Source organism: Canis lupus, chromosome 2 (genome assembly GCF_003254725.2).
Source record: "Canis lupus dingo isolate Sandy chromosome 2, ASM325472v2, whole genome shotgun sequence".
In the NCBI taxonomy this organism is placed as follows: domain Eukaryota; kingdom Metazoa; phylum Chordata; class Mammalia; order Carnivora; family Canidae; genus Canis; species Canis lupus.
The window spans coordinates 69,976,195-70,264,552 of record NC_064244.1 but is presented as its reverse complement, the minus strand read 5'-3'; the positions used below and the strand labels follow the sequence as shown (position 1 = coordinate 70,264,552).

Below are 288,358 nucleotides of genomic sequence, written 5' to 3'. Positions count from 1 at the left end.
GTAGCAGGGAATGGGAACTCCAGATGGAGGTAGGAGGAGGCTTGGGATGGGGCAGGAAGCTGAAGGGAATGAGCAGAGGAAAAAAAAAAGTAGAGAAAGGCAAGGCAAGGGTTGATTTGTTGTCTAAGGAAATGACAGCTTGGTAGAAAAAACAGGAGACAGGCAACCTGTCTGTTCTGCTGTCCTGTGCTTCCCTCACTGTCCCCCAGGAGGCAGGCCACGGAGGCACCGTGCATGTTCAACAAGTAGAAGTCTCCAAAAGAGCAGCCTGGGTGGCTCAGTGCTTTAGCACCTGCCTTTGGTCCAGGGCATGATCCTGGGGACCTGGGATCGGGTCCCATGTTGGGTGCCCTGCATGGGGCCTGCTTCTCCTTCTGCGTGTGTCTCTGCCCCACCTTTGTCTCTCATGAATAAATAAATAAAATTAAAAAATAGTTTAAAAATTTTTTATTTATTTATTCACAAGAATACACAGAGGGGAGAGAGAGAGAGGCAGAGACACAGGCAGAGGGAGAAGTAGGCTCCATGCAGGGAGCCCGACGTGGGACCCGATCCCCAGTCCCCAGGCTCACTCCCTGGGCTGAAAGCAGCTCCAAACCGCTGAGCCACCCAGGCTGCCCAAAAAAATAAATATAAAGAGGTCTCCAGAAGGCCTTTCTCCCCACCAGATCACAGTTGACCGCCTGGGTTGCCGGAGCCCCACACCTCAGAGGCCCGTCGTCCTCCGCCTGCAACACCCCAGCCTCGATTCACGCAGCTCTTGTTGGCTCTGGGCTGGGAACTCAGCCTGTCTCACTGTCCTCCCAGCCACTGTCCCTTCCTGCTGCTCTCACACAAGGTCCCTTCTACCTCACTCCCCAGCAAATCCTGCAGTGTGACGCTTGCGAATCAACTCCAGGCAGGACCCAGCCCACTCTTCAGTACGTGTACCTGACGTTGGCCAAATCCCAGGGATGGCTCTGTCTCAGTCTGGGGTCCCTCCGCTTCACACTGAGAAGGGAAGGTTGATGTGAACACGGTTATTGTGATAACAGTACTCCCTAGGATGGGAGCTTAGCAAACGTTTCCAATGTGTCAGGCACTGCAACAAGCTCCGTATTTGCCTTGCCCCACTTATCTTCTTCATAATCCTGTAAAATATGATATTATCAATTCCTCTTAATAGACGAGGAATGGAGGCTTGGTGAAGTTGGTAAACTTATCCAGAGTCCCATAACTCACACGTAGCAGACTCAGTGTTCAAATGCAAAGTCCCTGCTCTCAATCACAGATTTCTACCTCCCAGACTCAAAACAAATATGTATTCATGCCAGTAGGCCATGTTCATTTATTTCTGTGTCTCTCTTCTTGGGGTGTTCCCCACACATGGGTGCATCCTCTAGGAATGCTTTAATCTCTAAGTAACAAAAAGACATGGCTGGGAGTCTTGATGCAGGCAGGCCAGAGCTGGTGTACTTAGAGTTCAACAACATCACCAAAGATGCAGGCTCGTTCTGTCTTTCCACTGACAATCTCACCCATACTGGCTTTTCATGGTCATGTTTACTGCTTCATGATTGCAGGATGGCTGCTACAGCTCCAGGCATCATATGGCATTCCAAAGGGCTTTGGGCAAACAGTTTTCTCCTGATGGGCTTTTGATTTTTAATTCTGGAAAAAGAAAGTCTATCGGCAGATTTGTTTTTACATCTCATTGGTTACACATCCACCCCTAGGATGCAGGATGATGTAGGGAAGTATGTATTATGATGGCTCCTGCTTAACAAATCAGCCCCAAACCTAGTGGCTTGAAACCGCAATCATTTATTATCCATCAGCCGTCTGTGGGTAGCTGAGGAGTTCTGTGATCTGAGTCAGCCCCCCAACCTGATCTTGGCTGGTCTTGTTATTGTGCCTGTGGTCCACTGAAGGGTCAGTTGGGGGATCCCTGGGTGGCGCAGTGGTTTGGCGCCTGCCTTTGGCCCAGGGCGCGATCCTGGGGACCCGGGATCGAGTCCCATGTCGGGCTCCCAGTGCATGGAGCCTGCTTCTCCCTCTGCCTATGTCTCTGCCTCTCTCTCTCACTGTGTGCCTATCATAAATTAAAAAAAATTTTTTTAAAGGGTCAGTTGGGGGTTGCCTGGTCTAGGATGGTCTCACTCACATGCCTAGTGTTGGCTGGTTGTCAAAGGGGGTGATGGGGTGATGAGTCCCTCATCCAGCAAGCTAGCCCAAGCTTGTTTCCATGGTAGCGGTAGAGTTCCAAGAGATCAGATGGAAGAATGCAAGGCCTCTTGAGATCCCAGACTCTGAGCTGGCATGTTGTCATTTCCATCCCATTTTTTGGGCAGAGCAAGTCACAAGCCGGCCCAAGTACAGGAGTAGGAAACGGATCCACTGCTTGATGGGAAGAGCTGTAAAGTCACATGGCCAAGGGTATAGACACAAAAAGGGCTGAAGTATCATGACCGTTTTTGCAGCCTACCACAGATTACAATTTATTTAGGTCAGTTCACCCCCTGAGGTGGGGCAGGCATTCCCTTTCCCCCAGATCAAGGGAACACACCTACCCTGATCAGAGCTCAGCTGCACAATAAGCAGAAGACACGGATGCCGGGCAGGTGGCCCGCAGTGTCTGCACAGGGGTCTGATCCCTGGTGCAAGGAGGGGCGGGAGATTCTGCAGCTTTACTCTCTCTGTCACCTTCCTTCTTCCGAAGACTGTGATTTTCATCTGACCTTTGTCGTGATGTTTCCTCCAACAGGTATACGCTTTTCATCCTTGACATTCAGTGCTTCAAAAATGCTTTTAAAAATAGATAAGAGGCTACCTGGGTGGCTCAGTCAGATAAGCGTCTGACCACCGCTCAGGTCATGGTCTTGGGAGTCCTGGGATCAGGACCCGCGTCTGGCTTTGTGCTCAGAGGGGAGGCTGCTTCTCCCTCTCCTTCTGCCCCTCCCTCCGCTCGTGCTCCCTCTATTTCTCTCAAATAAATAAAATCATTAAAATAAATAAATACATACATACATAAATAAAAGAAACTCCACCCCCACCCCTGCCACCACCCACCAGGGTTGTGGGAAAATCCGGTGTCGGACAGGAGCGGTCCTGTAGGTGGATAGTTTAGGCCTTGAGGTTTGCAGGATCCAGGAAACAGGAGGCAAAGCCCTTTGGCATTCTGTCCATCTGGATCACCTCTGAGGTGGGCTTTGTCCAAGATCCAGGCATCCATGTGAAAGCAGGAGCCTTTAGCTCTGCTGCCTTGACTCTGAACTTATGGCAGAAATTTTCCAGGCTTTTACTTACCACCCATCAAAGCCCTTACTCAGGGAACCTACAACCTCCTCCGTCCTCTCCTTCTCAGGGGGTCCAGCCCTCTCCTGCTGTGGCCACCCTCCCTCTTCCACTCCTTTCCCTCTTCCTCTGGACACACCCAGGACTCTCCAGCAACGTCTGGGTGGGGTAGTCGTCTAGGAACCCAGGACCTGACTGTGCTTCCAGGAGGGAGATGTGCCTCTGGGGAACAGACAACGTGTGATATAAACTGATCTGGGGGAGCCAGGAAGGGAACGACATCTCGGCTGAGACATGATGGGGGTGTAGGAGTGGGTTAGGTGACAAAGGGGCTGGGGAGCCTGCTGTAGAGTGTTCCAGGCAGAGGAACCGTCATCACAGCAGTAGCTAACACATATTGAGCACTGCCTACATGCTGGGTGCTGTAAAGCAGGTACTTCTGTTGTCCCCATTTTATGAAGCGTATGGAAGAAGTTAAATGACTTACCCAAGGTCGTACAACTAGTAAGTGGCTGAGCTGGGATTTCAACCAGTCTGACCCCAAATGGCAGCCCTCCTCCCCCTTCACTACTTAGATGAACCTGGAGGTGGGAGAAGCAGGTTATTTGAAGAACCACCAGTAGCTTCTGTTGGCTGAAGGATGGCATGTGAAGGGGAAGGTGGTACAAGGGTCTGGTGAGATAGAGGTGAAAGCATGGGGTGCCTACAGCCATGGTACTGCTCAGAGGTGGCAAGCCTGGATACAGGGAGGCCGTTTCAGGAGCCATTTCAGTAGTTTCGGTGACATGTCCGGCTGGGAAGATGCTAGTAAGAATGAAGAACAAAGGCAGGCTCCATGGGTTATCTAGAAGAATGGACTTGGTGATTGCTTAGAGGTGGGGTTTATAGGGAAAGAGAGAGAGGAATCAAGGATTCACAGCTTTCTGGCTTGGGCAACTGGATGGATGGTGCCAATCCTGTTTCCTTCACTGGTCTGCTGCGTATCCTTGGGTATCTAACCCAGGTTCTCTAGATGTCTGTCTTCCTAGCAGAAATGGAAGATAATGAAACCTGACCTCCCCCTTGTAATTGGATGGTGTCAAGATTAAGATGAAGTCATCAATCTGGAAGTGCTTTGGAAAGTCAGAAGTGCTTTGCAAATGCAAGTGGTTATTATTTTATGGTTATGGTTAAGGTCATCGCCCTCCTGGGGCTTGCAGATGAAGCCGAGCTGAAAGGCAGCCCAGGGGAGCTGCCCGCTTATTCGCTCACTCGCTCACGCGCTCACTCACAGTATTTTCCATCAGGCAGATCTGTCTCTTTGGCAGGTGGGAGCCACATTCCCACATACTAAATTGTTAATAGCTTCCCCAGGGAGTTCCTTTCTGCTCTGACTCCTTCAATGGTTTCTGTTTCTCCACTGCTGACGCCTGCTGATGCCCTAGATTGGCTCAGGATTTCCCATCCATTTTTTTTTTTTTTCCCCATAAGGTCAAGGATGGGAACAAGCCCCAAGCAGAGCCAAACCCTTGGGTAACCCAAGCATGGAAGGCTGTGTCTACTCTGCTCCGAGAGCAGGGTCGGATTCAAGAGTTTACTGAGCTCCGAGTGACTCATCACCCTCCACGGTGGGGAAATTCTGCTGAGAAGAGACAGGAGTGATGGGTTCTTGCGGAATTTTTTTTTGCGGGGGGGGCGGTTTCTAGTTTTCACTCTGAGAGGCAGTGTGGTGTGGTGGTCAGGGGTCTGGCTTTTGAAGTCACACGGATCTGGCTGAAGTCACATGGATGGCATCCCAGCTCTGACCTGGGTGGCTAACCTAGTCTCTGGCAAATGGAACACTAATAGTAGAACCTCACACCTAGAGGGTTGTTGAAGATTAAATGAGATACTCCTCAAAGCACTTGGCCCACTGCCCGGCACATAGTAAGCTCTCTATAAATGGTAGCCGATAGGAGTATTTATGAATTGAGGCCACAGAAATGAGACTGCCTTTTAAAGATAGACTATAATGCTCACATCCAATTAAGAGTGATCTCTTCAAAGTATTCACCTTGGGAAGCCATTGGGGACACCCTTTTAGCTGTTTTTCAAGTTTCCGTGCATTCTTTCAATGTCCTCAATGGGGGCAATTCATGTGCACCTGGCATGTATCTTAGATTGAGCTGCTCAGACAGAGTGGCTTATAAACAACAGGAATTTATTTCTCAGAGTTCTGGAGGCTGGAAGTCGGAGATCAGGATGTCACCATGGTTGGGTTCTGGTGAGAACCCTCTCCTGGGTTTCAGACTGCTGACTTGTATTCTCACATGAGAGAGCAGAGACAGCAAGCAAACTCTTAAAAGGGGCAGTCTGTAACAGCACACGTTTTCCTAGCAATTATTTTGCTCATGCACTTGGTCATTTACATATCTTTCCAGCTTCTTGGTTGTGAGCTCCTTTAAGAGAGCAATGGTCTTACTCATCTCCTTATGGCAACTCATGCTCACGTAGCCTTTCTCAATTGGCAGAGCATCTGCTGTTTCACCAAACCCTCACCCCAATCCTATATCTCTATAGATGAGAGAACTAAGACTCAGAGAGGTTAAAAGGACTCTTTTTTTCCCCTAAGATCTATGTTTTTGAGAAAGAGAGAGCATGAACAGGAGCAGGGGAGGGGCAGAGGGAGAGAGAGAGAGAGAGAGAGAGAGAGAGAGAAAACCCCAACCAGACTCCCCACTGAGTGGAAAGCCTGACACAGGGCTCAATCCCAGGACCCTGAGATCACGACCTGAGCCAAAACCGAGTCGGACATTCAACCGACCATGCCATCCAGGAGCCCCAGGGGACTCTCTCTCTTTCTCTGTCTTTTGCCTCCACCATAGCATTTCTGTACCAGGGAGGAACTCAAAAAACATTGTGGAATGCAGATTTTAAAAATTCCCTTCAGCCCAGTATGGGCTAGGGTGGGGATAGGGATGAAGTCAGAATAGGGCAGCAATAAATCCTGGTTGAGACCAGACTTGGTTGGGGGGGGGGGGGCAAGTGTAATGCCAAGGAGTTAGGTAGAGTTGCTTGGTGATAGCCAAAAGCCAAGGGGAGGTGGGGTGGAGGAGCTGGCAACTAGTATTTCAGTTCCAAATTGGATGTGGTTGCAGAATGTATGCAAAGGGTTTCATTGCTTAAAAGGTTCCTAGGTCCTATGTTCAGCAATATCTATTTGCCTCATCAAAATGGGATTTCTTCAAAGTTGAGACTTGGACTTCTATTCAATTACTCATCGAATAGTGATAATGATAATAATGATAATAATCATCGAGTAACAATGATCACCAGGGACTGTACTAAGGTGGGGTACAAAAGCACACAAGACCTGTTGTAAAGGTGTAACACAAAAATCCAATGATCACACAAATAAGTATGTGGATATTCTATAAAGAAGAGGTACATGATGCCACAAGAACAAATAACAGGGGCACCGACTCTAGTCGATGGGGGCTAGTCAGTGAAGGTTTCATGAGGGAAGTAATATTTAAGCTGAAACTTGAGGGTTGGATAGCATTTAGCCTGGAGAATTGGCTGAGCCTTCCAAGTGAAAGAAATAGAGTGTGCAAAAGTCCTGAGGTAGGAAAAAATTTGGCTTGTTGGCGAGGTAGAAAGGGGGACACTAATAAAGTGGCCCTCTTCCTTCTCGTCCCAATTTCTGCCTGTTGGCACCAGAGTTCCATGCCCTTTGGGACAAGGGAGAGTTTTGGCAACCCTTGTGAACAAAACACAGAACAAAAATTGCCTATCTGGGGGCACCTGCCTGGCTTAGTCTGTAGAGCATGAGACTCTTAATCTTGAGGTCAAGGCTTCAAGCCCCATGTTGGTGTAGAGTTTACTTAAAAAAAAAAAAAAGTAACCTTAAAAAAATGGCCTATCTGATGAGTCCTTAGATGGCTGAGTGGGAAAGCCTTGGGGATGGGAGTCTGCTGTAGCTGGTAGAAGGGCTTGGACAGCAGCTGGGAGAGGCAAAGAGAACAAAGAGGAGGGTGAACTTAGGAATCCTGGCTTTGTTCTTTCTCAGAAAGGGAAAGAGCCCCCTGCACATAGTTGAGTGACTCAAGCTGGAGAGTGATATGAGTGAAAGGCCACTCACAGGGCCAAGAGCATCTCCCCAGAGTCTAGAGCTTGGGAACCCCAATACTGTCCCATTCTATTCCCCCTTGGGACTTTTATTCATTTAGTCATTATTTCCTGAACATCCATTGTGATCCCAGCCCTCTACTGGTGTAGGGATCGATCAGGCCTGGTTTTCCCAAGGAGGAAACAGCTCAGATAGAAATAATTACCATAGGCGCACCACGTGGCTCAGTTGGTTGGGCATCTATCTCCAGCTTAGGTCATGATCCCAGGGTCCTAGAACAGAGTCTTGTATTGGGCTCCCTGGTCAGCAGGGTGCCTGCTTCTCCCCCTCCCTCTATGGTCTCTCTCTCTTATTTTTTTTAAAAGATTTTATTTATTTATTTATTTATTTATTTATTTATTTATTTATTTATTATGAGAGACACACAGAGAGGCAGAGACACAAGTGAAGGGAGAAGCAGGCTCCATGCAGGGAGCCAGATGGATCACACCCTCAGCTGAAGGTAGAAGCTCAACTGCTGAGCCACCCAGGCATCTGTCTTTCTTTCTCTCACTCTCTTACTCTCATAAATAAATAAGTAAGTAAGTAAGTAAGTAAGTAAATAAATAAATAAATATTCTTTAAAAAAAAGAAATAATTACCATAGGGGATAAAATAGTACCCAGCGTAGTCTTCTCATCTGTAAAATGGGCATACTAATAATAGAATCTACTCTGAAGGGTTGATGCATGAATAAAGTGCTTATCACAGTGCCTGGAACAGAATAATAGTTGGTGAAGAGAATATTCTAGGAAGGGCAGAAGCCCCAGAAAGGAGGATGGCTCTGGGTCTGGACTGGTCAGGAAGTGCTCCGCCCCCCGTGCTCCTGTAGCAGCCAGAGTGATCCTTAAGGTAGTCCTTGAGACCCTGCCTGCTACATCATCCCACTCTCTTCACGCTTGCTCCCTGCTTTCTCTTCTTCCTGGCCTCCTTTTAGTTCCTCCGACCACAGGGTCTTTGCACACGTGGTGTCCTTTAGTTGTTTTTTTCCCTAAGTTAGTTCCTCCCCAAACTCCCATGGTGACCTCTGGCTTTTGCCGGCCCTGCCACAGGAACGCCTTGCTTTCCTTTACTTTGTCTTCAGCAGTGTGATCTTAAGATTGATTCCCTCCTGGGCTGTAAACCCCAGGACGTCTGCCCCAGATACATCTGGTCTCGTGCACTAACGAATGGATCCCCAGTAGTACCGGCTCTTATTTTATTTGCCCCCTCCCAAATAGCTGTTGAGCGAATGAATGTGGCACCAGAAAATCATGGCTAATAATGCCATTTATGGAGCACGTACTGTGTGCCTGGCACTGAGCTGAGTTCTTTACGCGGGTCATCTTAATGTCCACGACACCCCTCTGAGCGAGGTGGTGCAATGATGCCCCTTTTACAGTCGAGGAAAATGAGGCTGAGAGAGCTTAAGTGACTCGCCCAAGGTCACTTTCTTCCGCGTTAGGATGGGGGCGAGACGCGGGATTCACATCCAGGTCCTTCTGACTCCAAAGGGTGCGGAGGGGAGCCCGCCGGGGTCCGGGGGCGCCCGAGCCCGGGGAGCGGCCCCGGGAGCAGTGGGGAGCCTCCCCGGCCGGGCTGGGCCCGGCTCCCAGCCGGTGGTGCAGCGCCCGCCCCCGGTCGCGGGCGCAGACTGGCGGCCGCCTCCGGGCCACGTGGTGCGCGCGGCGGGCGCGTCCGAGGAGCCGGCAGCGGCTCGGGCTCAGAGCGCTCGGGGCGCGAGGGCGGGAGGGCGGGAGGGCGGCCGGGCGCGGGGGGCGGGCGGAGGGCGCGGGGCCGGCGGGGCGGCCGGGGCGCTGCAGCCCGCGGCGTCGGGGCCGCCGCCTCGGGCCTCGCGCGCCTCGCACGGGGGTCTGCGCCCAGGGCGCACGGCGGGAGGGACGCGGCGCCCGGCCGCCATGGAGCCCGCCCCCTCCGCCCGCGCCGAGCTGCAGCCCCCGCTCCTCGCCAACGCCTCGGACGCGCTCCCCGGCGCCTTCCCCAGCGCCGGCGCCAATGCGTCGGGGCCGCCGGGCGCCCGGAGCGCCTCGTCCCTCGCCCTGGCCGTGGCCATCACCGCGCTCTACTCGGCCGTGTGCGCCGTGGGGCTGCTGGGCAACGTGCTCGTCATGTTCGGCATCGTCCGGTGAGTCGGCGGCGGCCGGGCCCTCGGGGTGAGGCGCGCCCCGCCGCCCCGGGCGCCCCGCGCCTCCGCCTCCCGCAGGGGAGCCCGCCCGGAGCGGACCGCGAGAAGGACGCTGCACCTGCGTGTGGAGCGAGTGTGTGTGAGTGTGTGTGTGGCACCGAATAACATTTGATCGTTTGTTCGCGTCCCCTGGCTTCTGCACTAGGCGATGTGGGATACTTTGGCGACAGTTAGGGTGTCTGCCACAGTTTGCCAGCGGGGGATTCTGTGTTTGTGACAGTACAGATGTATTGAAGGTTTGGACCCCCAAAACCCTCCTGGGAGTGGGCGCCGGGGGACACAGCCGTCTGGGCAGGTGTGGGGGCAGGGGAGTGCTTGGGTGTCTGCACGCTGCTGTGGGGGCGCTTGCCAAGTCCCATTTGATGGCCACCCCTTGGGGTTCCTGTGCTGTGCTTGTCCCGCACCATCAGTGGGCGATTCTCTCTGGATGAGACTGTGACTATGTGAGCGTGTTGTTTCTTGTCAAATCCCTGAAATCCAGGGGGAGCAGAGCACACTGGGGGCGTGGGGGGCGGTGGCTTTGGAGCCTTGGGCTTGGGCGCCTGCGTGTGTGTCCATTGATGGAGAGCCCGTGGTTCCTGGGTCCGCTGGGCAACGGCTGTGGGCCGCCGGTCAGTTCTCTGCTTCCCTCCTCAGTGGCCATCTGGTCTCCAGCCCTGGATGTGATTCAGCGAAGCCTCAGCGCCTCACAAGTGCCCCGTGTCACTCTCTCCTCTTCTCTCACAGGCTTTTCTTTCTGCTCCAGGCAGCACTGGTTGGTTGGGGCGGGAGTGGAGTTTGTGCCTCCAGCTCAGGAAGCGAAATTCTCTTCTCGGTATCTATGTAGACTGCTGGGACTTTCTCAGATCCCAAAACATCATCGGCTTGCCTGGAAGCAGCCTCCTGACCCAGTTCTGCTAGCTCAGACGTGGGCAAAAGGGATCGAAAGGAAACTCCTATCCTTCTAACAACAAAGATGCCCTTGTATTTACTGATAGTTGGAGATGGGTCATCCGTGCTGGTTGACCAAGGGCACAGCCCTAAACCTCTCTGGGCTGTAGTGCCACCCAGCAGGAGAGATGTGGACTCAGAGGCTGGAGATAGGAACTGTGGTCTCAGCCCAGTCACCAATGCCCATCTCAGTGGGCACCCAAGTCGTCCTGTCCCACCTTCTGCCCCATGTGTCTCAGTTTCCTTGTCTGAAGGATAGAGACCCCATCTCCTCAGTTGGCAGTCTGAATTCCAGAGTCTAGGCTCTCTGCAGGACAGAGTGTTGGGCGTTGGATTGGATGGGTGTGTGGGTGTTGAGGGAGCTTTGGCATCTTTGCTCCCCCAGGAAGAGTGGAGGGCACAAGAATTTCCTGTGCTCTCAGTGACTCATTACCAGCTACAGTGGGAGAATTTCTCCAGGCACAGGCAGGATTGATCTTTGCTGTGCGTTTTGCCAGTGATTCTTCCCACTTCGTTGTTGGAGGTGGTACAGGCTTTAGAGTGGGGCCGACCTGAGTATGAATCCCAGCTCTGCCATGAACTGGCTCTGTGGCTTGGGTATGTCACGTGGCCTCTTTGAGCCTCACTTTCTTCATCTATAAAATGGGGTAATAATAGAACCTTCTTCAACACAGTTTTTGTAAAGTATCAGTGAACAAACATATAGAATGTAGCTGGCCTAGTGCCTGGACCCAGGAAATGGAAGCTGTCTGTGTCATGAAGAGGAGAAAATTTCCAGATCCCTTAGCATCTAGTGCCTTTTAAAGAAGGGAGGGTGAAAGAGGCACTTGTCCTGAGGTGAGCCTGAGGGTAGATTAGATTCTGAGTTCCAGGTTCCATGCACATACCCTCTCGGGGGAGCTCTAGGTGCTGAAGTAATCCCATTCCCAGTCTCTTCTTCAGAGACTCTGGCTGTTGGGCTGATGAGCACAGCCCCCCACTCCCAGTGAGCTAGGAGAAGGCCCCTCACTTCTGAGGGTCTGCTCAGGGAATGCTCTAGGCTTAGTTTGCTAAGGCTTCTCCCCACCAACCTTCCCCAGATCCCATTGTCAGATGCATCTTGCAAGCAGCATAGCTGTCCCCCATAGGTCCCCATGTTGCTAAGACATTTCTTGGGCCAATCATCTATGTGATAACTGTCTCTCTGGGTCTGAGTGATTTAATTCTCACCTACAAGCCTGTGGGATAGGCATTAGAATCCTCAATATGATCCCCTCCATCTTGCAGATGTGCAGTCTGTGGTTTAGAGAGAGGTGGGGTGATTTGTTCTCTGAAGGTCCCACAGCCAGCTGCAGACGTGGAGCTAAGACCCTGGTCTTGTGACTCCAAGTCTCGAACTTTTTCCAGAGCTGCCGGGGGAAGGGGATAGTCAAAGAATTGCATGGAAGGAAAAAGGGGCAAAATTCTGTCCCTCTTTGTGTCCCAGATCATCAGAGAACAATGGAGACAAAAGGATTGTGAACCTACACATTTTCTGGCCCAGGTATTTTAGGCTGCTGTCCAGGGGGGCGGGAGGGGTAATGATGGGGCTGGTGCTTAATTCTTCCCCACTGACAGGGAGGCTGAGGAGAGGGCCGCTGCCTGGTGCTCTACTTCTGCTGCCAGAGCCCCAAGAGCAGTGGACAGAGGGGAGCCCAGGATGGAGAGAAGCCCCCGATCTGTCTGGTTTCCTGGTACCTCATGCAGGCCTTGGCACAACCAATAAATGAGTCAGTTGATTGGGTGAATGAATGAATGGTTGAAGGAACAAATTCTGCTTGTCAGTCCTGAGCTCGGGCACTTGGAGGTGGGTGCAGGTTTCCAAAGGAAGATCCTGAGAAATCCTTGGGGTGGGAAGGGAGTTGGGAAGCAAGGGCAGAGGTGGGGCTCTGAAGCCAGCCGTGTCTAAGTTCAAACCCTGAGTTCAAAGCCACTTCCTTGCTGTGTATTTGGGTTAGCAGCTTTACCTCCCTGAAGCTCATTTCTTCCCCTGTAAGGAGGGAATAGCAGCGATGTGTCAGGGGCTGCTGTGAGTGTTGTAGCTGAGCCATCTACCCGCTTTGAGAAAAGGGATTGTCTCTATGTGAAGGAATGAAAAGAATTAACTCATTCAGGAAAATTCTATGGATACACTGTGCTAGATGCTGAGATACAATGGTGAGGAAAAAAACCACACCGTCTCTGCCCTCATGGTGGGAGGAATGACGATCATCAGCTAGTCATCTAACAATCGAATTTGTAGCAGTGCTGAGGGCGATGGGAGAGCAGGTGGGGACTTTGGGAGCCCATGGTGGGTGTGTGGGGGTCTCACCTGGTCAGAAAGTTCAGAGAAGACCTCTGAGGAGCTGAAGGATGAGGAGTGGGTAACGAGGTAAGAAGCTGAGGGAAGAACCTCTGACCAGAAGCCTGACAGGGATGAGGAGCTAAGAACAAAGAACCTCAGAATCATGAAGCAGCCTCCATTCCCGCCTCCCCCACACTCTGGCCCTCTCCCTACTTCAGGGACCCGCTTGAGAAGCCCACTCTTCCTTCTGGATGCACGAGAGGGGCCTCAGGGAATTGTGCTCTTAGCAAACAAAAAATTGTGTTCTGTGGTTCCTGATGCTTCTGTGAAGTATGAGCAGGATTTGGGGGGGACATTGGGTCCCCAGGCAGAGCATCATCTAGTCCCTCAGTGTGAGTTCAGCCACCGTGGTAACCCTGTGGGTGCTCAGAGCAGATGCCCGACAACCCCTCTTGCTGGCGGTCAGGTCAGTGCCCTGAGCGGGGCTGGCATCTCAGAGTTCCCACTGGTGGCCCGCTGGGTAGGACAGGGTGTGAAGGGCTTAGCACACCCCCATCTCTGACAGGTGACCCCCTATATCTTCCCTCTGCATGGCCCAGGACTTCCTAGTTTGCCTGCCCCAGAATCCAGGCAGGAGAGTGGAGTCGATGCTTTTCCACGTGGCCACCTGTCTGTTCCCTAGCCTGCCCCGTCTCCCTGCCTGCCGTCTCCCACTCGTGCCCTGCTGTGTCTCTTACCACCCCTCTCTCCACCCCCCTCCACCCCCCTCCACCCCTGCATATAACCAGCCTCAGCCTGCCTCGTCATGACTGTTTCCTGCGGTGCTTCTCTGCCCCTTGGTCTCTCCCTTGGTCCCTAAATCTTCTGACTTTTCCTCCTATCTGGTGCAGGCTCTGCCGTTTACTAAGCTCTTTAATGAGTTGGATTGTGACCCTGCACCCGAGTTTCTTCATTTATAGAGTGTGGATCATAGTACCTGACTCATGAAAACCTTTGCCCTAAAGATGACAAAACAACATTGGTCAAGCAGGATGTTTTCCCTCCCATCCCGAGCGCCTGCAGTGCAGAGCAGAGCTGGGAAGGGAGCTTGGCCCCGGGCCGCATGGATGGGGACAGGGTCATGACAGATGAATGAGGAGTTCTGGCTGCCGGTCTTTCTACTGCCAAGGTGCCAGAGGCTGCTGGGACTTTGCAGGATTGGGAGCTCTGAGTCCCCACCTTGGTTTTTGGAGGCCCAGAATGAGCCCCTTGCCTTCTTGTCTCCCTCCCGTCTCTAACCTGGGTTGGGGTCTGTGGACCCAGGGTGAGATCCAGTGAGGTGACACAGTGCAGTGAGTGGTAGAGGTCATGGCTGGGGATCAGGAAGTGCCAGGTCTTAATCTCAGCTGGACCATGTCCTGGTGGTGTGGCTTTGGGCAAACAGCTCCCTGAACCTCATTTCTACATCTGCAAAATTGGTGTGATCAGGGGAGCTTTGGGGGAGGATCCAACGAGCTCATGGATATAAAGGCTGCAGCACAGCACCTGGCACACAGTAGGCCCTCAGCGTGTGCTGGGTGCTGTGATTAACTAGCACACCCCGGCTGCTGCTCCAGGTGGGCCGAGCGCGGCTGGGGGACCTGTTTACACTTTCCATCTTTGGCCCTTCCCTGCTTCCTGAATAATCCACACATCTACTTATTCAACAAGCATTTGCTGATGCCGACCCCTGCCAGGCCTGCCCAGCCTCAACCCCCATGGCTCAGACTCTCAGCTGAAGCTCCAGCAAGGCCTCTGGCCTCCAGAGCTGTGGGAGGCCAGCACAAGCACCTGACCCAGCCAGAGGAGGTACCGCCTGTGCTGAGTCGTGAAGGGGCAGGAGCAGTTGGCTACTTGGAGAGGGGCGGAACATTCCCAGCAGAGGGAACAGCATGAACAAAGAGAGGTTCCCAGGATCACTGAGAGCTGCAGAGGGCGGGGAATTTTACCGTGGTGGAGCTGAGTAAGTGCCAGGGGCTGGGTGGCTTTGAAGGTGGAAAGGCTGCAGGGACAAAAGCCCGATCTGCCTCGCAAGTAGGTGTCCTCCTCAGCCTGGCAGGGTTGTCAGGAGCATCCGCTGTGCACTGAGCTTTGGCTGGACCGCGCTGGTGGGGAGGAGGAATGGTGGAGAGATGGAGGAGAGACCTGGAGACAGGCCGGCATGGTTATGTCAGGGGCCAAAGGCTACACTGAGGCAGGAGTTGCGGGTCTAGGCAGTGGAAGCTGAGGCTGGACTGGCTCTCGGGTCCCACGGTAAGGTGGGAAATGAGGGAGCTGGGAGCCACAGGCCTTGGGGAAGAGGACTTTAGAGCAATGTGGGTGGAATGGTGTTCAAGAGGATGAATTGGGTATGGGTGGGCATGGGGTGGGAAGGAGGAGGAGGGCCGCAGTGCAGGGAAAACAGGCTGGCTCAAGGGCGATGGAAGAGAGCTGTGCCACTTTGGATGGGTCACCAAAACCCTGGTGTCAGTTGTCCCCTTTCTAAAATGGAGTGCTGGGGCACCTTGGAGGCTCAGTGGTTAAGCGTCCGACTCTTGATTTTGGCTCAGGTCATGATCTCAGGGTCATGAGATTGAGCCCCGCGTTGGGCTCCACTCTGGGCATGAAGCCTGCTTCGGATTCTCTGTCTCCCTCTCCCTTTACAAAAATGCTTAGGATTCTCTGTCTCCCTCATCCTCCCTCTCTAAAAACAAACAAACCAAAAATGTCCTCTTAAAAAAAATAAGTGTGTCAGACCTTCAAGAAGGCAGGAGGCTGAGCCATTTGACCCCCGGTGAGGCTCAGCAGGGAGAGCAAGCTTTAGCCCTGATTGGTGTCTCCGTGGCACCTCCTGGCCTTGGCCCCTGGCCTGCCACTTCCCAGTTCTCCGGGCCGTTCCCTGGGGAGTGTGTGTGACTCACAGACCCACTGGGGTGAGCCCCGAGTCACCAAGGGCACCAAGAAGCCTCTCCTGAGCCTCCGCCACATGCCAGAGGCTTTTCCGGCTGCATGACAGCCCTGCAATGGGGGCTGTAGATTCTTATTTATAGATGAGGATGGGAAGGCTCAGAGGAGCGGCCGCCTCTCACAGTCCAAAAGGTGCAAACTCAGGTCTTTCTGACTCCAGACCCACTCCATGTCCGCTCTGGCACTGTTGTCCACAGGATAGCTGGGGCGAGAGCTAGTGACACATAGTTAGAGGAAGGGAGGAGCGGGCTCTGCTGTCTGCAAACCTCCAAGGCCTCTGCGTGGGCTGACATGCAATCGGGACCCAGCTGTGCTGTTACTAAGAGAGCGAGCCTCGGCAATACACAGCCTCAGTTTTCTCATCTGTGAAATGGGAGTAGCGTTAGAGCTTCACAGGGTGGTTTTGAGAAGTTCATGGGGCCTGATGTGAAGGACTTCAGCACCCAAGCAGGCATTTGGCAAGTTTACAGTAAACATTTTCTATCATGTCTCTCTCTCTTTCTTTCTTTCTTTCTTTCTTTCTTTCTTTCTTTCTTTCTTTCTTTCTTTCATTCTTTTTTTTCTTAATTTTTATTTATTTATGATAGTCACAGAGAGAGAGAGAGAGAGAGAGAGAGAGAGGCAGAGACACAGGCAGAGGGAGAAGCAGGCTCCACGCAGGGAGTCTGACGTGGGACTCGATCCCGGGTCTCCAGGATCGCGCCCTGGGCCAAAGGCAGGCGCCAAACCGCTGCGCCACCCAGGGATCCCATCTTTCTTTCCTTTTTAAGATTTTATTTGTTTATTAATGAGAGAAACAGAGAGAGAGGCAATGATATAGGCAGAGGGAGAAGCAGGTTCCATGCAGGGAGCCCGATGTGGGACTCAATCCTGGGGACTCCAGGATCACGCCCTGAGCCAAAGGCAGACGCTCAACCGCTGAGCCACCCAGGGATCCCTATCGTGTCTGTTTCAAAGGCTTGCTTTTCATTCATTCAACTGGCATTTATTTTTTTTAAGATATTTTATTTATTTAAGAGAGAGGGCACCAGCTGGGGGCGAGGTGGGGGGAGAGCAGAGGGAGAGGGAGAAGCAGACTCCCTGTTGATCAGGGAACCTGACAGGACATGGGCTTGATCCCAGGAACCTGAGATCATGACCTGAGCCGAAGGCAGACGCTTAATCAACTGAGCCACCCAGGTGCCCCATTGATCAGTATTTATTGAGCCCCAGAGGAACTGGAATTATTGGGTAGATTGTATAGGGAAGTTTTATTAGCTCAATATTAGAAATTTTCTTTTGCTGTAAAGGTAACACAGTTATTTCAGAAAATATGGAGAAGTAGAGACATATATATTACCCATAATCTCACTACAAAGAAAAAAGCTTCATCATTTTGGTGTATTTCCTTTCCATCTCTCTCTCTCTCTCTCTGCCTGTGTGTGTGTGTGTGTGTGTGTGTGTGTGTGTGTGTGTACTTTAATGATAGCAGGATCACAGTATTGGAACAGTGATCATGTTATATATTATACCTTGTAAGTAGACTTTTCACTTGATATTATATCATGAGTGTGTTGTCATGTTATCAAACGTTCTTTGAAAACATGATTGTTTGATGGCTGCATTGTATGAATGTGTTCTATTTGTTGGGGGGGCTTATGTTATTTCCAGTATTATGGCAATCTAAACAGTGCATCTGTGAACATTCTTGAACCCTTATATTTGTCACACCTATTTTTACTTCTACAAGAAATTTTCCAACAGTTAAAGCTCTCCAGGGGCGCCTGGGTGGTACAGTTGGTTGGGCATCTATCTCTCTTGGTTTCAGTTCAGGTTGTGATCTCAGGGTTGTAAGATCAGGCCCCACATCGGGCTCCATGCTCAGCATGGAGTCTGCTTAAGTTTTCCTCTCTCTCTCCCTCTGTACTCCTCCCACTGTACTCTCACACATGCACGTTCTCCCTCTAACATAAACACATAAATCTTTAAAAAAAAGAAACTCTCCAAGAAGGTATGAGCTGCTGTGTAATGTAGGGAGCTTCCCATCTCTGAAGGTATGCAAGAGGACACTGGAAAACCACTGGGTGGAGGCACGGCATTGGAGATTTGGGTGCAGAAAAAGAGAAACATAACTGTAGGCTCCTCTCCCCAACACTGAGATTCAGAGATGCTGTGATCTCAGATCCCCCTTCTACCCTTCCTGGCAGATGATGCCTGTCTGGAGGCTGCGCAAAGGGCAAGGCATGATTTCATTAACCTCAGAGTCCTGGGACCTCTAAATCCAATTGGCTACCCAGAACATCATAACATGCACAGGAAGAGGGATAATCGTGGGCTTGAGCAGAAAGCCTGGCTTAAATTAGCAATTTACCATCATTGGCTGCAGCGGTCCTATTACCAGCTGGGGGATATGGGGTGGGATGGGGTGTCTGGATTGGATTCTATTGATTTATAGCTCCCTGTGCAGCTGCAGAAATCAACAGCTTTGTCTCTGGCCAGGGTGGGTGTGTACGGAAAAGAATCTCGTCTTCTGTAGCTTTCTGAGTCTTGATGAATCGAAAGAACTCAAACTTCAAAGTCCTGTGAGGTCAAAGAGCCCCTTTCAACGCACACAGCATAGGGAGAGGCGGAAATGGCCTCCGTCTTCCCCCCGCTGCCGAGGTGACCTTTTCACCGAGGTGGAGAGCTTTGAATCATGGACGATGATTCTCTTTACTGAACACTTATTTTGTGCCAGGCAGTCGGCCTAGAGAGATATGGATACTACCCCTTTAATTCTCACAGACCCACATGAGGTGAGTTTTTGCTTCCATTTATAAGTGAAGAAGCTTGAGGCACAGAGTTCTGTTACACGAGCAAAGTCCTGGAGTCAGACTGAAATCAGGTCACTCTGATCTCAGGGCCCACACTCTTAACCACTGGCCTGTCCTCTGCCACTCATATGCCAGGTTCAGTCCCTCTAATTTAAAAATGGAACTGAAGCTTGGAGAGGTTGTGTCTCTTGAGTTAGTGGCCATGGCAGCACTGGAACTTGCCTTTCCTAACCCCTTGTTGCCTCTTGCATCTCTTTCTACTCTTGGGATTACCTGGGCTAAGGGAGAGCCAAAGGGTAGCTAAAAATAGTCATACCCAGGAGCATGCAGAGTGGGTACCTGTACAGGGCAGCCTGGCCTGGGAGCCACTGACATCCCAAAGGCCCAAAGAAGTCCAAGCGTCCTGGGGCACAGCCAGCAGCTGGCAAGGCAGCCACATCCTTCAGATGCAGAGAGATCGGGGTTCAAACACAGATCTGCTTCTTGCTGGCCTTCATCCTTGGGCTCACCTCACCAAGCCTGTTTTCTCATTTGTAAGATGGGGATGATAGAAAATCACCTGCATTGCAGGGTTGTGGCAAACACATTCAGCAGCTCCTCCTAATACCAGGCATGGTTCTGGGGGCTATGCACGTAACAGTGATCAAGACACAGTCCCTGGGTGCCTGGGTGGCTCTGTCAGTTAAGCATCTGCCTTTGGCTCAGGTCATGATCCTGGGGTTCTGGGATTGATCTCTTACTGGGCTCCCTGCTCAGTCGGGAGTCTGCTTCCCTCTCTACCCTTCCTCCCTGCTTACGACCTCTCTGTCTTTCAAACAAATAAAATCTTAAAAAAAAAAAGAAAAAAAAGGCATAGTCCCTGCCCTCATGAAGCTAACATTCCAGTGGGGGAAAAGATAGACAATAAATAAGTAGATGTAAGGCCAAGGCTATAGGCCAAGAGGTCAACTAAAAGAGGCCTGGAGAGAGAGAGAATGGTGGGGTTACAGTTGTACATGGTGAGGTTGGGGAGAGGGAACAGTGAAGGTGAATGGAGATGATGTATGGTCCCAGCTCAGGGCCTTGCCTGGAACAGGAAGTTGTTGGTGATAATGATGCCTTCTGGCTGGTTTCCCGGCACTGGGGAACCAGGGACAGGATTAAGCCAAGGGAGGAAAACTGCTTCTCCCGGCCAGCCCAGATGCCTCTGCAGGACGGATAGAGATAATCTGTTTCCCTTGGTTACGAAAACTCATCCTCCTGAAGTGCTGGGAAATGCCCCCCTTCTAGTGATTTTCCGTTCCTCCCTGGGAGAGTTGGGGCAGGGAAGTGGAGCCCAGCCTGTGGCCAGAGGGCTGCCCGCCAGGAGGGGCAGGTAGCCCCTGAGACACTCCCTTCACCTGCGCAAGCCTTGTCATCCCAGCAAAGCGTGACATATTGACTCCACAGGACTTGATGCTGAAAATAGTGCTGCTGACCTTTCTTGAGTGCTGACAAGGTGGCCAGCTCTGTGCTGAGCACCTCTCGAGTATTATCTCACTCAATTCCCCTGACTCTCTGAGGCTGGGACCATATTTCTCTCCATTTGACAGATGAGGACAACTGAGGCTCAGAAAAGCGAAATCACTTGCCCAGGGCCACAGTTGGTAAGTAGCAGTCAGCCAGTGAACTGAGGCCCCCCTGACTCCCAGAGCCTGTGTGTGCAAAGAGACTGTGACAGCCTTTGATTCCAACGTGAAAAATGACCTTTTTTTTTTTTTTAATAGCACCCGGGATTAGGAGATGCCGTGGAACAGGGTGGATTGAGTTATAAAGTTATTAAAATAATAAATTGTTAATAAATAAAACAAAAGTGAAACTCTTGTGTGTCTGGCAGACAGATATATGATAAGTAAGGCACAGCATGCCCAAAGGCCTAGAGGTGAGAAACCTGGGTTTTTTGGAACATCTGACTTTGCATCCTGGTTCTGTTCACACCGTACTCCTAGACAAGTGCCTCTGCCCTGTGGGTCGGGTTCCTTCTGTGAACAAAATGGGAATACATAGCTCTCCACTTCCCACGGTGGGTGTGAGTCGAAGGAGAGGATGGATGTGACGTGCCCTGCACAGGGCCTGCCTTGCCCCTTGTCCTCAAAGAGTGTCCCTTGGGGGCTGAAGACAGGTTGTTTCATCCCTGTATCACCCACACTGTGGTCGCTAAGAATGACAAATTTGCACGTAGTATTTTTACATGGAATTGTGGGACATTTACGTGGTGATGGTAAGGAATCAGAATAATCAAGAACTCATCAAATCCGACTTGGCAAAAATGAGCCCGTGCTTTGGTAATATCACAAGGCTTCAAACAGGGGACCTTGCTTGTAAAAATCTCAGGCTCTACAGCACTTCCATGGGGGCTGGTGTTATTTCTGGTGAGGAGAGTGTGTGGCTCCCTGGGATCCACCTCGGCCTAGAGCATGGGCCCTCAGGTCTGTATCAGATAGGGTCCTAGCAGAAAAACAAAAACAAAAAAACAGAAGGAGTTGGCTTATGCAGTTGTGGGGTCTGGCCAGGCTTGCTGCAGCCGGAAACTCTCGGGCAACAGCTGATGCCACAGTCAACAGAAGAGTTTCTTCTTCCCCTGGGAAGCCTCAGTTTTGCCCTTAAGGTTGACCCTCATTACCAAGGGTAACTTCCTTAAAGTCAACTGATTGCAGATAGCAACCACATCTACAAAATCCCTTCATGGCAACACCGAGATTGGTGTTTGATTATATAACTGGGTACTGGAGCCCGGCCAGGTTGATGCAGAAAACTAATCATCACAGGATCGGCCAGACTCGGACTTGGGTTCCAGTACTAGAGCTTATAGGCTGTGTGACCTTGGGCAAGTATCTCTGCCTCTCTGAGCCTCAGTCCCCTCATCTGCCAAATGCAATGATCGTTCTTACCACAGTCATTTATTGGGAGGATGAAGTGCAATGATGTAAATCAAGTGCCTTTGCCCGCGCCTCTCATAGAACGAGGGGAGCCATACACAAGTAGATGGTCATGAATCAGTGTTTTCTAGTTGTAATGCCATTGCTCATTTGAGTGTTTGCCTTCCCTTTTACACTGGTTGCTCCTGCAGGGTGGTATCTGTGTCCCCTTCATCTTCTCTACTATTTCCTAGCTCCATCCCTGACCCTACGGAGACATCACTAAGTATTTCCTAAATATCTAGCTGACACTTTGTCAATGAGATTCTCTCTATGGAGTACTTGGGATCTATAATCAAAATCCCCTAACCACAAGACAAGAGGGAAGATGTGCGGGAACCTCAGGCCTCTCTTCTCTCTAGAGTAACCCTTTGCTTCTCTGCTTAGTAAATCTCTCCTCTGGGGAGCCTTCTCTGATGCCCCCAGGCCAACAGACACCCCCACCGCCCCCCCCCCCACGTTCCTACCCTGTCCTATGTGTCCCTCCCCCACCATTCCATACATACTTTTCCAAGCACTTGATTGCTCATCTCCCTCTCTCTTCAGGGGAGCAGGTGTGGGGTGAGAGGAGTGGCCTTTGTTCACAGCTAGAGCCACAGCTGAGGGTCTGACACTCAGGCAGCAGGTCAGTAGGTGTGTGTCAGAGGGACTTGTCCTATTTCCAGAGACCCATGGCTGGCTGACTATGCTACACTGGAGGAACTCTGCTTTCGGGGGGCCTCTGCTGTGTCTGGCTGCTCCGTTGCCTGGTCCAGCCACCCTTAAGCCAGAAGCAGAGCCAGCTTCTCATCGAGAAGCTTGTCTCCATCCCCCTGGCTTCCACGGGCATGTTGTCATTCTTGAACTGAACTGCATAGGCCTCTGCCCTGTTCATTGCTGAGCATGGACCTGGCCACCCCAGCCCCCTCTCATGTCCAACTCAGGTCCCTTTAGTTCTGTGTTCCAGGCTTTAATCTTCTCCTGTGACATGCCTTGTTATAATTAACCACTTTCCTTCCTTGGGCTTTGCCAAAACTGAGACAGCTAATTAATTTCTGGCGACTTGCCACCCCTGTTAAATGGAGGGCAGGGACAGAGCCTGCAGCCCGGGCTTGTTTTGCCAGTGGGAAGAGCAACCACCCTTTGTCTACAAATAGAGGGAGCCCCGATTAGACCCCGTTGGCTGGCATGCAGATGCTTTGTTTAAGCTGTTTATTCCCCCACCATGGGCAGGACCTTTGTGATCACTGCTGTAGCTGTGCCTCGGCATCCTCCTTTTGTAAAACAAAGTGATTGAACTTGATATATAGGGAGAAGATGATGCGGGTAGAGGTTAGGCTAGTGAGTTCTGGAGTCTGAAGGACCCAAGGCCCAACCCCACCACTCCTCGCTGTGGGACTTTCAGTGAGTTACTTCACCCCTCTGAGCCTCAACATTCCTCACCCGTAGAATGGGGCTAATACTCCCCTCCTGTGCAGATTCCTTGGGATACAAATACACCTGTGGCACTCATTTAGCAGTACAACTGGCACAGAGTAAGTGTTCAGTAAATATGCTCACCTGCCACCTCTCCTTTCAGTGCTAGCATTTTATATTCCTGATGCAAAAAAAAAAAAAAAAAAAAAAAGTCCTTTTGTTGGGAGAACTGGGGAGTGGAGCACTTTGAACCGACAGGGATTCTTCTGTGTTTGAGGCCATGGCTGGCAAGATGCTTAACTCCTCTGTATCCACATCTTAGGGCTGCCGTTACAAATGACCATAAGCTGGGTGGCTTATAACAACAAGAATGTATTCTTCCCCGTTGGGGTGGCCATAAATGTGACATCAAGCATGGCGTGCTCCCTGCGAAGGTTCTTGGGAAGACTCCTTCCCCTGTCTGGCCTCTGGTGCTGGCTGGCAGTGCCTGGCATCCCTCGGGTGTGCGATTGCATCCTTTCCGATTGTCGTCCGTTTTCCCATGGGTTCCCTCCATGTGTGTCTCTGTGTTTCTTCTTATAGGGACACCGTCATAGGGGAGTTAGGGCCCACCCTCATCTAGTGCGATCTTAATTATATCATCTTAATTATATCTGTAAAGACCCTATTTTCAGGTAAGATCGCATTGGAGATTCTACGTTGACATGAATTTGGGGGGCACCTATTTAACCCAGAACACTCCCCAAGTCTCACTTCCCTCCTCTGTATAAGGATGATAATAATAGGGGCACCTGGGTGGCTCAGTTGGTTAGGTGTCTGCCTTCAGCTCAGGTTGTGATCCCAGGCTGCTGGGATCCAGCTCCACATTGGGCTCCTTGCTGGGTAGGGAGCCTGCTTCTCCCTCTCCCTCTGCCCTCCCTCCCCCGCTTATGCACTTGCTCTCTCTTTCACTCTCTCTCAAATAAATAAATAAAATCTTTTTTTAAAAACAAGATGATAATAATAGTAGCAACTTCATAGGGTTGCTGGAGTAATTAAATGAGCTAATCTATGTAAATGCCACAGTAGAATTCAATAGAAGACGTCAGGCCCGTGTAAGCACTGAGTCAGTGGAGCTGCTGTGATGGAGACCATGAAGATGATGAAGGTGAGGGGGACAGATCCATCTGTAACATTGGCTACTCCCTGGACACAGGGACCTAGAATGTAGCCATCTCCTAAGAGCCCAGGCCCTTATCAGGAGTTCTGAAGCTTTAGATAGGAGCCCCCCCCTTTCCCTTTGGCCTCAGCCCCCTTGAGCCCTCCTCTCAGAGGAGCTCCTAGGAGGACAGCTTGGAAGAGAAAAAAGAACATGGCCTCTCAGGAGTCAGGGAACTGACACCCTGTGTAACCTCCTGAAACTGTCCTTCCTTCTCTGGGCCTCAGCTTTCCAATCTGTAAAGTGGGAGAGGAGGTTGGAACTCCGTGTTACAGGTCAGAGCCTCTTCCGGCACACAGTTCCAGCACAGGGCTCTGGGTCTCACCCCAATGGTGGCAGGTTACCAAAGGCTATCACAGGGTCAGGCCAGGACTCCCAGGACGGCTCAGCAGGTGTCATGCTGGGGCCTTTTTCCTCATTTAGACAAGAGAAGCCCCTACAATATAAGCAGCATGCTAGGGACATCGTAGGTATGAACTCATGTGGTACTTGCTCCACCTTCATGTGATAAGATCATCATACCCAGTTCACAGAGGAGCAGACTGAGGCTCGGGGAAGTTAGAGCTTGCCTACGTTTGTACAGATAGAGACAGAGCTGGGGCTTAAATCTAGGTGTATCTGGTGCTCAAGGTTGCGTTTCCATCTGTCTTTCCATCTTGTACCAGTTTCCTAGGGCTGCCCTAACAGATTCACATGAGCTTAAAATAACAGAAATGTATTCTGTTACAGTTCTGGAGGCCAGGAGTGCACAGAGTGTCTGGAGGGCCTCACTCCCTCTGAAGGTGCCTGGGAAGAGTCCTTCCCTGACTCCTCCTACTTCTGGTGGCTCCACACCTGTCACCTGTCGTGCCGTGGGGCTGCACCACTCAAGTCTGTGTCTCTGTCTTCACCTGGCGTCTCCTCTTCTGCCCGGGTGGCTTTTCAGAGTCAGAACCCCACCCAGGCAGTCCAGGATGGTCTCATCTCAAGATCCTTAACTTAAATAAGCCTGCTAAGACTCTTTTTTCCAAGTAAAGTCAGTACATTCACAGGTACCAGGGCTTAGGACGTGGACTCTGCCTTTCTCAGGGCCACTTTTTTTTTTTTTTTAAAGATTTTACTTATTTATTCATGAGAGACACAGAGAGAGAGAGAGAGAGGCAGAGACACAGGCAGAGGGAGAAGCAGGCTCCATGCAGGGAGCCTGACATGGGACTCGATCCCGGGTCTCCAGGATCACGCCCTGGACTGAAGGTGGCGCTAAACTGCTGAGCCACCTGGGCTGCCCCATGGGGCCACCCTTTAACCTGCTAAGGTTATCAAAGGCTCGGTGGTGACTGCATCTGCTGAATCCCTGGCCCGCAGTGTCTGGGGCGGGGTGGGGGCGGGGCATTTCTGGAGCAGTTTACAAGGAGAAGGAGATGAACACCGCTGGGAGCTGAGGAGGCCAGCCTGGGGGCATGTGTGATGGGGGTGCGGGGGCTTTGGGAGGGTGCAGCTATGATTTGCACCAGCAGTGAGGGGGAAGTCAGAAACACAGAACCACATCTGGATCCAGGCAGATATGGTCAGCCATGGGGCACAAACCTGGACACCTGTCCACAGAGGCCAGCCCTGTTGGCTGGGGCACAGGTCCTCATGAATGGATTTGAGATTCTTGATCCCACAGAAGATAGATTTGGCATCACTTACTTGCCCAGAGAGGTAGGAGAAGGCCAGGCTTGAGCACTGTCTGTATGCCTGCCATGTGGTTTACCTGCATCATCTTTGTCCCTCCATTGGCCCAAGAGGGTGGTATCCTCTTTCCTTGGACAATCACACTCAGGAGTGTGCCAGAACAAACCAAGATGAGGGCGCCAAGGAATGGCCATGGGGTGCTGCGAAGACAGCTAACCAAGCAGCCCTACCAGCCAGCATGCACCGAGCACTTCACTTCCTTCCTTGTCTTCACTCTGGTCTCACCACAGCCAGATGAGGCGTGGACTGTTAACACCTTTTCCAACACGTGGAAGGGAGAAGGGTTAGTTTTAGACTCTATGATTTCATGAGCAGAACCAGGAAAAACTGTGCTAGGTAGAAAAAGGCAGCCCTTGGCTCGAAAGCAGAGAGAACTTGCTTACTCTGTGAGCAGTCCCCACAATGGGATGGATTGTGCCCGCAGGTGGTGAGTTCTCTGTCTCCAGACATACTCAAGCAGAAACTGCACAGCCATTTGCCTGGAGTGCTTTAGGGGGAATGCCCTCACTGTGAAGTCGCTTTCTAGCTCTGAGATTCCAGGAATTTTTCCCAAGGACACCAACAGATGGCTGCGTGCGCAAAGGTGTTTATCAATAGTGTTATTTATGATAACGGAAAGATGGAAACAACCTGCATGTCCTGCAGTAGGGGGTTTGTTAAGTAATTTCATGCAGGAACTTCAGTGTGCATGAGTGAGACTAGATCTGGCCTGCAGTCTGTTGTCGTGTGGTCCTTGAGCTAAAAATAGTTTTTTATACTTTGAAAGGGTTGTAAAAGAGAAAACAAGAATATGCAACAGAGATCCTCGGTGGCCTGAGGCCTAAGATGTTTATCTCTGGCACTTTGCAGAAAAAGTCCGTTGACTTCTGGATTAGGATCACAGGTAGGGACCAAAAATTGTCTTAATTTGTATCTATGGATAGAGAGAGATGGTCACAGCATATTTTTTGAGAGAGAGAGAGAAAACAGGTTATATAACAGTATTGGAGCAAGGTCACATTTGTATAAAACAGGGTCCAAGTGTTTGCGTGTTATCTGCAGCAGTGGTCTGTAATATTAATAGTGGTTTTACATTTTCTTTACTAAATGATTTTATGTTCTTTGAACATATCATAGGGAATAGCTATTATTTTTGAGATCTCAAAAAGCATTTGGAACAGAGCTAATTCTCAGTATGCCAGCAATCCATGCTATTTGGAACCAAATGAGTTTTGATCTTGGCTGAAGCCATTTTGTTCAATTTGTCCCTGAGGTGGCACAAGGTCAGTGACCGAGGGCTGGTGCTCTTACCTTGTTGCTGTTATTGGATTTGTTTTCAGGTCTCTTGCCCCTGCTTAGATCCCCCATAGGCTGTGGTGTCTTAAGTGGAAAAAATACCGCTCAGTTTAGTTAGAAACAAATTAGCTACTTTGGAGAAATGATCTGACATTTCCTTTCGCCACGGCTGAACTGAGTCACTTCGGAGGCAGGGCAAACAGGGTCCGGCTCAGGTGTCCTTCAGGGGACCTGTGTCGTTCTGGGTTGAGGAAAGAAGGGAGGAAGGGAGTGGGGAGAAGAATTGTTCCAGCCAGAGCTCTTCAGTCAAGGATCAGGCACTTGGGGACGCCTGGGTGGCTTAGCGGTAGAGTGTCTGCCTTTAGCTCAGGTCATGATCCCGGGGTCCTGAGATCGAGTCCCTCACTGGGCTCCCTGTGGGGAGCCTGCTTCTCCCTCTGCCTGTGTCTCTACTTCTCTCTGTGTCTCTCATGAATAAATAAATAAAATCTTTAAGAAAAAGAATCAGGCACCTGGACACCTCTGTCCTACTGGGCATCCTCCAGTAAACCCTGTGTCCTCTCTGTGCTGATCCTGGGATACAGGATGGAGGGGACACGGTTCCTGCCTGAAGGATGTCACTCTAGTGTGGAAGACACACACCAGCACTTACTCCTCGGGCAAATGTGTTTTGAGCACAGTGTTATCTGTGCTGTGGGTTCTTGGTGCCTAGTAGGGAGCGAGACAAATGCCATGCCTTTGGGGAGCTTATATTTTAACTCTCAAAGAGAGTGTGTGAAGGGTGCACGGAGTATTTTGGGACCACAGGGGGAGAAGCTTCTCCCCCTGTGGACCCAAAGTCAGGATGGAAGGTCCTGGGGTTCCGGGGGGAAAATTACTCAGTTTCAATCTCCACTCAGCCTCTTTCTGACTTGGCAACCTTGGGCAAGTGCCTCTACTGCTCTCTGTTGATTAGGAACAATGAACACTCTCTATACCCTGTGCGGGTGCTGGGAGGAGTAAAAGAAGGACAATGCTTTCCCTCTGCTGGGCATATCTTCAGTGCCCAAAAAATTTTATTTTACTTTATTTATTTTTAAGATTTATTTTATTTATTTGAGAGAGACAGAGAGAGAGTGTACGTGCACACACAAGCAGGAGGAAGGGCAGAGGGAGAGGCAGGCTCCCCGCTGAGCAGGGAGCCCAACACCAGGACTCCATCCCAGGACCCTGAGGTCATGAACTGAGCCAAAGGCGGACTCTTAACCGACTGAGTCACCCAGGCACCCCCAAGTACTTATTATTTATTTAAATAAACAAAACGTAGGTGCAAGAAGTACATGAAACCATGCCTGAGAAAGACCTGGCCATGGTTATTGTCCATAAGTACTGGTTGCCACCCCCTTGTGACCAGAGGTGTACGTTTTGTTCTGAATCCACCTCTTTCCCTCATGCCTTATCATTGTGTCTGTGGCAGTTTTCTGATGTTTGTAGGTCGGCCTCTCCCCAGCCCCACCTGGGCCCGATTGTCTCCAAACCCCCAGACCATATCCAGGCAGAGGAATGTGTGAAAAACAAGGCTGTGGAGTCGGCACACGTCCAGACATTTACTGCACTTGGTCTTGGCCTCCAGACTGGGCCCCTTCCCGTGGCCACTGTCTGAGGAGCCAGTGCAGGTGGCAGGGAGGCTGGGGGCCAGGAAGCAGCGAGGCACAGTGTGGGCTCTGCACACCAGATCTAAGTTTGTGTCCTGTCACTGGCATTTCCTAGCTGCACGTCTTTGGGTGAGGCATCTATCTTAGCTCCTCCGTGGGATGAGGACGGTATTAGCGCTCAGGGTTGCAGTGGGGAGGAAATGAAATCGTGCATTCACTGTTTTTGGCAAAGTGCCTGGCCCATGGAAGAAAAGGCAGAGAATGTTGCTTAAAGAAAACAAACAACGCACCAAAAGCTGTCGGACTGGTCTCAGGCAGGCCTTGCACGGAAGGAGGGAATATTTTAGCCTCCTGAGCACCTGCCACTCATCAACCACTCTAACCAAGTGCCCTGGGGAGAAACTTCTTACAAGGGGCTCACCTGTCAGCTGAAAAGCGCAGCTCTCCGGGAGCCCAGAACTTGTGTGGACTTACCGTGCTTTGGGCCCAGAGCATACCCTGTCTCCATCAGATCGAGGTGGGGATGAACTTCTCTGCCAGTGGGGCTTGTCTGACAGATGATGGGATGGGTTTAAAGCTGTAAATGAACATGGCTCGCCACTCGGTGCTTCATATAAAGGAGGCCTTGCTGAGGACTGAGACGTGTGACTGCGAGCACGTTCCCTGGCAGTCCGCATAATTCAAGATGACCCCTAATGGAAGATTTTAACTTAGGAAAAAAGCAAAGGATTTGCCAAGGCATCTATTGCCAAGGTCAATAGAGATGCACCAGTCTTACTATCCTCACCCCAAGGGTTGGACCCAATGGTAAGGTTGGACCTTATGAAAAAAAAAAGCAGGACAATAGGGGCACCTGGGTGGCTTTGGCACAAGTCATGACTCTAGGGTCCTGGGATCAAGTCCCACATTGGGCTCCCATGGGGAGCCTGCCTCTCCCTCTGCCTATGGCTCTGCCTCTTTTTCTGTGTCTTTCATGAATAAATAAATAAAATCTTATTAAAAAAGAATTTCTTTCCTCTTTTTTTTTATTTCTTTCCTCTTTAAGGCTGAATAATGTTCTGTTGTATATATAGACTGCATCATGTTTATTCATTCATTTGTCAGTAGACACTTGGGTTGCTACTACCTTTTGGCCATTATGAAAAGTGCTAGTTTGAGACGCCTGGGTGGCTCAGTGGTTGAGGGTGTGGTCCCGGGGTTCTGGGATTGAGTCCCGCATCGGGATTCCTGCATGGAGCCTGCTTCTCCCTCTGCCTATGTCTCTGCCTCTCTCTGTGTCTCTCATGAATAAATAAGTAAAATCTTTTTTTAAAAAATGCTAGTTTGAATGTATACAGATACCTCTTTGAGACCCTCCTCTTCATGCTTTTGGGTATGTATCTGGAAGTGGAATTGCTGGATGATATGGCATTCTGTTTTCATTTTTTTGAGGAATTTCCATGCTGTTTTCCACAGTGACTATACCATTTCATATTCCCATCAACAGTGCGCCAATTTTTCCACATCCTTGTCAACACTTGTTATTTTCTTTTTTTAAAGATAGATAGATAGATTGATTGATTTATGATAGAGAACATGCTTGTGCTAGCATGAGAGCATGGAGGGAGGGGCAGAGAGAGAGAGAGGGAGAATCCCAAGCAGACTCCCCACTGAGCATGGAGCCCAATGCAGGACTTGATCCTAGGGTCCTAAGATCATGACCTCAGCTGAAATTCAGAGTCAGACATTTAATTGACTGAGCCACCCAGGTGCCCCTCTGTTTTTTGGGTAGTAGTCATCCTAATAGAGATGTCAGTGGTGTCTCATTGTGGTTTTGATTTTCCTGATGATAATGATGTTGGGCATCTTTTCATGTGCCTACTGGCCATTTTTATATCTTCAGAGAGAGTGATCTATTCAAGTCCTTTGCCCATTTTTTAATCCAGTTGTTTGCTTTTTTTAGTGTTGCGTTGTAGAAGTTCTTTGTATATGCTGCATATTAACCTCTTATTGGGTATGTGATTTGCAGATATTTTCTCCCATTCTGTGTGTGTCCTTTCACTCTGTCAATAGTGTCCTTTGATGCACGAAATTTTTAAAACTTTTTTAAAGATTTATTTATTTATTTGAAGGAGGGCAAGAGGAGCAGAGGGAGAGAATTCTGAAGCAGGCTCCACTGAGTGTAGAGCCTGACACGGGGCTTGATCCCAGGACCCCAAAATCATGACCTGAGATGAAATCAAGAGTTGGCCATTCAACCAACTGAGCCACCTAGGTGCCACACCAAATTGTTTAATTTTGATATAGTCCAGCTTATCTGTTTTTCTTTTTATGCCTGGGTTTTTGGTGTCATATCCAAGAAATCATTGCCAAATCCAGTATCATGTAACTTTTCCTCCTCTGTTTTCTTCTATGAGCTATAAGTTATACCTTTTACTTTTTGGTCTTTTATCCATTTTGAGTTAATTTTTTTATATGTTATAAGGCAAAGATCTAATGTCATATCTACAACTTTTGGAAATAGAAAAAAAAAATTAGAGAACAACCGTAGGGGTGGGGAAGTACATGAAATATCCTTCTAGAAAGTTCAGTCTCTTACCCAATCTTTTCTTTCCTTTAGCTTCCACACAGCAGTCAAAGTGATCTTCTAAGAAACACATATAAATCAAACTGCATCACTCCCTTGCTTGAAATCTCCAGTGACTTCCTGCTGCACTCAGAATAAAATCCAGACTTCTTGCTGTGCATGATTTGACCCCTGCTGACTTCTCCCTGGTGCATCTTGCTTCTTCTCAGGCTTATTGCCATTTAATCACACTTAATTTCTGACCATTCCTGCAGTTCATTGAGCTCTTTTCTGTCACAGGGTCTTTGCACATTCTGTTCTTTCTGCCTGAAACAACCTACCTCCTTATCGTCACATGGCTAGCTCCTTCTCATTCCTTCTAACTTGGTAGAGATATCACCTTGTCTTAGCTCAAACTACCATAACAAAATACCATACATTGGGTGGTTTAAACAACAGAAATTTATTTTCTCACAGTTTTGGAGGCTAGAAATAGAAGATCGAGGTCCCAGCATGGTCAGTTTCTGATGAGGGAGCTCTCTTTCTGGCTTCTAGATGGCCACTTTCTTGCTGTGTCCTCACTTGGCAAGAAGGGAGGGGAGAGGGAGAAGGTGAGAGAAGCAAGCTCTTAGATGTCTCTTCTTCTAATTCAGTTCATAGCACACATCCTCAGAGAAGCCATTGATGACCTTCCAATCTAAGCCAGATTCCTTCCATAAACCACCGCCGCACTCTGGCTTGGTAGTGTCCATCACTATACCCTATTCGTATCCTTCATGGTAGAGCAGTAATGGTGAATAACTGTACATTAATTAGTGTAGCAATTTGTTCAATGTCTGATCCCTCCCTAAGAGCATAAATTTTAAGAAACTGGGCTATCATCTTCACTCCCATATTCCTTATTCAGTGCCTGGCATATACCAGATGCTGATTAATGCCTGTTAGAAGGGTGAACAAATATCAGCCTATAGTAAATTTACATTCCTTGACTTTTTCACTAACTGTGGGGCAGGAAGGGTGGGGACAGGAAGGAAGGTAACATGCACTGAGGGGCAGTATAGCAAAGTCATTACCACATGTCAGCACTAGATAGCCTGAATTAAATACCCTCTCTGCTACTTACTGGTCATGTGACCTTGGACAGTTTACTTCTTCTGTTGTGCCTCAGTTTATGTTCCTTAAGAGATGTCAACATAGTTTTGGATGATGAAAAGCAATTTGAAGGGGAGTAACAAGCTGAGCAGGAGTGAGGTGTGGGGCTGGAAACAGGGGCAGGGAATGGCCTATCTATAGAGGGAGCATTGAGACCCTTAGCCCTCCTCCCCCCTTGTACACTGCACAGTCAGGTGACTACCCTCCACTCTGCATGAGGTTAAGGGTTTTTCCCTTGAGAAGTTAACCTGGGAGAATTCTGAATTTGGGACCAGCAGACACAGAAAGGGTCAGAGTGAGATACCAAAAGAAAAGTGGGGGAGGGGGGGAGTCCACTGACTCCTCCTCCAGGTCTGCTTTTATAATCCTGAAAGCCAGATGTATGCTCCCCAAGCAGGAGACTGGAGGATTCTTTTCTTAAAGCCCCCAGAGAAATGACATACTGACAATGATATTTAGATATTCCCCACTATAAAAGCTTGATTTTTCCCAGTTCCCCTATAAGGCAGTTGGCAGGACCCCCACACTGATGCGTGCATGCACACACGCACACACACACAGGGCTGCTAATTAGTTATTTAGTGCCGTACTCAAAAATCAACCTTTAGTCATATATCACTAGATATTTGAAGGAAGCCTCCAGGATAAAAGGGGAAGCTCAAGGAGACAAATAAACAGAAATGTTTGAAGCAAATAGACAATGCGGTGAGTGGAAGAAAATACAAAGCAAAAATTATTAGTATCCTCAGAGAAATAAGAGAAGATATTGTATCCATGAAATAAGATGCTATAAATTCTATATAAAAAAGAAATAATAAAAGAAAAAGAAATGACACTGGGAAAATAAGACATGAGAGCCAAGATAAAATAAAAAAGTCAATAGAAAGGTTGAGAGGTAATGAAATGGAAATTTCCCAGAGGATGTACCAAAAAGACAAAGAGATGGAAAATAGAAAAGATAGAAAATTAAAGGATCAATCAAGATGCCCAATATCTGACTGACAATTTTCTAGGGATTCCAGAGGAAGCAGAGGGGAGTTAACGACCAAATAAATGAAGTGAGGATATTTCACACTGAAGAACATGAATCTTCAGAATGAGAGAGCCCAATACAAATGAAAAAGAACCACACTAAGGTATATCATCACAAAATGTCAGAATACCAGGGATAAAGAGAAGATCCTAAAAGTTTTGGTTGTGGGGGAGGGAGAACAGATTATATATACATCATCAGGTATCAGAATGGTTCCAGCTCTATTGGAAGCTAGAAGATGAGAGACCCATGCCTTCAAAATTCTGGTGGAAAATTATTTCCAACCAACTATTCCATATACAGTTAAAGAAATTAGAAGGGAGGATAGAATAAAGACATTCTCAGATATGCAAGGATATAAAAATTTTACTTCCTATGTACCCTTTCTTAGGAAGTGACTAGAGGATGTGTTTCACCAAAATGAGGGCATAGACCAAGATAGAAAAGACTTGCAAACCAGAAAGCAGGTTCATCAACATAGGAGGACAGGTATGTAGCTGGTCTAGAAAGCAGCCAGTCCCAAATTAAAGGGAAAAGGAAGGCTCCAGGAGGTGGATCACTAGGAAAACAAAAGGATCTGATAGCCTACGTGACTGTATGGAAAAAGCATTTTACATATCTGCTGGAATGCTCAAGGAGATTTAGCAATATGTACATAGAACTAAGCAAATGAGGAAAAAAAGAGGCAATTATTAACTCCAGAAAAAAAATATGTACAGAAAATACATGTAATTATAGGATGCCATTTGGTTCAGCAATGGACAATATGTATAAAGTCATAAGAATGTAAACCCTGGGGACGCCCGGGTGGCTCAGCGGTTGAGCGTCTGCCTTCGGCTCAGGGCGTGATCCCGGAGTCCCAGGATTGAGTCTCACATTGCGCTCTCTGCATGGAGCCTGCTTCTCCCTCTGCCTGTGTCTCTGCCTCTTTCTCTGTGTCTCTCATGAATAAATAAATAAAATCTTAAAAAAAAAAGAATGTAAACCCTAAACAAAGAATGTAAACCCCAAATATTAATTAAAAGATTTAGAAGTTGTGATAAAACTATATTGAAAGGGTGGAGAAAAGAAGTGGAGCTAGGTAGTGTAAGAGTTAATACTTGTCTAGTGTATTAGGGGTTGTGGAGGACATTGCTAGTGTTCACTAAAATCAGGTGCTCCTTGCTTCTGGGCACATGGAAGACTATACTTCTTGTATAGTCTGCACCCTTGTAGTTGGGTGGGGCCACATGACCAGTCTGGTCACTCAGCTCCAGGTGGAAATGCTATGTTGCCACTAGAATGAAGCTTAGATGACCCTGTAGCTGTCTCTTCTCCCTCAGCAGTGATCAAGGAAGCTGTGGGTTAAGATGGCAGAGCCACAAGATTGAAACAGGCTGGAATTGCCTCATGGAATATAATTGTCCTACAGATACTCTATAGGCTGCAAGGATGAGAAATAAACCTTTATTTTGTGAAGCCACTGAGATTTTGGGATTATTTACTTCTGTGTAGCGTGGCTTAACTGATACAAACTTCAGCATGTACTGTGTAAAACTGATAAATGAGGATATAGCCATTTAAGCATGTTATTTAGAATTATGGAGATAATCGCTAGAAGAATAACTAAAAATATTAAAAGTGGTTGCCTCTGGGGAGCAGGAAAGAGGAGTGAGGAACCTGTTTTCATTGTAGTACTATATGGCTTTTTTACACAGTGTAATTGTATTACATTGGCAGAAATAAAATTTTATAAAAAGCCGTGTGTGTGTGTGTGTGTGTGTGTGTGTGTATGTGTTTGTGTGTGTGGTGCGTAAAGGATTCCCCCCCAACCATTACAATGGCTGTCCTTAGCAGGGCAGGCATGCTAGATTGGACATCTGAGGAACTACAGATGTGGCTGGACATGGAAGGCACTGTGGGAAAGGAGGCTACCCCGATGGAATGTCAGTCTGAGGAGTTTAATTTTCATCCAGATGACAATGGGGAGCCATGGAAGAATTGTCAGCAGTAAGAGTATCCTGAGCAAATCTACTTTTGTAGTGAGGACCCTTACTTACCTGGATGGTGAACTGTGGGGGAGAGTGGGGGCTCTGTGGTCTCCATGAGGCCTGGACTAGGACCTGCATACAAGTGTCTCTCAAGGGCCTGCTATTTGCTGGGTCCAATTGGTATGCCCAGCCATAGAGCAAGGAATAGGATGGACAAAGTCCTCTACCTTCGGGGAGCATACATGGGTGAAAGAGGCAAATAGAGAGAAAAAAAGTGTAAGTTATGTGCTGGTTCATGCTATAAAGAAAATTGAAGCAAACGTAAGGAGATAGATTGTGGGGAGAGAGGTAGTTTAGATAGGGTGGCCAGGTGTGGCCTCTCTACAGAGGTAACATTTGAATAGAGTCCTGAATTAAGGGAAGGAACAAACCATGCAAAATGTGGGGTTCCAGGCAGAAGGAACAGCAGTCCGGAGGACCTGAGGTGGGAATGGGCTCAATACGTCCAAGGAACAGCAAAGAAACCATGGGGGGAGGGTTTGAGGGCCCATCCGTCAAGGGGAAAGTTTGAGGAACAGTTCATGGAATCTGGAGAGAACCTCAGGGAGCCACTAGTGGGTTGAGAACAGGAGAGCAGCATGATTTGTCTGAGGAGGCCAGTAGGGCCAGGCTTGGCAGCCTCAATAGCTGGGGAGGAGGTGGGCGGGCTGGTTAGGATGGGAGCCTCTCGGGCTCTGCCCAGCAGTCAGTGTGGTGCCTCTCAGCCCGCCTGGACCAGCTACAGCAGCTTCATCACCCACTTCCCAGCATCCCAGCCCCCTCTGGGAATTGAAGGATCCTCACAAATCAAAATAGCAAGAAAAGAACAGCCTCTAATTGTTCTGCGTAAAAGAAGCGAAATTAGACGAGTCAGCTGTGGGGTTGAGACCGCCTCCTACACAGCTGTGATCCCGCACCCTGCTGAAGACAGACTTCCCGAGACTTGAAATTCTGCTGTCTCCGAGCAAAACTTTTGCTTCTCCAGCCCCAGGGCAAATGACAGCTATTTGGGGAAGGAATGGGACTGATGCTGGCCCTGGAGGACAATGAGTGACTCAAATCAAAACAGTCCTTTCATGAAGAGAGAGCCTTAGCTGGTATGAGTTCACTCGGTCATTCAAAACACATTGAGGGCACTCAGAGCGCATTCGTCAGCTCTCACGGCACCACCGTAGCATCCTGGTCGCCAGGGTTGGGTGTGGTAGCGGGGGGTTTCTAGAGGGGTAGAGGCATGCAGTGTGGTTCAACCCTTGGGGCAGAGTGGAGAGAGAGCACTGGTCTGGGAGTCAGGAAGGAGGTCTAAGTTCTTGCCTTGGCTCTGCCGCTGTCACTGTGTAACCTTGGGTGAGTCATGCCACCTCCCTGGGCTTCAGTTTCCCTGTCTTCTCATCTGGGCTTTAGGCCACATCATGTTTCTCAAACTTTAGAGCCCATAAGAATCACTTGGGGGTAGTGCTTGTTAAAGATGAAGATTTCTGGGGCACCTGGCTGGCTCACTTGGTAGAACATATGACTCTTGATATTAGGGTGGTGAGTTCAAGCTCCACGTTGGGCCTAGAGCTTACTTAAAAAAAAAAAAAGGTGAAAATTTCCAGGCCTGGTTGCCAAAGATTAAGATTTAATAGATCTGGCGTGGGGTCAATGAATCTGCTCTTCCAGGAATTCTGAAGGGAGTCCCTGGACCACACTTCCATCTAATCACTTTCCCTCTCTCAGGGCTCTTCCTGTTTTGAAATTTGGGGAGTTGCTCATGCCACCCTTCTCTGGATTTCTCAGATCATTGTAGGGGCATGAAAGGAGTCCTTATCCCTGCTTCGGTGTACCTGTGTGTTTCTGCGATGATCTCACTGCACTAGGACAGTGTATCTCAGTGTATGTAGCCTGGTAGGGTGTCCTTGGCCCAGCACAGGTCCTGGTACAGAGGGGGCCAGGGCAGAAATGTTGGCCAAAGAAGGGGCCAGCTGTGACACAGGCTGTTGCACAGTGGTGTAGAGCATGGAGGAATGTTTCAGGTGCAGGGGGGCTTAGTTGGCTCATCCCTGGCTTGGATACCTGGGCTCATCCCTGGATTGGATGTATGGGAGAGTGCAGTTGAGTGGGATAAGGAGGTCTAGATGAGACTACAGGAAGGACTGAGAACCCTGGTCCACCACAGAGGGCACCCCAGGAGGTCTAAGGCCCCAGCCAGTCTGCTAGGCAGAGGCAGGGTCCCTTCCTCAGAGCTGGCCAATCATATTTCCAAAAGGTCAGTGGCAGAAGCTAGAGGGTCAGGTCACTCTGGTCTAGTCTCCAGCCTTCCTAGATGAAGAATAATACCCTCATATACTGAGCATTTGCAATGCTTTGGGCTCAGGACTAAGTGCAGTATCATCCCATTACATTTCACAACGACCCTATGAGGTTGGTAAAAGCATCATCTCCCCTGCTCCACCCCGCATTTTTTTTTTTTTTTTTTTTTACAGCTAACAGACACTGAGGCTTAGAGACTTCAACTTACTAGCCCAGAGTCCCTCAGTTAATAAATAGAAGCAGGGTTAGAACCTAGACCTGTTTTTGTCTGAGCTCAGTTTTATTATTTTTTTAAAAATTTTATTTATTTATTTATTTATTTATTTATTTATTTATTTATTTAGAGAGGCAGAGACATAGGCAGAGGCAGAAACAGGCTCCTTCTAGGGAGCCCGATGTGGGACTTGATCCCCAGAACCTGGGATCATGCCCTGAGCTGAAGGCAGATGCTCAACTGCTGAGCCACCCAGGTGTCCCCGGAGCCCAGTTTTATTTTTAACTGTGTTGCTTAGTACCCCTCAGAAGATGAAGGGTTTTTCCTAAAATGCCTTCTGCCAAAGTCAGCCACAGCCAGAGAAATCCTTTTGCATCCAGTAAAGTGAAAAGATGTGATGCTGAGTTAGGTGGGTCAGGATTCCAGTCCCACCTCTGCCCCCAGACTTTTTGCGTGACCTCAGGCAAATCATTTCCCCTCTCTGAGTCTCATGTGAAACTGAAATCGGTGGAATGGGAACAATAACCTACACACTTCTTTTTAAGGTACACTAAGATGAAGACAGCCACCAACATCTACATCTTCAACCTGGCCTTGGCAGATGCACTGGCCACCAGCACACTACCCTTCCAGAGTGCCAAGTACCTGATGGAGACGTGGCCCTTTGGGGAACTGCTCTGCAAGGCTGTGCTCTCCATTGACTACTACAATATGTTCACCAGCATCTTCACCCTCACCATGATGAGCGTCGACCGCTATATTGCTGTCTGCCACCCTGTCAAGGCTCTGGACTTCCGCACACCGACCAAGGCCAAGCTGATCAACATCTGCATCTGGGTCCTGGCCTCGGGTGTGGGTGTACCCATCATGGTCATGGCTGTGACCCGCCCCCGGGGTGAGTGAGTGGCTGAGCTGTGGTACAGGCCACTGACCACAGGAGGCAGCATGTGGGCCCTTGTGGGTTTGCAGGACATTTATTAGAGTGGGCGGAGGTGGCTCTATACCGGTAGAGGTGTGGATTACTGATCAATGAAAGTGTGGATGGCTGACCAGTGAGAGTGTAGGGAGTCAACCAATGGAATGTGAATGGTTGACTGTTGTGAGGATGAATGACTGGTCAGTGGTCAGATGGGTTGCTGGTCAAAGGAAACTTATGAATGGGATTGTGGAGGGGGCAGGGTGTGGAGCAGCTGGCCAGGAGTGTGTGGATGACTGACTAAAGGGAGATGGATGGATGGCCAATGGGGTGAGGGTGTCACTGACAAGTGAGCAGTGGAGGCCATAAAATCTGCAATCTCATCCCAAATCCCCTTCCACCTCAGTGGGAAAACCACTGGCCCAGATGACCAAGGCAAGGCCTAGAGAATAGCCTTCAGAAAATTACAGGTGCATTTCCTCAGAATAAGAATGGTAATTAATATAGTAGCTACCTGTATCCAGGTAGCAGCTGTAACAGGCAATCTCCAAAGTTCAATGCTGAACAGTATAGAGGTTTATTTATCACTCATGTCACAGTCTAACGTGAGTCAGGGGAGGGCGAGCTCTATTCCACAGTTCTTCAGGGACCCAGGCTCCAGATGATGGTTTTGGAATCCTCCACTGCTGGCAAGCGGATAAATATGGAGAAGGAGTGATGAGAGAGCATGACCAGCTTTTAAATGTTCTGGCCTGTCTCTTCCTAGGGATAGCTGGTTACATGGCTCCCACCTTGACATAAGGAAATGGGACAAGTAGTTTAGCAGGGGACCAACCACACCGGTCACTAACCTATCTGAGCCACACTGTATCGTGGAGTGTTGAGAAGTTTAAAGGAGGCTAGATGTGTAAAATACTTAGGACAAGGCAGGGACTCTGACCTCTATTTGACCGAAAGAACATCTAGAATCAGAGATGTCAGTGGTTTACTTATGGTCACACGGCAGGCATTTGGTGGAATTTGACCTAGAACCTGAGGCTTCTGCCCTTATATCTGTTACTGGTATTGCCCCCTGGCGTGGAGGTTTGCAGAGGGTTGGTGCTGTGGGTGGAAAGGGAATAGGCTTGGTGGGAGGACTTTTGACTTCCCCTTTCCCCCAACGACGAGGCCCTGGTGCCCTCATACAGCTTCTGTGCAGTTGGTCTTGACTCAGCAGCTGGGCCCCATTCCTCACTGTCAGCCTTCAGTTTATGGGCCATTAACTGCATCCCAGCTGGGTGCCAGACCAGATGGGCCTCCTCACTCCACACTCTATCCCCTACACACACTCCCCCACTCAGTGCTTGTTGCTTCTGTATGTAACTTGCTGTGTGAGCTTGGATGAGTGCTGTTCCTCTCTGAGCCTTGTTCTGCCATCTGCACAGTGGAATCCCTGGCCTCAGTCATCCTGGCGGTTCTGCCTTCCTGCTGTGGGGTGGACCCACTCTGTAGATCCCCAGCACCCTTCCTACCCGTCTCAGGCTCCAAGTCCACTGCCTGGCTCCTCAAAACCCAGAGTTCCAAGAGCTCTTGGGCGGACGGACAGTGGGCCAGTGTTAGGCCTGTATCCCAAACATCCCTAAGGTGCTCCTCCAGCCCACGCCCACACTCCGGGAATAGGGAGCTCATTCCACTATGGGGACACCTCTGGACAAATCTGGCAGTCCGAAAGTTCTTGTTATTAAGCTGAGATCTGTCTCCCTGCCCCTATCCCTGACTTCTGGACTTCTATATGTACCTGCCCCTCTGCCCTGTGAGTGCATGAAGAGCTTGAACCCCCCTGTGCTAAATGTTCCACATGCTTTAGCTCATAGAATGCTCACGTTAGTCTCACTTTATGGAGGCTTAGCCCATTGATTCCTCATATTAGTCCCACCTTATGGAAGCTCTCCTGGAGGCTGAATAATTTGCCCAGAGTCACACCACACATTAGTAGGGGCCGAGTTCTGCTCTTAACTCATCAGTGCTCTTTAGATCAGTCTGAGCAGGGTTGTCCTCATTGGAGCTAGTCTGGAAATGGGTAGAGTGTTTTGAGTTCTCACAGTGACTGGCATTCGGTGGGTCTGGGCTAAATTAGATCATTACTGCCGTCCATTCATGTAGAGGCTTCTAAAGGGACCAGGAGAAAATACAGAAAAGGAGACCTCCCAGATTAGGGCCAATCCCACTGGGGTCTTTAAGGGTGAGCAGGAGTTCACCAGCTTTGGAAGTGTTGGGGGACATTCCAGGCGGAAGAATCCCTGTGAACAGGGGCCGCGGGGAGGTGTGGGCCCCCACCGAGCCAAGAAGGGTGGCGCGCAGGCGGGGCCGCCGGGGCCCACTCGCCCCTCACCTGCTGTCTTTCCCTGTTTCCCCCGCAGACGGGGCAGTGGTGTGCATGCTCCAGTTCCCCAGCCCCAGCTGGTACTGGGACACGGTGACCAAGATCTGCGTGTTCCTCTTCGCCTTCGTCGTGCCCATCCTCATCATCACCGTGTGCTACGGCCTGATGCTGCTGCGCCTGCGCAGCGTGCGCCTGCTGTCGGGCTCCAAGGAGAAGGACCGCAGCCTGCGGCGCATCACGCGCATGGTGCTGGTGGTGGTGGGCGCCTTCGTGGTGTGCTGGGCGCCCATCCACATCTTCGTCATCGTCTGGACGCTGGTGGACATCGACCGCCGCGACCCGCTCGTGGTGGCCGCGCTGCACCTGTGCATCGCGCTCGGCTACGCCAACAGCAGCCTCAACCCCGTGCTCTACGCCTTCCTCGACGAGAACTTCAAGCGCTGCTTCCGCCAGCTCTGCCGCTCGCCCTGCGGCCGCCCCGAGCCCGGCGGCTTCAGCCGCGCCCGCGAGACCACGGCCCGCGAGCGGGTCACCGCCTGCACCCCGTCCGACGGGCCCGGCGGGGGCGCCGCCGCCTAAGCCGCGCCAGCCCCGCCGGCCCCGCCCGCCGCGCCCCTGCGGGCCCACCCGGCCGCCACCCCGGGCCCGGCCCCGGAGGAAGGGGGTCGCGCTGGAGCCGAGGGGCGGGGGGCGGGGGCGGGGCTCCGGGCGGAGGGCGCGGTCCACGGCTTTGGGTTGGAGGCTGGGGGCGGGGAGCGCGACTGGGGGAGTGGGGGCTGTGGCTCTGGGACCGGGCTGCTGAATGGGACCTCCGCGGTGGCCGGCCTCAACCTTGGGACAACCTCGGGTTCTAGCCAGAGGCGGCCTTGTTGGCCTGGAACCTGAAGATCCGGACCCAGGACCCAGGGGGCAGGGGGGGACCCTGAGAACCGGGCTGCGAGCCTGGGTGTCTGTTGTGTGGTGGGGAGGGACCCCTTCTGGGGGCCAGAGGGTAGGACAGGTCAGTGAGTCGGCCTGCAGCTCACATTAGGCCACAAGATAGGGTAGGGCCTGTGGCCTCAGCCTTGGGGTAGAGTCCCAGCCCCGAGTTCTAGCAAGAGATGGGGCTTGCGGAGGTCCAGGGAATAGGCTTGGTGTCGTTATAAATAAACTGAACTGTCGTTATAAATAAACAGAAAATAGGGAGAGAGAAACAATATACCTTTTCTTTTTTTTTTTTTTTTAAAGATTTTATTTATTTATTCATGATAGTCACACAGAGAGAGAGAGACAGAGAGGCAGAGACACAGGCAGAGGGAGAAGCAGGCTCCATGCACCGGGAGCCCGACGTGGGATTCGATCCCGGGTCTCCAGGATCGCGCCCTGGGCCAAAGGCAGGCGCCAAACCGCTGCGCCACCCAGGGATCCCCAATATACCTTTTCTATCCTTGACAGTCATTTTCTTGGATGGAATGGCCTCAAGCATCGACGTAGTGTCCCCAGCACTTTGTGCCAGTGGGGCTTGGGACATACCAGTGATACAGGGCCATCGGCTTCAGGCTAAGGGTAGGTCCCCGGCCCTTCTGTGGGGCTCAGAAGGAGAAGCGAGGTCCTGGAGCTCCAAAATCAGAGCTGCAAGTCGGCCTCTGTGTCCAGGGTGGTGGGAGGGCAGAAGCAGAAGCAAGCCTGGGGAACTTCTGCTATGACATCAGGTCCTCAAGCTGGAAGACAGACACTTTTGGGGTCCCCAGGGGTCTGACTTCTCTGCCCAGCTATTGGAGGACAGAGGACCGTGCTAGTCAGAGCTCCAAGGATGGTAAGTGGCCACCGGGACTGGGTGGGGGCCTCTGAAGCACCGGTGTAGACTTTTCCTCCTGCCCATCTTGTGCCTCTGATAAGAACCCCTGGGAAATCCTCTTCCGTCTCCCAATACCTGGCTGCACCAGTGTGTCCAGTGTTTCCAGGGAACTGGAACTGCCCACACAGGGGCCTGTCTCTGAAGTAAGTGGGAGGAAGATGGCTTTTATGGCTACAGTGTGAGCATCTGTGTGCCCCTCCATTGCCCCCGCCCCCACCCGGCCCCAGCTGCCCCCTTCAGGCTGCTGAGGGCAGGTCCACCCAGAGCGAGGCATAGAAGTTTTTCTCTTCATGTGTTTGGCATTTTATTCAGGCATTCCTAGGTCTTTGCTTTCCTATCAGGGACTGTCCTTGTTCCCTATGCCTCCCCCGTGCTTCACCTCCTCTCCCCGCCCCCTCCCCTCACAGACACTGCTTCAGTCCCGCACCCCTGCCTCCCTATTGAAGCAGTGAGCTGACATCCTTGTAGAAACAAATTAATTTTTTCTTCCCTTTTTGGGACAGATGGAAAGAAACTGACGTCTTTGTCTCAAACCAAAAAAAAAAAAAAAAAAAAAAGGAAAGAAGATACCTCTTCTCCCTTTTGACAGTCATTTCCTTGGAACAAAAGCCTCTCCCTTGTCTGGGAGACTGTCACTCCAGCAGGGGAAGAACTACCATTCAGGAGGTTGGGGGTTTAGGCACCAGGATGGGCTTTGGGCACATTAGGGGTAGGGATGCCCTTTAGTAGACAAAGCACAGCCCCATCTCAGGGTGCAGACCCCAAGAAGCTCCAGATCTGAGAATTTTCTTCCTCCAGGAAATGGCTTCAGTAGCACTTTGGAAGATGTAAGGCAGTGCTCAGTGCCCATAGAGACTTCTGTGTTTGAATGCTTGAGGGGGTGGGGTATCAGCAAGGCGGGGGTCCCTCCTGGACACTCTTCATTGTGTGGGACCCTTCCTGCTAATGCCTTGGAGAGATGTCAGAGACAGGGGACAATTTAGGGATGGGGGAAGACTTCTGAAGAAGGTGACCTTGGATCCAGGGCTGTTGATTCTCCCTGCAAGGGCTGTGTCCCCTTCAACCCTCTCTTAAGCTTGCCCTGGACCTGCTCACTGCCATTTCCAAAGGCTGTAACAGACCTGGCTGCTTTTTACTACTTTTCATACATAAATCTGTCCTGGAGTCAGCAGAGGCTGGGTCCAGACCATGCGCATTTAAGGTAAAGCCAGCTTGTACTGAAATCCGCTTGGTACCAGGCTGTGTACCCCAGGCATTGGAACTCAGAAATAAGTCAGAGATAGCCCTGCCCTCAGGAAATTCAAGCCCAGCCTGGGACACGAGGCATCAACAGATCATTGCATCTCAGTGCGAGGCATGCAGTGACAGGAAGCCCTGGGGAGGATGGCACGGGAAAGTATCTTTTCTAGCTTTTTACTAAAACCCATTTGTAGCAATTCTAGAAGACATTGGAAATAGAGGGCTTTAAAGGATGTGTAGGAGTTGGCCACCAAGAAGAGGGGACAGCATGTGCAAAAGCATGGAAATGTTAAGGTGCTTGGCGAACCTGAGAAAAGCCATGTGCATCTCAAGTATGGAGCTTAACTGAGCACTTTCGAGTGCCAGGCTCTGTGCCAAGTGCTTTATGCACATTTTCCCATCCAAGCCTCATGACAGCCAAGTGGAAGTACTATTACCCTCATTTTAGACAACAGGTTCAGAGGTCAAGCCACTCACCCCTAGTCACAGAGCCTCAGGTCAGTAGAACTCCAGCATCCGAGTTTCTGGTGAATTCCAGGCATCATCAATATAGAAGAACCTTAGTTGCTGAAACCCCGGAATGCGGATTTTTGAAGACTTAAAACCAAATGGAAAAATCTGAAGGAAAAGGGCAATTTTCCCTGAACTTTTGTTCCTCCTGGAGCTCTCCAAATCTTCACATTTCAGAATGTACTGTGCATGATGCACTTTAAAGCTCCAAATTGACAGTGTAATTCTAGATCATCACAGGGCTCTCAAAACCATGAAGTAGGTCTGATCCCCCCCACCAGGTTTCCACTCCCCTCTCTTCAGGAGGTGGAGGCAAGTTTTTGCCTCTGGTTTCAAAACGTCCTACAATTTCCTATCTTTTCTTGTGGTAATAGAAGTAGTGGTTAAAGCTAGAGTCAGATTTTGGCTTTCCCTCTCTGCCTCAGTTTCCTCATCTGTAGAACGGACTTTCTTCATGGGGACGTTGTGAGGATTTAATAAGCTAATGTGCAAACACAGGGTCCCAAATACAGGTAAGCTCTTAGCACAGGGCAAGTGGCTGTTGTTACTTAGAAGCGGTCCTGCAGCTCAAGGTCAGAGCTGGAGGCCTAGAGGGAAGACTAGATGAGCTTTCAGGGGCAGCAATGCAGAGAGAAGACACCGGGGACCTGGCCTGGGGATCCCACCACCTTCTAGGCTCAGGAACCACAGCGGAGAGTGAGAAGCTGCCGGAGAAGCAGGAGGAGGATGGGGATAATATGCTGCCATAGAAACTGGAGGAGGAAGGCGTTCCCAGGGGGAGGAAGTGATGGATAATGTCAAGTGTCATATAAGAGAGGTTGGGGGTGGGGAGGGCAGGAGAGGAATAAACCAGAGCCTTCAAGTTCAGTTTCCTACATGGCTTGGGAAACCCTAAATCTGAATTCCAGTCTCCGCTGTGAAGCTAACTGGCTGTGTGACCGACGCAAGGGAGGAGTTGCCCTCTCGGAGCATCTGTTGTCTCTTAGACCTAAAACAAGGGAATGGGTCAGTCTCTGATGTTTCATCTCTAAAAAGAGTCCCAATTTTGCTGGGTTCTTGGCCGGTTGCTAGCAGTGTAATCTTAGGCAGGTCACTTCACCTCCTAGAGTCCCGTTGGAAGGCTAGAGATCCGGCAAGTGAGGCGCCTACCTAAGTGCCTGGCACACAGTAGGTCCCTGACACAGAATCATTCTGCGACAATAGTGGGGAGCCAGAGGCAGCTAAGGAGGCTTGCCTAGCTTGGAATTTGAAACGCTCCTCAAGGTGGAGGAAGCCACCAGCGTCTGGGGAGGACTTAGAGGAGCCACAGTCCAGGCTAGGCTCCCCCCACTAGGCCTCTGCCCAAAGACCAGCCCCTCCGTTTTCAGCAGCAGATCCTTAACCCCTGGCCTCTGGCTGCCTTCTCCGCCTGGACCTAAGGCAGATCCAGGCTGGGAACCAGCTCAGAGGCTCCAGAGCCCCTAGGAAGTAACCCCTGCACCTACCCCCCCCCCCCCCCACTTCCAGGTCCTGGTCCTGGTCCCATTGCACCCATACAAAACACTACACACAGCTCTCCCTTATTTATTTACTCGTTATTATGCATTCCTTTATTTCATCCCTGGGCACCCTGGGGAGTGGCCCCCAGCTCTGAGCCTACCCAGGCTGGAGCCCGGAGGAGGCCGCAGACGGCACGGCCCACCCTGCGGTTCTGGTGGCAGGTGGCCTGTGTCTTGGGACTTCAGACCCGGGCCAGGGGCTGCGGAGAGAGCCTTTGCCGATCCCGACAGACTAGAGCCCCAGGCCGGGTGTGGCCCAGGTTCCAGCCCCATCACTAGCCTGGCCGGGAGCCCACCTGGCTCGGGGTGCTCTCCTGCACCCCCCGCCCCGGGAGAGGCCATGTAGTAATGCCAGCAGGTGATGCTCGGCCCCGCCTCGGTCCTCAGCTGCTTTCCACAGGTAGTTCACTTCATCTTCACAGCCTGACTGCGAGGCAGGCGCTATTAGGATTCCTGCCCCGACCTCCCAGATGAGGAAGCTGAGGCCCCGAGAGGGACGGGCCTGCCCCTGGCCACCCGGCTCGTCCGTGGCTGTGCCGGTGGGGACCCCGCCTTAGCTCTGTCAGGTCCACTTCTAATGCCTTCCTCCTCCTGCTTCCCCCGAGGAAACCAATTACACGGAGGGTACCGGGGAGACCCCTGTGCCCCCCATAGACCCGGACGGAACCTTCCTGGGGCTCGGGTCTGTGCCTCCTCACCTTGGCTGCAGAAGCGCGGGGCCAGCCTCCCAAGAAGCTGCCGTGACCTTGGCCGGGCCCTCTCCCCATCCCCTCCCTCCCTGCCTTGGAAGACTTGCTTGTTCCAAGAATTTTTCAGCTCCCCGCTATGACTTTGCTGTGTGACCCTGGGTAAGTCACTTCACCCTCGGAGCCCCCCTTTCCCGGTCGCCGGTGACCACACACACAAGGAGTTGTGAAGATTTACAAAAAGGTTTGTCTGTTTTGGTCACACAAGTGTTCCCAGCAAATGGCACTGCAGCCGGCACGCGGTAGTGATCCCACCGAGTGGATGGATGAGTGGAGGGCCTTGTGCAGAGGAAGTGTGCAAAAAGTGGAGCTTTTAACGTGACCTAACGTTTTAGGTTGTACCTGCCCTGACCCACATCTCTTAACACTGTAGGTGGGTCAGGGGCAAAGGACTTTGCCTTGTAACTATCTTGACTTTCAGAAGATGGGACAGTGTGCACTGGAAACACTGGAGGAGTTTTCAAGAGGACGTCTTCTCTCCAAGTACTTTATGCATAGCCGTCCCCTTTTGTCCTCACCAAGCCTGCCCTCCCTGGTATCCAAGAGAGGGAAAGAACGATCCCTGGGTGGCACTGGCCTGGGCCTTCTGGCCAGAACATTTGAGTCAAGGGGACGGAGTCCCTTGGCAGGTGTCGATGCAGGTGACACCCACCTGATGGCGCTCATCTCCCAGAGTTTCCCGTTGGACTAAGTCCAAAGCTAGGAGATGGAATATGGGTTTGACTCTGTCTCTACTTCCTTGCTGTGTGACTTTGGGCAGGTCTCTGCCCCTCTCTGGGCCTCTGCACAATGCAGGGACAGAGGTAAGAGTTGATGGGTTCTGAGGGCTTTGCCATCCTGGGAGAGAACAGAGAACTTTCCCTCATGTTCTTTGATCCCAAAAACAGACATCAACTGGTAAGATCCACTGGGCATTTGCCTTGAGGCAGAGGAAAGGGCACCTGGGGGGGTCTGGTATTTGTATTTGAAGCTGCCCTACTTTGGGGGGTGAGGGGGACAAGCATGTCAAAATGAAGCTTGACTCAAACACCTGGCTTTTTGCCTACCCTACGTCCTAACTTGGTACCAAGGACCAACCTTCCATTTTCCCAATAAAGAAAAGCACTATTCCTGGTGTCCACATTGCTGGCTGTTTCTTTTGCTTACCTTCCACGGTCTCCTCAGGAGGGAGGGCCCTAGTCTGGGGGGTGACACAGAGCTGACTGCTCACGCTGGGCGGATAGTGTAGCCCTACCCTTGGGACCGGCTCAGAGGGAGATGCAACACCGTCCTTAAGAACCCTACCTGGGGCACCTGCCTGGCTCAGTCGGTAGAGCGTGCGACTCTGGATCGCAGGGTGTAGAGGTTACTTACGAATAAAATCCTAAAAAGGAAAAACAAACCCATTTGATGGGAGACATACACAAGGCAGCTGCAGCCACTTCTTAAAGCATGCCCCAAAGCAAAGCTGGCTTCCAGAAGCCCCCTCTCTCCCCAACCCTTCTGAATTGGCTCCCCCTTCTCTGCAGCCTACCTCCAATCTCAGTCCCTCATCCTCCAGAGCCTTGCCCACCCCACGTGCCTCCTGGGCCTCCCACCAACTCCACCTGCTTTTTTCCCCTCCACCCAACCCCACTTCCGTCCCATGCTTCTGCCCTACAGTGGCCCTTCTTTTGGCCATAGAAGCCCCAAAGTTCCTCTGGGTGCACTCAGGGAAGCCCTGGGTGTGGGGTTTGATGCCCCAAGAGACCTCCCCCCCTCTCTGGTGGCTGCTTCTCATGGTTAATAAGTAATTCTCTGGAAGGGAAATTCCTGACACAGGAGCTACCTCCCCCCAGGTTTTTAAGAGGGCATCAGGGCATGGAGCCTCTCTTCCTTTGTGAGGTAACCTCCCTTCTGAGACCCTTAGCCTCGGCTGGGGCTGCCCTGCCCACCCCAGGCAGGCCTGCTGTGTCAAGGTAACTAGCGCCAGCGCAGGTGGGCTGCCCTGACCCAACCTGGATCTCAGCCCCCCTCAGCTGCAGACGGTTTGGGCGGGGTGGGGGGCATGGGCGGGGCTGTAGACCGCCTGGCCTCACCTTACTCACACGGAGGGACTCAGGTGAGGACGACTTCACAGAGGTCTGGCTGTGCCCAGAGCTTAACTCCCATGGGGCTGGGAAGAACGGCTCTGAAGGGCGTGTGTGTGTGTGTGTGTGTGTGTGTGTGTGTGATCGCACAGCACATGTGAGAGCACCTCGGTGTTTCTGTGACTGCGCACAGTGCAGAACTTTTATTCGGCTTTGTGTATGCCCTGAAAAGCATATCCTCATGGCCACTCTGGGCATCACTTTCTCTTTTGTAAAGCGTGGTATTTTTATTTTTTATTTTTATTTTTTTATTTTTTATTTTTTTTTAAACGTATTTTTATAGCTAACTTACCAGGACTCCCCTAGAGGACCCGATGAGGCAACATCTGTACGTGGTAAGCAGGGCACAGTGTCATTGATGGGGAAATGCAGTCTGCCCCTAAGCCCCTAACTTTCCATAGCTCCCAGTTGCTTGAAAACTCCAGATGACCTCTCCTGCCCTTTCCCAATGGGGGATTCCAGGAGTCGAAGTCCCATCTTGCCTGCGTGTGACCTCCAACTCCCTCAGAGGCAGGCAAGGATGCACTTCAGGAAGAGGACTGCCGAGGCCCAGCCCAAGGGCAGGCAGTGCTCCGAGCGGTGCAGCAGCAGGGCCGACCACAGTCATGAGCCAACTTCGCCGCCCTTCCGGGTCAGCTCCACTCCCTCTGCCTCCAGGAAGCCTTCTCTGATTGCTCTGGACTGACCCTTCGCCCTGTTTAGACCCCCGACAGCTGCTATCTGGGCACCCACAGCATTGTCATATGCGAACCCTGCCCCTCCCTAAGGGGAAAGGAGAAGCCCATGAAAAGGGACACAGGTGTTTTCCCAATAATGTTTATGGTTATTACAGAATCATAAAAACCAGATAAGTTTGGAAAGAACAGGCAAAAACATCAGTCATGGTTCCCCATTCTGTTAACATGTGAGTGTTCTTCTCTACCCCGGGGGGAGGGGGGTACAGGTGATTCCAGAGCTCTCTGAGATGGGGTATGTGCTGTGTGTCACTGTGTGCCTGGCTGCAGGACTCACTGCATGTTCCAGGGGGCCAGGACCAAAAAAGTCAAGAGATGCTTCACTGAGTGTGTGTGTGTGTGTGTCCATACATGTGACACAGTCACATGCATATAGACCCACAGACTGGGAGGCCACATGTACACACCTGACCGCACAAACATCCTCCCCGTGCACACACACCTTCTCTTACACAGACTCCTTCCTGGCACTTGTATACGTATTGCTCACAATCACGTGCACACGTGCGTTCATACCACAGGCACGCACACACTCCTCTCCTACCGGGGCACCCACTTTTATACACCTAGGTTTGTACACTGGAAGACAGCCCACCAGCTGGTCCCGGGAGAAAGGCGGCAGGGCGGGCTCATTTCGCAGACGCTGCTGCCGCCTACCGGCCACACGTGGCATCGGCACCCTTATTAGTTCACCCGTTTTCCGGGACTGCGGGGTGGGGCTCGTCCGCCTCCCGGGCCCCACCGCATCCCTGCAAGCTGGGGGCTGAGCTGGTTCCTGAAAGGGGCCCTGGAGCGAGGGAAGCATTCTGTTGGAAGACACTGGGTGAGTGTGGGCTGGCCGGGAACGATCACTGGCCACCCAAAATCATAATAACGATTTCAAGTAAATAATTCTAAACACGAAAGTATTTTTATTAGGGGAGGCTGTTTATAATTTTTAAATTATTTATTTATTTATTCTTGAGAGACAGAGAGATAGAGAGGCAGAGACACGGGCAGTGGGAGAAGCAGGCTCCTGGGACCCCAGGACCATGCCCTGGGCTGAAGGCAGGCGCCAAACTGCTGAGCCACCCAGGGATTCCCTAAAAGATTTTTGTTTATTTATTAATGAGAGACACACAGAGAGAGGCAGAGACATAGGCAGAGGGAGAAGCAGGGTCCCTTCTGGGACTCCATCCCAGAACCCCAGGATCACGACCTGAGCCAAAGGCACTCAACCACTGAGCCACCCAGGTGCCCCAGGGAAGGCTGTATAATGCAAGGTGGGTATTTTTAACAAATGAGATGGAGGCTCAGGGCAAATAACTTGCCCAAAGTCACACAAGAGCTTCCTCTGTTGCTCTGAAGAGAAAGTGAAGATACAGCAAAGCTGAAAATCTTTATAAGCTGGAGAGACCCAGTGCAGATCTCACCCCCAGGGGGACCAGGAGAAATGCCCAGAGGTGGAGGAGGTTGACCTGGAGGGATGGTTTCTCTACCTCAGAAGGTTCCCCTACCCTGAACCATTGCCTCAAATTCATTCAATTCAACTAATATTTATTTACTGTGTGGCAGGCTCTGGGCTCAGACTGAAGGTGAGCAGTGCACGAGCAGAGGAAAGTCTAGTCTCTGCCCTCATCCCGGTGTGGCAGCTCCAAAAGGGCCCCTTCCTTGCTCTCCCACCCCCAGGGGAGGGGCTGGGACCCCTCTGAACTTCTCTTTGCTGGCTGTGCTAAGTGGATGGGGGACCTGGAGTGACAGAAGGGAGATGGGGTGGGGGGGGGTAGTTCGCCCAGCCGTCCAGTGTTGAGATTGAGCCAAGAGCCTCCGACCTGCAGTCAGGCAGACCTACGTCTGCATCCAGCCTCAGCTGTGAACTAGAACTAGTCCAATCTCTTAGTCTCAGGTCAGCTAAAGCAAAGGTCTTGACCTTCCAACAGTGGTTCCGACTCATGGTTCCTCAGAAGGGAGCCCAAGCAGAGGGCGCCCCACACATCCCCTCCCGCCCAGCCCCCCTTCTCTGTTTCCCACTTTAGGATTATGAGATGAAGCAAGTTCGATAGCCCCTTGGAGCACTTGACCTCTAAATTATCCTCAGGCCTCAAAGTTGTAAGACTCAGTCCGTGTCTTACCAGATTCTCAGACGATGAGGTAGAGGAGGGCTGGGACCAGGTCTGAGTCCTCTCACCAGGCCCCCAATCCCGCAGGCCCGGCTGTAAGAGGAGGGGCTCAGGATGTGTCCATCCGAGATCACACATGTGGGTGACACCAGGCTCACAGCACTGCAGGGACTCAGCCAACAGCTCTGAACTCAGCCAACAGCTCTTTAGAACTGACTAAAGACCGCTGTGCACACCTAGTGCCCGCACTGCCCGAGGAGGTAAGGGCACCTGGGAAGGCTGCCCGGGGGCTTATGGGGTTGGACCTCCGTGCCTAGAAAGCAAAGAAGGGTTCAGCTGGGTGGAACAGAGGCCCCCTGAGCAGTCCTGGCTGGAGCAACCCAACTGTTAGGATGTGGCCACAGAGAAAGTGGAGTGAGTATGGACTCACTTTCAGATAGAAGTTCTGGAAGATCTGGGTGAAAGTCCTGGGATGGTATGGGATGGTATGGCGTGGGAGGGAGACAACCCAGATCCTTCCCTGGCTTCAGAATCTCCAAATCTCCCGTGGGGGGACCCCATACCTGACTCACTGTGAGTCCTAGGCAGTGATCAAGACTTCACACTAGCATGGGCCCTAGAGGAATCCTGACTTTGTGTTCACAAGGTCATGTATTTCTGTAAAATTTGCAAAAATAAAATATATTAAGTTGCATTGGCTAAGATCTTTCCACTCTGACTTCCTTTCCTTCCCATATGTGTCCTACAGCCCATGGCTGTAGCCATGCCATATGGCTACAGGCATTTTGTATCCTTAACCTTTCGTTCTTTTCTTCCTTTTTTTTTTTTTTTTTTTTTTTAAATAGGCTCCATGCCCCATGTGGGGCTTGAACTCACAACCCCGAGATTGAGAGTTGCATGCTCTACGGGCTGAGCCAGCCAGGGGTCCCTTCATTTTTTTTTCTTAAAGAGGCTCCCAGATAAGCTTTAGGCCCCTACAATCCCGGATCCACTGGGTCCTCCCTTTTCCCAGTCGCAAAGACAGGGCAAGGCTGTGAAAGGTCTCCACAGGAGTCCAGATGATCTCCTTGAGTCCTCTTGAAGGCACTGAGAATTGAGGAGCAAGAAGAGACTTGCCTGGGGTCTCACAATCCAGGTCAGACCCACCTGGGCGCCCTCCCTTTCACTGACTCCTGCAGACCCCTTGCACCGAGAGGGGGCTACCCGCTCAGGAAGCCGGGAGAGCTGGGCTCTGTGGCTCCAGGACCACGAGGTGGCAGCAGACACCGTGTTTCCTTCTCCCCGGAGCCGGTTCCTCCACCGTTCTGGGGCCTCACGGAGCCTGAATCTCGGCCGCCGCCGTTGCCAAACAGTTCCTTCAACTCTTTCCTGCCATCTCAGGAAACAGGGAGTCCCCGCCTCCGGCTTACTGGCTGAATGATGGTGAGCAGAACACTTTGCTTCTCGAAACTTCGTTTTACTCATCCATAGAATAGGGATATCTTAGCGAGGCACTGGCAGATATATGATAAGCTCACCATTAGCAACCACTGCTCATTCAACGGGGGCTTCTGGAGATGGTGCCTTCCCTGAGGAGTTCTCCCAATGGGATTGGCCCCTTCCCCACACTGGAGCAAACCCAGAGGAACTCCTAGGCGGCCAGGCCTTCCAGAGCCTTTCAATGTTCATTGGTGGGCAGGCACCCTCTGCACCCATGCCTGGGTCCCTCCCCGGACTAGGGCATCTGACTTGGCTTTTCCTCCATCCTTCTCTTAGAGGGAGCTCTGTAGCCTCGTGCCCACCTCAATGTCATCCTGGGGATCCGCCCCAGGCTTCAGATGGATTGTCCTGGGGTGGGTGTGGGGGTCCTTGAACCAACGCCTGCCAATTCTCCCTCTCCTCCAGACCCTCCTGGAAAGACTGCCACACCCCTGCCAGGACACGGCTGTCTTTACCTCAAAGACCTCTTGGTTATCCCCAAGTCTTCTACCCTCACCCCACCTGGCCCTGTCTAAACCCGACATTCACTCTGTGCCAGATATACCAAAGTGGTTTTTGTTCCCAGCACACAACCTCACCATCCAGGCCTTTATCCAGGCTGTTCCTCCACCTGGAGCACCCTCTTCCATTTCCATAAAGTAAATCCATCCCTTAAAAATCTAGCTGGTAGGCCACCTCCTCCAGGCAGCCTTCCCTAATCCCTCAGTTGGGACCCTTTTTCCTCTCTGGGCTCTGGGTATGTTTCTTTAAGGCCCTTCTCATAGGAGGCCATGAATCACAACGGGACTGTCCATTATGTTTGGAGAGCAACCTTGTTTACCAATGGCTTTCCCTTTTAGTGTCTTGGACTCAGGAAAGGCAGGCAGGGTAGTGCCATTACCTCATTTGACTGACACAGAGACAGGCTAGGAGAGAAATATGACTGGCCAGGTCCCACACTCTCCCTTAAATGGTGGTCAGGACTGTGAGCACAACAGATCCCAGACACACTCCCCCTGCTTCAAGCCTGAGCTTGCCGGTCTCCACCATTCCTTGTGGCTTGGTCTTGTGACTCTCTTCCCCTCTTTGACAGAGCAGGGTGCCAGCCTGTTTTGAATGACGTGCTCAATAAAGTTTTGTTGAAGCAACAGATGCTCCCACATTGGCCCTGGCCCCTCTGCTTAGCCCCCAGCCCGTCCCCTGGCCTCTTTATCACCCAACTCAAGACCCAATCACCCAATCCAAGCTGGTAGCAGTGCTCAGGCTCTGGCAGGATAAGGAGCTGGCTGGAGGCCCAGGAAACTCAGCAGAGGAGGGGGGACACAAACAGGTGCCTTCCCCTGCCCCAGAAGCTTATCAGCGTCCCACAGGCTCCAGGCAGACTAGGTGCTCGGTTTAGGGAGATCTGCCCTCTGCTTGTCACCTTCACGCCCTCCACTGGTCTTGAGCTGCATGACCTTGGGTTGTCACCTCCACTCTCAAGTCTCAGTCTTTAGAACTTAAGGCCATAAACATTCGGTGAGATCCAATGAGAGTGCATGTTAAAATAACAGCAGCCTCTAAACGGGAGTTGTCTCCTCTGGAGGTCTTCCCGACAGGGAGCAGCTCAGGTAAGGAACTACAGTCTGGGAAGGGAGGTAGAGGCTTCATAGGCACAGGTACTGGGGGCAGGGGGGCCTGAAGTCCAGGCAGCGACAGCACCACAACCCCCTCCTCCCTCCGCAGTGGCCAACAGGGTCAGGTTCACCCACCCAAGTGCAGACGTCACCTCAACAAGAAACGCACAGAGGCTGCCGAGGCAGAGAGGACGTGGGGCCCAGCAGAGCTGTCTCGGTCTCCAGGGCCTGGGGGAGGTGGGAGGGGGAGGGGGAGGACCTGTTTATAAGACACAAAGAGAGAGTCACACCGAGTCACACCCTTTATGCAAACTCACCAACAGGGACACGCCGTGACACACATGCCCCCCCCCCCCCGCCCCTCCACACACACACACAAGTACAGAGAGAAGAGAGCCACACACACGATCAAGATCACAAACACAACCCCGCTTGCACGCCCCACGCACAGACTCGCAAACCCGGAGCCCTCCCCGGCCACCCCAGCACACGTTCACCGGCACACACTTATCAGGCCGGGGCAGGCGCTGGCGCTGCTGAGTCACCCGCGCGGCAGCTCGGCCCGGGAGCCGGAGCCGCGAGCCCGCCCCGGCCGGGGAGGGGCGGGGCCTCGGAAGGGCCTCCCGCGGCTCTGCGGGATTCTCCTCGCCCCGCCCCCCCGCCCCCCGGCCCGGGCGGAGCCTCGGGGCGCCGGCCGGGAGAGGAAACCCCTCTGCAGAGACCGAATCTGGGCGTTCACAGCCTGCTCCCTCCTGGGTTGCCTGAATACATGTGGGAGCAATTAAAAAATAATACTGGATGCATTACTCGGTATTTGCATATGTATTTTCATCCTCTCATTTAATATTTGCAACAGCTCTATATAAAGTTTGGGCGATTATTAATCCCATTTCACCCCCGAGGGAAAGTAACTTGCCCAAAGGCCACACAGCGGTAAAAAACGCAGGGCCCTGACTCAATTGCTTCCAAAGCCCAAGCTCTTAACCACTGGGCATTACTACCTGTGGGCAGGTGAAACTGTAAGCACGTGAAAGGTGTGTCAATATCCTTAGGAGCCTGTATGTGTGTGTTAGCTTTCCCCGTGCGGTCGACAGGGCTAGGGACCCCTGAAAGGGTTCTCAAGTGTCCAGATTTCTGGCTAAAGGAACTAAAGCTTCTCTGGTGCTTTGGAGGCCGCCCACCTACATCAGAAAGTATCCGCTAGGCTAGATGGAGGGGCTCAGTCAGACCCTCTGCTAGACTGTGAGCTTCTTGAAGGCAGGGACCAGGGCCCTGAAGCCTAAAACAAGACCTGGCTTGGACCCCGCAGTGAATTTGGTGGGGGCAATACCTTAACTTATGACCTTGATATAAAATTAACATCAATAATCATAATAAGTGCTAACACTTTTTGGATGCTCGTGAAACTGGCACTGTTCTTAATACTTTATATGGATCATTTCATTTAATTCTCACAACAACCCTTGAGGAAAATACTTTTTAAAAAAATATTTTATTTATTTATTTATTTGAGAGAAAGAGAGAGAGAGAGAGCATGCGCCCACCCTGGGGGTGGAGACAGGTGGAAGGCGACCGAGAGAATCTTAAATGGACTATCTTTGAGCTCAAAGCCCCACACAGAGATCCTCAATCCCAGGACTCTGAGACCACAACCTGAGCGGAAACCTGGGGCCAGATACTCAACCCACTGAGCAATCGAGGGGCCTTGGGGAAAATAACCTTTGCTAACCCCATTTTACCGCGGAGGAAGCTGGCTTGGAGAGGGTTGTCCAAGTCCAGGGCAGCGCTGGGGATGGAGACTCAGGCAGTTTGATTGCAGGGCCCATCTAATAGGAAGACCACTGAACTCCCAGGAAGTCACTTGCCCCCAATGGGCCTGAGTTTTCCCCATCTGCCAAAAATGAGGTAGTGAGGGGAGTGACTTGGACCAGTGGTTATGAAAGCCCATCCAGTGCTGATGGGATGGACCATAAGGAGGCGGAAAGTCTCCGACAAGAGTGGCAAGATGGGGATGAAAGGAACAAGAGACCATATTTACTGGACGCTATTGATTGTGTGCCAAACCTGTGCTTCGCACTTAACACATTATCATTAATTCTCAGAAAAGTACTGTAAGATTTATAGTTTCAGAGAAGTGACTTGCTCAAGGTCACACAGGACTAAATGGGGGGACAGGTGATCCAGGTGAGTCTCACCAGGGTCACTTCCTCAGGTTCCCTACAGCCAACTCCCTTCCTACCACCCTTCCAGCCCTTAGGTTAGAGGGCAGCACCACGTGGCAAATTGCATCATACTTTTGCCGTGTGACGTCAGACACCACACCACCCAATCCAGGAGCTGCTTACCCAATCCTCCCCTGACCCTCGGGTCAACCCGGGGCCGTTCGGAGCTCGGCGTCCGCGTCAGACCGCACCTGCAGCCCCAGCCCTTTCCCGGTTGCGACGCTCGCACTTCTCGGCCCCGTCCTCCTCGCCGCCCCGCCGATTGGCAGTTGCCTGCGCCAATCAGGAGGCCTCCCGGGCCGGGGGCGGGGCCTCACTCCGGAGTTGCCCTGTCAGTGCAGGTGGAGGCCCCCGGCGGGGCAAAGTGGCAGGAACCTCTTAAAGGGCGAGAGCGGCGGAGAGCGAGAACGCGGCCCGGCCCGGCCCGGCCAGGTCCCCGCCCCGTCCGGCCCAGGTGAGCCTGGACCGTCTGGGGACGATCCCGGGTCCCCGGGAGGGACGGGGTGAGGGACAGACGGACCCACTCCCGAGGGCCCGCGCCGTCCCGGTAGGGGCGGGACCTGGGTCTAAGGGTCAGGGGAAGGGGCTCTCGGGGTCCCGGCTTCCAGGGTCCGAACTGGGGTCCGCAGGGGAGACGTCTCGAAGTTCAGGGTGCAGGGAGGGGCGCGGGCGAGAAGAGAGGGGTCCGGGAGCTCGGGGTCCGGGGCTGGCGCTTGCCGGCCAATCTTGGGGAGGTCCCAGGAGGTCGCGGCCCGTCTGGGGCGGGGGTCCCGGGCCAGGTGCCCGCGGGCGGCTCCCTGCGGAGTGCTGCGGCCCCAGGTGCCCCCCCAGCCCCGCCCTGCCCGGCCCGCCTGCCCCCGCCGGGCCCGCCGCAGCGCTGGCCGGAGTGGGAGGGCGGGCGGCGCGCGGCGGGAGGGGGGCCCCGGGGCCTGGAACCCCGCACCCGGCCCGGCCCGGCCCTTACGTAACTGACTTTGAGTTTCCGGACTGAGGACCCGTGAGCCGGGGTGCCAGCTGCGCCCGCCAGGGTGGCCCTCCTGTCGCCGCCCCGGCCCCGCACGCTCCCTGCCAGGCTCGGTCTCGGTCTCGGCGACTTTCCTGTGGGTCTCAGTCTCCGGCTTGCTCTCACCGCCCGATCCCCGGTGTCCCTCATCTGTCCTCTCGCTCTCTCTGCGGTCCTGTCCTTATCCTTAGTCTTTCTCATCCTAGCCCACACTTTCCCGCAGACCCCCACCTCTTTGGGGTAGAACAAAAGTTCTCCCCCTTGGCAGATTGGAGGCAGGATTTGTACAGACAGACCCCAGCCCAAGATTGCCCCCGAAGGGGGGAGGGTAGAACTATTCCTGAAGGGTTGGGGGAGGTTATTTCAAGGCCCACGGCTTCCCCCCGGGTGTGAGAGCTGCTGAATGTGACCCCTCAAGTCCCCAGACTAGGGCAGAAGGCGGTTCCTTCTCTGCTTCTGGAGCCCTTTTCTCCAGAAGGAGGAGGCTTGGGGAATGCCTGGTCAGGCCTGGTGCTCAGGGCAGCTGGGAGTCCCTGAGAGCGCTGCCTGGTGTCAGGTCTGGGGCAGATCCTCAGCTACTGAAGGGGAGAGGGAGGGGCCAGAGCACTGGCACGGAGCCCCTGAGGTTTCGGCAAGCTCCCTACCTTCACCCCAGTTACAGGCCTGGGCAGGAGGCTGGGCGTGGGGAGGGGATCAACAAGAGGAGGTCAGAGGACTTTTGCATGGGGATAGGGGGAGGGTGGAGATAGAGGTGACAGACTGGCAGGTCTGAGGAGCATGTGCTGGGGTCACCCCCTGCCTTCAAGGCCCTTCTGAGTGCCAATGAGACAGACACCTCAGAAATAACTCCTGTACTCTACCGCTTTTGGGTGTGTGTAGACAAGCTGTTATAGCAGCCACGAGGTGGGAATGATTAATTCTGACTGGGACTGTGGAAGGAGACAGGTGGAAGGTTTGGGAAGAGGGGGATCCAGAAGCTTTAGGGAGCAGAGAGGCGGGGGAAAGGAGACATCTGGTTCCCTGCAGGCTTCACATGCAACAGAACTGGGTTTAAATCTTGGCCCTGCCACTTTGCTGTGTGACCTTGCACGAGTCACTTCACCTCTCTGAGTCCCAGAGTTCTTCCTCAGTCAATAATCCAGACCTCACAGGCATTAGCAGAATCAAATGAGATAATAGTGTGCAGTGACCAGAATGAGAGCTGGTCTGGGAGGAGGCCAGTGGAGGGTGTTTTAAGAAGGAAAATGGAGTGAGGAGGCTCTGGGGTTTCTCTGCGTATTAGGAGTCAGGCAGGGCCTGCCAGGTCCCAGCAATGTGTGGTGTAGCTGGAGCACTTGCATGTGGGGGCGATCCTTAGGGAGGTGAAGAGGTGCCACACCCGTCGGTCTCCTGATCAGCCCATCCCTTCACTGCTTAGACTAGGCTGACCTCCCTCCGGGAGGTGCAGGTGCCAGTAGAAGCTCCCAGGGCTCCCAGGCTGCCGCACCCGCTAGGCCAGTGGGGGTGGGGCCCCTGGTAGGGCAGGGCCGGCACCCCCTCTGCAGAGTGGACCCTGGCCAGGAGCCTGGCTGGCTGTGCTGGGCAGGAATATCCCAGCCTGGCTGGGAAGATGCTGACGCTGTATAGGCCTCTGGAGGCCCAGAGCTCAGCTGCCTGGGGTTGTGCCCAGGGGATGGGACCCAGACTGCAGGGTGAGACAGAGGCCAGGGTGGAAGTGAGGAAGGGAGATGCAGGGAGACACCTCTGGAGGGGGAGGCTGAGCAGAGCTTCTCTGCAGAGCCAGAGAGCAACTGCAAGGGTTGGTCCCTAAGCCCTTCCTGAGCACCACATATGGGTCTGCTAGCCGCAGAGCTAAATAGGGTACCCACAAAGGGCTCACCATAAAAGTCATGGTGGCCTTTGTTGGGGCTTGCAGAATAGATCTTTGTGATAGTTCCCCAGTGGGGGTGGGGCATTCAGATTTTTCTTGGGGCCTGGGATTCTGATGTTTAGTAAAGAGGGCAGGATTCTACTCCCATATAGTCTATGGGCCCATTGCTTTTCTCCCTGGGTCTTAATTTCTCTTTCTGTGAAATGAGAAGGGAAGATGAGCCTACAGCCTCACAGGGTCTTTCAGCACCCATTATTATAGCTTCCAGGACATGGTTTGGGGCTTTGTACACCTCTTACAGTCCACCACCCCCATGAAGGGTGTGGGGGGAGGAAGGATGGGGCCAGGGTAAGGTAGCATGTGTGCTGGGCCCTCATGTCCTATTCTTGGCCTGTATTCTCTAATCATAATTAGAGCCACACTTACTGTACACTGTGCTCTGTGCTAAGCCTTTAAAATGCTGCATTAACTAATACCTAATAACCCCACGAGGGAGTAGATATTATTCCTATTTCTCAGGAGTTTAGGGTGGTGAATCTACTTGACCAGAGTCACACAGCTGGGGAGTGGCTGGGCTGGGATTTGAACCAAGTTCTGTCTGACCCCAAACCCCAGACTCAACTAGAGGGGAAAGTAACCACCTGGTATGTACCGGCTCCCATAATGCATAGCCTTTACTTCCGGAACCTGCCTGACCCTTACTGGGTGAGCTCAGAGCTCTGGGTTATTTATTCTGGGGAGCTGAGGGATAGGATGCGCAGGTGCTCACCAGGCCCATTGTGGGGGGAGAACAGCAGAGGGAGAAACCTTTGGATCAAGGTCCTACTGGGGGTTTCCTCAGAGGGCAGCCCCACCTGATTACTGCCCAGGTAAAAGAGTTGGGCACTGAAAACCTACCTTGGATGATGGACCTACCTGTGGATCTCAGTTTTTCCATTTATAAAGCTTGGATTTTAGTAGTTGAGTGTACACATTCCTTGGTCTATGGGTTGGTGGCTGAAGTTGGTAATGGGGTAAAAGTTTAGAGAGAGGGGTAAGGTAGCAGTGGCTGAGCCTGTGGAAGAAGAGTTTGGTTCAGGAACAGCTCGGATCCTGAGCTGACCATTTGATAAGTATTTCAGATGAAGGGGTGATGCTGGAGAGATTCAGAGTCTTGTCTGGGGCTGTGCAGCTAGAATTACAGACACAAGGGAAGACCTAGAGAACAAAATCCAGGCAGATGCCTTTTGGGATCCTGGCTTGAGCATTTCACTAGGCTTGAAGAGATGAAGTAACACACCTAAGAGCCCACAGAGCGGAGTCCTTGCACTTCATTGTCCTCATCTGTAAAATGGGAATAGTCATCACTTTGCCTTGTCTACTTCCTGGGTCATTGTGAAGGTCAAAGGAGATGAGATATTTGTAACATCAAGTGAGAATGCTGGTTATTTTTCAGTCCAAAGTTGCAATTCTGGGTGTTTGTGGGGAAAGGGCACTTCTGACAGCCCATCTGCTGAGGGACTGTACCCTAGGGATGCACTAACAGAGAACAGCCCTAAGAATGCCACCACCATGTATTGACTGGTTACCAACGTGCCAGGCACTGGGCCCAGAGCTTCACCTCCTTTGTCTCTCTTAATCCCTACCTTGTCAGGCAGGTGATGGCCTGATCCACACTTTCAAAATCTATGCCTACAGCTCCCTGTAATGATAGTAGCTACCAGTTATGAACAGTTTACAGGGTGCCAAGCATTGTGCAGAATGTTTTATACATATTAACTCATTTAATGCCCACAGCAACCCTGGAGGTGGGTCCTAATGCTATCCCCATTTTACAGATGACTAATTGAGGCACAGAGAAGTTAAGAAGACAGGCCCCATGTCACAAAGCTAGTGAGTGCTAGCCAGGGTTTGAACCAGGGTTCATAAGTTTCCTTCTTGAGACAGCTCATCACAGTTGTAATTCATTTCTAAGTTACATGGTTGCCTCCTCACTGCCCTGGATGCCCCATAAGGGCAGGGGCCATGGCTGTCTTCTTCATACCGTATCCCCAACACCCAGCACACCGCAGGTGCTCAGTTAATATTTGTCTACAGGGATCCTGCTGCCTGCAAGGGGCTGGGTCTGGGAGGAGCTCTGGGTGCCATATCAGGTGATCAGATTGCCCACTATAGGGACCCTAGCAGGGCCCCAGAGGCAGAGCATTGATCTATGGGTTTGATTTAGGATTTTCCCCCTGCCCAGGAAGGATTTTTCCCCTTGCCCAAGAACAAGCAGGGCCCCAAAGAGCCTCTCTGTTGGTTGTGCTTATGTCTCACTGCTGTTCTTTGCTTCCATGTGTCCCTGTGATGGCTCCACGGCTTCTTCCTGATGGGCTGTGTGACCCCAACGGCTGCTACTGGGTGAGTACTGGTTTGGCTAAATGACTGCCTCTTGGGCTTGATTCTAATACCTGTCCTGTAGTTCGGAGGCCACTGGGAGGTGTCAAGGGAGCCTAGTGGTAGGGGTGGAAGAACTGAAGGAGGGAGTTCTGTGACGTTTAGATCCTACCACAACCAGCTGACTTCTCTCCAATGCTTAACACACTGGGTGGTGATTTTTGAGACATGTGACACAATGCAAAGGTCTTTGGGGCCAGACTGGTCAGGAATCCTTATTCTGCCCCTTGGAGCTGGGCAGCTCTTTGCATATCTGTTTCGAATCTCAACATTTACCTGACTCGGATGTTTGTTCTTTTCTTCACATAAGCCCCACTAGGGCAGAGATTCTTGTGTATCTGTTCACTGCTGTATCCCCAGCATCTAGGACACAGTGGCACATAGTAGGTACTCAGTGAATATTTCTGAATGAATGAACTTATTTATTCATTCCCTGTCACTATGCCTCATCAATGTGCTTTGTGTTGGGTTAAAGGGCTGATTGCTGTAAAGAGACCAGCATCACAGGGGCTCAGTGAACATGAGTTCTCTCTTTGCTTACTAGACTGGGAGGTCCTTAGGTGAGGTCTCTGCTAAGTGAGCTCTGGGTCCTCTGAACTAAGGGTGGGGCCGAGGACCACACCCATCAATCAGCAGAGAGAGGACCTAAGCAACCAGACTCAAGGCTCTGCTTAGAACTGGGGAGGGAGCCTCTAGGTTTCACCAGGGCAGCTGGGGAGGTCTGGGGCTGAAGGTGGGAGGGGTGGAGAGGGACTCTGCCTCCCAGTACTGCCACTTTCCTCACTGTGTGACCTTGGACAAGTCATTGACTTCTTTGTCTTGGAGACTTCATCTGCAACATGCATATCACAATGCCTCCCCCACATGGGTGTGGGAAGGAGCCAGTGAGAAGTGCTCAGTACTGGGACCTGCTTGGTAATTGTTGGTTTCTTCCCAGTCCTGAGCTCATTCTGGCAGGGGGCCAAGTAAGGTGTCCCTCTTTTTGGCTGCCTTCTCCTGTTTTAACTTCCCACCCAGCTGGACTAGAATCCAGGAGCCCCAGACTCTCTAGCAGTCTGGCCAGGGCTCTGGGCTGAGGGCTGGGCTCTACCCAGTGTAGAAGTAGTTCAGTGGAGGTCCCAGTCTTTTGGTGGGGGACTTGATTCAGTAACCTACCTTCTCTGGGCCTCAGATGCCTCACCTACAAAATAGAGTTACTAAAGGACGCTTCCCTTGAAGAATTATTTAATGAGCAAATGGGTGGGTCAGGCATTATTATCACTATTACTTTTGGGTCTGGCTAAGGAGGCTCCAAGGGAGGGCCCTGGAGAATCACATCCTTTCTTGGCCTCGGGATCCTGGGAGTCTAGTCATCGTATGTATTATTGCCATCGGATGTTTCTTATATGCTGGGTGGGTTGTTATATGCTATTTTGGATGCATTATCTCATCTAGCCTTCCTGGAAATACAGGCATTATGGTCCCTGCTTTACAGGTGTGGGAACCGGTACCAAGTAAATCAAATGAGTTACCCAGAGTCACATAGTTACTTAGGGGTAGACCTGGAGCTCAGACTCAAGTCTGCTTATCCCAAGGCCCTAATTCTTAGTATAAAACTTTCTTACCTCCCCCAAGGGGCCAGAGACTGTGCCTGAGTCTGTGCTACCTCTACTGCTCAGCACGGGGCCTGGTGAGGGCTACAGGACTGCTTCCTGAACACACACACACACACACACACACACACACACACACACTGTACCCCCACTCAGGCCGGTGCTCTAAGAGTTTTGAAGACAGGGGACAACAGAAAGCAGGAGAAGGCCTGGTTCTGAATTCCCCATCTCTTGTTTACTAGATGTGTGACCTTCAGCAAGACATTTAACCTCTTAGAATCCTAGCTTCCTTATCTATAAAATAGGGATAATAAAAGAACCTATGTACCTCCTAGAGTTCTTATGAGGATTAAGCAATGCAATGAGGTACATGGTGAGTGCCCGATGACAGTAATTATTGTTGTTATTATATCGTTATGAGTGTTATTTTAGGATTACAAAGATAGCCCTCTTGGGACAGTAGAGACCAGGTCTGGGAGGGGCCTGCTGGGGACAGGCAGGTAGCAAGCTAGTCTGACAGGTTCCAAAAGGCACCAGTAGGGTGAAAGGATGGAGGAAGCCTCTCAGAAATAAGAACACAGCACCCTTTCCTAGCCATCTGCTTTCCCTCACATCTACTCTGTGCCAGGCCCTGTGCTGGGCATGGGGCACCGAGATGAATCTGTGTGGTGTCTGCCTCCTTACTGCGACCAGCTCAGAGTCAAGCTGGGGGGAAGGACACAGAACTACCACCTCCACCTTTGATCGATGCACTGAAGTGTAAACTGTGAATATCTTCTCAGGCAAAGACCAGGAAAAAGGGCATTCCTAGTGGAGGGAACTGTTTCGCCAAGGTACAGAGTCATGACCTGCACTTGGGGGAATGCAGCTAGAGAAACAGGCTCAGGAGAGTTAGGAGGACTTGTCCCGGTGGTGATGGGGAGCCATCAGACATGAAACAGGGGAAGGACATGGTCAGGTTTATATTTTGGGAGGATCGCCTGGTGTGGAGGACAAATGGGAGGGGGAGGCAGGGGCAGTTCTGCTGGTGAGGGATGCTGAGATGCAGCCTGGGACTGAGCCATGGGATGGGGAACAGTGGGTGGATGTGAGGTTTACTTAGGACCCGAGCCAGCAGGATGTGATCAGGCGCTGCAGTGGGTGGACAAGAGAGGAAAGGGGTTAGAGTATGGGGTGATGGGGCCTGCTGGGGTCTCTGGCTGAGGGACATGTCCAAGAAGAGGAACCAGAGCTGGATTGGGGGGGTGGTAAAAGCCAAACCTCAGGCCACCAGGGCCCATGCCCTCCACTCCTGCCTTGAGGGTCGCTTGTGGTGACCCTGGATGGCCTTACAGGGATAAGAGAGCTCTTTGGGGTGGGGGCCAGGCAGGGGTGTGTGTGGTGCAGAGAAGGCTTGGCTTCTAGCTCTACCAGTGTCACTGAATGTTTGCCTGACCTCTAGAAGTCGCTCCCGCTCTCTTGCTCGCCTTTTCTGCGCCTTGATAGAGAGGACAAGAAAACCTGTTTTGCCTGCCTCACAGATTGGGTGATAAAATGCAATGTCTAGAGACAACAAATATTTATTGAGCACTGACTGTGTGCTGGATTCTGAGGGGCACAAAGATGACTCAGATGGGGTTCCTGTTGCACAGGAAGCAAGGAGTGCTTCTGAGCTAGCCCTAGCTGAGTGGGTGGTTAACTCTTTCTAGGCATTGGGTATTTTTTTTTTAATATTTAATTTATTCATTCAAGAGAGACACAGAGAGAGAGGGAGAGAGAGACAGAGACATAGGCAGAGGGAGAAGCAGGCTCTATGCAGGGAGCCCGATGTGGGACTCGATCCCGGGTCTCCAGGATCATGCCCTGGGCTGAAGGCAGGGCCCAAACCGCTGAGCCACGTGGGGATCCCTGGCATTGGGTATTTGAACTGGGATTTGAAGGATGAATGAGAGCTCTCTAGGCAGGCGGTAGAGGGAACAACCTTGGTTTTTTTTGTTTGTTTGTTTGTTTGTTTGTTTTAAATTATTTATTTATTTATTTATTTATTTATTTATGATAGTCACAGAGAGAGAGAGAGGCAGAGACATAGGCAGAGGGAGAAGCAGGCTCCATGCACCAGGAGCCTGATGTGGGATTCGATCCCGGGTCTCCAGGATCGCGCCCTGGGCCAAAGGCAGGCACCAAACTGCTGCGCCACCCAGGCAGGCGATAGAGGGAACAACTTTGTAAGCACAGGGAAGAGGATGGGTGAAGGCTTGAATCAGCATAATGTGCTCAGGGCTCTTATGTACATATGTGCGTACATACCTACATACACCAGAACAGAGAGGGAGAGGTGATGTGGTGATGGGAGGGGAGGCTGGACCCAGATCATGCAGGGCTTTGGGGACAGTCACTTTGGAGGTGGTCACCCTTATAACTGCCTGCTCTCTTGAGACTGCTGGGGCCCTTTCCACCTTGTTCCCCTCTATCTCCCCATCCCTCACCCCCACCCCAGTCAGTCCCAGTGGCTGCCTCTCTGGGGAGTCAACAACCTGGCTAGCTAGCTAGCTATGCTGCTTATGAGCTGTGTGGTCGGCCTTCATCACCTGCCCTCTCTGCACCACTGTTCACCTTAGTAAAATGGGGACAGCAGGTCCTTCTCATGGGGAGGGGCGGCAGCTATGGCCAGATAATCCCCACCCATGGCCTTGCACAGTGTCTCCATGTCATGGGCACCCCTAAGGGGCTCCAGTTCAGTCATCAGTATTTGGATTTTCAATCTCTTTGCTCCCCCCTGCTTGCTTCCCCCGCCCGCCTCTCCTGGCAGCTGGCTCTGGCCAACAAAAGGAGGAAAGGATTAAGAAACAAGCCCAAATCTCCAGAGGGGTCCTGGCCCACTGCCCAGCTCGCCCCCATCTGCCCCTTGCCCCCCTTGGCCTCAGGCCCAAGGACTCTCAGTCTTGAGGCCTGGGCTCCCCCCAACTCCCCACCCCAGGGGCCCCTTCCTGGCTGGAGGCCAAAGCCAGCAGCCTTGAAACAGGGACAAATATTTTGAAAATCTGTGGCTTTATTTTTTTCCCCTGGAAGCTGATAACCAGGCCCTTTTTTTTCTGGGTGATGGGGAGAAGAGTTAAGTGTGATGCCCTGTATCTGCGGGAGGCCCCACAGTCTGGGCAGAGCTGGGTCCTGGAGCCCCCTGGATTTTACAGTAGGGGCTCCTGACCACGTCCCTTATAGTACAGATGCAGGAACCTCATATCAGAGCAGGGGGCTGATGGTGCAAGGGTCATGCAGCAGGGACCCAGGTCTCCAGACCCTGTTTGCACTACACTATGAATGGGTGTGATACAGTGACCTTGGCTGTCACTTCACTTTTTTGAGCCTCAGTTTCCTCTGCTGTAAAATGGGGCTGATTTTACTGCGAAGATTGGCAATGATGCAGATAAAGCACTTAGTCCAGTGTTGAGCATTCTGAGGCTTCAGTGGTTGGGACCCTGGGATCATGACCTGAGCTGAAGGTAGACACTCAGCCGACTGAGCCACCCAGGCACCCTGATACAGTTTCTTGTTGAACAAATGACACTCAATGAACCAGTGTCAAAGCCAGAGGCTCAGCATCTTTTACCCTCCTCCCCTTCTCCCCCACTTCTGGTTGGCTGGAACACTCTAGCCTCACCCTCGGCCTGGCTTTGGCTCCTGCCCCCAGTCCATCCTGCCCTCCTGGCACCTAGCCTGCACTGTCTCTCTTCCAGGAGCCACATGAGGACGGTTTCCCTTTTGCCGTTGCCTCTGGTTAATGCCACTGCAAGCACTTTGGGAAGGCAGTCAGAAGGGTCTTGAATTACCCAGGCCTAGGCTGAGGAGGCAGGGGTGGAGCGTGAGCTTCCTGGAACTGTCCTCTGGGAGCTGGGACAACACGAAGCCTTCTGGAGGTGGGGGAAATGGGCAGGCATAGAAGAGAAAACCTAGTCCACAGCCCCCATGTGGTGGAGTAGAAGGGATGCCAGACTGGGGGCTGGTGGGCCTCATCCCTCCCTTAGCTCTTCACCTGCCCTTGCTGAGCCTGTTCTCTGGTTTATAAAGGGAAGGGGATGGATTGATGTCAGAGGTTTCTACTAATATTATAGGATTAAAAAAAAGGATTTCGGAGTCGACAGACCTAGGTTTAAATCCCAGCTTCACCACTTACCAACTGTGGGACCTCTAGTGAGTTCTACCTCAATGAGCTTTAGTTTTCTCACAAGTAAAATGGGGAAAATATTAGCACCTTCTCTTAAGATTACCTGAGGTGGGGGGGGAGGCGCTAAATTCAGGTTAAAATATTCAGTTCGGAGCTGACACATTGGAATTATTGTTGTTGTTATTCCATGATTAGTAGAGACAAGAAGACCGGTCTGCAAACAGTTCATTGGGAGAGCAGGGCTTGAGAAATTTATTTGTTCATTCATTAATTCACTCGACGGATACTTGGGATTTGCATGGGCAGGACATAGAGAAGAGAAGCAGGGAGGCACTAGCAGCCTGGGTCAAATAGACCTGCTCATTCTAGCTGTGTGCTGTGGATCAATTACTTCTCTTCTTTGGATCTCACTCCCTCATCTGGGAAATGGTGAGATGGTGAGCATAATCTTTACCTCCAGAGTTGCCCTAGGCTTAAGAGAGTTCAAGTACAAGTGGGTGATCAGTCTGTATGTGATTCCTTTCCTCTCTCCGCTCTGTCAATGACTAAATCTATGATCACAGGCAAGTCTTTGAATATACTCAGCACACTTCCACTCCAGGGCCCTTTCACTTGCTGTGCACTAGCCCTTGAACTCTCTGCCCCCAAATACTTTCATGACTTGCTCTCTCATGTCCTTAATTTTTTTGTTTAAATGTCACCTTCTCAGTAAGGCCCTTCCATCTTATTTAAAATGGTAACACTCTTTGCTGCCACAACAGGAACATTCCCTATCTTCCCTTTAGGCCTATTTTTTTTTTTCCTCTCCATAGCATTTTATCATTCTTTGACTTACTGTATTTTATTGAACACTTGTTTATTGTTTGTCCCCCCCCATTGGAATGGTCAGCTCAGTGACTATGGTGATTTTTGTCTGTCTTGTTCAGTGTTATATTCTCTGTACTTAGAAGAGTGTTTGGTTCATGGTAGGTGCTAAATAAATAATTGTGGAGTGAATTTTTTTTAAGATTTTATTTATTCATTTGACAGACAGAAAGAGCACAAGCAAGGGGAGCAGTAGGCAGAGGGAGAGGGAGAAGCAGGCCCCTTGCGGAGCAGGGAGCCCGATGTAGGGCTCAGTACCAGGACCCTGGGATCATGACCTGAGCCAAAGGCAGATGCTTAACCAACTGAGCCACCCAGGCGCCTCTTGTGGAGCTATTTAATGAAAAAAAAATGAAGCCTCTTCTCTCTGGGTCTGGCACTATTCTGTGCAGATAAATAATTCTCAATAAGTAATTGTATGAGTGGCCGACATGCTCTTCATTTGTCAGATAACACTTTTGGCTGGGTCAACCCTAAAGCCCTTTTGCTTCTGACATTTTCTGCTAGAGCATCAGTTTCGGTTGGAGTGCTCAAATCTTTTGTTCCTGAGACTGAGCTATGCAGAATTTCTAGTTGGGGCTGTTTGGCTGTTGGGCCCACAATGGTTATTATGTCATTATTGGTAATTAGCACGTAGGCCCAGAGGATTGAGCTTTTTGTTTTTCAGCAGAAATCACAGCAGAGAGCTGTGCCAGCCAGGGAAGCCCAGGCCTCATGCAGCTTCCTCTGTAACGACCCCCCCTTCCCAGCTATGGGTACATGGCATAGGCAGGCCAAGACACAGGTGTTTAAAGCTCTGGGCACCTGGAGAACCCAGGCAGTATCCTGGAAAGTTTCTCTTCCACACCCCCAGCTCTCTATGCTACAAGGGGGGGGGGGGTGTTCTCCAATTCCCCTGGGAGACCTAGGTATAAGGTTTCCAGATACTCAGGAGGCAGGGCATTTTCTGATGCTTAGGATTCAGTAATAATATTGAAGGAACCCTAGGGAAGGAACCCTGGATTCAAGTCCCTGCTTAGCTGCTTTGTTGTTGGGTCACCATAGAGATATCACTACCTCTTGCTAGGCCTCAGGTTTCTCATCTGTCAGAGAGAGAGACACCTACTTGGCCTCACTGGAAAGAGAGGCAGGATAGTGTAGTGGGCTCATAGCGAGTGCACTATATATCTTTGCTGGTATCAGTACAATGACCATTGTGAAAATGCAGGCAATCTGTAAACTATAAGAAGAGTAATAGCAATAAAGCCAGGAAGATGTAGATTTGTATCCAGACTTGGACACTTATTAGCTGGGTGATCTTGGATAAGTGTTTTACTTCCTCACCTGTAAAATCGGAATTACAGTCATGTCTTTCTCAAGGGACTATAGTGAAGGTTCATTAACATACTGTATATAAGAAGTACTTGGGGGCAGCCCCGGTGGTGCAAGTCCCACGTTGGCTCCCTGCATGGAGCCTGCTTCTCCCTCTGCCTGTGTCTCTGCCTCTCTCTCTCTGTGTCTCTATGAATAAATACATAAATAAAATCTTTAAAAAAAAAAGAAGTACTTGGTATACAGCTTTTCTGCATAGATGAGGAAGAGAGGAGAATTGATTTGCTTAGACTCACATATCATCTCAGTGGTGGAATTGTGATTTGAACCCGGGTTTGCCTGCCTCAGAAGTCCACATTTCTTTTACCTCTTTTTGCCATTACCCATTTATGGGATGATAATAATGGCAATTTTTAAAAAAGATTTTATTTACTTATTTGACAGAGAGAGAGAGAGAGAGAATGAGAGAGAGAGAACACCCAACCAGGGGGAATGGCAGGCAGGGGGAATGGCAGGCAGAGGGAGAGGGAGAAGCAGGCTCCCTGCTGAGCAAGGAGTCCAATGCATGGCTGGATCCCAGGACCCTGGGATCATGACATGAGCTGAAGGCAGACGCCTAACCAACTGAACCACCTAACCAACTGAGCCACCCAGGCACCCAGTGTTGGTTGCTCTTAATGTATGGGACTCGTTCATTCCGTGATCCTCAGTGCCTATAGGAAGGAGATGCTCAGTCCTGCCTGCTTCCCTGTGGCCCCTCCTCTGCCATCTCCTAGGTGAGGGTTGGGCCAGGCTGATTTTAGCAGTTTTAGAAGGGGCTCAGCTAGTTGGTGGCACCGAGTCTCTCCCCTTCTTTCTTGGGTAACCCTCTAGAGGATACCTGGGGCCCTGGGGAGAGAGAATTAATGGTTTAAGCTTGAGTGAGCTGGAGGCTTTGCTGGATCAGGGTCATTAGGCTCACTCCAGCTGTCGAGAGAAGGGGGTTAGGGAGGGTCACAGGAGGCCAGATCCTTGAGTCCCTCCTTGAATGTCCCAGGGCTATAGTCAGAAGCAGCCACAACAGCCTTTCCCTGGGGGTGTTGGGACAGATGCTGGTATTGCTCATTCATATCATTTCCAAACTGCTTTTCTGAGAGTGATATGAAAGCAGTGTGGAACAGTGGACAGTAGTATCAGACAGAGCTAGTTTAAGCTGTGTGATGTTGGGTAAATCACCTCATGTCTCTGGGCTGTAGTTTTTCTTTCTTTTAAAGATTTTATTGGGACGCCTGGGTGGCTCAGAGGTTGAGCCTCTGCCTTTGGCCCAGGGCATGATCCTGGAGTCCTGGGATCAGGTCCTACATTGGGCTCCCTGCATGGAGCCTGCTTCTCTCTCTGCCTATGTCTCTGACTCTCTTTGTGTGTCTCTCATGAATAAATAAATAAAATCTTTATTTTTTTTAAAGATTTTATTTATTTATTTGAGAGGGAGAGAGAGAGAGAGAGAAGGTGGGGGAGAGAGAGAGAGAGAATGAACAGAGGGGAGAGGCAGAGGGAGAGGGAGAAGCAGGATCCTTGCTAAGCAAGGAGCGCAATGCAGGACTTGATCCCAGGACCCTGGGATCATGACCTGAGCCAAAGGTAGCCACTTAAGTGACTGAGCCACGCAGGTGCCCTGGGCTGTAGTTTTTCGACTGCAATTGAAAGTAATATTACTTTGTAGGATTGCTATGAGGTGTAATGCAATAAATGCATATAAAATACTTAGTATGTGCCCTGTACTTAGTAAATACCTAATAAATGCAGTTGTCATTATTCTTATTAATAAGTTATATCTAAGGGCCCTTCCAGCTCAGACATTCCTAGGTTTTTATAGCTGTAGAATTCAGCTTGGCCTGTAGCTTTTTTTTTTTTTTAAGATTTTATTTATTTATTCATGAGAGACACAGAGAGAGAGAGAGAGAGGCAGAGACACAGGCAGAGGGAGAAGCAGGCTCCATGCAAGGGGCCCGATGCAGGACCTGATCCTGGAACTCCAGGATCATGCCCTGGGCCAAAGGCAGGCGCTAAACCGCTGAGCCACCCAGTGATCCCTGGCATGTAGCTTTGGAAGGGAAATTTAGGTGGACTCAGAAGGCAGAGAACAGAATCCTGCAGTAGGGATCAGAAGGCTTGTGTTCAAGTTTGGGCTCTGCCACTCTCTGCTGTGTGACCTTGGACAAGTCCCTTCCAGTTTCTTTTTTATTTTTTTTTCCCTTCCAGTTTCTGTACCCATTTCCCCATCTGTTTAAAAGCTAGCAGCTGGAGCTTGAGGACCTCTAGGGGCATATCCAGTTCTAACATTTTGGGAATCTAGAGGCCTAGAGGAAGTGTCTTAGCTACCATCTTTTACATTTTCAACTCCCTTCCCTTCTGCCCCTGTTTCTTCTTGGCAGAAAGGACATAACTTGCTAACTCCAATGGATGTATTTCAATCACATTAAAATTTTTTAAATTTAGGGGATCCCTGGGTGGCTCAGCGGTTTAGCTCCTGCCTTCGGCTCAGGGCATGATCCTGGAGTCCTGGGATTGAGTCCCACATCGGGCTCCTTGCATGGAGCCTGCTTCTCACTCTGCCTATGTCTCTGCCTTTCTCTCTCTCTCTCTCTGTGTGTGTGTGTGTGTGTCTCATGAATAAATAAATACAATCTTTAAAAAAAATAAAAAATTTTAAATTTAATTATTCATGAGAGACACACAGAGAGAAGCGGGCTCTATGCAAGAAGCCCGATATGTGACTGGATCCTGGGACTCCAGTATCATGCCCTGAGCTGAAGGCAGATGCTCAACCACTGAACCACCCAGGCATCCCTAAATCACACTTTTTGTTCTTACTGTGCTTTAGAACCAAGCTTAATGCATTTTTTTTCCAAGCAAAGTGCATTGTGTCAAAGAGGTCAAAGCATGCTCTGTGTTTTCAAATGCAAAAGACAAGATATTGTATAAAATTACTACATATGCTGATTACCTTTACCTTTATCTCAAAAATGACCAGAACGGGCAGGCTTATGTGTAATACTTTAGAAAAAAAAAAAAAAAAAGTGCTGCAGTCAATGCATCCTAAAAAAATAATCATAGGTATGATTAGATAAAAGGATGTTTGTTGAATAAAAGAAATAAAAATGGGAAATAACCTAGCTGTTCAGTGTTTAGTATTAACTAAATTATGGTATATCTATTTGAGGGCAGTATTAAAAATGGTGATGCAAATGTCAAATTATTAGGTTCCAATTAGTTCCAAACTCAGTTCCAAACAGTATGATTTAAGTTTGAAAAAAGCATTAAGTTGAACTATTCCTTCCTTTCTAAGATTTTATTTTTAAGCAATCTCTACACCCAACCTGGGGCTCGAACTCGCAACCGTGAGACCAAGGGTTGCATACTCCACTGCCTGAGCCAGCCGGGTGCCCTGTATTAACTATATTTTTTATGAACAATTCAAGTACTACTACTAAAAATAATTGCCCAGGAAAGGCATACTACTGTATGAACAGTAATTTTTCTGCCTGATCATAGCCTGTTTATCATTTGTATTTAAAAGGTCTAAAATGACTGCAATTTTATGACCATGGGCAAGATGGAAAGATAACTCTACTCTTTTGTACTTTTTTTTTTTTTTTTTTTTACCAGGATTGGTTTTTATTCAGTAGTGACTGTTTAGAACACTTTGCTGGTGGGCCCAGCTTTTCAAAGCCCTCTTCATCTCTTGCCACTCTCTGACAACAGACAAATGTTTTCCACGAGCCCTATCACAGGGCCGTAAGGCCAGCTGTGTCCCTAATCCGCCCATGTCCCAGATTTGGGAATGGCTCAGACTCCAACTGTTTCCCCCACTCTACCCCCACTGTCTCCCAACCTCATCTCTTCCAGGTCATCGGAGGCCCCAGCTACCCTCCCTGGCCTTCCCCACTGATCACCACCTAATTTCGACACCTAATTTCACCCTCTTCTGTGCAGCTGGTGTTTGAGCTCAGTTTGCAATGGGAAAGGATTAGGACCCTTTCATGCTGTCTTTTTTCTTTTTGTTTTGTTTTTTCCTCAGTGCCCTTGACCGTTCTAGGGGCTGACAGGCAGCTAGCAGGGCCTGTATTCCCTAGGAAGGAACAGGAGGGGTGGTGGAGGAGGCAGTGGTGGGCTCAGCTGGCAGGCGGGATAGAAATGGCCCCTAGAGACCCCAACCTGGGTCTTGGAGCATGGCACAACCGCCACCCAGATGTGAGCATGAAGCAGGCAGGCAGGTTGCTGAATTTCTGCTTAGAAAATTAGCCTCAGGGATGGTGCTTGGGACTTTTACCCTTGGGACCCAGTGGCTGCCTCTGCGGGGTGAACTGGAACTGGATGTCTGAATTGCAGAGACACATGGGCACATGACTGTGGGTAGTGTGGGTAGCTTCTCTTCCTTCAGACTGGGCATTACTTATCCCCTCACTCTCTACTATGTGGTGGGCCTAGCTAACTCAGGGATTGAGGACTTTGCCTAATAGGTGATGGTGTATAACCTAATTAATAACAAAATCAGTCATGCATGCATAGTACTTTCTAGTTTACAAAGCCCTTTCATCTCCAGGCTAAGAATTGAAAGTGAAAACTGGAATTCAGGTCTTTGTGATTCTAAAGCCAGTGCCAGCAGTTTTTGGTGTGGTGTTGCAGAGCACTCTCAATATGAGAGTGATTTATACTAAAGTGCCTTAGTCCAGCTATTTTTTCCTAGCCTGAGACTCCTACTTTTTTTCAGGGTGGTGATTGCTAAGTACTACACACTCCATCCAAACAGGCCTTTTGAAATATGTTATGTTATTGGCTAGCACTTCATGGGATAGAGACTATTGGTTTTTATGAATCTGAATTTGCTGGATTAGTGGTCATGGTGGTCATGGTAAGCCACCTGGTGATTGATCTTCAGGATTTATCCTCCATGGTACCAGATTTTCAGGTCTGATAAGGAGGAAGCCTCTGAGGCACAAACATGGTAGGGTGAGAGCTCCCTGAATCAAAAGTATGGCTTAACCTGAGAACCCGAGATAGGGGACCAGAATATTCAAGAATAGGTGCTTTACCTCTGGTACACAGAATGACCCTGGCCAAGTCACCTGACCTTACTAAGCTTCAGCTTCCTTATATATAAAATGGGGATAATTTGTTCACTTGTTCACTTATTGAATCTGCACTATTCCGGGAGATGAATAAGAGGGGGCAAAATCCCTGTCCTCTTGAAGCTTGCCATTTAGTGGATCTAAACTGCCACAATTTATGGAGAGGTGCAACAAATAATTAAATATAAAGAAAGTCAGGTAGAAGTAAGGGCTATGAAGCAAATTAAAGTGAGACAAGGTAAAAATAAAATCTTTAAAAAGGGGAGTGTAGAGCATGCAACTCTTGGTCTTGTGGTTGTGAGTTCGAGCCCCATGTTGGCTGTAGAGATTACTTAAAAATAAAATCTTAAAAAAAAAAGCAGGGCAAGGGTACTGTGGAGTATATTTTAGATAGGGTAGTCAGGTAGTGCTCAAGTGATTCACTTAGGATGTTTCAAACAGGTAATTCATGCCATGTGCTCAGCTCAGTGCTGACAATTGAGAGCTTAACAAACATTATGTCAGGCTGCGCTACATCTCTCCATATTTCAGTCTCTGAATAGCAGTAACAGTGAACACTTAGGTAGATCTTACTATGAGCTAGGCAGTATTCTAAGCCCTTTACATATTTTAACTGACTTAATTCTTACAGTAGCTCTTACGAGGTTGAACTATCATTATTTCCCTTTATGGGGTTAGAGACAGACAGAAGTCCAAAGCATGAGGGAGGACTGAACCCAGGTGTCTGTGTCTAGGGCTGAGCTGCAGATGGGAGGGGCTGTGATCAGATACCAGGAGAGCCAGAAGCTGGCATAAGGCAGGTTCTGGTTAGATGGCCTGGCTTCTTATCCTGACAGGTCTAAGCCTCTCTGCCTCAGTGTCTTCATCTCTAAAATGGGAATACCAGAACCTATCTTACGTTAGAGGGACTGTGCTTTCATAGAAAATATAGTTAATACAGGGCACCTGGCTGGCTCGGGCAGTGGAGTATGCAACTCTTGGTCTCAGCCTTTTCAGAGACCAGCCTGGCAGGGAGTGTGACGAGTCAAGGGGCCTCCGAAACTCCTTTTCAGGAGTCCATAAAGGCACATCAGGCAACTTGTCAGAGCAAGCCTAAGTTCAGCTGGCGTGCAGACCTCGGAAGCTAGGTCTTTATGATTTTGAGGGTGCCCGGAGTGGAATCAGGAGACCCTTCCATGCAAAAAAGACAGGTGAAATCTTGGCTTGGCCACAGCATTCAGCTTCCGCGTCGGGCCTGGCACGGCCGCCAGGAGCGGTAAAGCCTCCACGAATGTCAGGGTGGGAATGGCGCCTAGACACCACCGAGTTGGTAGGTGGGGAAACTGAGGCCCGGAAAAGCTAAGTGATTTAGAGAAGAAGGTCACGAGGTGCACGGGTGGGCGGTCGGCTGGCAGCAGCCTCGGCTTTGCTTGAGGCTTCCAAATCCCGGCGGGAAGGGCCTCCCCTCGGTCCGGGGAGGTCCGGGGAGCGAGCGGCCTCGTTCCCCACGTGGGTGCTGCGGGGGCCGGGAACACCCGGCCTGCGGAGCGAGTTGGACGTGCGCTTGCGCACTCGCGCCCAGCCCCTCGCCTTCTCGCCTCTTTCCCTCCCCTCCCCGGCGCTGACCGGCCTCGCGGAGGGGGACACTAGAGGAGCGCCCAACTCGGCCTCAGCCAATGGGCAGGCGGGCCGCGGGCCCGGCCCCCTCCCTCCCTCGGGCGCCGCCCAATAGAAATCTACTACAATGTTGTGGCGCACGGAGGGGGAGGGGCGCGCGCGGGCTGGCTGGCTGCGGGCCGGCGGCCTCGCCTCGCGGAGGGAAGGCGGGAGGGCGCGCGCGGGGCCGCCTGCTCGCTCGCTCGCTCGCTCGCTCCCTCCCTCCGCCGGTGGGTTAGTCAGTCAGTCAGTCAGTCAGTCCGCCAGCAGCCGGCGGGCCGGCGAGCCGCAGAGGGCCCGAGTGTCGGCGCCGGCGCCTTCTCCTGCCATTGTTCCTCGGGCGGCTGCAGCGGCGGGCTCGGGAGCCCGGGCCCCGGGGCCACCGGTGAGGCGAGGCGGCGGCGGCGGCGGCGGCGGCGGCGGCGCGGGGCGGGGTGGGGGCGCGGAGCTGTCCCCGAGGGGACGGTCCTGGCGGCCGCAGCGGCGCCGCCGCAGCCCCTTTGTCTGCAGCCCGCCCCCCCCTCAGGCCCCGGGCCGGGGGCGCGGAGGCTGCGGGGCTGCAGGCGGGACGCGGCCGGCCTGAGCCGAGGGAGGCGGGCGGGCGGCGGGGGGGCGGCCGCGCCGAGGGAGAGCCCCGCAAAGTTGGGCTCGGGGTCTTCGACGAGGTCCGCCCATCACGGCCCGCGGGCAGGAGCCTTGGAAGGAGACCAAATGGGGGAGGATTGCGGGTTCCGGGTGGCGAAGGTGTTGCGTGCAGCCGCAGAGCAGTTTCTTCGTGACGAGGTGGCCGGGCTGCCGGGAGACGTCTGGCGCGGTCGGAGGGCTGGAGGGAGCCTTCCCGCCGGAGACCCCCGCCCGGCGGGAGGACCCCCCCGCGACCCCCCCGCGACCCCGAGCCCTGCCGCGCGCCCCCCGGGCTTCGCGGTGCCCAGGGACCAAAGGGTTAAATCTATTCTCTCCGCATCGTGACCTCCTTTTTCAGTTCCTGCATCTGTCGGCTTGGAAAGATTTCCTCCTGCTCGCGGGGCTGCTTCTACCTGTGGGGAGGCTGGCTTAGGCTCGGCCTCCCGGAGCCTCCCCTCCCCCCGCGATGGTTCCGGGGGCGCGCGGGGGGGGCCGCCGGGGCCCGCTGCATCCGCCTCAGGATCGCGGGTTCTCTGGAGAGACGCTGATCTCACGTGCGACGAATTGCTGACAGACCGGTTTCTGGCCACATGATAGCCACTGTCATCCTGTTGTTCCTCTCCCCCGTGCCCTACCATAAATGCCTAGTCTGGGGGGACTTCTGTTTTTTGTGAGTTTTTTTTTTTTTTTTTTTTTTTTGGCATGAACTGATGATTAGGAGATGGGTGTTCTGTTTTTTGTTTTTGTTTTTGTTTTTTGTTTTTAAGTAGTCTGGGTGATTTCACAGTTGCTATTTTGTTCTTTCTGTTTTTAAGGAAAATCACAAGAAATGGTTGTGTCTTGGATATTATAGTGGATTTATGCTCCGTTGAGGACATCCTGTATACGCTGTTGCTCACTACTGTTTTCTGTCTTCTCACTCCTGGCAGAAATTTTAGTTGGTTTTATGCTTTTAATCGAGCAGGTGATCTATATATTATATTTCCACCTTACTCTTTGTGGAAACCTGATGTACTCTTTTATTTCCTTTTTTCCTGTGAGTTGGAAACATCCTGAGTTCTTTGCCAGTTGTATAATTTTTGGTTTTGTGGATAGTTTCTTGGGGGTTTTCTTGATATAATCCGTGTAGAGTATGTGGCAGGGTGTCTGGCACACAGTCAGCACTCAATAAATGACATAAAAAGTGGCTATAACTGAATGTCAGATTGCCTTGGAATCGTGCTAATTCAGAGTGCTTTCTACAAGAGGTTATAATTAAGATAAAGACAAGAGTTATTCATATCTCTGGGTATATCTGAAGTAGGGTATATCTTTGCCACTATTAAAAGTGAACTCAAAAAAAAATGAAAATAAATAAAAGTGAACTCACTGGGAGTGTGCTAATAACCTTCTGATATCTTTTTCTGGTAGTAACCCGACAACACTTTTCTCCCTTATTTATATAGCTGAATTCAGGCTTGGAAATAAATGTTTTAAATTTTTAGGCCTCGCCAAAATTCTCCCAGCATTTATACCAGTGTTTTAATGCCAAATGTCTTATACATAAGTCCCCAAACTACCTTTCCACCGCTATTCTCATTACTTGTGTTTTTCAACCAAGAAGAGCTTGGCTATCGGTCTCTTTGGCTGTGCTGTTCTGGATATGTTCTTCCTGACTGTTTTTGGATCTTTCACCTTAAAAATGCTCCACATATTAGGAATTTGAAGTATGGGGAAAAGTTCCATGTGTGGAAGGAACGTGATGGAGTTTTTTTGTTTTGTTTTGAATTTTCTTAGAGATTCATTTGTATGGCTAGCTAGTTCAGTTTTCTTTAACGGGTGTTTGTTAAAAGGGTTTAGGTCCTAAGTGTCTCATGGATATGGGTAGCCCTTAGTAATAGATGATGGCTGATGGTGGATTAAGAAAACTGGGATCCCTGGGTGGCGCAGCGGTTTGGCGCCTGCCTTTGGCCCGGGGCGCGATCCTGGAGACCCGGGATCGAATCCCACGTCGGGCTCCCGGTGCATGGAGCCTGCTTCTCCCTCTGCCTGTGTCTCTGCCTCTCTCTCTCTCTCTCTCTGTGACTATCATAAATAAATTAAAAAAAAAAAATTTAAAAAAAAAAAAAAAAAAAAAAAGAAAACTACTTAGGCTTCCATTCTACACAGAGCTAAGAACTCTACCAGTTGGCAAGTTTAAGTTTAATGCTCGGAAATTCTGACTGTCAGCAAATAGACTAAGCTAATAGAAATAGACTAAGCTAATCCAAGCTAGGAGACTCATCTTTTAGGTGTCTCTGCTTGCTTTATGCATCTTTTCTCTTTCTTGGTAGTCTAAGGGTCAACATTTCCTTAATGTTTGTTAAACTCTCAAATGATATTTGTTGTGTTCAAATAGTAGATATGTTGAACAAACCTGTTTTAAACTAGGCTTATCCTCAATATAAAATAACAAGATAGAATAATATTAGCAAAGTAATATAACAACATTAGCAAAGGAATACACAGTTTTGCATATTTAAACATGCTCTCATTTTATCCCTTCTCCTTTTCCTCTGAAACACTTCTAAGCTAATATCAAAATTAACAAATGATTTTATTATTTTGTTTTTTGAAGATATTTATTTATTTGGGAGTGCACGAGTAGGGGCAGAGGGAGAAAGAGAGGGAGAATTTTAAGCAGACTCTGTGTGCTGAGTGCAGAGCCCCACATGGGGCTCAGCTCTCAGACCCTGACATCATGACCTGAGCTGAAATCAAGAGTTGGACACTTAACTGAGTCACCCAGGCACCTCTAAACTGACAAATGATTTTAAATGATTCCTGTCTCCTCTGGAAAAAAAAAAAAAAAAAAGAAAAAGAAAAAAGGTTGTGGCATTTGTTGAGGTATGACCTATATATTTTTTCCTGTTCTTCTTTCTTGTCAGGTTTGTGCCCTACATTTAAAGTTCACCAGTGTGATGTTTTCTTGTCTGCAGCTTAAGTTTAACATTTTTGGAAATTACAGAGCTAGACTTCCATCTCGTTTTTCAGTTTTTATGGTCTTAATTTTAAACAAATTCATATTATGGGAGATAGTGTGCTTACAGTATTGGTTTCCTTCCTACTTTTGCTAAGAATGCTTCAGAGTTCAGTCTGTCAGCAGTGTTGCCTAAACATCACAGGGTTATTGAATTCTCTGCAGGTGCTTCGATACGCATATCCATAGATTGTGATTTAAAATATATGGTCTTAGGGCACCTGGGTGGTTCAGCGGTTAAGCATCTGCCTTTGGCTCAGGTCATGATGCCGAGTGAGGGATTGAGCCTGCATGGGGCTCCCTCTTCAGCGGGGGAGTCTGCTTCTACTTCTGCTCCTCACCCTGCTCATGCTCTCTCTCTCTCTCTCTCAAATAAATAATGTCTTTAAAAAATAAATAAATGCTTTTTAGTATTGCCTCTTTTTGAGATCTATTTCTGAAGAGTAAAGTCAGCCTTAATAGGAGGCAAAAACCAAAAAAAATATATGATCTATAATTTGTGATATGAGTGATAGAGCTTGCATATAGTGTCTTCTGAATGTTCAAATCCAGTTTATTTATTTTTTTAAATTTTTATTTATTTATGATAGTCACATAGAGAGAGAGAGAGAGAGAGAGAGAGAGAGGCAGAGACACAGGCAGAGGGAGAAGCAGGCTCCATGCACCGGGAGCCCGACGTGGGATTCGATCCCGAGTCTCCAGGATCGCGCCCTGGGCCAAAGGCAGGCGCTAAACCGCTGTGCCACCCAGGGATCCCTCAAATCCAGTTTAATATTAGTGATCTGATTTTATGACTTTAACATATCAGTGTCTCCGGCGGGGGGGGGGGGGGGGGACTGAATTTGGTTCTGAAATCAAGAGGAGCACATGTTTAGACTACAGTCTGTTTTCTTGTTATCTGAGGAGCTGGCCAGAACCAAGTGCTGCCGGTGTATTTTTCCAAGAGTCTTATCAAATCCGTGATTGGTTACATGGCATGTTCAGATGCAGATTCATCCCTACCTTTGAAGAACTTGTTTTTTCCTCTATTTCTTGAGAATGGAATAATTTTATTTTATTTGTGAGCTAAGCAATGATAATTTTAAGAACCTTTTTTTTTTTTTTATGAATGGCTTTTTTCTCTAATACTCCCAATGTTGAAACTTAAAAACTTTTAAAAAAGGCCTCTGAATTTATCAGTTGTGGGCCTTATTTATGTAGAGGATGTAGACTTTTTGGAAGGTAATTGAGTTATTGCATTTATAATAGCTTTAAGTTAGAGAAGAGCCAGATTCTAAATATATATGTTAATTTTTACTTTTTATTTAAGTTTGTTGGAATGTCATTGGTGGCTTACTGTGTGTCCTTTTTATGAGTAGCTTCATAGTATGTTCAGTAAAATGCAGTGTAACAAATACTCTGGTATACACACTGGGTTAAATGAGTATTTCAGTCTACTCTGCTGCTATTTAATGAATACACAGAGAGAAGGATTAAAGAAGCTATAAGCAACAAACAGTATTCAGAAACTGAAGGTGTTAGGAAAACTTTGATATTTTATTTTGAGTGCAGATCTTATTTAGAATTAACTGCCTCACTGACACCACTTCACATGTTGGTTTTAGGAAAGTTTAGCGAGAGAATCTGATTATGATGAAAGTCTGTTTGCACTTATTTTTCTTAATTATTTTTATTTAAATGAGATTGTATCAGCCTTGAAGTATTTGAAAATAAATTGGCTAGCCCTTTGGACTTTAAAGAAAAACAAAATACCAACACTGGATGTGGTCAATACAATTCAAGGAATAACTTGAAGAGACTTGGAGAGTAATATACTCTACTCCCTAATCTTTATCAGCTTCCTCCAAAGTCACCCTAAATAAATATGCTACCCCTAAAAGTCCTTTGTATATAGAAATTCTGGCATCATGTTTATTTTATTATCTGTTATTTTGTTATCGCACTTATTAAGACCAGTTCTCATACTGCAGTTATCTCTTGATTATCTCCAAGATAAATCCATATGGATTAAACTGTGATTGTCTATTGCTGTCTCCCTATCATGGCTGAGGGTTCTTTGGGTCACTACCACAAAACTGAGTTAGGCCCTCTCAACTTTCAAGGGAATCTCTATTTGGAGAAATTAAAATTGTTTCTGAGCTATGTGGAGTGGAGCCTTGAGGAGGGTTAGAGTAATCTTGGCAGAGTGGGTAGGAAGAGGCAAGATTGATGGAATAGATAGGAAGTATGACTAAATGTTTATATTGATATGTAAGATTGGAAGAAGCAGTAGATGCTCTATTAATCTTATCTAATTATTTTTCTATCTGTATTTAATGTATATGTGTAATTCTGTTATATATTAATATTAATAGGGATGGGAACACCTCAATTTCTTTTTGGAAATAGGTGCAAATAATAAGATAAAATAAAATAGGGTATAATATATACTCCTGAAGTTAATTTTGATTTATAAATGCAGCCTGCTTGCTTCTCTACAAAAGAAGGCTTCTCTGCAGCCTTCTGTTCTCTACAAAAATTATCCTAATCCAAACCAACTTTTGGTAGGCACTCTATATGTCTGAATTGTAGCACTGCATACAACATAGACTGAGGCTTAAATATTTTCTATATTAATATATATATTTTAAAGTTTTTATTTACTTATTCATGAGAGACACACACACACACACAGAGAGAGAGAGAGAGAGAGAGAGAGAGAGAGAGGCAGGCAGAGACACAGGCAGAGGGAGAAGCAGGCTCCATGCAGGGAGCCCAATGCGGGACTCGATTCTGGGACTCCAGGATCATGCCCCGGGCTGAAGGTAGGCGCTGAACCGCTGAGCCATCCAGGGATCCCCTCTATATTAATTTTCATTCAGAAAACTTTTGATAATATCTTCATTAAGTCATAAAAAGTTATGTTATAAAAGTTTTGAAATATTCTCAATGATTTAGGAACATTAAACCACGGAGTTATTTTGAATTGGTTAAATTAAACCTGTGACCCACAAGTGAAATAGAAATGTATACTTTTGGTAATTTATGAATGTATAATACTATGTCCAGATTGGGTTGTGATTGCTATTCAGTTATTACTTAATGCTTTTACAAATAACCCTATTAGAATTGTTTTAACACAATGAGATCTTAACAGTGTATCTTTGAATACATCATTTTATAAAGAATTGATGTTTTCATTTATATGTCAAGTATTTTGACTTACCAATTTGAAGTTCTACATATATTCAAGTGAGAAGTGTTTCACTTTGATAATATACTTGGCACAGGTTATTGAAATTCATGTTTCTCTCTAGTTTTGACCAAATAGATATAGGTAGAACTGTCAAGAGCTCCAAGGATTTAAGTCTTCAAATTTTATTCGTATATTTATTTTAGATTTTTGTTCATTTATTTTTAAGAGATTTTATTTTTAAGTAATCTTTGCACCAACATGGGGCTCAGACCCACAACCCTTGAGATCAAGAGTTGCATTCTGCACTGACTGAGCCAGCCGAATTTTATCTGTCAATCATTTCAAGGGGATAGTGACTCAAGGTAGGGATCTTAAAGTGAAATTTTTTTTTTTTTTTTTTGCTACCACCCACTTGCTATTTCTTGCCCTTTTATCTTTTTTAATGATTCAGAGAATTGGCATTGTTGCTAACTTACTACCTGTGAGTCCTTCTAATCTTGATGGTATTATGTAATTATATAAACCTTTTGCATGGTGTCATATGATGTTGTATATATGTCCTCCCACACATGTGTCTTTAGAGTAATTTCTTTCCATCTGGTGTTGGAAATGAGCTCTTTGTGAAGTTATTTTTAAATCTTCAAGCTTTCTGGCATCCTCAACTCTTGAAATAACATAGCTGCTTTTGAAGGCAAAAAAATCCACATAGTATATTTAGTGTTTTTTTCCAGTGAAAATGTAAATAGTATTTTATTTTAAAAATCATATCCTGTGTTCTAAACAGGCAAAACATGTATTTTATTTTTAGATAGTCTCCAGATAATTTTGTTAAAAGGTAGGAAATAATCAGTCGGTTGTTGCCAAGTAGATAAAGTAAAGGAGAAGTACTTAAGGGAAAGGATGCCAAGAATAAGAAACCTGTTAGAGGAAAGAGCTTTCAAAGATATTTATTCTCTGAAGGTTTATTGGTATCCTTTTCTGAACTCTTGCAGCATTTATTTGTTATATATCAGATTCGTTGTTTATTGTTTTATATTGTATATAAAACTGCTGTTCCCCAATGAGATTGCCAGCTTCTGGAGGGCAGAGGGTCAATATCATGTCTTTCATTTCATCCTCATCCCCTAAACACAGATATTGTATAGTACAATAGCTAGATACATAACATAGGGGACACACTAGACATGTAGGGGTATAGTGAGAATATGATTTCCCAGGATAATTAAGATTTGGGATCTGAGTTGTAATTCTGACTGCTTCTGATTGCCTCTCTGTATATGTGTGTATCATAATTTCTTGGAAAGTAAGTCACAGATGTTATGACACTTTATACCTAAAACACTTTGGTATGCATGTCCTACAAACAAAGACGTTATCCTACATAATTATAGTACCACCATTATACTTAAGAAAATTAACTATTTCCATAATATAAACCAATATCCAATCCATCTATATATAGACACACACACATATATGGATTATGCATATATATATATGGATTAGATATTGGTTGATATTGTATGTACTGATATGTAATTACATAACATAGTGTGTGTGTGTATATATATAGTATATACTGGTTGGTTGTGTGTGTGTGTGTATGTGTATATACATATATATATGGCATGGAACCCTGTATATGTGTATGTGTATATATGTGTGTGTGTGTGTGTATAGCATGGAGTCTAATGTGGGGCTTGAACTCATGAGCCTGAAATCCAGACCTGAGCTGAGATCAAGTGTTGGTTGCTTAACCAACAAAGCCACCCAGGTGCCCCAATATCCAACCCATATTTTAAGAGATTATTGTCATCTACTTAGCAAGATTCATCCAATAATTCCTTTTTTCCAGATGCTATTTTTGCTGACTTATTCTTGCTAGTTGTTTGTCTCTAATATGACTGTTAATGAACGCTGATATATTGTAGGACTGAAAAGATTAGGATTAGGGTGAATGATTGCATAATGATCATAGCATCATCTATAAATAAATATTCTAAAGAATATATCAGGTGGCCAAAGGGCAAAGTGTTTCTGTTTTGTTTGGTTTTTAGACTTTTATAATGCCTACAATGGTAGGCAACCTTTAAGATGGTCCCCAGTGATTCTTGCCTCTTAATATTCATGCTCTGTGTAATCTCTTCCCCTTGAGTGTGGCCTGGACCTAGTAACTAACTTCTAATGAATAGAATACAGCACAAGTGGTGGGATGTCATTTCCAAGATTAGGTTACAAAAGGCTGTGGCTTTTGTCTTGGTCCCTCTCATCTTGGGCACTTTCTAGCTCTCTTCCTACCATTTGGATCACCAGCTGCCATAGCCTAAGAATGTACAGGCAGCCTATAAAGAGGCCCACATGTTGAGAAACCAAGTCTGTCAGCAGCAATGTAAGTGAGCTTGGAAACAGATCTTTTGAGGCCTGATAACAGCCATGTGAGTGAGCTTGGAAGTAGATCCTTCAGGCAGAGTTGAGCCTTGAGATGAATGCAAATGTGGTTGACACTTGACTGCAACATCATGAGACACCCTGAGCCAAAGGCACCCAGCTAAGTCGTGCTTGAATTCTAGATCCACAGAAATTGAAATAATGAATATTTGTTGTTTTAAGGCACCAAGTTTTGGGGGTAGTTTTTTTGAGATTTTATTTTTAAGTAACTACTACACCTAGTGTTGGGCTTGAACTTACAACCTGAAGATCTACAGCCTCATGTTCCACTGACTGAATCAGCTAAGTGCCTCGTTTTGGGGGTAATTTTGTTGTATGACAATAGATAGATAACTAACATATCTACCATTTATTAATTTAATAAATATTGGTCATCTGCTATTTTTAAAAAAGATTCATTTATTTTAGAGAGAGAGTAGGGGGAGGTGGAAAGAGAGAAGAGAGAAAGCATCTTCAAGCAGACTCCCACTGAGTGCAGAACCTGACGTGAGGCTTAATCCCAGGACCCTGAGATCATGACCTGAGGCAAAATCAAGAGTTAGCCACCTAACTGAGCCACCCAGGTGCCCTGATCATCTGCTATTTACCAAGCATTGGGACATACAGTGAATAAAGTAGAATAGAAAAAATGTCTGTTCTTCTGAAGCTTATATTTTAGTGATAGAGAACAGATAATAAACAAGTACACAAATCAGGGGTAAAGTAAAAGATTTCTGTAGGATCAGGGAAAGCAGGAAAAGGGGACAAAGAGTGAGGGAAGTGGGGTGGATACTTTAGATAGTAGATAGAGTGGTCAGAGATGACCTCTTGTACAAGGTGACTGTTGAGCAGAGTCCTGAGTGCTATCTAGAGTAGAGCACTCCAGGCAGAAAAACAATTGGCATAAAGGTTAAGCGTATTTGGTGTATTTGAGAAACATTAAGTAAGCCAATGTGGTGGGATCAAAATGATCTAGGGGAAAATGGTACGAGTGGAGTTCAGAAAAGTTGAGGTAGGAGAATGAGTGGTTCAAGTAGTGCCTCTTTGGCTATGCTATAGACTGTGTTTTTTTCTGACACAGGAATTCTTGGGAGGATTTTGAGCAGAGGAATGGCATATTCATTCATTTCATGCATATTAATTGATTATGCAGAATGAGCAGGACCTTGTGGGTGTATGTGATCACAAGAATACAGAAGACACCCTCTGACCTAAGGAAGTTTAATCATCTAGTATTAGAAGAAATGTCTGGGCATGCACAAAAAATTTAAGAATAGAGGCACTGTGTCATGGAAGCACATGTAGTTATGGGGAAAAGCACGAGTAAAACCGGGATTAAAATTCTGGCTCTTGTACTTGGTTTAATACATTTCGGTGACTGTTTACTGGGTGGTATAATATGCAAGATAAAATAATAATGCTAGTATTTATTGCTGACTTATTACGAGCTGAGCTCTGTGGTGTGTGCTTTATAGATATGACACAGGTGTTGAAGAGCATGAGCTCCAGGGCTAGAATGCCAAAGTAGAACATTGGCACCAGACAGATGTTAGCCATTATTTTTTGCATTTAAACCCCACCACAACCCTTACACAGCAGATGTGATTAATCCTATTTTACATTTCAAGTAGTAGGTTAAAAAGTTAAGTAACGTGTACAAAGTTGTACAACTAGCAAGTGAAAATTGTCTTCAAAGCCACCTTCTTTACTGTTGTACCTTTGCTTTCTCAGTATGTCTATGAGCAGGTGGGGAAGGAGGGATCTGGATACAGGCCTTTTGTTAAAGCTAATTATTTCTTAATAATTGTGCTCTTATGAAAGTACTTTCCATGCCTTAGTTTTCCTCATTTGTAAAATGAAGATCATACCTACATTACACAGAATACATAGTGATGACAAAGAAAAACAAACCTGATAGTGTGCCTGTTACCTGCAGATACTCAATTAAGTGTTAGGTCCATTTCCCTCTTGGTAAAATATGGCCTCATGGAGATGGGAAATAATTTATGGTTAAGAAGGATAATTTTTACATCTTGACCCATATATTTTTTCTTCTTAAATTGTGCATCTACGTGTCTGATTGTTATATGTAAATAAATGTAATATAGCTATACAGAAATATATGTGGTTTTGTCTAGTGGTATTCTTTGGATTTGATTCAGACTTACACTGTAACATTTCTAAGCCTGTGTGTGAGTTTTCTAAAGACCCATTTCACAGCAACTCTGGTTTTGTAGCTTCCTTTCTGGGTTGGTAGGACACGATCATGTGGTTGATGTCCTCATTGTTGCTTTTATCTTTTGCAGCAGATGTGAAAGTAAACATACGAGGTTGAAAAACAGGAAGGGGTTTGGCTGATGTTCGTTGGAAGGGTATTTTTGCACGGGAGCTTGTACATAAGCCACCTGAAATCTGAAGTGCCTTAAATCTTTGTGATTTTTAGCAGATACGGAAAGAAATACCTTATTGTCATAAAGTAATAAAAAAAAAGCAAATGAAAAAAAAGCAAATGATTGTACAGTTTAATGAATTCATGAATTTGCATATATTTTATTTCTGCTTTTAAACATATTGAGAAGTGAGAGAGTGTGTTCCTGTTTTTGTTTGCACAGCAAACTGATGTATAACTTTATAATCACCCCAATTCTGGGTTCTTTTTACTTATGGAATGATTTTACAGTAAAGAAACAGAGAGTTTTTTTTGTTTTTGTTGGATATCTGTTCTAATATCATTACACTTGAACTTCTTCAAAAGCCAAAACTTAAGACAGCATTTTTCTAGTTGGCTCTTGTCTTTGTTCCTAAGGGAGGGAATTAACACATATCAAATGCTAGCTATATATCAGGTACTATTCTTCATATATACTAAATATGTGCATATACTAAATGTAAATATTTCCATCTTTGACATTCAATTCACAATGAGTTTTTATTGCTTTGGTGAAATCTCTTCCTCTTTTTATTTCTCCTTCTCTCTCCTACCCTCCCTTTCTTCCTTCCTCCTCCTTAAATGATTCTCTCCCCTACTCTTGCTGAACAGTTTTCTATTAATAGTATTTCGGAGGCAGTATAATGTAGCAGCCAATAAAGAGGAATTTTGGAACCAGATAGACCTGGGTTTATAGTAAGGTTGTTTTTGATAGGGAAAAAACTTCTTTCTATTTTAATAAATAAAAGCTAGGAACCTCCAAAGTTGACTTTAGGAGATTCTGCACAGGTGTTGGAATGATCGGAGCTCACGGCAAGGACTTTTGTTCTTAAAGATTCACCTCCTGAGGAATGCCTTGGCTGAGCTCAGGGGGTATTGCTTTCTCTTCAATTTTCTGTCTTGAAGATGAGTCTTCTCTTAATACTCCTGAAGTACATAGCTGAGACCAGACTGGAACATTTAGTACTTTACTAAAGGATGGGAGATACAAAAGGGAAATAAACACAAGTTACTTAGGTGCTTTATTATAATCTCACTAGTAAGATAAAACTCCTTTTCAATTTGTGCCCTTTTATTGAGGTACCTCCCTTCTTGACTTTTTTTTTTTTTTTTAAGATTTTATCTATTTATTCATGAGAGGCACACACAAAGAGAGAGACAGAGACACAGGCAGAGGGAGAAGCAGGCTCCCTGCAGGGAGCCCGATTGGGACTCCATCTTGGGGCTCGATCTTGGGGCTCCAGGATCACGCCCTGGGCAGAAGGCGGCGCTAAACCGCTGAGCCACCCAGGGATCCCCAGTTTGCTGTAATTTTATTTCACAGTTTTGCTTGAGAAGATTCTAGTACTTAATGAGGTCCAAAGTTTGGCTGAGAACAATGGTGACAAACAGCTTAGTGTGATGAGGATGGAATACCTGGTGCCCTGAGCAGGCTGAGTTTAAATGTTTGTATCACAGACTGTTAATTCTGAAAGGGGATATGGAACAAGGTTCCTGGGTTTATTTCTAAGATAATCAAAGAGTATTAGGGTCAAAGACCTTTGTAATCACAGACCTGGTTTAGAATCGTGGCTCTGGGAATGCCTATGTGGCTCAGTTGGGTGTCTGCCTTTGGTTCAGGTCATGATCCTGGGATTGAGTCCTGCATCAGGCTCCCTGCTCTGTTTCCCCCTCTGCCTCTCTCTCTGTTTCTCATGAATAAATATATAAAATCTTAGAAAAGAAAAGAATAGAATAGAATTCTGGCTCTGATACTGGTTAGCTGTGTGTAATTAGGCAAGTTATCATTTCTGTTTCTCAGTTTCTTCATCTGTTAAATGTATACAACATTTAACATTATAAACCTATTTTTTAGAACTACTGAAAAGATTAGAAATAGTTGACCCTTGAGCAACTCGTGGGTGAGGGACACTGACCCCATATACAGTCAAAAGTCCATGTATAACTTTTGACTTCCCAAAACTTAACTACTAATGGCTTACTATTGACCAAAAGCCTTAGTGATACATAGATTTTGTATGTTATATGTATTATAAATGAATTCTTAAAGTAAGCTAGAGAAAAGAAAATGTTATTAAGAAAATCCTAAGAAAAGGGATGCCTGGGTGGCTCAGCGGTTTGGCATCTGCCTTTGGCCCAGGGCATGATCCTGGAGTCCTGGGATCGAGTCCTGCATCAGGCACCCTTCAGGGAGCCTGCTTTTCCCTCTGCCTATGTCTCTGCCTCTCTCTCTGTCTCTCTCATGAATAAATAAAATAAAATCTTAAAAATAAAAAAGATTTTATCACCACCTTTAAGAAAAAAAATCATAAGGAAAAATAAACATCATCAAAAAAATTAAGAAAATCCACGTATAAGTGGATTTATCAAAAAAATTCACATATAAGTAGACCTGTATAGTTCAAACCCATGTTGTTCAAGAGTCAACATAAAATATAATAGGCTTAACATAGTACCTAGCACATAGTGGGCACTTTACAAGTAGAAACTAATTATTTTAAATGACATTCCTTTAAAATCTAGCTTATACTTTAACTTACATATGTTCTGGTTTTGGCTTTTATTTATTTATTTTGACAGGTTTATTGAGGTATAATTAACATACTGTACAATTTACCCATTTACAGTATATGATTCAGTGTTTTCTAGTATGTTCAAGGGTTTTGTAGCCATCATCTCGATCTAATTTTAGAACAGAGTGTTTCCCCAAAACCCATTAGCAGTTAATCTCCATTCCCTACTCTGCAACCCTAGCACTAGGCAACCACTAACTACTTTATATGTCTATTGATTGGCCTATTCTGGACATTTTATATAAATAGAATCATACAATATGTGGCTTTTTCTGACTGGCTTCTTTGACTTAGTATAGAATTTTCAGGATTTATCCACATGGTAGCATGTTATCAATAGCTCATTCTTTTTTTTTTGCTGAATAATATTATATTGTATGGATATACCACATTTTATTTTTATTTATTCAGTTTAAAAAATTGAAATTCTATATAATTAACATACAATGTTATATTAGTTTTGGGTATGCAACATATTAATTCAACAAGTCTATGTAATACTCAGTGCTCACCATGATAAGTGTAATTGCCATTTGTCATCATACAATGTTATTGTAATATTATTGATTCTGTATGCTGTACCTTTCATTTCCATGACTTACTTATTTTAAAACTGGAAGTTTGTGCTTCCAGTCATAATCTATCTATTTCATTCCCTCTCCCCCCATTTTACTTATTTATTCATTCATCAGCTGATAGACATTTGTGTGGCTTTCACTTTTTGACTATTATGAATAATGCTGCGTGAACATATGTCATTTTTCCTGAGTATATGCCTAGGAGTGAAATTGCTGGTCATATTGTAGTTCTATGTTAACATTTTGAAGCACTGCCCTAGGCTGTTTTTTTAACCACTCTTTTCTCTTTGATTTCATGGTCTCCTGTTTTCTGTCAGCCTTCTTCACTGTTAGTTACCAGTAGCTTGCTGAACTATTTTTTTTTATCACATTCTTACTGTTTAGCTGTATCCCATCTTGCTTAAAGAAATAATGTCATTGCAAATGAATCTTTTTTTCTGTTCATATATCACCTATCCATGAGATGTTCTTTTCTATTTCATCACCTTTTTTTTACCTCTTATTTCTCACTGGCTGAAAATGGTTTTAAGAAATAAAAGTTCTAAATAAAATTCCATTGAAATTTGATCCAGGGCTTGGTATATTACACCTGGTGATAAAAACCCCAAATCTTTGAACGGTGAGATGTCTTCAAACAGGTCTTTCAATAAACAGGTCTTTTATTACATACCAAAAATATGAGGCAGGCTAAATTATTTTAAGAAAAAGAATACAAAATTAGAGATGAAAAATATTTAGAATGAGAAAATAAGTCACAACAAATTACATATTTTTAAAAGTTGAAAAATAACACAAATGTCACAAAATTCAGAAGAGTAGCATAACATTTTAAATTAATTTTCTCCTATTTTTTTTGCTTCATGTTCCTCTAGAGATTTTCTTTTTCTTTTTAAAGATTTTTTTAAAATTTTTATTTATTTATGATAGTCACAGAGAGAGAGAGAGAGAGGCAGAGACATAGGCAGAGGGAGAAGCAGGCTCCATGCACCGGGAGCCCGATGCGGGACTCGATCCCGGGTCTCCAGGATCGCGCCCTGGGCTAAAGGCAGGCGCCAAACCGCTGCGCCACCCAGGGATCCCTCTAGAGATTTTCATATTATAGCTTTGTAATATCACTTGGCCTTGGCAGGGACCAGTTTAAATGAGGGCTCTGAAGCTTAAGCTTCTTTAGCTCTGCATAGTAAGTAATCTTAAGATACTAACCAAGAGGTTGAAATATGCCTTTTCTGTGTTCTAATCATTGATTGCAGTTGTTTATTATAAATTACTTCTGTGAATCATTACTTTTTTGGATTTAATATTCAATTATACATTTATTTTGTACATTTCTATATCTTTCTATCAGGAGTGTTCAGTACTAATTAGTCATCTTTGATTGCAAAAAAGCTTTTTCTTTTTTAAACACCAACCCCCTATCCCAAATGCAGGTATCTTTCTTTCCCAAATAGTTAGATAATATTAGTGTGGGGATAAAAAACAAGCCATGCCCGAGTTTGATATAGCCATGTGTTTTCAGCTTAAGATGTCTCTTCTGTTCAGTTTCAGACTAAACAGGCTATTTTTTCAAGCCCTCAGTACATTTACCTCTTTCACATCAACTTTAATCCTGTTTATCTCTTCTTTTGGTATTAGTGCAGATCAAGTATAGTATTAAAGACTCTATGTTCTACAAGTCACTTAGAACTAAACTTGCTCCGTGGCAGTATAACCTTATTATCATTAATATTATTGGTCATTTAGGTTTTTGGAGTGGCTTTCGGGAGGGAGGTCAGTGATTTACACAAATAGCACAGAAAAATATGAGAAGTTAGTACAGTAGAACTAATGCTTTTTTCCCAAGGCATACACTCTTGTTTTATACATAAAAATTGAAACATTTTATTAGATTTTTAAAAGCTCAATTGACAGTTTAAATATGAAGAGCAGGTAGAGTATATGGCCAATAATATTGTAATAACTTTGTATGGTGATAGATAGTAACTAGACTTATTATGATGATTTTATAGTGTATACAAATATCGAATCCAGGGATCCCTGGGTGGCTCAGCGGTTTGGCTCCTGCCTTTGGCCCAGGGCATGGTCCTGGAGTCCCGGGATCGAGTCCCACGTCAGGCTCCTGGCATGGAGCCTGCTTCTCCCTCTGCCTATGTCTCTGCCTCTCTCTCTCTCTCTCTGTGTGACTATCATAAATAAATAAAAATAAAAAAAAAACTAAAAAAAAAAACTAAAAAAAATCGAATCCTTGTGTTGCGCACCTGAAACTAATAGAATATTGTATATCAATTATAATTCAATAAAAATATTGAGAGCATAATAGACTTCTAAAAGGTTTTTTTTTTTTTTAAGATTTTATTTATTTATTCATGAGAGACACACAGAGAGAGGCAGAGACATAGACAGAAGGAGAAGCAGTCTCCCTGCAAGGAGCTCAATGTGGGACTCAGTCCTGGACCCTGGGATCATGGCCTGAGCCAAAGGCAGATGCCTAACCACTGAGCCACTGAGGCGTCCCATAAAGTATAATAGTGATTTCAGGAGTAGAATTTAGTGATTTATCACTTACATGTAAAACCCAATGATCATTACAAGTATACTCCTTAATACCGATCACCCATTTAGCCCATTTGCCACCCACCTCCCCTCCAGCAACCCTCATTTTGTTCTCTATAGTTGAGTCTCATAAGATTTGCTTCTCTCTTTTCTCCCCTTCCCCTATGTTCATCTGTTTTGTTTCTTAAATTCACATATGAGTGAAATCATATGGCATTTGTCATTCTCTGAATGACTTATTTCACTTAGCATACAGTTAGATTTTGAGCTGAGAATATTTTGTATAGTTTGTATATGTTGTGTATTTATTTAAGTTTTGAAGCACCACATCTTTTAATCCAAATTTAATTATAGGTCTGGTAATTTTCTTCTTAGTGCGTTATTTTGTATGTAATATACTATATTTTAAAAATTCATTTTAATATTTCAAAAAAGAAAATGATTTCCAAAGCACATTGAAAATGTCTGATAATGTGTCCCAGGGAATATTTGAACTTTGTTTTGTCTTTCATATATATTTTTTTACATTTGAGCTTGAATCAGTAAAAAGCAACATTAGGAAAGCATTTGGGATCAAAACATTTGCTCTATTCATTGTGTTTTGATGTTGAATAGGTGGCAACATTTGTCTTTGAGTCTATCTTGTTCTGTTCAAAAAGCAGAAAGGAGACGGAAAGAAATAACGTTTATTGGGTAAAGGAGAGGGAAAGAAATAGCATTTATTGGGTATTCTTGTGCTAAGTACTTCACTTAGTATTCTTACAGCTGTCCCATGAATCAGGTGATGGTATTTTCCTTTTATAAATGAGTAAACTGAGGTGAGGGGAGGTGAAGAAACTTGTCTAAAGTTCATACAATTAATAACTGGTGCCAAGACTTAAATCCAGGTTTAGCTGATTCAAAACTGGTGTATAAAATTTTGATTAGGTATGGTAGTCCCTTCTGTTATGGGTGGGCAGTGGCAGACTTTCATTTGATTCTACTCAGAATTTCACAAATCCTAATTTATTGTAATCTAAATTATTGAACTTATACTGTGATGTTCTTATGCAACATTTTTGGAGTGAAATCATACTAAATTAATTATTCTCTATTTCAGTATTTCTTAAATCTTAATGTGACATAAATCATCTGAGGAGCTTGTTAAAATGTAGATTCTGATGCAGTAGATATGTGGGATCAGTCTTGGGATTTTTGCCATCTAACATGTGCTAGAAGACACCTGTTCGGCTGGTCTGGGTTACACTTTGAGCATTAAGGCCTGGTTAAATGAGAGAACAGTTGTCTCCATTTCAAGGTGATACAAAGCAAGGGTGAGAGTCTAGGTAGACAATAGACAGATAAGACATCTTGTGTTTTCCTAATTTTGTTAAGGATGACACTGAAAGTCTATTGATAGCTTTGCTCTGGTCTAGCTAGGTATTGATACTTTATGTTATTATGTATGCTTGAGAAGTAGGTGCAATCTTACTGTAGTTAAAGAAGAATCAAGAGCCAAGGTAATTGCTTTGAATAGTTTTCTTTGAGTTTCCATTAATTATTTACTTTTGAGGATAAATAAAAATTTCATAGTCAGTTTTATCCTAGTTATGAAATACTTAATATAGAACTTGACTCCTACATGAATTAGTATCTCTTCTTGGTAAAATATTTGACTCACTTAAGTGTCTATGTGCATTCTTTTATCTGTTTTTGAAGAAATCGTTTCAATTACGTAGTAATTTAGTTATCAAAACTGTGTGTATTGTGGGTAGGGGGAAGGGAAACACTTATCGGATTTTTACAGTTATCTAATTTTGAGGTATAAATTACATACAGTGAAATGCACAAATCTCAAAGTGAACAATGAGTTTTGACAAGTGCATATATTTGTGTAGCCCACATCCTTATCAAGATACAGGACATGGGGATGTCTGACTGGCTTAGTGGGTAGAGCATGCAACTCTTGATCTTGGTGTGGTGAGTTTGAACCCCACTTTGGGTGTAGAGATTACTTAAAGACACAGGACATGGTATAGAACAGTGGTTGTCAGACTTGAGTTTGCATTAGAATCACTGGTACTTACAAAGGTAGTATAGAGTTCTCATACTTATTACCCAGCTTCCTATAATGTTAACATCTTTCATAACCTTGGTACCTTTATCAAAAGTAAGAAATTAATATTGGTATAATACTATTGACAACTATAGACTTTACTTCAGTTTTTCACCAGTTTTTCCACTGTTGACTTTTCTTCTGTTCCAGGAGCCAATCTACGATACTGCACTACATTTAATGGTCATGGCTTCCTTATGTGATAGTCTTTCCGTCTCTGCCTTTCATGCCTCGATACCTTTTTTTTTTTTTAAATATTTTATTTATTTTTTTAGTAAACTCTACATTCAACACAGGGCTTGAACTTATGACCCCAAAATCAAGAGTTGCATGCTCTACTGACTGAGTCCTTGGCCTAGATACTTTTAAAGAGTACTAGCCAGGTATCTTATAGAATGCCTCACAATTTGAATTTGTCTGATTTTTTTCTTCCCTTCTTTCTTCCTCCCTTTCTTCCTTTTTCTTTCTTTTGTTTGTTCATTCATTTGTTCTTTCATTCTTTCGTTTGTTCTTTTGTCCTTTTTTTTGCCTTGACATAAGAGCAGTTTATTTAAAAGGGTACATATATTAAGATCAAAATCAAAATAATACATAAACAAAATGCCATATTAGTAAAATAAACAATTTGTCACTTTTGAGGAAGAGAACTCCCTTTATTTTAACAAATCTTTTATTAGCTTTGACTCAAGATGAGTTGCCAGTAGAGTATAATTCAAAATTTACTACCATAAAAAATGGTCCAGATTAGAGGACATTCAGGGTCCAATTCTATTACTCTTGAAAATGAATAACTATCTTCTAAATACCTTAAAAATGGGTGAAAAATGGAAGGAAATTCTAACATTAGTCTGTTATTGAGATAAAATAGGTTATTTCTAAAGAAATGCTGGGGGAAAATTAATAAGTTGGTTTTAAGGTTGTTTCTAATATTCATTTTTCCTGTGATACCAGTATGTTGCTCTTTGCTTAGTTTAAAAACTATAGGCGTTTATCTTTAGGTGGAAACTATAGGCGTTTATCTTTAGGTGGACACAAGTGCTATATTTTGTCACTTTATATGTGCTAAAGTACAGTCTGTAACTTGGGAATACACTTTAAATTCATAATGTGTGCACATTGATCAAAGTATGAGAAATCTTTCAAACTTTGATATTATTGTTAATATCTGTTGCTTTGAGAGCATCATAAATTCTTCAAAGTTTGCAAACGTTGCCATTTGGCATTTATAAGGTAAGGGTGGGGCAAACTTGTCTAAGACAAATGCACAGCAGATGGGAAATAACGGGTTATAAAAACTGGAAAGCTTCCTATATGTAGTAGGCACTTAATAAAGTTTGGCTGAATCACCATCTCTTAAAAAATGGCTGACTTATTCTCAAACCTTAATCTCAACTCTAGTTGAGTGATTAGGTCATGCTATTAGTACAAAGGAAAAATGAGGTATAAGAAATGAGCTAAAGAAAAAGAAGTTGGGCTGTTTTGGGGTCAAGGCAGAAAAACAGAAGCCACAAGTGTGGTGATGGGAGGTTAGCAAGATGCTATCCAGGTGGGCCAGGGTGGGACTCCCAAAGAGAGTAGAACAAGAGCAGGAGGTTGGACATGGGGGCCTCATGACCATCTACCAGGCCCAGGCATGTTTCCAGTGACAGCAGGCTCACCTTGTCTGATTTTTTTCACAATTAGGTAGGCTGTGCATTTTTGGGAAGAATAACACAGAGGTGGTGTGCCGTCATCATATGTCGGGATGTATGATATCAACAATTATTATTATTGGTTATGTCAATTGTTACTGGTTAAGGTGGTATCTGCCAGTATTCTCTACTATAAAGTTTCTTTCTTTTTTCTTTTTTTGCTTTCCATATTCTAAGAAGCAAGTCACTAAGTTCAGCCTACAATTAAGGGAATCAAACCCTCTCCCTGGAGGGGAGAGTATGTAAGAATTTATGGATATATATTAACCACTAGTAATTAATTAATATTTGGGGGGAAATACTTGGAAGCTATACAAATTTCATGTTTCTCCTTAAAGTTTCTACATATTGATTTTTCTCTTTGGTGTTTTTTTTCCCCCAGTAGATTGATTTTTATCTTTGTCAGGGATCTTGCCTGCAGTAGTTATACTGTGGTGTTCTAATAATGATTCTCAATTTTTGGAGGGCTTTTTAAAACCAATTACTGGGGAGCCCCTGGGTGTCTGAGTCAGTTAAGCATCCGGCTCTTGATTTTGGCTCAGGTCTTCATCTCAGGTCCTGGGATTGAGCGCCATGTGGGGCTCTGCACTCAGTGTGGAGTAGGCTTGGGATTCTTTCTCTCTCCCTCAGGTCTTTCCCCTGCTCGCAGAAGCACACAGGCGCTCTCTCTCAAATAAATACATAAATCTTAAAAAAAAACAAACAAACAAACAATAAACCAAACCAATTACTAGGTCTTATCCCTAGAGTTTCTAATTTAGTGGATTGTAAGTGGGGCCTGAGAATTTGCATTTCTAACAAGTCCTGGGTGATGCTAATGATACTGGTCTGGGGATTTGGGAACCACTGATTAGCACATTATCTTAATCTCAGGGAGTTTCCTCACATCCTATCCCAGTTAATTCCTGCCTACTCAACCTTTACAAGCAACCACTATTCTGATTTTTATGTAATTACATTTTAAACATACTGAATCTATTTAGGAAAGCTCAACTTATGAAAATACAAAATTTTAAAAAGATAAATATAGGGAGAATTGATTCTTGGCAAAAAAGTATTCCTTTTTGGAAAACAAGGAGGGGAGGGCTAAGGGAAGATATTCAGTAGGCCTTTTTAAGGCCAACCTCACTTTTCTAGTTTTTCCTGTTTCACTGGTTTTTATAATGGTGATGGTAGTCTTCTGTTTCCCAGACTTAATATTTTACTTTTTTAAATATCTTCATCCATCATACTCTCTTGGTCATCAAGTTGTTATATCTTTCATTTTAATATGTCTTAGGTTTGTCCTTTCATTTTCATTCTTACTGATAGAGCATTAACCCAGATCAGGGCTAAATTGTGCATTAATTTCTTTTTATATATAAGCTTTTATTTTAGAATTTTAGATTTACAGGATTATTGTGAAGATTGTACAGTGTTCCTGTCTACCCCATACCCAGTTTCCTTATTATTAATATCTTAGCATGGCACATTTGTTAAAATTATTAAACCAATATTGATTGATACATTAATGTTTTTTAAGATTTTATTTATTTTAGAGTGAGAAAGCAAGAGAGGGAGGGAGAGGAAGGGGGAAAGAATTTCAAGCAGATTCTGCTTTGAATGTAGAGCCCAAAGCGGGGCTTGATCTCACAACCCTGAGATCACAAGTTGAGCTGAAATCAAGAGTCAGTTGCTTAACTGACTGAGCTACCCAGGTGCTCCCAATTTTTCTTTGAAGATTGATTTAGTTATTATTTTAGAAAGAGCGAGCATGCATGTGCAGGGGAGAGGGAGAAGGAGTGGGAGAGAGAGAATCTCAAACAGACTCTGTGTTGAGTATGGAGCTGAACGCAGGGCTCAGTATCACGAGGCTAAGATCATGACCTGAGCTGAAATCAACAGTCACCACTAAACCCAATGGGCTGTCCAGGTGCCCTGATACATTATAATTAACTAAAGTCCAGACTTTATTCAGATTTCTTTAGTTTTTTTCTGAAATATCCTTCTTTCTGTTTTAGGATCCCATCCAAGATACCTCATTGCATTTAGTAGCCAGCCATGTCTACTTAGGCTCCTCCTCTTGGTTGTGACAATTTCTCAGACTTTCCTTATTTTTGATGACCTTGACAGTTCTGAGGAATGGTCAGATATTTTGTGGAATGTACCTCTATTGGGATTTGTCTATGTTTTTCTCAGAGTTGGACTTGGATAATGTGGTTTTTAGAGGAAACCACAAAGGTAAGGTGCCTTCTCATTGCATCCTAATAAGGGTGCGTACTATCACATGACTTTTCTCTGTTCATGTTAAACTTGATTTTGACTTGAGGTAGTTTCTCTGGTTTCTCCACTATAAAATTTCTCTTTCTTTCCCCTTTCCATATTGCAGTGTTTGAAAGAAGGTCACTATGCACAGCTTACACTTAGGGAGTGAAAAGTTATGCTCTTCCTCTTTGAGGGCAAAGTATCCACCTCAGTTACTTGAGATTCTGCAACAGAGATCTGTCCATTCTCTAGTTATCTATTTAGTCATTTATTTATATCAACATATATTTGTAGTGATATGAGTATTTATTTTATATTTTGGGTTATAATTCACTATTACTTTATTTTGTTGCTTAAATTATTCTAGCTTTGGCCATTGAGAGTTGTTTCCGTTAGCGTCTAGGTTTCTCTGTCATACTCGTAGGGAGTGGAGGGCAAGTGAAAGAGAGGGAGGAGGAGAGAGAACAAGCAAGTTTTAACACTTTCTTACTTTCTGGCATTACACAGGGTCTTCCATGTTTACCTTGGATATTTCCTGCCCCAGTTTTATTTATTTTTATTTTTATTTTTATTTTTTTTTCTGCCCCAGTTTTAGAATCAGTCATGTCTTCATGACTGGCCCTGGTTCTTTTTACTAGAGAGTAGTATTAGAAGCAAGATCTGCACATTAACTATGTTTAGTTGGTCTTCTTGCCTAAATTTAGTCTTTTTCCTTTCCAATTTGTCCTGCCATATTCATTGTCCTTTCATAGTACAGGTAATTTCTCTCCTTAAGAGTTAACTATAGCTAAGTACTGCTTATCTGATCAGATATCCTTAGTTTATCTTTTGTGGCCATACCTAATTTCTCTCATTGTTAATTGTGTATCACTTATTTCCTTCTTAAGCTGTTCTAACCTTGGCATGATTTACTTTTCTTCTTTAACACTCCAAGTCAATTTACACTTTTCTTATTCTTGTCCTTGGGTTCTCTAGGTTTATGAATGCTTAGACTTGTATGCTTATTATATTTGATAATATTTTTAAAGATTTTATTTATTCATGAGAGACAGAGAAAGAGGCAGAGACACAGGCAGAGGGAGGAGAAACAGGCTCCATGCTGGGAGCCCCATGCGGGGACTTGATCCCGAGACCCCGAGATCACACCCTGAGCCAAAGGCAGACACTCAACCGCTCAGCCAGCCAGGCATCCCTCATATTTGATAATTAATAGTCAAAATTAGAAGTCAAATCTCCAGAAGAAACTCCAGACATCATTTGGCCCATCTCTTCATTTAGAGATAAGACAAGTGTGGCCCCCAATCCTGGAGTGACTTGAGCATTTCATGGCAGAGACAGAACTCTGTCCTTGGCTTTCTCTCACTTTGTACAGTATTTTTTTCACCATGTGTAACTGGCCCTCCCATCTCTTTATCCTGTTTTAAAAAACTGAGATAAAACTTGCATGCATAAAACTTACCACTTAAAAATGTATAAATCAAGGGATGCCTGAGTGGCTCAGCAGTTGAGCATCTGCCTTCGGCTCAGGGCATGATCCCGGAGTCCCAGGATTGAGTCCCACATGGGGTTCCCTGCATGGAGCCTGCTTCTCCCTCTGGCTGTGTCTCTGCCTCTGTCTGTTTCTCTCATGAATACATAAAGAAAATATTTAAAAAATGTATAATTCAAAAAAAATGTATAATTTAATGAATTTTAGTATTCATATCAATATTATTTAATTCCAGAACATTTTCATTACCCTAACAAGAAAACTCTTACACATTAATAGTTACTCCCGGAAATACAAATCAAAACCACAATGAGATACCACCTCACACCAGTGAGAATGGGGCAAATTAACAAGGCAGGAAACAACAAATGTTGGAGAGGATGCGGAGAAAAGGGAACCCTCTTAACACTGTTGGTGGGAATGTGAACTGGTGCAGCCACTCTGGAAAACTGTGTGGAGGTTCCTCAAAGGGTTAAAAATACACCTGCCCTACGACCCAGCAATTGCACTGTTGGGGATTTACCCCAAAGATACAAATGCAATGAAACGCCAGGACACCTGCACCCCGATGTTTATAGCAGCAATGGCCATGATAGCCAAACTGTGGAAGGAGCCTCGGTGTCCATCGAAAGATGAGTGGATAAAGAAGATGTGGTTTATGTATACAATGGAATATTACTCAGCTATTAGAAATGACAAATACCCACCATTTGCTTCAACGTGGATGGAACTGGAGGGTATTATGCTGAGTGAAGTAAGTCAGTCGGAGAAGGACAAACATTATATGTTCTCATTCATTTGGGGAATATAAATAATAGTGAAAGGGAATATAAGGGAAGGGAGAAGAAATGTGTGGGAAATATCAGAAAGGGAGACAGAACGTAAAGACTGCTAACTCTGGGAAACGAACTAGGGGTGGTGGAAGGGGAGGAGGGCGGGGGGTGGGAGTGAATGGGTGACGGGCACTGGGGGTTATTCTGTATGTTAGTAAATTGAACACCAATAAAAAATAAATTAAAAAAAATAAAACAAAACCAGTTAGTGAAAAAAAAAAAAAGTTACTCCCTATATCCCTCAACCCCCAGGCTTTGGCAACCATTATTTTACTTAAAAAAAATATTTTATTTATTTATTCATGAGAAATAGAGACATAGGTAGAGGGAGAAGCAGGCTCCATGCTGGAAGCCTGATACGGGACTTGATCCCAGGACTCTGGGATCATGCCCCGAGCCAAAGGCAGACGCAACCACTGAGCCACTCAGGTGTTCCCCCCCACCCCTTTTAAAAAATATTTTATTAGCCATTATTTTACTTTCTGTCTCTTTGGATTTGCATATTCTGGATGCCTTGTGGGATCATGTAATATATGGCTTTTGTGTCTGGTTTCTTTTACTTAGCATAATGTTTTCGGGGTTCATCCATGTAGTAGCTAGCATGTATCAGTACTTCATTGCTTTTTATTGCTGAGTAATATTCCACCATATGGACATACCACATTTTGTTTTTCCATTTGTTAGTTGATGAATATTGTCTTGTTTGTACTTTCTGACTTATGAATAATACTGATATGAAGATTGGTGTAAAAGTTTCTGTTTGAATGCATGTTTTCAGTTCTCTTGGGTATATATACCTAGGAGTGAGATTACTGGGTCATATGGTAATTCTGTTTAATTTTTTGAAGAAATGATACACTGTTTCCCACAGTTGCTGTACCATTTTACATTTATTTTTTTTTAAGATTTTATTTATTTATTGACACAGAGAGAGAGGCAGAGACACAGGCAGAGGGAGAGGGAGAAGCAGGCTCCATGCAGGCAGCCCGATGTGGGACTTGATCCCGGGTCTCCAGGATCACACCCCAGGCTGCAGGCAGCGCCAAACCGCTGCGCTACTGGGGCTGCCCACCATTTTACATTTCTACCAGCAACCTGTGATGGTAGGACGATATCAATTTCTTTACACCCACAGTTGTTATTTTCCTTCTAAAAAAATTAAAGCCATCTAGTGGGTGTGAAGTAATATATCATTGTGGTTTTGATTTGCATTTTCCTAATGACTAGTGATGTTGAACATCTTCTAGTGTACTTAACTAGCTATTTGTATAACTTCTCTGTTGAAATGTCTTTTCAAGTCCTTTGTCTATTTTTTAATTGGATTGTCTTTTTATTATCGAGTTATAAAAGTTCTTTGTATATTCTATAGACAAGACCATTATCAGATATATGATTTGCAAATATTTTCTAATCTGTGAGTTGTCTTTTCACGTACTTGATGATGTCCTAGGAAGCACAATTTTGGTGAAGTTCAGTTTATAAAAAAATTTTAGGTTGTTTGTGCTTTTGGTGACATATCTAAGAAATGGTTGCTTAATCCAAGGTCATGAATATTTATTCTAATGATTTCTTTTTTAAAATATTTTTTAAAAACTTATTTATTCACAAGAGACACACAGAGAGAGAGGCAGAGACATAGGCAGAGGAAGGAGAAGCAGGCTCCATGCAGAGAACCTAATGTGGGACTCGATCCTGGGACTCCAGGATCATGCCCTGAGCCAAAGGCAGACATTTAACTGCTGAGCCACCCAGGTGTCCTTCTAATGATTTCTTCTAAGAGCTTTATAGTCTTAGCTCTAATATTCATATCTTTGATCCATTTTGAGTCAATTTTTTGTATGGTATGAGGCAGGGGTCCAAATTCATTCTTTTGCATGTGGCTAGACAATTGTCCCAGCATCAGTTTTTGTTTTTTTGTTTTTTTCCAGCATCATTTTTTGAAAAGACTTTCCTTCACGGAATTGTCTTGGCACCCTTGTTGAAAACCAATTTGGCATAGGTGCATGGGTTTATTAATGGACCCTTCATTCTATCCCATTGATCTACAAGTGTGTCCTTATGCCAGTACCATAGTATTTTGATTACTGTAACTTTATAGTAGGCTATGAGTGCTCCAACTGTGGTCTTACTTTTCAAGATTGTTTTTGCTATTCCTTGCATTTCCATGTGAATTTTAGGATCAGCTTGTCCATTTCTACAAAAAAGGCAGTTGGGATTTTGAAAGGCAGCAACTGCATTGAACCTGTAGATTGTTTTAGGGAATATTGGCATCTTAATACTGTTTATTAAGTCTTGGAATCCATGAATGTGGGAAGCTTTTCCATTTATTTAGGTCTCTGATTCTTCCATTGATGTTTTATAGTTTTTAGTATAAGTCTTAGACTTTTTTTTGTTAAATTTATTCCTATTTCATTATTTTTGATGCTATTATAAATGGAATTATTTTCCTAATTTAATTTTCAGATTGTTTATTGCTGATGTATAGAAACACAATTGAATTTTTTTAAAGTAAGCTCTATACTCAATGGGAGACTTGAACTCATGACCCCAAGATCAAGAGTCTCATGTTCTACTGACTAAGCCAGCCACCCAATACAATTGATTTTTTTAAAGTTTTTTTTTTTTTAAAGATTTTGTTTATTTATTCATGAGAGACACAGAGAGAGGCAAATACACAGGCAGAGGGAGAACCAGGCTCCCTGCGGGGAACCCCACGTGAGACTTGATCCCAGGACCCCAGGATCATGCCCTGAGCCAAAGGCAGACACTCAATCATTGAGCCGCTCAGGCATCTCTACAACTGATTAAAAAAACCCTACAACTGATTAAAAAAAAAAAAAAACCAACCAATTTATTTGTTTATTTGTTTATTTTAGAGAAAGAGCGAGCACGAAAGCACATAAACGGGGAGGAGCAAAGAGAGAGGGAGAGAAGCAGACTCCCTGCTGAACACAGAGCTTGATGTGGGGCTGGATCTCATCCGTGTGAGATCATGACCCAAGCTGAAATCAAGAGTCAGAAGCATAACTGACTGAGCCATCCAGGCGCCTTAATATGATTAGATTTTGAATGTTAAACTTATATGTCGTCACCTTGCTAACTTATTAGTTGTAGTCTTTTGTGGGTTCCTTAGGATTTTCTATATATAAGATCATGTTGTCTGAAAAATGAGATAATTTTACTTCTTCCCTTTATTCAAGATACTTTTTATTTTTTTTCTTGCCTTACTTTGCTGTCTAGAACCTCCAAAACAGTGTTGAATAAAAGTGGTAAGAGCAGGCATCCAATTTTTTCCTGATCTTAGAGGGAAAACTTAACAATTTTTTCCCTCTGTGTTAGGATATATTGATGTTAGTTGTTTTTTCATAGGTTCTGTTTATCAGGTTGAGGAAATTCCTTCTATTACTCATTTGTTGAGTTTTTATCATGAAAGGGTGTTGGATTTTATTAAATGCTTTTCTACATCATGAAGAATCTGTTTTTTACCCTATTGGTGGTGTATTACATTGATGGACTTTTCTATGTTGATCCAACCTTGCATTCTTGGGATAAATTCCACTTCGTTGTGGTGAATAGTCCTTTTTATGTTACTGGATTTGGTTTGCTGGTGTTTTGTTGAGGATTTTTGTGTCTATATCTGTAAAGGGATATTGTCCTGTTTTTTTTTTTTTTTCCTTCTTCTTCTTGAGGAAGTGTTTTTATTTGGATTGGGTATTAGAGTAATACTAGTATTATAGAATGAGTTAGGAAATGTTCCTTTCTCTTGTTTATTTATTTATTTTGAGGCAGGGAGAGGTTGTGAAGGATTGGAGTTAATTTTTTAAACATTTGGAAGAATTCTCTAGTGAAGCCATTTACTCCTAGACTTTTCTTTGTGAGAAGATTTATTTATTTATTTATTCATGAGACAGAGAGAGAGAGAGAGGCAGAGACACAGGCAGAGGGAGAAGCAGGCTCCATGCAGGGAGCCTGATGTGGGACTGGATCCTGGGACTCCAGGATTGCCCTGGGCCGAAGTCAGGTGCTAAACCGCTGAGCCACCCAGGATCCCCTAAAATTTTTTTCTATTTGGGGGCACCTGGATGGCTCAGTGGTTGAGCGTGTGCCTTTGGCTCAGGTCGTGATCTTGGAGTCCTGGGATTGAGTCCCGCATCCCTCTGCCTATGTCTCTGCCTCTCTCTCTGTCTCTCATGAATAAATAAATAAGATCTGTAAATTTTTTTTTAATTTAAAAATCTTCTATCTCACTTATTTCCACTTTTGTCTTTTTTTTTTCTCTTCTTTATGTTTATTTTGCTCTTTTTTTAGTTTCTTAAGGTGGAAGTTTAGCCTGTCGATTTGATATCTTTCTTCTTTTTTATTGTAGATACTTAAAGCTATAAATTTCCCTCTGAGCTTTGTTTTCTCCTCACCCATAAGTGTGTTTTATTTTTATTTCCAGTCATCTGAAAATATTTCTAAGTTCTCTTGTGATTTCTTATTGGATCCATTTGTTTTTTAGGGATGTATTGTTTAATTTTCACATGTTTATGAATTCCTCAATTTTCCTTCTATTACTGATTTCTAATTTCATTCCCTTATGATTAGAGAACCAACCTTATATGGTTTTTATAATTTAAAATTTATTGAGGCTTGTTTTATGGTCTAGTTTATGGTTTAGGAGACTATTCTATGTGTGCTGGAGAAAAATAGGAATTTTTCTGTTGTTGGATGGCATTTTCTGTAAGATGTCTGTGAGGTATAGTTGATGTATTCTGGTGGTGTTTTTGCTTCTGTTTTTGTTTTAGAGAGGAGAGAGATTATAGATGTGAGGGGCAGGGCAGAGGTAAAGAGTGATAGAGAATCTAAGCAGGCTCCATGCCCAGTGCATGATCCTGATATCATGACCTGAGTCGAAATGAAGAGTCAGTCACTTAACAGACTGAGTCACTCAGGCACCCCAGTTTATTCGGTTTTTAACGCCTTCTGTTTCTGTGCTGATCTTCCATCTACTTGTTGTATCTATTATTGAAAGTAAAGTCTGAAGTCTCCAGTTATTAATGTTGAATTGTCTATTTCTCCCTCCAGTTCTCAGTTTTTTTTCTCATATATTTTGGTGCTCTCTTATTTGGTGCAGATATGTTATAATTATTTTATCTTCTTGATGGATTGGCTCTTTATTATGAAATATCTTTGTTTTTATTTATTTATTTAAAAAATATTTTATTTATTTATTCATGAGAGATACAGAGAGAGAGAGAGGCAGAGACACAGGCAGAGGGAGAAGTAGGCTCCATGCAGGGAGCTGGATGTGGGACTCGATCCCAGGACTCCAGGATCACTCCCTGGGCCGAAGGCAGGTGCTAAACCGCTGAGCCACCCAGGCGTCCCCTATCTTTGTTTTTCATACAGTTATTGGCTTAAAGTCTCTTCTGTCTGATATTTACTGTTTATTGATATTTAGTGTTTGCATGATATGTCTATTTCTATCCTTTTACTTTCAATCAATTTGAGCAGAATCTCTGAATCTCAAGTTAGTCTTCTGGACAATGGATAATTGGCTCTTCCTTTTGAATCCATTCTGTCAATCTCTGCTTTTAATTGGGGGAATTTAAATCTATTTATATTTAGTATATTTAATCATAAGGTAAGCTCTACACCTTTCCATTTTTCTATTTGTTTTCTCTATATCTTATGCCTCTTTTATTCCTTTATTATGTACCTTCTTTTGTGTGCTTTTCCCCCCTGCTCTCTTTCCCTCAATAATCCATTTCCATGTAGCGGCTCCTGTGATTTGTTCCTCTAATAGACTTTATTTATTTATTTATTTACTCATTTATTTATTTATTGACCTTATTTATTTATTTATTTATTTATTTATTTATTTATTTTGACCTTATTTATTTTTTTAAGCAGTTTTAGGTTTACAGCAAAATTGAGAAGATAGAGGTATTTCCCATATGTTCCCTGCCCCCACATTTAAATAGCCTCCCCCATTATCACTATTCTCCACCAGAATGGCACATATTTTTATAATTAGTGAACTTGCATTAACACATCATTGTCACCCAAAGTCCATACTTTACATTAGAATTCACTTTTGGTGTTGTATATTTTATGTGTTTCGATGAATGTAGAATGACATATATCCACTATCATAGTATCCTATAGAGTAGTTTCATTCCCTAAAAATCCTGTGTGCTCCACCTATTTATCCTTCTTTTTTGCCTAACACCTGGCATTCACTGATTCTTTTTTAAAGATTTACTTTATTTATTTATTTTAGAGAGAGAGCGCATGTGAACAGGGAGAGGAACAGAGGGAGAGGGATAGGGATGGGGGAAAGAATCTTAAGCAGATTGAGCTAACCGCAGAGCCTGACATGGGGCTGGATCTAACAATCTTGAGATCATGACCTGAGCTGAAACCAAGAGTTGGTTGCTCAACTGACTGAGTCACCCAGACGCTCCATGGCATTCACTGATTCTTTTACTATTTCCATAGTTTTGCCTTTTCTAGAATGTCATATAATTGGAATCATGTGGTATGTAGCCTTTTTAGGTTAACTTCTTACACTTGATAATATATATTTAAGTTTCTTCTATGTCTTTTCAGAGATTGATAACTCATTTCTTTTTAATAATATTTCATTGTCAGATATATCATAATTTGCTTTATCCATTTACCTACTGAAGGACATCTAGGTTGCTTCCAAGTTTTGGCAATTATGAATGAAGTTGTTATAAGCATCCATGTAGATGTTTTGTGTGAAAATAAGTTTTAAGTTATTTGCATAAAGACCAAAGAGCATGATTGCTGGATCAAATGGTAAAAGCATCTTTAGTTTTAGAAGAAACCACCAAACTATCTTCCAGAGAGACTGTGCAGTTTCTCATTACCACCAGAAATGAATGAGAGTTCCTGTTGCTCCACATTCTCCCCAGCATTTAGTACCATTAGTGTTCTGGATTTTGGCCATTCTAATAGGTAGGTAGTGGCATCTCATTATTGTTTTTTTTTTTTTTTAAGATTTATTTATTTATTTATTTATTTATTTATTTATGAGAGAGAGAGAGAGAGAGAGAGAGAGAGAGAGAAGGGCAGAGACACAGGAGGAGGGAGAAGCAGGCTCCACGCCGGGAGCCCGACGTGGGACTTGATCCCAGGACTCCAGGATTGCGCCCTGGGCCAAAGGCAGGCGCTAAACCCCTGAGCCACCCAGGGATCCCCCTCATTATTGTTTTAATTTGTATTTGCCTGCTGACATGATGTGGAACATCTTCTCATTTGGTTATTTACCATCTACATATCTTCTTTGGTTAAGTTATCTATTAGGGTCTTCTGCTTGCTTATCTATCTATCTATCTATCTATCTATCTATCTATCTATCTACCTTTAAAAGTAAGCTCTATGGTTGAATTTACTACCTGGAGACCAAGAGTCACATGCTCTACAGCCTGAGCCAGGCAGGTGCCCCTCTTTTGCTTATGTTTTAATTGGATTGTTTGTTATTGAGTTTTCAGTTCTTTGTGTATTTTGGATAATCGTCCTTTATTAGATAGGTCTTTTGCAGATATTTTCTCCCAACCTGTGTCTTGTCTTCATTTCTTTTTTTTTTTAAATATTTTATTTATTTATTTATGAGAGAGAGAGAGAGAGACAGACAGACAGAGAGAGACAGAGACAGGCAGAGGGAGAAGCAGACTGCATGTAAGGATCCTGATGTGGAACTCGATCCCAGGACTCTGGGATCACTCCCTGAGCCAAAGGCAGGCACTCAACCGCTGAGCCACTCAGGCATCCCATGTCTTCATTTCTTGACAGTGTTTTCAATCGAGCAGAAAATTTTAATTTTAATGGAATCTAGCTTATCTGTTCTTTCTTTCAGGGACTGTGCTGTAAATGCTTTTCAAGACTTAAATATTTTTCTTATATTTTGAATCAAAAGTCCTCATATCAGTTATCTGTTGTTACACAATTAATTGCCTCAAAAGCTAGTGACTTAGAATAATAACTGTTTTACTGTTCATGACTCTGCGGGACAGGAATTTGGGCAAGACTCTGTGACAATGACTTGTTTCTGTTCCACATGGTATGGACCAGTGCAGCTTTTCTCTACTTCATGTGGTTTAAGTTACCATGGCTGGGCCAGAGGATAAAGGTGGCCTTACTTTCATGTCTGGTGGTACAACTGGAATAGTTCAGTCATTCAGAAGTTGGCTGGAAAGACTGGGCCTCATTTTGTGACTAACATTTTATCTTTTATTTTTTAAATGATTTTTAAAATTTATTTAATCATGAGAGACAGAGAGAGAGGCAGAGACATAGGCAGAAGGAGAAGTAGGCTTCTTGTGGGGAGCCTGATGTGGGACTCAATCCCAGGAACTCAGGATCATGACCTGAGCCACTCAGGTGCCCTGTGACTAACATTTTATGGGAAGAGTTATTAGTGGCTATCTTTGTAGCCCAATTACCATAGCTCTTAAACAAATGTTAAATTAGGTAGAGAACTATAAAATCTTAAATTTAAACTACTGTTTTTTTTTTTTTTTTTTTGTTTTTTTTTTTTTTTTTTTATGATAGTCACACACACACAGAGAGAGAGGGAGGCAGAGACATAGGCAGAGGGAGAAGCAGGCTCCATACACTGGGAGCCCAATGTGGGATTCGATCCCGGGTCTCCAGGATCGCGCCCTGGGCCAAAGGCAGGCGCCAAACCGCTGCGCCACCCAGGGATCCCTGTTTTCTGTTTTTGATGTTACTTTTAGAATAATTATTGGAAGCACCCTGATGAAACTTAGACAACTGACATTAAAATATATCATCTGGGAAATGATTAAAATAAACAGTTTTGATGTTATGTTTGGTTGGTTCAAAGATTACTGTTTTTTGGAAAATCACATCTATTGGGGAAACTGTTCTAGTCTGGTTACAATTATGTTTGATTTTGAGATGAGTTATTCTAGTCTGAAGTAGGGAAACCAAAATATCCAGAGATTGGCTGCATGTTGTATAACCAAAAGAAAATGTTTACAACTGTCTGACGTGTTACACCAGGAAATGTGTATTAGGATATTCAGTGTGTTGCTTGATAAGAAAATGAAAGCATGACTTTTACTTTTCTTACTGAGGACTTTTCATGTCTGCAGGTCTTAATCAAATACCCATTACCCTGAGGAATGGGATATGAAAAGCACATAGAAAATCACTAGTTGGTGATTTTGGCTTTCAGAACATATTTTGCAGTATTTGACCAGATTATCATAATATTTAGTGTGGAGTCAAATAATGAGGAAGAATGAGTTGTCAGCAGTTATAGGCAGGTTTTTTTAGAGGAGTGTTCTTTGGAGAAGCTGTTTTTTTTTTTTTTTTTTTTTTTTTTTAAGATTTTATTTATTTATTTATTTATTTATTCATGAGAGACAGCGAGAGAGAGGCAGAGACACAGGCAGAGGGAGAAGCAGGCACCATGAAGGGAGCCTGATGTAGAACTCGATCCCTGGACTCCAGGGTCATGCCCTGGGCGGAAGGCAGGCGCTAAACCGCTGAGCCACCCAGGGATCCTGGAGGAGCTGTTTTTAATGAGTCCATACTGAGTTATAAGAAATACTTAATAAATATAATAATATAATTTATAATAAATAAATAATAAATATAATTTATAATAAATGACTTAAAATGCTTTTTCCTCCTGATTTTAAAAGTAATAATTGTGGAGTTTTAGAAACTTGGGAAAGTATAAAGACAACACTAAAAATTACCCATAATATTACTAAGCAATGAGAATATTATAAACATTTTGTTAGATTTCTCTTTGACCTTTTATATTTTTCATTTGATGAGGTAATATGAAAATTTATCGATTTCATAGCTCCAACCCCTCCCTCTGATTTTATTGGGAAATCTTACTTTGTTCTAGTTCTCATAGGAACTAGACAACAGGAAGCTCAGTTTATTGGAAGAAAAGAGAAAAGAAAAACCTCCTTTCTACTTATATACTGGGAGTGTGGGTTTTAACTGGTCATTGGAACAAACAAATGAAATCCAATGTTAGTTTGGCAAAAGCTTTTGACATAAGTTTCTTTGAGTCTAAGAAAATCAAGATTTCAAAACTAATTTGAAAAACCAGTTTTATTTATAAATCTATAAATTTTGAGGTAATAAAAATAGTTCATTAGTGATGATATGAATTAAATTGGGTCTGATTTAATTGACTCTGATTGACTTAATTGACCACACTGTCCCTCTACTTATTTGGTTAGTTATCTTGTGATAATCATATTCAGACAATTTTTGGATAATATGAGTTCCTGAAGAGAACTGCACCTGGGACATAAGACATCTTTTTTAAGTTTAAAAACGTATTTTAAAATCATATTGATAAAGATGGATTGTATGTCTCTATGTATGTGCCTGTCACGTGATAGGCGTTTGGTTAATATATGTGTATTATAATGAATGAATGACGTTTAGAATTTTTAAACTGATAACTTTTAAAGGGACTATATCTCCAACCTAACATACTAGTTAATGAGAGTAGATCTAAGAAGGTATCTTTTACAGTGTAACATTCCATTACTCTAAAGGAAAAAAAGGACTTTTGTAACTCTGAAAGAAGGTATTGTGGACCAGTAGAATGTATGAAGTATAGATATTTAGTATTCCTTTTTTTCTTTTATTTTCTTTAAGCTAGAAAATGAGCTAAAGCTATTGGATTGATGTGCACTGTTATCATTAGAACACTACACTATATATTAACAGCAAAATATCACCCATTTTAATAATTGTTTTAGTGGGGTTCCTTAAGTAGATTTGGCAACAAAATTAGAAAATAAATTTACTTTCAGTGATACAAATCTTGTTAGGCTGGCTGAGTTAGATTGACAACTAAAATTAGTCAAGATTTGCCAGAAATACTATAGTAGTGCTACTTAATGTAATCTAATTTTGCAAGATTGCCTCAGGCTGCTGTTATACTTGTGAATCAGTCAGAATGTCCTGACTGTGGCAGGAGAATGGACATTGTATGATGTCTGGAAAGTCTATCTTTGAAAAAGATGAGTTTATGTCTTTCAAATAGATACTGCGAATGAATGTAAGGATAAATATGGCAGACACAGATTTGGGTTGTTGATAATGGGTAATACCTTTTTCCTTTAGTAAATATTTGTTGTTTTTTACTAATAGAGATAATACTTTCATGATTGAAAATAATCTTAAAATTTACCTATTTCAGCTTCTTATTCAAAACAGCAATCTCCTCTATTCTCTCACCTATTCATAGCCAGCGGAAGTGGAACTTGGCAAAATGTGCCCTTAAACAATTCAGGATAACTAGGCATGATGTGAAAATTTTGGATATTTGATATTTTAGAGCCCACTTTTATTTTGATTTGTTGATTTCTACTAGATGAAATTTTGGGATTTGTATAATGTGTAAGTAATGCTCAACTTGACCAGTAAATACTTGATTAGAATTTTACTTGCAGTAGTGACTCCTTTTCATTTTATTAAGGTAGCAACTGCATTGTCTTTCATGCCTATACTCCCTCCTCTCTCCAATATTCATAACTTTGACCAATAAAAATCAAGTCATGAAGAAGATGGCTAGCTGTTTAAATCTCTGGCAGTCCTAGGTTCCCTGGCCTACTTCATGCTCTTTGATGTGTTAAAGATGTTTTTAAGGGCAAACAGAGTGTAGTGATTACTTCAAGTATTTTATGTTTTTAATGTGGAATAATTAGTAAACTCACAAAGGAGAGGTGGAGAAGCCTACATCACTGTTGGAAGATCCTGTATATGGAGAGAATATGCAGAGTATTGTACGACAACAAAATGTGAGACAAGGGAGAGTGCATAATTATTCAGGAATGAGAATGGAGCAGCTGTGGGTATGTACAAATGGGAAGGCCAGATTAATGGGTGAGTGTAACTTTAAATTCTTTGCTTAATTATGAATCTTAAATAGACCTCTTAATCCCTCAAGGATGAATGGATTTCTTTTTGTTAGATGCTGCTAGGGACTCTTCCAGTGTTTGGATGCCATTAAAATATGGTTATTTTAGATATGCCATGGAATAGGTAGAGCATCTTAATATTTAATTATAGGGTGTTTCATATTAATTTTAATTGGCTAAATTCTTTCAATTATGTTAGCCCACTGATGAGAATGCAGCTTGATTTGCTACAAATTGAAGTTATTTAGTAATTACATATGCAGTTTTCATGTTTTCTTAAAATATCCCTTTGAATTGTTATAAAAATAGTTGTGGAAATGACCACGTCTTGGTCTTTATACTATTCATGCTGTAGAAATTTTATTTTATATATCTCAAATCATGTGGAAAATTTGTTTCTTTAAGAGAAATTTGACACGTAATCTGAGAGAAAACAAAGCAAATCAGGAGTTCTTGGAAAACTGCTAGAGAGTACTTACTATATTCTACTTGTGCTAGGCGGTGAGATTGGTTACTGCAACTCTGAAGCTACATTATTTAAGTGCAGCAAGAATGGAATGTCTTTTAATGATTTAAATCAACTCTTGGTAACCTTTCACACTCTTTTTATATACTTATCATGTGGCATTTGATATATTAAAAGAATATATGAAACATAAAATATAATATAGGTAATATCTATAACTGTTACCCAACTTAAAAACTAGAACATTACTGGTAGTATTAAATATAACAGTGTTCCCCTTATTCTTTCTCTTGCCTTCCCTCAAAGATAACTGCTACTATGTATCTTGTATTTTACATTCATTTAAAATATATGGGTGTATATATACATATCTTCTTAAAATACAGTATTTACTTTTGTTTTTGAACCTTATGAAAATGGCATATTTTGAATTCTTCTGCTATTTGCTTTTTCCATTCTACATTTTTAAGAGGTTCATTTGTTACTTTATGTAGTTGTTGCATATGTAGTTATGTAGTTACTTTCTTTTACGTGTTTAATATTCCATTGAGTGACTATTCCACAATTACCTTGTGGTAATTTTCCTAGTCATAGATTTTGTAATGCTGCAGTGAACATTCTTGTACATGTCTACTTATATGTATGTGTGTGTTAGATGTGTAGGCATGTATAATCACCTCAAAGTTTTTCTAGGGTAGATATTTAAGAGAGGATTGCTGGGTACATGTTCAACCTTATAAGAGAATACCAGGGATGGTACTAGGCATTAGTATTTAATAATCAGAACAACTCACAATTATCAACAGTTTAATAAAGAAACTGGTTTAGAGGTGCCTAAGAAACCATATAGGTATCAAGTGGCTGAACACGTTCAGAGCCATGTTTATCTAACTTTTGAACCAGACTCTTAATCAGTAGTGTTTGCTGCTCTCTGGTAAGTGTTCCTAACCATGCTTTAGATATAGTGTAACTGAGGTACTTTTTAGTGTAAATATTTAAGATCTATTTTAGAGGATAAAATCTATGTTTATATTAGTAAACAAAAACCTTCTTGGTCCCATGAAGTTGGGACTTTGTTTCCTTCTAAATTTATGCTTACTCAACCTTAACATATGGCTTTTCTTCTGAAAGTCATGAGATGGCTGCCTATATCCCCCATTCAGCCATCTGTGTTCTAGGCAAGAAGGCAGAGTAGGGGGAAGGATAGAAGGCCAAAGGGCAATGACTTCCATTTATATCTTACTGGCTGCCTCTATCTGTAAGGAGATGTGGGAAATGTAGCCTTTTAGTTGGGCACATTCTGTCCTTAATTATATGGGAATTTTCTTAATAAGAAAAAGAGAAAGATCTGGGACAGGCACCTAGCAGTTTCTGCACAGGTATATCAAGGCCAAGTGAAGAGATACAACCCTCTTTCATTTACTAAGGATGGTATAGTTGTTGGTTTTCAATTATTGAGGAAATGTATTTATGAATATCTACCTTGACATGTGATTAATAATTAGGCTGAACGTTGGGTTGAACCACGTGTAATTTTACCTTTTTTTTTTTTTTTTTTTTACATTATCTTGATGTGTGGGTGTTTGGAAGTAGGGCAGGGATTGAGCAAAAAAAGATATTAAAAAAATGAAGTGATTTGTTTTATGTTGGAGGAAATAAAGCAGGAGACTGAAAGGAGTATAATAATAGAGCAAAAACAAATCAGTTAGAAAAGACTTGAAATAAGGGGATAGTTACTAAGGGAATTCGGCCTACGCAGACAAGTTATTTAGGAAAAAGATACTAGTTTATGAATATTTCTTGAAATCAGGAGATATTATTCTTAAGAAACTAGAGCATGGCTTGATCAGTGTTAGCTATCCTTTGAAGTCAACCTATAGAGCAACAAACAGAGGTGACTTTGTCTCTTCACTCCTGAAGAGGATTGAAAAAAGATGTCTACTTCATATTGGGGATACAAGCAAGGATAATACCAGAAGAAAAAAAAATATAGCCTATATTAAGTTGGGCCAAATTGCATTGTGTAATGGGACTTATACTTTACTATATAATGTGGTAAAATAAATTTTCTTGTGTCCCTAGAGTGGAGAAATACTTTTTTTCCCAGTTATTGCAAGTGATACATGCTCAATGTAGTAATTCTGGAAAATACAGAAAAGAGGAAAGGAAACCATCCCTCCACAGGAACATAACCACAGTTATCTTTGGTATATTTCTTCAATAGTGTATTTCTAAACACATTGTATCCATAATGATGGTGTTAGACTATCAGTTATATATATTATGTAAATTTTGGAAGATAAATATTTCCAGATGAGGGCTGCTAATCTAGAAGTTTTTCTCTTCTTTTTTAAAAAATTAATTAATTAATTAAGTTTTTTGTAAATTTCTTGTATACATTAGGATGAAGATAAAGATTTAACTTGTCTTTTCTGGAAACTGTGACAGATTTCATGCAGAACCTCAGCTGTGGTTTCTCCATTACCCTATTTAGGTAGAAGTTGATAGAATGGCCAGAGGGAAGAATAAGCATATGTATACACACTGTAACCATTTAATAATGCCTTGGGCAGCTGAGGTCATCAACATAATTATCTGTATGGATCTGGATACTGGGATGGTAAAATACTTCTCTATCATATAGTTATTTTCCTAGAGAATTAAAAAAAATTAGGAAAGCTGAGAAGCTTACAAGAATGTACTTAAGAGGTCTCTTTCCTTAAATTGCCAAGTACAGTGTTTAGATTTGTGTATTTAAGCTCTAAAAGTCCTAAATAGACTTATTTTGAATCTTTTCCTGATGTCAGTATTTCAAGTAACACATGGGACAAATGTTGGTGTCATAGCTTTGCCAATCTCTCTTTTCTTTGCCAATCTTTTTAAACTTCATTTAAGACTAAAAAATTTTGGATAATTTTAAACATATATAATAGAATAGTTGACAGTATAGTATAATGAACCCAGGTACCCATCACCCATCTTCGGCAGTTATCCAAGCAGGGCCACTCTTGTTTCATCTCTATCATCTACCTGCTTTTCTTCCTACTGTGTTATTCTGAAGCAAATGCAAAACATACCATTTTATCTGTGATAATTTGATAATTTCTTTAAAGATGAATCCACTTGAAAAAATAACCATACTATTTTTATACCTAAAAAGTGAGCAATAATTATTTAGTATCAAATATCCACTTAGTGTTCAAATTTCCCATTGTCTGAAATATAATTTTTTTGTAATTTGTTTGAGTTAGAATCCATTACAGGGAGTTGATATGTCTCTTAAATTTTTTTCAATCTGTAGTTCTTCCTTATCCCTCTCTCTTTCTTATGATTTTTTTTTCTTTTTAAGAGATTAGAAGATTTATCCTGTAGAATTTCTTTTCTTCTTCTTTAGTCTGTAGAATTTGTCCTCAGTCCGGTTTTGCCAATTTCAATTCCATGGTAGGGCTTAACAGGTTTCTTTGTTTTTTATATTTCCTATAAACTGATAGTTAAATCTAGACATCAGTTACTCTTGAAATCAAGAAAGACAAGTCATGTAGGGTCTGCTCCTCCCCCCACTCAAATGTTGCAATTAATCAGCCGACTTGAGAAACTCCTGCTGCCTGGGAAACAGATGAATAGACCAAATGGCATGGTAATTTAGGAGCTCTTGTCTAATGCTGGGTGCATTTGTGTTTAAAAATGAAGCCTGACCCAAGAACTTGATGAATTAAACCTTTTTCAATATAGGTCGCATTAGTGTTAATTTAATTATCCGTAAAGACAAAACTAAAAATGTTTTTCAATTAGAAAAAAATGCCTTAAGTATATTTGTATTAATTAAATCTCATTTTCGTCTTAAAGAGTTAGTGAAGAATGGATGGACACCATAGTCTAAAGCAAAGATTCTTAAACTTTAGCACACATCACAATCACTTGGGAGTGTTGTGAAAACAGATTGCTGGGCATCATCCCCAGAGTTTCTGATTCAGTATGTCAGGGTGAAGTGGGAGGATTGCATTTCTAACAAGTTACTAGGTGATGATACTCCTGGTCAGGGGACCACACTTTGAGAACCTCTTAGGTGCTTATGTTTAACCGATGGTCTGCATTAGAACCACCTTTGGAGCTTTAAAAACAAACAAAATACTCTTGAAGGTGCTAGGCTGGAGACTGGGCATCTATACTTTTTTAATATTTCACAACAATTCTGATGTGTACCCCAGATTGAGAACCACTGCTATAATCATTTATAGTTTATACCTCCATATTTTCTATTGTTTTCCAAGAAATGTGCAATCATCTTACATTCTAAAATGTTACAAACTTGATATTGTTATAAATGAGGTGAATGTTTCATACAGTGCTGCTATTGTAGAAGGCAAAGTACTAACCAACAAAGAGCTGTAGGCACCTGTCCTCAATAAATCAATATTAATGCTCTAGCTTGCTGCAAAACATATCTATGCTCTTTCAAGATTATTAATATTTCCCAAAGGGAGATTGAAAATAGCTTGGTCTGAGGGACCTCAAAGTAGGAAACCCCTTTGTTTAGCATTAGATCCTGAACTTTTCATTAACCAATGTGTTGTGTGAGCCAATGAGGAGTGATGACATTTCAACCACATTTATAGTAGAATCTTACAGATTAGACATGCCAGTTAGTGTGGTAAGAAGTTTTTAGTTCTTGAGTAACATTTTTAAAGGAAAATTTCTTACTTCATGCAATATATTAATATTTTTACTTTATACTCCACAAATCTCCCAGTTGAACGGTTTAAAAATGTTTTACCAGTTTGAAAAAAACATGCAGAAAGCTGATTCAGAGTCCCCATGTTTAAGCACCTGTATTAAATAACTCGTGTGTGTCACTGGCAACAACTCTACATTATATGCATCTCCAGTTCAAGGAGTGCAGCCTTATAAAGTGATTTTCAACCTTAGAAGTTAAGATTTTCAGCCTTCATTTTCAATGTCAGGATCACGCCCTGAGCTGAAGGCAGCCACTTAACCACTGAGCCACCCAGGCATCCCAATCAGTAAATCTTTTAAATATATTTTTGATTTTATTAATCATAACAATATCTCTATATTGAAATGGTAGTATATATTGAAAGCCATTATTTACTCTTTAGGTGATATTGGTGCTTATAGCTTTTTGAACCCCTTGTTATAAGGGCCACCCAGGTGCCTCCCTAAATTAATCAGTTTGACTGAAACTGTGACTTTCCAGAAAAGTCACAGTAAACTGTTAATCTAACAAACACCACAACTGTTGTAGTATTTGAGAAAAATATTTCCTTGACAATTGTGTTTTACCTGCTAAGGTTTGCTTTAGGACTTGTATTCATGATTTTACTCAGTCTCTGAGTGTTTCCCTTCTTGAAATTAGGTGCGTGTGGAGTCAGAGAGAAAGGGATGAATCAAGCTGCAGTCAGTGTTATGAGTCAGTTTCAGCTGCCATGTAAAGTGCTCCCATTTAGCTGTTGAAGGCTTGCGTGTGTAAAATATTTCTAATTTGTTAGGAACACACATGGCTGTGTGTGTATACATGTCATTGTGCTGTAGGCTGTTCTTTATTAGAAAAGTATAGATCCCTGTGGGGTACTAATTACAGCTTTGGCTAGCAAGCTGCAGAAAGGCAAATAACAAAGGCAAGAGAAAAAAAGAGGAGAGAGGGAGAGATCTGGGCTTTGCTATTTTACACCTCTCGCATAAATGAGACATGGTGTGAGTAAACACAGCTGTATGGAAAAATTAGTTTTGAAGAACTGAAAGTAAATAACTGCTGGTTCATTCAGAAGATCTATACTACAAGTCTCTGAGAACAAGAACCTCTTCGTGAAACTAGAGAACTATCACAGATTAAGCTATTGGTTTCTCGGAAAGTTGCTTGACAAAATAGTCCTTGTGTTGGGTTGCAGTCAGTATTACCAATATTGTCTTTAGGTAATACATAACTACAAATAAACTTTAGGAATTCCATGATTAGAGAATTATGTTTAAAAGTTTATTATTAACATTACAAGGGGAACCTGGGTGGCTCAGTGGTCACCCATCTGTCTTTGGCTCAGGTCATGATCCCAGGGTCCTGGGATCGAGTCCCACATCAGGCACCCTACAGGGATCCTGCTTCTCCCTCTGCCTATGTCCCTGCCTCTCTCTATGTCTCTCGTGAATAAATAAAATATAACCCCCCCCCAAAAAAAAACAAAGCAAAAAAAAAAAACCCTTTAAGATACTTCACAAATAGTAAGAATCGTCTAAAAATATTTTTATTGAGCTCCTACTATTCAGTTACTCTGAATTGGTATTGTAGGATATAAGCCTTGCCTTCAAGGAGCTCACAGTCAAGTAGTATATGTGAAATAATAGAAGACAAAGAATTTAATGAAATACTGGACAATGTATAAACAAATTCTCTAAATTCCAAGGAGGAGAAGAGAGATTATTAAGGGCTTGAGTAAAGGAACAAAGGCTGCAACTTGAGCTTGGCCTTGAAATAGCAGTAAGAATTCTATAGGCAAGACGTGAAGAAAGCATTGCTTAAAAAGACTAGATTGTATGTAATATGAAGAATGGATAGGGATGCGGTTGAATTTGAACTAAATCAGCCCTGTACAGAGGCTTTTGCTTTAAAGCTTTGGTTGGTATAAGCAGTGTATCCTATAGGTATGGCTTACATCTGTCATCTGATTTTGACAAGATAGAACCACACAATATAGTAAAAGGCTTTTCTATGAGGGATACTATATAGGGGAAGTTAGAGCACATTTGAAATGGTTTTTAGACATCTTCATGGATATGAACATTGATTTTGCTAATGACTGATTGCTCCTGGCTAACCATTTTCCCTCCCCTATATGGAGGGACTATCAACATAAAAAGAAAGAAAGAAAAAAAAAGAATGCTCATTCTGCCTGACAGAAACATGGCAAGAACATTTTTATAACCAGCCACTGTTTTAAAGAATGAGTCTTTAAAATGGCCCATTTGCAAAATGAGGAAATAAGAATCAATTTCAGTGAGTGTTTACAGTTAGCAGAACTTGTGCTGCTTCCTCAGTTCCTCAGACCCTCTTTATGTACCTCTAATTTGATTCTCTTCACCTTTTACTTAGTTGAAGCCACTATTCTAGCAAATACTTTTCTGTACTGTTTGAATTTCCTAATCACGAGAATGTATTACCTTTTTTTTTTAAGCTTATGTATTTATTTATGTATGTAATTTCTGCACCCAGTGTGGGGCTGGAACTCATGACCCAAAGATTAAGAGCCATACACTCAAAAAATAAAATAAAATAAAATAAAAAAAGAGCCATGCACTCTTCCTATGGAGTCAGGTAGATGCCCTGAGCATGTATTACTTTTATTTATTTATTTATTTATTTATTAAAGTGGCATCAGGGGGAACCTGGGTGGCTAACTTGGTTAAACGGTCTGCTCAGGTCCTGATCCCAGGGTCCTGGGATCAAGCTGCGCACCGCAGGTAGCACATTGGGCTCCGCTCAGCGTGGAGCCTGCTCCTCCCTTTTCCTCTGCCCCTCCCCCGGCTTGTACTGGCTCTCTTACTCTCAAATAGATAAATAGAATTTTTTTTTTAAAGAAAGTGTCAATAGGTATTAACTGATCAGTGGGATTATAGGATTAACTTTATATTCTTTACATTAAAGAAATTAATGCTTTAAAAAATTGTACACCTTTGAGTAAAACCTGTGGCATTTCTATAGTGGAATATTGTACAAGTATTAAAAATAATGAGCTGGATATTTTTGGAAAAATATCCAATATATCTTAAGTAAATAAATATACTTAGATGGAGGGATTCATTCTGACTGGAAGGGTTAGAGAACTTTTTCTGGAAAACATGGTATTGACACTGAGCCTTGAAGAAAGGTTAGAATTTCAGTAGGTAGGGGATGCAGGGTTAGCCATTACAGAAAGCAGAGAGGCAGAATCAGGGAAGTGCAGGCTGTTTTAGGAAACAGCAAGTGGTTCCAAGTGGGACCAGTGGGAAAAGGGGCTGTAGAGGCTGCTTTTGGGCAACAAGGTTGAGTGATAGAAACTTGAGTAAGCTAAAAGGGCCCACAGCTTTCCACTGAGCTGAATGCAAATACGCTTATTAAGGGACCCACCTGGAAATAGCCATAGGCCCTAACTAACCAATGGGCTACTTACAATCAGGGGCAGTTACCAAAAGGAAAATCCATATGTCCCCATCTATACATTCTCACTCTGCCCTAGAGCTGTGGCTCCTCACCATTGCCTCCTCGCAGACAGTCTCTCTTTTGAAGTCCTTCCTGCCTCTCCCTTGTGGTGTATTCAATGAACTTCTGTCTCTTTTGTTCTGCCTTGGGTGAACTCTTTCATTGGCCTCCACCCGATCAGAACGTCCCACATTTGGTGCCCGCACCTTCCAGTGGACACCCCACAGAGACTAGAATGGTAGGAAGAGGATAAATCGTAGCCAGGCTCAGGTGCTGTGGAAAAGGAGTTTGGATTTTGTATTGTAACAACTATAGAGCCTTTATAAGTTGATCTTTCAATAAATATTTAACTGAATGAATTAGAGTGACATAACTAAATATTTTAGGAATTTAACTTTTGTAGCAGGAGCAGGAGGGACTGGAAACAGTGACACGTTATTTGTAGTATCCTTCAGTACATCAGAGCAGAGGAAGTAAATTGGAAACATGTATATATAGTTGGACTCAGGATCAGTAGGATTTGGCAGCTGATTGGATTTAAGTAATTAGAAACAAAAAGGGGAGTAGAAGAATTCAAGGTTCTGAGTTTGAGAAAACAGGAACTGCCTTCTTGAATAAAGTATATGGAATTGGGTCATTCTTTTGTTGGTGCTTGTGTATTATTATGAACAATAATAAGGACCTTGAATGATGTAGGATTTATTAGCCCTACAATAAATGGTCAAGATTGCTATACCTTTGGATTTTTGTGTTTCCTTCTACTTTACTTTCAGTATGTATATCCAGTAGAATCAGGACTGCTTCTACTTTATCTGTTAAATTAGGGCAAACAAACTTGTTAGAATTAGGCTTACAACAAAGGTAGATGGACTCTTGAGTGCCCAAAAGGAGCTTGCCTATGTGATAAGTGTGTGTTTTATAATGTTTATTTTTTTTAAAGATTTATTTATTTTGAGAGAGCATGAGCATGAGCGGCAGAGGCAGGGAGAATCCCAAGCACACTCTCTACTGCTTGGAGCCTAACGTGGGGCTCTATCCCATAGCCCTGAGATCATGACCTGAACCGAAACCAAGAGTTGGATGTTCAACCAACTGAGCCACCCAGGTGCCCTTAGAGTGCTGGTTTTTTTTTTTTTTTTTTTCTTAACTCCTGTGACATTTAAGGTTTTAGGATCAGTAGTCTTAGATGAATAAGATGTTTTATTCCTAATGTGTATTTTATTTTCTATAGTTTCAGAGTATCTTGGTTATAAATATATACTATAATAAAAATTAGGGCAGCCCAGGTGGCTCAGTGGTTTAGCGCCACCTTCAGCCTAGGGGATGATCCTGGAGACCCAGGATTGAGTCCCATGTTGAGCTCCCTGCATGGAGCCTACTTCTCCCTGTGCCTCTGTCTCTGCCTCTGTTTCTGTGTCTCTCATGAATAAATAAATAAAATATTTAATAAGACTGTAACTTGGAGATCGGTTTGTTTTTCCTTAAAAAATATAGTGTTTGAGGAAACACTTGTTGAATGAAAGAGAAAATAGCACACTAAAACGAGAGAACTTTTTTTAAGATTTTATTTATTTATTCGTGAGAGACACACAGAGAGAGGCAGAGACATAGGCAGAGGGGGAAGCAGGCTCTCTGTGGGGAGCCCAATGTGGGACTCCATTCCAGGTCCCAGGATCATGCCCTGAGCCGAAGGCAGATAGATGCTCAACTGCCACCCAGATGCCCCTAGAGAACTTTAATTTAATGAAAATAAAACAGACTGGGAGTCAGAATACCCAGTTCAGAGAGTCTTAGCTCAACCATCCTAGGACCTTGAATAGATCATGTTACCACTCTGACATTATCTTTTTTTGATAAAATGGAGATAATATCTGTTCTATCTACTTCACAGAGATAAAGTGAGATAATGTTGTTGACCAAATTGTGTTCCTTCTGTGTATTCATTAATATGTAATACATTTCTCAGGAATATGTATTAATATACTGTTAATATACATATTAATATATACTTATTTCAGACTCTCATATTCTCACAAAACTAAAAAATTGAATTTTAATGCATTTTACTGTCAAAACTCAAGTTTGATTCTCTCCTTCCACCAGTCTGTCATTGTTGAACCCCAAATACAAATGTTATGCTATGTTTGTTAGTAGAATTGGTAAAGTCTTGAAACTATCTCTTTTGATCTGATACTAAGGGTATTTTTATATTATTTTGATATCTGCTTAATCTGTTCATGGTAGTCTATATTAAGATATACTCAATTCTGAAGCAGTATATTTTTAGGAGAAAATATACTGTTGGGATCCCTGGGTGGCGCAGCAGTTTGGCGCCTGCCTTTGGCCCAGGGTGCGATCCTGGGGACCCGGGATCGAGTCCCATATCGGGCTCCCAGTGCATGGAGCCTGCTTCTCCCTCTGCCTGTGTCTCTGCCTCTCTCTCTCTCACTGTGTGCCTATCATAAATAAATAAAAATTAAAAAAAAAAATACTGTTGTCATCACCATAAGACCTATTTAATTTAGTTATATTAAGATATGTGTATAGTAGATAAAATAGTATAGATATAGAAAGAGATTCCACTTTAATGAAGCAGAATAAACTTATTAGCTAATACAGTACACTGGTCATTTATGTAATTTACAAATGTAATATTAAAACTAAATTTAATTTTTCTGTCAGAGTGATAGCTGAAATTTATTTGTATTTTCTCATTTAATCCTAACAAAAAAATCCTCTGAAATACATGACTGCTTTTCAAATGAAAAGACAAAGGTTTAGAAAAGTTAAATAATTTACCCAAGTTTCCAGTTTAGAAGAAGCAGAGCTAGGATTAGACCTCAGGTCTGTCAGAATCCAAAGCCTATTGCTCCTTAGTTGAGATCCTTAGAACATTTTGTTTATGTATCTGTTAGAGCATATATTGCAGGGGTGCCTGGGTGGCTCAGTCAGTTGAACGTATACCTTAGGCTCAGGTCATGATCCTGGGGTCCTGGGATTGAGCCCTGCATCAGGCTCCCTGCTTAGCAGGGAATCTGCTTCTCCCTTTTCCTCTGCTGCTCCCATGCTTGTACTCTTTCTTTCTCAAATAAATAAATAAATTCTTTTAAAAAAAACATATTGCACAGTCTATTTTGAATTATCAGTAGTTGGGTATGGGTCTCTCACCAGAGTCTTTGTTTTTTACTTAGGCATTTAAAATAAGTTGGCACAAAGGTGTTCTCTATTTCTTTGTTTAAACTTTCAGACATTTATTTGTTTTACTTGATGGATGACCTTGGGATTCTTAGATATATTTTGCATCTTTATGGCCTTGTATGTGGTATGTGGCAGTAGTACTTATTTAATTAAATTGTAATAGCATTCTTTATATTTAAAGAAACTTGTTCCCATTACGAAGATAAGTTTTTAAAAAGTAAAGTACCTTTAAAAAAAAAAAAAAAAAAAGAGAAGAACCAAAAACAAAGAAAAGACTTTACAACCAATGCGTCTTATTTTGAATGCCAATTCTGTTTTTGTAAATGGGACACAATTGACTTTTGGAAAATGCCACTGGATCAAGAAAGCCTGATGACGGCTCTGAGCTGCCTTCAGTCTGAATCCTGTGCATGTGTGTGTGTGTGTGTGTGTGTGATTTTTCACCTTGCATGACTGACTAAATGTAGATTTGAAAGAATCATTTCAAGTTGCTGGTAATAGTGGAGAAAAAACATAAATTGAAAGCCTGGGTTTTGATTTTGGCTTTGCTTCTAATTAGCAGTAACTCAGCCTAATTATATCTCAGTGCCTCTTTTTTAAAATATTTATTTATTTATTTGACACAGAAAGAGAAAGAGAGAGAGCATGCGAACAAGCAGGAAGAGAAGCAGAGGGAGAGGGAGAGGCAGGCTCTCTGCTGAGCAGGGAGCCTGATGCGGGACTTGACCCGAGGACCCTGGGATCATGACCTGAGCTAAAGGAAGATGCTTAACCGACTGAGCCATCCAGGCACCTCATCTCTCAGTGCCTTTTGAGGGGGATGGATCAGGGAGTTTTCAACCCATTGTTGCAAATTTTGTTTTTGAAGATTTCTGAGAAGGTCTATAGTTTTCATCAGATTCTTGGATGGTTCATGACAACAAAAAGATGAAGAACCTTTCAACTAGATAATTTATGAGTTTTTTTTAAAGATTTTTATTTTATTTATTCAGAGAGGCCCAGAGAGAGAGAGGCAGAGGGAGAAGCAGGCCCCATGCAGGGAGCCCGATGTGGGACTCGATCCTGGGTCTCCAGGATCAGCCTCCGGGCTGAAGGCGGCGCTAAACCGCTGGGCCACCAGGGCTGCCCAATAATTTATGAGTTCTGATTGAGGTGTAACATTCTCTGATGCTTTATTATAACTCTGATTAGATGAGTTTACACACACAGGGTTATGTAAACCTTTTGTGTTTACACTCTACATTGTTTTTGAGAACTCAGAATGATTTCTAGCACCTTTAAACTATTTTGGGTATCCTCTAGACTCCTGAATATGTCAAAAACCAAAATAATCACCTTCCACTTTAAACCTATTTATTTTATTTTATTTTTTTAAATTTTTTTATGATAGTCACACACAGAGAGAGAGAGAGGGGCAGAGACATAGGCAGAGGGAGAAGCAGGCTCCATGCACCGGGAGCCCGAAGTGGGATTCAATCCCGGGTCTCCAGGATCGCACCCTGGGCCAAAGGCAGGCACTAAACCGCTGTGCCACCCAGGGATCCCTAAACCTATTTCTTTTAAATTTACATTTACCCACTTATGACTTTAGTGAAAACCGGCATGTCAATCTTGATTTCTTTTCTCTCATGACTTATATTCAATGAGTAGGGCCTGGTCACTTTACCTTATGAATAATAATTGCTACCATAAAATGAGTATTTATCAAGTGTCAATTACTGACCTAAGTAATTTACATTTTCTCATTTAATCCTTCAAAACCCTGGGAAATAGGGAAAATTTTACATATGGAGAAACTGAGGCTTAGAAAAGTTAAGGTATTGCCAAAAGTCCTACCTACTAAGTGGTTTTTCTTATGCTGAAGCTGGCATTGTAACCTACTCTGTTATACTGTCTCTCCTCAGTATCTTTTGAATCCAGTTATTTTTTTTGGTCTCAACGACGGTGGTTCAGACTCCAGTGGTCTTTCTTCAAGCCTGTTATGAGTCTCTTTGTTTCCATATCCTCCCTCCTCTTACACCTACTTGCCAAAGAAAATTCTCTGAAAAGCAGATTTTGCTGTGGCAATTCCATATTTAAAAATCTTTTAATGGCTCCCTGTTTTACAGAGCGTAGGGTATAAATTCTTGGATGTTGCAAAGGAAGGCCTTCCTTAATCTACCTCTACCTAGTCCTAAGCCTGCCTCATCCTTTATTATTTTTCTGTCATCCTATTATTATACTCTGTATATATGTAGGGACTGGCTTGCTCTTTCCCATTTAGGTGTTCATACTCCTTCTTACTGCTCATCCAGGTGACTATGCTCTTTGCTTCATCTAAACTCACTTCTGGGGTACCTGGCTGACTCAGTCCGTAAAGCATGCGACTCTTGATTTCAGGGTCATGAGTTCAAGCCTCACATTGGGCATAGAGCCTACTTTTAAAAAAATAATAAAAATTAAAAAATAATAAACTCACTCCTACTTATCTTTTAAAATTTAGCTCATGTTGTCTCTAAAAGGATTTTCCTTTTTCTTTGTGCTCTGCTTACTTTCTGCATAGAGGTTAGGCAGGAATGAGTAGGCTAGCTTCTCTCTGGACTCAGACTCCTGGGAGCTGACCCAGAACTGTATACTCTTAGGGAATCTGAGGTCATTGTCATTTGTGTTGATGTTCATTCCTTTTAATGCTATCTTTGTTAGAGACTATCTGGACTACACCAGAAAATATTTGGAATAAACTTGAGCATTTTCAAGGACTTGGCATTTTAATTTCCTTTGCTGGTAGGCAACACAATAATTTCGCTAATTGCTTTGTAATTAAATTGCAAAAGCATTCTTCTATGAGTGAATGTTTTCTTTAAAATAGTATTTACTGTGGGGTGCCTTGGTGACATAGTTAAGCATTGACTCTTGGTTTTTGCTCAGGTCATGATCTCAGGGTCATAAGATTGAGGTGTTTTAGACTCTGTGCTCAGTGGGGAGTCTGCTTGAGGATTCTCTCTCCCTTTCCCTCAGCCTCATTTCCCATCCTGTCTCAAATAAATAATCTTTAAAAAAAATAAAATAATATTTACTGTGTAAAATTTAAAAAGTTTTTAGAAGAGTAATACAAAGTTTCTGATATTGATTATTGTCCATCATCAATTTATTCTAAAAGGAATCAACCTCTCCACATCTGGAGTATTTGAATACATTGGATATGTAAATAAATCATTTGTATTCCTCTTGAAGATGTCTGGAGTCTTTTCATTTCATTACTCTTCACCAAATGACTTAAGTACATATTTTATCATGAGGAAAATAGTTTTTGGCTTTTGTGTGTATCAAGATCAGTTTCTTTCATTTATTCACTCATTTATTTGTTCAACTGCTATATATTAGTGCAGACTTACAAGTACTAGGGATGCAGCAGTGAACAAAACGGGTAATATCCTTTATTCCAATGGAGTTTACATTCTAGTAGGGGTAGAGAGACAATAAACAGAATAAGTAAAAATTACACATATGTCAGTAAAGAATAATCAGTGCTACAGAGAAAACTACAGCAGGAAAAGAAAAGAAGTGGAGCAGTGGGGGCTCCAATTTCAGGTAGGGTGGCTAAGGAAAGCCTCACTGAGATAGCGATATTTGAGTAAAGACCGAAAGGGAGCAAGCCTTGTTTCTATCTGGGAACCACTTTTCAGGCAGAGGAAGCAGCAGATATGAAGGCCCAGATAGTGTGCTTATTATTAGCATGTTTAAAGAACAGTGAGGAGAGGGGTGCCTGGGTGGCTCATTTGGTAGAGTAACCAACTCTTGATCTCAGGGTCGTGAATTTAGGATTCTTATTAGGCCTGGAGTCTACATAATAAAAAATTTTAAAAACCCCACAGATTTCACAGATTTTATTATAAACAAAATAAAAATACATTTTAGCAGGATCATTCTAGCTCCTTTATTGGAGTTTGCTATTCAGTTTTCAATTCAGCATCAGGTTATAAAAGGATTCATATTAGAACTTTACTCATTTCAGTCATTTAGGATAATGTGTTTAATTCTGAGTACCACATTAGAAAGAAAAATACTTGTACTCTGGAAACTGGAAGAATTTGGCCAGGATAATGAGGAACTAAATACCCCCAGATATAGATAGAAGGAACAGTTTAATGATCTTGGGATATTTAGCCTTAGAAAAGATCAAAGCAGAGAGGAGCAGTGTAAGGGGCAAAAAATGATGTATTAGGTTGAACTATATGAAATTGCTGTTTGTTTTTTAAGGTAAAAAAGTTGAATATTGACAATTTCATCTGGTTCAAACTAATTATCTTCAAAGATTTGAAAAACTGGAATGGAATCAGGCTTATTTTAGATGATGTAGTGGCTCAAATTAGAACTAGTGTGTGCAAATTATAGAGAGGCAGATTTGGGTTCAATGTAAGGGAAGATCTTTCTAGAGTGAATTACCTAACAATGGAGTATGTAAAGTCAGTGTCCCTGCCATCAGAATTGTTTAAAAGAGTACTAGATTGCTTGCCTCTGGTTAGCAATAGGTCAGAAAGGATTCCCACACTGAATGAAAAGTTAGGGTAGGTAACTTATTAAAGTCCTTTCGGTGTTCTATAATCTTCATGTAATATAAACAAAAATAAAGCTTTTACTGGTGATTACGAAAAGGATTGAGACTTTTTAACTCAAAGATATATATATATTTTTTTTTCTTCACTGAAGGAGTAATTGTTTTGGAGAGTTGTTCCTCCCCCATCTTGCTATAAATTGAAGATACAGGGCAGCCCCGGTTGGGCAGCGGTTTAGTGCCGCCTGCAGCCCAGGGCGTGATCCTGAGACCCTGGATCGAGTCCCATGTCAGGCTCTCTGTATGTATGATGCCTGCTTCTCCCTCTGCCTGTGTCTCTGCCTCTCTCTCTCTCTGTCTCAATGAATAAATAAATAAAATCTTTAAAAAAAATAAATTGAAGATATAGTGAATATTTGGTATAAAAATTATTTAGCTATTTCTTTTACTTTTTTTAAGATTTATTTATTTATTATAGACATAGAGAGAGAGAGAGAGAGAGGCAGAGACACAGGAGGAGGGAGAAGCAGGCTCCATGCAGGGAGCCGGGTGTGGGACTCCATTCCAGGACCCTAGGATCACGACCTGAGCTGAAGGCAGACGTTCAACCACTGAGACACCCAGGCGCCCTTTCTTTTACTTCCTTAGAGAACTGTTCCAGTTATTGTAGGAAAATTATTTTAAACACGAATGCTTTTGTTTCTGTTTATAGACAGTTTAAAAATGATTTGAACCCGGTTTTCTTTTTTAAGATTTTATTTATTATGGGAAACACAAAGAGAGAGGCAGGCTCTCTGTGGGGAACCTGATGTGGGACTGGATCCTAGGACCCTGGGACCACACCCTGAGGCAGATGCTCAACCACTGAGCCACCCAGGCATTCTTGAACCTGATGTTTATAGTATGTGATGTATGTTTATAGTATGTGATCTTTACTCGCACAATAAACTCTTTTATCAGGTGATTGAATTACATTTATAGACAATTTCAGATCTTTTGTTTTCAAGTCTGTGTTTCTCATACCACATTATCTATTGTTTCCCACTTCTCTTATTTCTATACTTGAAAACTGTGTTTTCTCATATTTTTAATATAAGCAGTATTAGTTTCTATATTCCTCCCTCATGATATCTACTAGACAAATACTATGTCATTATGTTGGTCTGGGATTTCATGGTACTGTGCTAGAAAACAGTTTGTGCAGGAAGAATTGTGTTTAAAAGACATAGAAAAAAAAGGAATGAAGATATTTTTTTGCCCCTCCTCTAAAAGGAACAAGAGTTTTTTTGACATGCTGATATCGGGGGTCATGTTTTATTTCCTAGTTGTTTAGTGTGGACTCAGGGTGATCTTCATTTTTAGAAATAAACTCAATAATTTCTATTTAACCCATTTTCCATGATGTGGGAAGTATGGACTTACTATGTATTTCTAGAACAAGGATTAAGTCATCTATTTCTATTTATACAAACTGATTTGGAGACATCAGTGTGGAAAATTGTGTCTGGGCAATATAATGAATACACTGGGAAGTGATGAATAGAGAATATAACCATGTCAAATGAAACCTGTCATGACTAAGGGATATAATTGAGAGAACTCAGAATAGATTTTTCTAACTTACTCTCATATTTTAGAACTATAAAGATTCTATGAAAGTCATTTAAATAGTTCCTATTTTTCTATGATGGGGAACCCTTATGGAGTCCTGTTGCTCCATAAGAAAGCATTGGAAGAAAGCAAGTTCCAGTAATTTCGAACACTCATTGCTGGAGTGAGTCTTTACATCTTCAGCTTTTTAGTGTTGCCAGGTTCCTACGTACTACTTCACTGGGAGGGGAGAAAGAAAGCTGTTTGGAGATCATGTTGAAATATTGGTCAGATTATGTGTGTGTTTGCGCATGTGCATATGTATGTATGCTTCATGGAAAATGCTTAAGTTTCTGGGATTCTAAGTTCTTAGGATTAGAGCTGATTTATATGATGCCAACTGTCAGGATGTTAGACTAGAGTGTTATAAATATCTTATTACAGATACGTACGCCCACTCGCAATTTTCCTTTCAAATATAGACAATTATGTATTAAAAGCTTTCAGTTCAGCAGAGTAAGTAGCAGAGGACAATTGTTACATATGGGGTGCCTGGCAGCCAAACTATGGCTATAATAACTGGATGGTGCTTGGAGAATTGTATTAGTGGGACGTTTAAAAGGATAGAAACTATGGCTAGGATTTCCCATTTCATTTGGATAGACTGGCTTTTGAATTAGAAGCATCTTTTAGGGCATTTGGTATTTGCTTGAGATCACTTTAGCTAAAAGGAGACTCATCTTCCTTAACTCTGTGCACTGTCACCCCAGTTCTGGGGGAACTCTGACTTGGTCCATATGATGTTGTAATGGAAATAGCAATGGCCTGAGGATCATAATGCCTGTGTTCCTACCAGCTGGCTTAGTTATTAGCTAAAGTAATAGTTCTTAAGTTGAGAGTTATTAAGATCACTATTAGCTTAGTGATCTTAGGTAAATAACTGTACTTATCTACTCTTAGTGACTTCATATTTATTTTTTGTTTTTTTTCCATGTAACTGAGTTTTATTTTTATTTATTTATTTTATTTATTTATTTTATTTTTATTGGAGTTCAGTTTGCCAACATATAGCATATCACCCAGTGCTCATCACGTCAAGTGCCCCCTCTCAGTGCCCGTCACTCAGTCACCCCAATCCCCTGCGCACCTCTCTTTCCACTACCCCTTGTTTGTTTCCCAGAGTTAGGTGAGTGACTTCGTATTTGAATGAATTAGATAGTTAATAGTTAAGGGCTTTTTCAGTTGTAGATTTATATGATTTTAACAGTGATATCTGCCTTAGCATAATATCCTCACTTAGCATAATGTTTTTAAGATTCATCCATGTTATAGTACATATCAGAATTTCATTCTTTTTTAAGGCTGACTATATTCCATTGCATATATATATGCACCACATTTTACCTATTCATCTTACTCTTGCTTTTGTATTTAGACAACTGTATGGTTTCTCCCTTTATTCTTATTATCTTTCTTCTATCCTTATTATTCTCACTTCTTTTGATGGATTATCTGAAGTCATGGTATTTAGTCTGGATTCCTATCATTTTGGTCATTGAATACACTCTGTTTTGTTAATGTCCTGCTTAAAATGTAGTGCTCAGAACAAAACAATATTCTGTGGTTAACTAGAAAGAATACAGTGGCTCATTTATTTCCTATAATCTGGATACCACACTTCTATTAAGATTATGTTAACTTTTTTAGAAACCACATTGTATTTTTGGCTCACATGAATCTTTAAAAGTAATATTACCAAGTTAAATTTTCCTTATGATATAATTATGTATTTCTTTAAAATTATAAAATACTTAAAGAACAGAAAAAGATAAACATTACCCAATTTAGAAAATTGAACATTACTGATATAGCTGAGAGTCCTTCTGGTACCTCTCCAATCTCATTTCCCTCCGTCTCTCGAGGTAACCACTATTCTAAATTTTGATATTATGCATTTCTTTGTACTTTTCATTACATATGTATTTCTAATTAGAGTCTAAGTCTAATTAGTTTTTCTATTTCTAATTATATAATTGTATTGCTTGTTTTTCAATTTTATATAAACAGTATTACATGAAATATGTAATACTTTTTAGTCAGCTCTTTTCTTCAAACATGAGATTCATCTATGTTGATGCATGTAGTTTTAGGTCATTTTCACTGCTGTAGTTTCCATCCTATTCATAGTTAATTTATTCATATTTTCTGATTGATGAACATTTATTTCTACTTTTTTTCTTTGTAATTATTTCTCAAACTTCAATGCAGAAACCTTACATTTCTTTAAAATGCCACCTTGTTGGTTTTAGTCCGTCTTTCCAGCTCGAGTTAGTTTTGAATGATGATCCAGTCATATAGCTGCAAATTTGGTATGGACCCATGATTTATTAGTGAATCTGAAATCAAATTTGCAAATTACTTTGAACTTTGAAATATAGTTTTTCTAGGACTGGAGAACGAAACACATTTTAGTGTATAAGGTTACTATACTAGCCTCAACTGTCTTTGACTGTAAATTCTTCTTTTATATCGTTTGGTTTTGAAGAACATAGGTAATTTTGTCTTTGACACATGTTAACACTATTTAGTTTTTTTCTCAAGCTGTAGTTTGGATTTGACTTTCCTTTCTCCCTCCTTCCCACTCTTTCTTGCCATTTTTAGAAGGTTTTTTTTTTTTCTTTCTTTTTTTTTTTTTTTTAAGCTCTGTCCTTTAGTGGCCTTAACCTTTTGGCTATTATTTTTATAAGAATTCTTTTGCTATACTGTCTTTAAAAACTTCATTATTGTACAGATATCCCCATAATTTCCCTGCTGTTCATGACTGTGTCTTTAATACTTTCTTCATATCTTCCAAAAATTTCTGATTGTATAAAGACAATTTCACTGTCATATCCCAAGGCCTAGAAAAGAACCTGGCATTTACTACAGTAAATGAACATCTCTTTCTAGAATTGTCTGTCCTTATATGTTCTGTAATTTTGTAGAATCCTTGGCCATGTAATCATGCTTTTTCTTTCATGTGTTTTAAAATTTGTTTATAATAAACTTACACGTTTGACTGACCTACTTTTCTCAATATAAAAACTTTGTGAGGGGCACCTGGGTGGCGCTTTCAGTTAAGCATCCAGCTCTTGCTTTTTGGCTTAGGTAGTGATCTCAGGGTCGTGAGATCGAGCCCCATATTGGACTCTACTCAGTGTGGAGTCTGCTTAAGATTCTTTCTCCCTTTGCCCCTGCCCCACATGTTCTCTCTCCCTCTCTCTCAAATAAATAAATAAATCTTAAAAAAAAAACCTTTGTGAAATTGTTATTTTCTGCCAAGTTTCCTGATATGATCATGTTACGAACAAATTGTTTTTTATTGCTCAGAATTAAGTACACAGTAATAGGATCCTTCCCTTTTAAGAGAGGGAAAAAGAGAGGGAAATGTGATCAAACTTAATACTTTTATTGAATTCTTTTAGCAAATAGTGGGTTATCCGACATGTTCTACTGTTATTATTTTTAAGGATGAAAGGATTTTTTTGACTTTTATTTGTTATTATGAAAACTTATACTTTTCTGTATGTTGTTTGGACAGAAGACATTTATTCTTCATTGGACAACAAATCATAACCTCCTTGGATTTACGGATGTAGAATATTTATTATTTTTATTTTTTGATTAAAAATGTTTTTAAGTTTTATTTTAGTTCCAGTTGGTTAACATATGGTGTAATATTGGTTTCGGGTGTATAATATAGTGGTTTCAGTACTTCATACATCACCTGGTGCTTATCGCAACAAGTGCACTCTTTAATCCTCATCACCTATTTCACTCATCCCTCCACCCACCTCCCTGATATACTCCACTGTTATTAAATCTTGTCTCTGTGACAGTGTTAAAACTGTGAAAGGAAGCATTTTACCTTCTGGTAGTCTGTGGTATATTTTTCACATTATCTGTTGTGGTGGTGGGAGACAACCATAGTATCTGTTCCAATCTTAGAATGTTTGCTAAAACAAGCCATGATCTAGTGCAAGTTTCTGATTCATACTTGTACACAAATCAGATGACATTTGATGTTCAATTAATTTACTGTAGTCTTCTGGTCAAAGTGAAATTTTACCCATCTAAAAAATCTTAGAGAATTTCTTGAGTTTAGAAGTTAGTTAAGTATCGCTAGACTGAATTGGCTCTAAGATAATAAAATGAAAATAAGAGTGTAAGAAAAGATCCATAAGTCTTAGGTAAAATTGTTTTGCAGCTAGAAATTTTCAGGTTTAGTCTGCATTTACCTTGAGATTTTTGAACTTTTAGGAAGTTCTTCCTTTCTGTTATTCCTTCAGACTAAACTATTTGTTTTTTTGCTATCTAGAAGAGTTTACATGGATACAATACCTGATATAAATAACAACGTTAAAGATTTTTGGTCTCTACCTCTAAAGAAAGATGATAGTCTTTATATTGGTGTAGTTTATTCACAGCCTCTACTAGTAAGTAGTCTAGTCACAATGTAATGGGAATCTCATAGTAGGCCAGTCTGGTATTTGAAGGCCAAAATACCTCATAAGATACATGTGTTGAAGTTATTCCAGTAATACAAAGCATTAGTCTTACTTTTCTGTAGCACTTATTCTTATTTTTGACACAATTTAATACACTTGGCTATTTAGTTTCCTAGTCAATGTAGATTAGCAAATAGCAGATTAGAAGAGATTTTGGAAACTACTTGTTGACAGGCCATGTGGACATCTGCAAGAAATCTGGATTAATTCTGCAAATAAGTGGATAGGAAAACTATTAAAGGAAGATACAAAAAATAAAAAAAACACAATCCTTTATGTATTCCTGTGATAGAGCTTACTGTCCCCACAGACTTTAGAAGCCCTTAAGGACATAAGCACTGCATAGTAATTGAAGTTCATGATGATGATGACTAAATCAGTAAAAGTTTAATTATGTTCTGTAGGGTATTTAGATGAAATGAGGAAACACATCCACTTTATAAAGATTCCCATTCAGAATGGCTAACTGGACACATTTTTGACACCCAAAGGGAGTAAAACTCAGTTCTTTGGAAAATGAATTTTTTGGTTTCACTAGTTCCTCAGTGATGCCTAGTAATCATGGGGATAATGTATCCTTCTGGGAGGGCCCAGAAGGCTTTGAGAATATGTGTATATGTGTAGACATCGTCTAAGTATGAGCTTGAATTCTATGGAGAAGTGAAGAACATTTCTTTAGTCTTAGAAGGAGATGAGTAAATTTGTTTATTTGAAAATATCTTTGAATGAACTGATTCAACGGTATTAGTCATCATAGAAATGTCTTAAATTAAAAATTAAGTTGTTGAAAACAGCATGTTCATGCCAAGTGACATTTCTGACTCACTCATTATGGCAAATATTCTTTACAAGTCTACCTAAGGAGTAGTTTAAGGTCAGAATAATTGCAGAAGGTTGGAGGGAGAACCACAAAGAAACTTTTTTGTGTATTTTAAATTACCATTTTTATCTGAAAACCACATAGGTGGTCACTCCTATTTTTCTAGAAGTATAAATTAGTACACTTAAATGAGTTATCAGGGAAAGATGCTTTCCTGTGGTTTTGAGGGGATTGATTTTTTTTAAAGATTTTATTTATTTATTCATGACAGACACACACACACACACACACACAGAGGGAGAGGGAGAGAGAGAGAGAGAGAGAAAGGCAGAGACACAGGCAGAGGGAGAAGCAGGTTCCATGCAGGGAGCCCGACATGGGACTTGATCCCTGGTCTCCAGGATCACACCCTGGACTGAAGGCAGCGCTAAACAGCTGGGCCACGCGGGCTGCCTGAGGGGATTGATTTTATTGGGAAACTATTTTCTGCATATTTTTTTGAAACTTCAATACTTGAACATTTTTTCTTTCCATTTGAAAGAATGCCATTGGATTCCATTGTCTGATTAAAGAAGCAGATGGGCCTTTTATCCTTTTTCTGTTTTTTCCCCTTCTAACCCAATTGGTAATTCTGACTTTATAATATAGTCTTTTAAAAATAATCCAATTACATCACTATTCTAATTTCCCTTTTGTTTTCTTTCTTACCTTCCTTCCTATCTGTAAAATCTTAGCATTGGGTGGAACCTTAGAGGTCAGTTAATGTAAGGACCCACTTGATGGAAGAACTTTTTCTCTGACATCCATAATAGATGGTCATTCATCTTCTCATGGGGTGTTTCCAGTGATAATAAGCTCACTATTCCTAAGCAGCTCATTTAACTATTGATATCTCTAATTATTATGAATTTATTCTTTTTACTTTATTGAGATGAGCACTTTGTAATTTCCACAGATTAATCTGAATTCTGCCCTTAGAAGTCACATAGAATTTGGCAGCTCTTGAAATTTGTGAGAACAATAATCATTTCCTTGCTTTCTATTTTCTTTATCTAGATTAAGTATCCCAATATCTTCTTTCTTTCTTTTTTTTTTTTTAAGAAAAGTAAACTCTATGCCCAATGTGGGGCTTTTAACTCATGACCCCAAGATCAAGAGTTATATGTTCTACCAACTGAGCCAACCAGGCGTCCTAACTATCCCAACATCTTCAATTATTTACCTGATGACATGGTTTCAAATTCCATCATTATCTTCTTTCTCTTCTTCAGACAAATTCTGGTTTGAGCTACTAGATGGTAGGATTGTGCTCTTTACTGGGATAGGAAAAAGAGAATCAAGAGTTTAATTTTGGATGTGTTGTATTGAGATGCTCATGAGATAGCCACCTCTCTTTCTTTCTTCTGTTTTGGTTATTTTGCTATACCTCTTTTATTAAGCCATTTATCAGAGTGGATCTAGGAACGTGTATTATAAAAATGCCTCAGACTGAGACAGGAGACTGTCTGGGTTAATGAGAAGCAGGCTAGTGAAATCAGCTAGAAAAACTAAGGGGGATGGTTGTTCTTAAGCTTTGGTTGCTGGGCTTTTCAAATTTCTCGTCCCATACTGGTTTCAGCTTCCCTAGGGATCCCCATTGTGAATTTTTTCACTGATAACCTGAATTTACCCAATCATGTGTTGAATTTCTTTCTGCCTCTAGCCTCTCCTGCCTCTACTTTGTTTACCTACTTCCCTGCTTTAAAAACCTGCAGTAGCTCTCCACTGCCTTCAGGATAAAGTCTGAACTATGTATTTTTAAAGATTTTTTTTTTTTATTTGACAGAGAGAGACTTGATGTTGAGATGAGAAGTCTAGTTCCTGGGAAGGAGCTTGGTGGTGCCATCCTATCGCTGCTCAGGATGTGCGCTGTCTGTAATGGCTTGCTGCAAAACAAATGTTGAGGGCACCTGGGTGGCTCAGTTGGTTAAGTGTCTTGATTCTCGATCTCAGCTCAGGCCTTAATCTCAGGGTGGTGAATTCAAGCCCCATGTTGGGCTCACGCTAGATATGGAGCCTACTTAAAAAAAAAATTAATAGCCCACCTTCTCCAAGAAAAAAAAGAAAAAGAAAAAAGAAAAGAAAAAAAAAGCACAAACAAATGCTAAATGCCATTTTCGCTTTTCATTTTTTTGGTAAAAGTGCAAATCCTTTGCACCTCTGACTCTACAACACTGCAAAAGCTATTATGGATTCAGTAGAAACTATGCTTTGAATTTTGATATATTCCTGGGCTAGTGATATGTAATACTATACCCTCTTGTGATGCTGAGAAGCCATGCAGTCATGAGGGTAAACAACCAATATTCTTAGAACCATTCTGCAACAAGTTTTTTCACTTTCAGTACAGTATTCAATAAATTACATGAGATATTTAACACTTTATAATGCAGTAGGCTTTATATTAGATGATGTTATCTAACTGTAGGCTAATGTAAGTGTTCTGAGCACATGTAAGGTGGGCTAGGCTAAGTAAGCTATGATGTTCTATGGGCTAAGTGTATTAAGTGCACTCTCAACTTGAAATATTTTCAATTTACTATGGGCTTATCAGGACGTAACTGCATCATACATAAGTGGTGGAAGATCTCTACTAAGTAGGTCTTTCTTAAATAAGCAAAGCGGCATAACTCAAACTTTTGAAAAGCAGGGGATACCTGTATGTCTTGTTTCCCTAAGAATTGTGTATTACTCTTTTTTTGGGTCCCTTTTCAATTGCTAAACCCAAGCCTTATACATGATTAGTACTCAGTAAACCTTGATAGATGTTCACAGAGCTAATTTAAAGAGTATTACTAATACCTAAATCATTACATTTCATCCATTAATGGTGATTATAAGGAATTTTCTTAGTGGTGCCAGGCTGTAGTGTTTTTATAAAGTTTTCCACCAAAGAAGCATTAATGGAGTACTGACTGTACTAATGTTAGAGAGAGATACAAAAAAGATGAAAGATACCATTTGTTCCTTACAAATTTGCTCAGTATCATATTTTTAAAGATTCGAGTTGCCTGAAGTCAACAGGTGCACACTGTTAAAACAAGTGTATCTTGTTTTATACCAGATAGGGTGTAATTCCAAGGGTTTGGAAGATTAGGATTGAAATGGAATGGGAACTCATTGCTTTGTCTAAAGTGCTGTTGTTTGTGTTTTGTTTTTTTTAATCAAAAGACTTCTTTTTAACATTAAGTAAAAAGATACCTCCTTTTGGATTTTGTATCCAGAAGGAAAGGAATATCATTTACTGCAAACAGGAAGGGCCTGTTTGTAGAGCATTTATCCTGTCTTTGCTGCCTTTTTTTTTTTTTTTTTTGTATCTTTTCCTCTGGTTACCCATCCTGTCATTTGTAAAGCTAAGAACTTGGCTGCACTTGGCTGCACGTATAACAGGTTAATCAGGGTGAGTTTATTTGAGCTTTTAGTAAATGGTCCACAGGATATTTTCTTTCTGCTATTTAGTTTTTAATTCTGATCAGCCTCAGAGCTAACTGGAGATACTTGCCTGGTTTATTGTTTGCATTTAATATTCTCTCTACTTACATTCTCCTTTGCTTTTGTGGCAATTACTAATAGTGTTGCTACCCATGTGTGCATGGCTAGAAGGAACATGCATGAAAGCTGTCCTTAATAATAATTTATTTTTCCTTGCATAAATTGTAGCATCTCTGTTGAGTATTAATTACATTGTCTGATTTCCTGATTGTTTTCTTGCATTTAATATATGATACTCCCTAAAGTTGGTTTCACTATGTTCCCGTAGAATTCTCTTGCCCTTCTGCTTGTATGCGTGTTCCTTATATTGTGCTCTTATCTGTTCTTTACTTATGTCCAATTATGTGGCAAAATGTCTCCATTTTGCATTGATAAATGTTATTCTCTAATTCTTTACTACTTTTTTATTTAAAAATATTTATTAAAGGGTGCCTGGATGGTTCAGTGGCTGAGTGTCTGCCTTTGGCTCAGGTCAGTGATCCCGGGGTCCTGGGGTCAAGTCCCACATCAGGCTCCCCAGAAAGAGCCTGCTTCTCTCTCTGCCTGTGTCTCTGCCTTTCCTTCTGTGTCTCTCATGAATAAAATCTTTAAAAAAATTTATTTGGCACTTCTTATTTATCAAACACTTCTGCGTATTTGTGAGTTTCTGTTAAATAAGACAGAGACACTGCCGTCATGTGTCATACATTCTATTGTGGAGGGAAGACAATTCAAAACCAGGAAAAGAGAAAAGTAAATAAGATAGTTTTAGACAGCAAGTGCTATGCAGAGAGTTAAAATACGGCGATTTGATAGTGTGTTGGTAGCTAATTTTTAAAAATTTGAATAGAGTTAACATACAGTGTTATATAATAATAATTCTACTATTGAGTGTTTATCCAAAGGAAATGAAAATACTAATTTGAAAAGATATATGCACTCCTATGTTCCTATGTTTATTGCAGTATTATTTACAATAACCAAGATATGGAAGCAACCTAAATGTCCATCAATAGAGAAATGGATAAGGAAGATGTGGTAAATATATATAATGGAATATTATGTAGCCATAAAAAGGATGACCTTGTGCCATTTGAGATAACATGGATGGATTGAGAGGGTATTATGCTCAGTGAAATAAGTCAAATTGAGAAAGGCAAATACAATGTGATTTCACTCATAAGTGGACTCCAAAACAATAATAAAACAACAATGAATGAATAAACAAACAAAAAGCAGAATCAAACCTATAAATACAGAGAATAATCTAATGGTTGCCAGAGGGGAGGAGTTCAGAGGGTTGGGCAAAATGAGTGAAGGGGGGAGTGGGAGATAACAGGCCTCCAGTTATGGAATAAAAAAAATCATGGGATTAAAAGACACAGCATAAGGGATACAGTCAATGATATTGTAAAGGTTATGCATAGCTAACCTGTGTGAACGTAGTACAATGTATAAACTTGTTGAATCACTTTATTCATATACCTTGATCATTCATTCGTAAATGTGTCAAAGAGATCATCATACCAGTGGACATACCAAGAATACTAACTCTGGGCAAGTGTCATGACTACTTGGTCAATTTGGAATTGCCATAGCTCTATAGTTAAAATTTTCAATTAACTTTTGATTAGGCAACAAAAGGAATTCTAAAAAATGTTAATGGTTTAGCTTCCATGTTTAACAACATGTTGCATTCTTTGCTTCATTCATTAATTCAGCAGGCATTGTTGAGCATTTATTGTGTCAAGTATTTTTCACTGTTCATATTCTATTTTCTAAAAGTAGCTTTCTGCCATCTTTATATCAGGCATTTTGAGTATGTTCCAAAAGTAATAGTGTTTTTTTATGTCTTGCTACTCAAAGAGTGGTCATTGGGCCAGCAGCATTGGCAACCTCTGGGAGCTTGTAAGAAATGCAAAATCTCAGGCTACCTTCCAGGCTTGCTGAATCAGAATCCGTATTTTAAAAAGATTGCTAGGTGATTCAATGCACATTAAAATTTAACAAGTACATATATAGCATATGGATTGTTACCATCTGTGTGTGTTTTTAAACAATTGAGTACTTTTACTCATTCAGCTACTTTGAGATTCCCTTTCATGTGAAAGCAATTATAGTAATATCCTTAGACAATCTTTTCTATTTTTAAAACTATATGAAAAAAATTATAAAACACAAGAGTAAGTAAATACTCTTATTTACAGAAGGATACAAGTAAAAGACTGTTAGAAGTGGAGCTTAAGTGGTTTTCGTATCTGCTAAAACTTTCACAAAAATTGTAATTAAAAAAAAACATAGATTACGAGAGACCTTGCTGCAAAATTTGTTGAGTGGAAAGGTTTTATTTATTTATTTATTTTAATATTTATTTAAAGATTTTATTTATTCATGAGAGACACAGAAAGAAAGAGAGAGGCAGAGAGAGAGAGAGAGAGAGAGGCAGAGACATAGGCAGAGGGAGAAGCAGGCTCCATGCAGGGAGCCTGACATGGGACTCCATGCCTGGTCTCCAGGATCATGGGCCAAAGGCAGGCGCTAAACCGCTGAGTCATCCAGGTGTCCCGGGAAGGTTTTAACACAGAGGTCCTTTCAGTACCTTTTCCATAGGGTGAATAATAAAGGCATATCTGAAACCCATGGAAAATAATGCTAAGTTATCATCCTGTCCTTTATTTTTACAGAGGAATATGAAGTAAACTAATGTTCTCAAATCATTACTCTTCTAGAAAAAGTAGTAGTTTGATATCCAGGTTTTCTTTCTGGTTGTTTGATTACTTAGAGACTAAAGAAAAAGAATTTTTGGAAAATCAATTGTCTACTCCTAATATGACGAGGAACGGAAGACAATTTTATTTCTTTTATTTAAGTACAAGTGTACCTCACTCAAGGGTAACAAATTAAGAATGTAGATTGATCAGTAAATGTTTTAAGTAGTATTTATAAAGACTGAATTGTATATTTTATTAGCACAGAGTAATTTTTATGATGTAGTAAATGAGAATAGAAAATGTGCTTCGGCAAATTTTTTATTGCTTAAAATATTTTAATATTTTTATTGCTTAAAAAAAAATTGCCAGAGAAATACATCATAGGTAGAACAGTAAGTGAGAAGGGCCTGAGAAGGGAATGAGCTAAATATATACTTCTTTAATTTGGATTGTGAACATTCAAAAAAATTACTTCATCTAAACAGTGTGAAGCAGATGTTGAACACAATGTAAATGCTGCTTTTTGAGTGGAGGGCTTTTACGTATAGCAGTGAAAGTGTGAGATCATCCATAGTCAACTTTATTTCCTGGTGTCACAAAAGTTCCCTTGTGTGTTGGTTTGTTTGTTTGTTTGTTTTAAGATTTTATTTATCTATTTTAGAGAGAGAAAGGAGCATAAACAGGGGAAGGAGCAGAGGGAGAGGGACAAGCAGACTCTATGCTGAGCATAGAGCCCAACTTGAGGCTTGATCCCAGGACCATCATGACCTGAGCTGAAGTCAGACACTTAACCACCTGAGCCATCTAGATATCCCTGGTTATTCTTTAGTAAACTAGATGTGACAATGTTCTTTGGCTATTACTGTGAGAACTGATTGATAATACTGGGATTTTGTGATCAAGAGGCTAGAAACTGACAAGTGTGAAGTATTTGAGATCTACAGCCTGCCTTCTTTGTTTTTGCTCTCAGCATTTGCTTTATGAATCTGCCTTCTATATTTTGTTCCTTAATTTTCTTGTTATTTTTCAATTTTTTTCTCTATTGTAATAGCTTTGCTGTCTACTCCTAAAAATGCTGAGCATTCAAAATCATATTTTTTAGAAGGAAAAAAGGTCTTGAATTTAGAGCAGGGTACCCGCTTTAAAGGTAAGCAGGGTAAAGCAGGGTATTATGAGATTATACTATTATAACATGAAATTTAAGGATTTTTTAGTGCTTATTTTAATCATATATTTCTTATTGGTGTCTGATGAATGGTCACAATTTTGTATTTGCTGTTCTTAATAGAGAAGTCTATGCATTCTAAGACATAAGGAAAAAGAACAATAAAGAGTTGCGGATCTTTGAATCTCATCATTTCTTGGGGTGTAGAGAAGTTTGCAAAGCATAATCCTTGCAAACTTTGCACTTTTATTAGATTGATACCCTCAAAGCATGGTACACAAATAAGATCTTTTTTAGGAAGGATAAAATGGTATTTGCTATATACAGTTCAGAGCATTGAATTTAAAATATACATTTCTCTAAGTTGGCCTCAGGGGTAAGGTAATTTCTCCATGTGCATATATTTAGCAAGTCAAAGCATTAAGAATTTATTCAGGATGTATATAGGTAAGATATTTTTGTACTTTAATGGAAAGTCTCATGCTTAATGGACTGGGGTACTGTCGGTGATTAAATACCTAAATATATTAATTTTGGCACACTTGACATAATTTAGGGTTTTGTCCACAGAAATCGGTTTTGATTAAAAGAGCTCCCCTTTTCTGTCTTTTTAATAGCAACATCATGACAACAGAGAAGAGTTTAGTGGCTGAGGCTGAAAATTCACAGCACCAACAACAGAAGGAAGAAGGTGAGGGAGTCACAAATTCAGGTCAACAAGAAACTCAGCTGGAAGAGCTTTCTCAAGAGGCAGCTGAGGGAGATAATCATTGTGAGCAGAAGCTGAAAACATCTAATGGAGATACCCCTACACATGAAGACTTAACCAAGAACAAGGAGCGGACATCAGAAAACAGGGGTCTGTCACGGCTGTTCTCATCATTTCTCAAAAGACCAAAGTCTCAGGTTTCTGAGGAAGAAGGCAAGGACGTAGAGTCAGCTAAAGAGAAATGTGAAGGAGGTCAGAAAGAGATAGAATTTGGAACCAGTCTTGATGAAGAGATCATTTTAAAAGCCCCAATTGCAGCTCCTGAACCTGAACTCAAAACAGACCCATCCTTGGATCTTCATTCATTAAGCAGTGCAGAAACTCAGGTAAGGATGTGCAAATGTGTGAGACATGTGTAATAAAGACAAGTTATACACCTTATTTTTCAGTTAATAACCTTTGGTGTTATTTCTTACTAACCAGTTAATTTAGGCATTGATTGATAGGAATAAGTAACATTAAGCTTTGGAATTTCTGTTGTAAAGAAATTGATGTAGTCAATGGAAACTTGACTTTTTAAAAGATATTCTCTGTACTTTTATATTTACATTTTATAAATCAAATAAAACAAAATGAAAGAAAAGTATTTATCAAATGAGTTTATTTACCTATATATCAGCTGTGATGATAGAACAAGTCCAAGATTTATTTATTTATTTATTTATTTATTTATTTATTTTTTAAGTCCAAGATTTTTAATGAGAGAGGGGAAAAAGTGAGGTGGTTTAAAGTTCATTTTGTTGGAATTATTAGGCATGGGACAGTTTATCTGCAAACATGGCCCTTTTTATGAAAATCCTCATAGAAGCCATGTAATAGATTCAAGCCATCCAGAAAGAATTATGTGCTAGGTTAGAGCCATGCCTGCCTTATCTTTATTGTTTTCTCCAACTAGATGATATAATAGAGTGTAAGTTATGGATAAGGAAGGCTAGTTCTTTATATCACCTTTGTAATAAACAATAGTTTGGGGCCTTAACTGTGTCACAGTTATGCCTTGCTACTCAAAGAGTGGTCCTACGGTCAGCTGCATTGGCAACCTCTGGGAGCTTGTTGGAAATGCAGAGTGTCAGGCTCCGCTGCAAACTTGCTAAATCAGAATCTGCTTTAACCAAGATTGCTGGGTAATTTGATGCACATTAAAATTTAACAAGTACGTATATAGCATGTACTAAACATGAGTTGTGAATTTATTTATCTGTCAAAAAAACATCGAAAGTATTAGTACTATAACTCCAACTATTTTCTAGGAATCCCATTTGCTTCTAGCCTTACTATCTATAAATTAAAAACTATTTTAAAGGTGTTTTTATTTATTTATTTTTTATTTATTTATTTTTTAAAGGTGTTTTTATTTCTGAAGCATGTGAGCATTATTTGCATTGTTAAAAATATAAATCCTAGGGCAGCCCTGGTGGCGCAGCGGTTTAGCGCCGCCTGCAGCACGGGGTGTGATCCTGGAGACCCAGGATTGAGTCCCACCTTGGGTTCCCTGCATGGAGCCTGCTTCTCTCTCTGCCTGTGTCTCTGCCTCTCTCTCTCTCTTTCTCTCTCTCTCTCTGTCTCTATGAATAAATAAATAAATAAAATCTTTAAAAAAAATATATATATGGGCTACATCGTTTTATTAGAGTTTTCTAAAAATATTACATGTATCTCTAGAAATATTACTTGTATATTAAAAGTGCAGGTAGTAAAATTTAGGTTAAAGTTGTAATTTTACATACTTGCTATTTGTGAAATGTTGAAAAGAAGATTTACTATATAGTATAGTTGTTAAAAATGCAGGCTATGAAATCAGTCTAGAAAATCATAGCTGAGTGACACTTTTGCTTTATTAGTTTCTTCCTCTGTGCAATAAAGATAAAATTCACCTCCTTTGGCTATTATGAGGATTAAACAAGATAAACATGGAATGCTCTTAAGATATTGCTTGCCACTCATTAAATTTTAGTTATTATTACTCAGTTCATCAACATGAACAGTAAAGGCAAAGAAACCCTATGTATTTTAATATCATGAATTTAATTTTATTTTAGAAATACCAAGAGTTAAATTTACATTATCTTTCAGGAAACCTTGTACTTTGAGGAGGTTTTTAACTGCCATTTTTCTCCTCTGCTTTATGTAGGGAAAAATTTATATTTTGTTTTAGTTAGCATTTGAATCAGGGCTAGTCTATTTTATCTAAAAATCATAGCATTTGTACTGAAGTTAAAACATGATGGACAAAGTTAATTTTAAATTTAACTAAAGTCTCATTCATTGAAACTTTATTAAATCAGAATAATGATAAATTATATGCAAGTGTTTATATATAAAGAAAAAGAAAATTAGTAATAATAAATTTCAAGGAGATATTGCTTAAAGAAGAAAGCTCTTTTGGGCTTTTTAGAAGCTAGTATTTATAATCAAAACCTCGTGGATCAGAACCTTATAGGTAAACGTTTATTTGTTTAACCATATTTCTGTATGTGTGGTAGAGTTTCACTTAAGTGGTCCTTTTCCATCCAGATTTTTTAAAAGTAAGTTTGCATTATAGGACTGTACCAGTCTTCATGTAGGGTACCTTGGGTTTTTTGGAAGCCATGTATCTGGTTTTTTTTTTTTTTAATTTTTATTTATTTATGATAGTCCCACACAGAGAGAGAGAGAGGCAGAGACACAGGCAGAGGGAGAAGCAGGCTCCATGCACTGGGAGCCCGATGTGGGATTCGATCCCGGATCTCCAGGATCGCGCCCTGGGCCAAAGGCAGGCCCCAAACCGCTGCGCCACCCAGGGATCCCTGTATCTGTTTTTAATGTTATTTATTCATTCAACAAATACTTCCTGAAAACCTACTATGTATGCCAGGCCCCAAGCTGGATATCATTAGTAAATAAAAAGTACAGTATGACAGAGAGGTTTAAGATCATGAATTCTGGAGCCAAACTGGTATGTAACTTATTAACTGAATGATGCTGTATGAGTTACTTTAACTTCTCAGGCTTCAGTTTCTTTCCTTTCCTTTCCTTTTTCCTTTCCTTTCCTTTTTCCTTTCCTTTTTCCTTTCCTTTTTCCTTTCCTTTTTCCTTTCCTTTTTCCTTTCCTTTCCTTTCCTTTCCTTTCCTTTCCTTTCCTTTCCTTTCCTTTCCTTTCCTTTCCTTTCCTTTCCTTTCCTTCCTTTTTTCCTTTCCTTTCCTTTCCTTTCCTTTCCTTTCCTTTCCTTTCCTTTCCTTTTTTCTTTCCATTCCTTTCCTTTTTCCTTTCCTTTCCTTTCCTTTTTCCTTTCCTTTCCTTTTTTTCTTTAATGCAGTATAGTTACAATACAGTGCTATATCGGTTTCAGATATAGTGAGTTGACAGTTCCGTACATTACTCAGTGCTCATTATCAAAAGTGTTATTGATCCCCTTCACCTTTTTTTTTTTTTTTGGTAATTGAGTTATTTTTTAATTTTTTTTTTCATATCATAAACTTACTTTCTTTTTTATAAATTTTATTTTAATTCCAGTATAGTTAACATCAGTGTTATATTAGTTTGAGGTATATAATATAATGATTCAGCAATTCCATATGTTAGTGCTCTCAAAATAAGTGTGCTCTTAATCCACCTTCCCCTATTTCCCCCATTCTCCATCCCCATGAACCATCTGTCTATAGACCATAAAAGTCTATTTTTTTGGTTTGTCTCTCTTTTTCTTTTCCCTTTGTTTTGTTTCTTAAATTCCACATATGCGTGAAATCATATGGTATTTGTTTTTCTCTGACTGACTTACTTAACACTGTATTCTCTAGATCTGTCCATGTTGTTGCAAATGCCAGGGTTTCATTTCATTCTTTTTTATGACTAAATAATATTCCATTGTAGATATATTACCACATCTTCTTTATCCATGGACACTTGGGCTGCTTCCATAATTTGGCTATTGTAGATAATGCTACAGTAAATATAGGGGTTCATACAGTAAATACAGGGGTTTGGGTAAATACCCAGTAGTGCAATTACTGGATCATAGTGTAATTTTAACTTTTTGAGAAACCTCCATACTGTTTTCTGCAGTGGCTGCACTGGTTTGCATTCCCACCATCACTGCATGAAGGTTCCTTTTTCTCCACATCCTCATCAATGCTTTTTGTTTCTTGTGTTTTTTATTTTAAAGATTTAATTTTAAGTAATCCCTATACCCAATGTGGAGCTTGAACTCACAACCCACAGATTAAGAGTCATATGCTTCACCAACTGAGCCAGCCAAGGTACCCCATGTTTTTTTAGCCATTCTGATAGGTGTGAAGTGATACCACATTGTGGTTTTGATTTACATTTCCTTGATGAGTGATGTTGAGCATCTTTTCATGTGTCTTTTGGCCATCTAGAGGTCTTCTTTGGAGAAATGTCTGATCATGTTTTCTGACCATTTTTATTTTTTTTAAGATTTATTTATTTATTCATTCAGGGAGAGTGAAGAGAGAGGCAGAGACACAGGCAGAGGGAGAAGCAGGCTCCATGCAGGAAGCCCGATTGGCTATTATTGTGAGAACTGATTGATAATACTGGGATTTTGTGATCAAGAGGCTAGAAACTGACAAGTGTGAAGTATGTGAGATCTACAGCCTACCTTCTTTGTTTTTGCTCTCAGCATTTGCTTTATGAATCTGCCTTCTATATTTTGTTAAAGGTCTTTGTTAAAGACCCTGGAGATCTGGGTCTCCAGGATCACACCCCGGGCTGCAGGTGGCACTAAACTGCTGTGCCACCAGGGCTGCCCTCTGACCATTTTTAAAGTGGATTATTTGTGGGTTTTGGTGTTATGTAAAATTTTAATGCTAACCTTTAATCGGATATGTCATTTGCAAAAATCTTCCTCCATTCAGTAGTTTATGTTTTAGTTTTGTTGATTTTTTTTTTCCCTTGACTGTGCAGAAGGTTTTTATTTTGATGTAGTCCCAATAGTTATTTTTGCTTTTGTTTCCTTTGCCTCAGAAGATATATCTAGAAAAATTTGCTACAGCTCTGGCCTCTGTTTCTTTTCTGTCAAATGGGGATAATATTAGTCTCCTCCCCACAGGCTTATTATGAGGATAGAGTGAGTTCATATAAATAATGCTTTTAGAATAATAACTGGTCCATTTTAATTGTTATACAGTATTGTTGTTGTTATAAAAGAAACCTAATCCTTACTCTTGATGACTTTATAGTCTAAGGGAAGAGACAGAAAAGTAGTAAATATAAAATAATTATTCATTTTAAATGTTATGAAGGCAATAAACAGGGTACTGACATGAATAGCAGAGTGAGGATAGGATAGATAGGATAACCAATTGAAGGCCTCTCTAAAGAGGTCACATTTAAAAGGATCATGAAAGATGAGAAGGAACCTTTTAGACCACCTCCAATATCTAAGGCAGGAGCCAAATAATTAAGTCCTTTTTCCTTTATGTCAACCATGTATTCTGAAAGAAAGAATTAGTGAGGTTTAGTTAAGAATCTTTCAGCAGTTTTATTATATTGGAAGTAAGAAAGTATGTACCACAATATTTCATTTACCTCTATAACTTTGGGGTGACTTCATGAGAACCCTAGGAAACTCAGATTTCAATGTCTCTTGCTTCTTTGAATCTACTTCACATTGAGCATGATTGATAAGTGTTAGAAAGGAGTTAACTGGCAGTTACAGTTATTAGCCTAGTTTATATGTTGCTTTATGCTCTAAATTGGTCCCAGGAATCCCTCTTATCCATTCACAAGATTTAGAATATGTGATAAACCACATCTCATTTGCACCTCATAAAGCTACCTTGCTAAAATTGAAGAGCATGGGGCAGAGGTGGTAAGGTTTTGATAAACTTTAATAATATATAATCGTTGGGATGCCTGGGTGGCTCAGCGGTTGAGCGTCAGCCTTTAGCTCAGGGCCTGATCCTGGATTCTCAGGATCGAGTCCTACATCGGGCTCCCTGCATGGAGCCTGCTTCTCCTTCCTCTGCCTGTGTCTCTGCCTCTCTCTCTATGTATCTCATGAAGGAATAAATAAAATCTTTAAAAAATAATAATAATATATAATCACATAGTCAGGAAGAATATATAATGCTGAGAGTAATAGATTGGTGTCTTCTAGTTGACCTGAAACCTTCATTTATTGATTTGAAAGATAGGTTTCTACCTGAGAAATTTCAAGGATAGCATAGAATATAGATGGAGATCATAATATCTTTTATAGATAAATAATTTATTTAATCTTAATATCACTTTTTTTTTAAGATTTTATTTATTTGAGAGTGAGAGAGTGAGAGAATGAGCAAGGCCCTGGTGGGAAGGGGAGGGGAGTATAGAAGAGAAGCAAACTCCTTGCTGAGCAGGGAGCGAGTGGCAGTGCTGGGCTAGGTCATGACCTGAGCCAAAGGCAGATGCTTAACCAACTGACTGAGCCACCCAAGTGCCCTTCACTTACAATTTGTTTTTAACAGTTTTTCTTCTTCACTGCGTTTATTGGTAGAATTATTATGGTTATTAAAAATGTATACAGCAGGGGGCACCTGGGTGGCTCAGTGGTTGAGCTTCTGACTTCAGCTTAGGTTGTCTAGGGATCGAGTCCCACATTGGGCTCTCTGCATGGAGCCTGCTTCTCCTTCTGCCTGTGTCTCTGCCTCTCTCTGTGTGTGTGTGTCTCTCATGAATAAATAAATGAAATCTAAAATAAATAAATAAATAAATAAATAAATAAATAAATAAAATCTTTTTAAAAAATGTATATAGCATATTTTGTGAAATGTCCTTATTCCTGACTTGATGTCATGGATATGTAGCCTGCTCAGGAAGAACACAGAGAAGATCCAGATTTTGAAACTAAGGAAGGAGGGGGACTTGAAGAGTGCTCTAAAATAGAAGTAAAAGAAGAAAGTCCTGAGTCAAAAGCAGAAAGAGAATTAAAAGCTTCCCAGAAATCAATCAGAAGACACAGAAACATGCACTGCAAGGTTTCTTTGTTGGATGATACAGTTTATGAATGTGTTGTGGAGGTGAGTGCATTTTAATTTCTGTAGTCAAAACTCTTACAAATTGCTTTATGTAAGGTTGAGTAAGTAGTGTCAGTTCCACTATTTCTGTGGAAATGTTAATAGTGATTTTCTGGAAGCAGAGGTCTGGAAGGATGATGAATGAGTCCTATTTTCTTCTCCAGTTTTTTCTGTATCTACCAAATCTTGTGAATGGAGCATGTGTTACTTTTATAATCCAAAACAATTTTGTTTAAACACAACTTGGTTTGTTATTTATAGAGTGACCTGCCAGGCAGCCTCAATTTCTGATACTAGTTCTAGCTATCCCCATAATCATATCTGTCAAAAAATGTGGTAATTTCTGCTGTCCCAGATCTAAACCTGAGTAAGCCTTGGTTTGTTCAATGTATTTCTTTAGCCCTATGAAGTAGTATGTAAAAAATTTAAAGCAAATAATGCCATTTCTTAAAATACTCTATTATTTTCTGAAAAAATAAGTAACCAAGTCAGGATTGAAGAAAAATGTCAGTTACTTGGTTATCCTTTTGCTGCTTCAAGGCAACTTAAAATCCTTAAAAATCTACTAACCATTTTCTTAACTAGAGCAGTAATTATCAATTATGATATGCTTGATATAAAGCAATTATTGTTATTATAACTAATTGTAGCCTTCATTGTAAAATATATAATTCACATATACTTGTATTTTAGGTATATAATTATGAATTGAATTATTTATATGCAAATGCAAATATATCAAAGCACTAATAGTCGAAAATATCACACTATATCTATTAATAGACATTCCCTCTCCAAGTTTTAAACAAGAAGTCAAGAAAAATACACTATTGCACTTTGAAAATAGCTGCTATACCTGGTAACTAGAGACTTCTGGTCTACTCTTTCTGCTTCTCACCACTAGCTAGTTGAGAGAAGGGAAAAGCTATTCTACACATTCTTCCCATTCAGACCAAGATCCAGATATGGGTTCTTTGTACCTGAAACATTTGGAGGCAGATATGTTTCAGAATTCAGAATATTTTGGATTTTAGAAAGGCAGTAAGTACTTATGCTGCATATTTCATAACACACCCGGTGGGGTATGTGGCAGTGCCAAGATTCATTTTTTTTTTCTTAGAGACTTTATTTATTTGAGAGAGAGAGCACGAATAGGAATGAGGGGCAGAGGGAGAAGGAGACTGCTGAGCAAGGAGCCCTGCTCAGGGCTTGATCCTAGGACCCTGAGATTATGACTGAGCCCAAGGCAGACGCTTAACCAACTGAGCCACCGAGGTGCCCTCAAGATTCATTCTAAGATGGGTACATAAAGATCATATATAGCCTCATAACACTTAAGAACTTTGGAAACGTTCCCGCCCCCCCCCCCCCCGGAAAAAAAAGCCCAAAATTTTACTTTTTAGAGCTTCTGGATTTTGGAATTATAAATAAGGGAGTAGGGACCTTTATGAAGAATTCTCAAATCATTTCTGTCATTTGGAGTGAAAACATAAAAGAGAATAAATGAAAAAAATGATTACTAAAGATGGGTTAAGTGTGGAAATAAATTAACATCTATATGAATTACTAACAGTCATTAAAAATAACTGCTCATTGAGAAGACATGTTGTATATCAAAAAATTATTTCTAATTTTTTGAAGCATTTAAAAAATATATTTCTCATTAGTATGTTTGAGTTTTTTCAATAATTCCAGTGCATAGTTAGGGTAGATATAAATATTCTTACCATTTTACATATGAGAAAGCTAATGTTCAGAATTATTAAACAAAATGACCTAGTTTGTTTAGCTTGTAAATGGAGGAGCTAGGACTTTTTGACTATACATCTTAGCTTTTAAGTTAGGCTAACTAGGAATATTAATACCCAAATTTGGCAGTGGTTTGCTTTTCTAGGTAAAGAAACATTAAGAAAATGATTTGTAACACAACTGAAAAAGCTACTGCAATAGGTAACATCTGTAGGGCATCTAAACTTTGTGTATTTTTCAGCAGGGAGTTGAGACATTGCTCATCCTCTTGGAACATTTGATCTGAGAACGGTAGAAAGTCTAATGACTTCCATTGTTGCTATTAACCGACAATGTTGACATTAGATTCAGTGAACTTAGGTGGTCATGATGACAACAGCCCATAGCAAACTTCAGGAAATACTGCACAAAAAAATAAAGAATATGATGTTTAAGATGGAAGTAGGGAAGGGTTGATGAAGAGAAGGTAAAATTTTGCTTTGAATTCTAGCACTATTTCTAAACCACTGTGTGTTGCATATTTAAACTGACAAATTAAGAAACAGGATTTTTTTTATAACCCACATTGTTCTACTTATGCTATATAAACCATCTGAAAGTGGTGGTAACAAAGGATAAAAGAAGAAATAGGGAAGTGATGTTTTATCTTATTTGGTGATAAATACAGAAATAAGAGGTAACCTCAAAATATTTATGTCTTTGCAGAAACATGCTAAGGGACAAGATTTGCTTAAACGAGTGTGTGAGCATCTCAATCTTTTGGAAGAGGACTACTTTGGTCTAGCCATTTGGGATAATGGAGCCTCTAAGGTGAGGAGACTGCTTGTCAAAATACTTGTTTTGGGGATCCCTGGGTGGCTCAGCGGTTTGGTGCCTGCCTTTGGCCCAGGGTGTGATCTTGGAGTCCCAAGATCAAGTCTCACACCAGGCTCCCTGCATGGAGCCTGCTTCTCCCTCTGCCTGTGTCTCTGCCTCTCTCTCTCTCTCTCTCTCTCTATGTCTATCATGAATAAATAAATAAAACCCCACAAAATACTTGTTTTGATTCTTTTTTTGTCGTTAAGAGTGTATTTATGTCTGCCTCTCCAAGGCACAGTGTACTTAAGAGTTATTCTTGCTTATTCTTGTTTCTCAGATTTTCCTCTAGAGCAAACATTTTAAAGAAAAGACCATTTCTGTTCTTTCATCATTGAGAGAAAAAATGTACTGTACTATCTTTTTAAAGGATAGGGGATATACAGAGCTATGATGTCCTGATTAGCAAGTAGATACCAATAACTTCATATATTATGCAATTAGTATTGTATCTAATAGATTCATAATAGATATTTGTTGAATGGATGATCTATCAATATTATAATTATAGGTTAATTATATATATTTAAAATTTGAGAGTAATATTATAAAGGAGAATAAAGTTCCAATATTATTGAAAAGTCCTACAATGAATCTGACATTTTCTTCCAGCCCAAAAGGAAGTTAGTAGTTAACTTTTGAAAGAAGTAAAAGAAAATATGAGAACATGGAGGAGGAAGGAAAGGTTAAAAGTCAGGTATTTACTTCAGGGAACTTGAATTATTTCCTAGGCCACTTTACTGAAAATTATAGACAGTTAGCTTAAAATCTAATGATGAAAAAAAGCTTCAGTCCAGTTCCATAAGTCTTTGCGGGTGCTATCCTAGATGATAGAGAAAGGGCTGTGAATAAGATAGACATGGTCCCTGCCTTCTAGAACTTATGGTTTAGTGTGACGAGTGTTATGCAAAAGGAAATACAAGATGCAATGACAGGGTATGGCCAGGGAAGTCTTCTCTGGGAAGGTGACGCCTGAGCCAAGAACTGAAAGATTAAATGGGCAAGTGAAGCAGAAAGATAATGACTTGTATAAGGGCCCAGAATTGAGAGAGTGGCATTGGAGGAACTAGGAGCCTGGTTAAACATAGGTAGTGAGGAACAGAATGAGAAATAAACCTGGAGAGCTACACAGGGACCACATCATGGAGAGAGAGTTTTGTATACAATGTATTTAAAGCCGTTTTTGTTGGTTCTTTCTTTCTTCAGGGTAATTTATACTTATTAAGAAAAGTTGAGGGACAGCAGCCTTTAACAACTGCAGACTCTATAGATTGGATTATTGGAGCTAGATAATGCAAGCTAGAAGACATGGACTTGCTCTTTGCCTAAATAGAATCTATTTGTAAAATGTAGTAGTAGTTACCTAGTAGTTTGCAACAGTTTGTCCTCCTGTGTGAGTGATTGTTGTTTCAAGCAGAAGAGCTATGTCTACCAGCACTAAGTCAGTATTGTTCTTTAAGGACTCTTTGTTCTTAAAAGCTCAAACCAACTTGCACTGAAGCATCTAAGTTTCATTAATAAGGGAAGATATAAAGTAATTAAAAAACTAAATACCCCCCCCCCCCGAATTATAGTGAAAAACATTCAGCAGCTGTGAGCTAGGAAAATTCTTCCATGGATCAAGGAAAATACTCTGAAAAGTATTTTATGTTATACAAGCTCAGTGAGATAAAGTTCAATGTTTTAACATTGTGGGTCCAAAAAAAAAAAAAAAAAAGAAAAGAAAGAAAAAGAAAAAAAAAAATCCAAATCTGATTTGAGGATGTTTGAGAATGCTTGAATTTGGCATATCAGTAAAGTCACTGAATACTTCCTTATTTAATATAACTGGAAATAATTTTTCAATGAACCATGTATAGTTAAATTTCAAGAAGTTAGCTCATCTAAAGACATTCAGCAGAGGAAATTCCTTTCCATTTGCAGTTGAGCTTCTAGGGCCTACATTGCTACAAAAACTTTTAACCATTCTTGGTGTCATCCATACTTGTCCTGTCAGCAGGTTTTATTTCCTTTATAATACTTTTTAAAATATTAAAAAGCAAATGTTAAATTGTTTTATTTACATTCATTTATATATTTATGTGTAAAGTGATATCAAAAATGGCTAATATAAAAGCTGAATAGCAAAGTACTAACCCAGCTGTATAAAAGAAGTCATTATTATCCCTCTTAGATAAAAATATTTCTGAGAGAAAAAGCTGTTGTTTCAGAATCATAATCTAGTTTCAATTTCCCTGAGAGTTTGTAAGAGTCCCTTTTGGGGAAGTCAGTGGGCAAGTGAATTCTGGGAAACACAGGGCTTATCATATTCAGGGCATTTGACAGGTCTGTAGTAGGGTCCACGTTCATATAGGATATCCAACAGAGGAACATGGTCAGAGGCAATGAGGTGTTCGATATTTTTTGCTTCTAAATTCACTGTGACCAATCTAGCTCTCAGAAATAGGTCAAAGCAGACTTTTTCTTTGGGTTAAAATTGAGGGTCTTTAAGCTGATCCAGGAAGTAGGGCATAGAAGGGAAAACAGTAACTTGCCAAGCAAATCTTGTACAAAAATGAATTTTGGGAAGACTTACCTTAGCATTGTCAAGTTAAAGGGCCAATACAGTAGCAAAAGTCATCTTGGTGATGACAGTCCTTCTTCAATTTGCTATCTCTTGAGTCATATTTGTTCAGTATGGATGAATTGTCTCTTTGTCGCCATCCCTGGTATTTACCATCATCCTCATCCTAGGGATTTGATTTGCCTCGTTTCTGTGATGTTTCTCCTATTTCCTTTGTCCTAGCTTTTCCTTGTGCTTTGATAGAGTGCTGCTGCTTCTGAGAAATGGCACATGAGACGTAATCTTTTTGAGACATTAGATGTCTGAAAAATGTCTTTCTCCTACCCTCACATTTGGTTGTTAGTTTGGTTGGTTGGGTATAGAATTTTACACTTGAAATTATTTGCCACTGTAATTTTGATGGTATTGCTCCATTGTCTTCTGGCTTCCAATGTTGCTCTTTTTTTTTTTTTTTTTTTCCAATGTTGCTCTTGAGAAGGCCAAAGCCATTCTGATTCGTGATCTTTTGTATGACCTTCCCATTGTAGAATTAAGCTAGTAGAATCATATTGTCTTTCTCCCTTCCTTTTTTCTTTTCTGGCCAAAATGGATGTACCAATTTAACTTAAAACAATAAGGAGAGACCCTGTTTCCCCACACTCCTCACCAAACCACAATGATAGCAGACTTTTTAGTTTTACCATATGAATGAGACAGAAAAACCAGAGTTGGGACTTGCTTTGGAATCACAGCCCCAAGTCCATGGTTTGGGGCCCAGTGCTAACTCTCTGTGGGCGACATCTTTCCCTCTCCAAAACAAATGAGGAAAGAGTTCCTCAGCCTTGTAAGTTTGAGCCCAGTGTGGAGCCAGTCTCCTTCCAGTTATCTGGAAGAGCCCATCTTAGACATGCCACCTGTTTATTGACCCAGGCTGGTGGCAGAGGGGAGTGTGAGCCAAAGGGAGGTCTCACTCTGCTCGCCCTGACTGTCAGCTTGGTGCTGGCTGCTTTGGTGAAGGAGCAGGACTCGCCTTTGGTCAGAGGCCTATTTGCCACTTGGAGAAGGGATAGCAGGCTGTGGTTTGGCTGCCTGGTGCCATGGGGGGTTGTGACATAGGCTTTGTGCAGCCAATTTAGAGAGGAGTGACAAAGCCTTGAGGCAGTATGAGCAAGGTTTGGGGTGGGCATTGGTGGCATGGTGTGAGTGGCCGTGGGTTGCAAGCTTGGAGGGGTAGCAGAAGGCCTTGAGGCAATCAGGGCACAGATAGGGGTGGGCACTGCCATGTGCCAGCCAGTACATGGCCAGCTTGGACCTGTAAGAAAAGACGTTGTCACAGTCCCAGCAGCGGTGTGGGTGCTGGAGTGGGGCTGCTGGCGGGGCCAGGAAGCCCCTGCCCAAGAAGTCTGCAGGCCCTAGAACCAACTGGCTGGGTTTCTGAGGTAAACCCTGGTGGGGACCACCAACCTAAGTTACTGGTTCCTTGCCAGTGGAACTAGGATCTGTGTCTCTAGCCATGGACTCTGCATCTCGTTCCAATATCATACTGGCCCAGAAACCCAGAGGGAGGTAGGCAACACTGGTGATTATCAGGCTGATGGGGATAGGGCTGTAGGGTCTGGGTCTTGGTTTAATCTCAGTCCACTGATGCTATGTGAACTGCTTCCTTCTTGTTGCTAAATTTTATCCCTGGTATGGAGTGTAGAGGGGACACCTGTGGAAGGCCCCTCCTGCAGTGGCTTCTGCAGCTGCTGAGCTGCCCTCAGACAGACACGGTGGACTTGTTCCACCTGTCATGCTACTCAATTTTATTTTAGTTACCATTACCTATACATATCTACTGTCAGTAAGCCAGATTTCCAGATACTCTCTTTAGTAGTATACGAGATATATGAAATGATTAAATGTGTAAAGCCATTAAAGTTTGTTAATCATTTATTCAAATTTTCTGTCATTCTGAAAACACAAAGGACACTAGAGCTACAAAATCTCCTGGGGCTCAATTCCCTCGTTTTAGAGCTGAGAAAACTAAAGCATATGAAGGCAAAGTGGCTTCCTCCCAGCTACACAGTTCCTTCCCTCCTAAAATTCCTTGCCTCCTGCTCCTCCTAAATGATTTTCTTCTGCAGCTTTTTATTCCTCCTTCCTTGATTTTTATGTTTTATCTTTGTCTCTTGGTTTTTGTTTCCTGCCTATAGAATTAGTTCCTATAAATTTTAAGTATCTAATTGGCCTTAATAATTAATCATTTCATGAATTGGGCAGCGTTCCACCTAGCAAGTTAGGGGGGAGCTCTGAAGGACTACAGGAAAGGAAAGGTTTTTTAAGGTAGAGAGGGAATGGAAAAGAAATTCTTAGCAAAGAATCCACTGTTTTAGGCAAGGTCACCCTCTAAGGGGAACTGAAAGGGTCTATTAGTAAATTTCTTAGTGCTGACCAGGAAATTCCCATGTTGACTTGTTACATTTCTGAGTGGTTGAAACTGTAGTTAGGTTTCAACCACCTAAGTGGGGCCTTCACCTAAGTGATGCCATTTCAGGCTTATGGTTTTCTTTTTAACATTCCTCAAATTGTGGGAAAAATGTGAACTGTAATAGAAACAGAGATGACTACCCTCTTAACATCCTCTGTTGTCTTTGTGTGTGTGTGTGTGTGTGTGTGTGTGTGTGTGTGCAAAGATTTGTCCTTTGTATATGTAAGTGCCCTCATGAGCTTCTGGATCTTTGCATTTTGTTTGTAGACAATCAGGTATTTTTAGCAGAGAGGAAAGTTAATTGAATTGACTTTTTCCTCAAATGGAATGGATTGCTTGCTCTCTTTTCCTACTGACTGCGTAATAACAGACCTGTTGCCAGAGTGAGTCTGGCTAGAGAAGAGGAAAAGCAGTCAGAAGCAAACTTCTATAGCCCTATGAGACTTTTATTACCACTATGAATCAAAGTTATATGAGTTAAATAGTTGTTCCCTATGTTTTATTCTTGCTTAGCTGTTTATGAATGAGTCAAGGATTTTTTTCCTTGAAGAAGAGTCACCCACATTAATTCCTACCCCCTCTCCAAATTCCCTCCCTAGACAAATCTTGAGCTATTTTGGTACATAATGAGAATTTTAAATGAGGAGTTCATTCAATTCAATGGTATATGGTTTTCTTTCTTCTTTCTTCCATTTTCTGTGTTGATGAATTTTCTTACCTTAGGAGTCAAATTTTCAACTCCAAATAGACAATGAGTCCTAGCCAGGAGGGTCTTTCTTTCACCTGGCAAAAGGCAAATAGCAAACACCACTGGAGTGAGTATTAAGTCAATAGTGTGAGGCATTTAACTTATAGTCATCTGAAGGGATGCATGGTTTTAAATTGATTCATGAGTAGCTTTGAAGGCAAGTACTGGTAATGATTGTGTCTTTATTGTCTGATAAATCAGAAAGACTGAATGAATTTTGTAAACATACTTACAGGATAAGAGGCTGTATTTGGAATCTTGTCTTTTGCTCTGAAGATTTGGTTTGACATCGCTAGTGGATTTATTTATTTATTTATTTATTTATTTATTTATTTATTTATTTATTTTTAAAGATTTTATTTATTTATTCATGAGAACACACAGAGAGGATTGAGAGAGAGAGGCAGAGACACAGGCAGAGGGAGAAGCAGGCCTCCATGCAGGGAGCCCGACGTGGGACTCGATCTCCGGTCTCCAGAATCACAACCTGGTCTGAAGGTGGCGATAAGCCGCTGAGCCACCCGGGCTGCCCCGCTAGTGGATTTAAATGTAGCTTTTTAACACTTAAAGAGTCAGACCTAGAATTACTTTGCTACAGAGTCTCTATAAACATCTTGGAGCAGTGATTTGAAGTAGGTGTACTAATAGAAGCATAAACAGTGGTTAAGGAAGAGAGAGACTTGTAGAGCTTCTAGATAAGTTTTTTACCTCAAAATTCAAGGGTTTATATAGGTTACTTATATGTATGTGCAGAGTTTTAGGACCTCCAGATAAAGGTAGCTGATGGCCAACTCAGGGCATGTTCTTTCTTAAGAGTTTTTTCTTAAAACTTTATGACCTAAGGTTATAATTGCTGCAAAAGATATGAAAAGTTCCTATTCATTTTACTTACTTAAATGACATTGCCTTAGTTGAAACTTCATTATCTGCATACTGGTTTATTTCAGTAGCATTTTTCATTTTTTTTTATTCATTTATTTGTCAAATGTTTATTGAGTAGACAGCATGTGCCTTGTGCTAGGCAGAACTATAAAAGACATAGCGTCTTTGCTCAGGGAGCTCCCAGACTGATGAGGGGACAGCAGCAAGATAGGCACCCACATAGAAAGGGTTTTCTGCAGAAGGTAATATAAGGTCTGAATTATAAGAGATAGTCAGGAACCTTCCAGATGAACAAATTGGGATAGAGTTTTCCAAGTGAAAGGGTTGACAACATGTGAGACGGTGTTTAAAGCAGGAGAGTGCATGCAAGACCTGTAATTCTTCAGGTGAATGAATAGAGAGCTACATCAGGCTATTACTGTTGTTCATTTCTTTCATTTGAAACTTTTTTTAAGCTCAAGAGGGAATGTGAGACTTTTAAAATCACAAACTTAAATTCTGTTTAAAGTGTTAATTTATTAAATAAATAAAATGTTATCGAAGTTAAGTCAATAAGATATGATTGGAAAATGGACCCTTAAGAAATAATCCTTAATTAAAAAAAAAAAAAGAATCCTTAAAAACAATAAAGGAAATCCTTGCAACTGAAAGGGAAGTTATCCAGAATTGCTGTTTTGGGGGCATCTTAAGATCCCTAATAAGAAATAGTTCTATAACTTTTGTCCTCTCAGTAGTTTGTTGTTTTATAAGTTAATTCCTGTCTCTTTCTTCTAGCTATAACCTTCTCTTCCACCTCTCCTTCAAAAGCGTTCTCTTGGGACGCCTGAGTGGCTCAGTGGTTTAGAGCCTGCCTTTGACTGGGGGCATGATCCTGGGGGCCCGGGATCGAGTCCCACATCCAGCTTCCTGCCTGGAGCTTGCTTCTCCCTCTAGCTGTGTCTCTCATGAATAAATAAATAAAATCTTTATTTTTTATTTTTTAAATTTTGAAAAAAGATTTTATTTATTTATTCATGAGAGAGAACGGCAGAGACACAAGGCAGAGGGAGAAGCAGGCTCCATGAAGGGAGCCTGATGTGGGACTCAATCCTGGGTCTCCAGGATCACGCCCTGGGCCGAAGGCAGGCATTAAACCCCTGAGCCACCCAGAAATCCCCTTAAAAAAAAAAATTCTCTTGAGAAATTAGTTTACATATAACTGTCTCTAGTTCTTCACTGCCTATTAGTCTAACATTGGAAAATATGTAAATCATACGTGCATATTTCAAAGAATTTTATAAAGTGAACACATCTGTGTAAATACTCCCAAGATTAAGAAAATAAACATTACCAGGACTTCAGAATCCCCTTTTGGGTCGCCTTCCAGTCACTACCTCCATCCCCAAACAGTCATTACTCCCATCCCACCCTTTAAAACTAACAGATATGTTCCTGACATCTATCACCATCAGTTAGCTTTGCCTGTTTTTAAACTATGTTGTAAAAATGAAATCATATATATATGTTCTCTTAGATCTAGCTTTTATTTTGTTCAGTATTTTTGAGATTCATCCATGTTGTGAGTAGCAGTAGTTCATTCATTCTCGTTTCTGTATTAAAAGTTTATTGTTTGACTATACCATAATTTATGTATTCTACTGTTGATGGATATTTGGCTTGTATATAGTTTGGGCTTTTAAGAATACTGCTGTTAAGGAACATTCTGGTACATGTCTTTTAATGCACATCTTTTTTCTCTTTAGAGAGAGAGAGTGGGAGAGGGGAAGGCAGAGGCGAGGGAAAGAGAATCCCAAGCAGGCTCCATGCTCAGTGCGAATCCTGAGATCATGACCTGAGCCAAGAGCAGGAGTCGGACACCTAATCAAATTGAGCCATGCATGGGCCCCTGATGCACATCTTGTCATATACATTTGTGTTGGATGTGTTCCTAAAGGGAATTGCTGGGTTATAGAGAACACATTTATTCAGCTTTAGAGGATAGTATCAGACAGTTTTCCACAGTGGTGTTACTAAGTTGACACTCCGCCAGTACTGGATGAGAGTTCAGCTGTGCCACATCTGCGCTTAGAATGACCCATTGCATTTTGATTTCTACCCTTATCACTCTAATGATCTACTCTTGGCAAGAAGAATCTGAGTTTTTAATCCTTATTTTACTTGTCCGTTTTGCAGCAATGATGATCTTGTCTACCCATCCTTGAAGCTTTCTGTTCTTGAGATACTAGGATACCAGAGTCTCTCCTGTTTTCCTCCTACTGTGTTGGTCATTCCATCTCAGTTTACTGCTCAGTTCTCCATCGTTTCCCCATGCCTTGAATGCAAGTGTTCCCCCGAAGGTCTATCTTGAGTTTCTTTCTTTTCACTCTACTGTATGTTCACTGTGATTTTTATTTTTATTTTTCATGGTTTCATCTATCATCTATATGGGGCAGATTGGGGATGATCCTTTGCCTTTATACCTTACCAACTCTTGTCATCCTTCCCGTGTATTCCATCTACTCAGGCATCCTAGCTTCTAAATATCTTTCTTCTCTGTCCCATAGACTTCATTTTTTCAAGCCCTTTTTATCATCAGTATTAGCACAATTAATTGAGTGCTGGTTATGTGCATCTTATATACATCAAATAATCCATAAAAACTCTATCAGGAAAGTAGGTTAAAAAAAAAAGATTCATTTATTTATTTTAGAGAGAAAAAGAGTGGAGGGAGGGACAGAGGAAGAAAGAGAATCCTCAAGCCGACTCCATGCTGAGCAGGGAACTCGGCATGGGACTTGATTCCAAGACCCCAAGATCATGACCTGAGCTGAAACCAAGAGTCAGATGCTTAACTGACTGAGCCATCCAGGCACCCTGAGGAGGGTAGTTTTATCCCAATTTTATATATGAGAAAATTGAGATTTTGATGATCTTCTATAAGGTTACACAGCTAGTAAATGGTAGAGAGATTGAGACAGGATTCTAACTCAAGACTGACTTCAAAGTCTATACCCATAACCATTATTCTCTTCCTGCACTACAGGTATTCTCAACAACCTCTCATTTGGTCTCCCTTTCTATAGTCCTGCTTCCTTTAATTCATGTCACTCCTTTATTTTAAATCCTTCAATGGCTTCCCCCTTGCCTGAAACCTGATACAGTCCAAGTTTCTTACTGTGAAATAGTGTCTTCCATGATCTCTTACCATTCTCTTCCATTCTGTATCTCCCCTTCTCACCTATGTGTTCCAGATATGCTCACCTATATATAGCAACTGTGATGTGTCATGTTCTCTTATACCCTGTGACTTCCTCTTCTATTTGCCTGGTTAACTCTTGTTTGTCCACGAAGACACAGTTCTTTTGAGAACATTTCCTAACTGCCTCTTATCCCCAGTCCATTCTGGTGCACCTCCCCTGTGCTACTAACACCCTGTGTTCATACCCTGTGTTCTCTCACACATTGCTATCATCATTTTCACACCTAGAACAAACAAATCAATTGTTCACTATTTACCTCTTTCATTAGACCGACAGCTCCTTGAAGACAAGTGCTATTTTTAAATCCTTTTTTGAAACTATAGTGCTTAGCACATGGGGGCATTCCTCAAATATTTGTTGGCTAAATAAAATGCTGTGAATTGAATCATTTAAATTGAGCGTAAAAATACCTATTCTTGTATACATTGATTTTTATCTTTTACACATTGTTTTTTATTTGGATTTGGAGGTCTAGATACAGAAGCAATAATAATTTGTTCTGTAAGGTCACTTATACCCTGGAGTCACATGTGATTGACACAAATCTGGGTTTGCTCTCTTTATGTCAAATTAGTGGTAATTCTTGCTCCAGAGTCATAGAATGGCTTAAGAATCCCTTTAAGAAACTTGAAAGCTTCAGGTTACCTTGGGAGCTTTGTCTAAAAAATAGTGGAAAATATAGAGTTGCCTCATTATGGTGAGAAATGTTTTATTCCAAAGTGGTAAGAAGTAGCCTTTGTTAAGAGTTTTGGATTGCATGGTATAAACGATGATTATCGTTGCAAAAACTTGTGTCAGAGGTTACATGAAACTTATTAATTGGTGCTTTTGAAGTCTTCCTTTGCCTTTGGGCCTACAGCAACTTAAAGTTCTTTAATCATAATGAGAAATGAGGGTTATTGGCTTTCTGACAAGGGTTAAACGAGTGTGTGTTTAGTTTTTATTCTAAGGAACAATTTTATATTAAGTTGTATATTTTAACACATATTTGTTACTCTTTTGTGTTAATTGTGGGGAAAGGGGAGAGAAAAGGAAATTAATCCTCACTCCTGTGCTTATTGTCTATTGTGTTGACTACTTTTATACAACAGTTTAAGTAGTATATAATCAAATATAAGACTGTGGTGTTCAAATTCATTTCTTGGGCAGGGCAAATAAGATGGTAACCTTGTACCTTTTGTCTTTGTTTATAGAGGAAGGTATTTTCTAAAGAACACTAAAATCCAGTTTTAAACCTTTTGGAGGAGGGAATGGAGAGGGATTGGAAGGAAGTAGGAGAGGGGCTCCTGGATGCTGATAATGTTAAACTTATGTGTTCACTTTGATAAGTTATTGATCTATACACTTATATTTTAGGTACTTTTCTGTCTGTCCTTATATGAATGACAATACTTTAAACAAGGGTGCCTCGGTGGCTCAACAGTTGAGTGTGTCTGCCTTTAGCTCAGGGCATCATCCCAGGGTTCTGGGATGGAGTTCCGCGTCAGGCTCTCCCCACAGGGAGCCTGCTTCTCCCTCTGCTTATGTCTCTGCCTCTCTCTCTGTGTCTCTCATGAATAAATAAATAAAATATTTAAAGAAATACTTTAAACAATTTAGAAATTTCTGTCTTTAAACATTTCCCAGGGGGAAAAAAAAAAAAAACATTTCCCAGGGAGCCTACAGAAGATGTTAATAGTGAGGCTCTTTTTAAGTGCCATTATTTTGCATGGTCCACCGTGAGTTGAGGAACCCTGCCCTAATGATGTGTAACTCTAAGTGGAGTTGGAGAATGGTAAAAGGAGAGATTAGTGTGGGAAAGAGTAGTCAGGGAAAACAACTTAATCATTCATCCGGTAAATATTAACTGAGCATGAAACATGTACCTGATGCTGTGTTGACATAGAAAACTTAAATGAGATTGAAGGTCAGAGTTAGAGGCGAAAATAAGATCGGGGTGATGTTTATTAATCTTGGTTATATCTCTACTGTTCTTTATAGAATGATAAAAATAGCAAATGCTTATTTAGCATTTTTTGTTTACTAAATGCTTTACATGTATGAACTCATTTATAATCTTGACAATAAGTCTGTGAGATAAGCCCTACTACTGGTATCGCAATTTAATTTCCTTTGGTAGATGAGAAAACTGAGAAACAGAGATGCCTACAATCACTCAGCTAGGAAGTAGTGGAGCTAGGATTCAAGCCTATCTGGCCCCCTACTTCTCTGCTCAGATTTACTATGCTTTGTGAAGTTAATGCAGAGAATATCGGAAATGTAGTTTGACCTGGAGGCTCTTATTCGAAGATGGTCAGTAATTCTGCTCTGGTACTCTGTGGTTTGTGTGTTTTGGAGCTCTAAATGCTTTTTCTTCTTTTTACAGACGTGGCTGGATTCTGCCAAAGAAATAAAAAAGCAGGTTCGTGGTAAGTGAATATAGCCCTTTTTATAGTTCTTTCTTTCTTTTAGTAGGTCAGAGGATTTTCACCCGTTTTCTGGCTATGAGTCACTTTAGAATCCTGGCTATGGCAGGTGGCTCTGAAAGTGAGATAAAGCCTTCCCTTGGAAGGAGGAGATTCCATGATAGAAAGATACAGCAGAGGTGGACACAATTGAGATGTAGGTCAGAGCTTGATTTTTTTTTCTTCACCACTAGGCAAAATTGGGGAAGATTGGAATGGTTGAGAAAAACAAGTTAGAGAAGAACAAAGATGAGAAGAGAAAAAAGATATGGGAGTCAATTCTCAAAGGAGTTTGCTGCCTGGTCCTGTTCCTTTTAAACTGTTTTGGACTATTGCATTCTAACCTTCTTCATGTTTTCCTCTCTGTAGTTCTTTTTGTCCATTTTCAAGTCTTCTTCCAAACAGTTCTTCTTTTGCCAATGGCCCTCTGACATTGTGGTTTTTCTCCTGCTCCAAGCTTTCTAGTATATATTACTGTTGTACCCTCCTGCTCAGACTGCTGTCCTGAGATAAATATTTCTAGGTTGAATAAAGTATAGAATAGTATTTTGTAGCTCCAGGCCCAAATGGCTAGCTAAGCGGTGGAGACTCTTTTTCTCCTATTTATAACTAAATGTCCTTTTAGTTTAGTTTATTTTTAAGGAAACTTCTAGGAACTGCAATAGAGATTATTCATCATGGTTAGTAAGTTTTAACTCTATTACCTGAAAACAAATTTTATTTTTCATTTGTTCCTTAAAAGAAAACAATCTTGCTGTTGTGAAATGTTTTCCTTTAGACACTATTTATAATTTATATTCCTTGAGATAGGGAAACAAAATACTCCTATGTATTAGCAACTCTCCATATTTGTTCTTTGCCTATAAAATGTTATTTTAAAATGCAAAGCAAAAAAAAAAAAGAGGAAGAAAGAAAGAAAGAATAAAATGGAAGTCAGAACAATAAATTTTCGGAATATTTGAGGCATAACAAGAAAAACATTAACACCAAGTCCCTTTCAATGAAAATTCTTTTAATACTCAATATTACTCAGGAGCAAATGATTATACAAGAAGATTGATTAGGAGGAAAAGTTAAAACAGAATATATAATGAGTGGAGAAGGGTATCTGGTAGATTATCCCTCTGGCTATGGAAAAAAATCTTGCTAAGAAAAAACTTGTGTCATAAAAAAAATTTCAAAAATCATAAAAACCTTCCTTTAACATATGAAAGGAAAACCTTGTCTATAGCACAAACTTAAACAGGGAGTGAAAATGTAAACATTAAGCCAAAGGGAAGTTCGACACTTATGTATTGCAAAGATTTTGGTTTTTTTTTTTAATATTTTTCATCACACTCATAATATATACCCATTGTGAAAGATTTAAACATTATGGAAAAATATCATGGAGAAAGTAAAAGTCCCCTAAATTCTGTCCTCTAGATACAATCACTGTTAAGTTAACATAAGCTACAAGATTTTTTCTAGGTATATATGTTTTGGCTTTCAAAAATAGAATTATGCTAAACAGTATTCTTGTCCCCCACCATGTCCACAGGAGATACATTCCAGGTTTCCCTTTAGATGCCTGAAATTGCAGATAGAATTAAACCCTATATATATTGTTTTTTCCTATACATATGTATCTTGATAAAGTTTAATTTATAAATTAGGCACAGTAAGAGATTAACGACAATAATAAAAATAGAACAACTATAACAAAATACTGTAATAAAATTATATGAATGTGGTTACTCTCTCAAAATATTGTATTGTACTGTACTCACCCTTCCTATGATAATGTAGTGTGATAAAATGCCTCTGTGATAAGGGATGCCTGGGTGGCTCAGCAGTTGAGCGTCTGCCTTCGGCTCAGGGTGTGATCCCGGGGTCCAGGGATTGAGTCCCTCTTTGGGCTCCCTGCATAGAGCCTGCTTCTCCCTCTGCCTATGTCTCTGCCTCTCTCTCTCTCTCTTTGTGTCTCTCATGAATAAATAAATAAAGTCTTTAAAAAAAAATGCCTGTGTGATGAGATGAAGCGAGGTGAATGATGCAGGCATTGTGACCTAGTCTTAGGCTACTATTGATCTTCTGACTATATATCAGCAGGATCATCTGCTTCCAGATCATGGTTTACCATGGAAAGGGGGGACTACTGTACATTGTTATATATTATATATTGCATTATATATGCAGTATGTATTATGGTATATATAGTTAAAAGTTTCTTTAAATAGGTGATATATATACATGGAATAAAATTAAAAGATATAGATGAATCAGATGCAAGGTAAATCACCCTTTTACCCCATCCTTTAATTCCTTGTGTTCTTTCCAGAGATGTTCTGAGTGTACATAGATATACACATTAATTTAATATAAATATGCATTTAATACATATTTGTTTTATATGCATATTATACCTTACTATGCATATTTTATATAAATATGTATTTAATAGGTATATTTTATATGTATTTAATAAAAAATGTAACCAATATTTTAAATTTAACATAATTTAAATATTTTTAATTTAACATAGTTTAACATAACATAATTTTAATTTAACATAATGGAGTATTCTTCATTCCAACATATATAAATATATTTTGTTTAAGAATTTTTGTAATGATTACATAGTTGTAGCACAATATATATATAAGCAGTCCTTTTGATGGACATTTTGGGTTATTCTCAATAGTTTGCTATTACAAACAAGGTTGCAGTGAACATTTATATAAGTTTGAGTTCACTTATATAACTTATATAAGTGCATGCATATATATGTTCCTGTGGGTAAGTTCGTAGAAAGAGAATTAAAAAAATGAATATCTAAAATTGAAATAAGACACAGACTTTATTTTTTATTTTTTAATTTTTTTTTTATTTATTTATGAGTCAGAGAGAGAGAGAGAGAGAGAGAGAGAGAGGCAGAGACACAGGCAGAGGAAGAAGCAGGCTCCATGCACCGGGAGCCTGACGTGGGATTCGATCCCGGGTCTCCAGGATCACGCCCTGGGCCAAAGGCAGGCGCTAAACCGCTGCGCCACCCAGGGATCCCTAGACACAGACTTTAAGAAAAGAAATGTGCAACTGATATACAAATAAGCATACAGACTATATAAAGAATATTTCAATTAAAAAAACAAAGCACTGCAAAACATTAAAAAATAAATAAAATTGAAATAGATATTCACTAGAAAGATGTTTCCATATTAAAAGCATATAATAAAATATGGAGACTAAGTTTTGTCTTTTTTGTTTTCCTCCTAGTCATATCTTCCTTTCTCCCTGGCCATAGAGATCTATTTTCATGAGTTTGGGGTGATTTAGTCCATGTTTTTATGTTTTTTTCTTATATATCCATACCTATATACTGTAGATAATATTGCTGTGTCTGTTTTTCTGAAATTTCCCTCAGACCCATCCATCCATTTGAGTCTTTTTTGGAGGTTTGTCAGTATCTCTCTCTCCTCCCAGCTTAATTCCCTGGTTCTGAATAAGAGAGAGCTCCCCTACTCAGTGTGGCTGTCCCCCTCTGTGCCTTTCTGGAATAGTGCAGAGCAAAAACAAGTCCTTATACCTTCAAAAAAAGGAAAGAAAGAAAAAAAGAGAGAGAAATCCTTATACCTTCTATGTATTCTGAAAAATACAGATAAATAACTTACATAAATTAGTTTTTAAAAATTCTATAGGTATACCCCTTATAAATGCATCTTCTCTCCTTTCCCTGCAAGAGGTCACAACTGTTCCAAATTTTGTTTTAATGCTTTCACTGTATTTTTTAAATAGTTTTTATTACCTATGAATATATACCTAAAAATGTTGCTTTACCTTTTGAACATATGAATTTAATTACAGAATAGCTAACTTGTGACTTGCTTTTCTTACTCAATATGATTTTTGAAATTCATCTCAGTTGAAAAGAAAATTTCACAAAACAATTCTTAGTCTTTACTATGAAGGACATGCTCTGATCTATTTGTATTCTACTTCATTTTTTTAAATGCTGTTTTTGACCTACTAAACTGATTTCACAATGGATCATGATCCACAGTTTAAAAAATACTTGATTAAGGATGTATACTGAAAAGTGGAATTGCTAGATTATAGGGTATGTTTTACCAGACATTACCAAACTGCCATCCTTCACACTGATCGTAACAGTTTGCCAGTAACAGTAATGAGAGTTCTTAGTTTCCTGTGTCCTTAGAAGGCAGGACTTTTTTTCAATTATTAATTTAAAATATTTTTGACATAATTTCAGACTTAATAGAAAGTTGAAAGACTGCGACAAAGAATTCCTGAATGTCCTTTACTAAGATTCCTCAAATGTTAATATTTTTACTACATTTGCTTTGTCGTCTTTTCTGTTTATCTGTCCAATTACTTATATATATATATATATACAGATGTTTTTTTCTGAACCATTTTAAAGTTGCATCGCAGCAACACTATTCACAATAGACAAAAGGGAGAAACAACCCAATGTCCATCAATGGATAATGAGTAAGCAAAATGTGGTATCTACATAGAGTGGAATATTCCTTATCCTTAATAAGGAAATACTTATACATGCTACTGTATAGATGAACAGTGAAAATATTATATTAAGTGAAAGTAGCCAAATCTTAAAGGTCATACATGATTCCATTTATTGAAGTATCCAGAATATGTAGATCTACAGAGACAAAACAGATTAGTGGTTGCCAAAAGTTGGGGTGTAGGGCGATAAGGGAGTGACTGCTCTGGATATAGAGTCTCCTGTGGGAATGATGAAAAGGTTTTGAAACTAGATGGAGATGATGTACAACATTGTCAACGTATTAAATGCCACTGAATTGTACATTAAATATACTGAATTGTATACTTTAAAATGGTTAATATTATATGAATTTCACCTATTTCACCAATAATAAGTTGCAGTCATGATACCTCTCTACCCCAAAAATATTCTAAAAACTAGGAATTTTCTTATATAGCTATAATATAGTTATTAAAAGCAGGAAATTAACATTGAAATAATACTATAACCTATAGACCTTATCAGTTGTCCCAGTAATATTCTTTATAGCAAAAGAAAGTCTATGGTGATATTTTGCATTTAGTTGGCACATCTCTTTAGTTTTTTTGACCTGGAACTTTCCCAGATCTTTAAAGTATTTTATAACATTGATAGTTTTGAAGAATCCAGACATTTGCTTCTAAGTGGTCACTTTGAGCCTGTCTGATTTTTCTTCCATGGCACATGAATCTTCAGGTTATGCACTTTGCTGGGAATGCCACTGAAGTGTTGCTGAGTTAGAAGGCAGAAATTTTAATGTTAAGACTTTTTAAAGCTTTTCCAGCCACCTTTTTATCCACTAAACATTCTCCATAAGATATTACTAATTAGGGATCCCTGGGTGGCGCAGCGGTTTAGCGCCTGCCTTTGGCGCAGGGCGTGATCCTGGGGACCCGGGATCGAATCCCACGTCGGGCTCCCGGTGCATGGAACCTGCTTCTCCCTCTGCCTATGTCTCTGCCTCTCTCTCTCTCTCTCTCTCTCTCTGACTATCATAAAAAAAAAGATATTACTAATTATATGTATCCTATTCTAGAAACAGTCACTGACAAAGGCTTAACTTTAATATTTTTTTAATTCCAAGTGATTACCTTTTTTAGTTTCTTTATTGCATTGAACCCTGAGCTAGTTTGCAGTGAACCTGAATATCTTCATTAGCAACTTGAATATCTAAACTTGAATCTCTTACATGGAAAAGAATGGGAACTGAAAATTTGGGTTCCTCTCCTTATGATTAACTGTTAACAAAATAAAAGAGTTAATAATTGGGACATTTCTGTTTAGATATGGTTATTTCTAAGACAGTTAAACTTCCTTATTTTGGGTTAAATGGAGAGAAAAATTCAGTCAGAATGCAGAAGTTTTGTGTGTGTTTTTCTTTTCATTTGATTTGTTCTAGTAACATAAGGTTATCGGTGGATCTGGATTAATAGATAATTTAATATATTAATAACTTTTTTTTCCTGGAGCTGTAGCATCCTCATATGACCTTCATAACAATGCTGTGAGACCTGTTACTTTATTTTACTCATTCACTCAACAAATATTTCTTGAGCATCTATGATCTACCAAGCACTGTTTGGACACTAGGGATACACACCAAATAAAACAGAAAAAAGTTCTTATGCTTAGTAATTCGCATTTTAGTGGGAGGAGACAAAGGTTATCCTTTAGAAAAGTTAAATGTTTATATTTAACAAGTAGTACCCCTACAAAATTCAAATGGTATAAAAGAGTATACAGTGAAAATAAGTCTCATCCTATTTTCCCCATCTTCTCCATTTTCCTTCCTAAAAGTTCCCCTTCCTAGTTTCCCAACTCCTATAACTGGTTTAGTATATATTCTTATAGAGATTGTCTATGCATATATAAATGTACCCTAATATATACTTCTTTCTACCCCCCAATGTTCATGGTTGCTTTTTTTAATTTAAATTTTACTTTTTGAAAGATTTTTATTTATTAGAGAGAGCAAGGGGGGAGAGGCACAGAGAGAGGCATACTCTGTGCTGAGCAAGGAGCCTGATGCGGGGCTTGATCTCACAGCCCTGAGATCATGACCTGAGCAAAATCAAGAGTTGGATGCTTAACCAGCTGAGCCATCCAGGTGCCCCTTATGGTTGTTTTCTATATGTACTGCTCTTGACCTCAAAATTTTTTCACCTAACAGTGTATCTTGGAAATATATCTTCTCTTGCTAAATAAATATATGTTTAGATTATCTCCAGATATTTGCTGTTACAACCAATATCTTATAAATATATCATTCTGACCACACTTAAACATACATATATATTTATGGAAATAGAATTGGGAGGTGTTTACCCAATATGACTACTACTCAACCATCAAAAGAAAAAATGAAACCTTGCCATTTGCAATGATGTGGATGGGCCTACAGGGTATTAGGCTAAGCAAAATAAGTCAATCAGAGAGACAATTATATGATCTTACTCATATGTGGAGTTTAAGAAACAAAACAGGATCAAAGGGAAGTGAGGAAAAAATAAAGACAAAATCAAGAGATGGAGAGAAACCATAAGGGCACTCTTACTCATAGGAAACAAACTGAGGGTTGCTGGAGGGGGGCCGGGGTGAGGTAACTGGATGTTGGACATTAAGGACGTCATGTGATGTAATGAGCACTGAGCATTATATAAGACTGTTGAATCACTAGACCCTACCTCTGAAACTAATAATATACTACATCTTAATTAATTGAATATAAATAAAATTTAAAAATAAAAAAACACAGGAAAAAGAAAACTTTGAATATATTAGGCACTCCTAATAATCACAAACTTAGGTATAAGCATACAATTCTTTTTCTGTTTACTCTTACAGGTGTCCCCTGGAATTTCACATTTAATGTAAAGTTTTATCCACCTGATCCAGCACAGTTGACAGAAGATATAACAAGGTAAATAATTTATTAATAGTTAAATATATAATAAGTAATTCTCATTATCATAAGCTCTGGGAATTTTTCTGTTTAGAACTGAAGAGAATTAAACATAGGATGGAAAGTATCTGGTCACTTCAAGGCAGGTTTGCAAATAAGTGAGCCTAAAAGCCTCATATATCTGTGATGTGCTGGAAAGAAATTGGCAGGGGAATTAACCTTGCTTATCATGGCTACTATATCATGCTGTGTATAAGGCACCTATAAACCACATGCCATCCAAAGGGCAAGACAAAAATATAAGTGGTATAATAGCTTTGCTACTTTCTCTTTTCAATACTCTTTCCCTGTGTTTTCTGTTATAGGGATCAAAAAAGCTGAAGTCTGAATTATTATTATTATTTTTAATATTTTATTTATTCATGAGAGACAGAGAGTGAGGCAGAGGTTTAGGCAGAGGGAGAAGCAGGCTCCCTGCAGGGGACTCACTCCCAGGACTCTGGGATCACACTCTAAGCCAAAGGCAGAGAGAGATGCTCAACCACTGAGCCACCCAGGCATCCCTGAATTATTATTATTTCATGTGTGTGCTATTATTTCTTCTCATTTCCCTTTTAAAGTGTATAATTAGGTACATAATCCTCATAAATTGAATCTTCCTCAGTAATTTTTGAGCTCAATTTATAAAATAAATCTTGTACTCTTTGAAAAAAACTTCCTGATATTAGGAAAATGACCTTAATTGGATTCTATGTAAATATTAATTAAAAAAATAAAATGGAAGAGCAGTATATTATAAAGAATACTACTTTACATATTTATATCCATAACACCTTATGTGGATCCTTATACATAGTAGGTGCTTGGCAAATGTTTGTTCAGTGGAACTGTTGGTTGCTATGAGAAACTGCATTCTAATTCTCATTTTGCTATCCACTATCTGTCTTCAGACAAATATACAGTCTCTATACCTCAGTTTTCAGATTTCTCAAATAAGGGAATAGCCTAAGTAAACTCTAAGTCTGATAAGTACAGTGAAATTTTTTTTGTTTCATTTATTTTATTTATTCATTCATTCATTCATGAGAGACAGAGAGAGAGACAGAGAGAGAGAGAGAGAGAGAGGCAGAGACACAGGCAGAGGGAGAAGCAGGCTCCATGCAGGGAGCCTGACATGGGACTCGATACTGGGTCTAGGATCAGACCCTGGGCTGAAGGCGGCGCTAAACCACTGAGCCACCCGGGCTGCCCCAGTACAGTGAAATTTAAAAAAAATTATTCTGGGCAGCCCCGGTGGTGCAGCGGTTTAGCGCCACCTGCAACCTAGGGTGTGATCCTGGAGACCCTGGATCAAGTCCGACGTCAGGCTCCCTGCATGGAGCCTGCTTCTCCCTCTGCCTGTGTCTCTGCCTCTCTCTCTCTCTCTCTCTGAATAAGTAAATTATCTTTAAAAAAATAAAAAATAAATAAAAAGATTATTCTTTGTCTAGTTAATCCTTAGCACATTCTTGAAGTTGAGATGCCATCTCTGCCTGAAAAAATTGTTTTGGTGATTTCTTTTTCTCAAGCAATACTTGTCTCTTCTTATTCATCTTTCTTCATTGAGGTTATGTATAAAACAGAACAAATCCCTAAAATTCTTTGCTAATTACCTACATTTTAGAGGAGTTTAAGATCCTTGTGATTTGGTTGGCATTCTTCTTTTTTAGAAAAACATGTATGTAGTGACTAATCATAGAGAGCAAAAGCGATTGTTGATGCCTACATTATTCAACATCTTATTATGGTCAAAACAAGAATATAATTCTAATTAGTACAGGAATTTACAATTTCATCATATCTCCCAGCTTTTCTGTTTGGTGAAACAGTCTGTATTAGCTCAGCTAGAAAGAGTGACTAAGGAGGTCAGGATCATAGGTGTAAACATGATACTGACAGAGATGAATGTCTAACATATGTAGGGGCACTCAGTTGGTTTGTTCTCCTGAACAGTGTTGACCCCAGTCTGAATGCCCAGCAATTTAGCACACAGGTGGAATTAATCTTACAAGATGATAGTGTGTAGAAGGCTGCATACAACTTAGCCCATCTTGAGGGGAAGAGAACTGTAACTGTTCATACCCTAGTAAAAATGTGTCAATAATGTCATCTTTATATATGAAGGACAATATCTACACATTTGGCAAAGCAGTATGATAGAGGAAGTCCAGTTTTGGAGCCAAACAGCCTTTATTACTATATGACATTGAACAAACTTAGTTTTTGAGGCTGCCTCCCTCCCCATCTGTAATCTGGTAATGATACCCACCTCTTAAGTTTTTTCGTGAAAATTAGATGAGATAATCTATATGTATTTGGTACTTAATGTACTCGGTTAAATATTAATTTCTTTTCCTCTGTCAGACTTTTCCCAACTTTACCTCTTCTTTTTCTTCCTTTTTTGTTATTGAGATATAAATGACATATGCCATTGTATTAATTTCAAGCATACAGCATAATGATTCAATATTTGCACATATTATGAAATGATCACCACAATAAGTCTAGTTCACAACCGTCACCATACATAATTACAAAAATGTTTTTCCTGGTGATGAGAATTTTGAAGATCTACTCTCTTAGCAACTTCCTCTTTCTTTTTAAATTGCCTTCCAAACATGAGTCCAACATAGTTACAGGATTGTTTGTTTAACTTTTTACATGGAAAAAATTTAAACACAGAAAAGAAAAAATAATAGTATGATGAACAATCATATACCCACCACCTAGATTGAACAATTATTAATATTATCTCATATTTATTTAATATCTCTTGTTTTTCTTCTTCTTCCCTCCCTCTCTGCTTTTCTTCCTCTTTCTCTGTATTTTGTTTTTGTTGTTGCTGACATGGTAACATTTTTTTCTCTTTTGGCTCTAGATATTATTTATGCCTTCAGCTCCGACAGGACATAGTTTCAGGACGTCTGCCCTGTTCCTTTGCAACCTTAGCATTATTAGGTTCTTACACCATCCAGTCTGAGCTGGGAGACTATGACCCAGAACTTCATGGTGCAGAATATGTTAGTGATTTTAAACTGGCCCCAAATCAGACCAAGGAACTTGAAGAGAAGGTCATGGAACTGCATAAGTCATACAGGTAAATGTCTCCAGGGTTTTTTCTCTATTTGTTTTGGCAATAAGTTTAAACCGTGGCCTGGTTTTGAATCAGTGTTTGCCGTAGAGGGGATGTGGTGCCGTAGTGTCAGCTCAGGCCCCTTCACTGTTTGACTTTGAGCAAGTCATTTAAGCCCTCTGAACCTCAGTTTTCTCATCAGAGTAACAGGTGTTGTGTTGCAGGATGAAAATTAAATGAGGTAATAGGTGTAAAGCACTAAGCACTGTGTCTGACACATAGCAGTTGCTCAATAAATGTTAGCTATTGTTGCTTTACCTCCTCACCACCCCCCAGATTTTTTTTTCCCCCAGATTTTAAACTTATTATTCTATGTTAGGTACTTTGAGACTGTTAAAGCAGGGGTTCTTAGGACTTGTGTACATGGATAGACTTCAGAGAACTGATGGAATCCCTGAAGGTATTTTGAAAAATCTTTTTTAATTTGTTGCTTTTTTCCATGGAAATTATTGATGATGTTGAGAGATGTCATAACAAAATGATCAAAAGGAAGAGCATAGGTCAGGCTGAGCTGGGTTGAGATCTTGGCTCTGTTTGGTTCTGGCCTTGTGACCTCGAGTTATTCACTTAACCTCTCAGAGCCTCAGGTTCCTTATATGTATGATGGAGCATATCATTTCAGAGGAAATAGGGTGACAGATAGGATTAGAAAAGGTAGAAAAACTTAATACAGTGTCTTACACTTTGTCAAAATTCAGTAAGTGTTAGCTAATATTCAAGTGCCAACATAATTTGTGTTTCTTCCTACTAGACATCCCATGGTTATTTGAGGGACTTGCCAATGCTAAATTTTACAGGCTGCCTTAGCTTATTAACATGATGTCTGATGTTGCCTTGAGTTAGTAGTACCCTGAGTTATGTTAGTCTGAATTAGGAGAATCCAGGTTTCTTCTAAACCAGATATTTAAAAAATTTGTAAATATGTGAAACAATGTCACTTTTTTTTACTACATTTTGGGAAAATATTGTTACTTTTCATATAAAAAAGTTACAAATGTTAAAATATGAGCTTATTACTATTTTTTAAAGATTTAATAAGTCATTTTTAAATTTTCTTAGTTTTAATTTCTAATGTAGTAAGTATTGATAGATATAACCCACATAAAGAAAAGCTCTTTGGAGTCCTCTATAATTGTTAAGAAAGTGAAGGGATCCTAAGGTCAAAAAGTTTGAGAACCACTGAACTAGACAGTGAGATAGAAGCATGGGCTCTGGAATCAGCCTGTCATACTTTGAGTTCAGATTCTATTCCTTTTTTTTTTTTTTTTAAGATCTTATTTATTTATTCATGAGAGACACAGAGAGGGAGAAGCAGAGACACAGGAAGAGGGAGAAGCAGGCTCCATGCAAGCAGCCTGATGTGGGGCTCGAACCCAGGAATCTGGGATCACGCTCTGAGGCAAAGGCCTCAGCTGCTGAGCCACTCAGGTGTCCCAGATTCTATTCCTTATTAACTTTAAGACTCTTAGTAAATTATTTAAGCTCTCTAAGCTTTAGTTTTCTTATCTGAAAAATAAGGGTAATATTATGAATTTTGTGATTGTTAAAAATGTGATGTACTTCGCAGAGTGACTAGCATATAGTGAGAGTATTTGCTAGAATAGTAATTCCTTTTTTTTTAAAGATTTTATTTATTTATTCATAGAGATGCAGAGAGAGAGAGAGAGAGAGAGAGAGGCAGAGACACAGGCAGAGGGAGAAGCAGGCTCCATGCAGAGAGCCTGACGTGGGACTCGATTCCGGGACTCCAGGATCATGCCCTGGGCTGCAGGCGGCGCTAAACCGCTGCGCCACCGGGGCTGCCCTAGAATAGTAATTCTTAAACCCATTTTACAAGTGATGGATGTGAATCTGGGTTTACAGAACTACTTTTTGGAACTTAACAAAATTTAAACCCAAATAAGTGAAATGACCTCAAAGGGGACAGGTAGATGTGGTCCAATTGATATTCTGTTAGGTATATGGATAGAAATTAAGCAATAATGGATCTCCATGACTAGAAAATTTACTTGTCTGATATCTTGGAATTTACTTGCTCCTTTTTGGAAAGATTAGCACTTTTTAGAAACAAAGCTAAATGGAAAATTTAATTATGTTCAACAACATGGCATTTTTACTAATCCAGAGAAACTTCTACTGAGGCAGAAGCATTTTACTATGCATTGAAAAGTACAAGCAAATACCATCCTGTTCTCAGATAAATAGAGGACCGCCTACGTACATGGAACACTTAGTTAGTGGCCCTTTGCCCAGATAGAGACTTTGAAGTTATAATTAACACTATAAATTTATACTAACAAATCAAGCTTTAAAATTAATTGCCCTCCATTTATGGGTAGTAGGAAAGTATGTAAACTTGTCAGTTGTCTCCCACTTAATTATTTGAAATCTCAGTCCTTAATTAGGAGATGTAACAAACATTATTAAAAGGTTGTCACATAACATTGGAACTTACTGAATGGCTCTGTATCCGGACCCCACTTGCTGAAAATAAATACAGAGAAACTTTGTTTTAATTTCTCTTTTTAATGAGCAAGAGTTTTAACCAGTGCCAGAGCTTCCTAGTTAGATACTTTTGTAAGCTTTCAAGTGGTAAATTATTAGGTGGTACTGAATAAATTCTTAATGGCTTAGAGGTATATAACCTCTTCTCAGCTAGTTTATTATACTTCAAGAGTTTTGGAAGATCTAGGAGAAACCATGATCTTTAAAATTTTAAGTTGAAAATAATTTAAATTTAATTTGTGGTGTTAGATTTATAAAATATATGTGTTGTATTTGCATGTACAGTTCTGTGGGTAGTGGGATTATGAGATTTTCTTTCCTCCTCCATGTTCTTATACAATGAATTTATATGATTTTTATAATTAGAAAAAGCTTCCTGAACCATTTGTTTTGCCATTAGGCAGGGTAGAGCAAGATAGTCATCCATGCAGAGAAGCAGTCTGACCGAGATATTGGGGTCCCAGCAGAGTGGAGAGAGTAGAATATTCATGGGTAGGGGGCCAGCCTGGCATGAGAAATCAGAGCTCAAACAGTATTAAGAGAATAGTCATGTGCAGGCATATGGTGGTAGTTATCAGAGGCAGAGCATATTGAGAAGGGCATCCATATGGTGGTAAAGCCTATATGGGGTGGAGGCCATCCACATAGAGAGGTACCTGATACAGGGTATTAAAGCCTGGGCAGGATGAAGCTGTCCATGAAAGGGGTAACCTAACACCAGGAGTTAGAACCTGAATGAGGTAAGGAGGGCATCCCTGTGTGGGGAGCACTCCCACATGGGAGGGTTCAGAGTCCAGTCAAGGTGAAGAGGGCATGCATGTAAGGGAGGAGTCAGTTGCAGCAATGAGAGATTGGTTATAAACAAGGTGTTGATCAGATTAGTCAATATATTAATGATAATGGGAGTCAGGTGTTTTACTATCAGTGAAGGGAGATACATATTATGAAGAGGTAGAAACTGTAGTATTGTGTTAAAACTGGAGGTTTCAATGCTAACTCATGATGTCTTATAGATAGATGTATAAGTAGGCACACATACATACACACATACATATTAATATACTCTAACTCTACATTGTTGGGGAAAGGAGATGCTCAAAAAAATGACAGCAATGATCAGAAGGATACAGAATCCAACTTGGAGAGGTTCCCACTGACCAAATCTGGCCAATTTAAGCACTAAAATAAATAAGGAAAATAATTTATTATATTGCATTGAATAAAGTGAGAATGTATGAATCCATACTGATAAAATGAATAAATTGAAAGTTTCATAAGGAATTGGATATTCAAAAGATTCCCACAAAATAGTTATTAATTACAAAGAGATAAATAGGAATTCACAGAGGAGAAGCCTGGCAGACATCAGTGATCAAAATGAACATTGTCCATGAAGGGACGAATTGAAGTTGTATACCTGCTACCTGATAGGATACAGTGAGAACATGGAGCCACATCTGTGCTATTCCTATCAAAGATGCAAAACCTGAATCAACTCATGGAGAAACATCAGACCCAAATTGAGGGACATTCTATGGAATAACTATCTTGGATTCCTCAAAAGGTCAAGATTATGAAAGTCAAAGAAAGATTAAGGAACTGTTTCAGACTAAAGAAGAAGACCAGAGACATGAACTAAATGAAACTCATGAATGCTAACTAAACTGGGCCTTTTCTACTGTATAGAACATTTTTTTTAAATAACTGGCTAGACTTGAATGGGGTCTGAGGATTAGATAGTAGTAATGTATTAATATTTATTCCCTGCTTTGGATGGTTGCATTGAGGTTATATAGGAGAATGTCTTTGTTTATAGGAATTACACCCTATAAACAACACAGTTTTCCCAAAAATAGTAGAGGAAAAAATTATTTGCAGTGTAGGTAACTTTTAAGTTTAAGCATGTTTCAAACATCAGCCAAACTTTAAATATAAGTATTATTTTCAACTAACAAGGAAATTCATAGTTTTAAATAAGTTAACTCTTCTACTACCTGCCCTTAATACAATTTGATTGATTGATTAACAATATCTAGTTATTTAAGTAATCTCCACCCTACATGGAGCTTGAACTCATAACCCTGAGATCAAGAGTCACATGTTCTTCCAACTGAGCCAGTCAGGTCCTCCTGCCCTTAATATAATTTTAGGATATGCTTACTTAGAGAAACATTTAAATACATGGTTTGAAACTTAAATCTGTATTTAAATTGACCCAATTAACGTCCCTTAGAGTTGGAGGAGTAAGTATAGAGAAGATTTTATCATGATTGCCTCATTTAATATTTTAAAATCTGTCTTCAAGTTTAAGTGATCAAAATTTTTCTCTTCTATGAATTGTGTATAGATGTTCCATTGTACTATCATCAGAAACCTAAAGTTGCATCAGTTGAGTGGCTGACCCTTGATTTTGGCTCAGGTCATGATCTCAGGATCTTGGAATCAATCCCCATGTTGGCTATGTGCTCAGTAGTGACTCTGCTATGGATTCTCTCCTTTCCTTGTCCTTCTGCCTCTCCATTTCTGCTCACACACACACACACACATGCACACACTCTCTCTCTTAAATAAATAAATAAATCTTAAAAAAACTTTTTTTAAAAGGAACCTAAAGTTGCAATAATAATAAACATTTATATTTGCAAAGCAGTTTCACAACCATTTATCTCATTTTATCCTACTAGTCACTTTCATTCATTCAGCAAAGATAAAAAAGTCATTGCCTAACCTAGTCTCTGGAATTAGATATTATTATGGATCTTACTTTATAGTTAAGAGATTGAGGGGAGACACCAGGTCACCACTCTAAAGTGCAGGAGACATGATTCCAGCATGAGTAATGTGACTTAAAGTGCTGACTAAAGCTTGCTGCCTTAAACTTGAGAGTCACAACTTGCCCATGATTATGTGATCCCTCAGGGCCTATTTGTCAGCAAAATCAAAGTGCTGTAATATTCAAGCTCCGTTCCACCTTCAGAATCATAAAATTGAAGCCATTGATAATAGTAACAACAACAAAAATTATAAAATGATTGGGAGTAATCTTAACTAGAAAAGTATGTAACTTTACATGGGGGGAAAAAAAACTATAAAAACTTCCTGAGGTTTTTTTTTTCCTGTGGTTTTTATTTTTTTTTTTTTTTTTTTTTTTTTTTTAAAGATTTTATTTATTTATTCATGATAGTCACACACAGAGAGAGAGAGAGAGGCAGAGACATAGGCAGAGGGAGAAGCAGGCTCCATGCAGGGAGCCCGATGTGGGATTCGATCCCGGGTCTCCAGGATCGCGCCCTGGGCCAAAGGCAGGCGCCAAACCGCTGCGCCACCCAGGGATCCCTCCTGTGGTTTTTAAAAGATTTTTATTTATTTGAGAGAGAAGGGGCAGAGTGAGAATCTCAAACTGACTCCACACTGAGCTCAGAACCTATCCTGGGGCTTGATCCCATGACTGTGAGACCATGACCTGTTTAGAAACCAAGAGTCAGTCGCTCAACCGACTGAGCCACCTGGGTGCCTGGTTCCTGGGGTGTTTTTAGGGACTTGAATACACAGACTTGCATATGTGTTCATTTTCCCATTCTCCTTTTGTGTGTATGTGTGTTCAATTTTAGATCTAGTAGCAAATAGAACTCAGGTGTAATGATTTAGTACTTGTGTGTGTGTGGGGGGAGGGGGTGGGTTATTTGGGGAGGCTAAGTCATTAACAAATCTGCAGACTGCCTCCTGAGATTTTGGTTGTTGTTCCAAGGAACCTTTGTTCTTTTTAATGAGGGTAAAAGACAGATGGGTTTAGAAGAGACTTTCTTCTGTTAAATGAAAAGGCCACTGCTGCTTTGTATAGTTTAAGGCGGTCCTCTGGGAAACAGCCATTTACACGGTTTTTCTTTAGGGGTGTGGCGGCATTATTGTTAGTATGAAGTTATATTTTATTGGCCTGAATTGTGTAGCACTAGGAGTGGTATCTTTTTCTCTAGAGCTCAATATAGCTCATGAGCACTTCTCAAAAGAGGGAAAAGTTATAAAGGAGAAGGTAAGACCATCACAGTGAGCATTTAGATAGTGAGACTGATTGTTTTCAAACAAATCAAATTCATTATATGCGTAGTAATGAAGACATCTTAATAACAGAGAAAGCAGCCCCATTATCTACATGCTTCTATTAACCAATTTATTTTGTTTAGATTAGTGGGCAGGACACCATCTGTTACCAGAAAATTTCTTTTCATCAAGCCTGCCCCTATTAAGAGTCGCCAGTTAAGTAACTTCAGCTGCCCTCCTGTTTAATTTCCATAATAATTCAGGAGTATGGAAAGAAAAAGGCAGCTAAGAGGATATTGTAAATTGTACCATGCCCTCAGAGGATTTAATTTGGTCACCTCCTTGGCAAGAAAAATTAGTGGGAGGAGTTTGTGTGTGTTAGAGAAAAAAGCTGAGGAGAGGGAGGGGTAGTAGAAATGATGATGGTGAGGCAGCTTTTAAGGAATTGTTTAGCAGGATACTTTTTAAAACTTTTCTTTTAATAGTTTTTTGGTGACTTTGTTTTTCTCCAAGATCTCTTTTTACTGAGGCATATTTCAATGATTTAGACACAGGTAGTGGTAAAAATCCTTTTCCCTAATATTTTATTTTCAGCACTATGAAATATATCCGTATAGGTATTGGTGTGTGTGTTTGTGTGTATATATAAATATATATATTTATATTTATTTGTGTATGTAAAGTGCAGCTAATATATAAATGTTATTATTGTAAACGTTGGTACTGTGATGCTGAATTTTCAATTTTTATTCTACCAAAGGTCCATGACTCCAGCTCAAGCTGACCTGGAATTTCTTGAGAATGCCAAAAAGTTGTCTATGTATGGTGTTGACCTTCATAAAGCAAAGGTAATGAATGATATATTTGGCCTTTATTAATATACATGTATCAGACCTGGGTCATATAATACTTGTTGCCAACTTTTATCTGGAGTATTATAAAAACATTCAAAAGAGATGGTTCTTGTTAGAATTTTGTTTAATCTTTTTTTAAGATTTTATTTATTTGAGAGCAAGAGCGAGAATGAAAGAGAGAGAGAGAGAGAGAGAGAGAGAGAGCTAGCAGGGGGAGACACAGAGGGAGAGGAAGAAGCAGGCTCCCCACTGAGCAGAAAGCCCTGCGTGGGGCTTGATCCCAGCACCATAGGATCATGACCTGAGCTGAAGGCAGATGCTTAACTGACTGAGCCACCCCGTGCCCCTTAAGTGTATAATTTGAATTGCCCCTTTGTGATTCCACTATCAGAATGAAGTTTCACATCAAGGCCCCTATAAGGATCAAAGATATAGCAGTGAGAGCAGAAGTGATATTTTCCTAAAATGCAGATGCATTTGAAAATATAGAGTGGCAGCAAGGCATGTTTCACAACCAACATCACCTACATCAAAGTCACCTTACTTATTTAGTAAGTATGCAGATTCTCAGGGTCCTCCCAGATTTACTGAATTGCTTCGGACAAATTCTAGAACTCCCAAGTTGAATGAACATCTTAGATTACTCTTTTACACCTGAATCTGAGAACCATTGGCCTGAGGTAGTGGTTTTCAAAGTGTGGTCTTCCAGCATTTAGCATCATCCAGAACTTGTTAGAAATGCACATTTCAGGTCCCATCCCAGACCTTTTTTTTTTTTTTTTTTTAATATTTTTTATTTATTTATTTAGGATAGTCACAGAGAGAGAGAGAGAGGCAGAGACACAGGCAGAGGGAGAAGCAGGCTCCATGCACCGGGAGCCTGACGTGGGATTCGATCCCGGGTCTCCAGGATCGCGCCCTGGGCCAAAGGCAGGCGCCAAACCGCTGCGCCACCCAGGGATCCCCCCCATCCCAGACTTAATCAGAAATGCTGCAGGTGGAGCCAAGAAATCTGATTTTACCAGCTCTCCAGGTGATTCTAATGCACATGGGATGAACCACAGTGGTTCATTTGGAAACTGCTGGGTTAGGGCATTGGAAACTTGAGCTTTTTTTTTTTTTTTTTTTAAACTTGAGCTTTAATCCTAGTTCTGCCTAATACAACCTAAGAGGATAAACTTAAAGGAAGTTGCTTGACTTCTCTCATCTTCAGTTACTGAAATGGCCAGGGGTGGCAAGGGAGTGTGAGGAGTTTGTGAGGGAATGGGCTCAAGGAATGATGTGAGGTTCATTTAGAGAAACTTAACTAGGGTGCATGATGAGGGGACTCAAAACCATGTCTAGTGGGAAAGCAAAGAAATGTATACTTAGCTCATAGAAGAGAAGGTTTAGGGAAGACATAATACCTATCTTTGTGTATTGATGGATTGCTGTGTGAAGTAGAGATTTTACTATGGCTCCAGATACAAAGCTAGAGCTAGTAAAATGGAAATTACAGGGAAATACTATTCAACATAATTTGACAAATTACCTAACAGAGCTTTTCTAAGATGGAAATGGGCCCCCAGCTACCATAGTAATTATTTAGTGCCTAAAACATGAAAGGTCCTGTTAGTCCAATCACACACCAGATGTTTGTCCTTTTTTCTAAATTTCTACAAAGCAGTTATTCTAACCTATCCTGGAATAGCTCCAGTGACAGAATGCTCACTACAGGGGATCCTGGGTGGCTCAGCAGCGTGATCCTGGAGTCCCGGGATCAAGTCCCACGTCGGGCTCCCTGCACGGAGCCTGCTTCTCCCTCTGCCTGTGTCTCTGCCTCTCTCTCTCTCTCTCTCTATGTGTGTGTCTCTCATGAATAAATAAATAAAATCTTAAAAAAAAAGAAAGGAATGCTCACTACCTTCTATTCTAGGGTAGGTAGAATAATTGGTAGGAATTTAGAAAGAAGGACATTCAAACATCTGATGTGTGATTGAACAGGACCTTTTATATTTCTCTCGCCCTGAATAGCTGATACCTGAAGATTCTTCCTTCTTTAGATTCTATTAAATCTAATAAAAGTTTATTTTATGTTAGTGGTTTTCCTTAAAATGTTGCTCTGGATTGTTTTGGCCTGGGTGCTTCTGTGAATCTCTAAAGTAGATGGTAGAAAGATCAGAACTGAAATTGCTTAGTTTCGCTTCTCAATTCGTGCTGTAGGCTGATGTCGATGAGGTAATTATCAGGAGTAATGAGGAAGTCAGGCAGCATGTTCCTTTCCCAAATGTTGTAAAGCAAATTGTTTCTCCAAAACATATAATTAGGAGAGAGATATAGTTGTACCCACAGGCTTTAAGACGGATCTTCTGGGAAATTCTCAGTTATAGAGTCATTGAGTTAGAGTTTATTATTTTTACTTCTCACTTGTGATTGTACATAACACATATAGGCACTAATGTGTTTCTCTATACTCAATTTGGGAAAAGGAGTAGTCAAGAAACATTTAACTCTGGGTTTTGATTACCTATTTAAATAGTCATCAGAGATTTACTCAGTTGAAATTTATTTTCCTATTTGAAAACACATGATTATTATTGTACATTTAATTTTTTAAAATTACTAAAGAGGCACGGAAATGTGACTTTATCTTGCTGTTCCTTCTTGACTTTGGGTTTTTATAATTTAATATACTTAACATCAATAATTAAGAGTCTGAGATTCTCTCATACTGACTTTATAGAGGAATACAGTCAACTCCTTTAACTATGATTTTTGAATGAATGACCACATTATCATAAAAAAAGTTGTGACATTTCATGGTGGTTTTGAGGGATGGCGGTGATGGCTACATTACTTCTAGGAGTTCCTTCAGTGGTAAGACGTGTGCATGTCCATGTTTCTTGGACAAGAGAAGAGCAGATGTTCACTTCACAGTGATATAGTAACATTTTTACATGGACTCAAAGTTCCATGGATTATGATTGTTAGATTAAGCTTTGCTTTTTAATGTATACTCTTGTAAGGGTTTTTGGTTATTGATATCTTCAGATTATCAAATAATATTCAACAGTGTGTTGAGCACTTTGCTGAAATTGAACTGCTAATACTATACTTTTTCAGGACTTGGAGGGAGTGGATATCATCCTAGGTGTCTGCTCTAGTGGCCTTCTGGTTTATAAAGATAAGCTGAGAATCAACCGCTTCCCTTGGCCCAAAGTTCTGAAGATTTCTTACAAACGTAGCAGCTTTTTCATCAAGATCCGTCCTGGAGAGGTACAGAATTCATGCTTCTTTCCTCCTGAATCAAATATGGACCATGTTGAAAACATCTCTTCATTCTTATTTTTCTTATGTCATCTAAGACATCTCTCTAGCTATTCAGGAGCTGGTAATTATGTTTTCTAAATTAATCAGCCCCATAATGCTTCTTATTTTCCTTACCACTAATCTGCTGGACATTTCTCGTTACATAAGCAAATATACCATGGCCAAAAGTGGATCTTGGATTAATAAAACTTGTTCCTTGTTTACTGTAGGTAAAGTCTTGATGGAAAAATATTTATAAATATTTATAAATAAAGTAGCAAGAGATTTTAAAATCATGGGGTTAAGATACTCATGTTTTGTACCACTGACACCTTACCTCGTGCAATTAAGATTTATTTGTATGTGGAGCTTCTAGTAGTTACTAAGAATGTATTCTAGGTCAAGTTCTAGATTTTTAATAGAGATAACTGTTCAACTTCATACCAGACAACTCAGTTATTAATTGGTATTTAAGATTTGGGATATACTAATGCTGACCAAACTTAACTTTTACATTAAAGAGCTATGGCACAATAGAAAATTATTTAAGTAGGAATTTAAAAAGTTCTAGCTCCTACTCTGCCTCAGTCACTAGTAAACAAAATACCCAGGACAAATATAGGGCTCAGCTTCCTTATCATTTGAGTGGGATAATACCTTCTCTGTCACAGTTGATTTGAAGATCAAATGAGATGACAGCTATAAAGCTCTAAACAAGAAAGTAATGCACTAATGTAATGTGGCTTTTTTTGTGTCTGTATCACCATCTGCTGGTGGAAAATGGCTCATTATTTTAGCTTGGAAATTATTGAATGTGCAGCCTTAAAATTTTTGGATAAACTCAATGAAGCATTTACTTAATACCATCATTATTTACCTGTGCTTAGTAAAAAGGAATCAGTGTCTTCCCTCAAAAGTTTCAAATCTGAGAGGCATTCATTCACCAAATATTTATTGATTGAGGGCTTTCTTTGTACTAGGGACTATTCTAGGGTAGGACTATAATAGTGAATAAAAGAGTTCATCCGTTAACCAATCTTAGATTTTAATGTGGAAAGGCAGGACATTTACACACAGACATGCAAATAAATATGTTATTTAAGAAAGCGATTAGGAACAATGACTGGACTTTCAGAAGTGGAGTGTTAACGTCTATAGAGGATGATATAGCAGTAGTGTAATATAGTAGAAACCATGAAAGTCTGCAACTTGATAGCTATGAAAGTGAACAGATAACTTCTCTGATCTTAGTTTCTTCATGTGTAAAAATATGGTACCATCTAATCATAGCATTACTGACAATAATAGGCACTAAATATTAAATGTCAGTTTCTTTCTACCTTATAAAGTATGCTTAAGGTAGAAACAAAGAGGCAAAAGACTAGCAGTATAGTGTTTCTCAAATCCTTGGCAGGTTATGATTTGCTTCAGTCAAAGAGGTCTCCAGATAAATTAGTGGTCAATCAAAGGAAAAAAAAAAAAACACTGAATGATTTAGGAATCTGGTTTGAGCCAAAGTCTTTATTAGCTCCTCTTACTTAAAACAATTGCATAATAATGATTAATTGGAGGAATCATGCTGTCCCATTCCCTGATTATATAGTAGTCACATATCCCAGATGTACACAGTGACTAAGGAAGAGTGATGTCTGGACAGTCAAAAGGTCACTTAAGTATGTCTCAGAAAAATGTACAGTGTGTGTGTGTGTATGTATGGTGTATCTGTAGAGGGAGTGAGTTCTGAAAAAATAAGATGCATAAATAATATAAGATGCATTCCCTGGCTTTTCTGCTGTGGAAAAGTCACCTCAAGTGAGTAGATTTCTTTTGGTAAGTAAATTTCAAGTGAAAATTTTCAATTTCAATTGAAAAATTTCGATTTCTTGGAGATGCCACAGACCCGGGACCCAGAGCAGCTTGGAGGCAGTGAATAATAGCTCTTCAAGTCTGCAAAAAAAAAAAAAAAAAAAGGCCTCCAATAAAACTACATTGCAAAAAATGGGAAAGAAACAGAATGAAAAGTGTAAAAAAGTAGAAGAGGCGGAGCCTGAAGAATTTGTGGTGAAAAAGTACTGGATTGCCATATAGTGAATGGGAAGGTGGAGTATTTCTCAAGTGGAAGGGATTTACAAATGCTGACAATACTTGGGAACCTGAAGAAAATCTAGATTGTCCAGAGTTAATTGAAGCATTTGTTAATTCTCAAAAAGCTGGTAAAGAAAAAGATGGTACAAAAAAGAAAATCTTTATCTGACAGCTAATCTGATGATAGTAAATCAAAGAAGAAAAGAGATGCTGCTGCTAAACCAAGAGGCTTTGCCAGAGGTCTTGATCCTGAACGAATTAATTGGTGCCACAGACAGCAGTGGAGAACTAATGTTTCTCATGAAATGGAAAGATTCAGATGAGGCAGACTTGGTGCTGGCAAAAGAGGCAAATATGAAGTGTCCTCAAATTGTAATTGCATTTTATGAAGAGAGACTAACTTGGCACTCTTGTCCAGAAGATGAAGCTCAATAATTGTTTGTGTTGCTTTTTGTGTGTGTGTGTGTGTGTGTGTGTGTGTGTGTGTACACATACACATAAAATCTGGGTCTTTGTTTTTTGATGTATTAGTGTGAGAAAATAACATTCTAATGAAAATCAAGTTTGATATGTTTGTTTTGAAGTGGTATTGGGGGAGTTGTTGGGGTTTTTTGCATCTATAGCACTGGTTACTTTGAACAAATAAAAGCTTTCTGTAGTTGTTTCCTTTATCAGAAAAGAATATTTGAGACCGTGGTATATTATCCCCCTGCATTAGAGAACACCTTTTTTAAATGTTGGGGGAAATCTTCATAGTTGTTACTCAGTTAGAATTTGTGTTTATCTCCTATATGCCTAGGGATCATTTTGGGTTTTTTTTGTTTGTTTATTTAGCACTTTTTTGTGTATATACTTAAAAAATACATACATAAGTGGTTTTCTTTTTGTTATTTTGAAACATTCACCAAAACAAAAACAGCATTTTATAACCATGGATAAGCCCATGTTTCTGGGATGCTATCATTTTCAGCAACGTAAGAATAAATCACTTAAAGTTACATTGAAATTTTTCCTGAAGCCTTAACCTTTCAAATTTTGTAATTAATTGGACAATTTAATTGTAATGTAAACAGTTTAAATTGAACAATTTAAAAGCAGCCATATTAGAATCCATATCCATAGTTCCAGTCATATAAATGCAAGTTTATTTGCAAGATCCCTGAAAAGAAAATTTTATCACCACCAACAAACTCATCCAAAGGACATTGACATGATTCATGGAGTGTCTAAGACTTTGTTCATGGAAACCTAATCATAACCAGATGGTTAGAAATGTTGGCAATTTAGCACCTGCTGGAATAAATGGGTGGACAGACTTCTATAATCCAAATTCTTGACCTGCATGTTTTTTCTTCACCCCAACTCATTCCTAACATGTAGGCTCAGTCCTCAGTATTTGAGTTACTGGTTCAGCAGAAACCAGGAAAAACAATAACTTTGTAGTCAGAATGTTACCCAACTGTATATTGTTTACTTTATTGTAAATACTAGTAAACAGTGGTCAATAAATAGTTTTATATTAAAAAAAAGAAAAAGAAAAATTTCAATTTCTTAAACTAGTAACATTCTTTTTTTATTCACAATGTACTCTTCTGTAACATCATATTCCTCTGGTACTGCATCACTTCTGTCAACTAATCATGTTTCATGTTCATTCCTGTTTTTATAGCAAGAACAATATGAGAGTACCATTGGATTCAAACTTCCCAGTTACCGAGCAGCTAAGAAATTATGGAAAGTTTGTGTAGAGCATCACACGTTTTTTAGGTATTGTTCTCGCTTAAGTATTTTTCAAGGATAAATTATTTATGCATGTTTCTATTTTAAACCTGCTATTGAAATTCCCTTCTTTGTATGGCTGGGATTCTTTTATTTAGCTCAGGTGAGATCATCTTAAGCAAGACAAAATAAATCCAGTTCTCCTCCCTTGGGTTGAAAAATATGCTTCAGCATTCCCAGAGCACCTTTCTGTGTGTGGTAAAGGAAAATAGAAGGGAGGAAAAGAAATCTGTGTTTACTAGGGGCTCTGTAATCATCCTAACTGGAACTAAAATTGGTCTGTGACTAATTTTTAACCCTGATTTACCTCCACATGGAATTTCTTTAAGCAGTGCTTAACTACTTTCTGTGGGACTATTAGAACATGACAGGTAGGAAGTTGATCCATAATCTTGGCTCTAATCAACTCCAGAAAAGAGGCACCTAGAACCCTCTTTGAAGCCCAGTTGTATCAGATAATCAGAAGATAAGAGAAAGTTTCATCTGCTCTGCTTTTTGAAAGACCACATTGTTAACCCCTTGTATTCATTTACCAAATGTTTTCTTTGTGCTTACCCTTTGTGTAGGCACTCTAGTAGGCACCGAGAGTATACCACAAGATAGTTCTAGTCCTTGTTCTGAGAGAGCAATCAATCTAGCAGAGAAGACAGACTTTAGACAAATAATCACCTGAACTGAGAGGAGAGCAAGCTAGTTGCTGTCAGCTTGTCTTCGGAAGAAAATTTTATTATTGTAAAATGCATCCATGGTAATAGTAAAAAAAAGTGGTATAATGAACTATCCTTGTACCTACTCTTGTATCTGTCACCCAGCATCAATATTATCACCCAAAGGCCAATCTTGTTTCATCTATATCCTTACCCATTCCTTCTTACTCCCTCCCAGAGTATTGTTTTTTAAAGATTTTATTTATTTATTCATGAGAGAGACAGACAGAGAGAGAGGCAGAGACACAGGCAGAGGGAGAAGCAGGCTCTGTGCAGGGAGCCCGATGTCAGACTCGATCCCGGGTCTTCGGGATCAGGCTGAAGGCGGCGTTAAACCGCTGAGCCACTCGGCTGCCCCCTTCCCAGAGTATTTTGAAGCAAATCCCAGATCTTATGTCATGTCATTGTAATAAAACTTGGCCTTTTTTTTTTTTTTAAGATTTTTATTTATTTATTCATGAGAGACACAAAAAGAGAGGCAGAGACATAGGCAGGACTCAATCCCAGGATCTTGGGATCACAACCTGAGCCAAAGGCAGATGCTCAACCACTGAGTCACACAGATGCCCCAAACTTGGCTCTTTATGAATAGCTCTCAAGAGAGATAACTATGATATCCTTTAATTCTTTTTTTAAAGATTTTATTTATTTATTTGACAGAGAAAGAGAGATAGAGAGAACAAGCAGGGGGAGCAGCAGGCAGAGGGAGAGAGAGAAGCAGGCTCCTTGCATAACAGGGAGCCTGATGTGGGACTCGGTCTCAAGACCCTGGGATCATGGCCCGAGCTGAAGGCAGATGCTTAACCAACTGAGCTCTCCAGGTGCCCCTGATGCCCTTTACTTCTGTTTGTATTTTCATATCATACTTAGCAGTATAGCAGAGTAGACATGAAGACAAGTCAGGGAAAAGAACATTTTAATTTTCATTTCAGGATAAACATGAAGATACACTTCATAACCAATTAAGGAATCTTAATTATTGGCATTGAGATATTTCTTATTTATTGTCCTCTTCTTTAAAATCAAACCAAGAGGGGTTACCTGGGTGGCTCAGTTGGTTAAGTGTCCGACTCTTGGTTTCACTCAGGTCATGATCAGAGGGTCATGAAATCGAGCCCTGCATTGGGCTTCCTGCTCGATGTGCAGCCTACTTCTCCCTCTCCACTTGTGCTCTCATGCATTCTCTCTCTCAAATAAATAAAATTTTTAAGAAAAATAATAAAATCAAACCAAGAAAATAGAGTTTTAAAAAAGGGGTGGAGCACCTGGGGGGCTCAGTTGGTTGAGTGTCCAACTCTTGATTTTGGCTCAGGTCATGATCTCATAGGTTTTGGGAATGAGCCATATGGTGGGCTCCATTCTCAGCAGGGGGTCTTCTCAAGATTTTCTTCCTCTACCCCTCTCCCCTACTCAGGCTTGCTTATGCACTTTCTCTCTCAAATAAATAAATAAATAAATCTTTAAAAAAAGTAAAAGGGGGGGATGCCTGGCTGGCTCAGTTGGTAGAATGTGTGACTCTGGGTCTCAGAGTTGTGAGTGTGAGCCCTATGTTGGGTGTAGAGATGACTTAAAAAAAGTAAAAGGGTATGGATGAGATAGAGTTTTTTGAATGTTTAATATCTGTGGTATAGATTTCAACCACAGCCAAGGTATTTATTGTAGGACAGTTTGTTTAAATGTTTTATCAAAATAAGAGAATACATTAACATGTGGCGCTTCATCACTCAAAAGAAAGTAAATATTTGCTGAATTAAAATAAACTATCCCAAAGGGGAAAAGTGCTCTCTTTTTGAAAGTATTTGATGTAGCAGTTTATGTATTTATTCAGCAAACATTTATTGAGTGGTAAATTCATGCTAGTCACTATGCCAGAAGTGAAAACAGAGGTAAATAAATCATAGTCTTTATCCTTTACCCGTAGAGAGCCCATAGCCTTGTAATGGAGACCAGCACATAGATTGTTTCAGGTTAGTGCAATAAATGCCTTGGAGGAAGAGATTATAGAGTATAGCCCAAAAAGAAGATGGGGTTCCTAACTGCGGTAAATACACCAAATGACCTATTAAATAGGTTAACAGGTACTAGTTAAGTTTGGAGTGCTTTGGACAAAATTATTATCTTAATAGAGTAGAAGAAGTGCTCTGGGCTTGGATCCTGTTATTGCCCAACCTCTTACCAGCTATGTGATCTTAAAGCGGTATCTTATTTTTGGAAGCTCAGTTTCTTATATCTATGAAATGATGAACATATTACATGGATGTAATGAATATATTACAGTGCTATAAAAGCATTTTGATGACCATAAGGCCCTATCTATAGGGATATATGATGATATTATTAATATAGATCACAATTATATTATACATGTTGTTTTGGGAAATGACGTAGAATTAAAATAATGATTGCTTAATTGGAATGTTGTCTTAGTAACTATAAGGAAACTATGAGACTAATTCATGATTTTTGTCTTTAATCTCACACTCTCAATAGAGTAAAATAATATATATAATTATGTTTTCTCCTCCCTAGACTGACATCAACAGATACCCTTCCTAAAAGCAAATTTCTTGCACTGGGATCCAAATTTCGATACAGTGGCCGGACTCAGGCTCAGACCAGGCAAGCTAGTGCTCTGATTGACAGGCCTGCCCCACACTTCGAGCGTACAGCAAGCAAACGGGCATCCCGGAGCCTTGATGGAGGTTTGTATTGAATATTAATGATTTCTTGTGATTCTAACTCATTAGGGAGAGATAAAAGAAGTTCAGTTGTCTACATGGGAGCCAAATTAAAGAATCTCAGTGGTAAATGAAATGGGTCTTACTAATTGTCTGTTTCAGTAGAATCATCTTATGAAAAGTAGAACTGAATTTCAGAGAGAGTAGTAACTAGATAAGGTTCTGCTGCTAGGTAGTAGTGGGTGAACACTGTTAGAATTTGAATTCAAAATCTCTGACATAGCATGAAAACCTTATGTTGTATACTGAATGAAAAATTACTCTTGATTTAAATAGTTGTTTTTTTCAAGTAGGAAAGAGGAGAAGGGGTCTGACTCTCTAGAGCATTCATTTAAAAAGTTTAGATCAGGGCAGCCTGGGTGGCTTAGCGGTTTAGCACTGCCTTCAGCCCAGCGCGGGATCCTGGAGACCTGGAACCTGGAATTGAGTCCCACGACAGGCTCCCTGCATGGAGCCTGCTTCTCCCTCTGCCTGTGTCTCTGCCTCTCTCTCTCTGTCTCTCATGAATAAATGAATAAAATCTTTAAAAAAAAAGTTTAGATCATTTGACCTGTGGCAATTAGAGACAGAAAAAGCAATAGTATTATTGGAGTCTCTAAATTTTGTTTAAATAAAATAGGGAATAAATAGATAAGTTTTATGATTGTATACACAATCATATACCAACATCTTCTGTATACCAACAGAAGATCTTTCAGAATTTTTCCTAGTCTCAAGGATTTGAGAGTATTCCTGAAACGAAGTAATAAGCCATATTCATTTCTTTATGCCACGTAAAAAAAAATGGCTAATACATAAAATTTCAGAAGGCAGTAAACAAATAGAGTAGTGTTGATTATATTTATTAGGGTCTCACCAGGGCCCAGCTCTATAAAACAATCCCTGTAAGTTTCCCTAATATGCCATCTCTAGCTTAGAGGCATATATATATAAAGAGGTGGGGGCAACCCAGGTGCCTCAGCGTTTTAGTGCTGCCTTCGGCCCAGGTTGTAATCCTGGAGACTCGGGATCAAGTCCCACATCAGGCTCTCTGTGTGGAGCCTGGTTATGTCTCTGTCTCTGTCTCCCTCTCTCATAAATAAATAAAATCTTTAAAAAAAAAAAAAAGAGGGGGGCCTAACAGGGAAAAGTCTCTCTCTTAAGATGAATCGAGAAGGATCTAGGAAAAGGAGGGAAAAACAATTTCCATACACTTGTTTCTAATTTTCATACTGAGAAGACAGCACACAGAGAAAAGAAGACATTTGGAAACAAAACTAAAAAAAATTGAGAGTCAGGATGTGATTTCTGAAAGCAATACAGATCTCTCTATAGGTAGGTAAAGCTTTCTAATTTGTTCAGGATACCAAAGCTCATTAACACTTGAATCTTTGGTTATTTTTGCTATTAGAAAGAAAGGATACATCAGGTATAATATCTAAATAATGAAGAATTTCTATTTAGTGGAAAATGCCATGGGATATGGTATCAGACAAAAATAGGTCTAGCTTTGCAGTTTATTCTCTGTGAGATTGAACAAGTCACTTAAACTTTCCAACCTCAGGTTCTCACTGAAGATTGGCAGTAAAAACAATAAAAAAAAAAAAAAGCTACCCAAACCCAAGGTAAACTGAAAGTAAGACACTTTACTGGATAAGGAAGGAGATGCCTGATGATGTTACATAATAGTGGTAGACATGAGGATCAAGTGATCATATCTAAAATTTACCTTGTCCGAAACAAGTTTTGATTTTCCACGTCCCCAGCTGTGCTTTTCTCTGACTTTCCCATCAAGCCTAGGATTAAACCTTGATTTTTTTTCCCTTACCATTTCTAATGCTTAAATTAATCAGTAATTTTGTCTAGCCTACCTCCAAGTGTATCTCTGACCACTTTTCTCTGTCTTCATTGCCAATACTCAAGTCCCAGCTGTCATCACCATTCACCCAGATCCAGCAACAGCCTTCACCATGCTTCTGCTTTACTCCCCCTTTGACCCAATAGTCAGAGTGGTCTTTTAAAAATGGAAATCAGGGACACCTGGGTGACCCAGCCACTGTCTTTGACACAGGGCGTGATCCCAGGATCCAGGATCGAGTGCCACATCAGGCTCCCTGTGGGGAGTCTGCTTCTCCCTCTGCCTATGTCTTGGCCTCTCTGTGTCTCTCATGAATAAATAAATAAATCTTTAAAAAATAAATAAATAAAAATGGAAATCAGATAATATCAATCCCTCTAACAGCTTCCCACTGCAACCACAATAGGATCTAGATTCTTTAGATGGCCTGCAAGGCCTTACACAATCTGGCCCCTCCTACTTCTCTGACCTCACTTATTATTATTATTATTATTTTTTTTTACTTTTTTTTTTTTTTTTACTCCTTTCTGCTCATTCACTAGGATCTAGATCTGTGCTGCCCAATATGGGAGCTACCCACCACATATGGCTTTTAAAATTTAAATTGAATTAAAATTCAGTCCCTTAGTTACATAGCCACACTTCAAGTTCATATTTGGCCACATGTGGCCACAGGCTACTAAACTGGATATCACCAGATTTCCATCAGAACACAAAGGTCTACGGGATGACACTGATCTAGACCCATGCCGAACTCATTCCACCTCTAGGTCATCGTCCTTGCTACTCCCTCTTTGAGAATGTTCTTTCCCTGGATTTTGGGATGGCTGACTCCTTCTCATAACTCAGGTCTCATTTCAAACAAAGCTCCTTGAAGGACCTTCTTTTTTTTTAAAGATTTTATTTATTCATGAGAGAGACAGAGAGAGAAGCGGAAGGAGAAGCAGGCTCCATGCAGGGAGCCTGATGTGGGACTCGATCCTGGGACTCCAGGATCATACCCTGGGCTGAAGGCAGGTGCCAAACCGCTGAGCCACCCAGGGATTCCCCCCTTGAGGGATCTTCTAAATTTAGATATAGACCACTCAATCACAAACAGCTACCTGGCCCCCCGCATCCCCAGACACTCTTTGTCCATTTTATTTTCTTCATAGTACTTATTGCTGTCTGAAACTGTTTTGTTTGGTATCTGTTTACCCATAGACAGTAAGCCGTATGAGGGCAGAGACCAAGTTTGTATGTTTACAGCTGTATCTCCAGTGACTAGAACAATATCTGACATGTAGGAAAAGGTAAAGAACATTGTTGAACAAAGGAATAAGTGAATAAATATCTGAAAGAACATGGGTTTTGGAGTTAAACCAACCTGTTCTCCAATCCACTTATCAGCTATCCAATCTTAAAAAAAGTTATTTAATCTTTGAGCCAAATTCCTAGTGTCTTCATGATTGAATAAGACAAAGCCCGTAATCTGTCTTGTACTGTTACTATTAAAGCAGCCCCTTCGAACTCAGGACAGCAGAGAAACATGAGAAAGAAGCATGGCTTGTATGGAAGCACAAAAGTCTTACTCCTTGGGTAATCTCTTTTCCAAGTGTGGCTGACTCAGATTCTGATTCCTCTTAAACTGAGCAAGATGTCTCTCATATATATGCTCCCATAATGGAACCAAAGTATGGCAGCATAATTCTGTATGATACAAAATAAAATAACAATGCTGTGGCCAGAATATTAACAATAGTTTAATGATAGCTAATGTTTTGGTGTGACTTACTAAATGTCAGCCATTGTGCTAAGTACCATATATATATCATCTGATTTATTCCTCATGAAAACTCTCTGAGGTATTATTATATTATTACCGTGCCCATTTTATAAATGAGAAAGCTGAGGCACAGAGATTGAGTAACTTGCCCCAGAAGACAGATCCTAAATGCAGGGGTTGAGCTTGGAACAAGGTCTATCTGAGGGTAGAACCCAAACCTTTAACTTCTTTTTTTTTTTTTTTTTTTTTTTTTCAAACCTTTAACTTCTATAACTGCACCTAGGGATCTTTTTCGTGGGAGAGTTCCTTATTTTTAGATTCAGTGTCTTTATTAGATAAAGGGCTATTACAGTGTTCAAGTTCTTATTTCGATTTTGGTTATTGTGTTTTTCCAGGAAATTTCTCTTCCATCTAAAATTTTTTTAAAGATCTACCTATTTATTTTAGAGAGCAAGTGCAGGGGGAGGGGCAGAGGGAGAGAGAGTCCTAAGCAGACTCTACATCAGAGCTGACATGGGCTCCATCTCGCAACCCAAGCTGAAACCAAGAGTCAGATGCTTAACTGGCTGCACCACCGAGGTGCATATCCACCTAATTTTTAAATTTATTTACATAAAGTTGGGTATCTTTTTTAATATCTCTATGAGCTATAGCAGTGTCCCCTTTTATGTTCCTGATTTTGGTAAGCTGTGCTCCTTTTTTTTTCTTGTTACAAATCTATTAATTTTATTAATTGCTTCAAAAAACCAATTTTGGGTTTTTTTCATATTATATATATTTAATTTATACCAGCTAATATCTCCATTATTTTCTTTCTACTTTCACTGAACTATTGTTTTTCATTTCTCGAAGTGGATCCCCTTGCTGTTTATTACTTCTTATAACCTAATCTTAGAATTTAAGTGGCTTTCCTAAGGTCACATAGCAACAAAACTAGAAGTGGAGTCTAGGACTGTTCTCCCAGACTCATGTTTTTTACTCTTCACCATGATGACTTTTTTTTTCCAAGAAGAGGAAGAATAAAAAAAAAATTTTTTTAAGATTTTATTCATTTACTCATAAGAGACATAGATAAGAGAGTGAGGCAGAGACACAGGCAGAGGGAGAAGCAGGCTCCATGCTGGTTGCCCAATGTGGGACTCGATCCCGGGTCTCCAGGATCATGCCCTGGGCTGAAGGCAGGCGCTAAACTGCTGAGCCACCCAGGGATCCCAGAATAAAAAATATTAATATTCATTGAGCACTTAGTATATGCAGGCACTGTTCTAAATATTTTACATGTGGGTACTCTTAAGCCTCTAAACTGAATAGGACTAATTTTGTCTTTAGTTTTGTTTCCAAATGTCTTCCTTTTCTGTGTGCTGTCTTCTCAGTACAAGAATTAGAAACAGGTATATGGAAACTGTTTTTCCTTCCTTTTCCTAGATCCTTCTCTATTCATCTTAAGAGAGAGACTTTGCTGGGCAGCCCGGGTGGCTCAGCGGTTTAGCACCACCTTCAGCCCAGGGCGTGATCTTGGAGACCTGGGATCGAGTCCCACGTCAGGCTCCCTGCATAGAGTCTGCTTCTCCCTTTGCCTGTGTCTCTGCCTCTCTCTCTCTCTCTCTCTCTCTCTCTGTCTCTCATGAAAAAGTAAATAATATCTTAAAAAAAGAGAGACTTTTCCCTATTAGACCCCCCCAGATGTGTGTGTATATATGTATATACACATATGTGTGTATATATGTATATACACACACACACACACACATACATACACACATATATATGTCTCTAAGCTAGAGATGGCACGTTAGGGAAACTTTTACAAGAATTGTTTTACAAAGGCCCTCGCTTTAATGATTCAAATGAACACTCCTCCGTTTTCAGTTCTATCTGGTGCTCAGAGCATCTGCTTCACCAGCTGAGAAGCTAAAACTGGTTCAGATCCCAGTTTATACGCTAGAGTAGTAAGTCACAAGGATAGCTAATAATGATGACAAAAATTTTTCAGCTTATATTTTTGTTGCACTTTTTGCATTTCAAATCATTTCCATATATTCCTATTTAGTACCAACAACCTAAAGAATAAGAAGCATTTAGGAATTCTTGGTTTAAAAAAAAAAAAGGAATTCTTGGTTTAGGGGCGGGCACCTGGGTGGCTCAGTCGGTTAAGCATCTACCTTTGGCTCAGGTCATGATCCCAGGGTCATGAGATCAAGTCCCAAATCAGGCACCCTTCTCAGTGGGGAGCCTGCTTCTCCCTCTCCTCCCCACTTATGCTGTCTGTTGCCATCTGTCTCTCTCTCTCTCTCTCTCTCAAATAAATACTTTTAAAAAAAGTAAATAAATAAAAGAAATTCTTGGTTTAATCATGAGGAGACTGGGGCACAAACTATATAACTTGTTAGGGTCACACAATTTGTTCATCCACTCGGTGAGTAGTAGTTGCAGTGATTCTTGCTAAGGGAGTACACCCATATCATCTTCAGAACTTTAAAACAAAACAAGTATCCAAGCTTCACTTTTAGATACTTCATCTGTCTGTGGTGGACCTGAGTATCAGCTGGGTTTTTTTTGTTTGTTTTTCAAAATCTGCAACAATTCATGTGGGCCCTCTGGTAGTAGAACCATTGATATACCTATTGTACCTGTACCATACTAGCAGAAATTGTGCTAGTAAGTAACAGGACCTAAAATTTAAGTCTCCTTTTACTTAATATGATGGTTGTTTTACTCCTCACTGCCGTAATATGTAACTGTCTCAAAGTTTCTGTTGTTTTTAGACAAGAGCAATATAATACTGGAATTAATGGGTCCAGAAGATTATCACAACACTTCTTTGTCTAGACATTCAGAAATGGGAAATAATCGAAGTTTTAAAGTTAATCATTCTCTGTATATGCACCTAAATATTATAATAGCTAACAAATTCACAAAATTAAAGAGCCAAGACATCTTAAAAAGCAATCACTACATCCAATAAATATACTGAAAAACATTGGCTCATACAATCTAAATGAGTGAATTATATGGTATGTGAATTAAATCTCAATAAAGATGTTTAAAAAACAACAACCAGAGTCACTGCCATGATTCTCTATTATGATCTGTACTTTGTAATCTTCTTATTGAGAAAAGGACGGGATACCTGGGTGACTGAGTCAGTTCAGCAACTGCCTTCAGCTCAGGTCATGATCTCTGGGTCCTGGCATTGAGCCCCACATTGGGCTCTCTGCTCAATGAGGAGTCTGCTTCTCCCTCTGTGTGCACACTTTCTCTCTCTCTCAAATAAATAAAATCTTTTTAAAAAGAAAAAGGAAAGAAATTTGCTTCTCTCCAGGGCTTCCAGGTAAAATCTTTCACTTGAATTGCGTATCAGTGTGTGCATAGTTAATTTTTTCCCAACATACTGTTGAAATGATACTGACCCATGACAAAAAAAGTATGAGGACTTAGAGGTATGACATTAAAAGTTACTAATATTTAGTGTTTATGAAGTATTTTTATATCCATTGAATATGCTTCCCTAACTATTCTATAGAGTTAATATCTTCTACATTTTACAAATGATGAAACTTTATGCCTCCGTTTCTAACTGCCAGTTTCCACACTTATACCTACTTTTCCACAGACAGTGCAGATTGCCAGGGCTAGGAATACTACTGAAGGCATAAATCATTTGGCTCTGCAGTATTAGTATTGGATTAAAACCAAATGCAAGTGGCAAAATAACACATGGTGAAGCATGGGCTATGTTTCTATGATGCCAGGCAGAGTTGAATTAATTCTTTGAGAGGAGGTGTGAATACACATGTATAATGATAGTTTAACACAACTGTGAGCAAAATATTTTGTCACATTCCCCTGTGTTGTTAGATTTGGTCTGCCATCTGCCATTCTTGCATTGAGTAGCTTAGAGCACCCATGAGTATCAAGGACTTGTAAGAGGCCAGAGTTTTCATGGGAAGATAGATGATTCTTGTGTTTCTGCTGTTTTTCCTAAGTATGCTTTCTTTCACTGGAGATCACTACAGAGTCACAAGCATTTTTTTCTTGAAGTTTTATGTATGAAGAAGTTGTAAATTCCAAATTTTTATGTGTTTTGATGAATGGAATTCCTTTGTTTTAGCTAGTATTTACTCCTTATACATCAAAATGTGTCAAGATAAATTAAATTCAGGGCATTGGGGTGGCTCAGTTAATTAAGTGTCAGAGTATTAATTTTGGCTCAGGTCATGATTTCAGAGTTATGAAATGGAGTACCAAGTTGGCTCCACACTCCACATGGATTCTGCTTGAGATTCTTTCTCTCCTTCTCCCTCTGCCCCTCCTCCTGCTTTGGCATGTTCTCTCTCTCTCTCTCAAAAAAAAAAATCTTTTTTTAAAAAAAGGTAAATTCAGTATACTCAGTTTAAGAAAGCAGGAAAGCATATACTAAAAATTCTAAGGATTTCCATGCAAAATAATTAAAAATTTAAAAACTCCTAGATGAAAGGATAATGATCTGTTATCAGAAATATTAAATTACTTGGAGGGGTACATGGGTGGCTCAGTTGGTTAAGCATTGGACTAGAGCTCAGCTCAGGTCTTGACCTCAAGGTCATGAGTTCAAGCCCTGAGTTGGACTCCACGCGCAGTGTGGAAACTATGTAAAAATAAATAAATCATGTGGAGACATACAGCATTCCTAGGCACTGCCAGATAAGTAAGGTTTTACTACAAAGTATGTGTAGGTTTTTTTTAATCCCTGAAAGGATGAAGATAAGGCATAAAGAGTATGAATAGGTGGTTTTGAAGTAAGCAAAATGAAACTTAGATGCCTAATAGTCCAAGCCAAAACAACTATTAACTCTGAAAAGATTAAACTTTTGTCATAAACCTATATTGCATATTATCTCTAAAACAGTCTGTAGAGAGCCTTTTCCCTAAGTCAAGGTTTCTTAATCTCAGCATCCTTGGCCTGTATACGGTAGATGTCAGTACCTCCTACTTCTCTTCCCAGCTGTGACAATCAAAAATGTCTCCAGACATTCCCAAATAACCCCTGATTGAGAACCACTGCCCTAGATACATTAGAGAAGAGGAACTGTAATACAAATTGATAAGATTCTGAGAGATGGTAGGACAGAACTCAGAAGGTTTTTTTTTTTTTTTTTTTGGGGGACTAAAGGCCATGGTTATGAATTCATATTATTTTAATCAAATGACTTATTAAAAAGGAAAATAACTGGTTCAAAGATTTGCCCTTTAACAAGCATCAGAAGAGTGCATATCTTACCAGAAGACCAATTTATCAAGTTATTTTGTAATCACTATAAGCAGGCTTCACAGAAGAAGTCAGACTTGATCCTTTCTCCCTAGAACATATTTTTTAGGATCCTAAAATCACCTATAAATAAATGGATCTATATTTCAATATGGCTTCATGAAAGAAATCAGACTTAACTAACCTCTGTATTTTTCTTTATAGACAACATTGGAAGTTCTTGAAACAGAGTATGAAGTTGAACAATCTTGCTAACTTTTTAAAGAAAAGAGTTTTTAATTTCTATTCTTATTTTGATCCCTTCTGCCCACTTCTGGAACATGATAGCACAGTTCAGCTTTTCTTTGTAGCTTTTTTTATTGCCATGAATTACCTGGCAGAGCACTAATGATTTTTTTTTCATCTTCTGTATGATAGCCCACTGGACACTGTGTCCTGGATTCACAACTATTTTACCTGATGATTTTGAAGTAGTACAGTGGCTCTTACCTTCACTTATTCTTTTCCCTTTCTCACGTAGCAGCAGCTGTTGATTCAGACCGAAGTCCTCGGCCCACCTCCGCACCAGCCATTGCTCAGAGTCAGGATGCAGAAGGCACCGTTCCAGGTGCACCTGTCAAAAAAACAGTCGTTTCTAAAGCACAGAAGGAAACAGTGAAGGATGAAGAGAAAAAGGAAGAAGGGCCACCTGACCAAGCTGAGCCAGAGCCCACAGAAGTGTGGAAGGTATGCTATAAGTCTACATATCTGGCTAGTTCACTTTCCGATTTAGATATATTAACTCCTTGGCCAGGAAGGTTTTCAAAGCATTGATTCTTGTAGAATTCTAACAAAGTTATTTATTCTTTACTCTTTCTAAAAGAAAGACTATGAATAACCCCATGAACCTACAAAATACTTTTATAGAATTATGTCATGAAGACTAAGTCATCCAGGTTTTCAGGTGGCCTACCTAAACTATTACCTAACTTACATCTTTTTATAAAAAGGTAAAGCACATCAGCACTGTGATCATCTGCTTTTAAAAATAATTTGGACTCATCCAGAAGGAATCTTTTTTTTTAAGACTAAGCTCTGCTAATAGGATTAAAATATAATTTGATTTCCTAAGATGAGTATACTTGCAACATACCCAGAGAATATCCCAGTTAGTATTACATAAGACACATTGATGTGGTTGTTCAACTCAAATTGTTTACAAAAAGGGGAAAATCCTTATGTAGGAGATTTTATGCCACTGAGTTGCTTACAATTCTAAGTTGATTATATCCACAGTCCCTGACCTTGTTGAAAAAAATCACCAATTAGCAGATTTCCCAGGACTAACAGTAACAGGACTGATCTTTTATATGTTGATAAGCTTTTTAAACCAATTTAAGCAGTGATGGAGTTGAGGTGTTCAGATTTACTGACATAAATATAAGTATCACTGTTGACAGCAGGAGTTAATAGAGGCAGTTTTTAAAAGAAAAATTATATTTTTATATGTCTGCTAAGAAATTTAAAACTGGAAAAAAAATTTTTTTAAATGATGTAAGACCTTAGTAAGTGCTCTCACCTTGCCACATGGATTAATCCTATTCTTTTGGACCCTGTTCAATATCTAGTTTATCTGTAGAGCAGTGGCCAATTTGGCTGTTTTGACTATATTTAAAAAAAAAAAAAACTGTTCAACATGACATGCCATTTTTACTGTCCTTTGAGGCCAGCTTGAGTCCAAAGAGAGAAAAAAATTGAACAAATGGTGGATATTTGTCCTTTAAAATTTTTTTTTTTACCTAGGCAGATGTGCATGACATTGGCCGTCAGCTTCAGTATCAACAGCGCCTTTTTAAGGTTGACTACCTCAGTTTTTAATGTTAGGGTATCTCCTCTAGCACTTTTGGCTATCCCTCTATTTGTTGTATTAACTAGAAAGTGTTGGATTACTGGAGTTGTCAAAGGAATCTTTTTTAAGTGGCTAAGATTTCTTTGGTGTTCTGCTAGCATATTTGTAGCCTATAAGTCAGACACAGGTGTCTTCAAGAATAAGTTCCTGTTGCTCTTGGGACCTTGGCAGAATGAAGAGATCACTTCCTGGTATGTGCTTCCCATTTAAGTGCCAGTAGGTGGTTTCCTTGCCAGTTAATTCTGTGTAAGTATATGTTTTGAGATACTCGTGTAGAGATCAGCCTGAAAACTACCTCTGAAAACCTTCCATTACTGTAATAGTAGTGACAGAATTAAGGGTGACTCTGAGTTGATTTTATTTGTAGCAATAGAAAATAATTATGGAATTTACCTGAAGCAATAGGTATTATATAAAGCAAGAGTAGTAATAAAATAACCTTGTAACTTTGTAAATTTCATTATCTAACATGAATTTGGTGCCAGATAGAGGTAGCTTTTTGGCATCTTGAGTCATTTAACAAGACCTGTTTTGCAGGTGTGGAATAATATTCTTCCCCTGTGTACACCATTATCTCATTTAATGTTCTCTGAAGAGGCATGACTACTTTTACTACTTGGCCTCCACTCTTAGACTGAATTAGAGGCTCTCAATTTCTTGCTGATAGAAAAAAGCAAAAGGTCATTATTCACTGAAACAAGTAATTATTTTAAACTACCATTTGCTAAACATTCACAACTCTATGGATATATTATCTTCACTTTATCAATAACAAACTTAAACTCAGAGAGGTGAAATAACTTGCTAATGACCACACAGCTAATGTTAACAGGATTCATAGAGGAAATGACCCAAATTGTCAGTTATCCTGGTTGTTAAAAGTACTATCGCTGGATGTGCTTATGATTTAACAGTATTGCAAAGTTTGGTGTTATGTTCTCTACATTCTGTCCTGGGGAAAACAGTGCAGTGATATTGTACTCCAAGGTAATGCTGCCAAGTGTGATTAAAAAGAATGTGTCAAAACCACAGATTGGTTAGGTTCTATAAAGAAGTTAATGATACAAAGTGGTTGATTTGATCCTTAATCAAAAGTTTTCTAATTTTGAAATACCTACTGCTTTAGGCATTGCTGACTCTAAAATGCTTCCTCTTAATGGTCTGTTTGGGTTTTTTAAATTTATACTTACTCTATTTTGGGTATATAAAATGACTATTACTAAAGGTATTTTGAAGCTAGACAGGAGGCCTTAGTTTTTCTCTTCCTACTATTAAGGACAAATCTTGTTCATCCACCAAACACATGGGCTCCAGCTCCCTGGAGAGGAGATGACAGAGTGTTGAATGTTGCAGCTGAGCCCTATGTGTGCTTATTTATAAATCAGCCTTGGAAGTAATTGCATGCATCAGTAACAATTTGGATTGAGTTTATTTTGATGTTTTGTTGTCTAATAAACTCAAGAGTTAAATTGCCTCCTTAAATATATTGATCAACTAACAAATTTTTTTTGTATTTACCTGCTTTATGTCATATGTGGTTTATTATATCTGTGCTTTAACTGTAAAGATTTTGTTTCTGTCATGTATGTCATACCTTGATATCTTCATTTGTAAATTTGTTTTTAAATGTTAAAGTACTTCCAGATCATAAAAAAAAGCCAAAGCAAAAACACATGCCTTATTTAAGCCCAAATTATTCTTTGTATAAGTACTTTTTTATGAATAAGTATAAATATGTTTTCTTCATCAGTAGAATAATTATCTTAATTTTCTTTTATAATAATTTGGCTGTCTATATTACCTCTTCAGCCTTGAAAATACGATGGTGAACTAACAGATTACTGTTGAGAGTAACGTCCTTTCCTGTAATACCCCCCTAAGACTGCATCATGTTGATTACATATCAGCTCATTTTGCCAGCTTAAAGATGTGGCTTACTTGGAAATAATACTATTCATAGAAATCTACTAATCTAAAATGTTTTTGCCACTCTATTTCTTAAATGTAGGTGGAAAAAACCCACATCGAGGTCACAGTACCTACCTCAAATGGTGACCAAACACAGGTTTGTGCCAACAGGCCACTTGTTCCTTTTCTCCTCCCTCTCAATTTTTTCTTCTCCCCAATTCCCTTTCCTTAAAAAATATTATAAAATAAAGGTTCAATGAGCCAATATTTTATCATTTTTCTTTTTTTTTTTTTTAAATAATGGCAAAACAGAAGCTTGCAGAAAAAACTGAAGATCTGATAAGAATGAGGAAGGTCAGCCATTTTTCACTTTCACAAAACCACATTACTGTCACCCATGCTGACTTCTACAGTGCATTAAAAAGACAGTGATCCATTCTTTTCATTGATTTCTCTTAATCAGAAATTACTTTCAAATAATAGATATATATTTGTGTATATATATATTTGCATATGTATACCAAAAGAAATTATAATCCTATACTATTTGTTGAAATTTTTCATTAAAATAAACTTCCCAGTAGGAAAATATCTTTTCAAACACAATGAAATTGGTGAAGACCAAACCAATCCTTCATATTTAAACTTTATAAGAAATATTTCAGTGGCACAATATTCTTGGAATCACTGACAATTTTTGAAAAATACTTACTATGGAAACCATCATAGCAGCAACTCCTGGTATTGTTCATAACTATGTGTTTTGCTGCTCTGTGCCTGTTCTTCCCAACTGTAGAGTGGGCTATATCAGTTCTTACTGAAGAGAATGTTGACTCTACTCATGTATAACGTACCATACCTTAGATCTTTCTTACGAAAGGTATTAGAGATACACCTACTGTGTTATTACTAAGTATGAAATATGTTTCAAAAAGGTAAATGTTTTAAAGCACTTCTCTGTGCCATGAAACATGGAATTTCAAAGCTTCTTAAAGTATTGTATTTTAAGGTAACCCCCAAACAGCTCAATTTCAAAAATGAAATAAGATAGCTTATTACGTAAAGAAGCCAATGAAGCTGGGAGCACTGTCTATTTAAATAAGATCATCACTTTCCTCCATCATTCATAAACAGGGTCATCCGTTTTCTAGTGGTAATGTGTTTTGTGTGTGTCCTTGTAGTTTTGTGACCATTTCATGTTGGCATATGCTGCGCTGTGGACATTTAATTTTTTTAGTTTGCCAATTTGCAGTTTTTTCCCGCAAGAACAACATTTTAATTTTTTATGCTTTTCTGTTTTTCCCTCTTTCATTTTCACAGAAAAAGAGAGAGAGACTAGATGGTGAAAACATTTATATCAGACATAGCAATTTAATGTTGGAGGTTTGTATGAACTTGAAGCTTATTTCAGTTGGTTGCCTATAACCTTCTGCATTCTTTGCTGATTGCCCTTTCTTTATGCTGCGTTTGGTTTTGCATGCCATTGCATGAGAGAATTTTAGGTTCAAAATGCTTTTGCATGTTGGTAAATATGAAGATACGCAACCATCTCTCCTTCTGACTCTTTAGTTTCCATCTGTCATACTTATCTAAAAAATATATGATTGGAACTATCCCCTGCCTTTTGTGGTTCCATTGTTTATCACTTGGAGAAAATTCTACATCACTGTTTAAAATCCGTGAATTTTCCAAGAGTATAAACTCCTATTATATGTCCCAAGCATCAAATTTGTACCATTTTTTTCATCTTTTGAACTGATAAAGTGTGGAAAAGTAGGAGAAATGATCACAATCAAAATGGACTTAAAATATTGGGGATACTAGAAAATGACAGGATGGTCAGGAAAAAAAAAGATACAGGAAGGAAAGAGGCGACCTGATATTTAATCAGTAGTTAGTATGATATAAGATAGTTTAATACGAAAATAGGTCTGTGGGCATAAGATTATTATTTTAAAGACAAGAAAATTGAGCCTTAGAGAAAATTAATTTCCTTTTGGTCACAAAGCCAGTAAATTAGTAAAGCTAGGATTTCAGTTAAGGTCTATCTACCTCTATTAAACTATACTTATTCCATTCAGAAATAGCAACATACTGTCTACTATTGGAATTGTGAGGTCATTTTCTCACTACTCAACAGTGATGAGAATTTTACCAGGCTTATATTATATTAGTATACTTATCTAGTTTGGAGCTCCACATTGGATGGGGAAATATAAAACTAATTAGAAGACTCGGGGAACTCTATAAGGAAAAAAAATGAAGAACACGGAGTTATCTGTGTGGAAAACACTGAGGCTACATTAGTTTACACCTCACAAAGACTCTTTTTTCTTTAATTTTTTAAATTTTTATTTATTTATGATAGTCACACACAGAGAGAGAGAGAGAGAGAGAGAGGCAGAGACATAGGCAGAGGGAGAAGCAGGCTCCATGCACCGGGAGCCCGACGTGGGATTCGATCCCGGGTCTCCAGGATGGCGCCCTGGGCCAAAGGCAGGCGCTAAACCGCTGCGCCACCCAGGGATCCCCCTCACAAAGACTCTTATATAAAAGTTGACCAAATTATCTTACTTTTGCTCAAGACAGAGCCAAAAGAAATGAGTATAACTCTGATTCTGGGGATTTAACTAAAATTTGAAGGAAATATAAATGTGTAGAGGAAGATGATAAACATTGTTTTTGCCTTCAGGAAACTTAACAATGTGTAAAAGTAGGGAGGAGAAAAAAACAAATAGCAATAAATGATTTCAGGTTCTTTTAGAAGGTAAGAAGGAAATAAACTGTATGCTGTGCTTTAAGAAAGATCTATTCTGAATAAGATGGACAGGGAAATTCTCTCTGGAGAGATAGCATATTAGCTGAGACCTGAAAGATGAACATATAAGAAATGTGCTAAATATTATTAAACTGGAAATTTGAAGAAACTTTTAGGTAGATCTCTGGTTTAATATAATCGCCTCTAATGGTTACTTAACCTTGTCTTATTTTTTGTCAAAACACATATTTTGAAAAAAAAAACACATATTCTGAATGCTTGCCATACATAAGGTACTTTAATAAAAGTAACAGAATTTATGGCCAGCCTTTATGAATCATATACTGTGCAATGGGCACAATACCAAATGCCTTATATACAGTTACCTCACACAACATGAGGGTTTTTGGTTGTTTTTTTGTTTTGTTTTGTTTTGTTTTGTTTTTAGATTTTATTTATTCATGAGAGAGAGGCAGAGACATAGACAGAGGGGGAAGCAGGCTCCTTGCAGGAATCCCGATATGGGACTTGATCCCTGGACCCTGGGATCACGCCCTAAGCTAAAGGCAGACACTCAACCGCTGAGCCACCCAGGTGTCCCAACATGAGGATTTTTTAAGGCTGGACTCTAGGATATTTCAAACTCAGCAACTAGATCTCTGCTTTAGCCCATAACTGAAACTAGACGTAAATGATTCTGCTTCTGGTATTCAGAAGAATTATGGATGTCAGTTGATGTCTTCCTTGGCAATGTAACATCTCCCAAACCCAAACATGCCTTTTTCTTCACTGGTCCATCTTTAGTGCTTCCTCTTGACTGGAACCTGCAGTACCAATCATATATTTGTCATTTGTTCAATGAGGTGTGTTATGGCTTCTGAGACTCACAGAGTCCCTGTGTGTGATGTGTTTTTTCTCCCAGCATTTCACTGATAGCCACAAGAGGAGATTTCTAAATAAGTGTGTGCTTGAAAATTAAAACTACTAACTACATTTTGAGAACATTTTATATTTAATGGTTTGGTTTGGCTGCTGCTAAAATTATAAGATGATAAACATTAAAAAGTATCTACCCTAAAAACAGCCAAAGTAATTTGGCTAGCCATCATTCTCTAGTTATGGTATAAAAAAAAAAAAAAAAAATTCTCCCCTCTTCCCCCCCAAAGGATGTTCTCCCAAATTATCTGTCACTCTAGCGGGTTTTTTTTTTTTTTTTTTTTAAAGTATCTCTCCTACCCCACCCCCACTAATGCTTTGTTCTGGCCAAATAAGGTCGAGTTCATTTTTAGATCTACCGCCTCCTCCTCCATCTCCCAGAGAGAACCTGTAGCAAGTGTCTATGACAAATTCTATTTGGAACAGGTCCCTTTGAGATCTTAATTTTACTCTGTGCCCCCACAGGTTTCTAACAGAGCCAGCTAAGAAGGATGGAGAAAGCTCCTTCAGAAGCTATTGATTTTATTGAAATGTTTATTTTCTCAGGTTCCAAGCCAATCAAAAGCTAGGCCAGAAAAGTAACAAATTACTACTCTCATATTAAGAGGCTAACCCAGAGAGTTATGGATTTGCCATAGCATCTCTTGTTCATTTTTGTTTTGCACCATTCATATTTGTAACTCTCCCAAATGTGTTAAATTGTTCTTGGACCAAACAGATTTAATTTCCAATTAGGAGCTGGGTCGTGGAGCCTTACATGCCTTGTGGGTCTCAGTTGTTCAGCTTACACTGAGTCTTTTACCAAGCTTGTTCACGCTTTTTTAAAGCTAATAAACATGCTTTTCTTGCTTTCAGCTAGAATAAAAGTGCACACTGTTGTTTCCCCATGGTAAAGCCCATATTCATGGGCTATACTCACATTTCACCCCAACAAGCTAGAGGTACTTTTATGTGGAAGCTACAGGATTGCCCTTTTTGGGTTAGTTTTTTCTTTGATCTCAAAGCAAATATACATGGTTTAGTCTTGTAAAAATAAAAATAATGGACTAATAAATGAATTTTCTGAATGAATATTTCCAGAATCAAAATTATGTCATGTGTCTCACTAATACTTTTTCCTATGCCATTTCCCTTTGACATTGATTTTGAAAAAAATTTTATTTACTTGAAGCATACTTTGCTCCAGAAAAATGTTTCAAACAAATTTTTATTTAAATGAGTTCCAGGTTTTTTTTTTTTCCCAAAATGTGGTGGTTTCCCACAGAGAAAGAAAAGAAAAGAAAGACTAATCCCAAAATTTACACAGCATATTAAAAGATATGTTTAATATTGTGCTTTTCTTGGATACAGAGCTGCCATGATATATAATAAACACAGAATTTTTAGCAGTCATCAAGTGACAGGCTCCCACATATTTTGATTTCAAGCACAGATATTCTGAGCTTTTTTGGAGAAGTATGTTGGACAAAGAACATTTCAGTTTTTGTCTTTAAATTGTATTTCCTATTTATTTCTGGCCAGATCTACCTTTTGAAAGTTTTATATGTCTACTGTTATATAAACCTGAATATTATTTCTAGCTTTATTAACCTTAGTTTTGATCCTTTCTCCCTGGAATATCCCGTTTAAGAGCTTGAACCTAGTTGTCCAGTATCCAAATCCGCTGGAACAGTTGAAATTATAAATTGTCCAAGAGATATATAAAGTGATGAATTCTTGTTAAATCGCTTCCAATCCATTGAAAGTTACTGGAAGAAGATCCCTATTTTGAATTATACTAAGGGATGAAGTAAAGCTGTCAGAAGCTGTTGGAAGGCATAAGGCTTTTATTTGTTTTTAAAGATTTTATTTATTTACTTGAAAGAGATTGAGCATAGAGGGAGAGGGAGAGGGAGAGGCAGACCCACACTGAGCGGGGAGCCTCAGGGCTCAATGCTAGCTGGATCTAGGACCCTGGGATCTCATGACCTGAGCCCAAGGCAGACACTTAACCACCTGAGAGCTACCTAGAAGTCCCAGAAGGCATAAGGCTTTTAGTTTGCATTAGTAGTATTGGTAAAGGAAAAAAAAAAACATTATATTGCATATCGGAGTCATTTTTCATAGGTAGTAACAATTTGCTCTCAAGGCTTGAGCCAGGAATTCTAGTAATAAATTCTTACAACAAGAAAGGGCTATTCCTGTTTATCAAAACCAGTAATAGCCACCTAATAATAGGGAAGCAAAACTATCTCCAAGTAGAAATAGAGAGATGCTGTATGATTGCAACTCACCAAAGCAAAGCAGCCAGTGGTGGCAGTTGCATCTTTTATCACGTCCTTTGTTGAACAGTTGCTCCTTATCTATTGCTGTCTCCATCCTGCCTGAGCTGAGCCTCAATCAGTTCATATTAAGCTGAGACTAATTGAGCTGTGAGATTACCCTCTTGGGATGAGGAGTTTGAGATCTAGCACTGTCATAATGAGAAGAAAAGTTGGAAAATTAGGGAGTGAGGTTGATGGGTTACATAACCACTAAGGGCTGTGGAGTTAGATGCCTCACTGCTTCCAAGAAAAGCACTTCATTAAAAAAGAAAAGAAAGAAAAGAAAAGAAAAGAAAAGAAAAGAAAAGAAAAGGAAAAAAAAACAAGCAAATATGCCATGTCGTATATTTAAAATTTGAATGCAATTTATGGATTAGTAACATCTGCCCTGGATGTGGTGTGTTTTCTACCAGTGCCCATAGTCTGGTGGCCTTCTCTTGATGTGTTTTTTCTCTGAGTATTTATTATTCTGCATTTTTGTCCTTTCAACTATAGGATTTAGACAAAAGTCAAGAAGAGATAAAAAAGCATCATGCCAGCATCAGTGAGCTGAAAAAGAACTTCATGGAATCTGTACCAGAACCACGGCCTAGTGAGTGGGATAAACGCTTATCCACTCACTCCCCATTCCGAACACTTAACATCAATGGGCAGCTTCCCACAGGAGAAGGAGTGAGTACTTTGTCCATGTGACCACTTGTGAGAATGAATGAAAGAGGTGTTACTGTATATTAATGTTCTGTATATAAGTAAAATAAGGAAGTTTAGAGCTGAAATTTAGCTTTGGTTCCTCACCAGTTCATTGCAACTTTAAGGCATTCATAATCAAACACTTGTTTTTTTAAGTCATGTGGGCTACCCAGTCAAATTAGAGGAGCCATTTAGAGCTACCATTAGATGACTGAGCTCTTGAGAACTGCCTCCTTCTGGCTAATGTGTGTTTACAAATTGACCATAAGCCAGCAGAACTTTATGTTCAAACTGTGCCTCCAAGGACCAGAGAGTTTACTAAATTTAGTAAGGTCAAAACAGGAACAGGATAAACATTTTTTTTAACTTTATTTGAACATTTGCACAACTTAGAAATGTCTGGAATGGTTGACCACAGTTATATAATAAACTAAGAAGGCCTCTAAGTCAGAGAGTGCAAACCATCACATATTAATGATTTCATTTCAATTTTAGAAAAATCGTTGACGACTCATCTTTATGAGTAGCATCAAACTTTTAACATGTTGTTTTGTAAGGTAGTCACAATTAGAAGAATTCGGAGATACCTTTCAGAGGCTGCTCTTTCTGTATTGTTGTCATTATCTATTGTAGAAATCCTACCTTTGACTAAATGAATCTGTGTGATGGAATATTTTTAAAGTTACCTTAAGCATATATCTAAAAATTCTTTACTTAATCTTTAGCTTATACAGGTTAATATTTATATGAGTAGTCATAATGATTTAATGAGTGATTATAATATTTTTAAAAATTATATGCCTGGTTTTTACCAATAGCAATTGCAATTCTAATTAAGAAAGGTAGTATTGTCTTAATAACTTAAACTTGTTTTTATATTCAGAATTCATGGTATATTATCCAACTTTGTTTAGTTTCTGGAACTGGAGAAGATAATAAAAGTTGTCTCACAAAGGGTACTTTTTCTATTTTTCAAAATGCAGTTGAAAATGGCTAAGAATTCTCCCAGTACAATCGAACCAGTTTCACCAAGTAAGACTGGAGAATTCCTGAATGCTGTAGGTTATCTTTTAGTTTTGTTGACTGTTCATTTTGCTGTACAGAAGCTTTTTTATCTTGATTAAGCCCCAATAGTTCATTTTTGCTAGTTACCACAGGTGATAGGATGCAATCTTATTCACTGTCCTGTCAGCCTCCATTCCCTGAGGTAAATGGACATCACTTTTGTATTCTAAATATAGATAATATACCCTAAACTGAGACAGTGACTTTGCTTTCTGTAAATCTAAACTCCAGGAGAAATGCCTTGTTGCTGTCTTGCCTGGTTAACCCTCTCTGTAAACCGTAACTGCATATTTTCTAGAAGTTTTCTTTTTGACTCTGTGGAAGTAATAAAAGGTGCTCTATTACTTTGAAAAAGTAACTTAATACTCTCTTGGATGAAGTTTGGTAAATTTGAGTCAGTCTCCATTTCCAGAAAAATATCTTATATCTTAATAGAAACCTTCCAAAAATCATCTCAAGGCTGGTTGGAAATGGGTATGTCATCCTGTAGACTTTGAAGAAAGGACTTTTTATAAATTAGATTAGTGGGGAATATTTGAGCTACTTTAGCTCTATGCTTATGTATATTACTCCTCTAAGTGAATAACAGAATGAATAAGAACTGTACTCTGATAACCATTTATATAGGATAACTCCACTTTCTGGCATATCTTACTTTTTCTTTAATAATTAGGGCAATATTTCTGTTCCCTGGGGATACCTCTTCCGTCTTTGGCAGCATTGTTGTTGTATTGCAAGGCTACTGAATTTTATATAATTTGTGTATGACCAGGTGAAGAAAACCTCTGTCCTTCCCTCGGAAAGAAAGGTTGGTGGGCCAGAGGTAAAGCTGCCATTATGACTTGTGCTTCTCAATCTAAATTTGCTCCTGTCATGGCACTAAGCAGATAATCCCCCAGAACTGAACAGCAGCTGCTGTGTAATTTTTTTTTCTTTTGGCTCTACTAGTAAATTCACACCCCACTGCCTTTTGACCTAACACATAACATTTCCACTGCTGCAGCTTTTGCAGCTTTCAATTTGCTTATTTCGGCGCATGGCTGGTTGAAAAGCTGCATGAAGATGTAAATATGTATTCAGAGAGAAAATGAATTTAATTGTACCCTATTCTTTTTATGTTGTCTTTCTTCTCCCTCTTTATATTCTTTTAAAAATCATTATAATTTTGCATCCTTTCTTTTCCTTTTTTCTTTTTTGCTGACCAGTCCCCCAGCTACTTTCTCCCTGATACATATCACTTAGGGGTGTGCAAAGAACCTGTATTGAAATACCAAACTGACCAGAGAAGGCTGGCCCAACTGAGAGAACTTAGAGCCAAGTTTTTCCTTTCATAGATAACATCTGTCCTGACTAAATGGCAGAGCATGGAAATTGGGGGAGGGGGAACACTTAAAAGTGTTAAAAGTACTTGCTTTAATGTGATATATAAGCCTTCATGATGGTTGTTAACTGCTATTATTTTTAATCATGATTCTGCAAGAGGGAGGGAGTTTACAGTTGTTGAGATGGGGGTGGGCTTTGTTTTTGATAGACCTTGGAGGCACATATAAACTTTTATACTCTTGTTTTTCTTTTGCAAACTTTAAAATGTATGGGATTAAGATTTTTATTCCCTTGAGCAAAAGCTAATTGCCGTACTGAATGAACTGTTGAAGTTTTTTAAGTCTATGTGAAAGGATATGAGGATAATGTTTTATATTCTGCCTTCTATTTGTAATAAAATAACTTTTCTGATGGTGAGAAGAATGCTTCATTATTGGTTTTGCCCAAGTGATCTAAGAAAAATTGGCAGCACTAAAACAATGAAAAATGACCTAAAATTAATCTGTGAGTCTCCTTGAAGGAAGAACAAATACTATAACTAAGGAAGTCAAGTAATTTCTTGAACTTTCAGGACTTCTAATGTTCATTCACTCAAAAAATTATCTATTGAATACCCTACTGTGTTATAGAAACTTCGCTGGGATAAATTGCCAAAGTAAAGTAAGATAAAGAGTGTCCAAAAAAAAAAAAAAAAAAAGTGTCCAAAAAGATCTTCCCAAATCCTTTGCACATCCCCAAGTATCATTTTTGAGCATTTTTCCATCTGTCATTTTGTTCATCTTTCTCTGTCTTTCTTGATCTTCTACCATGAAAGCAGACACAGGAACGTGCTCTGTTAGTGCAGGATGAAGAGAAAATTAAAAGGAAAGAGAGATCTGCTGAGAGAGCCTTGCCCCAGCAAGACAATGAAGAAATTCCTCCCAAGGTTTCTATTCCAATCCCCGAGGATCACAAGTCTCTCAAAAAGTGCCACCTCTACTCTAGTACTTTTCCATCTCCTCGTATTCCTTTTATGATGTCTTTTCTCGTGATTCTTGTGTTGGCTGTTTGGTGGTTGGTCTTTCTGTGATTGGAAAACAGGGTACTCATCTGAAATGTCAAGATTAAAACCATTGAACTTTTGTCATTTACTTCTGCTGTGTTATCTCCTGTATGATACCCTCTGATCTTGATAGTTCACTGTCCTAGGGGAGCTCTTTGTGTTCATTTTTCTGTCAATAAAATGTTACTCTTTGTAGAATATGTATTGTGGGGTACAAAGGAGTAGGGATGGATTGCCCAAGCCAGCTTTCCTCACTGACATTTAGCAAGTTGAGGCAAATCAGATTTAAGTGTACGACAGTTAGTACTTTCCCCAAAAGCTTTAACTCTTTTTATCCTGCATGTTCTTATTGTTTACTCTTGTTGTGTCCTTCTCTCCAGTTTTAACATACAAAGCAGGATACTCTGTAGAAAACATTTGATGAAATATTTCGTAATCTATAGTCATTTGTGTGGTATAGGCTCTGTAGTTTAAGAAAAAAAAATTCAATTTGCTAATTTTTCAAAAGCCTTAAAATGATACATTTTAATCTATGAATCCATAAACACTCCTTTTCTTGAGATATCAAATTAGTATATATACAAAGGCCTTTTTTGGAAAAGGGCTTTTGACTTCTGTGGCCTTCTTATGTGTATTTCTGAGATGTACATGGAAAAACACCTTTATCCTGCCTGGTGTATAGAAGGGGACCTGCAAAGGTTAAACTCCAACTTTTCATAAGTAGAATGTTGTTGGTTTAAGGAAAATGGTGCTGGTGCCCCCTTAGTCTCTAGCCAGGGCTGAATTCCCAGACCACTGTACCCATCTTTAAAAGTCCTGAAATACAAATTAATTCAAGATCTGTACATAAATATACCCTTCTCTGAAGTAATACTGTGTTACTTCTTTATGACTTAAGTAATTATATTGCTAGAAGCAATATTTAGCCATTATCATAAGCTTAAAATATATATCGATATATTCTGTTTTCCTGATTGACTTCATACCTGTTTATTCTTACATTTGTGTTGAAATCAATTGTTTTTCATTGATAGCCTTGTTGACCTAAAGTTCTGTTGTGACAAGTATGTGTCCCTGTGTTTGCATGTTGATTTTTAAGGCTTCCCTGAAGTACATATGAGTGTGCTCTGTCTTCACAACACAACTCAGATGCCTAACCTGTTATTATTTACCTCGGTATTAATCACATCTTGCATGTAGCTTACTTTCTGTGGCACTTGAATGTACCAATATGGATGATTTGGTTAATGTTGTCTCACATATTTGTTTTGAAATCTGAGTCCATGAGGTTATCAAACAGATTTTTGCACTCTGTTTTACTTCTCAACACTTTTTAGTTGATGAAACTTTAAGACTTTTTTTTTTAAGATGATGGCTTCTTACAGCAAAAAAAAGAAAAAAAGAGAGAGAGAGAGAACACTAATGCCAAGAATCTTTTGTCCTTCAACGCCCACCACTATTCTATTTTTCTCTGGAGACATGTAGAAATAATTATCTGGTATTTCCTGAAAACTGCTATTCTGTCATTATAGGCTTTCCCCCAAAATGGGAAAAAAAGTAAGGAGTGGGTTAAATTTTAAAATCTGTTATGGGTGTGTATCTTTCATGTCGCAGGCTATGTCTGTTTATAACAAATATTTTGTAACTAAGCATATTTCTTGATTTACTCATAATAAGAAGAGAGAGACCTCAATCAGCCTGACACGTTGCAAAGCTGTCCTCTGATACAGAGAGTGATCATCATAAGTACTCCCCTTTATCTTTGAAATAGAAATGCAAGAGCTTTCCTTATGGAATAACAAAACTATAATATTGTTTAGGGTTTTAAAATTTTTTCAAGGAACTGAAAAGGAAATAATCAGAATTTTATTGATACTTTTATAACTGTTTATGATTATATTTCCAGTTTTCATCCTGGTAACAGCTTTTTATTAATTATTGTAAATTTCACCTTAGATTTTGTTCTGCTTTGTATTAGAGTTATTCTGAGTCCGTTAAAAGTCTACAATAAGCCAATAATATTTTTCAGTTTTTGGAAGTAGAGCAGGAATCCTCAGAGATCCTTACTGATGTAAGTTAAAGAAGAGGCCCTTTGTTTTATTTAGGGTAAGAATGGTTGAGAGCAGAAGGGCCAAGTCTTTGTATTGGGTTAATCTGATCAGCGCAGGTTCAAAAGATATACCCATCACAACTATCAGAGGAAAAATAGCAGACATTATAGCTTTGTATTAACTAACATTAATACTGCTGATATTTGTAACAAAGCTGTAAATTGTCTTAGTTTTCTTCTCACATCTCATTCCATTCTGAACACCAGAGACAGATCCAAATAACTGTGTGTTGGTTTTATCCTGGTTCAGCTTCTGAATGGCCAGTGGATAAGTAAAAAAACAATTTCGACTAAAGGTATCAATACAGACCAGTAAAAAGTCTTGGGGTTTTTTTTGCCTTGGTTTTGCTATTAATCATTTCTAGGGTGACTCTAAGAAGTTCACTTAACTACTTGGTGCCCAGATTTTCACCTAGGAACATAGAGACAAACCTACCTCATGAGAATAAATCTATAAGGTATTCCAGGAATCAGAAGCTTTGGTTGTTCGTTTCTTGGTCTTTTGGGGACTGGGAAGACAAACACTTAAAAACAGACATTAATTTCTTGGAATTTTTCATATGAAAGCAAGCTGTGAAATAGTTGTATTGATTTGCATCTACTTGTTACTGGTATTTGACCAGGCACTTAAAACTACTGAAGGTCAAAATGTCTTTCCAAATTCATCATACTCTTAAAACTCATCTTATCCTTTTGGTAGTCTTCCAGTGGACCAAGCTTGAAAATAAACCCAGCATCAATCTTTCAGACCTATCTTTTAGCCATTTCCTTATGCTAACAGAATATGAAGGAGATTCAGTTCACATGGGTCAGGTTTACAACTTGTTTACATCTCTGATACAAGTTTTGAAAGAGGAAGATACTGACTGTTGAGTAACATTAGACTGGGGATTTTCTGTGGTTTAGATTTCCACTTGTCATCCAAGTTCCTAGTACATTTCTTTCTAGTAAATGTTGTAAATTTTTCTCTGAATTTTCTGTGGATATAAGCCAGTTTACTGTCTCCTACATTCCTAAGTTACTTTCGTCATATTTCCTACAGATAGGCATGGAGAATATACTAGGCATTAGAGGTTTGGTTATTTTTTTAGAAGGCATTAGCAAGCAAAATTTATACTTGGGCTCTACCTAATGATCACATATTAACAAAAGGAAGACAGAAAATTAAAAAATAATATGAGACACTTTCTCATTGTTGCCGATTTTGTTGCGATTTTTTTGCCAAGAGTATTGAGTATAGTGAAGATATATAGAACTTCTCTATAATTTCCTTCCCTTGTATTCTTCACAGAAATTATAAAATCCCAAACTTCTTTACAGCATTCTCTACCACACTGAGAAAGAAATTTTGCTTGTTTTCATTGCACTTAAACTAACTCTGTTGTTTGTAATTTTGGTACTAGAAATGGAGACGAATCCTTGTTCTTATTCTCCATTATGCATGGCATGTGGGATAACTGTATCGGCCTCCTCCACATTGTAGTGGATAGTAGATCAATGAGTCTGCTCTCATTTCTGTTTCTGTTACCCCTCATGCCTTAGGATCTCCTTCTTTACTGCAGCAGAGCATGATACAAACAAACAAACACTGGTGTGGACCCGGGATTGGGCACCGGCAACACTTAAGAAGAAGGTATGGCTGTTAGAGCAAGGAAACCATGTAAGGTTAGACCAGAAAGAAATCAGAGGTGACTGTTATCAACAATTACAAATTCAAGGAATATTTTACTTCATAAATGGAATTCTTCTACTAGAACTTGAAAGACAAAAAGAAGAAAAAAGTAGTTTATTATTCCCACAGATCAGAAATATAGGCTAAAAGCTAAATAACTTCAATCATAGCCTAACTAAATATGTGGGTGACAGATTATTAAGGAAGTGTATGCTTTAGGAATGCATTTCTAATCTTTTGTGATTGATATTTAGAGGGTAGCTTTCCCGTTTATCATAGTCAGAATCCTGTTTGCAGTAAATAATAGAATATATCCAACATTTCAAAGATTAGAGGGCAGGAGAAACATGTGTTCCAATGATCTCTTCAGGTCCCTCCACCCCAGATCATTAAACAGTACAGTTTAGTCTCTCATTTTCTCTTCTACTGTCTCCTTAAAGAAGAGTCTTCATATGGACAGGATCCCATCTCAATAAAACACAGAGAATAAGAATGAAGGGGAAACCATGTTTACTACTATGCATTCATTCATTGCCCATTAGGGCAATGTATTGCAGAGATGCAAAAAGGTAGCATTATCAAAAAAAAAAAAAAAAAAAAAAGGTAGCATTATCAGCATTTTAGGGTTGGGTAAGCCCCCAATCCAACTCTTCTTCACTTCGCTTAACTTCTCTATACAGTATCATTTTGTGATTTAAAACCATTTATAGGACATTTATAGGTCTCTGGCCTCCCAAGATACAGCCTACTACATCTTTGGACAGCTCTGATTTTTGCCTATAAATCATTCTTATATTAACTCAAAATCTGTTTCCCTATAGTTTTCATTTCTTGTTCCTGAATGGAGGCCTTCTGAAGAATTTTCTGTCTTCTATATTATAAGCTCTTCACATAGTTAAATGTAACTCTCATATTACATTAGTCATAATTCTTACCCTCAGATAACATACCATCTGATATCCAGATCTGCCCTAGTCTTCCTCCTAGCATGTTATCCTGATTTCTTCTTTCTTTTTCTAGCTGTCTTTGTTTTATCAGCTCTTTTTCTTTCTGGCTCTGTTGCCCATAGGTTGCTTGCCAATGATTTATTCATCTTATGTTTTTACCCATTGGCTTGCCCTCTCTCTTAAAAAAAGAACATTTTGAAATTCCTGGAAATCCTCAAGCCTCTTCATAAATGACACAGGCAAGTGGGTTTTTTTTTTTTTTTTTTTTTTTTTTTTAGATAAAAGAGTGGAGGTGGGATAGTTTTGTAGCTTTGGAAACTTCTTGTAGCCCAGAATCTGTTGACAAGACAGACTCACTATTCTATTTTGAAGAAGCATACCGCCAAGAGCCTGCATTCTAAGTTTGCTTGCCTTCTCTGACTGAGTAATCTTTACATACTTTAGCACCCTCATGTGATTTAATTTATATCATTGTGATATGATAAACTTATGGAAGCTTACTTTCTGTTTAACATTCTGATTATGGCTTAGATCCCCACCAGCAAAAGTGGTTTTAAAGATTTGAAATGTTGTTAATCCATCTCTTTTAGCTTGTACCTGTCTCCTCAAAAGTATGAGATTCTCAAAGGTGAGGGGCTTTGTTTTATTCATCTTTGTTTGCCAGTCTATCACCTTTGTATCTCAGATATATAACAGATAATTAAAATTTGTTAAATTGGATGAAATGATCAGTCACAGATGGTAATGGATAAACTAACTTTTCATATAGAATCTCTCGTATTGTTGGGACACAAATTTGTGCCAAATTAATCACTATATGCCTAATCAGTATTTGCAAGTAGCCCAGAAAGCCCATATATGGCCCAGAAGCCACTATCTCTATTATTAATCCTGTAATGTGGTCCGTGGTTTATTTAAAGAATTTACTATGGTAGATGTTAGTCTCTCTTATTAATGTCTTATAATTTGAATCAGTTAAAAGCTCTTATCCATTTACTAAAGGTAACAATCAACTATTTTCCATATAGAAGATATTATTGAGACTGGGTGCTTGTTTGTATGTATAAATTCATTTTGGATGAATTATTTTATTCTGATACCATAAAGGGAACCTGATATTTGACAATTTGTACTTACCTAAAATACATTGCAGAGAAGAGTTTGATCATTTTTTTCTTGTGTTTCATATGGTATAAAGACACCAAATGTATCAAACTCTTATGATATCAAGATTTTGGTATATCAGACAGACCAGGAGTTAGGAAACTTTTTCTATAAAGGTCCAGATAATATTTTAGGCTTTGCAGGCCATATGGTCACAGTCATAACCACTCAACTTTGCCTTTATATAGTGAAAGCAGCATAGACAATAAACAAACAAATGAACATGAACGTATTCCAATCACACTTTATTTATGGACACTGAAATTTGAATTTCATATAATTTATATGTGTCACTAAATATCATTCTATGTTTCCCAAACCATTTAAAAATGTAAAACCATTCTTAGCTCATAGCAATACAAAAACAAGGAGAGGGCTGGATTTGGACTGTTGGCTATAGTTTGCTGACCCCTGATATAGGTCTAGAGAACCAGAGAACTGGTTAATTTACCCTTTCTGCCTTTGTATTGTTTGAAAAGCTGTAGATGTGACCTTAGCATCTTTATTCAGTGTTGAAGTATTTTTGGTCTTGTTTATGACTAGAAACGGAAAACAAAACACAAGGCATTTATTTCTATTTATTTAGCAGTTGGGGTGCACCAGAACTGTAATCTAACATACCTGTAATCACCACAACACCCCTGCCTTTGTCAGTTTTCCAGATTGTTCAATGTTAACTGTGCTTTTAACATATTTGGTGATGAATTCAGTGAGGCCCTTTGGTTGGTTTTCAAGGGTCTGCCTCCATTTCCCCCTAAGGAATAAAGAAACAATTCTCCAGTTCCCCTTTTCTTTAGACAGGTTTTAGAGATATCTAACAAACATGGTAAAGAAAGTGAAATGATTTTTCACTCGGAAGCTTTAGTATACCTTACTCTTTCAAGCAATTGTATAAATTTAAGGTTGGGAATCTAAGGAAAACATTTTAGAAGAGTTCTTCTTTGTAAATAAAGAGATTTCCCTAAGAGGAATTCCTCCAATTCAGGGCCTATTGGGGCAGTATTTACCAATAAGTCAGAATAAAATAAATTTATATTCTTTCAGAAGTGTCTTTGCTTCCTAGTTGACATGGACATGATTGTGTTCTGAAGGAGTCCTTGGTCTGTGTTTAGCTTTGGGAGGTGCTTTCTAATAAATCCATAAACTTATGTTCCTTTCCTTTCCCTGGTCCAAGATGCTTTAGCTCCGATACTAGGCTGAATAAATTGTTTATCCCTTAGCAGTTCAGCAAGATATTTAAGCCTGAAGAAATCTGCTAAGAACTTCTCTTTTGGAACGTTTTCTTTGATATTTTTCTCACGTTATTTGCTGTTAATATGTAAATTTATCACGAATAAATCTTATTGAAAATCTGATTCTGGTTGATAGTAGTCATTAAGGAAATAGGAGCCAGCAATGTGGTACATACTCATTACAAAACAAAACAAAACAAAACAAAACAAACAAAAAAAACGAAAAGAAACCTCTGCTTCAGAGGATCAGTAAGAAATAATGACGCCAGAGTTTCTAGAAGAGTTCCCTTATTTTTCCACATTTTCATTCTTCTCTGTGTCCCAGTAATTGTCTTTTGCTCAGTCCTAAAGCAGAGATACCCTTGACATGTAATCAGTTCTTAGAAGAATATTAATGTTTTAAAATCAACTTGGAACTCATTTGACTTATTTATACCAAGTTTTAAAAATAACTTTTTTCTAACCATCTTAATCAGTCACTACAACAACAGTAATTGTTGCATCTGTTAGAAGCATTTTTAATATGCTGAGTTTGTCATTTGTTTTTTTGAAAAGCACTTTACAAATTAGTGGTTATTAACCATCCAGTATTGCCACCGTGATAATAGTGAAGAGTGAAGAATGGAGTGGGTGTGGATATGTGGGTGTGAGGAGAGCGTGCTCCTGTAATGTGGAATTAACGGAAGGTATATACCACTTTATCTTTCACTTTACCTTGGGTAAACCTTATCTCTAATGTTATTCTCAGAGTTCTAGATTCTATTGTATTACCCAGGTAACTACTTAAAACCAACACTCAACATTTTGAAGTGGTTTGTTTATTAGTTCAAAGTATGTACTTTGTGGCCATGTCTGAGTAGTATAAAAATTTTGAAGAGTTTCTTCAAAGCCATGTTCTTTTTAGGAACTTCTTGAAAATGTTAACATGGAAAGCCATTTTAAATATAGGATTTTTCAGGAAGAGAAGACATAGCTACTTAATATCTAATAATAGTTTCCTGTTGTACTTAGTTTTGTGGAATCAAGATGTTATTTTCTAGATATTAAATTGGGGCATAATCTTTTTTTAAGTACTTATTATGTCTTTAATCATTTTTGGAATTGGAACTTCTGAGAAATCCTGCCAAATATACTTGTGTTCCCTACTAAATGATCATAGTTTTTGTACTGGTTATAATTCCTTCCTTTCCATCTTCATTTCTCTATCTCAGCCCTTCTTAGTATCTTGAAACAAAATTGACCAACCAAAGACTTCTGGTCTTCTAGACATGTTTAGTATAACTTTTAATATTTGCTGAAAACTTTGACTTCTATAGCTCTATTCAGGTTTGAGAACACTCATTTGAGCTGTGGAGTCCTTGCTGGTGAGTGCAGTGTTAAGGCAAAATTTTCTATTACCTAATAGTTAAAATTTTGCATCAGGCACTGATTTCGAAGCTGTTTGCTTTTACAGTCACCTTTTCTGGGGATAATCTAATAACAGCACTATTAAGGAAATTATAACTATGTTTGAAGGATAACTGTCATTGGCAAATTTCATTTGCTGGAATTTGTGAGAGGCTGCGTAATGGAGTGATTTTCTTATAATAAGCAGTTTTACCAACTGTAATTTGATAAAGACCAACATCTCCTAAGTAAGCTCCTTTATTCAGATGTAATCTCTCTATGCCAGAGAATAGCAGTGAACCATGAAAATGACTCAAGTTTTGTGGAGAAGCTAGTGAGCATTACAAGGATGTATTTCTAGCTAGGACCAATAGCATACAAACTTTATTTTTAAAAAAAAGCGGGGGTGGATATAGCTAAGAGAAAATTTAGAATGAAGAGAAATGTATTGCAAGATAGAGAATGGCACACTAGAGAGGAAAGAGAATTTTTAAATCCTCTTTTGTTAGCCACATGGTTACTCTGTTGTTAGTTTATCCCCATCCTGAGTGCTTGTGATTCTAATGTCCTTTCTCAAACTGTCACTTGGCCTGAGTTTTCTACAGAAAGTGTACCAAAACTATTATTTATAAGGCTTTTGGGGGCTCGGTGGGGGACCAGGGAATGATTTTCTTTTTAGTGATTTTTGTTCTTTCTTCATTCGTTTCCTTTTTTGGCTGAAGAATGGGCTATTGCTGCTTGACTTGTCATCTTTATGTGCTGTTTATACATGGCTTTTACAAAAGAAGCTCTTACCACATCTGATTTATCTTTTATTGCAAGTGCCCATATAAAAGCATTTGTTTTACCAAATTTTTTTTAAATCACCAGGTTGATGTTCCTACTGATTATTATACAACCATAGGAAACACCAGTATAATTAATTTTCAAAATAGGAATAAGATTACAGATATTGATATTAAATTAACGTATAAAGACATACGTGTTGGTTTTTTAAGAGCTTTTCCCCAAGGCATTTAAGCCGTTCTTTGCTGAAACATAAACTTGCCATGTTTTGCTAAAGAGAAGAATGTAGAAACAGAGCACTCGCAATTAACTGATCTAATCAGGATTGTATTCTACATTTTTTAGTTTGCATGTTGCAGACCATTTGGGGGTATTATTTAAATAGATTGTTGATAAGTTAAGTGACTGTAATATTTATTGTTTACTTTAGTAAAGAACCAGGAGCTGGACACTACTGCTGGGTATCTTCCTTCTGTGCTTAGCAAGATAACCTCGATTCCTGCTGGTTCTGTGGGCATTTGCGGTGCAAAACATTTCTTACTGGGTTTGCAAAGCAAGGGTAATGTGCTCTGTGGGTGTATGTGTGTCTGTGCACAACCCTATCCCTCAGTCCCATTGCCACCTTCTGCTCACTTCCTTTTTCTTATCAAATTCATTTTTAAATTATATAAATCTCATTAAAAAGTCTAATGAATACCTAAATCCCCTTTTTGTGACATACAAAAACATTGATAACAGTTTAGTGTATTGACTTTCCTTGAGGTATTTGTATTTGAACAACCCACAAAGTCATTGCAAAGATGGTAACATAGAACTGATCATATCAGTAAGTAGTATGTGCAGGGCCAGTCGTAGGTCTCTGGTAAAATAGAGGAACGCCTGACTGGGTTGGAGGTGGAGCATGTGTCTCTTGATTTCAGGGTTGTGAGTTTGAGCCCTATGTTGGGTGTAGAGATTACCTTTAAAAAAAAATGAATAGTAAAATAGAATGAAGAGAATTTGAAAACCAGTGGTAGTTTAATAGATGTGGTAGATTTAGGGTTCCATTGTGGAAAGTGACTATAGAGGTAGTATGCTAAATCTTAGATTCCTTTTACTGAAAATTCAATGATTTCAGGAAAAAAATATCTACGAGTATAACATAGATATGATTTATGCTTAGAAACAGCAGTAAATCTATTAAGCTTTAAAATGGTTGTAAATTTTATGGCTAATCAGAAATATTTTACTTTCTTAACAAACAGTACATATCTCAAAGCTATTAAAAATGGCCCATCCAGTGTTTTTCATGAGGATCTTGGCTCAGCAATATTTATTAAATATTCTTATAGTATGCCTATTTTAACTCTTAGATTCTGTAACAATTTCTTTCTTCAAATTTCAGTCAGGTGATGTTCTCTAAAATATAAGGAGAACTGGCTGAGAACTTGTTTAACTGAAAGGAGGACCAGCCTTAGTTAAATCTATAGGGTTGGCCCACTTTGAGTGCTCAGAAACACTTCCAAGTAGGGACTAGGTGTCTTTCTTGCTCTGGTTCATGTTTCTTTGCAAAAAGTAATATTTTCAGAAATAGAGTACAAAGACAAATAGTATCTAGTATTTGCCGGTCACTTCACGGTGAACACCTAAGTAGTGAACCCTCATAAAAACCATAGCAGTGATGTTCTTGCTTCATATGATAAAACTGAGTCTCAGAGGTTGAAAGGCCTGCCAAAGAATAATCAGTTTTTAAGTGAAAGAACTGGAACTAGAACCCAGGTCTTTTGATGTTTCAGTCCGGTTACATTCTGTAATGCCACAGCTGTCTCCTAAGTTACTCAGTCTCCAAATGAAAATGTGGTAAAAATTACAGAGTGTGAATTAAAGAGAAGGTTAGAATTTGAGACCCTAATGACTTATAAAACTGGGTATTAAAAATGGCTCTCGAAATGAAAATGGTTCTCTAAGATCCTGAAGCTACTGATGAATTGATTAATGCTGGACTCCTTTATCTTAAGTTAAATTCCCCAAGTTGAGTCCTGCACAATGTCCCAGAACCTGAAATAGGATCTCTTTCACTGTGTAGGAACCAGAAGATAAGGATGAGGAATGAGGCCTTTCCTGCCTTTGAAACAGGGATCTCAGGGATTTTGTCTGGTATAAAGGTCATTCAATAGGGGTGCCTGGGCAGCTCAATTGGTTAAGCGTCCGACTCTTGATCTCAGCTCAGGTCTTGATCTCAGGGTTGTGAGTTCAAGCCCCGTGTTTATACATCTTACATATATTTACATATATAAATATATAAAGTATTAATATTTAAAAAAATAAAAATAAATCAATAAAAGGAATTGAACTTTTTAGAAGAAAATAATTAGTAGTTTCCTAATAGTAGTTTATTGGGGATATTTAGATCAATAGATTAAATTCCCATTAATTAGATCAAACCTTACACACAACGTCAAAAGAAACCTAGATTGGTATCCAGAAGCAAACAAACCAAAAACATATTGTTGTCAAACCAATGACATTTTGTATCTCTAATAATTATTCATGCTTCATCAAAAAAATTATTTTGGGTGGCTCAGAGGTTGAGCATCTGTCTTTGGCCCAGGTTGTGATCCTGGGGTCCTGGGATCAAGTCCCATGTCAGACTTCCTGCGTGGAGCCTGCTTCTCCCTCTGCTCCCTCTGGACATATATGAAGCCAATTTTTTCACAGGTATTCTAAAGGAAACATTGAATACAATATTAGGGAAAAGCATCTTTTTCACAGACTTAAAATTCAACATATATTGATTCCAGGACTCTTGTTAGAGGTTAGCTTTATAATTGACATGATTATTGTCTTCTTTCTTCCAAAATTGTTCTGTCAGCTGTCTAATTCTGCTTGTGTGGACTCAATAACATTACTGACTGGTTTATTTTGGTGCCTAGTGTAACATTATATATAATATATATAAATATATATAAATACCTGAGAATGCACCAACAAATTAAAAGTAAGTTAATCTTGAGACCAGCTCTGATAAAAATTGCCTTCTCCCCTAAGGTCCTACCATTGCCACCACCATAAGACAAATTTGTCTAGTGTAAATATATTTAACTGCCATCTCTACATATCATTTTCAATATCTTCAGCCAAATCTAAGTTCCCTAGGGGTTGAATCACTTATTTCTTTCATGTATTCCCAAATCGCACCAAAGATGTTTTTCTCTTCTGAGATGGCAATTAAACAACCGTTTATTGAATTTGTTTAGTCATTCTGTCATACTTGATTTCAATACAATAAGATTTAAGCCTGAGGTGCATGCAGGACACTCAATCAAAAAAATAAAAATATAAATCATTCTGATTGAAGTGTGATAGTGTTGATTTGTAGTATATATCACTAATCCAGAGTTACTGTTCAGATCAAGTTTTAGGATTCTTTGATATTTAATATTTTCTTTTTTTAAGAAGTTTTCTTTTTATATCTTTTTTTAAAGATTTTTATTTATTTATTCATGAGAGAGAGAGAGAGAGAGAGAGAGGCAGAGACACAGGCAGAGGGAGAAGCAGGCTCCATGCAAGGAGCCCGATGTGGGACTTGATCCAGGGTCTCCAGGATCAGGCCTTGGGCTGAAGGCGGCGCTAAACCGCTGAGCCACCCGGGCTGCCCAATCTTTAATATTTTATATTGCCAGTTGCTATCATGACTGGCAAGACAATAGTAATTTTCTTTGTGTGTCTTTACTGATTTCAGAGGCGGGTTATCTGATGAAAAAATCTACTGAGGGGTTAAATCACTGATAGAACCATATTTTCACTCACCCTGCATCTTTAAATCAGAAAACATTAAAATAGAATGAAGTTACACCTTAACGTTGAGCTATTTCTTTTCCACTCAGATACAGTAAGTCTATAATCACTGACTTTCACTTTTAAAATCCACTTGCTAAGTTACTAAGGTTTTATATTATATTCTTATAAAACAATGTTTATGTAAGTTACCAATTGCTTACATTACTTATCATTTTTTCTATTAACTATTTTTTCTTTTAGGAAACTATTGTTTCTTTTTCCTTTCTTTTTTAAAGATTTTATTTATTTGGCAGAGAGGGAAGAGAGCACAAATGAGACGAGTAGCAGGCAGAGGGAGAGAGAAGCAAGAGCTTATCCAGCAGAGAGCCCAACATGGGGCTTGATTCCAGGACCTGAGCTGAAGGCAGACGCTTAACCAACTGAACCACCCAGGCACCCCTGTTTTCATTTTTTTTTTAAGATTTTATTTTTTTATTTGAGAGAGAGTGAGAGAGAGCATGAGTGGGGAGGAAAGGGGGAGAAGCAGGTTCCCTGAGAGCAGGGAGCTCAACTTGGTCTCCATCCCAGGACCCCAGGATCATGACCTGAGCCGAAGGTAGATGCTTAACTGACTGAGCCACCCAGGTGCCCTTATTTTTAACTGTTTTTAAATGGTTGGAGGACATTGAGGATTTATCAGCACTTTATTTTTTTTTTAAGATTTTATTTATTTATTCATGAGAGACACAGAGAGAGAGGCAGAGACACAGGCAGAAGGAGAAGCAGGTTCCCTGCAGGGAGCCCGACGTGGGACTCGATCCCTGGTCACCAGGATCACACCCTGGGCTGCAGGCGACACTAAACCGCTGTGCCACCGGGGCTGCCCTGATGAGCACTTTATAAATTGTTTACCAGACTCTTCAAGTTTTGTAGATCAGTCATTTACTTATGAAACCAGATACAAAAGCTTGCATGAGAAAATAATTAAATAACATTTTTATTTTTTTATTTTTTAAATAACATTTTTAATAACAAAAGTAATGCATATTATTTTAGAAAAGTTAGGAAATACAGAAAAACACAAAGAAAGAAATTAAATTATTTGCAATTCTTGGGGCCCCCATGGCTGCTCAGTCGGTAGAACTTTCAACTCTTGAGCTCGGGGTCATGAGTTCGAGCCCCACATTAGGCATAGAACTTACTTTAAAAAATTATTTGCAATTCTACTACTACTACTGATATTTTAGTATGCCTTGAAGTCTTATCATGTGTGTAGTAATACACATAGGAAAATAAAAATTTTAAATGGATAAGAAAGAAAACATAGCATGTTACCAGGGAGAAGGTTTAGTCTTTGAAGTTAGCTTTTTCTTTTCCTTTTTCCCTCATGCCAACATTTTAATTATGGTCCTGAGGTGAAAGTAGTTCCCTGAAGTCACATGGCAAGTTGGGAGTGATAATGCTGTTCTTCTCTTGATCCTTATCTGTGTACCCAGGATTTTATTTTATTTTATTTTATTTTTGTTTTTTGTTTTTTGTTTTTTTATTTTTTATTGGTGTTCAATTTACTAACATACAGAATAACCCCCAGTGCCCGTCACCCATTCACTCCCACCCCCCGCCCTACCCAGGATTTTAATACATAGAAAGATAAAGTGAGACAACAGCAGGTTTTTTTCTTCCTTCTAATACAGACAGGAATTGCTTTTCTTTTGCCACCCAGAGGTAAAATCAGTCTTCACTAAAGAAGGAAATAGGCAATCAAATGTGTGTGGGAAAAATTACTACCTGGCCCCTCCAGGAAAAAAAAAAAAAATTGTATGTTTTTTTTCTTATGTGGCAAAATTTTAGGAAGGTTTTCAGGATTTATTTTCTTTGTCATGCTTATTGGATAAGATAGTCTTGTAAACATAACTATGGTTCTTTCATTGGTCTAATGTATAAATACCTTGCTTCAAAAATAACCTGAACAGAAAAAGATTGTGGATTGCATTTAATGTAGAGGCAACAAAATAAAGCAGCCACTTCCTGCCCTTAATGATGTCTGGAATCTTTAAATCAAGGGAGCAGTAATTTATAACTCACGGGAGCACATACCTGCACAGGGTTTGGTGATCCTGAGACATAATCCTTCTATGATAAATACTTTTCAAAAGAAAACCTCTAATTTAGAAAACAACAACAACAACAACAAAAACCTTTGTTTTTTTTTTACCCCAAAGATAATAGTGAATTACCATACTTAGCAGGAACCATTCACTTTTTAAATAAAACTGAAATTTTTCCAATAGTGTTCTCAATTAAATATTTGTCTAACATTCTTGCTTCTCCTGTACTTGAAACCAACTAGATAGCCTGGCTGGACTTCGTACAGGCAGCTGGTCTTATTCTTGTAGCATCTTTCTTCTAAATCCCCCATCAGTCTAGATAAGCAATGGCTGAATTAACACCTTTGAATCACATTAAGTTTCAATTTTGTCAGTTACTGTGGAGGTTCAGACACAGTCCTATATTTGTTCATACACTGAGAAGATTCCTTCAAAGTTTCCAGGCCAATTTGGTATATGCTGTTGTGCAGAATCTTATATAATCCACTAGCCCTTGCTGATGGTCATAGCTAAAGGCACAACACTGTCAGTTAACATTCCTCACTTACGTTGTATGCCAAAGTTTGGTAGTCATGTCATGGAAGTTTTATATCTTCTTTTTGCTTCAATCTTTTCTTCTGGCTTTTCAGCCTTCTCCTTATTTTTAAAAGTATAGTGTTGGACACTGAAATCAGACTCTGCTAAGAGGACTTTGGGCAGTTTGGTACTTCTCAATTCAGACTCTAAGAGGACTTTGGACAGTCTTGGTACTTCTCAAACGTATAGTCATGTTTGGTGTACCTTCTTTTGAACATAATAGGACATGTCCTCTGGTCTTACTTGAAATATTTTGTTGTCATGGAAGAAATAGATTTTAGAACTAGAAACCAACTTAGTTTTACACCCTATCTACATCACTTAGCTAGGTCTGAGTTGCTTAATCTCTGTTTCTTCATCTATAAAATACAGAGTGACTACTTCATAGTGAGATTGTGAAAAATTAAGTGAGAAAACACATTAAAGCGACTAGTGTACTACCTGGCATGTTGTGAACACGAATAACATCAGTTTTCCTCTTATTTTGCTGATGTAGGAAATAGAATGCTGGACGAGACCGTGGGTCTGATCAAGTGGGCCACTTTCTATGTACTTTCTTTTTTTTTTTTTTTTTTTTTTAGAGAATGTGTGGGAAAGGCAGCAGGAGAGGGAGAGAATCTTTTTTTGTTGTTTGTTTTTTGTTTTTATTGAAGTTCAATTTGCCAAAAAATAGTGTAACACCCAGTGCTCATCCCATTAGGTGCCCTCCTCAGTGCCCATCACCCAGTTACCCTAACCCCCCTGCCCATCTCTCCTTACACAACTCTTTGTTCGTTTCCCAGAGTTAGGAGTCTCTCATGGTTTCAGAGAGAGAGAGAATCTTAAGCAGGCGCCACACCTAGCCCAAAGTGTGGCTCGAACTCACAACCCAATGATCATGACCTGAGCCAAAATCCAGAGTCAGATGCTTAACCGACTGAACCATCCAGGCACTCCCACGTTTTAGGTTCTGTCTAAGCATGCCTTTTCAGTTTTTGAATAGCACAAGATCAAGCAGAAGTTCTCAAGTTACCTGGATTTATTGAATATACTTTCAGCAAGTTTTTACTGAACATCTATTATGTGCCAAAAACTGTACTAGAGAGATACAGAGCTAACTAACATAGGAAGTCCTTATCTCCACCCCGCCCCATCCTCCAAGGAACTCACAGTCTAATAAGAAAGACAGATTACTAAATCAGCAGTGACAAGGTGCAATAGGAACTAAAGAGGAATAGCATCTGCATACTTTAGGCAGTTAGGGGAAAACTTCCAGAACTGACACTTGAGCTGAGGATGGACTTCCAGGCAAAAGAAACAATGTTGACAATATTTACAAAGGTGGGGGGGAGGGGTTTGCAAAGAGATCTATGCTCTGTTCTAGGAACTGCAAATAGTCTTGAATTAATGGAAAGAAGGGTGTCTGTGGAGGTATGACAGGGTGAAGCTGGAGAGATAGGAGTCAGATTTTAAAGTATTTTCTTTTATTTTTTTTTTTTTAAGTATTTTCTATGTCTTACTAAAGGGTCTGAACTTTAACCAGAGGCAGTGAAGAACCACTGAAGGGTTTTAAGCTGCAAAATGAAGTTCACAGTGTTTCATTTTAGAAATACAAATTCTTTAGCAGCAGAGTAGAGGATGTGTTCAAAGAAGGTTTGAGATGAGAAAGAAGGAAAGAAAGAAGCAAGAAAGAAAAACTGTTTAGGGCATTAGTAGTAAGCTAAGTGAGGCATTACAATAGCCTAAATGAAGACAGTAAAGGTGGGAATAGAAACAAACACAGATAGGGGCACTTGGGTGACTCAGTCAGTGGAGTGTCTGCTTTAAGCACAGGTCATGATCCTGGGTTCCTGGGATCCAGCCCTGAATCGGCTCACTGCTCAGTGAGGAGTCTGCTTCTCCCTCTCTGTCTCCTCCCCTCTGCTCGTGCTCTATCTCTGTCTCTCAAACGAATAACTAAAATTTAAAAAAAAAAAAAGAAAGAAAGAAAAAATGGAATAGAATGGAAATGACTTGATGCAGTTTACGGGGGTTGGTGGGTAACTATAAGGAAGGCATTGAAGATGATTTCAGGATTCTGGCATGGAAGACTGGATGGATAATGGTGCCACTTACCAATATAACAGAAATGATGGAGGAAGTTGGGGTGGCAGGTCTAGGCAGCCACAGAGATGAGTTTAGTGTGGGGCATATTGCATTCCATATGGCTGGGAAGATGTCCAGTAAGTAGTTGGCTTTGTCCAGATCTGGACAACAGAGCCAACTGGGGAGGTTCATTTGACCATATGTGAGAATGCTCTAAGTGGTAATCTAACCCAGCTGTTATTAATTTTCCTTTTATTGCCAATGACTAACACATTTTAACTGATCAGTAAATATTTGTTGAATTGATATTACTCTGGCTGCAGCTTTTATCTGTGGTCTCCACCATACATGCTTTGGAAAAAAAAAAAAAAAGATTGCTCGATCTAATTTTACTCAACAGTAGGCAATTTTGGGCCAGGTGTTGCTGGCCTAAGCAATGTTCAGTTCACAAATGGCTTCTTGATGACAGACCACCATGTATCACTTGAGCAGACTGGTCTAAAATTGGCTCGAACTGGATTGTCTTAGGTATTTTCCTGGTTATAAATCAGCCTTCTCAATTGTGACAAAATTGTTTGGAAAAGCTGTGAAGTTTTTCTCCATGTGAGTGGGTTTGGATATGCTATTCACAGTGCTAGAGCTAGCATATAGCAATTTGAAAAAGTCTATTTGTTTATTACCAGCTAATCTATTTTTGGACAGCTCTAACAGCTTGTCTGACTCAAAAGAAATGGTGAGAAAAGTGCCCTAGAAAGTAATAGTGTGTAAATAATAACAACTAATTTATTCTAGTAAGTAAGGCCCTGGCATATTATAGGTGCTCAGAATGTTGGTTGAATTAAGTGACTCTATATGGTACTTGAGAATTTACAAAGTGCTTTCACATGTATTATTATATTTGATCTTCAGAACCCCATGAGTCAAACCAGGTATTATTCTCATTTTAAATATGAGGAAATTCATATACCCTTAGCAAGAATATTTTACGTACCTCTGATTCGTCTGCATACAGAAACAGTTTCTGTTGTCCTCTCAATTGCATTTTTCATGCAGTATGTAATATTCATATTCAGTCCTGCCTGGTCTGAATTCAGCTTGTACCACTCTGAGATGCTCTTGAGTTGACAGCTTCAAGATGGCTTAGAAGTAAAGTTGGCCTGAAGTTCTTGAGTGCAGTGCGTCTTTTCTCACCTTAATAGGTCACTGGTTTATATTTATCACCATGTAGGTTGGTTTACAAGTTAAAGAGAAGCAGTGATTTTTAAAAAAAATAGAATGCATAGAATGTGATTTGAGTACTAACGTGTGTGAGCTGATCCAGGCATGTGTCACTGGTTCCAGGAATCCCTTTTTAAAAGAGTCCTTTCCTAGGTGGTATGTACTATGGGAAGTTGATATTTACCAAAATTCCAGGCCTACATGGCTTTCTGGTGAGCACAGGTACATGGTTACTTTTCCTGACATTTGGCTTCAGTCAGACTGTGAGTTTTTCATATGGCTCATATTCTTTTTTTACTCACATGAATTCCTTCTCTTCTACCTATAGTATCTCCCCCTTTAAACTTTAAGATTACATACATCCATGGTGATGTTATCTTGTCATCCACAATCTCTTGGAAGTCCTGTTTTTCCTATGGTGTGAGGCACTTGGCCTAGGACGGAACTGTTTCTAGGACTTACTTCTTAGGGGTCAGACATAGGTCATTCATCTATGAAGAAATCTATCTCAGCTGCTGGCTCACTTTTATTATATACCTCAGTACTTTTGATATTTAATTGCATGACAATGACTGGATTAAGTCTTTTCTGGAAGTATTCAGTATTTTAATCCCTACCATCCAAAGTCAAGATTTAAGTTCTCCATTAGAGGCTAGTGTGATGATATTTATGGCTTGGAGATATGAAACGTTTTTCATCCTGATCAGGCTCCCAGTGAATATGTTTTGATTGGCTGATAAATTGCATTGTTCCCTGTGCATAGTAATGAGTTAGGTATTTAGGAATGGCAAAGTAACTCTTTTAAGTATGAAGAATATGTGTTATCCAGGGAAGATCATAGTAACACAAAGTGCTTGGTATTGTGTGAGGCTTATCAAAATTATTTCTCAAGTTAACAGGGTTATAGAAATATGACCAAAATGAGGTCGGAACTGCTTAAGCACTAATATAGTGAACAGCAGTTCTTCCTTTCAACTACCTTAGGAGCTAAGTTTCTTGGTTTATATTAGTACTAATATTTTTGAGACCTCTTAAAAATCATTGTTGATTCTCAGAGTTTACTATACTCCCCACTTATTCCTAATCTTCTTGCTTTTGTATGTGTTCATTCATTTGTAGAATATGAATGGCATTCTCACAGAGGAGGTGGCTGCCGTGACAAAGGGGCCATCTACCAACCCTGACTCTGAATGGGATGGTCCCAAGCATTCAGTAATCTCTAGTAAGAGCCAAATAACCACCCTGTTGGAGTCTCCACAAAGCTTTGAGTTTGGCTCCCTCTCCATAAGCAGCAAGGAGACAGAAGAGAAGGAGCAGGGGGCAGCTGGCTATCTTGATATTAAGGAAATGCCAAGAGGCTCAAGTGGGGAATGTATAGGAGTGGAGGAACAGGCCAGTGCCTTAAAGTTCTCAGTATCACCAGCTTCCTCTCAGCGACAACTTGGTGAAAAAAAGGCAGAGAGTAGTGAAGAACATGTTACACCAGGAGAGCCACTTGGAAAGCAAAATGGATCATTTCTTGACTCTCATGTGGGTAACCAGTTCCCCACCCTCATTCGAAGTTTCCAGGTAGTAACCGATTCAATGATGCAGGTCTAATGATTCACTTTGGGAGAGGGCCAGAATCCGCTCTGTGGAGGAGGTGGTGGTGGTGGTGAAGGCAGTGGCCTCTCTGCTTTTTTCAGAATCAAAAGTCGAAGCCCTTGATTACTACAAATAAATTTATTCAGAGGAATTAACTCCATGGCTAGAAATGTTTTCTCCCCTGATGACTTAAAACTCTTGAGGGTAAATTCCAGCTATTTATCTCTATGAAGCTGGTTTAAGTGGGTTTCTCTTTTCCTTGCTCAAGTATCAGCTATATAAAGAAGCGAGTTTCTGAGACTCTTATGATGAACAGCCATTAGTGTTCTGAGGCCATGCCAAAAAAATTCAAATACTCTTCATTAAAAGAGGGACTGATTGAAAACTGATTTCTTTTTTGAGATTTCAGACCCCAAATAATTATTTATGTATTGCCGCCACATAGTACAGCCCACCACTCCCACTGACCCCACTCATAAGGGCGTCCATGCTCACAGGCACTAATCTATGCTAAGGTGGATGGCCACTTTATCACAATCAAATGGTAGTATTAGGGTGATCTGTAGTCTTTGGCAAGGTGAACTGATGGACAAGAAGTCTTTGATACTCCACTAATGTTCATTCTTCTGAAATTCTGAGATTAATCAGCAGGTGGTGGTAGAAATGATGATTTTCTTTCCAGTTTTCCAAATATTGTTCCTTCTCAATAAATTCAAAGTGAATGTCTGACATTGATTTGAAAGAAGTTAATAAATTCCAGGATAAAGCAATCCAATGCTATTGCTGTTTCATGTACTACCATTTGTAGTTAGTGGAGGAAATGTGACTAATTTTCTTAATTATAATGGCACAGTCACAAGGACAAACAAAAGTGACTGTTATTTGGCAAACAATTTTATATTCAAATACTGAAGGTCAGTCTAAAGTGTTTTGTATATTACAGCTTTCCATTAAGCATATGAAAATGATTACAGTAATGCTGTTTTTTAATATCCCTCATGATTTGACACTTTGTCAAGGCTACTTTGGAATAGTGTCCAAGTCTTGGGCAGAGGTTGAGCTAGCTCTTTGCTTGACTAGAGCTATCACTTTGATCAGATCAATGTCAGAAGATTAGTTCTCCACAGCCTTCAGGAGACTCTGGTAACTTTGTTTCTTTACTGCTTCACAGCCTCCCCTGGTGAAGACTCAAACCGTCACCATCTCAGATACTGCCAACTCGGTGAAGAGTGAAATCCCAACCAAAGATGTCCCTATTGTTCACACTGAAACCAAGACCATCACTTATGAGGCTGCCCAGGTGGGACATGATATGATGTTTCAGAAGCAAAGACTGGAGTAAACACAATAAAGAACCTTCTTTCTCAATCATTTGCTACAGATAATGCCAGGCTTTTCTGGGTTAATTCCTTTTAGAAGAGATTACTGATCTTAGATATCATATACCCTAAGGATGATCTAAGGATGTCCCAAAGTACTTCATTAAAAGAAAAGTTGTCTTGCATCTGATTTCTTATATCCACCCAATTCAGTTAGGGAAGGCAGTCTAGTGTAATGGTCAGCACATGGGCTTTGGGTCACACAAACCTGAGTTCAGGTTCTGGCTCCTCCACTTAGTCCAATTACTACAAGTAACTGAACGTCTCTGAGCTTTGATTGCCTGCCACCCCCCTCCACTCCCCACCCATGATGTTATTATCTGCCTCATGATTTTATTTTTTATTTCTTAAAAGATTTTATTAGAGAGCATGAGCTGGGGGAGGGGCAGAGGGAGAGGGAGAAGCAGACTTCCCGCTGAGCAGAGAGCCTGACACCAGGCACATCCTAGGACCCTAGGGTCATGACCTGAGCCTGAGCTGAAGGCAGACACTTTGACTGACTGAGCCACCCAGGCACCCATGCCTCATTATTTTATTTTGAAGATTATGTAAGATATGACACTGTATGGACTTGAATTAAGCATCATGTGTGAAAGTATAAATAAATAAATAACAGCTGCAATATAATTTATGGGGCACCTGGAGGACTCTGTCAGAGGAACATGCAACTCTTGATCTTGGGATTGTGAGATCAAGCCCCACATTGGGTGTAGAGATTACTTAAAAATCAAATCTTTAAAATATTATTATTATTATTTGTTACAATTAAATTTAAAATCACACAAGAGGGGCGCCTGAGTGGGTTAGTTGGTTAAGCATCTGCCTTCAGCTCAGGTCATGATCACAAGGCCCTGGGATCAAGTCCTGCATCCGGCTCTTTGCTCAGCAGGGAGTCTGCTTCTCCCTCTGCCCCTCCCTCCTGCTCGTGCTCTCTCTCTCAAATAAGTAAATAAAATCTTAAAAAAAAAAAAAAATCACACAAGGGGCACCTGGCTGGCTCAGTTGGTTAAGTATCTGCCTTCGGCTTGGGTCATGATCTCAGGGTCCTGGGATTAAGCCCCCATATTGGCTCCCTGCTGCTCAACAGAGAATATGCTTCTCCCTTTGCCCCTCCCCCTGCTTATGTACACGCTCTCTCTCTGTCTCAAAATATATAAATAGATCTTTTAAAAAAAATAAAAAAAACTCACACAAGAATTTAAGTATTTAAATTTTTGTTTAAATAAAAATTTTGTTTACTTTTAGTAAAATTTCTCCATTGTTGGTAATTTGGATGAGCTGAGTTGCTTTATGTTGAATTTTTTTTCCTTTTTTTATTCACAGAAGCCAAAAGGTAGAAAAAGTTTTCCTTCTATTAACTGATAAACAAATATAAACAGATATTTGTTGAGCATTTATGTATTAGGCCAAAGCAATGTACAAAGTAGACAGAGGCCCTAGTCACTGGAACTTACGTTATAGTTAGGAGAAACAGATAAAACATATAAACAAGTTACAAATTTCAGACATGATAAGTGCTATAAAGAAATTAAATAGGATAAAGAGTTAGAGAATATGAGATTATATGAAAGGTTGTTCCTCTGAGGCTGGCATAGTTAGGAAAATCCTCTGAGGAGGCCACATTTTGGCTGAAGCCTGCATGACAGGAACAAGGTGGCCATGTGAAGCTCTGACTGAGTGATTTCACCTAAATCTTTGCAGCTAATCCTCACACCATGAACTGGAGGAGATATCCCTTTCAGGAAACAGTGTCACTTGCCAATTAAAAGCACGTGCTTTGCAATTAGACAGATGGAAATTGTATCCTAGCTCAACTACATGCTAGTTGGATAACTTTAAACAAATCGCTAATCTCTCCCTCTCTCTGTTTCTTTGGCTGTCAGATGGGGCTAGTCTCACCTTCCATTGCAAGATTTGGAGGAGGATTAAATGAAACGATGTCTGTACAGTGTTTGGTGTGTTCGTGGATGCTCAGTCACTGTTAGTATGCATCCGTCTTGCTTGTGTCTATAGTGTGGAATTGGGTAAATAATGAGAGATTGTTTAAAGTGTTTTAGCAGGGGTGATAAAGCAGCATCATTGAAGCAGTGATTTTTGGAAGATGATTACTAAGGCTGTGTGCTAAATATTTTAAAGTAGGGGGATGCCTGGAGACAGGGATATGACTAGAGCAGGTCTGGAGAGATGCTTATAAAGAACTGAAGTGTAGCTGGAGGAAATGAGAAGAAAGAGCTGTGTCAAGAGAGCCAGAAATGAATGAATAGGACTTGACAGTACAGGGGGTTGAAGGAAGGAAGGAATAGGAAATTACTTTAAGATTGTGCACATCATTAACCAGAGGATGTAAGAATTACTTTCATAAGGTAGAAAACTCTTTAAATTGTGACTGCCATGGAAACAACCTAACTAGCCATCAGTAGGGAACAGGTTAAAGAAATTATAGTATATCCAATTAATATAATTCTGTGCAGCTATTTATTTATTTTTTTTAATTTTTATTTATTTATGATAGTCACACACACAGAGAGAGAGAGAGAGGCAGAGACATAGGCAGAAGGAGAAGCAGGCTCCATGCACTGGGAGCCCGACGTGGGATTCGATCCCGGGTCTCCAGGATCGCGCCCTGGGCCAAAGGCAGGCGCCAAACCGCTGCGCCACCCAGGGATCCCTCTGTGCAGCTATTTAAAAACACTTCTGAGGCAGCCTGGGTGGCTCAGCAGTTGAGCGCTGTCTTCGGCCCATGGCGTGATCCTGGAGACCCGGGATTGAGTCCCACATTGGCTCCCTGCATGGAGCCTGCTTCTCCCTCTGCCTGTGTCTCTGCCTCTCTCTGTGTGTCTCCCATGAATAAATAATCTTTAAAAAATAAATAAATAGGGCAGCCTGGGTGGCTCAGTGGTTTAGCACTGCCTTCAGCCCAGAGCATGATCCTGGAGACCCAGGATCGAGTCCCACATTGGGCTCCCTGCATGGAACCTGCTTCTGCCTCTGCCTGTGTCTCTGCCTCTGTGTGTGTGTGTGTGTGTGTGTGTGTGTGTGTGTGTGTGTCTCATGAATAAATAAATAAAATATTTTTTAAATAAATAAAAACACTTCTGATAGGAATAACCTATGTGATAAATTAATAGATAAAAAAAGCATGGTGGGTGGCACCTGCGTGGCACAGTAGGTTAAGCATCCAACTGTTGGTTCCAGCTCAGGTTGTGATCTCAGGGTGTGAAATTGAGCCCCGTGTCAGGCTCTGTACTCAGTGGGGAGTCTGCTTGAGATTTTTTCCCTCTCCCTCTACCCCTTCCCCACCTACCCTCTTTAAAATAATAAATCTTTAAAAAAAATCCATGGTGGAATATGGTATAAATCATATGCTGTTTATAGGAGGGAAAGAAGAGGGTTGTATATGAATATATTATCCCTGAATGGGTACTCAAAAAATCCCAAAACAAAACAAAAAGCAGGGGTGGCCTCTAATGAAGGGGACTGGGACTACAGGACTGTGGTTAGGAGTGGGAGACTGACATTTCACCGTATTCCGTTTTGAAGCGAATTTTGTAGCATACGCATGAAAATTGTTAGGTCCAGCCTGCCCACAAAAGCCCACATGGTTTGAGTGTAGTCCCTATAAGAACAGGAAAAGGAGGCAGCTATTTTAAAATATACTCATGTGTAAGAGAAGTGTAGAGCCAGTATGATGTGCTAGATAAAGCATGTGGGCTTTGGAGTTAGACTTGGATCTTAATTCCAACACTTGCTAGTTTTGTGACCCTTGGCAAATTACTTATACTTTTCAAGCCTTAGCTTTCTCTTCTAAAAAATGCCTTTATAAGTTTATTCAGATCAAGGTAATGATAGCTATATTATATTGTTACATTTCTATCTTTATTTAATTTTAACCAGGCTTAAGATAGTCATTCAAAATACAAATACTTATTCATGCTAAACAGTGGAGTATAGTGGGGAAAGTACTGACTTTGGAATCAAATTTCTTAGGTTCACACCTGCTACATCACTTATGTATGTAGTCAAGTTACTCAATCACTGCGTGTCTCATTTTCCTCATTTGTAAAATGGGGCTAGTAATAGTTCCACCTCATAGGGTTATTGCAAGGAATAAATTAATGTGCATTTCAAATTAAGTTGTCACTACCATGGAAACAACCTAAATGGCCATCAATAGGAAACAGGTTAAATAAATTGTGGTACATCCAATTAAGGTAATTCTATATGGCTATTAAAAGCCTCTGAAGGGAATGATGTACATGATAAACGGGCAAATGAAAAAGCATAGTGCAAAGAAAAAAAAAAGCATAGTGTAATATGGTGTAAATAATATGTAGAAAATGTGCCTGGCAAATAATAAACACCAGGTAATTATTTGCTATTGTTGTTATTTATGTACTATATTTTTGCTTTAGTTTTTATTATCTTGCCAAACAAGTTAGCCCAGGATTTAATTGGAGAAAAAAAAAAACTTTTAATTATTCTACAATTCCCACACTTTGGGGAACATGGTGAGAAGAGAGCCAGAACAGGATTTTACTGCTTATGTATATGTGCATGTGTGCATGCTTGAGGCAAAGCCTGTCTGTATACAGGGATGGGCACAGATTTTAAGTATTCAATTTGATTGATTTTGACAAATGTATATACCTGTGTAATCAAGACACATTTGAGATATAGAACGTTTCCATTGCTCCTGAAACTTTCTTCATAGACTATTCTAGTTGCTCCTAGCCCCTCTAGGCAGCCACTGCTTTGATTTCTGTAACCATAGCTTAGTTTTGCCTCTTTTTGGACTCCATATAAAGAGAAGTGCACAGTAGTACACTTTTGTGTCTGAACATGTTTTTTTAGGTTCATCAAAGTTGTAAAAATCTGTAGTTTCCTGTTTTTTATTGTTGAGTAGTATCCTATGAGTGTACCACAATTTGTTTATCCTTTCCTTTGTTGATGGACATTTAAGTTGATTCCAGTTTGGAGCATATGTGAATAAAGCTGCTGTGAACAGTCATGTGCAAGTCATTGTGTAGACATATGTTTTCACTTATCTTGGGTAAACACCTAAGAGTGGAATTGCTGGATCATAGGATAAATGGATGTTTAACTTTATAAACAACTGTCAAAGCCACAGCACCATTTTGAGGAAACATTGGTTACAAGGTCAGTGAAAAGAGTCCACATGTGGGAAGAGTATAAGTCAGAAATCATAACAATGTCTCCTCCATCTTTCGCTTCTTCAGAGACAGAAAGCAGGGAATAAGGGAGTCGGTGGGAGGTAAGAAAATATGATAGTGTCACTGATTTATTAGAGTGGAGCTTTTTTTTTTAAGATTTTATTTATTTATTTATTTATTTATTTTTAAGATTTTATTTATTTATTCATGAGAGACACAAAGAGAGAGAGGCAGAGACACAGGCAGAGGGAGAAGCAGGCTCTATGCAGGGAGCCCAATGTGGGGCTCGATCCTGAGTCTCCAGGATCAGGCCCTGGGCTGAAGGCGGCACTAAACAGCTGAGCCACTGGGGTTGCCCTTATTTATTTATTCATGAGAGACAGAGAGAGAAGCAGAGAGAGAAGCAGGCTCCATGTAGGAAGCCCAGTGTGGGACTTGAACACGGGAATCCGGGATCGTACCCCCAGCCAAAGGCAGGTGCTCAACCACTGAGCCACTCTGGCTTCCTGAGGTAGAGCTCTTCAAAAAGGTTTAGCCCTCCTGGCATGCAAATTTTTATTCTTATGATAATGTAGAAAGTAATTTTACTTCTACAATCTCTTTAGATCTTCACAACAATGCCATGGTAGGGCTGTATTAACAGTATTGCCTGTTACAAATGAGAAAACTAAAGCTCAGAGAAGTCAGGATGACTTGCCCAAGATCCCATTGCTAGTTATGTCTGAGCTGGGACCCAGACCTCAGTCTTCAGACAAGAAGTTTCTTGTCCTAAGTTCTAGTCCAAACACTGATTAGCCATAGAACCTTGACAAATTGTTTAACTTCTCTGGACCAACGGAACTGCGAAGATAATAATAGTACCCACTTGAGATATTAAGAGGTGGAATTGAGGTAACAGTTGCATCCTGTGCTTGGCACATAGTAGGAGTACATTAAACATTCATCAAGTTTGAATCTACGGTAGATAAGTGGGTCTGGGCTGAAGTGTTAGTGAACTAGCCAATAATCTAGCTCGCATGATGATGGCATGTATGTAAGATTTAGGTATTACAGTTATGTCCCCTCTCTTCATTTGGTCTAGATTCTTACCTGGAAGGGAACTCAGCCAGAGACTCTTCTTCCTAATTCTCTTCTCCTCCTCCTATCTTCCACCCCCCATATCAATGTTTTGCCTCAGTGAATGTGGTCCTGCTCAGAAACAGGTTGGAGGCCTCTGCTTATAATACAAATGACATATAAAGAGGGGGGGGAAAGGATAGTAATGTAACACCTTGTTTACATCAGAGTTCCTTTTTTTTTTTTTTAAGATTTTATTTATTTATCAATGAGAAACACAGAAAGAGAGGGAGAGGGAGAGATAACAGAGACACAGGCAGAGGGAGAAGCAGGCTCCATGCAGGGAGCCTAATGTGGGACTTGATCCCGGGACTCCAGGATCACGCCCTGGGCTGAAGGTGGCACTAAACTGCTGAGCCACCCAGGCTGCCCACTGCAGAGTTCTTTTTGAAAATAATTGCAATTCTCTAAATTTCCTCTGAGCCTGTGTATAATACCAGGACCAACTGGTCATTATTTTCAGGACAACATGGGCTCTGGGCAGCCCCTAGCGCCCAGCCTACTCATCTTGTCTGTTTCCATCCCGGTCAGAGGACTGTTGGCAGCTCTGAGTCCTGCTACCAGCCCCAGGGGCACTGATAGCCATCTCTCTTCCTTTTCGCTAGTGTCATTTCTCAGTCTGATCATAATACATTTGTTTTGGTCATAATATGGTGAGCTTTAGAAAAACAAGAAGTAGCCGCAGCCCTCATTCTCTGTATGGATTAGTTGCATAGCCCAGCATTCTAAATACTTTTAAGCCCTTTCTAATAAGGATGGTCCATTTCAAAAATAGTTTTTTTTCTGTCAGAAATGTCATTGAGATTTCCTATAGGTTTCCTCCCATGGTGTCTTTTTTTTTTTTTTTTAAGATTTTTTATATATAGGGATGCCTTGGTGACTCAGTTGAGCATCTGCCTTTGGCTCAGGGTGTGATCCTAGAATCCTGGGATCGAGCCCCACATCGGGCTCTCTGCAGGAAGCTTGCTTCTCCTCCCTCTGCTTATGTCTCTACCTCTCTCTCCGTGTGTCTCTTGTGAATAAATAAATAAGATCTTTAAAAAATAATAAAAACTTAATTTTAATTTAAAAAAAGATTTTTTATTCATTTATTTGAGAGAGAGCATGCACGTGCACACACAAGAGAGCACAAGCAGGGGGAGTGGTGGAGGGAGAGGGAGAAGTAGACACCCTGCTGAACAGGGAGTCCAACACAGGGGCTTGATCCCAGGACTAAGAGACCAAAGATAGACGCTTAACCAGCTGAGCCACCCAGATGTCCCTCTCCCATGGTATCATAACGGGACATTTCCTACATTGTTTGCTCCAGGCTCCCATCTCAGTCTTCCAAGAAGACAGCCTGACATTCTCTGGCTCCTTAAACCCTGGCAGGGACCTTTCCTGGTCCTTTCTGGAAAGTTCTGCCCCATGATTCAGGACCTACCCCTGGCTTAGCACACAAGACTTTATACTTTTCCTGCCTTGGGTGGTGTGTTAAAGAGCTTCAGGTTTGTAGAGAGGACAACTTCCACTTACAAGTTTTGAGTCCTTGAGCAAAAAAATCATCTACCTTCTCTGGACCTGACTTGTCTTACCTAGGAGTGCTAATCAGCCTCTGTCCTTAGTATTTATTTCACAGGACTTGTGTGGACATCCAAAAAGACAATGTTTTGGAAGCCATTTGTGAACTCTGGCACGTTGCATACACATGTGCAGTCACTGTCACTCTTACTGAGCCTGTGGCTGTAATCTTGCCTTTTTCTGATCCATTCCTTTCACTGACCCAGCACCGAGTAAACTGACCCATCTAACATTCTTAGAAGGAGCCTTGTCACCAGGGGATTGTTTTCTTTATGAAGTCATTACCGTAAGGGAATCAGGTTTTTGCTTGAGAACATACAGCTGAAGGACAAAGCTGCCTCCTGCCACATTTGCCCACAAAGCTTTCCTGAGAGACATAATGATGAGTTGTGTTTTTTTCTGCAGACCGACGACAGCAATGGGGACTTAGACCCAGGAGTATTGCTGACAGCTCAGACCATCACATCTGAGACCACAAGCAGTACAACCACAACTCAGATTACTAAGGTAACAGGCCAGTTAGAACTTCCTTCTGGAATCCAGTGGCATGCATGCTAAGCTTGCTGCCTCTCTGCAAGAAGGACCCTGGTCTGGAAGCAAGGGTTTCCAGGTCTGTCCCTTCTGAGCCCAATGATTCCAAGGGTCACAGGTGCAAAGGCCCTGCTGCTTCCCCAGCAGTAAAACCAAGGGGACCCTGAGGGCACCCTTGCCTCCCTAGTTAGTAGGCTCCTAAAGTCACCCATGGTTGTCTTTACACATCTGCCCATCTCTCTAGTCATCTGGCTGTGGAGGTAAGTTTAAAAAGTCTATTTAAGGACAGGTGTCATTGGCATTATTATGCAGCCATATTTTCCAAGTTAAAATTCAAAACTCAGGACCCAACAAAGAGTTTCTCTATCATGTCCAGCGCCCAGGCCATGAGAACTATAGTTTGCATGCTGAAATATTGGAATTATTAGAACATTTTTTTATGGGGGCAAGCAGGAAAAATTACCTAAAATTGAAACTACTCCCTGAAAATCAGAGACACAAGTCCATGTTTGCTGCAGCACTAAAGGAAAATATATTTTCTTGTCCATAAAAAATCTAGATTTCTAACGGAACTCTGTTATCAATGCACAGAGGACTGGAAGCTAGTTATTTAATGTGTCTAGACCTTGGTTTTCCTCATCTGTCAATTAGGGAAACCTACCCACCCTGAGAGGATTATTTGAGGATCCTTTGATACCAGTGATACAAAAATGCTTGAAAATAAAGAGCCTAATTTCAAGCTGCATGACATTTTTGTTCATAGTCTTTTGAGTTTTCCTCTTGAAAATAATCGAAACATACAGGAAAAGAGCAAAAAGAAACACCTGTCGGTTTTGTTTACTCACTGAATTTCTGTGATTTTTGAGAGGAAAAGGGAAAAAAATAAGTAGAGACTTGTGACTTTCCATTTTGCTTATTAAAGATTTTAGCAATCCAAGGGAATAGAGGTGTGCTCATTTTAGCAGGTGCAGCTAAGAGTTTGAACAAGTGGATAAGAAAGCTAATCTAAAACGGTACCCAGCAGCAGATTAAAATTTGGAGTAGAGCTTTCAGAATAATCTTTTTACTGTTTCTCCCTCCCCTCCCCTTCTTTCCTTTCTTTCTCATGTAACGATCTTTCTTTGGTTTCAGACTGTAAAAGGTGGGATTTCAGAGACCCGGATTGAGAAGAGAATTGTGATCACAGGAGATGCCGATATTGACCATGATCAGGTGGGGATGCTGAAGGGATTCTGGGCATGGAAGAGGTCCCAGGGTGGGAAGATGGATGGAGACAGGAGTTAGCTTTCAGAATATGCCTCTGCCAGCTTCATCCCCAGGAACTCTCTGGGCTATTCTAGTGCTTAAATGAGAAGGGTGAAGGGAATCAGACCACAGAGGTCTGTGGGAGGGGGGCTGCAGGTCGGGGGAGCATGAAGTGTAATAGAACACAGGCCTTAGACTCAAAAGCTTGGGTTCAAATCCTAGGTCTCCCCATATTCTAGCTCTTAACTTCCTAGGCCTCAGTTTCCCCATCTTTAAGATGGACGTTATGGCACCTTCCCCTCAAGGCTGTTGTGAGAATCGTGGGATGTTGGACTGTGGGGTGAGGTACATGGTGGGCTCTGGGTGGGTGGAGCTGTTGCTATTCAGGGATATCCTGTACTGAACCTGTGCTGAGAGAGAGGAAGGTAGCAAGACAAAAGGAAGAGGTAATCCCTGCCCTCAGAGGGTGGAAGTGGCGGAGGAGATGAGGGAAAGCAGAGCCAGATGGACTTCGACTTCAAGTCTGTCCTAGATCTGTCACTAACTTACTGTGTGACCTTGGACAAACCACACTACCTCTGATTCCTTTTTGTCTCCTAAAAAGAGAGCAGGTTGATCTAGATAATTTCTAGGCCCTTCTGAGCACTAAAATTCTATGTTTCTGTATTAATTAGGTGCTAATTGTGTGCTGCAAGCAATTAGCAAATAATAAGGTCAGGATTAATGCTTCCCATTCTCTGCTGGGTGAGGTTAGAACAGTAAAGCTGCAGAGAAGAGGGGGAGGAAGGGACTGCATGCAAATGCTTCTGGAATCACTGACAGCAGTGTTAGAGCAGTAATTCCATGGCCTTTATGCTGATGTGCCTAAAAAAAAAAAAAAAAAAAAAAAAAACGAAAAAGAAAACCTGAGCTGCACTGCTGGCAGTTCCCTTGGTAGCAGGGTTGAGACTCCCAGCTGAGAATGCCAGGCTCGGGGTCCCAGCAACAAGGCTGCAAAGCCCAAGTAGGAGGCCTTGCAGCCTCTTGCCCCAGCTCAGGAGATCCTGCTGTGCTACCAGCTTCTGCACCCACCCACGTGGTCTGATTAATTGAGCCCCTGCCATGTGCTCAGTCAGTGCCAGACAGCAAGAGCAGTGGGACCGGAAGGTGTTTGGGTTTGGAGTGAGACAACCTTGGGTTGACTCTTGATTCTGCAACGTACTGGTTGTGTGCCCTTGAGCAAGTTATTTTACTTCTCTAAGCTGTAGTTTTACCACCTGTAAAATTAAGATAATCATAGATTTCTTTCTGGGTTGTTGTGATACACACACTTGATAGCTCAGATAGATGCTATGTCCCTCAGTTCTCCTGGGCACGAGGGATATGTGGTGAGGCTAAGACATGGTGTACTCTGGGCAGGCGGGGAGGCACTTAAAGCAAGAAGTAGTAGGTGCAGGCTTTCATGGAGAGATAGCTGTAGGCCAGGGTAAGCATAGAGGGGGCTTGGGCTGAGCTTTGACACATGAGCATGTGGGTTGGGCAAAAAGGATCAAGGAAAATGACCAGGGGCCTATAAAAGCATTCCAAAAATGGCTTTCATGGAGTCAACTGGGAACTTCCCTTCATCCCTTGTTCCTCCTAGAGATAGTTCTTTTCTTTTTTTTTTTTTTTTTTTTTTTTTTTTAAAGATTTTATTTATTTATTCACAAGAGACAGAGAGAGAGAGAGAAAGATATGCAGGCTCCATGCAGGGAGCGCGACATGGGACTCGATCCCGGGTTTCCAGGATCACGCCCTGGGCTGAAGGCAGGCACTAAACCGCTGAGCCATCCAGGGATCCCCTCTTAGAGATAGTTCTTAAGAACCAGTGTCCACAGTCAGGTGGTCAGATCTAGCTAGAGTCCTCTTTGATGGAAGGCATGTCTCTTGAGAATCCCCACGTCATCATTCCCCAAAGCTCTTCCACCTTGGGTGCTGTGAGCTTGAGGCTCAGAGACTTGCTGTCCAGCGAGAGAGTAGGGCTGTCATTGCTCTGACTTTCCCTCTGCTTCATTCAGCTTTTCAAAAATGATCAAAACTCCTCCAGATGCCAAAACAGGGTCTCTCAAAACTCAAGGACAGTGTAGTAAAGAAGAAAGCCTTATAGATTTAAGTTAAAATCCCTGCTGCATCACTTACTAGCTGTGAAACATTAACCACTTTATTTACCCACTGAACCTCAGTTTCCTTGTCTACAAAATGGAAACAGTGAGAGGCGCCTGGCTGGTCAGTGAGTGGAGCCTGCAACTCTTGCTCTTGGAGTCATGAGTTTGAGCCCCATGTTGGGTGTAGAGCTTACTTTTTAAAAACAAGTGGAAACAATGTTACTGCTCTAATTCATTGAGTTCTGAAGATTAAGTATAATGATGATGATGATGATGGTGGTGGTGGTGGTGGTGGTGATGATGTGCTTAGGCCAGTGCATGGCATGTAATAAGCTGTCCCATCTTACTTCCCTCTTTGTTAGCCAGAGATCTTTTCTTTTTATAGCATGCTTCTTTATTTCTCTCTTCCCTTCTGAACTTCTCGGTTACCCTACACTGAACAGAGATTTTGCTTTGTCCTTCCGACTCACTTCTTGAGTGAATCCTCCCAGACCTGCCCAGCAGGTACAGCTGTCACCCCTGAAGTCCCTCTTGCCTTGCCTGTTTCTGTGCTTCCAGTCTAGGACCCTCCCTCTGCAGGATGGGGGGTATGGGGGAGAAGGCTGTCAGCAACTTGCCCCACCTCAATGCTCCTTGGTACTGCAGATGGAAAGATTCAGTTTGCCAGAGAAATGGTGTCCTGAGACCCCTACCTTCCTTCACCAGTCAGGCTTTCTGCCTGATGGGCATGGTTTCTGTCTCTCTCAGGTCCTCGTACAGGCCATCAAGGAGGCAAAGGAGCAGCACCCAGACATGTCAGTGACCAAGGTGGTCGTCCATCAGGAGACTGAAATCTCTGAGGAATGAGCTCAGGTATGAGCTGTTCTTGGTGGGGTGGATGGTATTCACTGTGCCTGCCTCAGAGAACTCTGAACAGGGACATTACCCAGAGGCATCCACACTGGTGAGGGAGACAGAAGTTACCAAGCATTTGGCTCCAACAAAAGCAACAAGGTCTCCTTATATCATCCTGCCCTTAGCAGTGTTGGCAGTGGTGGTCCAGAGGACGTCCCCAGGCATGGCTGGAAACCTCCCCACTTCCTGAATCTTCCTGTTCCCTGCCTGCTTCTTCACCTAGCCTTCCCTTCTCTCTGTGCTCTACCTGTCACGGGTATCTTTGAGTCTAACCATGGGAGTGCCAGAGGAGGAGAACAAAACCAAGACAAGCTGGGCCTGGCTGTCCATAAATGAGGGCTTGGGGATCAGGGGAGAGATGGCTGACGCTCGGAGCCCAGACTAGAGAATCGGAAACAGCATAGCTGCTTTTGGGGAGCCGGGGATCCAGATAAAGTTATGCCTAAAAGTAGTCTACAAACGACTTCAAGAAGCCATAAATCACCAGGGAGGACTTGTCTCTGTAAAGCTGCTCCGACCCTGCTTGGCACTTGGGACCCCCAGAGCTTGGCACTGGGACTGAGTGGCTGTCTTCCTTTGCAGGATTTAAAAAGTTTGCTTTCTTTCCTCTAGGAACTGTCCTACCCCAAATCCCTGCCTGTCTCCCATCCGAGAGAAAAACCAGCAAAATGATAAAGAAGCTTACCTGCAATAGTCAGACATCAGGCTTTCAAAATTACTCTAAACCACCAGAAAATTAATTTCATTTTCTATTTGGAGTTTATACCAAGAGAGTCTTCTAGACATTACTGATTCTTTTAATACCTTTTTCTATATTGTGATACCAGAAATTGTTCAACTTTTCACTCGATGGACTGTTTTTAAAGAGCTTTTTGGTTTGTTTGTTTTTTTATGGGGTGGTTTGTAACCCTTTCAACCTAGCTTCTCCCCATTTATTTCCAACCCAGATACTGACAGGTCTACAGAATTCTTGGGGAAATCCTCCAAAGACTCTGTCAGCTGTGTTGGGGGCCAAAGCCAGCTTAGTGGGGCTTCCTGCTCCTCCTCTAGTTTTATACCCTTTCGATATCAGCAGAAACTTCATTAACCAGCCCTTTCTCAGAGCCAATGATGGGACTTTACCATGTGAGGCAGGGCAGCTGTCCTGATCCACAGACCCCAGGAACACATCCCTGTCCTTTTGTTGAGGGTGATTTTGATGAGGCAGAGATCTCTGCTAAGAATATAGTATTGTTTTTCCTTCTTTCCTCCTATTCTTTCTTTTTTGGAGCTTCTTTAGATCAAAGACGTAAGAAGTTGTTTCAGATATATCTGATACTGTGAATGTTTAAACATATCTGTGGCCTTCGCCTTCCTGCCCTCCCTCCCCTTTTACCTCATCAGAAGCAGTGGCTCTGCTAAGTGCTCCCCCTACCTCCCATCTCAGGAGACCAAAATTCACAGAAAAATAGGCACTTTTGGCCAGAAGCTCTAATGGCACATTTTTAGTGGTGATTTGGGCAAGGAAAATTGATGAGGTTTAAAAAAAAAAAAAAGCTTTCTAGTTCTGGGAATGTTCTGGGAATGTGCACTTCACACAGGGGAGTGGTGGGGTTTACCTCAGACAGATCCTGCTAAGAAGTATTTCCAGGTGACCAACCCTGGGCCTTTCTCTTTAATCCTGGGATGATAGGAAGTGTGACTCAGAGAGGAGGTGGTGTTCCTTGACCTTTCTTCTCCTGCCTGGTACCTGCCTGCAGACACCCTTCTGGAGCGAGGGAACGGACCTTTATGGGCCATCCTTCCCACAAAACCCCACACGACCGGGGACACACACACCAGCCCTGCTCATTCCCACTCACCATCTGAGGCCTGTCAGGTTTCATGGGCTTGATTTTTGTGGTGGGTTGTGGGTTTATTTTACTTCTAATTTTTTTGTGGTTGTTCTTTGGTTGGTTTTAAAAATGTGCTGACTGATGGGCCCAATTCCACCGTTCCTGGTAGATCTGGGGGCATTTTTACTCAACAGTGCTTCTGTAATCTTCCAGCTGGCTTTCCACAAACATATCTGCCTGGAAGTTCTTAAGAGTCTTACAGTGGGACAGAAGTGAACTTCATGAGAGAGACAGCGGAGCACAGTCTCTGGGAGTTCAAGTGCAGTGAGCGAGGGAGAGAAGTCGGAAACCTCTGCTCCCCACGATGGGAGCCAGCTGCGTGTGGCCAAAGCCTCTACTGGCTGAGCCTCGCTTTAGACAAACTCAGTTGGTTCGAACAGACTTCGGATGTGTGCATTTTTCGTTTAGTACTTACGTGAGACTATTGCTAAGAGGCAGCTCTCTCTGGAGAGTGACAGGAAGACCTCGGGCAGAAGGACTGTCCTGTCTCAGTGTGTGGGCACAGGGTTTGAAATGATGGTGCTTGCTTGTTGGTGTCTACGCCTGGGCCCTGTGGCCCGGAGCGGTGGGGAGGTTAGGAACCCAGCTCCCATCAAACAGCACAGTACCGTGAGCTCGCTTCGCGGTGGCCAGCTGTCCTGCCGAGAGCTCCCAGCTCCCAAGGCTGACAGCTGGAGTGAAGAGGGTGCGGCTAAGGAAGAGGGCACAGCGTAGCATCAGAAACCTGGCCACACTGGGGCCACAGCTTTCACAGCGCAGGCCCGCTAACGGGGGCCTACACGTCCCCTCAGCTCTGTCACCAGCTCACAGAGCTTCTCTCTGCTTCCTTGACTGTAAATTGGACCAGAAGATCTCAAATGCCCTTCCAGCACTGAGAAGCCATGATTTGGACGAGCTAGGGAGAGGGTGTCCTTCCAAGCCTCTTTCCTATCCTCCTTCTCTGGTAACAGATCTGGGGGTTTGACAATTGTTTGGATTTTTTTCTTCCTGCAGTTGTGTGTGTGTGTTTGTGTGTGGGGGTGTGTGTGTGTGTGAAAAAAAACAGATTCTGTCCAGGTGGAAATGGTAAGGAGGGGAGGAGAGAGCTTCATTTCCAGGGTCAGAGACTTGGCAGCAGTTTTCCCGAAGTGACTCAGACACACCACAGTAACATCTTTCACTGCAATTTTATTTTTATTTCACTTGAGAAGTAAAGACTTCCTCCAAGCCACACGAGGTCCCTGCCACCCACCCACATAGTGGGACCTAAATTTCTGAGCTTAGGGCCCAGAGAACCTGGCTGCAGGGACCTTTTGGGGGCCTCTTCACCCTCCTGCCCAGCCCCCCACCCTTGCATGTCCTGCAGGGCAGCCGAGGTGGAGGGGACAGGCGGAGGGGACGGCCGTCTGCCCTGGGAAAGGAACCAGAGCTCCCGCCTGACCGCCACCAAGGAATTCTCGTGGGAAATATCTGCCCAGGATCTCAGCCCCAGGCTGGTTGTTTTTACAAATCTCTCTCAAATGTATTATTTTGATGACAAAAATGAAGGAGCTTTGTAAATTTTTTTTAAAATTATGAATCATATCAAGTAGTTGTTTACATTTCTTGACAAATTAGGAATTATGCCAGCAGAATCAAATTGGCAAAATCCTTAGATTAAAAAGGCAATAATTAGGTCTGCTGTTTTGGCCTTTTGTAGTAAGAGACGTGGTGTAGTGTTTAGATACGTGTTTGGTCTTGCTTCTTGTATTGCATTTTTCAATAAACTTAAAAAAAAAAAAAAGTCTGTGAGAATTGATCAACTTTGAAAGTTCTCTTCTCCTACCAGCAACCTGGGAAAAACGAAACATGGGGAAGGGAGACCCCTATTCAAGCCCTTTTCTAAAGTAAGCTACCCACATTGGCCAAAATGCAGCTTCAACGCTGTGTAAAAGGAGAACTGGCAAATGCTTCTTGCCAGCCGGGCGGGGGGCGGGGGGCGGGGTGGAGATTTTGCAGCACAGGCTGTGACAAAGGAGAGAAGGGGGTTCCTCGGACCTGTTCAGGGAGGGGCCCGACCCTCAGTAGGAAGGCTTTGGCAGTAGTGTAGCCCTAGTGGGGTGGACCCTGCAGGGCTGAGGGGAGAGAAGGGCTGAGGTGGTGGGAGGTAAAGCCTCAGTCCCCATCCCAGATGGCAGTGGAGGGTCTCAATTCAGCCCCGTTGCCCATCTTCCCCAACCCCACAACTGGTGCCACCGTGGAGGGAGCCCGGCCCAGCCTGTGACATCCCAGCCAACCTACCTTCCAAGTCTTAGGGGTCGTTGCCCACCACTTCGGGTTTGCTGAGACGCCAGCTGCATCTCCCAGCGACCCTGACCTGGACCTCCAGCCCCCTCAGGTACCTGTCCAAGGCTAAGGTCACTTTTGGAGGCTTAACGAGCTCCCGAGGCCGAGTCATGCTGGTCTCCAGGCTCCGCTTTAAAACACACTCTCTCCAGCTTTTTGAACCCTTGTGCAGTTGGCATTTCTCTGCCGACATGCAAGTCAGGAAGCCTTAGCAGCTGCTGCGGCCAGAGCATCCATCTCGTCTGGGACGTGGCTGATGCATCTACTGGGCATTGGGACTTCTGGTCCTGTTAGCACGGTCCATGCTGCAGCCTCCTAGCAGGCTGTCCCCCTGCTCTTCAAACCCGGGCTCCCAAGTCCCCTCCTCCTCCCAACTTGGCATAGCCCCCCAGACTGAGGCGGTCCAGCCGTGGCCAGCTCCGGTGAGCACAGTCCCGAGCTGCTGGGGCCCCAAGCAGGAGCTCCCCAAGGCCCAGATCCAGAGACTTGGAATGTTCGATGCAGGAACCAGAGGGCTGCACGGTGATAATCACATGGCCAGTCTGGGTGCGTGGACCCCAGGGTGGGGGCAGCCCCGGGCCCTTCAGCGGGTAACGGTTGAGCAGGGCAGGTAACCCCAAGCGAGGATTAGCAGGCTCTGAACGCAGGCTCCGCACTGACGGGACAGGTGACGTGCCCCGACGCGGGGACAGGTCCCAACTTTCCGGCTCCGTGCAGCCGATGGCTCGGGGAGTCCTGGGTCCGGGGCTGGGGAGCAGGGCGCAGTCCCAGCCGGGGCCGTCAGGGGGCTGGAGCGCCTGGGCCCGCAGCACCCCCTGGCGCAGCCGTCGCGTCTCCAGGTCGCGGTTCTCGTAGAGCAGCGTGTTGGCGCAGATGAAAACGAACAGGCCGACGCCCATGACCACGGGTCCAAGGAGCCGCAGCCGCTCGTGCGGGCCGTGGGCCCGGCCGGCGCCGCGACCCTCGCGTCGCAGCTCGCTCGGGGGGGGCGCGCTGGCATTGGCGGCGCGCGGCCCCGGGGCCCCGGCGCGGTGCGGCCAGTAGCCGGCCACGGCGATGCCCATGCCCACCAGCACCACGAGCGCCCCCAGCGCCGCGAACGCCCCCGACGGCGAGCGCAGCCGCAGCCGCGCCCGCACCCGCAGAGGCTCGGGCGGGGAGCGCGGGCGCCGGCGGCGGCCCAGGCGGCGGCCCAGGCGAGAGACGCGGCCCTCGGGGCTCCTCCGCACCTCCCCGCGGTCTCCGGGGCTCCCAGCCGTCATCTCGCCGTCGTCTGGGCGCTCTGCGGAGAGAGGGGAGGCGGGGGCTGAACCGACGGGCCTGGGGTCGCAGCGCCAGCTGGGGGGCCCGGCCCGGGGGGCAAGATCGGGCTGCCTCGCCCAGGCCGCTTGGAGATCCCTGGCGGCCACCCCCGGATTTTCCCGGGGCCGCGAGGCGGGGAGCCGCCCCCGCTCGGGTTTTCCGCAGCGCAGCTCGGAGCCAGGGACGCGCGGCTGAAGCCGGAGTTGGCCGGGCCCGCCGGCGGCGAGGAGGGAGGGGGCGCGGGCTGCTGCTACCTGGCGCGTCCTCGGCTGCGGGGCTGCGGGGCTGCGGGGCTGCGGGGCTGCGGGGCTCCGGCGCCGGCTCCCTCTTCGCCGGGGCCTCGGGAGTGTGCGGGCCCCCGCGGCGGCGTCTCCAGGGTAAGTCCCGCCCGGGATCGCCCTCACCCCCGCACGTGGCTGCACCGTAGTAAGGGAGGGAGGGGGCGCTCGGCCCGCCCGGGCCGCCGGGGTCGCTCGCGGGCCCCACCTCCCCCCTACTGCGCGCTACATACCGCAGCGTGGGAAGGAGGGGGTGTCACCGACTCCAGCCTCTGCCTGCCCGCCCCCTCCTTTCAGACCTCCTCAGCCTGCACGGAAGCTGCAGCAGGAGAGACTTGAGCTAGACTCCGGGAAGACCGTTCTGACCAAGGCCAGCGGCCGACTTCGCCCAGGATTGCTTCCCGCTCCGCGCAGAAGAGGCCTCCCCTCCTCCAGCGGCCGGGTCGCGGCCCGGACGGGGCGCGGGGAGCGGGGGGGCTGCAGGTGCTGGGCGCGGGGCCCCGCCGGGAGAGCTTCCCCGCTCCCCGACTCTCCCGTCGGCCCGGGCAAGGCTGTTCCCGGGTTGCAGCGTTTCCAATTCGAGCTCCTCGGGATGAATCATCCCCCTTTCCCGCCGCCTGTCCTCCTTTCCGGCCTCCTCCACCCGAGGCCTCGGTGGCCCGCGTCCCGGACGGAGCAGCGCCGCCCCAGCACCTCGGGCCGCCCCATCTGGCCGCCCGGTTCGGCCCTTCCCGGCCTGTGGCCTGAGGACTGAAGGGCCGGGTGAGGAGCAGCTGCGCCGTGTGCCGTGTGGCCCCCACGAAGGGAGGGCGTGGGGGGAGCGGGGCCCCCGCCAGGCGCCCTGGGTCGCAGGGGAGGGGGGCCGGGACCTCGCTGTCCAGGGGCGCGTGCTCCCTGCCCCCCAGTCCGGGTTCTAAGCCGCTCCGCCGCTGGCACCCGTAGCGAGGCTCGGGGGAGGAGGCCTCGCCGCCCCGCTCAGTCCCCATCCGCACCCCCGAAGCCCGGCACGACACCCCATCCCTGCCGCCGAGCGGGGTGCGGAAGGCCCGGGGCCTAGCACGGAGCCGCAGTCGGCCGCGTCCAGAGCCTGATTCTCGCAGCTGCAGGCGGCGGCCCAGAGCGGCCGGGGGGCCCGCCGGGGTCCCCCGAGGAGGGGGCGCCCCGGGACCCGACGCCGGGCCTCGGGACCCCCGCCGACGCCGTGCGCCTCCCCGCACAGCCCCGGGGCCCCCGGGAGGCGGCGACGGCCGTTCCCCGGTCGTCCCGGAGTGTGGAGCCGACTCCGGAGGGCTCCCCGCGGGGACAGGGGCGGGGCGTGCGGGGAGACCCCGACTGCGGCGGGCGCGGAGCCCTGGCCGGGGACCCCCGCCGACCGCCCCGGGGAGGCCCTGGTCTCGGGCCGGTAAGTTGCCGCGGGCCGCGTCCCTCGCGCTCGGGTCCCGCCTCCGCCCGCGTCCGCACTCCGCGGGGGGGGGGACCGGGCTCCCGCCCCAGGGCCTTCCCGGACGGACGGGCCGAACGAAAAGTTGAGCAAAGTGGAGCGCGAGCCCCGGGGCCCTCGTCCTGCTCACCTGGCGCCGCCGCGCCCCGGCGGGTCCGGGTCCGAGTCCGCGCGCCGCGGCTCCCGGCTCTGCCGCCGGCTCCACCGCGGCCCGGCCCCGCCCCCCGGCCCCGCCCCTCCGGGCCCCGCCCCCGGGCCCCGCCCCCGGCACCCCGCGGGGCCCCGCCGCTGGAGGCCGCAGCCGCCCAGGTCGCAGGGCCGCAGGTAAGCGCGTGTGCGCGCCCGTGGCTCGGAGCGCCGCTCGCAGAGGCCCGGGACGGCCGCGCCTTCCCACGTGGGGAAACTGAGCCCGGGAGCCGAGAGCCCTGCCCGGCTCCGCAGCGAGCGCGCGGCCCCAGGACTTCCGAAGCCCGCGCGCCCGCCCGCGCCCGCCCGCGCCCGCCCGCGCCCGCCCGCGCCCCCCATGCCAGCGCCGGGAGCGGGCTCGCGGGGGCGCCGTCCGGGGAGCTCCCCGGAGGAGGCGGCCCGGTTCCCGCCCCGCCCCCCGCCAGCCTGCCCCCTCCGTGGACCTCACCGCCTTCACCTGGAAAATGGGCTTAGTGGGGTCCGCCCCGCAAGACGCGGAGAGGCGAGAATCAGCGTTGCGGGCGGGCACGCGACACGGGGGCAGCCCCCGGGGACCCCGCGAGCGCCCAGTGACAGGAGCCCGGGGCGGGGGCGGGGGCGGGCCGCTGAGCGCGTCCACCGGAGAGTCACGGGCAACCCCCCGGGAAGACGCGCCCCGTCCGGAGCGGGGAGGCGCCGCGGCCCCCAATCGCGAGGCTCCGGGGCGCCCCCGCCGCGGGCCTGTCGGGGCCGCCCAGCTCCCGAGCCCCGCCCGCCCCCGCGGCAGGAATGCGGAGCGGAGCGAGGGGGTCGGCCGGCGGCCCAGTTTCCATGATGCGGGGGGCGGGCTCGGGAGGAGGAGGGGCGGCCGGGCGGCCCGCCAGGCTCCGAGCCCGCCCCCGCCCCCGCCCCCGCCCCCGCCCCCCGCCCCGGCCCCGGCCCCGCAGCCCGGCCGGGCCCCTCGGGAGGAATTTCCGGCCTGGGATTGATTAGGAGGCGCCCCTCCCCCGGCCGCAGAGACCCCCCGGGGCGCGGGGGGGGCGGGGCGGGGCGGTAACGAGACCCGGCTGCGCCCGGGCGCGAGGGGGGCGCGAGGGGAGCGCGAGGAAGTCGCGGGCCCGGGCCGCCCCGCGGAGGCCACCGCGCGCAGCGAGGCTCGAACCCCGCTCGGCGGGAGCCTGGGGTGGCCTCGGCGCCCAGCCCGCGGGGACACACCCCGGGAGCGACCCGGCGGGGCGCGGGGCGCGGGGGCCCAGCCGGGTTCGGAGGTCGGAGGGTCGGGGACCTGCCACCGCGTGGGACCGAGGGCTCCGCGACCGGACCCCCGAAGAGCCCCCCCCGCCCCGCCCCGCACACGGACCCCCTCGGCCCGCGCCGCGCTCCCGAGCCTGGCTGGACGCCCCCGCCCCAGCGCTGTCCGCGTTCCTGTCGCCCCTGGCTGCTTTTCCTGGGGACACCAGCTCGAGGCAAAGCTCCTTGTGGTTGCTGCCCCACCTGCCCTGGCATTTGCCACTGGCTCCTCCAGCCCGCCCCTCCTGACCTTTCTTCCTCGGGGCCTCCAGCCTGGGCCCAGCCTCACTTTCAGCAACCAGACACCTCCCAGAATTGTCCCTGTTTGCAGTGATCCTGGCCCATTCCTACCCCTCCTCTTGTCCCCTCTGTAAAGGGCCCCACTGCCCACCAGAGGGTCATCTCCACCAGGGGTCACCTTGGGCTCACGCCGGCCCCAGACCTTCAAGTCCTGTGGACCCTCCTCTCTGGATCCCCCATCAGCTACCTTCTCCCTGCCCGGGGCCAGGGCTCTGCACAGGGCCACCAACCATCTTCCCACCCTGGACCTAAACCAATCGCTCTGCTTAAAACCCTCAGTGACTCCCCTGCATTGTCTGGAGTTTAAAATCCCTGCTCACCTCCAGAGTGGCTCCTGCCCCCTCACCCTCCTCCCTCACCCTCCTCCCTTCCTTGTAGCTGAACTCATCCCCATCCCCATATCTGTGCTCTGGCCTTGGGGTTGGCCCCTGCCTTGAGTCTTGCCAGGAACTCCCGCTCTGGATCATCCCTTTGGCTCCTTCCCGTCCTTCAGACTTTCTCTGCACCTCCTGTGGGTCCCCAGAGCTCGTCAGCCTCGCCCCTCCCCACTCCCCCCTCCCCCCCTCCCCCCCTGCTTACACACCCTCACCGGAGCCTCCCCTTAGCAGCACCGCACACAGAACGAAAATCAGTGTTTGGGATTTGAGCCTCTGTCCTGTGTCCCCCTGCTGGTGAGCTCTGAGGGGAGGACTGGGCCTGTCCCGTCCCTCCCTGAGCCCTGGGCTCCTACTGGCCTGTGTGTCCCCCACCCTGAGGTCCCTGCTAATCTGTACCCCCGGGGCTCCAGCCTGAACAGGAAAGGACTCAGCCCCGAGTCTCAGTTTCTCCATCTGCACAAAAAGGGGGAAAATACTTACCTCCCAGTGTTGTTTAGAAGCTTAAGAGCACACATCACATATGGTCAGCACCTGGCATAAAGTGGATGCCCACCAGACAGTTGGCCCTTCCTCTGACGCTGAGGTTTGGGGCACAGAAGACGGTATTTAGGAGTTGTAGAAACCTCCCCTGGGGTCATTTGGGGGTAGCAATGAGAAAAGGATCCTCTCCCTCAATATAACCCCACTTGATTGTCTTGAGAACTGGGAAGCTAGTGATAGGCCCAGTTTACGGAAGAGGACGCTGGCTCAGGGAGGCCAAGACCCGCTGGCAGACACACAGCCAGACTGGTAAGTGGTGGCGCCTCCCCGGAGGGAGGGCCCGGGACCTGCTTGGTTTGGCCCTTGTGGGCGGCCAGTGGCCTGGATCTGCCTCTGTGTGGCCCCGACTCCTTCACTCCTGAACCAGGAGGGGCCTGGAAGAGAGATGTTCCCCGGGGCCACTGTGGTGGACATTTCTCCCCCAAGCTTCTCTGGGGAGGCAGGGAACCGGACACAGGCACTCTGAGGTCCTGCCTACCTGAGGCTCCATGTCTTCTCCAAAAGCCATGATGGGGAGGGAGTAGCTGTCATCTGTGTGTCACAGCCCCACCCGGGGCCACAGAAGAGCAAGCCCTGGGAATTGATGTTTGGGAACAGCCCCACTGGCTGGCTGGGTCCGGGCTGCCCCGGATTTCCTGTCTGAGCCCCAGGGCTTTCTAAAACCATCCTTGTCTCTGGGCCGCCCCAGAAGCACTTGGAGGACACAGCTGAGTGCCCGTGTGGCCCCAGCCCAGCAAGACCACAGCCTCAGCTAAGAATCCCGAACCCCGTGCAGAGGAGAGAGCGTGGCTCTGAGACCCAGTTTTGTTTCTTCTGCTCGTTCACTGGGTGACTTTGGGCATGTCACAGGATTCCCTCAGCGCTCCCTGTGGGGCCTTCACAGGAAGAACGGGTGGGTCAACTTGATAAGAAATGATAATGATTGGCAGGTGGAATCCAGAACCCCAGTCCCAATGTCCCATTTTGTAGGGACAGAAACTAATGCCAGAGAGGTACACAGTGACTTGAGTGACCCCACCAGTGAATGGCAGAGCTGACCCTCGGGCAGTTACAGGTCCCCATGCGGACTTAGGCTTCAGGGGTTGCTGGGATGTGAACCCCAAGCCCCTCGCCCCACCCACAGAAGCTCTGAGCTGGGCAGTGGGCTTCCCTGGTGGCTCCGTGCCACTGGCAAAGCTCTTGGGAAGAGTGAGCTCACGTCTCCACTGCTCTCCAAAGCCCAGAGAAGAGAAGGAGCAGAGCCGGGGTGAACCTGGGAAGGCCAAGGAGGTGAGACGCCCCTGGGGCCAGGGCAAGGCCAGCCTCCTGCCTGAGCCCTTAGGGATGACGGTAGGAAGTCACCAACTTGCCAAGCTCCCCCGGGGTTCCAGCCCCTTCATACCTGTTACCTTCTTAAGTATGCAAGAGCCTTGAGAAGGAGGTGACACTGTCACCCTTTGTCCTACATGCTACATGTAGTACATGCTACACTACTTCCCGCTAGCCCTGTGACCGTGGTCAAGTCAGCTCACCCCTTACGTCTCTGTTTCCTCCTCTGCAAGACAGGACAATGGTAGCAACATGTGCGAAGGCCTGTAATGAGGACGGAACTCCAGGGGAAACGTGGTGGCACTAGAGCTCTACTGGCCTGTGTGTCCCCCACCCCGAGGTCCCTGCTAATCTGTACCCCTGAGGCTCCAGCCTGAACATGCGCAGTTTGCTCTCCTATAAAATGTGAAAGTGAGGCTAGTGATTGTGTCTTCAGCCACCTCCTCTGGGGACGCGAGAGGAGCCAGCCCTGGGTCCCATCCAGATGCCCATCCAGGGGGTGAAGTGAACAGACCATCCACCAAAAGCTGAGGAAACAACAGCTGACTCCATGTGGGGGGCAGACAGCAGGGAGGACTTCATGGAGGAGGGGGCATTCCTGCTGGGTCTCAGGGTCAGAAGAGTTACCCAGGCTGCAGCGGGGAGGATATTCCAGGCTGCAGAAACAGCTTGCAGACAGCCTGGAAGCCTGGGCAGGGGGTCAGGTGCTGGAGAGGGAGTGGGGAACAGGACGCAGGGGCCAGGGCCTGATTGCAGAGCTCCTCCGGCACCAGGCTCGGGGGTGTAGGGCTCAGCCCTGTGGCGCCGGGAGCCATGGGAGGTTACAAAGCAGGGGAGTAGCCTGCCTCATAGGTACCTGGGGAAAGACTACAAACTGTTAACGTGGCACCTGTCACGGTTTCTCCAAGAGCACCGAGGGAAGGGCGTGACAGGGCCCCAGGCCCAGCCAGGAGCCTGCGGAGCGGCATGAGGCACCTGGTGGCCTCCCAGGTCCTCTGGTTCTGTCCCTGAAGCCAGCTGCTGGGCCCCTCCCACCCCAACCCTTCCCCGCTCCCCTGCTTTGCCCCGTCCCCACCCCCTGGGACCCTCGTGGCGGGAACGAAGGAAGTGATTCAGAGAAGAGCCCAGGTCTAGGAGTCTAGTGGCCTGGCCACTTCCTGGCTGTGTGACCCAGTGAGGATCGTTTGTCTCCCTGAGCCTTTTCATGCCCTGGAGAACGGAGAGGTGCCGAGCCCCCCACTCCAGGAAGCGTTGGGAACATGAAGTGGGGGTACGCACGAGGGGGCCCAGCGCAGACTCTGGGGACCCGCCTGAGGCTGGTCCTGCCCCAGGGAGGCTGATCTGCATGGAAGAGGGGGCGCCAATGTGTCCGGGCCGAGTGCTGGGGGCCCAGGGCACCGCGGACGAGGGACAGGGAGGCTCCCCGGAAGAGGGGGCCAGTTGAGCGAGGGCTTGGAAAGAATGTCGGGGAGAAGCTGCTGCGGGGCAGGGCCCGGAGGGGCGCAGGGAGGAATTAGGGGCCTCCTAGGGGAGGGCAGTGGGGACAGCAGGGGGTGGGGCGGGAGAGGACTGAACACCCGGTTGGAGGGGTTAATCCTAAAGGAGCCACGTACCCGGATAACCTGGGGACAGTCACCTCGCCTGTGAGCCTCCGTGTCTTCATCTGACCACATGCCAGTGGCCCGTGTCACAGGGTCGCGAGGCTCCCGAGCTTGCCCGGCCCAGAGCCTGCGCGCAAGTGCCCGGCAAACCCCGGCCGCCCCTGCTGTCTGTTATCCACACTGCTCTGAACTTAGCTCTGATGTTTTGCTTCATCTCTGTGTTCTTTTTCAATTTCTTGAACATTCTGATTGGCTCAGCTGGGCCCAGGTGGCTCTGCCTGGCCCAGCAGCTGGGGGGAGCCAGAGGGAGAAGCCGCTGTCAGGCGGTCCAAAGGGGAAGGGCCCGAAATGCGGATTCTCTGATGCCTGGGAGACGGCGACAGGTCCCTACAAGTGACTGCCAGCCCTGGGGGTGGGGTAGGACCTGGGGAGTTGGGTGATCTACCAGGAGCTTAGAGTAGGGCTGCTGGCCAGGAATGTGCCACCCACACCTCAGCCACGACACGTGGGTGCAGCGGGAGCCTGAAGCTGGGGTTTACCCATGAAGATCTGCTCCCCCCTCCTCGGGAAGTGCTCGCAGCAGGAACCACAGCGGCAGAGACACCTCAGCTGAGACACTTCAATACCCGTGCCCCCCACCCCTGGAAGTTAGGAAAACAGTGCGAGGGTGCAGGGGGATGGGCCTCAGGCCCCAGCAGGGCAGCGGCGGCAGGTAACACCTGCAAGACATGCACAGTGTAGGTTGAGGTTGGAGCGGTTTGTCATGCAGCATAGGCCGCCCAGGGGAGCGCCCAGCATGCAGTGAGCACCTGCTACACGGGGGCTAAGCACAGGACTGTCCAGGGACAGAACATGGCCCTGGCTGACGTTGCCACAGGAGAATTTCAGAACCTCAAGTGACCGTGAGGCAAGCTAGAAATGCATTTCTCCTTCACCTTCTGGGTGGAGCATTAGCTGCCTAGCGTCAGCAGGGAGGCCGCCGGTGTTAAGGACCCAGGCTCCTTCCATCTTGTTGCTCTGCCGTCCCCGAGGTGTGGCACCCGCCTCGTCTTCGTGGCTGAAGATGCTCACTAGCCCTCCTCCCTGAGTCTGGGGACTGGACTCCCTGGCTGGGAAAGGGGACTGTGCTCCCCTCTCCTTGTATTTAATTACTTTTTTAAAAAGATTATTTATTTATTTATTCATAGAGACACAGAGAGAGAGAGAGGCAGAGACACAGGCAGAGGGAGAAGCAGGCTTCATGCAGGGAGCCCGATGCGGGATTCGATCCCAGGACCCCGGGATCACGACCTGAGTCAAAGGCAGATGCTCAACCACTGAGCCACCCAGGCGTTCCCCCCCACCTTTAAAGGCAGGACACCTGATGCACACATGGGGATGCTCCCTTCTCATTCCAACAAGGCTGTGGGCCACCCCTAGCCACGAGGGAGGCTGGGAAATGCATCCTGGGAGACAGCTAGGAGTCCTTGCTGGGTACCACCGGGATGTGGCTCCTCCACTTGGCAAATCACCGTGCTGATGATGCTCCCCCAGGGGGAGCCGAGGCCGGCCCCTCTAGAGCCTGGCACTCTGGGGGAGAGTCCTCCAGGGCAGGTTCCTGGGGCCGAGGGCGCCCTGGGGTTGGCAGCATGCGGGCCAGCCGTCTCCCGCGCTTTGTGCCCAGAGAAGCCTGGTGGGGTGGGGGCGTGTGGGGCTCGGCGTCCACCCACCAGCCACCGGCGCTGCAGAGAGCAGCCCCCAGGCCCTGAGACCTCGCTTCTGTCTCCCCCGCACTGCACCCCTGGGCTGGTCCCAGTTCTGTCGGTGTCTTGGAGTCCAGGGCCAGCTTCCAGATCTCGCATTCAGTGCTGTGTAGACGGGGTGAGTGGCAAGCCCACAGCTCCCGGCTTGACGAGGTGTCGAGGCGGGACTGCAGCTCCGGGGCTTGGTCCCCGGGCCGCGGGCGGGTCGGGGGCGGGAAAGCCGAGGCCCAGCGGCGGAGCTGGGCGCCTGGGCGGGGCGGGGGGCGTTGGCGCCACCTGGTGGCGAGGCCCTGCACCTGCGCCCGCGCCCCTGCCCCGCGCACAGCGCCCGCCGGTCGCGGTCGCGGCGATCCTGGGAGCGCGCGTGTGCTCCGCGGGGCGTCATCCGGGATCACGGCCTCGGACCTCAAGGATGAGCTTCCTTGCAAACCGTGGTTGCCTCCGAACAGAAACGACTCGGCCTGGGAGGTCGGGCTGAGCGGGGAGGGAGGACACGGAACGGGATGCAAGCCGGGGAGGGGTGCGGATGGAGGCAGATTTACCCCGTGGGAGCCCCTTCGAGGCGCCGCTGGGACACGGGCTCCCGTATCTGCAGCACAGGACACCGAGGCACAGAAACCCCAAGTGGTAAGTGACAGAGCCGGGCTGCCCCCCAGGACCGCTCGATCTAAACCCAGACTCGGGCCCTGGATTACTTGCCCCGCGCCCTGCAGTGCCCACCCCACCCCACGCTTGCCCGCCCAGCCCCTAGCTCGGGATCCAGCCCAGGCCTGTGGAAGTTTGTATCAGGCCACACCTCTGGGATGTTTGCGATGACCTTCACCGCTGCAGAGGGGCCGAGGGGACCAGAGGCCCAGGGAGCTCCCACACTTACAAGTGTCCCCTCCGCCCTCCACTTGGAATGCTGGAGATGCAGGAGACAGCCAGAGCGGTGGCATCCACATCAGCTCATATTAGGGACCAGGAGACCCAGGAGGTGGCCGGGCTGCAGTGGCCCCAGCCGGTGCCTCCCTCCTGGTGTCAGGGCTCCAGGCCTGGAGGGGTGGGGCTGGGGGAGGCAGCCCAGGGAGGAGCAGGTGTGAGGTGAGCTTTGAAGGAGCAGGAAGGCACTTGGGGCCGGGAAGCCCTCAGTAACTGAGCGCTCACTCTGAGCCAGGTGAGGGTGAGGCAGGTACTGAGCTATTTCCTGTTTCCAGATTTCAGGGGCTGAAAGGACCCCCCACCCCTGAAATCACAGAGTATGGGGCAGCATCAGGACTCCAGGCCAGGACTCCACACGGAACTGGGAAACAGGGATATGAATTATTATCCTTATTTTACAAATGGGAAACTATGACCCAGAGCGAAGTAACCTGTGCAAGGTCACACAGCAAGAAGGTAGTGAGTCTCCTGTCCTGCCCAGAACCTCTCCTGTCCTCCTCTAAGATTGGGACAGCATGCTGACGTCCCCAGGGTGTTGTGAGGACCGAGTAACCTGACAGGTGTAAGCCGCCTCCACCGGGCCAGGTGTGGAGTCGGTGCTGGGTCCGTATTAGCTCAGTCGCTTGGCCTCCTACTGACATTTTACAGGAATCTCCTGTCTTATTCCGGTACGAAGAGATATTCCAGTAAGAAGAGGTAGCCAAAAGGACAAGGAGAAAATGTCCTGGATGGTTACAGGTGCCGGCAAGTCCTTTATAGGGACCCCAGCGCCTCCAGTCACTAAGCCGAGGTGGCCCTGGGGACCGCCAGGCACCGGCCTCGCCGTTGGCTCCAGCACAGAGTTCTGGCTCGAAGAACCACTGACGATGCTCCAGGAGGCTCCTCAGGTCTCTTGCCAAGAGATGCCCGAGAGGGAACATTAGGATGACGGAGGATCGTTGAAAGCGTCTCCAGTCAGCTCTCATGGCAGCTAAAGGACAAAAACAGTACGACGTTATGTGGTCACCGGTGTGGGGTCGTGAGTGTTTCATTTCTTTTCCAGTAACTGCAGTCTCCCCAGTGAAGGGGATTCAGTAAATGATCTTTACTATCTAAGCCTTTGTAGGATGTTTCAGGGAACTAAATGCAGGAATGGGGGGGAGGGTGGCTGCAAGTGGCCCAGGGACGTCACAGCCTGGCTTAGGGAGCCTCCGTGTGGTGCGGGCAGCCCCGGCGGTACCCGTCCCTGTGTGCTTGGGGCCCGTCCCTGTATTTGCGTTGGGGCCTCGCGAGGGGGCTGCCCAGCAAGCGGGCGTCCAAGCCCTGCAGCCCCGACTTCCCCCTCCTCTCTGGGGCTTTCGGCCGCAGGTCCGGCTGTAACCCTAACCTGTGCGGAGCTCCAGTTTGCATTTCTTTAGGCTCTAAGGGACACCAGGGGTTCCTGGGACTTAAGGATCCAGTATCCCATCTCGGGAAGAAAGGGGTCTGATAGGATCTGATTAAATCTCCACCTGCCTTCTGGGGAGACCCTTGCACCGCGAGTATAACGCACCTCCAGGAAAGCAGGGGCCGCCTGCACCCGGCTGGGTCAACTTGCCGGAGGCGGCGTCCCACGGCGCGGCCACCAGTCAAGAAGCAGGACCCGGCCAGCGCGCCCAGAGGCCCCGGGCGCCTCTGCCTTTGGCCGGAAGCACACGCCACCGCTCGTGCTATGGGACAGCGGCGCTGAGGTTGGGCCTGTTTGAAAAGTTTGTGTGGAATAACGGTCAGTGCTGCTGTGTCGGGCTCTGTGCCTGCGCGGTCTGCCCGCGCTGCTGGGGGACCCTGATCTGGGGGCGGGGGCCTGGGGTTCTGGGGGCTGGGGGCCTGGACGCTGGGGGGCTGGGGGACCTGGAGGCTAGGGGGTCGGGGGTCCAGGGGGCCTGGGGGCTTGGGGAGCCTGGGGGCCCAGGGAGCCAGGGCCTGGGGGCCTGGAGGCTGGGGGGCTGGGAGGCTGGGGGCCTGGTGGCCCAGACGCTTGGGGTCCGGGGGGCCTGGGGGCTTGGGGAGCCTGGCGGTCTGGAAGCCGGGTCGTGCCACGGCTCCTCCACTCCACTGTAGGGTGGACTTTGGGGGGGCCTCTACTTTGGGGCTGTTACAGACACAGCCGTGAGGGGCATTCCTGTGGCACCCTGTGGGACCTGCTCGCTTTGGCCGTCTACACCCGGAGGCCTGGGCTTCTCCTTGGCTGGCCTTCCGTCCTGTGGTGCTTGGAACATTCTGCGTTCACACCTGGGCATTTTGCCTCGCAGTTTCCTCTGTGTTCCTCTTCCAAGCTGGGGCCGATTTCAGTTTATCTGGAGGCTAGATTGACAGTGAAGCTCTGCACCGAGCTGAAGCTTCTCGAAGACTATTCCACGTGTGGCTCATCTTTACATCCTCCTCCAGATGGGCCACCACGTTCGGCGTCTCCGGGGAGGGAGCCCTGTGCCCCCTCGCTGAGGCTCCCAGCCCGCTGGGACCTGCTGCCCGGCCCTCCCGAGGCGCCTGGATCCTGCCCCCCACCCCCCCTCCAGCTGCCCCTGGGACGGAAAGGAAGTCCCCACCGCTCGTGGGGCCCAGAAGCTCAGGGTTCAGGGCACAATGAGCGCAGCTGCAGCTTTTTACCCAGACCCGCCCGCTTGCCCCTGGTGCCCTGACTCCCGCAGGGAGCTGCTGGGGGCGACGGGGGTGCCCTGAGCTGTCCAGGCGGCCCCTGGGCTCTGTCCTCGGACCGTCCCCGGGGCCTCTCCCCGACAGGGCCGCCGGGCTCCAGCGCCTGATTCCACGCTTGCTGCAAGGACACGGTTTTGCGGCGCCGGTGTGGACAGACATCCCCTTGGTGAGCACTGCGGGTGTGATGGCACCTGAGCCTTTCCTTCCTCTCATCTGGCTTGGGGCGCTCCTGATTTCCGCCTCCCCCTGAGCGGCCTGTAAGGGGGGGCTTTGGTTCTCTTAACCTCCTTTTCTTAAGAAAACGCTGATGAGGAAGGCGTTTGGTTCAGGTGGTGAGGCCCCGCCGTGGGCAGAGCGCGCTGGGCTTCGGGCGGTTTGCTGCTGCTGCAACTTTTGGTATCTTTGGATGAAACCAGCTGCGTTCTAATTGGAACCTGGCAAGTGACGATTTGATTCCCAAATGCAGCCCTTGGGCCTCTGTTCTCCAAAACCGGGCATTTGCTTTTTGCAGCACTGCTTGGCCATGATATTCATTAGGCTCTGGAGGAAAATGACCAATGAATGGATCCATAAATTATAATGCGTGTGTTAACTCGGAGTTTAAGATTGTGTTTGCATCTGGTTTGTGGTGTCCACGCACGATGTAAAATGTGAGTGAGCTGTCTTCTCTGCCTCTGGATGGTGTTGCTAAAATTAACTTGTAAAAGAGCTCTATGCAGTGGCTTGTAAGAATTGGGCATTCTAAAACTCAAGTTCACGTGATCTGGGAAAATATTTGACATTAAAGCTAATTTAAGGTCGTTGGTTTAATGAAAATGAACATGTTTTTAGAGTTGTCAGCATTAGATGTAGAACATCTGTTCCACTGTGTTTACTGCAAGTTGGGCAGGTTCCGGTCATCTCTGTTGCAAAATTTCTTAGGAAAGGGGAAAAAAAAAACTTACAACTTCGTCTAATGCTTCATAGTTTTATGGGCAATCTACACGTAGTTGCTGAGAACAAATAAACGGATGTAAACAATTACTAAGTCTAGGTTTATCTGCTTTGGACTCCTATTAAAACTGGTACAACAGCTCATAATTATTACTTTTCAGTAGAAACTCAGCATTTTTAGAGTTAAGAATAAATGTAATCACGACTACTAGAAATAATGAGAAACAACTGTATGCCAGGAAAGTGAGATCGGTTATTTAAAGACAGAAATTGAGGGCACCTGGGTGGCTCCGTCGGGTCGTCGGTTAAGTGTTTGCTTTTGGCTCAGGTCAGGACCCTGGAATCGAGTCCCCTGTTGGGGTCCCTGAGTCTACTTCTCCCTCTCCCTCTGTCCTTCCTCCCCAATGATGCTCTCTCTCTTTCAAATAAATAAATAAATAAATATAATCTTTAAACAAACAAATGGGGCTCCTGGGTGGCTCAGTTGGTTGAGCATCCGACCTTGATTTTGGCTCAGGTTGTGAGATCAAGCCCCGCGTTGGACTCTATGCTGGACATGGAGACAGCTAGGGATTCTCTCTCTCCCTCTCCCACTGCCAAAACCCCAAAATCCAAATAAACAAAAATTCATCCCTATGGAATAAAGTGAGTTTTAATATCAGAAGTACACCAGTATAAGATTGGAATTTGGTTTTTCTGTTAAAATGATAGTTTGGGGTGCTTAGCTGGTTCAGTTGGTGGAGCATGAGACTTTTGATCTTGGGGTTGCGAGTTCGAGCCCCACATTGGGTGTAGAGATTACTTAGAAATAAAATATTTTTTAAAAAGGTTGGTAGGGACGCCTGGGAGGTTCAGCAGTTGAGCGACTGCCTTTGGCCCAGGGCGTGATCCTAGAATCCCAGGATTGAGTCCCACATCAGGCTCCTTGCATGGAGCCTGCTTCTCCCTCTGCCCGTGTCTGTCTCTTGTGAGTAAATAAATAAAATCTAAAAAAAAAAAAAAAAAGTTGGTTTTCTTAGTTATCAGTTTACCCTTAATAAGAAATTGTAAACAAAGGTTTCCCTTTATCTTTAATATTCATAGAAAAAGTTTCCATGTTGTGCCCTTACTAGGTCTTTGATTAAAGTTGAATCTTCTCAATATTGAAAGAGCTAAGTTTTGCTAACAACTACATAACTCTGTGTGTTTGCCTTTTTTTTTTTTAAAGATTTTAAAAATTTTATTTGTTAATGAGAGACACACACACACACAGAGGCAGAGACACAGGCAGAGGGAGAAGCAGGCTCCATGCAGGGAGCCGGATGTGGGACTCGATCTGGGACTCCAGGATCACGCCCTGGGCCAAAGGCAAACACTCCACCGCTGAGTCACCCAGGTGTCCCTGTGTTTGCCTTTAGAATCTGTTATTGCCACTTTAGCAAAATAGATCATTAGGTTTTGTAATGATCTGTAATCCTATTTAGTCATGTGTTTAAAATGTTCTGGTATTTCTGACAAACTTCCCAAAATTCAACTTCTAAATAAAGTGTTTTGTTACTAGTTGGGCTTACTTGGTATGTCCAAGTACATGGGAAACATTGAAATAAGTGATGATAAACCTTCAGAGAGGATATTGCGTGGGTGGATGCTGCAACCGTTGCAGAATCCCTAAGGTTTTTTGATATGTCCTAGTATAATGTCATCACTTATAATTCTAATTATTAAAGTGTTAATGTGTCATAGAAATAACCAAATTTCCTTGTTGATTGCATTGTAATGATCTCTAAACCAGATCTTTAACCACAGCTGCTTTTGAGTTTCTTTGTCCTTTGCAGTTGTTGTTTTAATTTGACACTCTTGAAAACCTGTTCCAGTTTTAAGAAGATTCGTGGAGAGGACTTTGACAAATACGGGGCTCTAATAATTTCTGGAACTAATAGGAAGACTGCATTCAAACAGAATAAGAATCGATTGCATGGGACTAAGATGAATTGGGGAAGATGAGTTGGGGAAGATGAGTTGTCAAAGTCTCAAGGTTTGACAAGTACATGTTCTGTGTGTACACTGGAGATTTTGTTAGCAAGAGCAAAAGAAAACAAAGGCTTCTGAGGATGGGTGTAAGCATGGAGGGTTGGTGGGGTTCTTTAAAGACCTTATACTATCCCAGAGATTGAAGCTGAAGCTGAACACCTGCTTAAACTCATTGTCAACCTGCTTTTGCCCTGTCACTTTTGCTCATGGACTTTTTTTTTTTTGAAGTTGTATTTATTTAAATAATCTCTACACCCAATGTGGGGCTCAAACTCACAACCCCAAGATCAAGAGTCGCATGCGCTTCTGACTGAGCCAGCCAGGTGCCCTTGCTCATGAACTTGTCAGAGCAGGTTTGGCAGTAGCACTCTTTGGGGGAAGCCAAAAATACGCAGATGACAGAAACAGAATTCTGACTTGAGGAGACCCACGTGTCCTTGTCGTTGGAGATGCAGGCTTGGGAAAGAGTCTGACGCCACAGGCAGTATGCAGCATTGCTCCGTGTGGAGTGTGTTTGTGGTGAGACCACACCTCTGGTTTGACTGTAACTCTTTCAAAAGCTAGTTCTTCCCAGGACGCCTGGGTGGCTCAGTGGTTGAGCATCTGCCTTTGGCTCAGGACGTGATCCTGGGGTCCTGGGATCGAGTCTCGTATCAGGCTTCCCACAGGGAGCCTGCATCTCCCTCTGCCTATGTCTCTGCCTCTCTCTTTGTGTGTCTCTCATGAATAAAGAAATAAAATCTTAAAAAAAAAAAAAACTAGTTCTTCTGGAGATTTTGCTTTGGAAGCCAGTGTCCTGCTACTTGGTGATCAAAGTATTTGTGGAATAGATGAATTTGATAAGATGGGTAATCAACATGAAGCCTTGTTAGAAGTAATGCAGCAGCAAAGCATTGAGGCTGGTATGGTTTGTAGCTTCCCTGCGAGAACTTCCAGTGTTGCTGCTGCAAGTGCAATTGGAGGACACAGCAATAGACAAACAGCTTGGGGTGCCTGGCTGGCTCAGTCGGTAAAGCATGCAACTCCTGGTGTCAGGGTCATGAGTTCAAGCCCCACATTAGATACAGAGTTTACTCAAAAATTAAAGACAAACAGCTTCTGAGGATTTAAAAAGGGGGAGCGCCTTGCTGTCCAGGTTTAACTTGGTCTTTATCCTGGTACGCTCCAAATGAGAAACAGGACCACTTACTGCCTGAACATGTGATTGCATTAAGAGCTAGAAACCTGAGAACCATGGCAGTTCATATGGATCATCAAGATTCAAATATTTCTGTACTTGAAGTAGTTTCTGATAAAACATCATGAGAAAGATTAAAGGTAGTTTCTGGAGAAACCCTAGATCCAATCCCCACCAGCTATTGAGAAAGTAAGTACACTGGTCATGCTGTATGTCCATCCAAGACCATCCACGGAAGCTGCTCAAATTCCTCAAGAATTTTTCCTTGACCTCTGGAATCGGAGCCAATGATTCAATGGCCCACCAGTCACTACTGGGTAGCTGGGATCTGTGATTTGTCTAACAGAGGCACGAACAAGGTTAGAATGGAAAGAGGAAACAACCAAAAATGATGCTGAGGATTTCAATCTCATCACCTTCCGCAGATTGCTGAAGAGTGATAAACATTTCAGGTTCCTGATGTTGAAAATTTTATCCGATCACTAAAAGACCAAGGCTACTTCTCAGAAAAAGGCCCACGGGTGCCTGGGTGGTTTAGCAGTTGAGCATCTGCCTTCAGCTCAGGATGTGATCCCAGGGTCCCGGGATTGAGTTCCACATCAGGCTTCCTATACGGAGCTTGCCTTTCCCTCTGCCTATGTCTCTGCCTCTCTCTCTGTGTGTCTCTCATGAATAAATAAATAAAATCTTTAAAAGGCCCAAAGATTTACCACCTTCAAACTGGTAAACGATGTAGTAGGACTGCCTGGGACCTCCTAGGATTATTAAAGAGTATGGAAAAAAACAAAAAACCCCAAAACTTCTGGAAGACAATATCCCAAAAGTAGTAATAGGAAAGGTATTGATTATATATATGTATATCTTATGATTCTTGCTTGAAATACACTGCTGGTTCTCTGATGTTTGCTCTTTCAGATTTAAGAAAATTCTTTCTTTTAAACTATCTATGACTTAAAGAAATTTGGTGAAATATTCCTTTGTAAACAAATATAAAACACTTCTCTTTTCTCCCTACTGCATCCTTCCAAAATTCAGAGACTCTCAGTGAGTATTCTTATATTCTTATGGCAGTGTATGTATTTATGTAAGTTCAGTAAGAATCTGCTCCCCTTCTCACAAGACACATTTGGAAACATTGTGTGACCAAGCCTTTGACTGGAATGTCCTATTTGATAGAGACATGCATAGACTCAGATATGAGCAGATGACTTTAAGGAACTGAGGTTGACTTTATGAAACCAACGAGCCCCTTGGAAAATTGGCCTGGTAGCTTGCTAACAGGTTCCCAGCAGCCTTACCACGTGAGTAAAGAAAGTCATTTCCTGGCGGGTGCCAGAACCTCAGGATACTTTGGGGACTTTTGAAGGGAGGAATTTACTCAAAACTATAGGCATTGCAGGCAAAATCTGATGGCAAGTAGTTGGCTTGGCTGCTTTGCCTGGAGAAGTTATTAAAAGTTCTGAATTTCCTTCTGAAAAGCTCCAGCAAAGCAGATTAAAACAAAATACAAAAAACAAATTAAACAAACCCCAAACTCTATATGGCCACATTCTTGCCATGCTTATGTAAATAATTATGGCAACTTTGCTAAAACTGGACAAAATAAATTAGTCTTAATATGGATATCTTTGGAAATGAGCATGATTTTAGAGAAATTATGTTTCAGGGACACACCTTTTACATGTTAGATCAACTGAGTTTGTGTTGTTTGCCTCTAAAACTGGGCTGGATTCTGGATTCTGGTTTCCTTGAATATCTGGCTATGACTCTCCAAACTAAGGTTTCCAATCTTCCATCCTCTTGACTTGGCATTACTGAGAAATAAAACTTCCCTTTTTCCTGAAGCTCTGCAGACTGAAGCTGGACAACTTGAGGTAGGCATGCAGAGAAATTGGCACTACGGCCCATGTTGAGACCATATTGGTGCCCGCTGCTCCGTGGGCCACTCAGGAAGATCACCAGAGCCCTTCAAATTGCAAACTGAGGAAATCTACCCGATTGCTACTGTCTGCCCTCACTCCATCTGAAGAGTCGGATCTCTAGAACAAAACAGAGGCTGGGGAAGACTTTACCATGGTGCCAAAGACAGCTGTAATTTTTCGATATTTGCTCGTTCCTGTAGATACCTTTATGGGTTGAGTTGAAACTTTTCCATGGATTCAGGGAAGGCCTCAGAAGTTGTCAAAACACTTTAAAATGAAATAATTCATGCAGTCCCGGTGGCCCAGCAGTTTAGTGCCACTTCAGCCCAGGGCGTGATCCTGGAGACCCGGGATCGAGTCCCATGTCGGGCTCCCTGCATGGAGCCTGCTTCTCCCTCTGCCTGTGTCTCTGCCTCTCTCTGTGTGTGTATGTCTCTCATGAATAAATAAATAAAATATTATAAATAAATAAATAATAAATAAAATGAGATAATTTCTACATTTGGATTTTCGCTAACAATTCAGAATGACAAGGCAGTGGCATTTGTGCTGAAAGTCACATGAAGTGCCCAGTGCCTTGGGCATTCGCTGGAAATTACATGCTTCCTGGAAAAATGAACCATCTATGTAAAAGAACACTGGCAAAAGTTTTCCAAGAAACCAAGTTGGGAAAAGCCTTGCTGGTTACCCTGCTTTGGGTAAGAGTGGCCTCTAGAAGTAGGCATGGTTTAAGCCCCTGTGAACTATTATATGGAGGACACTTTCTATCCCCATTCATGATTTAGGAGTTCCTGATGGGACTCATGGAACTGGATACTATGAGGTACATCCAGTCTTTGGGGAATACTCTTAAGTTTGCTCCTGGCAGGTTGATGTACACCACAGATGTGCCCTTACACGGCCTGAACGCTGGAGATATGGTGTCACCAGGCCCTGGAAGAGCAGGTATCTGGAGAACCAACTCCAGCCTCACTCCACAGAACCTCCTACCCATTCTTCAGTGAAACCAAAGAGAATTAAGTGGCAGATTCACCACCACTTTGAGCTGGTTCCACAAGAATCCTCAGGTTCCTGGCATTCTGTCAAGGAGAACATCAAAAAGAATCCTACTGGGGATCCCTGGGTGGCTCAGCTGTTTAGCACCTGCCTTCATCCCAGGGTTTGACCCTGGAGTCCCAGGATCGAGTCCCACGTTGGGCTCCCTGCATGGAGCCTGCTTCTCCCTCTGCCTGTGTCTCTTCTCTCCTGTGTGTCTCTCACGAATAAATAAATAAAATCTTAAAACAAAATCCTACTCTTCTCTCTCTCCCTCTGTCCCTCCCTACTGCTAGCGCGCTAGCTAGCTCTCTCTTTCAGAAGTAAATAAATAAAAGGAATCCTGCTCGGACTAGCGAGCCTCTGATGGACCTGAAACTATTTTGGAGAGCTGGTCCCAAGAAATCAAAGAATATTTCTCTTTTTAAAAAAGTTTGTTTGTTTGTTTGTTTGTTTATTTATTTATTTATTTATTTATTTATTTGAGAGAGAGTGTTTTCACACAAACAGGGGAAGGGGCAAAGGGAGAGGGAGAAGCAGACTCCTCGAGGAGCAGGGAGTCCGATGTGGGGCTCCATCCCAGGATCCCGGGATCATGACCTGAGCTGAAACCAAATGTTCAGCTAACTGACCCGCCCAGGCGCCCCTCAAAGAATATTTCTAAATACATAAAGTTTCCATTCCTCCAACCCCATTTCCCCAGGAAGTAACTAGAGTGGCCAATGTCCCAATTCCCTCACTAGTGAGGAATGATCAGGAGACAGTGGGGATAGAAACTGGTAACCAACAGGACTAGAAGCACAGCTGCAATTTTTAACCCAGGCCTTTTCTGTTGGCCTTAAATATCCCTCACTCCACTCCGGGGAGGCGGATTTGAACCTTGCCTCCTGTATTCTTGTACACCTGATGTCTCAGTGATTGGCTTTGCTGTGTGTTGGGCAAATGAACTTGGGTTCAGTTACACTAGGGACATAATGATTGTCCTGTAGCTTGATAATAGGTGGCCTGCTGAGTCCTTTTAAAGCATCAGCTTCATCGAGGTATTATTTATGTCCTTAAAATTTACCCATGAAGGAGAAAAGAATAAGGTAAGCCAAGGCCTTCTGACTAGTTATAAAAAAAATAGAATCATATCTATATTTATGCCTTTTTTTACTTTTTAAATAGATCATGTATTCATATATATATGTGTTTGTGTATATATATGTATATATATATGTGTGTATATATATATATATATATATATATATATATATAGTTTTTTTAAGATTTATTTATTTGAGAGGGGGGAGGAGCAGAGGGAGAGAGAATCTTCAAGCAGACTCCCTGCTGAACAAGGAGCCCAAGGTGGTCCTTGATCCTGGGACCCTGAGATCATGACCTGAGCTGAAATCAAGAGCTGGCTGTTTAACCAAGCTACCCAGGTGCCCCTCCATTTATATATATATATATATATATATTTTTTTTTTAAAGATTTTATTTATTTGACAGAACACAAGGGGAGCAGCAGAGCAGACTCCCCACTGAGTCGGGGAGCCCGATGTGGGGGCTCTATCACAGGACCCTGAGATCATGACCCGAGCTGAAGGCAGATGCTTAACTGACTGAGCCGCCTAGGTGCCCCCATTCATATACTTTCAATAGTTCTCTTTCTCTTTTTCCTCATTATCATATGTAGGCTGTGGTTAAATTTACCATTTAGTATGGGGGTCAGCAAACTTTCTGTAAGGAGACACACAGAAGTATAAATATCCTGTCCCGCCTCCCCCCTGCCACACACACACCAAAATGAGCCACACAGTAAACATTTTAGAATTTGAGAACTAGTCAATGTTCCACAAATGAACATGGCTGGGCACTGAGGGTGGGCACTGTAGCTCATATTTGTATAACTTACATGTATCATGAAATATTTTTTTCAACCATTTAAAAATACAAGATTTATTCTTAGCTCATGGGCCATGTGAAAATAGGCAGCAGGCTGGAGTTAGGTACAGGCTGGTTTTCGCTGACCTTATTTTAGTCCATAGGCTGCAGAAGATGACGAAGAGTAACTGAAAGGCCCAGAAGTATGTGTGCATGTGTTCCAGCTGCTGCACCAGTACTGATGCAGTACTCTTAGCTGACACCCGTCCTTCACATTCGGGTTCTCTATGTTGTGCGTTCGATGGGCTTGGACAAGTGCATGATGTCATACATGCACCAGTGCAGTCTCCTGCACAATAGTTTCTCTGCCCTAAAAATGCTCTGTGCCCCCACATAGTCTCCCCTTCCCTTTTCCTGAGCCCCTGATAACCACTGATCTTTGCACTGTCTCCACAGTTTTGCCTTTTCCAGAATGTCCTCTAGTTGGGATCTCAGAGTATGTGGACTTTCTGATCAGCTTCTTTCACTTAGTGACAACATTCGAGGTTCCTCCATGTCTTGTAGTGGCTTCATAGCTCATTTGTAATCACTGAGTAACATTCTGTTGTATGGTTGTACCACAGTTGATCTGGTCTTTCACCTATGGAGATATCGGATATCTTGATTGCTTCCAGGTTTTTAAAAAAATTTATCTTTAATTAATTAATTAATTTTTAAAAGTAGGCTCCACACCCAACATGGGGCTGAAACTCACAATCCAGTCACATGCTCTACCAACTGAGCCAGCCAGGTGCCCCTAATTGCTTCTAGTTTTGACTGTTATGAATAGAGCTGCTATAAACACTCATGGGCAGGTTTTCATGTGGACATACTTTTTCAGCTAATGTGGATAAATACCAAGGAGCATGACTGCTGGCTAGTAAGGGTGTTTCCCTTTGTGGGAAACTGCCAAAGTGGCTGTCCCATTTTGCATTCCCTCCATCAATGAGTTTCCTATTGTTCCACGTCCTTGTCAGCATTTGGTGTTGTCAGTGTTTTGGATCTTGGCCATTCTAATAGGTGTGTAGTGGTCTCTCATTACTGTTTTACTTTGCATTTTCCCTGGTGACATATGAGGTGGAGCATCCTTTCATCTACTTCTTTGCCATCTCTAGGTCTTCTTTCATGAGGTGCCTGCTCAGATCTTTTGCTTATTTTTTAATTGAGTGTTTGTTTTCTTACTGTTTTTTTTTTTTCTTACTGTTTTAAGAGTTGTGTGTTTTGGATACAAGTCCTGTGTTGGATATGTGTGCATTTTGCAAATATTTAATTCCGATTTGTCACTTGTCTTTTCACTCTTTCAGCAAAGCCTTTCAGCTGAAAAGTCCAGCTTGCTATTTTTTTTTTTTTTCATGGATTGTGCTATTGGTTTTATATCTAAAAAGTCATTGCCATGCTGCACATGGCTGGCTCAGTCAGAAGAGCATGAGACTCTTGATCTTGGGGCAGTGAGTTTGAGCCCCATGTAGGATGTAGAGATTATTTAAATAAAAATAAACAAAAAGTCATTGCCAAATGGAAGGTCACCTAGGTTTTTTTCCTATCTTGTAGCAGTTTTGTGTTTTATGTTTAGGTCTGTAATCCATTCTGAGGGTGTGTGTGTGTGTGTGTGTGTGTGTGTGTGTGTGAGAAAGGTATAAAGATCTTTGTCTAGATTCATTTTTGTCCATGTAGTTGCCCATTTGTTCCAGCACCATCTGTTGAAAAGCTGTCCTTTCTGTATTGAATTGCCTTTGCTCCTTTGCCAAATATCAGTTGGCTATATTTGTGTGGGTCTATTTCTAGGCTTTCTATTCTGTTCCATTGACCAATTTTATTTGTCTTTTTGTTTTGTTTTGTTTAGCCAATACAACTCTGTCTTGATTACTGAAGTTTATAGTCAGACTTGAAATTAGGTAGGCTTGGTCTTCTTACTTTATTCTTCTCCCTCAATGTTGTGTTGGCTATTCTTGTTTTTTCCTCCCCCCATTTCCATATACATTTTAAAATCAGTTTGTTGATAGCTACAAAATAACTTGCTAGGAGTTTGATTGGGTTTACATGGAATCTGCAGTTATTCTAACAATATTGATTTTTTTCTATCCATGAACATGGAATATCTCTCCATTTATTTAGATATTTGATTTTTTTTCCCTCCAGAGATCTTGTACATATCCTGTTAGATTTATACACGAAGTATTCCATTTTAGAGGGGTGCTAATGTAAATGATATTTACATTAAATGGTATTAAATATTCAATTGCAATAGAATATTTTTAATTTTTTAATTTTTATTTAAAAATTTTTTTTTTATTTATGAGAGAGAGAGAGAGAGAGAGAGAGGCAGAGACACAGGCAGAGGGAGAAACAGGCTCCATGCAGGGAGCCCAATGTGGGACTTGATCCTGGGACTCCAAGATCACGCCCTGGGCCAAAGTCAGGCATCAAACTCCTGAGCTACCCAGGGATCCCTGAATATTTTTTTAAAAGATGCATTTATTTTTTTTCAGATGGGGGGATGGGCAGAGGGAGAGAGTCTTAAGCAGACTCTGCACTGAGCATGGAGTCTATAGCAGGGCTGGATCTCAGGGCTTGAGTGAAACCAAGAGTCACATGCCTCCCACCTAGGCACCCCTGCAATTGACTTTTGTTTTTTTTGCTTTTTTAAAAAACAATTTTTTTTTGTTTTAAGGGAAAGAGAGAGTGTGCACATAAGTGGGGTGAGGGGCAGAGGGAGAGGGAGAAGCAGACTCTTCACTGAGCAGGGAGCCTGATATGGGATTCATCCTGGGACCCAAAGATCATGACCTGAGCCAAAGGCAGGGACTTAACTGATTGAGCCACCCAAGGACCCCTGCAATTGACTTTTGTATATTAATCTTGTATCCTGAAAACAACTTGCTTTAGTGGCAGGGGTTCTTCTGTCAGTTCTTCAGGATTTTCTACAAAGATGATGATATCATTTGTATATGTTTGTCTATATTTGTGAATAGACAGCTTTATTTTTTTCTTCTCAATCTGTATCTTTTATTTCTTTTTTTGTCTTATTGCATTCCTTAGGACTTTTATATTAATGTTAACTAGGAGTGGTGAGCGGGATTATCCTTGCCTTGTTGCTGATTTTAGGGGGAAAGCATCTAGTTTCTCACCATTAAGTACAATGTCAGCCAGAGTTCTTTTAAAGATTTATCAAGTCTATCCATATCCTAGTTTGCTGTGAGTTTTTGTCATGAATTAGTATTAGATTTTCTTAAATGCTTTTTCTGTACCTATTGGTATGCTCATGTCATTTTTCTTCTTTAGCCTGTCATGTGATGGATTACTTTAATTGGATTTTGAATATTGAATTAGTTGTGCATACATGGAATATCTGATTGTGGTATATAATGTTTATTTTTTATTATAGAACTTTTATTTTTTAATTATTTTTTTTTGTTTTGGTAGTTTGTGGTTTTCCAGAAATGTGTCCATTTCTTCTAGATTGCCTAATTTGTTGGCATACAGCTGCTCATAATATGTTTTTAAAATCGTTTGTATTTCCTTGGTATTGGTTGTGATTTCTACTTTTTCATTTGTGATTTTATTAGAGTCTTTTCTCTTTTGTTTTTAATAAGCCTGGCTAATGGTTTATCTATCTTATTAATTCTTTCAAAGAACTAACTCCTGGTTTTGTTAATCTGTTCTACAGTTCTTCTGGTCTCTATTTCATTGAGATCTGCTTGAATCTTTATTTTTATTTTTATTTTTTAAAATATTTTATTTATTTATTCATGAGAGACCCAGATAGGTAGAGACATAGGCAGAGGGAGAAGCAGGCTCCCCGCAGGAAGCCCGATGTGGGGATCGATCCCTGATCCCGGGATCACTCCCTGGGCCAAAGGCAGACGCTCAACCGCTGAGCCACCCAGGCATCCCCTGCTTGAATCTTTATTAACCCTCTTCTGATTGGTGCAGGTTTTATTTGCTGTTCTTTCTCCAGTTCCTTTAGGTGCAAGTTAGCTTGTGTATTTGAGTTTTTTCCAATTTTCTGAGGGATGCTTGTATTGCAATGTATTTCCCTCTCAGGACTGTTTTTGCTGTATCCCAAAGATTTTGAATGGTTGTATCTTCATTCTCATTAGTTTCCATGAATTTTTTCATTCTCTAATTTCCTGGTTGACCCTTTCATCTTTTAGTGGGATGCTCTTTAACTTCCATGTGTTTGAATTTCTTTTGTTTGGATTTTTTCCAAATTTCTTCTTGTGATTGAGTGCAAGTTTAAAGCATTATGGTCTGAACATATGCAGGGGACAATCCCAATCTTTTGCTATTGGTTAAGACTTGATTTGTGACCCAGTATGTGGTCTATTCTGGAGAAAGTTCCATGTGCACTTGAGAAGAATGTGTATTCAGTTGCGTTTGGATGTAAAGTTCTGTAGATATCTGTGAAATCCATCTGGTCCAGTGTATCATTTAAAGCTCTTGTTTCTTTGGAGATGTTGTGCTTAGAATATCTGTCATTTGTAGAAAGCGCCATGTTGAAGTCTCCCAGTACTAGTGCATTATTATCTAAATATGTTTTTACTTTGGTTTTTAATTGATTGATATACTTGGAAGCTCCCACATTAGGGTCATAAATATTCATGATTGTTAGGTCCTCTTGTTGGATAGATCCTTTAAGTATGATATAGTGTCCCTCTTTATCTCTTACTACAGTCTTTGCGATAAATTTTAATTTATCTGATATGAGGATTGCTACCCCTGCTTTCTTTTGAGGACCATTTGAATGGCAAATGGTTCTCCAACCTTTCATTTTCAGGCTGTAGGTGTCCTTAGGTCTAAAATGAGTCTCTTGTAGACAGCAAATAGATGGGTCTTGCTTTTTATCCAGTCTGAAACTCTGCGTCTTTTGATGGGATCATTAAGCCTATTCACGTTCAGAGTTACTATTGAAAGATATGAATTTAGTGTCATCGTAATACCTATTCAGTCCCTGTTTTTGTGATTATTGCTTTGGGCGTCCTCTTTCTTTTACAGAGTCCCCCTTAATATTTCTTGCAGAGCTGGTTTGGTGGTCACATATTCTTTCAGTTTCTGCCTATTTTGGAAGCTCTTTATCTCTCCTATTTTGAATGAAAGACTTGCTGGATAAAGCATTCTTGGCTGCATGGTCTTCTCATTTAGTACCCTGAATGTATCATGCCAGCCCTTTCTGGCCTGCCAGGTCTCTGTGGAGAGGTCTACTGTTAATCTAATATTTCTCCCCATATAAGTTAGGGATCTCTTGTCTCTTGCTGCTTTAAGGATTTTCTCTTTATCTTTGGAATTTGTAAGTTTCACTATTAAATGTCGAGGTGTTGAACGGTTTTTATTGATTTTAGGGGGGAGATCTATCTCCTGGATCTGAATGCCTGTTTCCCTCCCCAAATTAGGGAAGTTCTCAGCTATGATTTGTTCAAATATGCTTTCTGGTCCTCTGTCCCTCTCGGCGCCCTCTGGAACCCCAATTAAACGTAGATTTTTTTCCTTCTGAGGCTGTCATTTATTTCCCTTAACCTTTCCTCATGGTCTTTTGTTTTTCTCTTTTTTCCTCAGCTTCCTTCCTTGCTATCAACTTGTCTTCTATGTCATTCACTTTCTTCTACCTCATTAATCCTCATCGTTAGGACCTCCAGTTTAGATTGCATCTCATTTAATTGATTTTTAATTTCGGCCTGATTAGATCTAAATTCTGCAGTCATGAAGTCTCTTGAATCCTTTATGCTTTATTCCAGAGCCACCAGTAGCTTTATAATTGTGCTTCTGAATTAGCTTTCTGAAATCAAACTATAATCCAAATTCTGTGTGGCAGAGAGTACTGTTTCTGATTCTTTCTTTTGTGGTGAGTTCTTCTTTCTAGTCATTTTGCTCAGTGCAGAGTGGTTAAAAAAGAGTTGTACTTGTTAGAAGTGCAAACTCTTCTCTCTCTGTAGCATTCCAGCTGTTCTCTCTCTTTAAATCTCAGGTTGAATTTGTAGGTTTTCAGGATGATTTGAAAGTTATCTAGGTAAGTTGGTGGGGACAGGTGACTTGGGGACCCTACTCTGCTGCCATTTTTGCATAAAACTTTTAATACAACATTAGATTCTATTTGCTACTATTTGTTGAGGATTTTTGTATCTATGTTCATGAATATTGGTCTATAGTTTTCTTGTAATGTTTTTGTCTGGTTTTAGTATTGGGATAATGCTAGTCTCATAAAATGTGTTAGGAAGCATTTCTTCAGTATCTATTTTCTGAAAGAGATTGAGAATTGGTATGATTTCTTTCTTAAATATTTGATAGAATCCCCCAGTGAAACATATGGGCCTGGTGCTCTCTATTTTGGAAGGTTATTAATTTTTGATTCAATTTTTTTAATTGACATAGGCCTATTCAGATAATTTCTATGTCAGTTTTGGTAGATTGTTTTTCTAGATAATCAGCTTTGTGGAGTTGTTCATAATATTCTTTTAATATCCTTTTAATGTCCACAGGATTAGTAGTGATGGCCTCTTTTACTTCTGACATTAATGATTTGTGTCTTTTTTTATTGCTTAGCTCAGCTAGAAGTTTATTAATTTAAAAAAATCATTCTTTGATTTCATTGACTTTTTTTCCTACTGATTTATTTTCAATTTCACTGATTTCTGCTCTAATTTTTATTATTTCTTGCCATCTCCTTACTTTGGATTACTTTGCTCTTTTTCTAGTTTCCTAAGACAGAAGCTTAGATTATTAATTTCAGATCTTTTTCTTTTTCGCAGTAGGTCTATGGCCAATGTGGGGCTTGAACTTACAACCCTGAGATCAATGGTTGTATACTCCACCAACCAAGCCAGCTAGGTACCCCTTTCTTTTCTGTAGATACATTTGATGCTATATGTTTTCCTCTAAGGACTGCTTTTGCTGCATCCCAC

At 42.5% G+C, this 288,358-nt stretch overlaps 4 protein-coding genes and 3 pseudogenes across 40 annotated transcripts; 5 read left to right on the top strand and 2 right to left on the bottom strand.

The window, feature by feature from the left end:
- Window positions 1-9,297: 9,297 nt before the first annotated feature.
- Window positions 9,298-41,825, top strand: OPRD1 (opioid receptor delta 1). The gene is made up of 3 exons (XM_025447938.3): window positions 9,298-9,524; window positions 38,514-38,863; window positions 41,284-41,825. The coding sequence occupies exons 1-3, from the start codon at window positions 9,298-9,300 to the stop codon at window positions 41,823-41,825; spliced, it is 1,119 nt and encodes a 372-aa protein (XP_025303723.3).
- A 15,706-nt stretch (window positions 41,826-57,531) lies between these two features.
- EPB41 (erythrocyte membrane protein band 4.1) lies at window positions 57,532-258,003 on the top strand. Of its 36 annotated transcripts, none has more exons than XM_025447596.3 (22): window positions 57,532-57,807; window positions 146,303-146,763; window positions 153,224-153,436; window positions 155,888-155,992; window positions 168,284-168,326; window positions 175,753-175,828; window positions 178,728-178,946; window positions 186,286-186,373; window positions 189,482-189,634; window positions 193,422-193,519; window positions 196,768-196,940; window positions 206,347-206,552; window positions 209,723-209,779; window positions 209,935-209,976; window positions 210,943-211,005; window positions 216,115-216,291; window positions 239,881-240,330; window positions 241,517-241,645; window positions 249,977-250,078; window positions 251,234-251,314; window positions 254,218-254,322; window positions 254,977-258,003. In XM_025447596.3, the coding sequence occupies exons 3-21, from the start codon at window positions 153,383-153,385 to the stop codon at window positions 254,314-254,316; spliced, it is 2,415 nt and encodes an 804-aa protein (XP_025303381.3). In that variant the 5' UTR covers window positions 57,532-57,807; window positions 146,303-146,763; window positions 153,224-153,382; the 3' UTR covers window positions 254,317-254,322; window positions 254,977-258,003. The 36 variants fall into 36 exon arrangements, 35 of the variants coding, with proteins under 35 accessions (XP_025303381.3, XP_048961450.1, XP_048961452.1 ...); XM_049105406.1 differs by having other exon boundaries at window positions 57,686-57,807; window positions 146,286-146,763; XM_035713322.2 differs by having other exon boundaries at window positions 57,768-57,900.
- Window positions 159,498-160,121, bottom strand: LOC112659912 (zinc finger protein 575-like; annotated as a pseudogene).
- Window positions 191,054-193,257, top strand: LOC118353964 (chromobox protein homolog 3-like; annotated as a pseudogene).
- TMEM200B (transmembrane protein 200B) lies at window positions 257,389-261,773 on the bottom strand. Of its 2 annotated transcripts, XM_035713338.2 has the most exons (3): window positions 261,694-261,746; window positions 260,356-260,441; window positions 257,389-259,824 (listed from the first exon to the last, which is right to left on the bottom strand). In XM_035713338.2, exon 3 carries the CDS (start codon window positions 259,802-259,804, stop codon window positions 258,881-258,883), a length of 924 nt encoding a protein of 307 aa, XP_035569231.2. In that variant the 5' UTR covers window positions 259,805-259,824; window positions 260,356-260,441; window positions 261,694-261,746; the 3' UTR covers window positions 257,389-258,880. The 2 variants fall into 2 exon arrangements, with proteins under 2 accessions (XP_035569231.2, XP_025303390.3); XM_025447605.3 differs by lacking the exon at window positions 260,356-260,441 and having other exon boundaries at window positions 261,694-261,773.
- Window positions 261,774-268,772: 6,999 nt separating this feature from the next.
- Window positions 268,773-270,902, top strand: LOC125753342 (uncharacterized). Its single transcript, XM_049099363.1, has 3 exons — window positions 268,773-268,821; window positions 268,894-269,513; window positions 270,456-270,902. Exons 1-3 carry the CDS (start codon window positions 268,773-268,775, stop codon window positions 270,495-270,497), a joined length of 711 nt encoding a protein of 236 aa, XP_048955320.1. The 3' UTR covers window positions 270,498-270,902.
- A 5,365-nt stretch (window positions 270,903-276,267) lies between these two features.
- LOC112660391 (DNA helicase MCM8-like) lies at window positions 276,268-277,447 on the top strand (annotated as a pseudogene).
- The last annotated feature ends 10,911 nt before the right edge of the window (window positions 277,448-288,358 follow it).

What these genes read in the sequence shown, in the direction of transcription:
- LOC125753342 (XM_049099363.1), top strand. Translation starts at nt 268,773, where the DNA reads ATGCGGGCCAGCCGTCTCCCGCGCTTTGTGCCCAGAGAAGCCTGGTGG. An exon ending in GCCCAGAGAAGCCTGGTGGG is followed by an intron (nt 268,822 to 268,893) that starts GTGGGGGCGTGT and finishes CCAGGCCCTGAG; the next exon opens with ACCTCGCTTCTGTCTCCCCC. An exon ending in AGGCACAGAAACCCCAAGTG is followed by an intron (nt 269,514 to 270,455) that starts GTAAGTGACAGA and finishes GACATTTTACAG; the next exon opens with GAATCTCCTGTCTTATTCCG.
- OPRD1 (XM_025447938.3), top strand. Translation starts at nt 9,298, where the DNA reads ATGGAGCCCGCCCCCTCCGCCCGCGCCGAGCTGCAGCCCCCGCTCCTC. An exon ending in GTCATGTTCGGCATCGTCCG is followed by an intron (nt 9,525 to 38,513) that starts GTGAGTCGGCGG and finishes CTTCTTTTTAAG; the next exon opens with GTACACTAAGATGAAGACAG. An exon ending in GGCTGTGACCCGCCCCCGGG is followed by an intron (nt 38,864 to 41,283) that starts GTGAGTGAGTGG and finishes TTTCCCCCGCAG; the next exon opens with ACGGGGCAGTGGTGTGCATG.
- EPB41 (XM_049105403.1), top strand. Translation starts at nt 62,577, where the DNA reads ATGGGCTGTGTGACCCCAACGGCTGCTACTGG. An exon ending in ATCTGATAAGAATGAGGAAG is followed by an intron (nt 209,977 to 210,942) that starts GTCAGCCATTTT and finishes TCATTTTCACAG; the next exon opens with AAAAAGAGAGAGAGACTAGA. An exon ending in TCACTTATGAGGCTGCCCAG is followed by an intron (nt 241,646 to 249,976) that starts GTGGGACATGAT and finishes TTTTTTCTGCAG; the next exon opens with ACCGACGACAGCAATGGGGA.
- TMEM200B (XM_025447605.3), bottom strand. Translation starts at nt 259,804, where the DNA reads ATGACGGCTGGGAGCCCCGGAGACCGCGGGGAGGTGCGGAGGAGCCCC.